Below are 288,358 nucleotides of genomic sequence, written 5' to 3'. Positions count from 1 at the left end.
GGAACCAGAGGATCAGGGCCTCAAGATCAGACGTACAGTGACACAGGTGAGCACAGACTTGTGACGGGTAGCTGATAAAACAAATGTTAAGGTTTGAAAAAGTTAAGTGACTTATTGATTTATTGATTTAGGAGTGAATCTTTTCATAGGGGAAAATTGTCATCGTCTTTTGAAGTTCAGGTTTTGGCCCTGCTATTCAATGAGCAATTTTTTCTTGTACCTTTTAAACTTTGGTTCAGATTGTTCCATCTGATGGACATGAGAATGGGCAGAAAGAAATGGAGGAGGATGATGATGAGGAGTCGAAATGGACAGGAGGAGAGAAGGAAAAGCATAGGACACAGGAGAGCTCCCCTGATGCTAGCGTAGAAATACAGGAGGGTGATTCCAAGAAAGGTAATTTCTTAGTTTTGTTCCCATTTTTTTTTTACATACTTGAAGAAAATCCTTTTTTTATATTTTAAACGAGCAAGATTATAATAGTTTTTATTTTCCTCTCTCAGTCACTCCCAATGATTCTTTGGTGCGGCGCTCCATCAGTCAGCAGAAATCAGGCGTGTCCATAACTATTGACGACCCCATAAGGACGGGTCGCCAGCTGTCTCCTCCTCGTGGAAAAACCTCCAAAATCATACACGTATGCAACCTGGTAAGCACTAGATGACGTCACTCATGTCACTGCTCAGTGTCTCACTATAATGTAGGAGTGTCTCAAATAAAATATTAAGAGTGCGTGAATAGCGCCACTGCACTGTTAAAAGCTTTATCTCTTAAGGCCAATTTATACTTCTGCGTCGAGTGTAGCCGACGCCGTCGTGAACATTTATACTTCTGCGCTGTTGTCCGCCTCAGTGTGCAATTACACATGCAGACGCTAGAAGGCAGTGTCCTTGGGCATTTTGGTGTAATCAAGACAACAGCCGAAGAAGAAGCAGCTTGTTGTGTAGAATGTGTACATTCATGTCGGAGTATCAGCAGCAGTGAGAGAGCGGCTTTTCTTGCAGCTTGAGTTGTTGTATCTAATACAAATGAAGCATCTCTAGTTGATTAGTAAAGTTAAATAAGGCGATCTGGCGCTGGAATGCGTTTGTGAAATCATGCAGAGCTCGTGGCCGCTGTTTTCACTAGCGGTGGCTCGAGCAATCGATTGCTGTTGCGGAGACTTAATTCACGAAATGTACCCTAATGTGTCCCTGTTCTTGATATACAATTACTGATTAACATCTTTGGTTTTAATGAGAAAATAAATAAACGATACTCAGCGGATCTATGTATTTATTTAGTAGCATAAAGAATTGCTGGACTACAAAATATTGTGTTATAGCAGACGTAAGGAACTATCATCCCATTTCTGGACACACACACACTCCTATCGCAGATTTTTTATTTATTTATTGACCTGAGGGAAGGGTTCTGGCAGACCAATCACAGCGCTTGCGGTCCGTGTAGAATTGACATGTTGTTACATTTTTGGAGAGGTGAGCGTCAGGGTACGGCGTCGGGTACGCGTGTATCACAGCCTACAGCGTAGCTACGGCGTAGGTCCGACGCAGAAGTATAAATTGGCCTTTATGAGGAACATAATACTTGAGGGTCAGATTTGTTTTGTGTGTTATGGTGGAGACACACTAAAAATTCTGCTGATCTTTTGACCCCTTCTCTGAACTGTTGCTCTCTAGGTGCGACCTTTCACCTTAGGGCAGCTGAAGGAGTTGTTAAATCGGACTGGTACGTTGGTGGAGGAGGCTTTCTGGATCGACAAGATCAAATCTCACTGCTATGTCACAGTAAGATTATTACTTTTAAACAGTAGTGTTATTTTTATTATTCTGTATTGTTTATTATCCATAGTTGTCTCATAGTTCAATAATGGTATGATATTTTGCCACCTGATGCATTAGTTTCTTTTAACCTCCCTTCTGTCATGTTCTCTCTCTCAGTACTCCACTGTAGAGGAAGCAGCGGCCACCCGAGAAGCACTGCATGGTGTGAAATGGCCCGCGAGTAATCCCAAAGTACTACGGGTGGATTTTTGCGAGCAGGATGAGGTCTGAACAGTTCTGCAAAATTTGCTTCACTTGCTTTTTTGCTTTCACCATTCTCTTGTCATTATTTTAGTCTCTCATGTTATTAATCAAACTTTGTATGCTTCTCTTTTTGTGATTTCTTCTGTCTCCAGGTGGACTTCCATAAAGGTCTCGTGTCCAGTGACCGTGTAGGTCATGACCCTCAAGCCTCAGGAACCGCAGGCCGCCCTGCCGCACATCCTCCACTCCCACCTGCAAACCATGAAAAAGAGAAGGAACGAGAGAGAGAGCGAGACGGAGGGGTTCCATCTGTGAGAGACCAGTGGGCTGAGAGAGAGAGAGCGATGGAGAGGAGAGAGAGGACTCGTTCTGAGCGGGAGTGGGACCGGGATAAGGTGAAGGATTTCGGGAAGGATGACCGAAACGAAAGAACGAGAAGGTCACGATCGCGGGACCGAAGACGTAGAGAGAGAGGCAAGAGCAAAGAGAAGAAAGCAGAAAAGAAAGGTGAGGAACTAAATCTTGTAAAAAGTTCACTGATCTAATTTTTCCCCCCATTTTGACTTGATTTGACATCGTCTCCTTTTTCCAGATAAACCAGAAGAGCCTCCTGTAAAACTTCTTGATGACCTGTTCCACAAAACTAAAGCAGCTCCCTGTATATACTGGTTACCTCTCACAGACGAACAGGTCAGCATGTCTTCCTCTACTCACACACAACCCTCCATCTTCTATTTCCCCCAAAAATTAAAATAAAAAAATATTTGTATTCTGAAGATCTTACGGGTTTGGAACGACATGGAGTAATTAATAACAGGTGCTAAAAGTGGATGGAAACGTGGCTAATGTCATTCTTTGCTTTTTTCCAGGCGACACAGAGAGCTCTGGAGCGTGCTGAGCGCAAAAAGGAGCGAGAGAAGAGGATGAAGGAACTCCAGGAGGAAGAGGAAAAAAAGCGAGAAGATTGGAGGGGGAGAGCAAAAGGCCGTGACAGAGAGGGAGGGAACACAGCAGTAGGAGCGGGTGTTGTGAGACGTTCAACTGAGGGAGAGAGAGACAGAGGCAAGGAAAGAGAGAGAGAAAGAGGCAGAGAGGCAGAAAAGAGGAGAGATGGCCCAAGAGGCCGTGGTAGCGACTCCAAATCTGCAGGGGGCAGCAGACGCTCACAGAGCCGTAGCAGCACCTCCAGAGACAGACGCCACTGAGTGTAAAAGTGTGTTTGAGCGAGTGGAAGAGTGTGAGGAGGATTTGTAAGATCAGAGTCGTCAGCAAGATGACCGCTCTAAGGACGATAAATGCTGGTCTTTTTCACTCATTAAAAAGATAGTCCAGACAAAAATGAAAGTTTTGTCATATACTCACCCTCACATTCTTCCAAAACTATGACTTTCCTCTGCAGAAAAGATATTTTGAAAAAATTCAGTTGTTTTTGTCTATTCAATGAAGTCAAAAACAACTTTAAACCAACCCCATTGACGTTTCATTGTATGGACAAAAAATTGTTAATTCAAAATATTCCTTGTTTCTTGTTCTGTTCCACATATAGGTTTGGAACATGATGGTCAGTAAATGACAGACTTTTCATTTTTGAGTGAACGGTCCCTTTAACACTTCAGTCACTCAATGCTGTTTTATGTGAAACTTTTTTTTTTGTGGTCACCCCAAAAATCTCAAAAGAATCAGGACTAATTCTAATGAAGGGTCTGGTGAATGTTTATTTTTTAAAACGAATTAGGCGTGTGTACCAGTGTGCTTTCTAAAGCTCACAAACACCAAAGTCAAGAGACTATATGAATCATATATTCCTTCTCTCCACCCCAGTGTCCTGGCTTGTATTTTTATTTATAGTTTAACTAGTGCCACTTTAGGCTAGAACGTAGTTAAATCTGTGTATAATTATGGGGCTTGAAATTCTGTATCCAGATTCAATTAATATATTTCCAAATGGATGGAATAAAAAGTCCTCCATCCAGATGTTTCAGCCACTATTGAGAGTTAACAGAGCCAGTCCTGCTGTCGACTCTGATCTCACACAAGATCTGAGTTTATTGAAGTAACTACTGATGTCCGATGCTACGAACCACACTGTAGACTCATTTGTTAGATTCTCATCTCCACCTTCATCTGTTCTCCTTTCCCTGGTCTTATGAAGTCGCGTACTGTTCATCTCTGTGAATCAGACAAGGTATAAATTGAACCTTTGTAGAGAAGATAGCAAGAGGCCTTTTAATATTATTTTAATGTTTTAGTTTTGAAGATAAATTGCAAAAGATTCTTTTTGGATTATTTTCTTTATGAATGTACAAAGAATAATAAAAGACGGAAGGAAATTTTGTTTGCTTTGTTGATGTGGAATGTTTTTTCATTAATGCCAAGAATAATTGTGGCGAATAACTAGCATGCCACACTATGAATTGATAAAGTCAGCGGTGATTATTACAGGTCCAGGTGTGGAAAAGAGATTTTCTAAAAACAATGTTCAGATATTCTAGTTTTGCTCTAAAATATTGTTCCTATATAACATTGTAAATATTGTTGCGTGTATATTGTTCTTTTTTGAGTGTTTTCACAGGCTTGAAATTTAATACAAACCAGTGTGAAATGTCAGTCTTTTGTCATCTCTACACTAAACATAACTTTAATCATTCAGAGCAATAGCATAGAAAGCTCTAGAAAAGACAAAACCCATTAATGATGAATGACATCTATCCAGCCATCTCTCATTAATACCATTTTTAATGGTCAGTGTTTGAATTCTCTGAATTTTTGGATGTGTGAATTGCACAAGAAAATGACACTTATTCGTACACAGAGAGATTTATTAATTAAAACAGATACAGGAATGTTTTTAATCTTTTGCAATCACTTTATTTAAAAAAAATTCTCTTAATAGGTAAACATGTTTAAGTGCAAAATCTTTGCTAGTGATATTAAATATAGAAAAAAAAATGTTAAGCAAAAAAATCCCTTGTTCTTTCCCTACAGCAAACAGTAGATATGGGAGGAAAACTGTTCCGTGATATTTCAACTCCCTCTAGTAATGAAGTAAGCAGGCGTCAATAATCTTAAACTCGGAGAACTTGTATAGAAATACTTTGTTCAGCAGGATTCAGTTGCTGCATTTCCCAGCCACTAGGGGGTGATATAGTTTGTACCAGTGCTGGGATTTGCATTTGAAATGTACTATGACCTCAAGTCTCAGTAAGAGAGTGTTTTCTCCCCTCTCACTATCTTCAAAAATAGAGCTGGCATAGAAGAGAGACACATTAGAAAGGCAACAATTTACAGTGGTCACTAGTGTGCATATGAGAGTACAAAGTAGTTTATGTCGGTCGGGCACATTAGTTCTCATTTCAGTGTGTGTCGTGAGGGGGAAGGTTATGTGTGACGCACACCCTGGTCATGTGGCAAGAGTGGCAGAGGAGGTGGGAATCCAGAGGGAAGCACTGAGATCCAGGCTCATCAGACAGCTGCTTCCCACACTCCTGAAGAAGAGGAAGAGAGGGATTACAAAAGATGACAAGCCTGTGCGATAACATGTAGATATGCTCTTATCTGAATTACAACAAAATGGACTTAAAATGATGACAATCAGCTCATCCAAACTACTTTCCGTAATGCCTACCTCACAGTGATAACACTCAAAGTGATAATCTTTGTTCATTGACACCACCCTGAGGATCTCCTCACTGCCCTGAAACACACACACACACACACACAAAATCAAGATCTTGGAACGTTCTACTGATTTCATCTGAAAGCTGTTAAACGACTAGGGAATTGTTTACCTCAGCAGGTAAGATGGGTTGTAAACAGGCAGCGCATTTGGGAGCAAATGTCCTGAGGAGCAGAAATAAAATTGTAACAGCTTGTAGATGCAAATGTTTTGGGGTGCCCAGTGATGATGAAACATACAGACACCGCAACAATCAGATGACACTATAGGAAGTAATAGCTGACATTCTTTCACTAAACTTTTCACAAAACGTAAGTTTATTAAAATCAACTGGCAACTGCTATGCTATCATTTAAATTCAAAATACTATCAATTTATTTGATTATTTCACCCAAAAATGAAAATGATCCCATAATTTAAAATCACCCTCAAGCCACCCTAGGTGTATATGACTTTCTTCTTTCAGACGAATACAATCAGTTATATTAAAAATGTCCTGGCTCTTCCAACCTTTTGGCAGTCCAAAATTTGAAGAACGGCGGACCGTTCAACATTCAACTTATGAAGAAAGTGTAACGCCTCTCGCAGTTCAAAACGCTTACGCTATGTACAACGTCATCGTTGCTCTTTTTCTGTAAGTTGAATACAGAAGGCGGTCCGCCGGAAGATAGATATTTTACTTTATAACGTGTTAAATATGGATATTTTTCTTACAAAAATACATCACTTCACTTCAGAAGGTGAACTATCATTTTTGGGTGAACTATCCCTTTAACATGATTATGATTTTAATCAAAGCAACATTTGTAAAAAAAAAAAAAAAAAATACAATAAAACAGTAATTTTGTGAAATCTTATTACAATTTAAAATAACAGCTTTCTATTTGAATATATTTTATACATTTAATTTATTTCTGTGATGCAAAGCTGAATTTTCAGCATCACTACTCCAGTCTTCAGTGTCACATGATCCTTCAGAAATCATTCTAATATGATGATATCAAGTATTTCTGAAACGGATACCTTTGTTAGGATTCTTTGACGAATAGAAAAGTTAAAAATGTATTTGACTTATATTTTTTGTAACAATATAAGTTACTTTTAATCAATTTAATGTATCCTTTCTGAATAAAATGCATTTTAAATGCATAAAAAATGCATCTGTCACTATACAGACGTTGTGCCACAAAGCCTGTGACTGGTACAGGGAATCTTTTTTTGTCAGTAAATAGAAAAATAATGCATGGTATGTAATGCATTAAGCTTATAATACATCACACCAGAGAAATGGCAGTTGTGCCATTGGCCAAATAAATGTTGTTGTATGTGATTCTGTCACACATTTAACTTAACCAGAAATGAAACATAATAATGAAATATTTTTAGCTCACGACTAAACTCAACGGCAACAAATCTGGCACAAAGGGTTTCAGAGCAGTCGTTGTTAGACAAAGTTGCAAATAGTTTTGTCGTGTCATTCGTAACACTGTTCAGCCTAACAGACCTGTTGTAGTCCGAGACGCAGTAGACGTTGTTGAGGTAGTCCACTGTGAATGGCACTCCGTCCAAAGCCTTTGAGCAGACCGTACAGCGGAAACATCCTGGGTGATAAGAGTTCCCTAGAGCCTGCAGAATCTGAGTTACACATACAGAGACAGAGAGCTGTGAACACACCCTGTACAACCTTCACACACTGACACTGAGAACTCACGCAAAGACCACGGACCTGCTCCAAGATGAGGTGACCACAAACACTGCACTTCTCAGCTGCCTCCTGGAAGCCTGAGAACTAATGGAGACGAGGAAAGGTTAGGGAAATTATTGAATATTCTTTAGAGTATTATAATAACAGAATTTTTTGAAAGAAATACAAAATATAGTGTTCAATATTTTAAATAGCAATGCATTTAAAATGACTAAGAATATATCAAATATATATTCTAAATATTACCATCATCATTATTATAGTTTTAATTATTAAATCAATATGATCTATATTTTAAAAAAAAATTTTAAGTAAAACATAAATCAAATACTTAAAAAAATAAAATATTAAATGTATAACATTTTAAATATAAATATTATATTACAATATATTGGTGGATATAATTTAATTTGTTACATTTATATAGCGCTTTTCTAGGCACTCAAAGCGCTTTACATATAGAAGGGGGAATCTCCTTAACCACCACCATATCTTATTAGAAAATACCCATTAATATTTTTTGTATCCTGTGCCTTTTCCGGAATACCCCTTGTTTTTTATTCTTTTTTTGAGTGCCAAATATGCTCTTGGATATATATATATATAAATATATATAAACAAACTTTTTTTTTTCTCCCCAGATTAACTTCAACCCCTTTAACACTGGCTAAAATGAATATGAGAGACCACATGAACTCAAAATAAAATAAAAATTTAGCCAGACGTCATCCTTACCATGTAATCTTCCTTACAGTAAACCGAGCCATTGACATTGTAAAAGTCCTTGTTTCGGAGAGTTCGCCCTACAAGTAAAAACAAGATAAGAGAGATGTTCATGCCATCACGAGAGATACTGACCCAAATAAAGAGGTACTGAAATACTGGCCTTGGTTATTTGACTTAAGTGTTACATTACTGATTCCTGGCGACTGATAACTCACCACAGGAAACGCATATGAAGCAGCGGGTGTGATACAGGCTGTCCAGAGCCTGGCAAGCATTATCTGCACCATATACGCCTTTACCACATTTCACACATGTACCTGAAAGCAATACAACCACAAATACAGTTTGAGTACACTATAAACAACAGACGCATCACACACAAACACACACACACACACACACACAACTATTTAGGACAATGAGGTCATCATACCAATTACATAAAACACGGTGGCAGAGCTGTCTGGACTCAAAAATACATGTCTGTGCCGCATGATTTGAGCATTCTTCCCCCATAATACCAGCCAGTGGGTTTCTTTCTTGTAGTAACAGTACACACACTGATAAATCTGACCTGAGCTGAGCTCCACAACCCCTTCATTACTTGAAAAAAGGCTAATAGGCTGTTGGATACAGGAATTAGATATTGTAATGTGTCGGAATGAGGTAATGTCTTAAACTTTACACAGGTGCTTTTCAGACAACAGAGAGGTTTCCTTGTCGCAACAAAGCGCTACACACACAGAAGGCACAAACACACACCCTACCCTCACAATTAAATGCGTTAGAGAGCCTTCCCTCAGGACTCAAATACCTGAGCTAAACAAGCACACGCCAGCACACGCTAGTGCACGCTAACACACAAGAACACACCCTCGCTCAAACTGTGGCTGGCCGAAAGCCGAGAACACTTATACACACACACACACAGCCTCTGTCCTACTGTATTACTCACAGCTCTTTGGTATGACCAGCGTACCACAGAGCCTGTAATTTAGGGTCATGCATAATCACTATGCTCGCTCTAGGCAGATATTTTTGACTTTGGAGTCTGTTCTGAATTCTATGTAGCCTTGGGTGGAGGGGTTATACATTCGCTCGGTGACTTAAAGTTAGTTATTATGGTTAGTTAGAGAAACGGGCTGAATATGGAGGGCGAGTATGTATTTTTGAAGTCTGCTGGATGAGTTTTACGTCTTGCTTTTTGCTTCAGAGATTGTTTGCAGCAGGTTTTAGCAGGTCTGAAGCAGTTTTCATCTCACCACATCACTCACATTTACAGTCTATTGCCAGAGAGACACACCATTAGTCATAAACTAACTAGCCATATTGGTTGAGTTATTGATCTCACCGAAGTACTCCTGTCTGTCCGCAGATATCGACTCCCCCCTTCCAGCTGACTGTTCATCCAGGGATTTTCCTGGAACTCCGGCCGTGGCTGGAGTAGATGCGGAGCTGGCTAGAATGGTGGTAGTCACCGGTTGCTCCTTTAACGTCAGACCCCCAAGTAACGCTTCTCCTTCCAGGGCAGCATCTCTCAAAAGCAGGCGGGTGAGCTCCTGCTGGTAGCGGGTTCCTGGCAAGTCGGAGTGTCGTGCCCTCTCGCCCACGTCGTCACCTCTTGATCCCCGTTGGTCAACAGGACCCCATTCTGGTTCTGCTCGGTGGAAGGTTGCCGTGTGCGTGCTCAGCGCAGGTGGATACGAGTGGCGGCTGTCGTGCGCACTTCCTCCCGACACTGCTTCGAGACAGTCCCTCCAAACCTCCACAGGGGGCACTCCAGCTTTCCCTGATGCCAGTACGGAGTACACCTGACCCGAGGTGGCGACACCGAGTTGGGTCGAGGAGAGCTGTAGCTGCTGGCCGGGCCCAGGTGTATGGCGGGTGTCGTAGCCCAAACTGATGCCGCTCGTCCGGTTACTGCTGCACCGACTTCCCATGGGACTCCCGCCACCACCGCCTCCTCCACTTGCGGTACTGCTTGCAAAACTGGACCGAGGGCTCGCCAACACGGACTCCTGCAAGCTGAAAGAAGAGCAGGGGCTCAGCGCTGGTCCAGGGGGGAAGAAGAACCCCCCTACGCCGCTGTCATGGGTCCTCTGCGGTGGATGAGAGAGGGAAGCAGGACGTCCGCTGTCCCAGGGTTCGCCACCCGAACTCAAACGCTTGTAGAACAGAGCTTCCTGCAGGGACAAGCGCTTGTGGCGCTCTAAGTCGTGGAGGAAGCTGGGCTCCATGGCGGACGAACGGGCAGCCGAACTGTGCGTCGGGTACGGAGGTGGTACAGACGACAGTGGAGGAGGCTGGGCGAGAAGCTGTTGGCGGCGAACAAGCTGCTGGAGCTCCAGAGAATAACGGCGCTGCTTCAAGGCCACACGAGAATTCGGGCTGTACGCCCCCAGCGGGTCACCTTCGCATCTGGGCGAGTCGCCCCGTCTCAACTGGTCACACATACTGCGGCCCTCCACCGTTTCCGGGAAGTAGCATGATACTCGCTGCTGGGGCGACCGGCGCCGAAGAGGGGCGAGAGTAGACGGGTGATGTTCGATCCCAGGGCCGCAATCCTCAGGTACCGCAGCCGAGGGGGTATTTGAGGGTGCGATTCTCTGAGAAGTGCCCACTTTGCCAGGTCTTCCGGCTGACTGTCCACACACCTCTATGGAGGTGGAGCAGGAAAGGGGAAACTGAGACGTGCTCACGGGTGCGTTGATCTGTGTCGCCGTTCCATTATTGGCATTGTTGCTATTACTGTTGTTATTTGCGTTGGCCAAGTCATTTTTCTTTTTGCTGAATTTGACACTTCCAGAGTCACTCAGTTTGAGCTTTTGCTTCAGCTTGCTGCCAAGTCGATCCATTGTGTTTTAATATAAGCTCAACTACAATACAAAATACGAATTGAACTTCGCTTAGATGCCACCTGAAAACAACTACAGTTTAAATAGTGTACTACATAAATACAGTGAAATACAGTGTGGACACAAGCATCATTCAAGTGTTTCAACAGCAGATGAGATAACAGACCAAAAGATGTGTGACAACAATAACAAAAGTCAATAACAAAACAATAATAAAAAAAACAACAACGAAATGTTAAAAACTAATACTTTCTGATGAGCTACAAAAATAAATATTTAGCTTTGAAGATAAATAAAAACACTATGACATTTTCTGCAGACTACATGTCGTACTAGTTAGACTTGAAAACAAGCAGTTTGTTTCCAAACTGTTTGCTTGTGATGAATTTGCTTGACATGCGTGTGAACAGGAGCATGTTGATCCATTTGTTTGCGATCCTTTTTTGCAGCTACTTGTGGCCTTGTCTTCGGCAGTGAGCAAATGACCGACTGGGAACTACCGTCAGGCTTCAAAGAGTCTTTAATTCTCGTCCCAGACTCGCGCAGAACTGATCCATTCAAACGACGAGTCACATCCGCGACACTGATCCACTGCCACTGTTGTCGGAACCACTTGCGAGTCTTGTAATTAGGCTACCACTTGTTTTTTTTTTTTGTCTCTGTTGATTTATCTAAACGGCACTGCCGGTTGTTCGAAAAAAGAAAACAAAAAACAAAAAAACGACAGAGTTTAAATGCTGAATGTATTTCCAGCGCGGTTTCCTTTGATTGTATTGGAGTTAAACACACAGGTTATGGGATACACCACGGCCCCTTCCTGCCTCAACTAGCGGCTTTCAAAAAGGCAAGTTGAAAACGTTTCTCTGTGCGGATAAATGAGTCGTCCGTTTCCGCGAACTCAAAAGCGTTTATTCCTCAGCCAAAAAAGTACAAGGCAAACCAAAGCCTCTTGTTGTCCCGCAGAATTTGCCCAGTCCAGTTTGAAAGAAAATGACCATTATTCCCCAAAAGTGGAAGTCTTCAAAAGCGCGTAACGATACAAAAAAAGCTGCAGCGAGTCGAAGAGAGGAAGTTCGCGTATCGCTCAGCCAAACATATTCGCATAGATAAACACGCACTGCGCAGCCTACGCCGGAAAACTGTGCTAAAATGTTCAACGTAGAGTTTCTTTCTTTCCAATTTTTTTCCTTCCTCCCCCTTTCTTCTTCCTCTGTGGCTTTTTTCCCCGACCGGAACACCTTTCCCCCGGGCAGCGCGCATGAATAGCATCCCACTATTTCGTCACACAGCCCAACTTCTTTAAACAGACTGTGCCCATTGGTTCAGCCTCTACTGTTTGGACTTACACAAACAACCTTGACATAATAGCACACTTTTTTGAAATCTCTTAAATGAAAAAGACACATACATTATGTTAGGGTGGTTTAATTAATTAATACTTTTAAGGGAGTTGTCTGTAGGCTAAATGAGACCAACTCCAAAAAAAAGTAAAATGCAGTCATGTATCAAAATGTTTATTTTTTGTTTAGAACACCGTGAGATGTTTTTATTATTACATTATTACATAATGTGGCTACACGTGGCGACAAATCGCATAAGCGACGTTTATTCGACTTAAAACAATGTTTAAATAAACGCAAACCTAGAAACATGTAAATGGCTCGAAGACCTTACATATTTTCTGTGTCATTTTTCCAACCCTAAGGCCTAATTGGTCGTGCCGTGCCTTTCGTCTCTGGAATGTGCGGAGGGATATCTCGAAGTTCCCTGGGACGGCGTGAGTCGGCTGCGTGTGTGCTTTTCGCGAGCGCAACAATGTAACTGCTTTTCTTTTCTTCCCTCGCGGAAAATGCCTCTCACTGCTCCATAGTTACCGAGTGGCATAAATTCCGGTGACAACTGACCTGCAGTCGTATGGTTACTGTATTCAACCCCACGGAGACCCTAAAAAGACCCAGTGCTGTTCTTTTGTTTAAAACCTCGTTTTTTTTCCCTACCCCGGAGCTCCCTCCTCCCATTCTGGTCTTGTCTGCAGCTTCTCCTGCGGTTTTGTGGGAGCGCGCACAAGCTCGCGCACTGTGGCGAGTGTGGACTTGTCTGGGAGCGCACGCGGGAATGTTTCAGCGCTTACTCAGCACTGCTCGAGCCCATAAGCAGGAGGAGGAATGAAGGGGATCGGCGGTGCTGAAAGACTATTTAATATTTAAGCGGAAGGTGTGTAAAGGCCGTTCTTCAGAGGCGCCTCTGTGTCGTGTTTTTACAAGATGCTTTGTCATCTTAAGGCTGCAAAATGAATGAAAACACATCAGTCAGTCATTTCAATCGATTTGTGAATAAATCACATAAACATTTCTATTCTATAGACTATTCAAAAACTATTCTAAACACCAGAAGGAGAACATTTGTATACATACAACGACATTATAACTCCACAGAAATTCACAGATTACACGTTGTAACACGTTTGTTTTATTTTAGCTTATCTTTTGTTCTGGCTGAGATCAAGATGTGATTAGAAAGGCTGAAAATAAACTGCAGTTTATTCAACAGGTGAATCGGGCAAGTCTATGTTGTGTTTAATGAGACCACAGCATCATCTACCGGTAGAAATAAGTCACGCCGCCTTGTAGAGTCTGTGTTTTGTCCCTTTTGCTCGCCGTAGTTGTTCTTATCCAAAATGGCAGCATCCTTGAGGACGTTTTGTACCGCAGGTTAGTCACGATATAGCAGAATATGTATTTTTATTTTTTATTTTGAACATGTCGTGCTACATTTTTGCATCATGTGGCTGGGCTCAGGAATTAAGTCTACACGTTATTCCTTTAAAAGCAGCGTGTTAATAAATGCCCGTGGTGTTAGTATTGTGTCATAAAGTAACAACTGATGAGTGAACACTGACCAGTAATATTTTTCTTAATGAGTAATTTTTATTTTCACATCATTTACAGTGTCGAGGCAGTCAATACGAACATTTTCATCGACGTGTGTGACCCATGCAGGAAAAAAGTGGAGACTGGAGTGAGTTTCCTCTGCAGTTTGACATCAACAAATTGTATTTTAAAAAGGCATTCAGGTTGATTACAAATAAGGATATTGGAGATTATATGAAATCTTGTTTAAACAAAGGTTTATACCATTTTCTACACAAAAAAAGTGACTTAAGAGAAAAACAGCAGGACACAAAGACACATTGTTTGCATACATTACATTCTGTTATGGTTCATCTTGATACCAGTGTTTTGGTTTGTTCAAAATACATACTCCATTGCCCTGCTCCCTTTTTGTCTGTAGAAACGGTTTACCACGTGGCGGATCAGAGTATGGACCGTTAACAGACCTACCTGACTGGTCATTTGCAGGTGAGCTTTGTTTTACATTTTCTTGATAGCCAAAAGCAACAGACATATTGTGCTTGTCAATTCTATTGTATGCATCAGTAATGTGTGTGTCAAACAGTAAATCTAGGGATGTAAATATATGAGCTCTTAATATAATAGTAATTTGTGATTTTTCAGATGGAAGGCCTTCACCTCCCCTGAAAGGACAGATCCGCAGACTAAATCAAAGAGAGGAGTTTGCTGTAAGACTCTTACTATTTTTTTTCTGTTGGTATTTAACTTCAGAAACAAACTTTGATGTTTACATTTGCGTCTCCATTTAGAGAAGAGCAGTGTATCTCAATGCAGAGGTGGATGAAGGGATGAAGCAATGGTGTGCGAGGAAGGAAGCGGAGAAACGGAAAGAAGAGCATGTGAAATCCTTATTGCTGAAACCTAAGGGAAATTTATTATTAAAGAACAAAAAATAAAGATACTTGGAGACTAAAAAAAGATTGTGCATGATTTCTGTTTCTAATGCTAAACACACTGAAAGAATGCATATTTTCTTTTATAGTGTTTGAAAATAAAACTATTTTATATCTATGTTTTGTATTATAAAGGTGGTCATGCATTATTTTGTTGAAGGACTGTAAGTTCTGTAAGAAGGGTAAGCAGATGCTTTAGTATTTCCAGGACACTTATTATTACAGGAAATATGATTGTTTTGCTTAAGGCTACATGTCATAAAACTACAAACATTTGGACTGGATTGAATAAATCTTACTGTATTCATGTTTTGAGTAATCTTTTGATCTGGCTTGTTTTGTAGATGAATATTCATTGTGCCTTTATTTGAATTTATTTGAAAAAAAAAATTATGATTACTATTATACTACTATATTACTTGTATATACTATTATACAATGAAGGAAAATGTATTCAAACTTCTGACAGATAATATATATTAATATATATTAAAAATGCAATTTCTTCTCTAATGGCAACCATGATCCTTCAGAAATCATTCAAAAACATTGCTTATCGGTATTGAAAACAGTTAAGAGCTTATTTGTTGTGGAAACATGATCCATTTTGGAAGGATTATTTGATGAATAGAAAGTTAAAAAGAACTGACTTTATTTGAAATTGAAAATCTGCATATACCCTTATGAAAATGAACCATGGTTTTACCACAAAAAAAAAAACATGGTTATTATAGTTAAACTAAAGTAACCACAAATTAACCATGGCTTTGCTACTCTAACCATAGTTTAACCATGGTATTTGTGGTAAAACTGAGTTTATGGTAATCAATAAGCCAAAAAACCTGGTTAAAGGGATAGTTCACCAAAAAATGAAAATTCTGTCATCATTTACTTACCCTCAAGGTGTTCCAAACCTGTATGAGTTTCTTTGTTTTGCTGAACACAAAATAATATGTTTTGAAGAATGTTTGTAACAAAGCAGATAGAGCAACCATTGACTACCATAATATTTTTTCCCTACTATGATAGTCAATGGTTGCTCTATCTGCTTGGTTACAAACATTCTTCAAAATATCTTCTTTTGTGTTCAGCAGAACAAAGAAACCCAAACAGGGTTGGAACAACTTGAGGGTGAGTAAATGATGACAGAAATGAAAGTTTTGGGTGAACTATCCCTTTAATACACTTTTGCTATAATAACACCATGGTTAATTTTCGTAAGGGTATTACATTTGATCAGTAGGATACGTCTTACCATTAAAAACAGACTTGACGTAATCTCTCGCTCCACTAGGCTGCAGTGTTTCTCCATCCATTTCTGATGATCTTCTGGCAGCCATTTGTCTTTAACCTCGTCTCTCCCATGGTGGGATAAAAAGTTCCTTGCACATAATGCAGGCTGAAATATTCTCTTTTTCAGCTTTCTGCTTTTATTATTATTATTATTATTATTATTATTGTTATTGTAATTATTATTATTATTGCTAATATTTTGTGGTCATCTGATTTTTCTCTTCTTTAACAAAGATTTGCTGTTTTAAAAATAGATTCCAAGATACCGGCTACCATCGAGATGAGACTATTGCCATACTATCTCCTGCCTGAGAAAGTAATTAAGGGTGTTGCTATAGTGACTCTATTTTATATTAGCCGCAAAATGCCATTTCACTTTTCAGAGAACCTCTGAATCTTGAAAATCAATTAGTACGGCCTTGAAATATAGGGGAATTTTATGTTAATCATTCTCTGTAGGCCATTATCTTAAACATTAATGTCTGAACTTCTGTTTCTAATACTTAGGTCTTCAGAATGAATCTAAATGGAACTCACACATCTCTCTCTCTCTCTCTCTCTCTCTCTCTCTCTCTCTCTCTCTCTCTCTCTCTCTCTCTCTCTCTCTCTCTCTCTCTCACACACACACACACACACACACACACACACACACAGGTCTTCCTGCTGATTTCAGCAGCCTTTCTCCATAATTATGGCTCCAGTTGCTGAACTGCAGATTTTTTCCTCTGGTGTTTTACTGGACCCTGGATCAGTTTCAACCATTTTTGTCAGCACTATGAAACCATTTTGTTTAAAATGTAAGCTGATAAAAACAACAGAACCCCAAGGTTTGTCTCACTCAGCTGAATACTTATAAACCACAGTTATGATTACATATATTTTATGTACATAGATTTAAGTTTTATAGAACCAATATCCTCCTCTGTCTCCTGATCTGTGTAATTTTGAAAATATTATTGTTCAAGGAATTGAGACACAAATCAAGATTTTATGTACTCATCTTTCACATATTGTTTGATTTTCACCAACATATTTTTTCCTTTGTTCATTTCCCCGCCTTTCTCTATCTCTCTCACTCTGTCGCTCTCTCATGTTGTTTTGGTTTTCCGCAGAATGAGATCCAGATGTTTTATGAAGTGGAGGAGGAGGAGAGAGAGCAGAGGACAGGAAGGGTAGGGAAGGGACGAAAGACGAGGTGAATGTGCAGTCCATAAAGGAAAAGACCACAAAAAATAGGGAAAAAGATGGTTGAGAGTTGAAAGCAGACAAGAAACAAACTATGGAGCAAAAGTTTGTGATGATGGCAGATTGAGGGGCTAGTATGTATGTTGGAGGGGTTTCTGACAGGATATGACACAGCTAAGGTTACAGTATGTGTTTGGCCTGGGGGTTTTGATACAGCAATACACTTCCTTCACATGTAAGGGAGAGATGGAAAGATTTTTGTACTTGATATCGCTTTATTTTCTCATATTTCACATCAAGCATAACCCAACACACATTTTTTCTTGGTAAATAAGTTACTAACTTTTGAAGAAAAAAAAATAGTATAAAAAAAAATGGATATCAACTATTTTCAGATATAGCAAATAGTGAAATGGTTTAATAGTATTTCACTCTTTGTTTACATAATGTAATTCATAATTGTATAATGAATTTTCTAATTAAAAGTTTGGGACTGGGACAAGAGTAAAACAATCAAATATAGGCCTGCATAAAAGGCATGGTAGAGTACCTGAAAAATAGGTTGCTGAAAAGTAACACAAATACAGTGGGCTCCTCAAATATTGGCACCCTTGGTAAATATAAGCAAAACTGACAATGATGATTTGATTTGGCCATTTCTCTTAATATTTCATTCAAAAGACTCACAAAAACCTTTAATGGAAGTCAAACAGTTCAAAACAAAAAATAATCTTATCATAAAACAGAAATCAGTTTTAATAAAGATCTGAGTTCTCAGTTCTCAGAGCTGAAGAAACACCCAATGGGGAAAATCTACAAAATTCTGCATGGTGGATTTTAATGTGCAGAGAATGTACCACCCTATAGTAGATTCATTATGAAATTACCCAACATATTTTCTAAACAAACATGTGAGGGGTAGGGGGTTTTGCAACCGAGCCGTGTGCGTAATTCTTTCTTTTCTTTTTTTTTGGCTGCTGATTCAGGCCTATTTATGACTTACAGGGTTATGGTTGGTTGCTTTTCCAGGATATGCAACTATAGCATGGGCTTCTCTAAGCCACCTGCTTTACTGCATGAACACATTTACACAGTCTAAATTGCAAGCAACTGTCCAGGCCACGTCCTGTTCGCCAGCTCAGCGTGTATGTGGGCGTTTGTGTACTTTTTCCCTGGCCACCCCACAAGACGAGAACCAAGCTCACCGAACATGACTGCCAGAGCTCTTCCACACCACCATGACAAGAGCCAGACTTCCTGTCCTGTCCTTAGCTCATCTGTCCATTCAATAAACAGATGAATTTCTATGTCTGTTTTAGTAAAAAATTATTGGCACATATGTAATATAAAGTACAATTGCCGGCTATGCATGTTTTTAGAAATCTACCTGTGGAACATTAATAATAATATTAAAAATGGTAGTCACAATTTCTACCATTAACCCGAAAACATGTCATCTTTATCATCCTGAACTGGCATTTTTTCATCTGACTAATACACTCTCACTGCTATTCAAACATAATGCAAAAAGTAACAGAGCGAAGAGGGATTCAAAGATTACGGAAGAAAGAGAAAGAGATTTGAAAGGGAGGGGACAGGAAAAACAGCACAGAGATGTTTGTGGTGGGCCGTTCATTAAAAAAACGCCTCATAAAAGAGAACAATTTTGCTGTGTGGAGAAATGGGGAGGGGGAGAAGACGGGAGGGAAGCGGAAATGGCAGAGCGCTGGTTTTTCTGACTTTGTCAGCTGGAACAGTTTTAAAAGACTTCAAAGAAAAGCGTACGCTCCTCCTTCACTACAAAGTACAGTCATATGTCTCTCTAGTCTGGTCCCTTGTTCTCTTAGATCTCAGATATTAGGACACATACCAACACTTATCAGTTTTCTGTCCAAAACATAGATAGATTGCAGCTATAACAGCTTCAACTCTTCTGGGAAGGCTAAGGAGTATGTTTATGGGAATTTTTGACCATTCTTCTAGAAGCGCATTTGTGAGGTCAGGCACTGATGTTGGATGAGAAGGCCTGGCTCGCAGTCTCTGCTCTAATTCATCCCAAAGGTCAGGACTCTGTGCAGGCCAGTTAAGTTCCTCCACACCAAACTTGCCTTTATGTCTTTATGGAGTTTGCTTTGTGAACTTGTGCGCAGTCATGTTGGCACAGGAAGGGGCCATCCCCAAACTGTTCCCACAAAGTTGGGAGCATGAAATTGTCCAAAATGTCTTGGTATGCTGAAGCATTAAACATTTCTTTCACTGGAGCTAAGGGGCCAAGCCCAACCTCTGAAAAAACACACACACACCATAATCACCTCTTCACCAAACTTTACATTTCGCACAATGCAGTCAGGCAAGTACCATTCTCCTGGCAACCGCCAAATCCAGACTCGCGCCCATTGGATTGCCAGACAGAGGAGTGCGATTCGTCATTCCAGAGTCACTGCTCTAGAGTCCAGTGGCGGCGTGCTTTATACCACTGCATCCGACACTTTGCATTGCACTTAGTGATGTAAGGCTTGGATGCAGCTGCTCAGCCATGGAAACCCATTCCATGAAGCTCTCTATACACACTGTTCTTGAGATAATCTGAAGGCCACATGAAGTTTGGAGATCTGTAGCTATTGACTTTGCAGAAAGTAGGCGACTTCTGCGCACCGTGCTCCTCAGCATGCGCTGACCCTGCCTCAGCATGATCACGGAACCACATTTGAATTCACTGAGCTCCTGAGAGCAACCCATTCTTTCACAAATGTTTGTAGAAGCGTCTGCACGCCTAGGTGCTCGATGTTATACACATGTGGCCATGGAAGTGATTGGAACACCTGAATTCAATTATTTGGAGGGGTGTCCCAATACTTCTGCCAATATAGTCTAGATTTTATTTTTTAAGGTAGAGGAAAGAGAGAATAATGTTAAAAAAAGGAACTTTATTTCATTTTCATTTCCAAGTACAAAAAGTATTAAACAGGCAAAATTGTAATTTCTTTTCATTTACACTATATCATTATAATTATAAAAATCATTACCATTATCATTGTTAAAACTACTTCAGAAATGTCTAATACTGATGTATTCAGTCTTGTTACAGAAAACCCATAGCACCATTACTGTTCATAAATAATTCTGGAAGGTGGAGAGCGAGAAAATGTCTCACCTCCAGCTTCTTCTATTATAGAAACCTGATTTAAACCTGACATTGAAAGATCGGAAGCTAATTTGAAATAAGTCACATTCTGCCTGTGTCCAGCAGGACCTGAAATGACAATTTAAAATAGGTAAGACTACACTAGGAGAACAATAATAACAATAACCATAGTTATAAGAACAATGCCAATCATTAATGACATAATTAATCATAGTAAATACCAAACGCATTGCAATAACAATAGCCTTTTGAGTTGAAACAGATGGACAGCTCTGCTCTATACGTGTATTTAAAACTGGCCTACTCTAGAAGCTGCTCGGCTTCTCGCTCCCTGAACTTGGACCTTTAACCTTTGACCTTTCACGTACAGCAGGTCTCTACAGTCGAGCCATACTTTGTGCAAATATCTTTGTGGTGAATAAAAGGTGCAAGGAAGGTCAATTATGATCGTCCTTCCATTCTATTAATTAAATGGCAGAGGCACTTTGTGGGGTACAGGAGGTTTTCATTGGATCAGCAATGTATAAAGCTAAATCTGAGTTAATGAAATATGTCAAAGTGAGATCAATTAATGTATAGAACATGTCAATCAAACAGCCGGCTGGCTGGAGTCAAGTTCGGATCTGGAGAGGGAGATTTTCAGAGAGGGATTATATACTGAAAAGAAGACTGAAGGAACAAAAGTGCATTTCACGAGTGATAAACCGTAACCATGTAAGAGATGGAGGAGGGCTTGTGTCTGTCTCTCTTATCTCCCACTCCATTTCGGATTTCTTATTAATGGCAGAGAAGTACATGTAAATAGAAAAACATACAATACACACCCTTCACTTTTCATCTCTCCCTGCCTGCAGACCTGTAAACCAATCTTTACTGTCTGACATTCATGTTCACTCCATCCTAATACAATTTTTCCAAATGCCATCTACTTATATCCCTCTTACTCTTTTCTTCTCATGCCTTTCATGTTCATCTCTAAACCTTATCGAGCAGAGAGCGGTGACAGTAGAGGAGGCGTCGAGGGGTACCATAGTGGTGGAAGAAAAGCAGAGCCCCCAAAGTGACAAGCACACAGGCCAAAAGAAAGAGTGGGATGACGATGGTTGCAGCTCTTCCCATGGCGCCGCCCTCTGACTCGTCCATCTCAATGATAAGCACTTCCTCATCTGTGCCGGCCCTCTTCTTGGGCTCCTCCCCGTCACAGCCCATCCAGTTAGTCAGGACAGATTTGGGGAAGCCTGGCTCCACCTTCAGCTGCTGATTGTTGAACTTCCAGTACTTATTGGCTTTGTAGAAGTAGGTGTGGGCTGAAAAATTGTGGAAAAAGCTGATTCAGTAAAAGTGGCTCTTCTCTCTCTCGCTCTCTCTCTCATATATACTATATATATATATATATATTTATTTACAATGTGTTTTTGAAGCCAATCACAGACATACAGTCATGCGAAAACGTTAGGATACCCTATTGAATTCCATGGTTTTCTGTATCAGGGCATAATTAAAAAACAATCAGCTGGTCCTTGGCAGGTCTTAAAATTTGGAAAATTGTTCTATGTGTATGTGTTTCTTTGTCCTTCATTTTATTACAAATTTTCACTTTTTATAATCAATGTTTGCATTTGAAAGCTACATGCTGTTTAAATGTATTATTTAAATAAAATAGTAAAATAGTTCCAACTGTTTTTTCCTATGGTACCGAAATTGGTACAGCGAATCATACAATTTTATTGGTATTGGTACCAACTACTGGAATATTGGTGCAGAGAAAATACTTGTTTTTACTGTAATTTTGATCAAATAAATGCATCCTTTGTGAGCATAAATTGTTTCCAAAAACATTGAAAAATCTTGACCCTAAACATTTGAATGATAGGAAGTGTGTGTTTTATTACATAATTTTGTTTTATAATTTTTGTTGCTTTTTTTTGTTTGCCTTTTTTAGACATGACAGAGAAGAACCCACAGGAGAGGACAAATGCTTCTGTACCTCCATCCTCGCTCATGAAGGCCCCTTTGATATTATCTGGTACTCCTTGCCATACACTGATGGGTTTGGGGTAGTCTGAATCCACAGATCTGCTTTTCTCATTGAAACGGTAATATCTGAGAAAACAGAAAAAAGCATAATAAACGAAATGGAGAAGTTCACAAAAAAAGAAGATTAAGCATTTTTTTCCATATGACATGAAATCACATGGAATTTAAAATTAGACAATGAGTAAGATATCGTCATTGACACAGGAAACTTACTTGGTTCCTCTGAAGAAGTAAGTGTTGCCGGTGGGGGTGTAGAAAACAGCTGCGTCCAGCTTGTCTCTTGGTAGGCCTGTGCCGAGTTCCTTGAACGTTTTTGGATAACCTTCCTCCATTTTAGCCTCGTTGAAAACCCAATACTTATCACCTAGTGAGAGGACAGACATACAAGCATCATTGCACAATTTGTGACCTCTATTAGAACCAGAGATGCAATGTCTACAACAAAAAGCAAAATAAGATATAAGAGAGACGCACCTTTGAAGAAAACAAATTTTCCATCAGAACGTTCGTAGGCTGCATTGATAGAGGGAGGCAGTCCCTTCCAGAAGTGTCCAATAGGCATAGGATACCCCTGCTGAGGTTTACCATCACGCACTCTCCAGAACCACTTTTCCTGTGAAGTAGAGGGGGTGTAAATATTAAAAACAATAGTACTCACAAAATACATGAAACGTACACACAAAACAGTTTTGTTTTGCATTCTGTTGTACCTTGAAGACGAACATCTCTCCTCTGAGGAAAGCGATGGTGTCAAAGTGTCCCTCACATATGTCGGGGCCAAAGGAAGGGGGGTTTGGCCTGCGAGTGGGGGGCCGGGGTGCCGGGGGTTGGGGTTCTTCACCAGAACGAGCACCTGCCGAAAGACGCATGTCTTTTATTTTGTAATTTGTCATAAGCCGTGTTTCCACCGAAGGAACTTTCCCTAGGAACTAGGGACTTTGGGGTGGCACTCAGTGTGTTTCAACTGCAGGAACCGGGGTCTAAATGAAGTTCCGGGAAAAAAAATTCCCCTCAAAATGGCGCTGCTTGCGAGGTAGTACTTTTTCAAAGCTAAGGAACTTTCGGGGGTGGGACTTGGGCACTGAACATGCTATTTGATTGAGTTCACACAGCATTTTATTTCAACCTAAAAGTCTGTTGCGGTGCATAGAGTCAAATCAACAATGGAGTTTAAAAAATACAACCGATGGACCGACGACGAGGTTCAGGCTTTATAAAGTTTATTTGGAGAGGACGAAATCCAGTGGGCTCTGGAAAGTTGTGCGCAGTCCTACGTCACCCGACTAATCTTCACGGTACTTTAGACCGCGATGGAAACACAGACAGCAGCAGGTCTGGGGGGAAAAGGTACCTGGGAAAAAAGTTCCTGGGACAAATTGTTCCGGATAATTTAGGTGGAAACCGGGCTATAGTCATGTTTCTTGTCATGTCATGTGATTCCCTGCTCCCCTCATGTGGTTCCTTTGTTTCATGTATTATGTTTTCTTTAGGTGTGTTCGGCTTGAAGCGGCGCTGCACGAGAGCGATTCAAGAGCAGGCGACTCTGTATGCTTTCGTATCGCTCTCGCTGAACTTTGATGTCATGCATGGATCGGTCTGTGCAGTTCCGCTTCAAGCCGAACATTCCTATTGGTTTGTCTGGTCAGGTGATACTTCGTTTTGTCTTGTCATTCTGTCTTGTCAGTCATTAGTTTATTGTATTTATAGTCCTCATGTCTCTATTGTCTCTTGACTATATTTGTTCTATGTAACAAATATAGAGTGTGGCAACCTGTTTATGCCACACTCTAGTCTGTTCAAGTCAAGTGCCCATGTTTATTACATGTCTTAGTTCTTGTTTGTTTTGTATCTGGGTTTTTTGTTATTTTGCTCTAGTGCTGTCAATTTGAAGTTACAAAAGTTTGTGTGTGTGTGTATATATATATATATATATATATATATATCTTTATATATTTACAAACTTTAGCCGATTTTACAGCACTAATGAACAATTAATCATATTATTAACTAATGTTAACAAAGATAAATGAATACTGTAACAGATGCACTGCTCATTTTAAGTTAATGTTATCTAATTGGACCTTATTGTAAAGTGTTCAAATCTAGTCAGACTGTCATTGTACATAAGAATCTTGTAAAAAAAAATAATTAACAAAATAAATATATTTATGCAATGCAAACTGACTACCATATATTTGCTGGATCCCCCGTCTGTCATCATCGGGCAGCACAAAGTTCTCAGTGTCCATCCACTGGTAAAAAGGAGCCATGATGGCAGAGGGATCGCCAGAGTGTTCCAAACCGAGAGCATGACCTAATTCATGGACCGCCACCAGGAACACATCATTACCTGAAAGAGAGGCAGAACGATGATACTCTAAATATAAAATGACACAGACTTTACATGCACACACTACACATTAAGTTAATGTTCAGCTAACAGAAACATTTTCACATTTGCTCACCTCCCTGGTCAACGTTGCCTGTCGTCCAAGGCTCTGCTGCGTCAAAATGGGTATCGCCTCCGATACCGTGACCAGGGAAGTACGCGTGGGCCAGGAAACCTCCCTCGCCGTCGAATGGGGTGCTGTCTCCGTGAAAGCCTTCCGCAAAGAAAAGCATGATATCTGCAAACTTGTCCACCTTGCCATTGATTTGACTGTATGGGATTTCACGGAACTTGAGTGGCGTCACGGCCTCCCAGACCTTGAAGGCCTTCCTGATGGCCTCATGTGTGGCGTGCTCGCCTACTTTAGGAGTGTAGTTCTGGATACTGAGTAAAGAAAACATTTGTGCGAAATCTGAGTGTTCATTTCAGGTAAGAAGTGTAGAAACTTGTTATTTTTAAATGAATACGTAATGTCTGGTAACACTTCTGAAAAAGAAGAACCAGGCTAAGTAATAATGCAGAAGTTAGTCATCATTTACGTGTTTGGAATGTTTAATTTTTCATCGGAATGCAAAGTGTAAATGCAATCCAGCTTCAGCATTCTGGATGGAGCAATGAAAATGCATGTTACTGGCAAGTGTATCAACCTTATTTTGGAATTTTGTAAGCTTTCTGTAAATGTGCATGAATTCAGATTCATTACCTGCTATAGGTAAATAACTAGAAAAATAACAAAGTGCAGTATATGGTAAAACGATTTGTGATACAAACCAGTGTGTTTATGATTATGACTAGAAATCCAAATAATTTGATAACAAATATCAGTCTGCAATATCAAGCAGCATAACGCTGGAAGTGGGCGACACCGGAAGCCTCGCACATTCAGGTTACAAACGGCTGCATCCGCTCTTACATTAAAATTAAGGTGGATAGAGTGCCACAGTTTTATATGCATTAAATCTTACTATAATTAATTCTCCATAGGTTGTCAATTACAGTTCCATACCTGAAAGTGACCTCTCTTTTGTCCCATTTCAGGCCCTGGATGACATATCGCTTCTTTCGTAGGTTGCTCTTCAGCTCAGAGCCAAATTTATCTGGAACACCGCACCTTGGCCGCTGCATCGCCCTGACAACATCATGTTAATGGAAGACATAAAGTCACTCAATCATACGTGACTGGCAGCAAATCAGATGATTATTTCTCTATCAGGTCATCCATTTGTGGACAAAGATTGTCAGTCATTAGCATAAATAATGTAACTATTGAGTTACATATTGCACATTATCTTTAAATGTTCATAATTAACCAGTGGTGGACAGTAATGAAGCTCATTTTTTGTCAAGTATCTGTACTTTATCAGTGCTTTTATTTCGGTAAACTTTTACTGCACTACACTCCAAAGTGTAATATCGTACTTTTTTACTTCACTTTCATAAAAACATATTCCTCGTTATTTCGAGCTGAAGAAATCACCACCCAAAACCAAGATGCGATAGTGATTCATGACTGAGCTCATTATTTCCAGTGAACCTGCTTAATTTGTTCACAAATCATGTGATTGAGTTAACAACTTTGAATAGCACGAAAAGTAAGTTACTAATAGTTAATAAATTTAGTATTAATTACAGTAAATTAAAATCATATTTAGGTCATGACTGTCAGTTATTTGTGAACTAAATCTGCTGTAAATGTGTATTAGTATAATAATAAGTATAATGTATGATAAGTTTTGGTTATAAAATAAAATGTTTGCTTATTCTCAGATCAACATACATGTTAAACTGATCTTTCTTATTAAGGCTGACAAATGACTGGTACTGGCAAGAATAGATAATAAATGTAGTTCATTGATCAGTGCTTTTCACTTTTAACACTTAAGTTAAGTACATTAAAAATCTCTTACTGTTGTACTTTTACTTAAGTAATATTGAAAATTAGTACTTTTACTGGAGTACTATTTTATTAGGGTATCTATCCTTTTACTTAAGTATTTTGTCTACCACTGTAATTAACATATTTGATATGTACGAGACAGGGCAAAACTTACGATAGTGTAGCTGGATCCATAGAGCCGGTGACAGTGAGTCCATAGAATTTCTGCATGGCGGATATAGCAGTGATGATGGATTTAGGAGAGCGGATTGCCTGAGCCCGAACATCACCAGGAGGAAGATACCCATACTGCTGGAGCCATGCCTGAGAAAGAATGAATGTCACATTAACGCACAACACATATTAACATGCAGCTGTCCCAACTACACTTCTTCATTATAATAAACCAAATTCAACATGAATAAAAGACACACACTCACACACACACACACACACACACACACACACACACACACACACACACACACACACACACACACACACAAAAAAAAAGTTTCTCTGGAACACATCACAACTTCTGTCAGAACATGAAATAGCACAGGTGTCACTGCTGTCATAACTTTTAAGGTGACCTCAGTGAATTAAAGGTTGGGCTGAAGTGTCCTCACTGTTCCAAATGTCTGCAGCACCACATCCACATGACATGCTGTCTGAATGTATAAAATCTAATTGTACATAAACCTGCCAAAGACCACAAACATCAGTGATGAACCACAGTGCAAACACAGAGATGTGTGTGTGTGCTTATGACCTGGTTAAACTTTTGTGAGTAAGTGTGTGCGTGTGGACACTCAAAAATGCCTTGTGTTGTAACTGTAAGTAACAGTGTGTCCGAGACTTTATGACCATAATTTAACTTGCACATGTGTGTTTCCAACCTATATCCCTTCCAACTTTGGGGATATATTTGCTAAAGAAATGGGTGCCAAATGTCTCCAATATGTTTATATGGGTGCCAAATTGTCTCGAATATACAAATAAATTCATAAATGTATATCATTTCATTATTATTGTTGTTTAAAATGCTAAATATTTTCTTTAATGGGGTAGGATTAGGACTAGCTACACTAGGGCAAAGGCAGACCAGACTATTTTGAATTAAAACAGTTCCTTTGTTTTCTGACTTACAGAAATGAACACTGAGAACATAAAAAAGAGAGAAAACTAACAAAGAACTAAACAAATAAAATCTAAATATATCTTATAATGTACAGCTAAACAAACGACAATGGTAATGTAATTATGTAGCTTCAAAGAACTTTTCATGTGCTCATGACTTGCGCTCAAAAAAACATGTTTGGTTTATATATTTTCACTGTAAAGAGGCAAAACGCCACATGATAAACTGGTGAATACTGAAGGGACGTGTCCGCCTCATGTCTATGGTAGATACGGCCCTGATTATAGCTGTGCAGGTGGTTGTAGCCTAATGCGCTGATCTGGGCTGTTAACACAAAGGTTACAGGTTTAGGAATGACAGTCTGTTAGACTAAATGGGTAAATGTCTCGTTTTAAGGATCAGACAGCCAGTGTCTCCATTCCAACCACAAAGAGTGTCAGCATAAATTGCAAGCAGTTTTCAGTAATCCTTGTGACCTCAGACTGCCTCCCTTTCTTCTTTTTTTTCTTTCTTTTCTCAGTATAAGCAGTGTCTGTATCTGCTACAAAAAGAAATGAGAAAAAGAAGGACAAACATGATGGCATAGAGACCGTTCAGATTTACAATTTTTTAAATTAAGGCATAAGTATGTTCATAAAGCTACACTGTAAAAGAAATAGCAACTGCATATTTTCCAGTTTCCGGAGTCACATACCCTAAAAAATTTGAATTACTTGTAACTACATAATAACTCATGTCAGGCCAACAGAATTCCCTCAAATGTTGTCAACTGTCAAGTGATGAGGTCTACAATCTTCTAAAACTATATCCCAGATGTCTTTGCTTTTTAGGGTGAATGTGCCTTTAGAAACCAAGCATAGTTCACTTCACATACAATGTTAAACTGAATTTGTTGAGCAAAAAATCTGTAGTCGTTTATAGTTGGACAATTTTTAAGACAATAGCTGAGATGAAAATCTGCATAGTATGGCACTTACTTCTATTATTTGCCCTATTATACTCTTCAAAATGGGCAAAACACAACAAACCTGTATGTTAGCATACAATACTATAGTGATTAAGAAACCACATCCAGAGAGTAACTTCAGTAAATCAGTGAGTGCTTTCACTGGTTCCTTCACATTGTTGATTTTCCGATGGGACTGGTCTACACTGACCATATTGGTCGAGGAAGTATAGGCTATATCTGGATAGGGCACCACAGTGTAGTGTTAACAACCTGGTCACCCTTGCTCCATTTTTCTTTCTCTCAGTCCATCATTCAATTCCTCCTTCTTTATGAGTGCTTTCTGTGTGTGGTGCCTCCGCTGTGGTGACGCGCCCCGTTTTGCAAAAACACTAACTCAAGAGGATGAAACCGTTTCCCTCTCTCTCTCGTACTGCCTCTGAAGGCCACTCTTCTCCCTCCCGAAAAGCCTCAGGTCTCCTCTTAATGCAGCCAGCAATCCCAGCATGCTCCGCTGCCCTGGAACTCCCAGCGGCGGGAGTCAAAGGTTCTATTTAGAACCTCTCTGCCGTTCCCCTGACTGAGGAAGACCGAGTCACTGTGTGGCCATGCGTCAGCTATTACCATGCAGACAGGTAGCCTTTATTGAGTTTACTGAGTCCCTGGCTGTCTGGGAAAGCTTTATGTAATAATCAAGGCAGACGCTGCCATTATACACAGATCTGGGAACAGATTTCAACAGTATCCATTAACTCACACATGATAGTGACTGGCAGGTACAGAAGATTGTGAGGTTAAGTGTAATCACACACTATGGCGTCAGCAAGGTTAACACATAAAAGCCCTCCTTTAAAGAGAACCTATTATGCTTTTTTACATTTTAAACTTGTGTAATGTTACTATTTGAACATGAAAAAAGGTCTGCAAAGTTACAAATCACAAAGGGAGGGTCACAAAGGTCCACTCAAAAGGGAGCTTTATATTCTCTACTCCTCGATTGCAGTATTGAGTTTTCTTCCGGGAATGAACACATCATTTAAATAATTCCCGCCTAAGGCATACACAAAAAATATAAAATAATGCAATTCCTGGTTAAGTTGCGTTAGTAGTGTGTTGAAACTCTAGGTTATGGTAAGGGGCTTGGCATTTCTGAAACACGCTCAAAGTGGTTGACTAATCACAACACAACAACATCAGTCGACCAATCAGAGCACATTGAGCTTTTCAGAAGGAGGGGCTTCATAGAGACAGGAACTAAACTGAGCATTATATCCAGACTGGGAAGATAGCGCTGTAATTTTTTTTTTTGAACATTCAAGCATGAAAGCCGATTTGAGTACACCCCAAAAACAATATCAAGACTTTGTAAAAGAGTATAATACGGCCTCTTTAAAACTCTGAAATGGAGACAATATGATGAGGTGTTTAAGACAGCTCTTCCTGAAAAACTATTTCATCAGTTTTAGTGTTGCAACATGGAAAACGCAATCCATGTTGGGAAGAGGAACATGTTGTTTTGCTGGTATATGTGCACAGTTGTAACACTAATCTCTGATTCTTATAGTTTCTCTGCTGAAAATATTGCCATCAGACTTTCCAGGCTTAGAGGGGGAAAAGCAGCATTTATGATTTTAACAGCTGATCTGCTGCTCCTGAGGCATTAAAGAGGGGAAAAAAGCAAACTATTACAAAAGAGGGAGAAAAAGAAGTTGGAGGGAAAAAAACTAAACCTAAATGAGATCCTAGAGATTTTTTTTTAAAGTTAGAAATATAAAAACAAAGGGTAGAAGAAAAAGGAAAGAGAAGAAAAAAAGGAGGGCAGAGGTGAGTCTGAATCCGAAAGAACTGAGTCAGTTGTTCCTCCTTGTCTGTGCCAATGGAAAAAGCAGAAAATTTCAGGCATTAGTGCCCGGGTCTCACTCTGCATCTTCACGTTGAGGATCAGATCACTAACCATTTACTGAGAAGCTGAACTAATTCTGACAACAATTTCTCACCTCCAGTATAAAAAAGCCTTCAAAATCTTTGTCTTTATTCATTTGAGAGCACATATATATAATGCTACTACCATATTCCTAGCAATCAGCAAAAGTTGATTGTCTAATTCCAGTAGTAATAAATGCATGACATCATCATCCATATATAACCCACATACTAATTTATATACTGCAAAACTACATTGTTTTCCATGCAAACAAAGCAAGCATCAAAAAAAGAAATGGTAGTGTTTGAGTCTTATTGTACATCTTAATGAATGAAATCTCAACATATGATTTGTTTTCTTCTAAACTGCAAAGTGATGAAGGTCTGAAAGATTCAGCAGAGTTTCAACAGATGCTTTGCATCTGTAATACTACTTAAACAAATACATCATCACTCGTCTATGGTCGGGGGGGGGGGGGGGGGGGGGCAATGCCCAGCTGTTTTCCATAAGGAATATGACTGAATTTCTTTATTTTTTTGTCTTTTTAGTACAGTATTCAAAACAAAAGCACCTGTAACAACAGAAAAAGTGCAGCGCGAAGTCATAAACCTAATGTAAAGCATTCGGTTCATTAGAAGTAAAGTTCAGAATTCCTTGAAAGAAAGAAAAAACATAGATTGGGATGAAAACTTAAGTACAACTTAAGAAAACCAAAACACTTGCATTTGTGGTTAAAGCATACAAACCTCGACCAAAAGTCTAAAGAATGATGGCAGTTTCACAAGCAAGGGGCATCTGTGATTTAACCTTTTGCGTGACCCTATTCTCTGATCACGCGACTCTCACATGAGCAGGCTGTGTTTGTCTTTGAAAACCTTCGAAAGATTTTAAAGGAATCTGCAGAGCTGATTTTTTTTTTTTTCACATTAGCCTTGGGTACATCTCTCAACCATCTCAGAAATGTGAAGGAGTGTAAGAGAAAGGAATGAAGGGATGCAAATGGAGACAGTTATTAAAATGTCTTAATAACTGGGTTGGATTAGTTCACCCAAAAATGAAATTTCTGTCATTATTTACGCACCCTTATGTCGTTCTAAACCCGTAAGACTTTTATTCATCTTTGGAACCCAAATGAAGATCCTTTTAATAAAATCTGAGTGATTTCTGTCCCTGCATTGACAGTCTATGCAACTACCACTTTGACGCTTCAAAAAGTTCATAAAGAGATCGCAAAACTAATCCATATGAACTGAGCGGTTTAGTAACATTTTTCTGAAGACACACAATCGCTTTAAATGCTGAACAGATTTAATTTAGGCTTTTATTCACATATAAACATTCATCAACGCACAGATCAGTTATGGTAAATGAATGCTCAAGCATGTTCGCTTGATGTGTGAGAACCAATGAGTTTCATTCTCATGTGTTCAATGTTTATATGTGAATAAAAGTGAATAAAAGCATATATTTCTGTTCATATGTCCATCATGTCTCTTCAGAAAATTGGGACTAAACCGTTCAATAAATATGGATTCGTTTTACGATCTCTTTATGAACTTTTTGAAGCATCAAAGTGGTAGTTGCGTAGAGGTCTACGGAGAGTTTTAATATTTTTTCATTAAAAAATATCTTTATTTTTCTTCCAAAGATGAACGAAAACGTTACGGGTTTGGAACAACATGAGGGTGAGTAGGCCTAAATAATGACAGAATTAAAATTTTTAGGTGAACTAACCCTTTTAATCCTCTCTCTCGCTCTCATTTTGTTTTCTTTATTTTAGACCATTAGGATTTCCTGGCTTGCATCTGTGACAGAGACGCCAAAACGTCCTGAAAAACAGTCACTCGTTCTCTTCCCCCTCACAGTTATGTGTCTACCAGACATGGGCCTATTTCTGAAACAAAAAAAATAGGATGGCTCTGGGGTGTATGAACAAATTGATATATCTAATCTACCTGTTGGCCTTCTTTTTACTCGTCAAAGCAAATACAAAGAAAAAAACATGAATCTAGAGATGCAGTACAGAAACCACAGAATTGCGAAACTTTAATAACTAACCCTCTCTAGCTAGGAATCCTGGAGTCTCTGACTCACTCCTGTTTTGTTTTAACTTGATATTAAGGGGTCTGAAAAGGCACAGTCCCATACAACTTAATCTGATTCTTATCTATAGTCTATTCTGTGAATTATGAGGTACATGAATACACTTCATGAAGGAAATCCTGACATGGGGAAACATCTGAGTGTATCTGTGTCCAATAATGCAGGCTTGATAGACAGATAGTGGAAAGGCACACACACACACACACACACACACACACACACACACACACACACACACACACACACACACACAATACTACAACAACAACAATATGCGTTTACCTCTGGTCTGACTTCTTTGTCACTGGTCCCGCTTTGCACCAGAAATACGCTCGCGAGGGCGAGCAGCAGTAGCCGCTGTAACGTCTGGAGTTTCGGTAACATTCCTCAATGCGCGAGAGAACTGAGCTCGGGACACAAAAATGCTCTAGGCTCCGTTCTTAAAGTTTTCTCCTCTAAGTTTTCCCCAGTAGATTTTTCCCGAGTCACACCATTCCAATAGTGGAAACGTTTCCTTAAAACTCTGCCTGGCAGCTTTTCCGAAGTACAAAAATAATAAAAACTGACATATGCCTAACCTATAAAGGATGTAATCATTATTATTGAAGACTTTTCCAAAAGTAAAGCTGGACCCTACGCTTTTCAGCCGAAGAGAGAAGACTATCTTCAGATACGAAATATATTTATCTTAGGTCTGAGCTACATTCTCATCTTGCGCTGGAGGTTTCTTTTGTCCTCCGCTGATCTCTCCACAGGCGGCTTCACTGTCAAATTGGGGACGTGGTTGTTTCTTACGTCCCCTGTGGTAATCTGCCTGCACTACAGACCATCTAACTGGGAGGAGTTGTAAGAGAATCGACACTGCAGATGTGCATTTTTCCCAGTGTGCTAATTATTCAATGACTTTCCGGCGGGGGTTGAATTTTTAAAGGAATTCTGTCAGAAATTCGAGCGTCTTTTGTCGCCTCTAGAACAGACAAACCTCAAAAAACGATAATTTTAAACAAAACACTTATTGTGCTATTTGTGAAAAATGTAGGGGTAATAAGTAGGCCTACGAAGAAGAAAAGAAAGGGAAAAAACCTTAAAACATTTCCAACAAGTAGGCCTAGCATAAATTGTATTAGCCTAAAATTAGTGTTTTATAACGATAGCCTAGTCATTGGCTCTTTTAAAGTTTTAGACTACAAGTCACACTACAAGTGGATCTTAAAAACCATAATAGTTTAATGCTTGAAATTATTTTAGTTGACAAATAAGGCTGTGCCCGTTGTGCCCGCGCAATATGCATTTCTTTACAAATTATTTTTGTTGACAAATTGCAAATTATTTGTTGTTGACAAATAAGCGTGCCTGTTGTGCCCGCACTATGCATTTCTTTACAAAACAAAAGTTTTAACTATTAATATTAATCTTATTAAATGGGTTAGTTCACCCAGAAATCAAGATTCTGGCATGAACCGCATGTTGTTCCAAACCCATAAGACCTTCCTTCATCTTCTGAACACAAATTAAGACATTTCTTTATGAAATCCAAGAGCTCTCTGACCCCTGTCTGACAGCTATTTAATTAGCACTTTCAAGGCACAGAAAGGTAGTAAAGACATCGTTAAAATAGTCCATGTGACTCCAGTGGTTCAACCTTAATGTTAATGAGAATACTTTTTGTGCGCAAAAACAAACAAACAAAAATAACGAATTTATTCAACAATTTCTTCTCTGTGTCAGACTCTTATGCTGTTTACATTGTAAACACAGTAGGCTACAGCGCTGCCATGTTCTGTGTCAGTTCTACGCCAGCTTGATGACCGAAGGTCTTCAGATTTGGTTTGGAACACCATGAGGGTGAGTAATAAATGAAAGACTTTTCATTTTGAGGTGAACTAACACTTTAAATTAAATTAAAGTGATATTTGTACATTTCTTTAATATTTTAAAAAGATGACAACAAGAAAACTATAGGCTACAGATAATTTTTATTTATTTTTTTACTCACAAATGACAATTCAAGATCTTCCAAACGTTAGGTACTGGCAAACTGAGACAGTTTTTTAAACAAAACAATAACATTTAATTGTAAATGTAATCAATAAAATGAATAATACTACTAATAAAATATAATTAATAATAATAAATATAGCTTGTGAAGGAAATTTTACATTTAGATGTGTTCTACTATTAGATGTGTTTTTATTTCATCTAGATATGGTTTTAACTCTTAGAAGTGTTCATTTTACTTAGAGGAGTTCTACTATTAGATGTGAACCTTAACCTTTTATTCCTAGATGTGTATCACTTGTTAACATTGAACTATTAACATTGAACATGTATTTGTACTAATCATTATTGAAGAAATGTAACCAAGCTTTTAGAGATGCATACGTTAAGTGCAGGAACAAAATGTTCTGAGTGATAAAAACTCAGTAGCAGGGAAACTGTGTAGTGCAGCAGGTCAAAGTAACCTATTGTACTTTAGGTGTGAAAGTATGTGCGTAGGGTCGATAAAATTAGCGATAAGCAGAATGTGTGAAAATGATGCAGCTGGAAACAGGAACTTCTGCAGACATGTGTATTGAGCTGTCTAGCTAGAATTTACAGCAGACAAGGGGTCTTGAACAAAGACGTTTTCCTTTTAAGGCAAACAGAGGTTGGGTGTAACCGACCCAGGATGCGTGAGAGGTATATAGTGATGGGGAGGAGAGCTAACTTTGCCCTTCTCATGACAGACGTTCTCTGTATGTGAACTGCCTATTTCTTGCAAGAAATAAAATCATGTTAGATACTTTGACTTTTCAAAGGTTTGGATTTGTATTCCTTCCTCCTCATTTTTCGAATAGAATTATTTCCACAACAAGCTGCAAGCAGCCATTAACGGGGCCAAGCGCAAACAAGGAAGATAGCAGCAGACCAACTGAAAAAATGAGTGAAGTCATTTGAAGCAAAAACGTTGAAACACCACATTAAAACATTGAGTTGTATAGTGCCAATGTCATGTTTTGTTCTATTATAGCGCCACCAAGAGGCACAATCCTACAATTTTTTTATTTGTCATCGGAGTGAGCCCATACATGTGTGTGTCAATTTTGGTGAAAATATCTCATTTCGTTTTGGAGTTATAGACATTTATATGAAAAAACATGTAAAAAATTACTGAGACCTGACTTTGATTGGATTTTACTAGCCCTTACTATCAATATTTTTGACATTTGGGCTACGTCATGAATATATCGACCTATGTTTCCGATTTTCTGACGCTGGTTTCGTCTCGATCGGACTAGCGGTTTCGAAGATATCAGCTAACGTTTTTTAAGCGCTAAATTACCGCGCTGCACAAACCATTAGCCAAAACCTGGCAAGTCTGGTATCGTTGGACTCGGCAAGGATTCAGGAGACAAAAAAAGTTAGTCCCATGAAAATAAGTCAACCCCACCCAAAGTTATAAGCGTTTGGAAAAAAAATGATCCACTAGGTGGCGCTGTTTCGAAACTTCTCAGGCTACTTCAGGTTCTCATGCTGATGACCCATACCGAGTTTCGTAACAATCCGTTCATGCGTTCATAAAAATACAGCGTTTTAGTACATAATTCAAAATGGCCGACAGTCAAAATGGCCGATATGGTAAAATTGGATATCAGACGACTCTCTGTAAATCGGACCAACGGCCTAGGAGGAGTTTGAAAAAGTTGGGTTTCGGTTAATTAAAAATGGTGGGAACATTTGTATGACGGAAATAACGTCGTATGGTGCAATCGAATCGGCTTGAGCCAAGGAATAGAAAGAAAAAAAGATTTTGTTTCTAGCTCTTAGGGTTCAAAAGTTATTAGCAAAAATATGAGTCAAACTTTGGACTGGTGGTGGCGCTATAGGGATTGATTTAGAGACTCCAAAATGGGTGTGGTTACTGTTGGTAATGACCTCTATCAGTGTACCAAATTTCATCATTTTCCCGCAAAGCAAACGGTTCTACGGCTGCCATAGACTTCCATGGCGGAATAATAATAAGAAATCTAACGGTTTCAAGAGGGGCTCCGCACCTTCGGTGCTTGGCCCCTAATAATATAGTACCAATGTGGAGAATAGGCCTACTAGTGTATTTACAACAACCCGTTGCAATGCTGAAAATAAAGCGCTAAAGGATGGCATCTAGTGTTGAGAGGCGAACATTACAAGCAGAAAGCAGCGTGCATAGCGTCACTGAAACGTAATTGGGTGGTGCATTGTCGCCCTCCTACGAAACAGAGCTTACGGAAGTGACTGGGGAACGAATGTCAACAAGAGAGGAAGAGAAAAGGTATAGTAAAGATAGTCACAAAACAATACTATACGAAAAAACGCATATAATCTCATTTCGAACAGTTTATAGTGTGGTATCAGGTCTTAACTGTGTCCTAATATAAAGTAAAGTAAGTAGCAGGAAGCCAGCTAGCGTTAGCAAAAATCAGGCGAGTGAGAAAGAAGTCGGAAACGAAACTTTCGGAACAATCAGCCAGTTTAGACGCTGCTCGTCTTACTTTCTTTCGGTCGAAACGTAAGGAAATGCCCCAAAATATATGTTCTGACTATATGTATGAAGTGTCACTGAATAGTTTGAATGTTTAGTATTTAAACATTGCACTGCTACTCTGCCTAACACCGAGTTGCGTCACTGCTGGGAAGAGAGCGAGACAGGAAGTCATCCGTGCGAAAGATATTCTATGCGGTTTTCTTTATTTGTTTCGAATTAATTTGGTGACTTTTGTCGAGGTTATGCCATCGAGTTTCTGATTGAAGCAGTTGTTTTCGAAAGCAAATGTTGGTCAGGCACTGAGCTTCAGTTGTTAGTGTTGTCTTTCTCTGAAAGTAGTAGTTTATGGTGAATATTTTTTTGTCTTTACAGCTAAACACTTCCAACAAGACGCTTTGGTGATGGTGACGCCTCGAGTTGTGTCGAGCTGATGGATCTACCGACCATATTTTTTTTATAAATTGTATTTTAATTAGTGTTTTGTGAAACAACGACCGTCATTGGCTTGTTAGAATGTCTATTTCCCACAGCCTTGGGGTCTTAGGTCTTTTGTTTTTATCAGGTAAGATATCATGATTTTGTCCTTGATTGTGTATCACATAGATATGGTACAAACTTTCTTGTTATATAAGTCGGAAGCAGACTTTTCATGTAGATTGAAATACTGACCTTGATGTAACCAAAGGTTACCTATGGTAACTTTAGGGTCAAGCAAGGAAACATAAACATAATATTGATTGTATTTACATCATGATAAATAACAATAAACCACATTTAGCATTCCTTGTCTTATATGTGATCAGCTTTTGTATTTTTTTTTTCTTCCACAGTTCCTTGCACACTGGAGCTGGTCTTCAGTGCTGGTAAGGAAGAGCTTGACTTCTCTTTGTTTGTTTCTCAGTCTGAAGTTGTTTTAATTCACACCAAATGCCCTAGTTGAAAATGCAACATTCCTGACTATTCACTAAGAAGGGTGAAGCCAAAACTAAAGCATTAGACATTAAAGGGATAGTTCACAAAAAATGTAAATCCTCTCATCATTTACTCACCCTCAAGTTGTTCCAAACCTGTATGGATTTATTTCTTCTGCTGAACACAAAAGAAGATATTTTGAAGAATATGGGAAATCAAACTCAAAACAAGATATTTTGTGTTTAGCATTGTTGTTGAAGAGTAATTAGCTGGTGAAGTGAATTTACTTATTGTAAATAATTGTAAAGAAAAGTTATCATGAGCATTGTAATGTCATAACGGATGTCATAACAAATGTCAGTATACCAGGAAATTTCAAAACGAGCGGTTCATTCATAAATCCGTAAGATCTTACCTTCATGCTGTGGAAATACAAACCTGGGCCCGTATTTATCAAGCTTCTCAAAGTGCCATTTTAGTCTTAAGTGCTGAGAATTAGTGAAATTTACTCCTTCCAAACCTAAGTATAAAAGCAAGTTATCAAATTTCTTAAAGCTAAGAATCACTCTTACTCTCTCAGTTATTTAAGACAGCTCGAGAGGTCACTGAAGTGGTTAGGAGTTGCCAGTAGGGGCTTGTGATGGCACCAAGGAGACAGAGATGTGTGCAAATCTTTCAGGAGAGGGAGAACGTTTTTTAAAATGTTTGGCGACGAGCAGTTAATAAAACGGTATTGTTTTGACAAAGCAGGCATCATCTTTGTCAGCGCTTGTTCCTCCCACCAGTTCGGTTTGGAATCCATGGTGGCTGTTTATATTATTAAATCTAGTCTATATATAGGCAGGTCAGTTAACAGCACACAGGTTTAAAATTTGTAATTAAGACGTGGTGGAAAACATGTTTGTCTTTCATTTCCAATGTGTATATCATAATGTATTCTCTTGAAAATTCTTTATTGTCAAATGTGTGTTGAATGTAAACTCCACTTAGGAACTTCACCATTTAATGTGAATTTAACCCGAGAATATTCTTAAATAACGAAATCTATTCAGTGATTGGTACATGCCTATATCATCATCCAAAATCCCGTTCGTGGCACAACAAAGTGTTGTGAATCATCTCTAAGACTGACACTTAAGATTTAGTCCTACACTTCACTTAAATTACGACTGAAATACTTACCCCCGGTTTCACAGACAAGGTTTAAGCTGGTCCTAGACTAAAATGCATGTTTGAGTTGTTTTACCTGAAAGAAACTTGCACTAATATATCTTAAAATATGTCAGTGCTATTGTTTTTTCTCAAGATGCACACCAGTAATGTTTTTTTCTAGCGCACGTTTATAAAAGTTCCTTAAAAGTCATAATTGAACTAAAGCCTAATCCTAGTTTACCCTAAACCCTGTTTGTGAAACCGGGCCTTGATAACTAACTTTTAAGCGCAGCTTTGAGCCAGTAATTTTTTTACTCTTAAGTCAATTCTTAGCAGTGTTCTTGTGAGTAATTCTCTAAGGCTTGATAAATACGGGCCAAGAAGACAGAACATTATGAGCGCAGTGCTGAAAAGGGGCGTTGCTACATAAGGTCTATAGGTGTGGCCACAATTACTGTTGCTCATCTAAATCTCGTAGGTAAAATAGTAATTTCTGCATGAGAGCAAAACATTTTCACATGCAGATTTTGCATCGGATTCAATTCGTCGTGTTGACCAACAAAATGCTGTTTGGTTTGAGAGGGACTTTTATGTGAGTGGTGCTTTGCACATTACTACACTATTGACAGAGCACAATGGACCTTTTTTCCAATGTCACTGCACCTTTACTTCCTGCTTGACTGCTTAGGTTTTCTCTTTAGTAATGTCTTTTGAAAATTTTTTATATAATTAAATGCTCATTATTACTAATGTATTTTTTTCCACCTGCTTTCATGCCTAAAATGATGTTCTCGAATAACTTTATTGTGATAATTTCACATAGAAGTTTAGGGCCAGAGTACAATAAAATTGAAAGATATTTTTGCTTCAACTGTCTGTTTCAGCTCATTGTGATCATTCACCTAAAATACTACAACAAAGACAAGGAGAGATTCATAACTCTGCCCACCATTCCTGGTCTACCCGTCCACTCAACTGCAGTTGGCTGATAACCTCAAAAGTTGGGGAGCGTGTCATCATCAGGTACTAATAATATTTTATTTAACCTTTTTTTTGGGATCATAGAAAATATATAAATGAAAGCTTTTATGCATATATGAAGAATATGAATGTTAAAAGTGAAAGTCAGCTCAGTGATGAGCATATCTGAGTTTATAAATAGGTTAACCAATGGCTTTTGATTGCTTTGATCCTTACACAGTAGAAGATGGTCCATTTTTTAATTACCTGTCTTAATTTGTGTCCATATCTTTTGAAGTTTTTCCCAGTTTAATATTAGATGTGGACGGGAATGGGTGTCCGTGGTTCCTCTCACTGGCAGCCCTGTCAAACTCTGCGGTTACCAGCTTCCAGCACCATTTGAGATGATGGGGGGAAATATTACAGTGACGCACCACTTCTTCAGTCATTTCTACCCAGTAACAGGGTTCCATCTTTCTTATATTAAAGGTAGAACTCATTGAAGGGAAATTTTCACAGTTCCTACCCTCGTGCTGACTTTATCCAGAAGACTGTAAAAACTCTTTTCTTGAGTATGTGTTTAACAAGGTTCATTTGTCTTTCTTCCACCTCTCCAGACTCAGGTCCCTGTTTTCCAGGCGAGTTTGAATGTTACAGTGAACGTTGTCTCCCGGCATCGTGGCGCTGTAATGGACGAGTTGAATGCCTTGGTGTGGGTGATGAACTTGGCTCTGATGAGGACAGATGCGACGATGTTAGCCCTGAACCACCCATAGACGATGTAAATCAACTCCCTCCAGCTGAAACCACCACCTTGGCGATCCCATTATCCAGCACAGATGTACCACCACCTAAAATCCCTGATTTTCCCCTGTTGCCCCAAGGAGGGCCATGTGGGGGATATTTGGGTGCATTTTATGGGTCGTTTACTCCCCCTTTACAAACTGGACAACCGGTGGTGTGTGTGTGGACAGTTGACCCCCAGGATTCACGACCACTCAAATTAGAGCTTCAACAACTGCAACTGGGTCCCCAAGACATGATCACAATCACAGACCAGCCCCATGGCACCGGCAACGTCATTAAAACAGTGAGTTTTACTCTGCGATGTTGTACCTTGTGCTTGATCAATGCAGATTAATCGATTTCAATCTTGTTGTTTCTTGTCATACCACTTCAAACTTTGATAATATGGATAATAAGTCTTCCATCCCCTCTCATTGACTATTACAGATCAACTCTGTGTCCAATAACAAAGCAGTAGAGGTCGAATCCCACACTGGCTTGCTTTCCCTGATCTACCATATGGAGCCTTCACCTGAAGGGCGGGGCTTTAATGCGACCTATCGCATCTCGGATTACTGCCTTCCGTGGGAGGAGCTTTGTGGGGGATCACTTGGAGGCTGTTACACCCCGAAGCAGCAATGTGATGGGCACTGGGACTGTCCTGAAACGGGCCTGGATGAGGAAGGATGCTGGGGTTGCCAAGCTGGGCACTTCCTCTGTGGGATGGGAGGAATTAAGAAAACAGGACACATGCAGGATAGACCAGTCTGTTTCTCGATTCATGAGCGCTGCAACTACCAGCTCAACTGTGCCGATGGAACTGATGAAAGAGAATGTACTATCTGCCAACCTGGAACCTTTCACTGCGACAGTGACAGGTTTGTCTGTGTTCATAAACCAGTATACACCACTGTTCAAATGTTTGAAGTCGGTAAGATAAAAAAAAAAAAGTTTAGTGAAAACTCTTACGATCAAGGCTGCATTTATTTGATCAAAAATACAGTAAAAAAAACAGTAGTATTTTGAAATGTCATTACAATAACATAAAAAAGCCTTATCTGTTTGAATATATTTGAATATATAATTTATTCCTGTGATGTAAAAGCTGAATTTTATGCAGCCATCATATGACCCTTCAGAAATCATTCTAATATGTTGATTTGATGATAAATGTTTCTCATTATTATCATTTGAAAAAAACAACTTGAAATAGTTTTTTGTAACAAAGTAGAACTCTTTACTCGCACCTTTGAACAGTTAATTGAATTCGTCCCTTCTGAATGGAAGTTCTATTTTCTTACCGAGCCCAAACGTTTTAATGTTAGTGTATATACTTTGCCCACCATATGATTGGCTTCTATGTTTAAAATCTGCTGATGTTTAAAATCTGCCGATGTTTAATTCTTTGAGCAGGTGTGTGTTCGAGAGCTGGCGTTGTGATGGACAGGTGGACTGCAAGGATGGCACAGATGAGCTTAACTGCACTGTGACCCTGCCCCGAAAGGTCATAACCGCAGCTACCGTTGGAAGCCTAGTTTGCGGACTTCTGCTAGTCATTGCAATGGGCTGCACCTGCAAGCTGTACTCACTACGCACTCGAGAGTACAGGTAAAACCATCTAAACCAGATAATTACTAAAATCTTTTTCCAAATATACAAAATTTTCAGCGTTTTTTTTCTGAGAAAGATCATTATGTAATATATTATGTTATAATAGTGACTTTTAGTGACAATATTTCTTCTCTTGCCTTCTCAGCATGTTCGCTCCAATCAGTCGGCAGGAGGCTGAACTGATCCAGCAGCAGGCCCCGCCCTCTTATGGTCAGCTGATTGCTCAGGGAATCATTCCACCAGTGGAAGACTTCCCTACGGAGAACCCCAACGAGGTAAGCGCTCTCGTTACTGTTTTAATACATAAAGTTCATGAGAAATACGCAGCGCATCACATTTATTATTTTAATATTTATAATACGTAATAATCAAAATAAAGATATTTAAAATGTAACAAAAGATGTCAATTACATTCTGTTATTTTGAACTTTGTATTCATTAGTCCTGAACAAAGTGCATCATGGTTTCCACAAAAATATTAAGCGGCGCAAAAAGTGTTAAAAGTGAAAAATAAAAGTGTTACTTGAGCACCAAATCAGCATATTAATGATTTCTAAAGGATCATGAGAGTAATGACTGCTAAAATACAGCTTTGCCATCACAGGAATAAATTATATTTTAAAATAGGCCTACATTAAAATAGAAAACAGTTATTTTAAATTGTAATAATATTTCAGAATATGACTGTTTAACTGTATTTTTGATCAAATAAATGCAGCCTGGGGGAGCATAAGAGACATAAGCACAAAGAGCATAAAATCTTACTTTTGAATGGTAGTGTAAATAGTCTATTGTAGAAACAAATCTTTTTTTTTTTTAATTATCACTGCATCTTCCGTCCCTAACTGGCTGTACAATATTTATTTGATTTTTGTGTTCGGTTTTTCACTTTTGCATGTTTTTGTTTCCACAATTCTCTGTTTATCTTTTTTTCAGACGGTTTCACTCTCTCTGAGAGGAATACTACAGCTCCTCAGGCAAGACAATGCTTCCTCTCTACGGCGAAGACGCAGGCCCCGGTTCGTCCGCAGAGCTGTGCGACGTCTACGAAGATGGGGCTTACTTCCCCGGCCTGCACCCAGGTCAACACAGACCACAGCCTCTTCCTCCCAACAGACAGAAGCCGCTAATACTAGCACTGAGCCCAGTCAGTCAAGTCCTGGAGTCTCCTCAGTGGCTACAGAGGCTGCCAATCATTCCTTGCCTCAAAAACTGTGTCTATCCCAACAGACAGAAACACAGCAGCAAACAGATGCTCCTTCTCCTTCTCCCCCACCTCCATTTTCTGTCCATCCAATAGAAGACCCTGAAATACAACACACCCCACCCATCATTACTGCCCCCCCGAGCAGCCCTTCCCTAGCATCTCTCTTCCACTCGCTGGGGCGGAGCATTTCCCGTTTCAGACCCTCCCCGTCCCCCACGTCTCTTCCTCTTTCCGCATCCCCCTCTTTTTCCTCTTCTTCCTCAGAGGATGAAGTGCTGCTGATCCCTCTCTCTGATGACACAACCTCTGAAGATGATGTGCCCATGCTGACATGAGCGACTCATTCTTTCTTTTCTCTTCCTGTTCTCTCTCTCTCTGTTCACCATGTTCTCGCTCTCCCTGCCTTCCTCTTTTCAGCACGTGAGCGTCACCATGTTTGCTTCTTGTGCTGGCTTGGTGCCTTAACTTGTACTAGAGCATCTGTTTTCCAGACTTAAAAGAAAAAGTATTGAATTGATGTGTGTCAAAAATATTTGACAAGCGACTGCGTGTGTACAGATGTGTGTCGGTTGTGCACTTATCTAAATTGTTGAGTATGATAGAAGAGTATTTGCACAAAGAATCTCCCCCAGCTGGCTTACAAAACGTTCCTCTGTGTGATCCTTTGCCGCAATGTTGGTTAAAAAAAGATTGATTTTAGATAGAATTGCTTTTTTTTTTTTTATCTGCAGACATGGTTGTGTGATGTACATACATGTGAGTTTACCTCATAATGCTACAGGCCACATTTTATTGTGTGTTCCTCAGAAGTGCCTTTGATTGAGCTTCCTGTACATCACTAGACAGTATGTGACTGCGTATGTGCTTGCACGTAGGGCCAAACACACTTGCACAAAAGTTTACATATAGATGTAGAACTCACCCTCGCTATGTATATGGTAGTGCATGGCAACTGTGGCAATAACTTAATAATACAGACTTGTGTGTTGTGAGTGAGTGATTGTGTGCGTGTGTGTACGAGAGAGAGTGAACTAGCTGAAAGTGGTAAGCCACTCAGTGGAGACAATCCTTCTTGGAGGTTTCACTTGCACCTCCATATGCACCACCAACCTGAATGACATCACCATATCACAATAACTTGAATATGTCTTTCAAAATTAAAAGTTTAGATTTCATATTTTTCTGGCTCAGTGGACAATAAATGGGCGACCAGTCGTAGTGCCATATCTAGTCACTTGATTTCAGCTGCTGTTAAGATCTGTCAGTTCACTCCTTCTTTTACTCTGTCAATGTTGTTTTTACTCTATGTATTTTTAATGCAGAGATGTTGAACTCTCATCTGCTGAATGGTGATTAGAAAGATGTGGGTGGGAATTATCTTAGATGAACTGATGATAGTAAGATGTATTTCACTGTATATATTTGCTAAACCAGCTGGAAAATCCACAAAGAATAAAATGATTTGCACTTTTATTCTTCCTTGTGTGATTTAATGCTTGTGTTTGTGAAAATTGCTGGGAATGCAGAAGATGTTATTTTTTTACAATTTAAAGGTGAATGGATTCTGCAAGGTAAAAGGTGTATGCTGTCATCAACAGATCTTTTTAAAAAAAAAAAAAATTCTAGAATGCAAGTGTTACAGGTGAAGAATGTGACTTTCCCTTTTAAGGGAACATGAAGCACTATGAGAGGTGATTGTCTTATTTGCACTTCAAAGCCTGCATTGCCTCAGTTTCTTTACATCCTGAGGAGGAGGATCATTCTGTTCAGAAGAGAAGGAAACAAACAGATACGCAAGTTTCCTAGTTCGCCATCTGCAAATAGAAGGACTGATACTATGCTGGTAAGAAATCTATTGATTAAATATTTTTTCTGTGTGAAAGAAAAATGTTTCTATTCGTTCTAATGGTAAAAATTGGGGAAAATATTTCCAGTAAACAATGTTCTTGTCTATCGTGTTTCCACACAAATATTAAGCAGCACAACTTAAATTACATTTTAAAATGTATTAAAATAGGAAACAGCTATTTTAATTGTAATATTTCACACTATTACTTGGTTACTGTATTTTTATCAAATATAAATACACCTTGGTGAGCATAAAGAGACTTAATTCAGAAACAACACAAAATCTTACAGACCCCAGATTTGTGAAAGGTAAATTACTTCTTAAATTGAGGACGTATATTTTTTCCAAGATAATATGTGTTAAGAAGTGTTGCTGTATTTATTTTATTTTTTACTTTAGAATTTATAAAAGCTCACATTTTACTTATAATGTTAATATATTTAACATAGTCTTATTGCCCATAAAACGTTTGTAATTCTTCCTTTTTCAAGCTTTTTCTTTGTCTTTTATGTTAAGCTAGATCATGCCTTTTGCGCCTTGTGTTTGTATTGGCATATTACTGTTGCCATGGTTTCCATTTACTTGGGAGAAGTGCATCTTTGACCAAGTTCAGAGATCAATCAAAGTTGTGTCCCCGCCCCCTGGTCAATACTCCTCTGCTCATTGGCCCTTGAGTGAAACAGCAATCATCATACCTGTCACTACATCAGAGGCGAATCTAGCACCGCGCAGTTCTAAACCTCAGAGACCTAAAAGAGCAGAGAAACATGTAGAATCCATGGCGGTTCCACAACCAATCAGGATCAAGATCATGATCCCCTCGGAAAGCCCCGCCCTCTCAGACTGGGAGAGAGAGAGGCTAATGACCGCAGTCGATGAGGCTGTGAGCGAAGTCTCCCGATTATTGTCAGGTGAGTAGTTGTTATATGTGAGGTACAGACAAATCAAATAGTGAGAGATTTTCTTCCCATTCCTTTCTTCTTTAGCAATTTTTTGTGGATGTTTGTTCATAGTGAGACGAGTCCCAGACAGTCTGTTGCTGAACAGAGACATAAACAAATACTGCAAATTCATCTGGAGAAACAGTAGCATTGTTAACCACATGAAGTACGTTTTACACTTGTTCAATTGCTCTGCCATTGGTTTGTTCTGTGCTAGTAATGTTAGTAGTAGTACTTGCCCATTGACTTGACATTTTTATTCATTTTCAACATGTATTTTAAGTCAACCAGTGTCATTCTCCTTAGATGTGGCAGAGCCAAAGAGAACTACAGATTCGAGAGTTGCTTCGGCGTGAATGTGAGTCTCGTTTCATACATACTAGTACCTACTACTCAAAATAGTAGGCTACACACTTATTGTCAGTGTAGAGTAAAGTTACTTTTAAAAGTAATGCATTACAAAATTGTGTTACTCCCTAAAAAGGTAACGAATTGTGGTACTTAATTACTTATGGAAAGTAATGCATTACATTACTTTTGCGTTACTTTTTCTCACCATAAAAATTATATTTTTGTCAAATGTTAAGAAAAAAAATAAGCCTCAGGCTGAAAGAAATGCAAATTCACGCCTGTACAGTTGTATACTTTCAGTTTTTTTCCCATACTGGATTGAAGAAGAATACGATGCAGAAGAAGAAAATTAAACATGCTTACTTCAGCAATAATAATAATAATAAAAAAGAAACACAAATGTGATGTTTATCTAAAGTCATTTTTGCTTATTAGTATGGTTAAAGTGGACCATCGAAGATCAGTAGCAAAGACATTGGTTAATAAAGTGAGATTAAATGCATAAAGTATATTTGTGTAATTTAATATATTTAATTATTACAGGTTTGTGTAATATTCTGAGATTGCATTTCACTGTTTTTATCCATTTTGATGGATACTGAATCTGTGAGATGAGTAAATGCCTGCTCACATTTATTCTAAAACTACAATAAACATAATGTTAACTCAGTGCACACAATGTCTGGGCACTTACTCATGACTTCTTTCAATATGGGGACAGGAGAGCTGTCAGTCAATAAATGGAAAAACAAAGTAACTTGTAACTTGCCTTACTTATTTGAGAAAGCAATGTGTTACTTTACTAGTTACTTGAAAAAAAGTAATCTGATTACGTAACTCAAGTTACTTGTTGGTTGTAATGCATTACCCCCAACACTGCTTATTGTTCAGTCTTGCCTGCTTGCAGATCCCAGATGAGCACCTAAATGGCTGTGCTGTTTATCCACATCCTGAGCATCCAGTCCCGACAGTGCTGAGGCCAGAGGGGACGGGAGTTCCTGACACTGACTTCCTGCTCTATGTATTCACTCACAGCACAGATAAATGCCGGGCAGAGGTAGAGACTATGACTCTACTGAGATTAATGCAGGTTGTCATATAGTGTCTGTAACATTTTTACATGTCTGTCTGTCTCTCTCTCAGTCTAGTGTTCTGGCTTATGCTGCTCACTGTCAGGCAGATTCAGAGGGGCGTCCTCTGGCTGGGACTATGGTCATCTGTAGAGAGCCACTCCGTATGGAAAGATACACACATGAGCACTATGTGCAGGTGACAGTGAGTGTGTTTGAGAAGAGAACGTGAACTGCAGAAAAACTGAGGAACATTGAGAGTACAACATTCAGTATTTGTTAACTTTGTTTTGGTACAGACAGTGATCCATGAGCTTTTTCATGTGTTGGGCTTCAGCAAAGATCTCCTCAGACGATCGAAGGATTGTTCTCGCTCCTCTCAGGGTAAGTAACAGAGCTTAATTTTTTGTTCAAAAATTCTTTATGTAATTGAATAAATATATATCAGAGTTTAGGTGTTTATTGTAGCCCTGTTGTGCATTTGCTGGTAATATTTGTAACTGTGGGTTTTATGAAGCTGGTGTAGACTGCTGGTCTCATGGTCAGGTGATCAGCACAGATGAGACGGGGCAGGTTAGACTTTATTCTCCTACTGTGATCAGAGCAATGCAGAAACATCTCAACTCTACCCAGACTGACCTTGGAGCGCCATTAGAGAACAAGGTACCCTATAACCACCATGTGCAAAACACTACTGTGGCAGTGACATGATACCGTGATGTTATCACCTTGATTAATACTTTGATATATGCTATAGCACTCAGATACCACATAGATACATTTTTTCTGTTTAACTAAATGAATTAATAATTTTAGTAAGGATACATTTAACATTTTACCACACACCAGATGATTGGTGGAGAGGAGACAGAGTGATGAAGCCAATCTGTATATATGGGGATGATTAGGAGGCCATGATGGAGATGGGCCAATGGGCAAATTTGGCCAGGATGCCGGGGTTACACCCCTACTCTTTATCGAAGGACATCCTGGGATTTTTAATGACCACAGAGAGTCAGGACCTCGGTTTAACGTCTCATCCGAAGGACGGATTTCCGAAGATGTAGAGTATAACTCATGGCATATTTATGGTACTCACTAAAAAAAAAATATAGCACTGCAATGATAATTTAGTAATGGTAAAGTACATTGTCCTAAAACAATGGAAGTGCTAGACTGGTGGAAGTGCTATATTTTCAAAAATCCATGGTAGCAATACATTACATTTGGTGATTTGATACACAGTGATTTTGTAAAATAAAATAAAAAATAAATGAAAATTGTGACTGCGAACATTAACCTAGAAACTGTTAAATTTGAGGGTACTGAAATAGAAGTACACTCGGACAAAAAGATATACACAATAAAGATTGTCTATTTACACTTGAGTGCAGTGGGTATTTACACTTAATCTGTCTACCATTGCTCTGATATTTTACCTATAGTACAAAAAAACATAACTTCTATTTACACTATGAATAGCATTCATTACTGTTTGCACTTGAAAATAGCATCTACCTAAAAAGCTGCTGCCTAATGTAAAACACAGATGATGCACTCAGTCACTCCCTCTTTCTCTTCCTCTCAGGATGTTGGGTCAGACGGTCTCTCATCGCACTGGGAGGCCTGTGTGCTTCAGGGCTCCATCATGGCGGCTTTACTGGTGGAGCCGTCTCTGATTCGCATCGATCCCATCACACTCGCTGCCCTCCAGGATACAGGCTGGTATTCAGTGAACTTTAACCGAGCTCAGAGCCTGGTGTGGGGAGAGGGTAAGACATCCACTATTAAAGGGTTAGTTCACCCAAAAATGAAAATAATGTAATTTATTACTCACAGCCGTTCCACACCCGTAAGACCTCCATTCATCTTCGGAAATCTGAAGGCTCAGTGAGGCCTCCATAGGGAGCAAAGCAATTTACACTCTCAAGATCCATTAACGTACTAAAACATATTTAAATCGGCCCATGTGAGTACAGTGGTTCAATATTAATATTATAAAACAACGATAATATTTTTGGTGCCCCAAAAAAACCTAAATAACGACTTGTATAGTGATAACCGATTTCAACACACTGCTGCATGAAGCTTCGGAGCGTATCGAATCAGCCAGTCGATTCAGTGGTTCGGAGTCACGTGATTTCAGCAGTTTGGCGGTTTGACACGCGATCCGAATCATGATTCGACTCGCTGATTCGATACACTCCAAAGCGTCATGCAGCAGTGTTTTTAAATCGCTTATCACTATATAAGTCGTTATTTTGATTTTTTTTGTCGCATCAAAAATATTATCGTCGCTTTATAATATTAATATTTAACCACTGTACTCACATGGACTGATTTAAATATGTTTTTAGTACGTTAATGGATCTTGAGAGTGTAAATTGCTTTGCTCCCTATGGAGGCCTCACTGAGCCTTCATATTTCCGAAGATGAATGGAGGTCTTACGGGTGTGGAACGGCATGAGGGTGAGTAATAAATGACATTATTTTCATTTTTGGGTGAACTAACCCTTTAAGCCAGCAAATCAGTTTGCTGGTGTACATACATAAAGATTCATGAGACTGGAGTCTTGGACTTGCCTGTTCACTGTTTTACCACTCTTGCTGTGTGTTTCTGTTTGTGTTTTAGGTGAAGGCAGTCAGTTCGGGTCCCTCTCTACCTGTCACAATTCTTCAACTTTCTTTTGCATAGACAGGTAATCAAACAAATAAAGCCTCTTTGAATAACCACAGGTATTTTGAAACTATGTTTTGCATGTTTGAATGGTGGGATTGTAAATGTGATACATTAACTGTCCACCGTCTTCCTTCCAGTGCATTGGGTTGTCATTACCTTCACTTCCACAAGGGGGAGTGTCTCACTGATCCGTACCTGGATGGCTGCCGCATTTTCAAACCCTTGGCAAATGCTGTGAGTCTCGTCTTTTTAGTTCTTTTTCCACTTTCACCAGTCCCTCACTTTGTTGTCACCTTAACAAAACGTCCCACACGATTATCACTGTGTAATGCTTTCATTTTTCGTCATCAGAGTGAGTGCTGGAACAAGGAGAATGAGAAGAGTGGAATGAATGAAGGAAGTGGAGAGATATATGGCTCAGACAGCCGCTGTTTTATATCCAACCTCACCAGACAGGTACCACATTTATGTACATATTTAAGATACACTTTTCAGATATTTAGACCCACGAGTAAAAGCTATTTTCACTGTATTTTCTTTTAGAATAATTCGTCCTCCCATGCATCAGTGGCAGGTCATTGTTACAGACACCGATGCACTGGAAAAAACAAATATCAAATTCAAGTAAAGGATTCTGATTGGCTGGATTGCCCAGCAGGAAAAAGTGTTGAGGTATGTGAAAAACTCATTGGTTATCTCTGAAAACGTTAAGTAAAACTTAGTTGAACCCTGCAGGTTAACTATAATGACTGAATCATTTAACACTTGTTTCACATCACTGGGCTGCCTTTTTATTTGTTATAACTTTCTAAATTATATAGGTGTCTGGTTATCAGGGATTAATTTTCTGCCCAGACAACAGATTATGTAAATATTCTGATTTAGCTCCTCCTACATCAAGGCAAAAGGCAGATAACCTTCTTAACGTTGGTGCATCCATTGAGAGGTTAGTCGATTTTCTAGTGTTTTACCTGCATACCCAACAGTTACAGGATTCAAAATACAGTGTATTTCTGTCAGTTGAGTCTCTCTGAGTAATATATATTTTCTGTATCATAGTGATCATGAGGAGAAAGATGCCACTCGTCATCCCAACCTCATGCCTCTTTCCTCAGTCACAGTGTCTAAGCCAGAGATCATTGTGGCAGCAGTGCTGAGCATCATGGGTGCTTTCTCTCTACTGTCTGCTGCAGTGTTCATCTACAGGAAGTGTTTATCAGCCAGGGTCAGAGTACATGCTGCCAATGAGCCACCATACATCACCCAATGCATCAGAAGGAACTGATGGTAGAACCAAACATGGACAATAAAATTCAGGAAGTTTACATTTACATTTAGTCATTTAGCAGACGCTTTTATCCAAAGCGACTTACAAATGAGGGCAATAGAAGCAGCTAGAGCAGTCCAAGGGCAACAATATCAACAATATGCAAGTGCTGTAACAGTTTATGGAGACTAAACCGTTTTTAATGGCAGCATCAGGAGTTCAGAAAACAAAAAACTGAAACATTTATATATGGTTAAATCTTTATAACATTATAACATTTTGTGCAGATAATTAACTTAAATGAACTTGTTTTGTAATGCAGATAATAAAATATTTTTATGACGAAGATTTTACAATGGTCATAAACTTTTCTTACTTCAGGGAAAGGTTCTTTATTGAAATAAAATATACAGTGTTTTCTGGGCTAAGATAACTTTTCTACTTGACAATTCAATCATTCATGTAGAAATCAAGTCAGTCTTGTAAGTGTATTTATTAAAGTCACTGAACAGAAACATGATTCTCAGAATTTTAGTCAACAAGATAACAATAGTTTTCAAATTATGCGGTTACAATATTAAAGAATTTGTTCACTTTTAGATAAACTTTTGATACCAGACGATGAATAAGGGTCTTATCTAGTGAAATGATCAGTTTCTGCGAGAAACCGAGCAGTATTTATGCTATTATTTTACCTCTTATCAGACGAACGTGATCATCTCTGAGCACAGCCATAACTTCCGCTAAGTGAGGTCAAAATATGAGCGTGGTCATAGATATATCGATCGTAGATGCCTCATTCTACTGATCCGTGCAGGCGCTAATGAGGCATCTACGTATACATCTATGACCATGCTCGTATTTTGACCTAACTTAGCGGAAGTTATGGTAGAGCTCAGAGATGATCACGTTCGTCTAATAAGAGGTAAAATAATAGCATAAATACTGCTCGGTTTATCGCAGAAACTGATCGTTTCGCTATAAGACCCTTATGCATCGTTAGGTATCGTTTAAAGCCCTTTGAAGCTGCACTGAAACTGTCATTTGGACTTTGAACCGTTTGGAGCCCATAGAAGTCCATTATATGGAGAACAATCCTGGAATGTTTTCATCAAAAAACTTGGACATGGACATCTTGGATGACATGGGGGTGAGTAAATTATCAGCAAAAGTTTATTTAAAAGTGAACTAATCCTTTAACCCTTAATCGTCCCTTGGGGTCCAGCTGACCCCAATGGACTTTTCCTCCATTTTTATAAAGTGTTCCCTTCATCTCAGGGCCATGAGACTCTGTGACTTTTCCTAAATAATCTATCTAAACATGCACAAAATATCTGGGCTTGATTTGGTTGTTCTTAAGGTGTGTAAAAAATGTTTCACCGTTTAAGTCCCTCGGGGTCAGATTGACCCCACAATAAAACATTTTTTTTCACTTTTTTTGTCAATTTTTTTTTACTAAATCCAGTATAAATCTGAAAATTTCCACATTTCTATCAAGGTCTGGTCCTAGAGCATAAACACAAAGTAGAACGAACTTTCTATCTCATACACACACACGTACAAACACACACACAAACACACACATGTGTGTGACTGCAACAGAGAGTATTTTTATTGAAATTGGCAAATGAAATCGACAAAACTGGCATAAATCTGAAAGATTTTCATACATAAATGAAGTACTAATACTAGAGCACAAATGCAATATGGAACAAGCATGTTCACTCTCACACACACAAACACAAACACAGGTGTCTGGAGTATTTTTTTGATTTTGGCAATGAATGGGAAAATGTAAAAAATGCAATTTTTTTTTCACTTTTTTTGTAAAAAAAAATCAACTAAATCCAGTATAAATCTGAAAATGTCTACATTTATATCAAGATCTGGTCCTAGAGCATAAACACAAAGTGGAACGAACTTTCTGTCTCATACACACACGCACACACAAACACACACGTGTGTGACTGCAACAGAGAGCATTTTTATAGAAACTGGCAAATAAAATCAACAAAACTGGCATAAATCTGAAAAAATTCCATACATAAATGAAGGACAAATACTAGAGCACAAATGCAACATGGAACAATCAGGAGAAAGAGAGGGAAAAGGGCAAATAAAAGAAAGATGAAAGTCAGCTTAACTTTTGCATAACTTCCCTATGGACCTCTATTGGATAATGTGGTCATTGCACTCTATTTCTCTTTAACTATAATTCCTAAAGTTTTTCCACAAACCTACAGATGGCGGTATTCTATCCCTAACACATAGCGCAATGTCCAAATACTATTTAAATTTATTTAAGATCATCATTCAAGTGATTTTTTCATAAAAAAAATAATTTTTAATGAGCCAATTTATGACATAGTTAAGTATTTGTGCAGTAAATAGGTAAAAAACTACCAAATACCCACAAAAACACAGCATAAATGTATAGTTGAGAAGTAAATAAAAAAAATTATATATAGTTTTCCATGTTAAAAAAATTATATTTCCTTATGCCATCGCTCTGTAAAAGTTTGGGGTCTATCTGACCCCAAGGGACTCAAACGTAAACCCTACTTGAGGGACGATTAATGATTAAGTAAATAGAGAGCAAAATAAAAAAAAGCTAAATTCAAACAGTGATTTAAAGGTGTGAAATAATATCTGCGCCCCGTTGCTCAAACATTCTTTCTGTCTGCCTGCTTCAACATTTATTCCATTATATATATATATACACTCTAAAAAAAAAAAAGGTGCTATATAGCACCAAAAATGGTTCTTGGCTCGTAATCATAGGGGAACCTTTTTTAGTGCTATATAGCACCAATTTTGGTGCTTCAGTGGTTCTTCAGCGGTTCTTCAGCGGTTCTTCAGAGGTTCTTCAGTGGTTCTTCAGCGGTTCTTCACCGGTTCTTTGACTAAGGTGCTATATAGCACCTCTGAAGAACCGCTGAAGAACCACTGAAGCACCAAAATTGGTGCTATATAGCACTAAAAAAGGTTCCCCTATGATTACGAGCCTTTTTTTTAGAGTGTGTATATATATATATATAAATTTATTCCACAAACAAACAGCAATGCCTGGAAGGTGTCGCAGAGCCAGTGCTTTCAGATAACCTACAGATTATTAACAAAATAGTTTATGCATATTAAGTTGGAATACAAGAAAATAATAAGATTGGAACATTTTTCTTCATCTTAAGGATTATGATACTAGTTACAGCTACTAAACTATACTTCTGTGATATAATTTTATTTTTTCTTACTATATTGACGAGATTATAGTTTGAAAAGAAAGATTAATGATTTTGTCTACAAGCTTGAAAGAACTTGCAATACAGTGCTTTTATCCTTTTTGCAAAGGGTACACCCTGTAGATCCAAGAGGATGAGTGCAGCAATACAAATTTCATCCTGGTCTTCGCCCAGTGCTCAGGACGTGTCATCTGTGAAAGATGAGTAACGAACATAAGCTTTAGAACATGTATAAAGTCAATTGGTATCAACAGTGATATCAGATAAATGTATTAAAATGTGTTATTTACATCAGCAATGACTTATTGCTGTATGAATAGATGTACATGATCTCAGTACCTGACATCTCTCAGTTGAGTGATTCAGATCAGTGCAGAGCTCAATGTCGGCTTCCTCTTTCTCTCTGTTTTTCTAATTAAAAAGGTAATCATATCAAACAAAGGCATTAATATAATACAATGCACTGCCCTGCCAAAACATTTTTAAATAGGCAAATGCTTAAAACCCTATGATTTTTCATTATTGCAGTGATTATGATGTTTCTAGCATGTAATATCTAACCATAATTGATGGAGTGTGTAGCTTTTCATTTCTTAAGCAGCCTTGTAGGAAGACACATCATGGCCATATTGACAAAACCAAGATTTATCAGGCTCAAATTGTGAAAGAATGGTTGGGAGGGAGCTTGAAGAATCATTTTCACACATCCAGAGATCCATCTTGACATTGTCATCCAAAAATAGATTTTTTGGCCGGGCAGTGTATAATAATATAATATAATGTAACATAATAATAGTTTTTACCCTGCAAACCTACATAGGATAAGTGGTTTGGAAAATGGATGGATAACAGTTTTATATAATAAATAATATGTTGTAAGACTCACTTTGCTCATTATCATTTTGTTTTCTTTATTTTTCTTTATTGTGTTCTGGATTTTCTGCACAAGTTTGCGCATCATCTCCTTCTGGGCCTGCGAAGAGAGAGAAAAGACAGATGCGAGATGCTTTAAGATTTATAATTAGCTATTGATCTGAATAAATGATAATTTTTCCATTATCACCTTCTTTTCACTCTCGTCTTCAACAGGAAAAGTGTTTTGAGTCTTGTGGTCTTCCTCAGCACAGGACAGACACACAGACGTATGATCATCTCTACAGAGCAACTCCAGTGATCTGTCATATTTCTGGATTATTTTAGGATTGATATTCTCCACAAGGTCAAGCGTCATGACCTGCTTTTTATTTAGGGCTCTCCCATGAGGCTCAACTTTAGGCTCACGGTAAGAGCCCTGGCGCATCAGGATTTCAGATTGAAACCACAGCTGCTCAAAATCTCTAAGATCTGCTCTCTTGTTGACATTTTCTTTGCAGCATGGACATCTGTTATCATGACTGCTTTCCCAGCATTCCTTCAGGCAGGCCTTACAGAAGATGTGTCCACATGGTGTTGTCACAGGATCAGTGGACGGCTCCAGGCAAATGAAGCACTGAAGGTTTTCAGTCAGGACACTGCTTGAGAAAGCCATTTCTAAAAGAATAAAGAAAAGAAAAAAAGAAAAAATACTTCACATACATTACAAAAACAACCCCAAATTATGTGAACCTAAAGACATTATATCAACTTTATATAAGCAAAAAATTCTTAAATATATGAAAACAGTTCAATTAAAAAAAAAAGAAGATGCTAACTTATCCTTAATTGCTCAAACATTTATTGATAATAACAATATACATTATTTATGCTAAATATTAGCATCTTTGTATTTCATTCAAAATATATCTTATGAGGATAGAATAGAAGATCTCGCTATATTAATAACTCACTTGAAGGTTTGTACAGAGTCTCTTCTTGGACATCTGTTTTCAAAGGCTGTGAATATTCTGTTATTATCGGATCCCTCTTGTAACCTTTAAAAAATGGCAAAACGTAATTTTGAAGTCTTAATAAATACTTATTAACATAAAAATGTCACATACACTTTAGGTACTCATCAAACTAAGCATGTTGCTAGCTAAAATTCACATTATAAAAATGCATTGGAAAAACAAATATACCTGAGTTTTTCTCAAACAGTTGCACAATCTCTCTAAGAGCTGTGTTGCACTTTAGAGCAGGACATTCGTTGAATGTCTCTTTACAGTATGGGCAGGTGCAGACCTGACTGTTGTCCCAGCACTTTTCAAGGCAGGTTTTACAGAAGTTGTGTCCACATGGAGTGGTGACTGGATCATTGAATACATCCAGACAGATGGAACACTGGAGCTCTTCAGATAACGGACCACTGGTGCATAACTGAGCTGAAAGCAGAAGAAATTGATTATTTCAGGGTTCGAATTTGACTTTTGAAATTTAAGTCCTGGTAAACCAAGGCATTAAATAGCCATATTTATGAAGAGATACTTGAAAAGTGCTTTTATATATATATATATATATATATATATATATATATATGAAATTATTGTTTCATTTTTTAAACAAAAGAACCCTCCACAAATACAGTCTTTTAACACTGCAGTTCATCTGATTAAACCCCCATCAGACCTTTTCTCGATACGAAGTATACGCCAACATTATAATATGAAATATCATTTGTTGAACAATAATAGCCATTATAAACGTTGTATTCAATATATATTATTAAATACATTGTAAGTTGTATTTTGGATACCTTATATTATCAATATATTATTAAAAAATCTTTATGTTGTTTGATAAGTGTGATTTCTGATTGTAGTCCTTGAAAAACAAAAAAGTAGTGCTTTGAAAGTCCTGGAATTTCATTTTACAGTATCTGTGTACAAACCCTTTGAAGTGCACATCATCTGTTCTGATTTGAGTAAATATTGTGTACATAAGTTTTGTCCAAATGCAATTTTGTGCACATCTATGAAACACACAAGACAGTTTTCAAATGAAAGATTTTAGCTTTAAAATATACCCCTACCTGTTGCGTTTTTCTCAAAGAGTTGCACAATTTCTCTGAGAACTGTGTTGCTCTTTAGATCAGGTCTTTTGTTGAGTGTTTCTTTACAATATGGGCATTTGTAATCCTGACTGTTGTCCCAGCATTCTTTCAGACAGGTCTTGCAAAAGTTGTGCCCACATGGAGTGGTGACTGGATCACTGAGCACATCCAGACACACTGGACACTGGTGCCCCTCTGTCCCACTACAGAGACCCATAACTGGAAAAATGGGGAAATTACTTGAATTAAATAATAATATTGATGATCCTAACATTCATTAAAATAGTAATCAACAAAAAACACTATGCAATATTAAACATAGGCCTATTAGTAATTAACGTGCTATGCATTCAAATACCCATCATTTAATTACTGAATGATTGTAATGTAGGCTATGTTCACACCAGGAAGACTTACATGGAGGCAAATCAATACTTTCTCTTCTACCATGTCCGCGCTTTGGTGCCGTGAAGTGTACTGCCATTTCTTATATAGGTCTACAATCCACCAGCTTTTGCAGCAGGGAGTGCAAAACTTACGTACCACATAATGGATGTCACCACCAGGCCTTCCTGGAATGAGTGAAGTTAAATATCTTACAAGAATGATACGGCCATAACACATCAACAAGTAAGACATAAATCAATTCAACACAAATCGATTTCAAATGAGATTTAGATTAAATTAACTAAAAAATAAATAAACTGAATGGCTGCACTCTGCAGCGCCATAAATTAGCATATAAAATAGCAAATAACAAGTTGCAGGTAGCCTACCAAGTAGACAATTTTCTTTCATTTTGTTTTCGATAAAACCAAACCGATTTGATTGAATTTGAAAACAGTGCTAGTACAGAAGAACAGCTTTCCGAATTTATGATCCTTGAATTTCAGCTGATTATATAGAATAGCCTTCCCAAATACTCCAGGTTCAATTTTGCTGCATTAAAAATACTATCTGAAAGAATTTGTTAAAGAAAATCATCGCTATTTGGCGTAGGCCTACTGGTTTGAGTTCGCACATACGAATCTGAGAAATCAAACGCAAACTGTAAGTTAAATTAGGCTACGCTGTAAAATCTTTTATGGCATTGTCAAGTAAATCATTGTAATTTACATTAAATCAATACTCAGGTTCATAGTCATCACATAGCCTACCTCCGAGTATCTGTCTGAATAAAACTTTGTCCCTCTGGAAAAATGTAAGCGACAAAAATGTCCTCTTGTCCGTAGGAATAGTTTCACTTTCTCTAAACGTTCTTCCCTGAAAAGTATAATTTTTTCACCCCTACCGGGAGGACACCGCATTGACACACATTTAAATTGACGTTTTCTTAAAAACAGTGTCAAGCGCAAAACAACATTATAGTGATCAGCCTAAACTGTTCTGTATAGTGAGAGCAATGTTTTATATTCTGTACCCAAATGTCTAATTTATCCATATGTTCTTAATATTCATGTTCATTCTTAAAACAACATACAGATGATGACAGATGGGGATAACATACAAGAAGCCAAAAATATTTTGCACTGTTTAGATTTATAAAACTCAGCTCCAACTTCTTTGGCATTGTCATAATTAAATTGTACTCTTAAAAACATGCAACTGGAAACATATTGCAAAGAAAATGAAGCTACTTAAAAATAACACGGCTTAAGCAAACAATGCTGAAAACAAAAACTCACTAATGCCAAAAAACAATAATAGATTATTAGATCATTTATCACAGCAAAGCATATACATGTAGAACTGGCAATCCTATTTCCATTTCATTTTTATCCTTAGAAATTATAATACATATTTTCTATTACAGATGTACAAAAAGGTTCTTTTCTTTTCATTTGGGATGTAAATTCATTTATTAAGACTTGCAGTGTAAATTCAAGGAAACGAGAGGATCACTCATTGATGGCCTCGTAGTCTTTATGGTTCCTCAGGCACACAATTGAGAATCCAGTCTCAGAAAATGGTGCGACGATCCCCACGTAAGCAGATACTAAATCCCACTCAAGTTTTCCCCTTTACCAGCACCTCATAGTAAAATGTCCCAGAGGAGAATCCCTCTTTTTCCAGGATGCAAGGACAGAAATCAAACCTATTGTCATCGTGGGAGGTCTTGCTTTTTGTCTCCATGCATGCTTTTATTGGGTATTTCAGCAGATCATATGTACACTTTTTTTTTTTTAAATGCACACAAATAAAACTTACATCCTAAAAAATATGCATGAAAACAAGTTGACATAAGGTAATAATATTAACAACAAAAAACAAACAAAAATAGATCAATTAATTAGAGGGGAAACTACTAACTAGACAGAAAACCCATCCAACCCCACCCACAAACTCAACCCAAATGTGCTATCCAGTGGTAACTGGATCACCAATCACAAGCTCGCAGAAAAGAAATAAAAGGACCAAACTTTTTTTTAATAACAAAATCTTGTATTTTAGGGTATACTTAATTATTTTTAAATGTGGTGTACCAGTCAACTCTGTCAGCCATATTTTTAAGAGTTAGAACTTCCTTGGAGTCGGAGACGAGATTTAAAAAAATATTTTGAATACGTTTTTATATTATAGTTTTAGTAATGTTGCGTCATTGTTATGTTTTTTTTGTTTATACATTTAGGTTTAGTTGTTTAGTACATCAAGTTCAACTAAATGAGAAATGTTAACCATGCCATCAAATCAATTTGAAAGAACTCAGATCATGGACATTACCACAAAACTGAAACAATTTAAAAAAAAAAAAGAAAAAAAAAAAACATTATTCTGTAGATCTGAGGTTATGTTCAGACCTTCAGACGTACTGCAATATTTCACGATTTTTCATTCGAATGTTAAGTTTTTAAATCGCTCGACATTGGAGGTTTTAATGAATAGTGATAAAAGCCATACTGACTACGAAGTGATATACTAAGCAATTATTGACTAAATTTAATACATTAATATTTCTATATTGTCCTATCAATCTAATCTTACTTCCATTCCTGAAGAGCGACAATGCATCAGTTACATTTGAGCAATAATTGCTTTAAATGTTGAATCTGGTCATTTTAAACAACATGAATACATCTCGGAGGAAAAGTGTTTAGCTGCAGCACAAATCTTTTATATAAACATGAGCTGACAGTTAAGAACCCCCATAAGATACTTCCATTGATTTACCTGCAACCCAATATTGACGGTGATCAAAACTGTCGAAATGTGTCTTCAGAGTTAATTCTGCTCAAAAAAAGGACGTTTCCTGGTTGTCTTAATACTCCTGACGTGATTGGACAGCCCATATCATGACAAACAATAGGGTCCTGAAATGATGGTATTATCTATTTCGTCTCAATATTAGACAAAACATCAGAATAATAGAGATAATGGTGTGGTTTATTTGTGAATTACAGTCATGGGGCTCAATACGAATCATCAATAAAACAAATTTAAAATTCATCCTTATTTGAGGTGTTATTGTAATGTTAGTAATGTGACTGTGAAAAAAAATGTACCAGCAAAAAATACTTTCATTATTTTATTACAAATGACAATTGTTTTTTTTGTTTTTTTCTACAAATGGTTACCATTTACTAAAATCCACTTATTCTTGCTGACAGGTGAGATGATCAGTGGGGCTAAATTTTTATCTCCATTATTAAAGCCTGGGCTGAAGTAAGGATAGAGTTTCTCAGTAAAAGACTGATTAGTGAAAGAGTAGATATGACACCTGGACGCCACATCATAAAAGGAGACCAGACCCTCCTCATAATCCACAAACACACCCACCTTCTGTGGCTTCACTTTCAGAGAGATAGAGACAGACAGACAGTCACAGGCCTTGTACTCACTTCCATTCCTCAACCATAGAGTCCAGAGTCCATTCTTTGGACTCAGAGTGATTATTCCCTTCCTGTTAACAGACTCCCTCGCCACACCTAAATCCCACTCAGTTTTCCCTTCTACTTGCACCTCAAAATAAAATTTCCCAGAGGAGAATCCCTCCTTTCCCAGGACACTAGGACATTTATCAAACCTCCATGGATCGTCTGGGACAATCTGTCGTGTTTCTCCATATCCAGCTTGTTTGTCATCCTCAGAAAAGAGGAGTTTTGGGTGTGCAGTTTCAGGATTCATAGTCACATTCACTGAAAGACAAATCAGAACATATAATTAGCAGACTTTTAACATACTTGTGTAGTACGGGATAAACAATACAGCCATACGGGTATTGCATCAACTTTTTCTTTTTGTTATATTTGTCCCATTAAAACTATCTGTTCATCATTTATATTTGCTACTTTTCAAATGCCCTTTATGTACAGATTGTATTGTTTTACACTTGTCCCAGACTTTCAAACTCAAAATATGAATATCCGTTATTACACGTTTAAAACTATGATAATCTAAATAAGAAGTATAATAATGAAGCATTTTATTATTAATGTGTAAAAGATTTCTATTTTTTTTCCATTTGAGAATATCTCTAAATTATTGATAAAATAAAAGATGAGACAAATATCACCTGTGAGCAGAACTTGTGGGTGTAATTTCCAATCACGCTGTAATTTTGTTAAACGGTGTAAAAAGTGTGAAAGTATTATTTAATTGTATGTATTTATGAATCACAAAATGCTCGGAAATTAGCTATGTGAAACAGATGTGATGGAAATGACACTGTGGTTTACTTTTAGAAAAAAAGAGAATTCTTCTGTGATCTAGGTACAGTATAATAATATTAATAATAATAAATAATGTCTAAAGTACCCAAAGTACCTATAGTTGAAGAAACACCCATACATCTACATAAATGTGAAAATGTGTATGTATGAATGTAGGGAAATGGCACAGATGACTTGTACCTGTAAACTTCTCAATCCTCCTTAGCTCTGTGGAAACAATTTATACATTTGATTATTATATATATGGTAGAACAGTACCAGTCTAATCTATTAAGCATAATTTAAGCATTAATTTTTTTAATTTATTCAAAAAAACAAAGCTGTTTTCTTACTAATCATAACAGCAAGACGCTCACCAGTTCCTGTAATCTTCACCATTGCACCATTGAGAAACTCTTGATGCTTTGTAAGAGCTCTCCTCAGAGCGTCCTCCCTCAGATTAAGGTCAGTACTGATCCCAGTCCAGATCTTGGTGTTTAACGGGCTGCACAGGGATGGATAAATCTACAGCAGGAGAGAAGGGAAATCAGTCAGCATGTTGAGTGTTGAGCTGTGACGTGAGCAGAGAGACAGACACTGACCTGGAGGAGGTGCAGGTGATCCTCAGTGTGTGAGAGTTGCTCCAGCTCAGCGTCTCTCCTCTTCAGCTCAGCGATCTCCTGCTTCAGCTCTTTAATGAGCTCTCCAGCCTGCTTCTCTTCTGCTTTCTGCTTCTGCTCCACCACCTCCAGCAGCTCAGACTGACAGCTCTCAATGGAGCGGATCAGATCTGTGAACAGCTCAACACAGTCTGCCTTCTCTTTTTCTGAGCTTAGCTAAATAAAGTATAATGCACAGTCAGTCTTATGACATAGATACCAAGCAAATAAAAAATGATGTGGACGTGACATTAAATATTGATTTTAATGTAATGGTATCGTTTTGCCTTCATAGTACGCCTTTATAACATTATTATTAATGAAGTTCTCACAGGTCATTTTCGTTGCAATTGATAAATGAGATGCAAGATGGTGTCAGTTTGTGTTAGTTTAAAACATGAGATCTAGTCCACAGCGGGATACGAAACACGCAAGCGCGGGTTGAAGCAGAGATGCTCTTAATATTCTGTGGCTTTACTATTGGAAAAAGCATAACAGTCACATTATAGCCATGACACACATAATTGCTTACAGGCTGCATCCAAAAGCTTAGGCAGCTGACTTGTTCAGATTTCAGCCTTAAAGGGATAGTTCACCCAAAAATGAAAATTAGCCCATGATTTACTCACCCTCAAGCCATCCTAGGTGTATATGACTTTCTGCTTTCAGACGAATACAATCGGAGTTATATTAAAAAATGTCCTGGCTCTTCCAAGCTTTATAATGGCAGTGAATGGCTGATCTGTTTTGAAGTCCATAAAAGTGCATCTATCCATCATAAAAGTGCTCCTCGCGGCTCCGGGGCCTTCTGAAGCAATGCGCTTGTATAAGAATTTTTTTTTAAACTTTACAAACTGTAATCTCTAACTTCCACGTTCCCGAAAGACTGGCGTTCCATCATATGACATAGGCATAGCGTAAGTTCCGGTGACGAACGCAGAGGATAGAGCAAAACAAAACTTGGTTCTCACCAGAACTAGCATATTCTCACTGGAGCGTCCAACGTCATACGGTGGAACGCAAGTCTCTCGTGAACATGAGTATAACACTTAGCGCAAGTTAGAGATTACAGTTTGTAAAGTTTTAAATATTAATATTTTCTTACACAAACTCATCGATTCGCTTCAGAAGGTCTTTATTAACCTCCCGGAGCTGTGTGGAGCACTTTTATGATGGATGGATGCACTTTTATGGACTTCATTTAAAGCCGTTCACTGCCATTTTAAAGCTTGGATTAGCCAGGACATTTCTTAATATAACTCTGATTGTATTCATCTGAAAGAAGAAAGTCATATACACCTAGGATGGCTTGAATGTGAATAAATCATGGGCTAATTTTCATTTTTGGGTGAGCTATCCCTTTAATCACTGCTTGTGAATACCATAGTGATGTGACGAGTAGCCAAGTAGGGTGTCTCATACTCGGAATTTCACACATCCAAGTGCACACACACAGCAGTGAGTATTGAACACACACCCAGAGCTGTGGGCAGCTTTTTTTTCTTTTCTTTTTTTTTGCTGCGGCACCCGGGGAGAGATTGGGGTTAGTTGTGGGTAATGAGAGTGTAAGAGAGCGCTGTTGATTCACCTCCCCCACCTACATTTCCTGCTGGTACTGAGACTGAAACATAGGGGGCACAGACTTTGACAAAACATATTTCTGGATGAGCTGACTGATATACAGCAATGGATGACGGGGAAATTCCTGACCACTGAATGATGCCACTGATCAATCAGAATACAGGGTCCGAGAACCATTGTGCAATAACAACAGCTCAAACAGTTCGCAACACCAAGGTCATGGGTTTGATTCCCAGAAAATGCATGAACTGATAAAAATGTATACCGTGAATGCAAAATAGATCAATCAATGTTGTGTTTAAAACAACAAGACTTACCTTGCTGAGCTGTACAGAGCATTTGATTTCTTCAATTTTCTTCATTCTGTTCTGAATCATCAAATGAACCTCAGCCTGCCTTCTCCCAAACTGAGACTGTGGACAGAAATGAAGCGTTCTTTCAGGCAAAGTTACTGAAGTACAAGCAGATATAGATTAAGCGTCTCTCACCTTCCGTTCTTCACTCTCCTCCTCTACAGGAACAGTGTTGTGGGTTCTGTGGTCTTTTATCATACACGACAGGCACACACACATCTGATCATCTCTGCAGAACAGCTCCAGGGGTCTCTCATGCTTCGGGCATATATATTCCTCCAGACTCTCCACAGGGTTGATAAGTTTGTGTTTTTTCAGTTTTGCTACAGTGTTATGAGGCTCCAGGTGTGTTTGACAGAAAGATCCTTCACAATGCAGGCAAGACTTCAAAGCACCTCTCTTTATTTTTGTGCAAGCATCACATGGTATTACTCCCGGTCGGACAGGACTTTCTACCCTTTTCATTTGTTCAATGAGATCTCTGAACTCTCTATTTATGCCAAGATCTGGTCTCAGGTGAAAGTCCTTCTTGCAAAGGGGGCATTGAGTCCCCATACTGCTGTTCCAGTGTTGACTGATACATTCCATGCAGAAGTTGTGTCCACACGGAATGGTGGCTGGTTCAGTGAAGAAATCCTGACATATTGAACACAGGCACAGTTCTGCACCCTGGGAACTGCTGAAAGAAGCCATCGCTGGGGGGAGAAGAAAAAAAAAAATGAAACGCTAAGCATATAAATACACACTGGGATACAAGATAGCTTGACCCTCCCTTTTAAACAAATTTAACCAGTCAAACCGGTTTCGATTCAGGATGTGAAATGCAGCATATAGTTTAATTGAAAATACAATAAAGATTTGCATTACAAACAAATTAAGTTTGCAAGTGTCTTTTGAATTGCACAATTATGCATACATCAAAATAAATCATAATAAAAATGCAAGGGTGATGCATCAATGAACAAGCACAAAGTATACATTTCACTAACAAATTAGAAGATTTCCTCACCTCTAGTTCGGTGTGTCTTCTGTGCAGCTGTGGTGTACTGAAACCGGAAGGAGTGTACAATGCCACCTGTTCCTCCTCATTGTACGTCACATTATTTCATAACATCATAACCCCTCCCATGCAATTAAACTGACTTTATTCTGGTGTAGTATACTATCCTTTTAAGACTGACTGGTGTTCTCAGTAAGATGCACACTCTTTTGAAATAATCTGCATCTAATATGTTCTGCATAAACTACTTTTTTTATGTAATAAAAGAAGGGCGTCAGCATGTTTACATTCAGCTTGACAAAGAGATTAAGGGCTTTACAAACACAATTATCTGCATTCAAATTGTAAACAAATATTTTCTTATGCTTAATATATTAAACATTATGTGCCTACAAAGCAAAGAACACGCGTCACAAGTCATGATTATCTAATTGATTTATTTTCACAATACAATACAGGAATGTTAACCCCTGGAATCATTTGTTCTGTAATTATTTTAAGTGAAATATATGGGGGGAAATGAATGAAACCGTCCACTTATCAGCCATTTGGAACCATCTGGCGCTGGTTAAATGGGGAAATGGGTTTAATTTATTTTTAACATATCTGCACCAGCAGCAACTTTAGTCACAATCAATGAGAACACTAACTGTAATGGGATATCAATAGTATAAACAGCATAATAACAAAAAGACAAACATTAAATTATTAAGTTTGATTAAGTGTGAAGTAGAAATGATTTGAGTATGCAGTATGTCTACTGATCCAACCAACCAGGCTCAAATGCATAAAATCATGCCAATACTATGACAGGAAATGATTAAGACTTCAAATGTTTGTGTAATACTACTGCAACACATACAAACACAGGAGAAACTGTTAAAAGGGTAAAAAAATACCCTGGCTTTGGTCTCGAAACATATGCTATATATAAGGATGGTGGTACAAAACGGATGTCTTTATCATTTTGTATAACAGACCGCTAATAACTGTAACAATCTAATTAAAGGATTTGAGTTGGTCCATGGAGAATAGAATATAAGATAATATGCATAGACAGTTTAAAAATAAAAGTCTGAATTATTTGGATAAAATATTAGACTCTAGATTTAAGGTTATGACCTAAAACAAAAATTGCACAAAAGAAAATACACTCTAAAAATTGTTTGGGTCAAAAATGGATTAAGCAACCCAGCACTTTAAGAGTGTACAATATCATTACAGTGTCCTTGAATACTTGAACAATTCTAAACTTCTAATTCCAAAATTAGAAGTTTCCAAAGGCTGATTAATCAACAAAAAAAAGGAAAGGCCATGCAGTGGCCAATACAGCATCTGGTGGATTCAAAAGCTTATACGTATTAACCCAAAAATACACATTATAACGCTAAATGAGGAGTTGTGTGTGAACATGTGCATATGTGTGCATGACTGCGGAGAGAATAAAATGACCTTTGCATGGATTTGGCATATTTTGGCACAATGTGGACCTGGTTAGACCTAAGTTACTGGCTTAGTTATCATTACCAAACACTGTGTTGAGTTGTTGGGTCACCCTAATGAAGGTGGTACGACGACTCAGCTCTTTCAGTTTAGCAGCACCCACGTATGTGCAGGTGGAACGGACCCCACCCAGCACATCTCTCACCGTCGCCTCCACAGGCCCTTTGTAAAGCACTTCAACCGTTTTACCCTCCGATGCCCTGAAAACACAATAACGACAGCCAATATTAATCAATTCAAGTGAGTTGATGGTCTAAAAATCTTTTTAATCTAGAATACGTGGTTTTAAATCAAACTGGCCATTCGCTTTAATCCTCAGGCCTGTTTTCTGCATGATCACATATTTACCAAGTAACACGAATGTAATGTAATTTACAAACCACAAGATAATATAATCAACAAGCTCCAGCATGTGCTTACCTATACTCTGCTACACCTCCTGCATGCCTCTTCATGGCCGTGTCTGAGCTCATGCCGTAGAAAAGTTTGTACTTTGTGCCATTTTTCTCTATGATTTCACCCCCACTCTCAGAATGACCAGCAAGCATTCCTCCCAGCATCACAAAGTCAGCCCCCGCCCCTGTCACACAGTTTAGCCAATCAAACACAAGCCTAATGTGACAGGTACAGAGATTACCTTGCATAACTTTTTAAGTGAAAAATACATTTTTGTTTTTGCTTTTGAAAGCAAAAACAGTTCTGAGAACAATGCAGTTTGTCCCTGATGGGAGGATGTATAGAAACAAGAAAGGCTTTTTTTCAACATATATACAAAACTTTGTAAATCAATATTTTGGGACATTTTTCTTATTGTATGTTGTTTTCTTTCTCTCTCTCGCTCTCATGATTCCAGTCTAATATGCTTTCTATGGCCAAATACTGTGAAAAAAGTAGCGAAAAATACTTGTGTCTGTAGTCAAGGTCAGTAGGCCTGGGAAGAGTCTATGGAGTCAGATAAAATGTTTCCAATTAAGTTAGGCGCCTAAGTTAGGCATATTATGGGATGTTGAGGAAGACCAAGGTGGACAAAGATGAAAAGGATGTAGTAAAAAAAAAAAAAGTCAGTCTTGTGGTACGCTGTTCATTTGTTTATACAATACATTTTTAATGTCTTTTTTTCAATGATAAATTAATATGTATGATTGTGCTGAATAAATACCCTGTATTTAGAGCTCACTTTTGTAGCTCTCTGAAATACACTTTCATAGTAAGAGAGGCTGTTGTGATCACAGTGGTAAAAATCAAACAAGATTTATTTGTCTGAGTGACCTGACTTTATTTTACAGTTGAATTTCCACCACTTCACTAACAGCTGAAAATGTGCCCTTCACAGCTAGTAAGGCAACAAGGAATGTTCGAATCTAAAGTTCAAACTAGAAGGATTACAGTGTCACAGTTGACCCTCATGGTTGTATATACAAATCATTTTAATGCACACCAGAAATTTGTCTTTAGAATCCACATCATAACTAATAAATTTGTAACATTGACACTGTTATTAAACTAAACCGAATCGACATTGAGCTGAATAATGACACTATTGTCTTTTTAGAGCTGCTTTACAGCTGAAGTTGTATTCATTTCATAATAAAAGAACTTTGCAACATTTATACTGTTATATTTCTTGTTTAATACTGTGAAGTTGCTTTGGAACAATCTACACTGTATAAAGTACTATACAAATAAAGGTGACTTGACTTGACCTGATGTGATTATCCCATTTATACCATGATTACTAGACATAATTGATAAGTTAAAGCCGTCATTGATGTCTGCAGCGCAAAATTCAACTGAACGGATTAAAAATAACACTAGTCTTTGTTAGTTATTTTATCTACGGGTCATTAGATTAAGAATTCTGAAGTGAAATAAAGTAGATTACGTTTATTTGAATGAAGTCGAGAAAGAGATTGTGTGTGTGTGAAATACTTGCATCTTTATATAGTGTGAGCTCTATCACTATGACTCTATAAAGCTGTAAGTTTAATTAAAATATAATGTTACTTTTTATATATATATATATATTTTTTTTTTATATAAAATATAGTGTAGCTTTCAGTAGCAAAGTTATTTGGTTTATAAAATTCAAGGGCAGCAGCTCAAAACAAGTTTCTGAATGTTTCATTGTGTACACAATCTCTAGAGAGAAAAAGATAGTAGGCACGTCGGCTTATCTTTGAGGGAAAATTTGTTTCTCTTGCCTTGTGGTTGTTTGGAATTCCAATGGGAATCGGATATACACTATATTGTCAAAAGTTTTGGGACGTCTGCCTTAATCTGTAGGATTTAATATGGAGTTGGACCTTTTGCAGCTACAACAGCTTCAACTCTTCTGGGAAGGCTTTCCACAAGGTTTAGGAGTGTTTATGGGAATTTTTGACCATTCTTCTAGAAGCGCATTTGTGAGGTCAGGCACTGATGTTGTACTTGAAGGCCTGGTTCGCAGTCTCCGCTCTAATTCATCCCACAGGTGTTCTATAGGGTTGAGGTCAGGACTCTGTGCAGGCCAGTCAAGTACCTCCACACCAAACTCTCTCATCCACGTCTTTCATGTTGGAACAGGAAGGAGCCATCCCCAAACTGTTCCCACAAAGTTGGGAGCATGAAATTGTCCAAAATGTCTTGGTATTCCTTTAACCGGAACTAAGGGGCCCAACCCCTGAAAAACAACCCCACACCATAATCCCCTCTCCACTAAACTTTACACTTGGCACAATGCAATCGTCCATCGGATTGCCAGACAGAGAAGTGTGATTCGTGACTCCAGAGAACACGTCTCCACTGATCTAGAGTCTAGTAGTGGCGTGCTTTACACCACTGCATCCGACGCTTTGCATTGCACTTGGTGATGTAAGGCTTGGATCAGCCATGGAAACCCATTCTATGAAACTCTACACACTGTTCTTGAGCTAATGTGAAGGCCACACGAAGGTCTGTAGCTCTTGACTCTGCAGAAAGTTGGCGAATTCTGCGCACGGTGCGCCTCAGCATGCGCTGACCCAATTGCTTCCACTTTGTTATAATACCATTAACAGTTGGCCGTGGAATATTTAGGAATGAGGAAATTTCACGAATTTACTTATTGCACAGGTGGCAACCTACAGTATCACTGTACCATGCTTGAATTCACTGAGCTACAATTCTACATGCCTAGGTGCTTGATTTTGTACACCTGTGGCCATGGAAGTTATTGGAACCCCTGAATTCAATGATCTGGAGGGGTGTCCCTATACTTTTGGCAATATAGTGTACATGTTTAGACTCAAGTCAAATGTCCAGATATCAGATATGCATCTGATTTAAAGTCCAATTTGTGGCTCAGAAAAAAAATCTGATATCTGATACATTTTTGTCTCGTGTGCAACAATATCCGCTCTGTGTTGAATGTGAGTAAAGACATCAGATCAGAACGCAGCCCAAGACTCACCAAATGCCTTGGAGACGTCACCTGGGCAGGTGCATCCCCCATCCTACAGAAAGACAAAAAACAGATGAGCCCCACAAATATATGATCAAAGATTCTTTTTACACAATGCATGCAAGTAGCATGGTAGCACTGTTACTATTCATTTCTATTGAAAGAAGTTTGCTCTCAAACACAAGAGTCTCACAGATATGATGTGTCCACCCAGGCCGTGGGCAGCGTCAGCACACTCAATGACTGCACTCAGCTGAGGATAACCCACGCCGGTCTTCTTACGAGTGGTGCACACAGAACCTACACACATGAAGATATGTGTGAAAATAGTATAATGTGAATTTGTACACCATCTGAAACTTTGCAGATAAATGACTGATGATGTCACCTGGTCCAATGCCCACTTTGATGATGTCAGCACCTACAAGAATCAGCTCTTCAACCATCTCTCCTGTGACCACATTGCCAGCCTACAAAACACAAATGGATTTCAAAACATTAAGATGATTGCTAATGAGATACTGTAAACTAAATGTTTATCTGTTGACGTTGACAGGTAACTGACCATGATAGTGTGCGTAGGGAACATCTGCCTCACGTCTTTCACAAAGTTGACAAAGTGTTCAGAGTAGCCATTGGCTACATCCACACAAATGTACTGAATTTCAGGTACAGCAGCCATAATGGCCCCCAATCTCTCAAAATCCCCCTCACCAGTCCCCGTGCTGACGGCTACACTCTGGAGAAAGAAAGAAAGAAAAAGTGTGTCTGAGCCAGATCATCTAAATATCAACAATCTAGAGAGAACCATAGACTCGATTATGAAATCTAGCAAAGATGCTGCTCACCTGTATGCATTCTGGGTGCTTGGCTGCAAACTCCTTCCAGTCATCCACACAATAATGCTTATGGATGGCTGTAAAGAGACTAAACTACAAACACACACACACACACACACACACACACACACACACACACACACACACACACACACACACACACACACACACACACACACACACACACACACACACACACACACACACACACACACACACACACACACACACACACACACACACACACACACACACACACACACACACACACACACACACACACACACTATGAGAAGTCAAACTACCAAGTCAGAACTAAATTCTAGCTATCAAAACATCACAAAAATATTCTATGTCCTCAAAGAAAACCAATATTGCATTTATTTAATACATTAGTTTTTCATGCATTTTTTAATGAAAGAAATTATAGATATATGCTCATCTAACAAAACAGGTGCAGGATACATGTTCACATGTTCTCTATTTTGACCACTCAACTCCACATCAAGTCATGCTAACATAAAATATAGACCAATGATACTGAGTTTGAGATAATTTTTCTGTTTTTTAACATTATGAAAGTATTTGTTTAGGCTGTTCCGATGTATGATAATAGTTCAGTCATACTTGATGTAAGGCTAAAGCCATTTCAAACGTCCCCACGGTGTCCATGTTGGCAGCGATGATGGGAATCCCACTGTAACTGCCCTTCGAGTTTCTGAAAGTAAAACTGCGCATGAGATCCACCTGAAACAGAAGACAGCCAGAAGAGAGTGTGAAAAAAAGTAATGAAAGAGAACCCAAAATGTAGTTGACATTGCACTGCATGCCATGTGTGATTGCAATGAAACTTTAAGTAAACTGAGGTCAGACCAAACCTAATACTCTATATGTCACATATAATGCAAATGAAAATGTCTCAAGAATGCCTAACCTCACTGCGAGATTTGAGAGTGCTTCTTTTAGGTCGAAGCAGCACATCCTTGAAGTCGAGCTTGATATCATTTTCAATACGTGGCATGGCTGCTGAAGAGGATGACCTTGAGACTGTATCTTACTGTCTGTAAAAACACAAGACAAGAGAAAGAAAAACATTCCCACTTCAGTTATGGGAGCTGCAGGGGTTGAGAAAGCAAGGGGGAGGGTGTTACAGTGAGAGATTTTTTTTTAAATAAATAAATAAATATTTCAAAACTCTAAATCTATGTTTAACCTCTATGTAATAGCAAATAGTTATTCCATTTCAGACAGAAGAGTTAACCAATGCATCATAAAATAATGTATCACATCTGGTTATGTGTTCTGCACATGTATTAGCTGTCATACAACCTAGGCCATAAGAGCATAACTTCTAATTTTCTGTCAGCTTGAAACTAAATGTTTTATCTGTTCATTAAAAACAAATATAAATACCGCCTATTTCATATACTTTATTCACCAAATAAAATATTATCCTACCTATAATTGCAGACGTGCACCTCCTTGTTTGGATATATGAGAGAATTAAACCGGTTTCCGGGTTGGAGTCGGTCATTTTAGGAGGGCGGATGTTAACGGCTGCCAGCGCGTGTAGTCTCTGTGCTGACGACTCCCGCTTGAATTCAACTACAAGCGTTCCGCGAAAAACTACAAACATCGTTTTCTCCGCAGCTTACTGTCGCAAAAAATGTCGCAAATTTATTTATTTTCCCGGGTACGCAGTTTGGATACACTGAAGTATTGTGTTATTTAGTGTTAGTTCGATAAGCTTTATGTATTTGAATAATAAAATCGAAAGCAATTAGCTAATTGTATAAATTCTAAATAGTCTCCTGTAACCGCCGTTATTCTTCTCATAGCGCCTCGGAACTTTTCCTACATACACTAGAATGGAAGGAAGTATTTTTCAGTGACACAGGAACTTCGAGTACGGTGGAGAAATTGTGGGAATAACTGATTAGAGAAATCTAAACTTCATCCACCGTCAGTTAAATTTAATTGCATCCAATTATTCTGCATGTATTTCTAGAACAGGAGAAGCCACAATGCTAATTAAAGTCAAGGTAAGAAACGAAAGAAGAATAATGCATTTCATTCAGCACACTTCTTGTCCAGTTCGCCAGCAGCTAACGTTAGTTTCATTATTTCTTTAAATATAGTAAGGCATTGCGAATCAGACAAACGGCAATGCGCATCAGAGGGAAATCTTATGTGTAAATAAGTAACTAATCGTATGCATTGTTTTTAAAGACGCTCACTGGCAAAGAAATCGAGATTGACATCGAGCCTACAGATAAGGTACAATATAAAATACTTAATGATTTACAGCAAATGTTTAAAGATGAACGCTTAGCTGTGTGTTAACCCGCAGTCATTCATAGTTGACAATAAAGACTGACTTGATGTGCATTTATTTAGTGTGTCCGTTCACCCCTTCAGGTGGAGAGAATAAAAGAGAGAGTGGAGGAGAAAGAGGGAATCCCACCCCAGCAACAGAGACTCATCTACAGTGGAAAACAGATGTAAGGCATTTTACTCACACGCTCTGGCACATTTCTGTATCTTTATTCTAAACCTTCCATCTTTTCCACCTCAGGAATGATGAGAAAACGGCAGCTGATTACAAGATCCAGGGTGGCTCTGTGCTGCATCTGGTTCTTGCGCTAAGAGGTGGCCAGCATCCCAGCAGTCTCCTTCTAACTATGTAACCGCCAGTCCTGCCTTGACCACCTTAGATATCCAATGTACTCGCACATGTCACTAGAAACCATTTGAACCATCTGGATTGACGAGTGGTAGCCACTATAATCTTTGTTGGAACATTCATCAGCTTCCTCCTGTTAATGCCACACCCACTTAATTTGTTAAGAGCATGATTGTGCTCTTGCTAAGTTTACAAGAAGTGTTAGAAATCAAGGTAAAACTGATGTATCAGTTTGTCAATAAAAATTGATGCAACCATTTAAGCATGTTGTAAGAATGTTTATTCTTTCATCATTCAAAGGTTTTAGTTTTTCCTCAATCACTTCAGCTCGATTCTCGAATGAGAAGATATGAATTTCCTAATAATTTAAGCAAATTGCACAAGTGTGCAAAAGAGTATGTGCAATTTTCTACTATTTGCAAAATAACTGATTCTCAGTGAAATTGTCAAACTCCTCACAACTAATAAACAATATTTATTATTGTTAGCCATCAAATGATGTACATTTATATTCCATAAATATCTATGCATGGAATGTTTTCTGTTTACATGAACTACTTTGTTTCAAAATTAATGTACTGTCTGTATGCATACAAATGGGCATAATCTTTTTCTGTGTAGCTACTACAGTATTGACTTTTCCTTGAAATTGACCTGTTGTTGAAATTTATATAAAAAAGAAAAGTGCAGTCTGATGCACAATAACGTTCAGCTAGACAAAAGTGGCAGTCGGTGTCAACAAAAATTAAGTTTTTATTTAACAAAACGTTTCCAGTGTTGACTTCCCAAAAAAAACCATCTAAACATTTTGGCTCACATGATGACAAAAAATGTGCTTTGCTTTCACGTGCTATCGGAATTATCGAATATAAATACTAGTTTAGTTAAAAAATTGGACATGAACGCCCCCTCAAGTTAATTTTTAAATGCGACAAGCCCGTAATTACGACTTCAGAAGTGGGGAAGACATTTTCGATAGCCCGCCTTCACGTGCTGTCGGACATTTCCTACTTCCCACTTCTGAAGTGATTACAAGCTTATCTCGTTCAAATTTTGACTTAAAGGGATAGTTCATCCCAAAATGAAAATTATCCCATAATTTACCCACCCTCAAGTCATCCTAGGTGCATATGACATTCTTCTTTCAGATGAATACAATCGTAGATATTAAAAAAAAATCCTGGCTAATCCATGCTTTATAATGACAGTTAATGGCAGCCCCATCGGTTCGCCTAAGAAGGCCTTTATAACCCCCCGGAGCGGTGCTTGGAAGAGCCAGGACACATTTTTGAATACAACTCTGATTGTATTCGTCTGAAAGATGTGATATACACCTAGGATGTAAGTGATGTCATGGGGGACAAGACATCCCTTGCATCCTAGTTGGGGACACTAAATATTTAACTACTTTCTATTAAATTCTGTTGCATTATTTTCCTGTTACCACTGTGAGGCCGCTTTGAAACAATCTGCATTGTAAAAAGCGCTATATGAATAAAGGTGACTTGACTTAACTTAACATGGAGTAATTTTCATTTTTGGGTGAACTAATCATTTAAGAAGTTCATGTCCAATTTTAAATAGGATACTAGTATTTACGATAGTTCCAAGGGCAAGTGAAGGCAGCATAAATGTTTTTTTTCCAGACATGGAATATAGTTGTGATGTCCTATGAAACATTTGTGACAATTCCCGTTTAGATAAGGATCCAAAGTGATTGAGAAAAACTGTAGATATGAAACCATGTGGTGAATCAATACGTCACCAGCAAACTGAGTAGAAACTCCTTTTAAATTCTTAAACAGATGTGACAAACTATTGAACGAGGTGACCATGACCTGCCTCGCTGCCTACAGTAGGTGGCAGTGCTACACAGTTTTTTAGCCGAGAAAAGCACAGGTCTTCTTTTGGTTCAGCATATAGATTTATTTATCTTTTAATACACACTGTTCAAACAAATACAAAACCTATAGTAAACAAGACTCTGGTACAAACCGTTTACCCCCAGTTATGTGTATGTTGCAATTTGAGCGTTATGATTTTTATCCTTTTATACTGTACATATCTTAATATAATCTATAAAATCCATTCTCTTATTGATGTATATAGTTGTGACAGGACATTCAAAATATTGACATCAATCATTTGTTACAGATGGTGACAATCAAATACCTACGTGAAAATGAACAGAATCATTTTGCATGGCTTTTGGTATCGCATGAATGATTGTGTGTGTGTGTGTGTGTGTGTGTGTGTGTGTGTGTGTGTGTGTGTGAGAGTGGATACGAAAGCTTAATACTGCAGCACAATCAAAGTCGCATGTTCCATATAAACTATACATTGTGTTTGTGTTTACCACACAGTAGGCAGTGCTGGATACTGAGGCACAGCTCAGGAGCAGCATTACTAGAACCAAAGACTCTCTGCACCTTTGAAGATACATACAATGCTCAAAGTTTACGCGGTCAGTCTTTCATTGATTGATGATAACGATAGGTTTCGCCACCACTTGACTAGGACACAAGGGAACAAAAAGGCAGTGTTTATCGTGTAAGTGCGAAGGTTATAGATTTGATACAATAGTCTTTACTGAATATGGGGGGTTAAGCTCATGCAAAATGGATGTTCTATGAATTACACTGTGATCTATATATTATATTGCTTTTTATACAGCATCTACACATTACAGATCTGCAAAAAATAACAAAATAATAATAAAAAAAATACAACAAAAACAATTGGCACTTTCCATAAGTCTTCACAAATGGGTAAAGGTGTGACGTCATCAACACAGAGGTACAATGAACAGACCCTGTGACCACTAAAAAGCCTTATACTTGTTTGTATGGACAAGTGAAATACATATACCGAACACTTTAATCATGTATTCTGAGCATATATCATTTACTTACACATATTAAGGTTTTATTTTTAGAAAATGAATTATCTTTAAGGCTCGTTTATTATTTAGTATATTAATCTAATCATCCCGACTATGAATAATTCATAGGTTTGTTAGCTTTATTGATTCATTCTAGTCCCTTGTATTGCACCTACGTTAACATCCACACAATTAGGATATATTGTGCATTATATGACTGATTTAACGAGCTCTTCTGACATAATTGATTTCAAGTTTTTGAATATTCACATAATAAATGACAGGAGCAAAACTATAGAACTATTACATTCTCACAGGCTTTCAGTTACTTCATAAACATTAGCTATGCGCCACTATTGTTTTGATTTATTTTTTCCTCATTTAACTGACCACTTTTCAATTTTGAATGATGTGAAAGTGAACTTGAGGGTTATAATTGTGGCTGTAAAGCAGATGAGCCATATTCTGTCTAAAGTCCACACAGAACGAAGATACTGTTGCGACACTTAACTTAAGTTTTCATTGAACAATTTTTACCTTCAAAAATATCAGAAAGCAAAATACTCTTCAACAGCATTAACTTTATACAGTTTTAAGGCAAATCAAATAACTTGAATTGTATCAGTACCAGAGTAACCTGGTAGAAAGCTACTCTGAACCACCACAATTGTGTTCTTAAATACATGCCTTAAAAATCTGATGATTAAAAAAAGATCCCAGAGCTTTCCTTCAGGAAAGAGAACAGTGAAACAATGATAAAGAAAAATGATCATTTTATAAGAACAAAGGAATATGATTAGAATAAGACAATCAAAAATATCAAAATATAAAAAAAGAAATGCTTCTGAGTGTTTTGGTGTGATAAAATACACTTGAAATAAGAAAATGTCTAATTAAAATACAGCTTTGGCTTATAAAAAAACAAAAACATTTTCTGCTAGGAGTGTTGTGACAGAGCTGAACTGAAAAAGGAGAAATAAAGAGGGGGTAAGAATTAGAACATTAGAATGTACTCGGTAATAAATAAATAAATAAAACAAACCCTGCCATTTCTGGAGAAGCCATGATGTAGTTTAGCATTTTCATTGACTGTAATTTACAGAATATTAGTGTTCCTCATAGAAAAGAATGTTGTTTTACAAAGTTCTTTAAAAAAAAAGCCTATACACATTCTTGAACTTTAGGGCTTTATGTAATCTCTCATTTTAGTGTTGTAATTCTTTTGCACAGTTGATGGAGTAGAAAGCAATTGCTAAGAGCCTAGCAACTAGAGAGAATGTAGAACATTTTCTAAGACCACTACAGCAGAACCACATGACCTGTGGAGCAGCTAGTCTCTGTTCATTTTTCTCTCCCGCGCTTAGCCACTGCACTCCAGTGCAACCCCCTCTTTATAAAAAGGCAAAATATAGTGGTATGTGAAAAAAAATCTGAGTTTGATTTCCAGTGTCTATCTGAATAAGTCTAGCACCCAGTATGTGAGTGAATGAGTGTGTCTCCCCACGTGTCTGTTCAGCAGTCAGCTGATTTGGATGTCTCCCCATCTTCTGCTGACAGTGGAACTGACTGTTCCTTCATTTCGATCTCATCTGCAGACTCTTCGTTTTTCTTCTTGTCTTCCATTGGGTAGACCACTACACAAAACTTCTGACCCACGTATGTCATCTTGTCTGAGAATATAAAGAGAGTAATTCAATTGATGGGGTCTGTAAGATTTTATGATGTTTTTGAAACTAGAATCTTATGCTCATCGAGGCTGCATTTATTTGATCAAAAATACAGTAAAAAACATTAAGAAAAGCACTGTGAAATATTATTTTAAGAAGAACAAATAATATTTTTTATAACTACTCACTATTATTTTTAACAGAACACATTTTTTATATTTTATAAAAAGTCATTTTAAAAGCCTTCAGAAGTCATTATAATATGTTAATTGGTGCTCAAGGAACAATTTCTCAGATCACAACTGAAATTCTCAACCTCCACATCATCTAGTCACTTGTGCACAACATAAAAGCAATTTCTCATTCTTTTGAATAAATTGCAAATGCTTTGGTACATTCATGAAATTGATTATGTACCGTTGGCTGCCGTTTCCTACATTATCAATTGTTAATGTCATTGTCATGTTGCTCAAAATGTACTATACTAGTTCTCTGTTGAATAGTCTTACCCCTGAAAACATTGCTTCGTTGCATACGTCATTAAATGCAGAAGTCATAAAATGTCAAGTATATTTTCTATACATTTCTATTAGACATTTATGTAAATGTGTCCTGATTTGACAAATTTACCAGGTAAATCCTGAATTTTTAACTAATGAAGGGAAATGTAAAGCACTCGATCAACCAATGATCAAGCAGTTCTCTAACATAGAGATGCATGTCATGAATCCTCAATTGGCAAGCATATATAGACAGAGCACAACACAGAGTTACAATTTCTTATAATGGAAGAACAACAAGGAAACAAACAGGGTAAGGATGCGTGGTGGAAGGGTAGGGAGGCAAAAACAGAGGAAGAGGTAGATAAGGCAAAGGACATGGTCCTTATTTAATCAGAAATGTGCCTACTATTGAGGACCATGTTTTTGATTCATGACCATACAATGTCTGAGGCGAGTCGAAAGGTGCAGCCAAATGTTGCAAGAACAACCGTTTCCTCAATCATTCAAGCATTTCCTAACAGGTATGTATTTCAACAATGTCCACTGTACTCTAATACTGTAGACTTGCGCTTTATACAGATACATACTATATCACACAAACACAAATACAGTATGTATATAAAGTATTTTTCTTTTATATATATCGAAATTACATTGCACTGTAATTTTGTTAAGAGACCGACAGTAAAAGCGTAACTGTGAATCCTGTCCAGTCTCTTGCAATCAATATCCCATATACAGCAATGTGTTGATTTGTACTGTTAAAATGTATATTATGCCATGCAGAAACATTATAAATAACACTTTTAAACAAAGTGTTAATTTATTTACCAAACCTTTGATTGGTGGTGTAAATATAATATAATATAATATAATATAATATAATATAATATAATATAATATAATATAATATAATATAATATAATATAATATAATATAATATAATATAATATAATATAATATAATATAATATAATATAATACAACCGGTTCTCAGTTCCCAGCCCTACAGTGTGAGGTGAATTGACTTTAATCAGACCTAATATAGAGAAGTGATGTCATCATTAAGCCCCAATTATCTGTGAACTTTATTCCACTTACCAACAAATGTATTGAAACACTGAGGCTTGTTTTCCCAGTACACGCCCAAAAAGTAGACAGGGACACCAGTAAGCATGATGGCCAAGCCAATGCCACACACCACAGGCTCCGAGTACAGAGAGAAGATCAGCAGGAAAGCCCAGAACAGCAGATAGATGACAGGCCACACCAGACTGATCTGTGGGTAGGAGAGGTATGGTTTGAGGCCAGAATGAAAAAAATGATCTCAAGGTATCAGCTAATGTGGGAGGTATGTATAGAGTACCTAGCACATCATGATTCAAAGGTAATAGCAAAATATAAATAGATTTGCTAAACTGAATACTGTGTATAAAACAGATGGCAAGGTATCAGTAAAAAGTCAACAACTACAGAGATCACTGAGTAAAAACTCATATTGATTTATATCATATGGTAATGTTTTTTTTGTGCATTAACAATAAAATTCGAAATGAACATAAAATACTTATTCAACATAACACTGGGTTTCAGTTCAAGTTTTTAGGACTTACTTTAATTGGACGGTGCATATCTGGTTGTTTAATCCGCAGCACAATCTGCCCGGCAACAGTGACACCATAGAAGAGGTAGTTGATGAAACCCACATAGTTGATGAGTGTGTACATGTCACTGGTGCACAGCATCAGAAGTGTTGAGAGGCACTGCAAGAGCGCAAGAAAAAGATTTTTATTTAACAATTGAAATTACAAATTTTGCATTTCTATCTATAAGAACTGTCTGATATCATATCACATTATCGTGAAGGCCATTCATGCTGGGACTAAGGAAGAATGCAGGCCATAAAATCCACAACAGAACAAGTGAGAGTTAAATTATGCACAACAAATGTGAGAGTGAGTTATAAAGACGTTCTTAAAGGGAGAGAGAGGAATATATACTGTATATGATACTCACAGTGAAGAGCAGGGCTGGAATTGGGGTGCAGCGCTTCACATGAATCATAGCCAGCAGACTAGGGAGATGGCCTTCACGTGCACCCGCGAAGAACAACCTGAACAACATGAGGACAATCCACGAATACTGTTATTTATGATGCCAATGTATTCAGTAGAAGGGAATATGTGAAGACACAGACAGAACGATAGATAGAACGATACAACGATAGATAGATAGAATGATAGATAGAACGATAGATAGATAGATAGATAGAACGATAGATAGAACGATAGAACGATAGATAGATAGATAGATAGATAGATAGATAGATAGATAGATAGATAGATAGATAGATAGATGTGTCTTGTGTATAAATGATGGATGCATGGATGGATGTGGATGGATGGAGGAACTGACCGAGAGGAGGTGAAGAGGGAGCCGTTGACCCCCCCAAATGTGGACAAGGCCACAGAGATGGGCATGATCCATGACATCACTCCCAACAGCTTCTCACCAAACGTCTGGGAGAGAGCAACAGAGTGGTGAAGGAGAGAAAAAGGAGACAAGCAGAGGAAAAGAGGACGTTGATCGAATACATGCATTATCATGTCCATGTATCTATGCTGTTATATTAAAAAGGTCATCAGAATTGAATGCAGAAGATTCTGGAGATTCTGATATATCTATTTGAATGGTATACAGGCAGGCATCAAGAGCTCGATCCAAGTATCATTTAAAGAACTTTAAATATTGATACTTGGGTAGATATGTCAAAGAATCTCCTGCATAAAGCAAAGCAATCAGTCTGTTTGCAGTCTGGAAGTGTCTAACTGCTACGAATGGACACAGGTCACTCACCACAGCTACAGCATTAGAAGCCAGCAGCTCCTGAGGGCTCATGGCAGTGACGTAGGCAATGTTAGCAAAAACGTAAACAAAGGTCACAAGGGGGATTGAGATGAAGATAGCACGGGGGAGGTTCCTGTATGGAAAATATATAAAAACAAGAAAGAGGGAAAGAACAAAAGTGTTCAGTCAGATTAGTACATTGCATTATTCTAGCCATTTACTACTTTTCAGTCAGTTTAAGGCAGATTCCAGTATTGTGTAAATGTAAACAATGATTCTTTTGCCTCTTTCTACTTGTGCCGTTTAATATATTGCAGACCATTCTGACTATTGATCCGTTATGTGGTATTCTGCTGGATATTACAAATGAATATCCAATTTAAACTAATTAAATAACAATTAACACTAATTAAATACTGAGAACACATTGCTGAATTGCTGTGAGCTCTTTAGATGAGAATTGGCTTACACATAGGGGTCGACAAGTTCCTCTGTGACATAATTGAGAAAATTCCAGCCACCGTAGGCGAAGGACCCCTGTAGAAATGCCAGAGCGATCAGACCAACATCATAGTCTTGAAACGGCTCGAAAGCATTTGCCGGCTCCAGCCAGTAATATTCGCCTGGAGAAGGAAAAAAAGTGCACAATAGTTATCAAGCATCAAAGGGAATTTTGTTATAAAATGCCTCTGGTTTATTAGCTAGTTGGTTAACCTTTAGCAAATGCTTTCACTCAAAACACCTTAAAGTAGAGTAATCACTAACGCAGCTCCTCTTGAGCAACTGATGGTCAAGTTAAATTCCCAAAATTGCATTGTGATCTTAATAACAAAGTTTATGAAGATCCAGCTGGATTGAGTTGGTAGAAACCTTGTGAAACTGGCAGACCATCTTGGGCAGTTATTAAAAAAAATACTGTGGCATTGGATCAAAATGGCTACAATCTTTGGCAGATTCCCACCAGCTAGTAATCCACCTAAGGCAGCCTGAACCAGTTAGAGACCAGCTACCATGTTCCAAAATACAACTACCACCTTAAACTGGTTTTGACTGGATTTCCTGATCCTACAATCCTTTTGCTCCCTAAGCCATAGTAATAATACCACAATTCTAGGGTCAGGTCTTTGGGTCACATGTACTCTCTGAAATCTCTTTGAGAGCATGCATGACCCCAAAGACCCCACATTAAAGAGCAGCCAATGCCAACTAACCCAAATCCAGTTGTTTTTTTTAAAAGCGTCTGCATGGAATCACATCTGTCACTCTCATATTATCAGGTCAGTGTCTGAGCTAACAGACCGACGGCAGTGTGATCATTATTGAATCCTCTCTGACGCACCAGCTGTGAAAACTGCATTATCTGTGTTATTCTTTATTAGAGGGTTTGAACCCAGTGACTTCTGCTGAGACAACAAGGCAAAGAGGGGAAGTGCTGTGCTTTCAGTTTTTCCTGAAGATTTTACGGAGCTGGATGAAGCAATCTGTCCAGGAGGACAGGGAGTCACGCATGCAAACTTCTACAAATGCACGGACAAGAACAAGCTCTGCACGTAGCCACAAACACGTGCACACATACACACAGCTTTATTTACCACAGACCTTCTTGAATAACCAGTAATATATAGCATGCATACACACACACATAGACATATGGTGCCTACCCTTGCAGATTTGTACGATGCCCATGATGATGATGAGAATGAGGGCCAGAAGTTTCCCTGCAGTGAAGACATCCTGTACCCGTGTTGCCCAGCGCACGCTAGAACAATTCACCCAAGTCAGCAGCACTGAAACACACAGACATTGAGGTTACAAGGCTGGTTACACACAATGCACACACTATAACCCATTAGTGAGATTAATGGCACCCTGCTGTTTGAGCAGTCTAGTATGCCAAAGAATTATAAAATAATGCTTTCAGCTATGAGGAATTAATCAAACACAAATGACAAGCTTTAAATAGGCCTTCAGGTGAACCTATTTAAACATTTGAATACACTGCAACATTAGCACAGTCAGCACAGACTAATCATAATTGGATATGATATTGTACCTCTATATTTACTGATCTGACAGATGCTTTTATTCAAAGCAACAGAGTATGTTTGTTCTCTTTTCAAATCCAATGTGGAATTGCCAGCAAAATGCTACATGCAAGCAGTGTGATATTTTTTTTTTTACCTATGATTTGAGAGATTACATGGAATATTTGTACTTTTAAAAAATAATTTGACAGACTGGAGAATTATTTAAATGAACAACAAACAGCTAAAAGATTTTTAAAAATGAACATTGTAACCAGTTAGAGCAAGTGAAACATATTTTCTTATACATTCATTATTTTTAACTGATGTTGAAAAAGTGAATGTGCTAAGTAACGTAGTCATAGTCACATGCACACAGTCGTCTGATGGCACGTGACAGACATATTTGGTCATAAAATCAGAGGGACATGCAAGTAAACTTTGAGTCTTGACTCTTGCACTTTTGAGAACTTGCAAGACATGCAAAAATGCCACTTCGTGATGTGCACTTTCAGCTTTGTCCTGTTTCATTCAAATACTACTTGTGTACTTAAGCATCAAATCAAATCCCTCATCTTAACAGACGGTTAAACAAAACGATAATTTCAAGTCAATTTGATTAACTTATCAACAGAGCAATAACGCGTACAAAACTAGTGTTAACTGGGTGTGAATTGAGAATGTCGATGCGTAGTGGCCAAACTCAGTGAGAGTACTTGGCACTCATTCAGTACAAAACTACATACACTTGCAGCAGCATCTAGTCACAGCATTAAAATGCAAGTCAGGTGATATTAGGCGGGGTAAGGTATTTCGTTGCACAAAATCCGTGATAATTACAGTTAAATCAACGGATAAATCAACACAAATAGTCTGACAGTGAAAAGTGACACCCTATGAAGGGAATGTGGTGAAAACACAACAAGGCTTTGGGCAAGGAGGTGTAATCCATATGCCTTATCTCTGTGTAAAAAGAGTACTTCTTCGCTGTACAGAGCAATGACATGCTTCCAACTGAGCTAGTATTGTCCTGAGTAAAGGGTAATGCATTCTGGGAAATCAACCGGAGAGGACGTCTTAGAGGGTGGTGTTTGTGAAACTCTTTCGGAATGGAAAAATAAGCAGGTAGTGAAATCTACATAGTACACCATGCTAATGCAAGCACGCAGAAAACATTCCTATGACAACAGGAATCTTACAATAAGCTGATTACAGTGGCGGTCACGTCCACAGAGGTCAGGGTTACTCATTTAACTTTCCATTTTTATCCCCTGGATATCTTAAGACTTTATGCGAGTAGAATCATGTGCTAAACTATTTTTTTTTTTTCAACATCCAACAGCCTGTTGAACACAATATACTCATGGGATCAGATGGGATTCTGTTTTGCACTTTACTGCTTGAATAGGCAGCATCCTAATTAAAATGGAATAAATAATTGATTTGAAACATAAATAACACATCTCAAAAAACTAAATAGAGTTAGCATGTTGCTAAGCTAACCATGTGGTGCTCAAATAAGCTTGAAAACAATTAGCTCATAAAGTTTTTGGTAAAATTGTTAAAAAAATGTTGAGTAGATTTAACCTTTTCAGTAATTTACTAAATGTTATGAATTATAATAATATTAATAATCAACATTTCTCTATCACTTATATATCACTTCTTTGGTAGATATTTTGGTTGTCCCAATTTTGCATAGTTATGCAGTATTCTATGCAATTTAATGTACAAATGGTGTTAGTGTGTTTACACTGAAAATTTCAACATCAAAAAAATTATGCACTTAAAATACCCAGATGATTACAGAAAAAAACTAAGTTTGAATTTTGAAATGTTGGACACTAAAAACTATTCCTTATGTAGCCGAAGGGGAGAGGCTATCAGATTCTGATGCCGGATGACCAAAGAACCCTATAAAATGCATACACAAGACAGTAGAGTACATAGAGTGTATAGTACGCAATTCGGGACATAACTAATTCCTTATGGGATTGTCTTCTCTGAGAAATTTACATGCAATGCTGCCAGTATTTGGCCATGAGAAGGTGTCTTAAATGGTAGCAGTTATTCTGACTAATGTTTGGAATGGTGTTCGTGTCACTGTGTTCCCTTAAAATGCTGCCTACTAAGGCAACAAATTAGGTTCTGAAACAGAGCCATGCACACACTTACAAACAAACTTTTTCAGAATTGCAGTACCGGTTTTAGAAGAAAAGAAATTAAGGATGTAAAGAGGTATAAAGGAGTTGAGTACAGGACATCCTGTAAAACTGTGCCATAGTGTCCACTTTTGCCCTTTCACTCACTTCCTGCCGTTCTCTAAACAAAACAAAAGCAAAGCTAAAGAAAAAGCAAAAAAGCTTTAGAGCTGCTTGAGAACATCTGGTTAGTTAAAAAAAACTTCTATCAACTTCAGCCAATGAGAACATTTTGGTCTTGATACGGTCCCATTTTAGAGTATTAAAAGCACATAAAGGAATGCTGGCTCAGCTCTGTTACCCTGTGAAAGGGACAAAGAGCTGGTACTGGTTACAGTTGAATAGCTAATTCTGGATCAGATTTTTCCATAAAAAGACGTGAACTATTATGAATATATCTAATTATTAAACTAAATAACTATTAAGGCTGGATTTCAATTGAAACTTTACAGTTGAAATATCAAAACAAAGTTGAGATATCACCTAATATCTTCTCTTCTTGACCTCTCTCTTTTTTCTTAGGGTCTCTGTTGTTTGCCTGTCTACATACAGGTTGCAGTATTTGTAGCTCCAGCGTGAAGTTTGCAGAAAGCCCACGCTCAAGACTTCTTGACGCCATGAAAAACATCATTCCATTCATCTTCGCATATCCCTCTCTCTTTCACTCTCATCCTTTTCTATCATCTGCACATTTTCCCACAACCTTTCTGTTCCCTCTCCCAGGGTATGACCCCTCTGTCTTCTTCATTCACACATCAGTCCCAAAACACCGTCTCTCTGGCTCTGGCATTCAAGTTTCTTTCACTTGAGCGTGATTTTCCTTTATCGTCAAACATAAGATGCTGCAATGAAGTATCCATTTCCATCCACAATTTGTGCATGCGTTATCAGAGAAAAATGTCTACAATATACAAGTGTTCACAAGTGAATCACAAGCAGATGTGGAAATAGTGATTGTGTAAGTTGTTGTTGCGTCTGTGAGGTAAACAACATAAAACAGATTTTTTTTAAATAAATAAAAAATTATATATATATATATATTGTATAGCAATATCAGTGGTCATTAAAATATGTATGTCAGCAGCTAAAATCCCTAAATAATAAGACAGTGATATCTCTGTTTGTCATTCTAGTACTCACACAAGCAGATGGCAGCGAGCAGACGCAGACCATTCTCTGGGGGGAAGCAGGTGGGGAACAGAGGCTGCAGGACATAGTTGGAGAAGGTGAGAGCGATAACCGCCTGGTTAGTGGGGTAGATAACCAACACAGCAATCCACAACCGCAGAAACCTGTAGCATATAAAAAAAAGTTAGAATGCTTCCAACAAAAAAGTACTCATTAGATGGTAATACAGTGGTATTTTGATAACTATGTTTCATCTCCCAAAACACAAAGTATCATGTTAATACCATGGTCGGGTAGCTATTGATACGTATTGTGTTATTTGCATATAGCAGTCTTTATTCTAAGGATGGATCAATTTGTGTATACAAGATAATTTATTGCCATCACTTGTTTGGAATGAGATGGAGTCCTCTGGCAGTATCATTTATCAGAGCAGTCACTGTGCTAAGCAAAGGTTGATGGCATGTAAGCAAAGCCAAAGCTGAAAGATTGGATTGATCGCTGAGTACCTATTAGTGGATTAAGAAATGTTCATTCAAAGCTACAGCTATTTCACCAGACAGCAGCAGTTCCAACGCTGTTAACAAGCTAACTACCATACAATGAAGGGTAATGGTGTTTATGGTCACAGTAAATGAATACATGGTGTTGACATGAGATTACTGTTTTCTTATTTCATTATTTTCTTCAGGTTTGTTTAATCTCTGACTCACAGGAACACCAAGATACAATCGTGTTAAAACAACCCTTCACACTAAGTTCTGCATTACCAATAATATAGTCATCTACTTAAACATTTAAAGAGTTTAATTCTTTTAGAAATAATATGGACTTTGATTGATTAGCAGCATATTCTCTCAAAATATTATTAAAAACCAGTGTGTGACTGAAAACCTCACCCTGCCAGTCCTCCGAAGATGTCCTTGACATAAGAGTAATCGCCTCCAGATTTGGGGATAGTGACGCCCAGCTCAGCGTAGCAGAGTGCCCCAATTGCTGTTATAACGCCTGTGACGATCCATACGATGAGAGCCAGACCCACTGAACTGGCATTTTCCAACACTCCCTTTGGACTGACAAAGATTCCAGAGCCGATGATGTTACCTGTAAAAAAGGAAACGGAGAGGTTGGGCATTAGAATTGTGAATTAATGTAGGTCAGAGAATTTAAATTCATTTTGAATGAAACAGACTTTATCCTTCCTGAGTAAAGGGTATAAAGAGATTTTAGATTTGTCAGAAATGAATTATAGGGATACACATTTTTAAAAATTGTTGCCGATATCTCTACAGTCGATAATTATTTTCACAATATGGTTAATATTATAAATCTATACTACTTTATTAAAGAAGAAAATTAATACATACTAAAATTATCATTATGTGCACACAGAAATTCACTCCAACATGCACTCTTAAAGATAAAATCTCTTAAAGATAAAATCTAAAGTCTTAATCTATCCTAGGTTTTAAAATAGACAGAAACATTTCCACCTTATTTTGATCAATAGCTATTTTCTGTGAATGTGCGAGACTTCTGATTCATTAGCCGCTATAGGTAAATAACTAGAAGAATAAGAAAGTGCAGTATATGGTAAAACTATATGCGCTACAAACCAGTGTATTTATGATTAAGACAATACATTAAAATATGATAAGAAATACCAGTGTGCAATATCAAGCAGCAGTTTTGTACAGCTAAAAATACCTGGAAGTGAATGATACCTACGCTTGCATTAAAAATAAGGTGAAAAGATTTCCAATTTTGGCTGATAAAAATCCAATAATGGCCGATAATATTAAATAAATAACAAAATATGGTGCTTCACTAAATTTGACGTACAGTATCCCTAAAACACATAGGAAAGGAGATGACAGTGTGACACTTCACCCAGGAGATAGAGAGATCGGCGAGACCTATAACAGTGACAAAGAGAAAAGGGGCGATATTGAAAAACCACTGAAGAAAAAGCAGTGTGTGTGAGGACAGTGTATGAATCAAAAGGAAATGAAAATGTCAGTGTGGCAGAGAAAGAACGAGAAGGGAGAACCAAGAGAGAGAAAACAGGTGGTGAGAGTGATTCACATTTGCTGAGTTAGTATTCAGCGTGACTAATGGAGTGAGTACACACATCAAATATATGGGGGAGTGTGTATTTGTCTAGTCATACAACAGTGTATGCACTTAGTGCGGTAGTGGACCACCACTGTGTGATCGTGTTTGTGTTACACATATTAGCCCCAAAAAGTATTTGGACATTTATGTTACAGATAAAATGTCTAAATTTCATTGCATTCAATACAAAAATATCAAATCAGGGGCCTACACCATGAAGGCGGTTTAGCTGGCTAACCAGATATGTTTAAGATTAGTTTGTGCCAATCCTGGGTTTTAGGTACCATTAAAGTGGTTTGGCTTTTAGCAGTGTTCATCTCCATAGTAACTTATGCTCCACAGCTAACCTGCTCCAGTATAAGAGATCTCAAACTAAAATGGGACCAATCAGCTTAGGCCACACCTCTGGTGCAATAAAGTCACTCCCCCTGTTTCTACTCCAAATTAAAGGTCACTACATAGCACATGGTTTTTAAAGACTAAAGCGTCTGGGTTTTAACATTGCTTATTTATAATAATAATAATTTTGAATGATATAGATATAATTTATGTAATTATTATACCCATAATCAATTACACATGTATCATTTTAGTTAATCAATCATTAATAGGCTATAATGAAATAGAGCCTATATAAAGGTCATACAAATAAGCTTTAAAAATCAATAAATAAAGCTATAAAAATTATCTTACGATAAATTATATATATATTAATATATATTATATTACTATATGTGAGCTTAAATGTTCAATTCTCTCTATATATCAACTAAACTAACTTCATAAGTTTTACTTGCATTGACGTAGTAAGATTTTTCTTTTAAGTTTTATAGACAGCACTTTTCTTCTTGCTGTGTAAATTTGTTTATATTCTTAATATTTTTCAATCATGTAATATTCTGCGGAAGAGAGAAATGAATCTCGCTGCTTCTCTCTGACCCACAGCATGTGATTGGCTGTTCACTGCTGATGTCACAGCTAAACTCCTAAACTCAGGATCAAAGCCTGAGTTGACAGAGAAAGCTGATGATCAGCATCATGGGACCAACAAAGCCTGAATAGATTGGTTTGGTTTTGTCAACTCGAAACTAATCCTGTAACCCTGAGTTTGTTAAACTACCAACATGGTACAGGCCCCAGGTGTGAACTTTTCTCAAATCTAATTTCACTTATCTGAGCCATTGTTGCAATTATTTGTATGGTCGATTTTAGCGTACAAATTAGGCCATGTCCCCATTAATTCACACAATACCATCCTAAACCCATCCATAATTTGTAAACCACCATTTCTACAAATAAACAACTGTAGATCTCATTTAGACCTACTAAACTATTCCAATGGAAAGCACACACAAACTAGTCACACTTTATTATAAAAGGTGCTTTTCCACCAAAGCCCTGTGAAGAAATCAAATACCCAGAGGGATGTCAAATCTAACCAAGCTGGATCAAGGCTCCTCCATGGAGGACGACTCCCATGTGACTCAGGCAAACAGGACAAAGGGATAACGGCTTTCTGAAACAAAAATGCTGAACTAGCATGTCATCTTACTTTTTGTCTGTGGGAGACAGAAACTGTGGTTTATTCTTTTATCTGCCCTGATTGTGCTTTTCACACAAACTGCTGCATGTTGATATTCAGGTAAACAATGCATGAGCCAGACTTTCCTCGCTTTTACATCTGTGGCCTTGTTTAAGGCAACTAGTCCAGGTTTTCCTGTGAGATTGCCACTGCAATTATGTCCTGTGAATCACTTGGATACAAATGTCCACAAAACATAGCCACTACAAACAAGTAATCAGACTTCTCTGTAGCCACTGTTGCCGTGATGTATTCACAAATTAATCAAGAATATCCATAAACCTTCATGATAACAGCTGAGCATTCAGCTTCTTTCTTTTCCTACTTCATTTCTCTCCCTTAATCTCTGCTGTGAACAAGCTCTGTCAAGATATGATTATCACAAACTTCAGCATGTCCCATGGCCTCAAAGTACAAGTTACACAACGTTTTACAATCAGAGGTATCTTTTACTCTTGCCAAAGCATGTAGAGATTGATCTGGATTCAGCCTGCTTGTGTATTAATTGACTATATAAGGAAACCATCTGGGAATTATGGACATCAACAGGTCATAGGCTGCAAGATACTGATAGATTATTGTGCACAGTTGTGGTTGAGGTATTGCTGACTACAGTGGGAAAAAATGCAGATGGGTTTCCTTTTCATACTGCATCCTCTTGCTTCCCTATTGTGTGTTCACACCTTAAACGTCACAGGCAACACAGCAGCAATCCCTGATTTAGCATTGTAGTTAGTCAATCTGTTCACATTGATCTAATCTGTGCTAAGCCTTGTAAAACACATAGATGGAAAGGCTACAGAAAAGTCCCGCCTTTCAATTCAAAGTGCCAGTTAGCTTTTACATAAGGCATTTTGTGCATTGCACTTAAGCCAGAAAAAGTCTTGTAGTGTGTGATTTGAATTAAAAAGCAACATTTTTGATAATATTGTTGTCAGATTTGAGTTGACACATGAAGATGCAGTCACATTTACTGTTGTTTGGCGAATTTGGGTAGTAATTTCAATAGGAACCCACAAAATCTGCACAATTTTGCATGAGGGTGAAATATTTCCCCATAGATTTCGTAATGGTTTAAAGTTGGTCACGTGAATTTGCAGCATTCGGAAAAGTTTTTTTTTTTAAATTGTTTAAATTTTGCTAATCTGACTGCACCTTTATTCAAGATTTAGGTCTATCCCCATTCAAGTAGATAGATAGCACCTACTGCCAACATAGAATATAGCTGCACATGGTGGTGCCAAAGGGGCCGCAGTGAACTGACTTACCTTAAAGTCAGTTCAATCTTTGCTATCAGCTTATCATATATGCATGTCAATCATTGTGCAGAGAAATGGCTCATTTATTGCTCAGTGATGTTACATTTGTTTGTACTTCTATTTATTACCCTTGCTAACATGTTTGCTGGGGCGAATCCCTTTCAACTGTCCTATTGATTTTCTTTCATGCCTCCATTGATCAAACTGTTTCTGTGGGTCTGGTAGCCTTGCTAGCCAAATGCTTACCTTTTACAAATTCACATATAAAAGTCTGAGTTTGGGTTACTGAAGCAAGTCATTTTAACAATGTCTCATTTTATCAAATAAAATGAGTTCAAGTGTTATGCAGCCCAGACTGTTTGTATAATCAAAGTGGATTTACAAAACGTTGCTAGAATTAGGCTAAATGTTTAACATGTTTCTTTTGTATGATCATCAAAAAAAAAACATAGCTTATAGCTTATAGTTTATTTTATAGTTAATGACATTAGAGATTAAGCTTGCAGTTTTCAGTTCTACATCATACATTTTCAGTTGGATTTTAATCAGCTTTACTGGAAGATTAACCAATCACTAAGTGGGGCAGTTGTGGTTAGAGAGTCGGACTTGTAACCTGAAGGTTGCGGGTTCGAGTCTCAGTACTAGCAAGAAATGTAGGTGGGGGAAGTGAATGAACAGTGCTCTCTTCCACTCTCTTGAGCAAGGCACCTAACACCCAATTGTGTTTATTGGGCTGCTAACTGCTTACATCAATTTTGGCTCACATTAAACTTTGAAATCCTTTGTAGACAGCTTGATGATGTTCTTGAATCTATAAGCATATCTTTATAACATATGTCAGCCTTTACTCTACTGAACCAATATTCCTGGCACCTGTTTCTAACAATCCCTACTTTTTACCAAAGACCATAATCCAAAAATTCAACATAAAAGAATGCGGCAAGTTAACTTTCAGGTCCATACTTCATTTCCAGCTGGAACCAAAGGGTTCCAGAAAAGGGGTTGATAAGGATGAGAGTGGCAGAAGTTATAAAGTATTCTGATAAATCTAATAAAGTACACAGAGAACAAAGGCTTGAGGAGGGATTTGAGCGATCCAAAGTGACAATCACCTGATAATGATGTTCACGTGGGGCAACTGAGAGCATGTGAATGTGTGACCTGACCTGATCAAGGTTGCTGAAGAGGATTATCATATAGGTGGGCTGGGATTATCTTGGGTGTGTTTTACTTTTCCTTAACTCTCATTATTACATTAAATATATTTTATAGTTTAATGCTGCCTGAAGCAATAATTGAAAACTACCCCGTGACATACTCATAAACTGACAAAGGTTAAGTCACGTTTCCTATCTTCACTTCCTCTTATGTTTGCAGCGTCTCTGCTATTACTCTAAGTCTTTGACCTGATTTATTTTTTTTATAAAACCAGAAGAGAAAAAGAACACCAGTTTAACAGCTGCAAGCTTATGTGGTTAAGCTTATGCATTTTAAACTATTGTGAAAAAAACAACAAGCACATGGCTGCTTTGCACTTTGCTAGACTGATACATTTTTGTTTGGTAGACCGTAAAATCTACAGATATTTGGCAAATATTGGCATTCTGCTAACTGTCAGTTTCCAAATCTGCTGACAGCCTTGTTAATGGATAATGCACATTTTCTATTTTCAAATAGTTGTTATTTAGTAGTAATTATTTAGGTAAAATAATTGTTCTTTTATAGATAGCAATTGTGTACAACTTGTTCATTATAATTAAATCGTATTTAATATTTAACTTCAAGACATCAATATTTTTTTACATGACCTATTCAATACTGATTATTTTACAGATCATTATCATCACAGCGATAACTAAATAAATCATTAGACTACAACAATTAAAACATAATGTGCATGAATATCTTATAAAAACAAAATTGTTTATAAACCATGATTCATATCTTATATAGGCCTATAGGCTTTTATTGGTTTCTCTAAAATCAACATTATATTGACCATTAGAAAAACCCTTTTCGGACCACTAATCAACAGAACAGCAGGCATTAGCATATATAATCGGGCCGTTTCCTCTGAGGCAGTGCAAAATAACCCATATTACAGATGGATTTTTTTTTTTTTTACATATTTTACAGAGAAAATAATCCATATTAGAAATATAAAATAAAGCAAATATTATAAAATGTGACATTAAAAAGTGCAAAAAATAATTTGTTTAGTGACACTAGCAGGTAAAGTTACAACGGAAGTCTGCGTCTCTTGCCTCCCCTGAGCCCATTGAGTTTTAACAGACCCCAATGCCTCCACCGTGGTTGGTTCGTGCAATAAATCCCGTCTCTTGTATTTGTGACGTGCACATTCGCAAATCGGTCTGAATGAACACAATCATGGCTTTTAATGGGAATTAAAAAGTAAGTAAACAACTCAGCCATTTATCACAGCTTTATGTCACGTCAAAATCAAACTTGGAATGGGATGAAAAAATGAAGACTGTACACAGAGAAAAAGGGTGTCAAAATTGTACCTTTAGGGGGTACAACAGCTTGTCGCTGGGGCAGTACCCTTAAAAGGACACATTTGTACACAAAAAGGTTCATAGTAGGACCTTAAGGTACGTATTTGTACTCTAAGGTACTAATATGCACCTTTTAGGAGTAAAACAGGTACAAATATGTCCTTTTAAGGGTACTGCCCCAGCGACAAGCTGTTGTACCCCTAAAGGTACAATTTTGACACCCTTTTTCTCTGTGTGTATAGTGACTTTTTAGTGAGCTATCAGCTTGGTAAATTTAAAGGTATATCTTACATCTTCATCTATCATCAATGTTTACTGAGCTTCATAAGTGAAGGAAATAAGTTGACTATTAAAAAGAACAGCTGAACATCAGTTCACACATACAATATATTGTTTAAATAGTTAAATTGTGCCTAGTTATTATTTTGGAATAAATGTAAAAATGCTTCAAAAATAACTTGATCCAGATCTATACTTGGTTTTAATGATAGAACATAATTAGTTAATTGTATTTGGTTTCTCTTTTTCATATAATGTTTATTTAATTAGGAAGAAATGACCACACTAAGTGTAACTGGGACATGTAGCCTAACATTTACATAGGCCTACTTGCTTACATTTTTTTTTTTTAAACTGAGGATGCCTCCTCATTTCAGAACGCCACCACACGCCACTGCTTATATATCTTATATTTTCAACTGTTTTCCAAATGTAAATTACCTCTTTTCCATTTCATAGGACTGATTGGTATGAGAGAGAGACTCTCATTCAGCATTATCCAATCAAGCTGTGCACGATTGACCATGCATCCGTTTGAAACACATTCACCCATATGAAAATACATTTAAAAGAAAAATAATAAAAGAAAATAAATTAACACTCACCGACAATAATGCCACAAGCACTGACGAGACCGATCTCCTTCTTCAACGCTACCGATGACTCTCCCGCTGCTTTACCGGCGTCTGCTGCTCCATCCTCACCGGCGCTCGGGGCTGCGCTCCCTCTTTGTCTCGGTCCATCCGTCATGCTGGTAATTGAGATGTCCAGTCCTCGATATTGAGAGGTGATGCTAGAGCAGCGCTTGGTCAGATCTCAGATAGCGACTTTAATATAGACATAAACAGCCTGAATACTATCACGAGCAAAATATGCCACTATGAGCACGTTATCCTTTATTATCTACGTGAGGCTGCTCGAAAGCATGTGTCAGAATTTATTGCGGAGTGGCAAATTAGGCTAACAATTATCAAGATGGGCTACTGTCGTGAAGGTCTATAAAATACTATAAGAAGGCACAGTGTAATTGAATTGTTAGGTTTCCTCCCCGAGCGTCAAAAATGAACACAAAGCACCAATTTCGGGCGTAACAAAAAAATACAGTAATAGTCCAATCGCAAATATTATGTGTCCGTTTGTTGCGTCCGTGATTAAGCTTATCCTGGGATTAATCTGCCGTTTAAACCAAAAACACCGCGCCAGAGAGGCCGAAAAGCAATTCACAGTTTTTTCTTTTATTTCCTGTACCTATTAAACACCGGTGCTTCCTTGTTCTCAAGGCAAGGCGTGCATCGTTTTGACATGAACCCTTGCCAAACGCCTTAAGGTAGATCAGTGTCGGCGCGCTGAGAACCGTCCGCGTCTCCAGCGATATCCAAAGCACCAGTGGCCCAAGCGCCTCCACACAGTCTGTAGTATTTACGCCATATGTCAACCCACCTCCATAAGTACAGTCGCGCCTCCCCCCTTCCCCCCACGTCACGGCTCTTGTTTTTGAGGTCTATACGCTACACACCTCCCCTTCTCCTCAAGCTGTTGAACCGTCCGCACGCAAGGAATATGAACTACCTGAACCTACCAATATTTAATTTCATTGTTTCCTATCGCTTCTGACAAAACACCTGTGCTTACAAAGCCTGCTGCAAATGTTACACAATAAAGATACACATTTTCACAAATGCTCTTCTAATATATATGTACATGTTTCAACATGATTTTCAAACGTTGTAATTACAAAAGTTAGTATAAGAGCTCGTACTTTCACCTTCCACAAAACAGACCATAGAGATCAAGTTGCGTTTGCCTGGAGATGTAACCATAGCAACGGCTCGAGCGCAGTCTACAAAACATGGCCTATATATATATATATATATATATATATATATATATATATATATATATATATATATATATATATATATATATATATATATATATATATATATATATATATATATATATATATATATATATATATATATATATATATATATATATATATATATATATATATATATATATAATATAAATAATATATATATAAATATAAATAATATATATATATATATATATAAATAATATATATATATATATATATAATATATATATATATATATATATAAATAAATAATATATATATATAAATAAATAATATATATATATATAAAAAATATAATAACCTATATAAAAAACAGACCATAGAGATCAAGTTGCGTTTGCCTGGAGATGTAACCATAGCAACGGCTCGAGCGCAGTCTACAAAACATGGCCTATATATATATATATATATATATATATATATATATATATATATATATATATATATATATATATATATATATATATATATATATATATATATATATATATATATATATATATATATATATATATATATATATATATATATATATATATATATATATATATATAAATATAAATAATATATATATAAATATAAATAATATATATATATATATATAAATAATATATATATATATATAATATATATATATATATAAATAAATAATATATATATATAAATAAATAATATATATATATATAAAAAATATAATAACCTATATAAAACCCTACAGTGGACAAGCAGAATGGATGGATAATTAATAGATTCCATTTAAAAAGTCAACCACCAAAATAGCTTTATAATTCACACACTGCATATAATTGGCCTATAATTTATAATATAAAGGCCTTGAGCCTTCCAGAGTGCATGTGTAGCTATTATGTTATGATTATGAATGATGAATCAAGCTAATACTCAGTTATCTTCATGTCTTTCTGTATAGGCTACTGCTTTCATTATACAACATATAAGACAATAAGTCCAACCCTGTCAGCTAATAACTAAATTCTAAATAACTAACTCAATAGAAAATGTTATGAACATACTGTTCCTGTCCTAAGGAAACCAGTTTTTTTAGACAGGCGTCAATGTCATGTCTAATGATCTAGGGCAAATTTATGTCAGTTTAAGACACAACCGCAAGCAAATATTAACTGACAAATGATTGTTGGATGCCACCGACAACAAATCTTTACCGCCTTCAAAATCCAACCAGACATCTTAAAAGACAGGATGTGTCTTGTATGTTGCCTTACTACCTCCATATACTGCCTAGTAGGCAACATTTTCAGCTTTCAGGCACTGTTTACAGCATTCATAAAGAAACACAATTTTAGTCCTATATTTGTCTTAGTTGGTCAAAGTGCATTTCTTTGAGAGAGATACAGAGTGTCGCAGCGGTCATACATTTTCTTCTTTCTCAAGAAAGCAATCGAGATAATATTGACAGAAAAAATGAGAGCAGGAGAGCAGTTGAGGTAAATGGGACGCTTTTGCCAATGTTTCTCATCATTCATTATTGTGTGAATCAAAGTGGACAAGAAGACACTATGAACTGTGTTGGCACAGCTGTGCGGTCATAGATAAATGGACTATTGCTTGATATCTTAATGGCTCTCATACGCGCATACACGCACAGCTCAACACACATGTACACAGAGCCACATGCGGCCCTCATGATGGTCTCTTTTCTCATTCATTTGTTCAGTGAGTGGAAGCAGGGCATTGGCTCAAACTCAACCGTTAAATAGCACCTTACAAACACCAGTCAGCCATGTAGTACAAGGCTTCAGCTCTCAAAGCAGCTTTCACCGGTCAATATGACATTTGTTTTGATAATGAGATTAAATTCATTTGACATGATCATTCTTTAAGTTTGACACATATCTCTTCATCTCTAATTCATGCCAGTCAAGCTCAATGAATGTGACGAGGAAAGTTGTTTTTATAATATTTCAGTGGTTGTATTGTCAAAACAGTACATCACAGTAGTTTCTAACTGAAATTGTGATGTTTCCTTCTTGTTTTAAGCTGACACCTGTTTTAAAGAAAAACTATTTGCAAATGGGGTGACAAATACTGAAGACGAATCAAATACTGATAATTATGAATGTAATACAAAATAATTAGATATATTTTGCAATACAGTATTTTGAAATCATTCAAATATTCTAAATGTCATGCAACACTTCAATGCTTTTGTTGCTTTTGTCCCTATAAATTATACCTGCCATCAAATACATACAGAAAAGGTCATCTGAAAGTAGTTAATGGTGTTATTTGAAAGCATTCAGAAATCCGCTTAGTGTGAACTTGTCTGTATAAACTGTGTGAATGTGTGTTGGAATGCACTAATCTCGTCTGGGCTGTCCCAATCTCCTCCTTTTAATCAGCGAGACAGTGAACAGATAAACATGTCAAATCCACATGAGTGAGTGGCACGTTCAGTACAAGGCCTGAGGAAGTAGCATACAGCCATTTTGATGGAGACTTTCCTGTCTTATCATTTTGATAAATGATACCTGTGAAAATGCTCAAGGACATGAAACTACAAGTTCTAATGTGTGGAGGGAGAAGAGGGCTCAGACAACGGGAATGATGTGGCCAGCAGTACATCATTTCAAAGACTGCTACACATTTCAGCCTGAAACAGATCACGGCTGGAGAGGAAGACAGAACATTGAGTTTAAACTCCAGTAGATTGTCAAATGTCAGCAACATTTAGCCTTCAACACACTGATAAAGCGGCTGCTTATATTGATATGGCCACTATTACTCTTTGTCTTGTCAAATGCCGCACACAAATTCTTTCTCAGTGATAAGGAGGCACTAGAAACCACTGTGATTTGCAGCAAGATGAGGTTAATTAATACCCAGAGCTTTAAGTTCCATTTACTGCCCACATTTCCTTAAGAGACAGCTTAATTGCAAGAAAAAGTATGTGAACCCCTTGCAGAATCTGTGAAATGTGAATAATTTTAACAAAATAAACAACATCATAGAAAATGTATTCTTTTTTTTAAATTTAGCATTGTCCTGAATAAGATATTGGTCATAAAAAATGTTTACATAGTCCACAATTTATTAAAATGACCCCGTTCAAAAGTTTATGAACCATTGATTCTCAATACTGCATGTCGTTCCCTGGATGACCCACGGCTGTTTTTTTGTTTTGTGATGGTTGTTCTTGAGTCCCCTGTTTGTCCTGAGTAGTTAAACTGCCCAATGTTCTTCAGAAAATTTTCCAGAATCTTTTCACACTGAGGACAATTGAGGGACTCGAACTCAACTACCAAAAAAGTTCAAACATTCACTGATGCTCCAGACGGAAACACGATGCATTAAAGGAACACGCCGACTTTTTGGAACTTTAGCTTATTCACCGTATCCCCCAGAGTTAGATAAGTCCATACATACCACTCTCATCTCTGTGCGTGCCATAACTCTGTCTGACGCACACACCGCTAGCCTAGCTTAGCACAAAGACTGGAGGTAAACGGCTCCAGCTAGCCTACTGCTCAATAAGTGACAAAATAACGCCAACATTTTCCTATTTACATGTTGTGATGTGTATAGTTACATCGTGTACAAAGACCGACGGAAAATGAAAAGTTGCGATTTTCTAGACCGATATGTCTAGGAACTATACTCCGATTCCTGTGCAATGATCAAGGAACTTTGAGCCGTACCACGAGTGCAGCGGCGCAATGATATTACATAGCGCCTGAAAATAGTCCCCAGCACGCTCTCTGTGCAAGCAGATTGTCGCGTTGTGTAGCGGACCTTGTTCGAATGATGGCCAGACTTTACTGATGTTTCATGGAGTTTATTGAAACCGTTTGATCTCCAAAAAATCACCGTAAGAGCTGAACAAATAAAGCAAAGAAGTACGCATTAACGCCTCGTACACAAACTCTCTCTTATCATAGCATTATCATTAACATACAGCGAAATACACAAAAATACTCATTACAAATGACATTAAACAAGCACATACTATGCCTTTTCGGGGGGTGCTTAACAAACTGAAAACTTTAAATTTGCCTAACCACTCCGATGAACCGCGAACTCTCACTATCTTTCCGTAGGCTACAATATCCGTCAAAATAAAAGCCCTACTTATTAAGACAGATAATACACACCTTAAACCTATTTAAACACACAGAAATGTCAAAAATGTAAACAAAAAACAAATTATAAGATAAATCACAATGAAGTCTGTTACATGTTGGTTATGTTGACAGAAGTTAGCCTATTTTCAGGTGTGGCGTAATATCATTGTGCCGCTGCACTCATGGTACGGCAGTAAAATTCCTTGATCATTACGCAGGAATGAGAGAATAGTTCCTAGTCATATCGGTCTAGAAAATCACAACTTTTAATTTTCCGTCGGTCTTAGTACACAATGTAACTATACACATCACAACATGTAAATAGGAAGATGTTGGCGTTATTTTGTCACTTATTGAGCGTAAGGCTAGCTGGAGCCGTTTACTTCCAGTCTTTGTGCTAAGCTAGGCTACCAGTGTGTGCGTCAGACAGAGTTATGGCACGCACAGAGATGAGAGTGGTATGTATGGACTTATCTACCTCTGGGGGTTAGGGTGAATAAGCTAAAGTCCCAAAAAGCCGGCGTGTTCCTTTAAGAGCTGGGGGTGAAAACTTTTGTAGAGGATGAAGATGTCCACATTTTTCTTATTTTATTTAAATATGTATATTTCATTTAATATTGCCCTTCAGAAGCAACAGAAGATACTTGCATGTTTCCCAGAAGACAAATTAAGTACAATTTACCTTGATCTTCAAATTCAATAAGTTTTCACCCCAAGCTCTTAATGCATCGTGTTTCCTTCTGGAGCATCAGTGAATGTTTCAACCATTTTTAATAGTTGTTTTTAAGTCCCTCAATTGTCCTCAGTGTGAAAAGATGGATCTCAAAATCATACAGTCCCTGGAGAGGGTTCAAATATGCAAAATATGCTGGAAAACTGAAGAATTTGCAGGACCTGGAGGATTTTTCTGAAGAACATTTGGCAGTTTAACTGCTCAAGACAAACAAGGGACTCATGAACAACCATCACAAAACAAAAAAAACGCAGTGGGTCATCCAGGGATCGACACACAGTATTGACAATCAATGGTTCATAAGCTTTTGAACAGGGTTATTTTAATAAATTCAGCTATTTTTTTGTCTTGTGAATTTTTTTTATTTTTATGTAAAATATCTTATTCAGGACAGTACTAAATAAAAAATAACATGCATTTTATTTGATCTCTTTTATTTAGATACAATTATTCACATTTTCAGATTCTGCAAGTAAGTGGTTCACATATTTTTTTCTTGCAACTGTAATTCAGAGCACCATGCAGGATATTGATTGATAGATATTGCCCAAGCAGCAACACGTGCAACTAATTTATGACTGCAACGGATATGACAAGTGACATCGACATTTCCCTGGCTTATATTAAACTAGTGAAACACTAAGACACAAAAGTGAAGTGTTTCTATTGTACATTTACATTCTAATGAAAAAAATGTTGCATTATAAAACATATTTCATTATTATTTTAGTATTATTTATATGTTTATAGAATTTATTAATATTTTTAATTCACTTTTTTATTTTCATTTACATTTTTCATCTAATATTTTTAAGCGTTATTTCAATTAACAAAACATATTTAATAGTTTTAGATTTACTTAACAATAACAACACTGATAATATGAATGAAATATAATAAAAAATATAATCTGAATTTCATATTTGAGTTTTCAAAAGAGCAGGTAGCACCTTCTGTACAAAGCGTTTGCATGCTCAATGTCAGTTACTTATTAGACGTCCTAGAGATATATTTCGGATTAATTTGATCTAATAATTAACTTTTTGAAACCCAACACCGTTATTTTCAGGTTTAAATCCAATAGAACCCACATTTTCAAAATGGTCTTAAGATATTTGGGTCCCACTGTATGAATGAAATAACTGCTCTTTTTTCTTCTACTGTAGAAATTAAGCTAAATTATGATTGACAGCAAAGACTTTCCAGTATTTTGGCACGCAAGACGTCGTCCCTTTTTTGAGTTGTTGACCTCAGTGCTGCAGGCCTGTGCTGTTGAGTTATGCTCTGCCACACGTACCACATTTGGTAAGGGGGTCTGGGCACTTTATTTACCAAAACACAAGGAGTGTTTCACAATGTGGATGAAGTTACCGTAGTACACTCTAAAAAAAAAGGCTCGTAATCATAGGGGAACCTTTTTTAGTGCTATATAGCACCAATTTTGGTGCTTCAGTGGTTCTTCAGCGGTTCTTCAGAGGTGCTATATAGCACCTTAGTCAAAGAACCGGTGAAGAACCTCTGAAGAACCGCTGAAGAAGCTCTGAAGAACCGCTGAAGCACCACTGAAGCACCAAAATTGGTGCTATATAGCACTAAAAAAGGTTCCCCTATGATTACGAGCCAAGAACCATTTTTGGTGCAATATAGAACCTTTTTTTTTTTAGAGTGTAGGTGTGATGAAGTGAGGGAATGGAGAAAATGAAAAACAGACCGGGTACTGCTCCATTTTAAACCAGCATATCTGCACCTGCATACGGTACATGTGCACATGGCCATGTATGTCGGTTTACGTGTACATGTGTCATATGTTTGTGTGAATCCTAAGAATTATGAACTTAGTTATGGATTTAAATTTGTTAACTGCAATTTCTGATATAGAAATCAAAAAGGGAAAGTACATTTTTATTATGAGTGACAGAAAGTGAAGAAAAAGAACGAGTGAGGCATGTAGTGAGGGGGGCGCGAGTATTTCTAGGAAGCGTAATTTGATCCGTCTGTTTACCAAACATAGAGAGCACATGTGACCAAGAATAATACGTCCAAAAACATGGATATGTATCCAATAACAGAACACATACTCAGAGGAATAAAACTATATTTACATAGAAATGTGTTTGTCACATTTATTTCTACATCATACATGCTTTATCTGTCTTATTGCCGTAAGTGAAAATGTCTTTTTTGTGTGTGTCTGTAATTCATATGCATATGATTGTGTGCATACACATTTTATTTAAATGTTATGAACACAATTAAAGGTTGTTCCAAACCTCTATAATTTTTTTCCTTCTGTTTTGTTTTTCCAATGAGGTCAATGGAGTTCAATGTTCTTTCAACATGCTTCAAATTTTATTATTTCGTGTCACACGGAAGAAAGAAATGCATACACCGATCCATACAGGATTGAAACGAGGTTGTGTAAATTATGTCTGAAAATAAAAGTTTTGGTGAACTACCACTTTAATATTAATCTGCACATATGTACAGTTGGATTTGTGTTTAAACACACTGGCTTTGTTTTGCATCCTTCCCACTATGTTTCTTTGTGATAGTCAGTGTATTTAAATTTTTTTGTGGAGTAAGAGGCTGTCTTTTGTTTTGAATCAAAGGTAGGCGTTTCTGTGATCAATCATATTGGTATGGGATCCGTGTTTTCATCATCAGCACAATAGCAGAGTGTTAATTACATTTAACCATCATTGTTGAACTGATCATCACCCACTTTCATCATCTGATAATGATATTAAGAAAGCTTTAGCCATGCCTGTCACATCTTGAGTTTATAATACAACTTTAGTCCATTGTGTTTAGTCCCAACTAAATCATAATTTACTCACCTACATATTGTTTCAAACCTGTATGACTTTCTTTCATCTATGGAACATAAAAGAAAATATTTTGAGAAATGTCTCAGCTCCATACAGTGCAAGACCACGGTAACCAAAATTTGTAACCAAATGTCTTCAGTATATCTTCTTTTGTCTTTTGCATTTTAATAAAAGTTACACAGGTTTGGAACAACATGTGTGTAAAGGATGACCGAACTTTCATTATTGGATGAACTATCCCTTTAAATTCAGTTTTCCTGTCATATTTGTTTGCTTTTCTGGAATACTGTTTTTCCTTCTCCCTATTTGCCAGTTCGGTCTCTGCCCCTCAACCCAGTGTTCTCTGTTTTCACTCATCTCCTCACGCTCTCCTCAGCGTGATAATGTTTTTGGAACTCTGGTTCAATCCATGTCTCCTCTGTTCCCCCCTTTTTCTCTCCTCTCTAGCTCTGTTTTTCATTCCTATACTCTGCTTTCTCATCTGAGACATCCACTTTTGCACGTGCAAAAAGCAGAAGAAAATTTTTTTCTAGTCTGCAAATTAACAAATGACTCTGTCTTCAAGTGTGGAACAAGACAGAGTTATGTTGTGGGTATGCTGTGTTTAGTGAATGTGTGTCAGCTTGTCTTTCAGACGCTAGAGCACAGGAAAACACCCCCCCCCCCCTCTCTCATAAGTGTGTGAGAGAGGAACAACATGATTTTCCTATGCAATATTTCTTGGAATGGTCAAATCCTTCTCTCAAAACTGCAGCTGTAAAGAGTTTCACATTTCACACACGGAGCGTGGTTTGCTTCTCTGCATGCTTTATTATATATATATATATATATATATATATATATATATATATATATATATATATATATATATATATATATATATATATATATATTAACATAACTAATCATATGATAAACGCAGCTTTTCCTTTTGCAGATGTTATAATCTCACGTCACTGATGTATTATGATGTCACAACATAGTGTGGCCCATCATTCAGCCGCAGAGCTCATGAATTATTCATATTTACGTCAGAGATTGTGCTAAAAATATCTCTGAGAACCTGCACTACCACACCGATCGTTACATCTTTATGGTGGGCGCTGGCTGCTTGAGGACAGACACACAATGGGTACAAGTCCTTTTTTTCTCTAAATGCTGTTTCACAATAACCACAACAAAAATACTCTGAAAAGAAACATGTCTGAAAACACTGAATTCAGAATGTCAGAGTTGTTGTGTTTTGGACTAATGCTGGCCACAGTAGGCATTCCTGTGCACTGTGAAAAAAACCCTATTCAGTTTAAGCAGATAGATAATTATTAAGCCTTGGAAACACATATAAAGTTTCAGGAATTTATAATGTAGGCTATTATAATTTTTTTTTAAAGCCTTTAAAAAAGCAAATAAGCTTTGTTCACATTCATGAATTATTGATTTGGGCCTAATGGATGGAGCTAGAATATCCAACCACACCATAACCAGAACTCTATCCCTACACCCCATTAGACATCTAGAGAGGCGGAGCTGGACATCATTTGACTCTTCAGTGAGTACCAATTGAGTCCACCTCTGTGGACCTTGACCTAATTACAGTCCCTCCTGAAAAACGAGATTATGCGATCGCATGATTTAATGCATAATCAGCCAAAGTCTGCATATTTATGCAGGGGCCGAATTTTTTCAAACACGCCGCACTTTCGCCGCATAAATTGCCTATATCCGCGTGCAAAATATGCTGGGCTAGCATGATTTCATAATCCCTGCATTTTCGTTGCAAAAAAGTCATATATATTAGCAGAAAGTTGAAAAATGTTTGTTTACTTCACACAAGAGCCGCCATTTCCCCCTATTGCCATGGGAACGTTTTGAAGTGACGTAATTACCCGACGCGAACGTCATCGAAAAGCTGCAAACCCCGTGGTGAAACCATAGATATCGGTGAAACCATGATGAAGCACGCAAATTCTCATTTAACAACAAAAATAAGAGCAAAAGACAGTTTCCCGGTGTGTTGCATCAAAACACTGCATCATGAAGCTTCGAAGCGCTATGAATCAGTGAGTCGATTCAGCGGTTTGGATCACTGATTCATAACGCTTCGAAGCTTCATGATGCCGTGTTTTGAAATTGGTCATCACTATATAAGTCGTTATTTAGGTTTTTTTGCGGACAAAAACTATTCTCGTCGCTTCATAAGTTATTCATAAGTTATTGTAGAACCACTGTAGTGAGATGGGCTTTGTAACAACGTCTTTAGTACCTTTTATGGGTCTTGAGAGTGCACAGTGCATTGTGCCAATGGAGGTCTTTCTGAGCCATCAGATTTCAACTAAAATATCTTCATTTGTGTTCCGAAGATGAACGGAGGTTTTACAGGTGAGGGGAAGTCATTAATGACAGAATTTTCATTTTTGGGTGAACTAACCCTTTAAGAGATTGCACTTTGTGCATTGGAAGCACTCAAATGTCTGTTTTGTATAGCTAAGAAAACGTGTCGCATAATCAAGGATTTTTGCCTGCAACAATCACAAAAAAAGCCACATTTTTCTGGAAGGACTGTAATTAGGTTTAGGAATAGGGTTATAACTGGGCTGGATCTTCAAGGCCAACCCATAATGTACAGAGAGGGGGAGCTGGATGTCAAGCTTCACCCATTGGCTCTGCAGTGAGTAAACTCTTGGTTAGCATGGCCTCATCAGCCTCTGCTGGTGAAAGCTGTAACTACAACATCTGGGTTTAAACAGCATCTTTTCCAATTGAGCATATAAAATGTAAATAAAATTGTTTGCAAGCAACGTTTAAATGGCAAATATTCTACTTTGGGGGTTATTAAAAATGAAGAGAGAAATGAAATGGAGTACTAAACTTGCTAATAGTGTTTTGTCATAATTTAGAAGCACATTGGCATAAACATGGCCTAACAAACATGGACAAATGGCTACAAAACTTCAGAATATCAAATAATGGCCCATGCAGGGTGTACACATGCATCTTTTCACCAATAGATGGAGCCAGTATGCTAAATTTAAACTCTTTTGGATTTGCAATGACACCTTTACTTTGTGTGGGCATGTGCTAATAAATCATAACAGGGACAGAAATTATTTTAGCAATCATTTTTACTCACATACCCAGCAATTACTTCTGTACTGTCTGGTTCCTATAATTGTTGATGGCAGGCATAGTTGGCTGTCATGGCAACAAAAAAAGTCCAACAGGTGTCAATTTTCAGTTTCTCTGGATTTACTTTTTATATGTAGTATAAATATGTGGGTAAAATTGAATTTTTTGTTTTTTCTATACTAAAACATTTCTTCCAAATTTTAAGTTAAAACATTGTAATTTAAGCATTTATTTGTTGAAAATGAACACTGGTCAAAAAAATTAAAAAGGTTTGCAGACCTTTAATAATGTTTTAACTTCAGGAGAGTCAACCCCTTAACTGTCACCATCTCACTAGCAGGACGCTTGTTGCCCTTTTTATTTATTGCCTTTTTTCGTATCACATATTTTAGTAATCATCATAATTAGGTATCATTCAAAAGCTCACAAACTCAAAATTTATTTAAAATACCATTTTGAAATTGGACGTTGCGTTACCATGGAAACAGTACTTTAAATTATTTTAGTGAGAAGTGTCAGGTTTCATGTAACACAATGTATTTTAACTACTTTATAATCAATTGTATCAAATTTATGATCAAAACCATTTCTAATCTTGACAAAACATATCGTCGGAAAGGTCTGAGTCTCAAGGTTCCACTATTTTGTGATAGAAGTGATATTTGGACAGAAAACTACTAATTTGTTACAGGAGAATGCATTAAAAAAAAATCTATGGAATGTGGGTGACACCCGGTGGCTACTTTTGGTACAGCGCCTAAACAAAATCTCATAGGAATTATTCACAAAAGATATATATTATTTTGTAAAATATATATTTGGTGACAGTTAAGTATTTCGCTTTCATGCATCTTGGCATGTTCGCTAGCATTCTTTCACATTGCTTGCGGGACTTTATGCCACTCCTGGCGCAATAAATTCAAGCAGCTTGGCTTGTTTTCTCGGCGTGTTGACTCCGATTGTTCGAATATTACAATTAAATAATACTTAAATCGATATGTCATCCTCAATAAACCCGTCTCCAGCGTGTTGCCTCCGATCATTCGAATATTGCACTTTAATAATTATTTAATCAACATCATCCTCAATAAACCCGTCTCCAGCATGTTGCCTCCGGTCCCTCGAATATCCTGATCCATTATGACCTCTGAGCTGTAAAGCTGCCAGAATAATAATAATAATAATAATAATAATAATAATAATAATAATAATAATAATAATAATAATAAGCTGTTTGTTAATTGGTCAGAGGAGAACTGGCACCCCGACTGAGCCTGGTTTCTCCCAAGGTTTATTTTTCTCCATTAGGTCACCTAATGGGGTTTTGGTTTCCTTGCCACTGTTGCCTCTGGCTTGGCGTGCTCAGTTGGGGACACTAAATTTTTCAACTAAACATCGAAATAAATCGAATTAATAAACTAAATTAACCATTTAAACAAAATTACTGATCTAATTATTGATCTAAAGCCCACACTGTCACTGTATGATAATTGAAATGAACTGATGACATCAGCGTTTTTTCCAGAATGGCTATACAGATTAATTATACATAATTATGCTGCATTATTTTCCTGTTTAACACTGTAAAGCTGCTTTGAAACAATCTACATTGTTAAAAGCGCTATATAAATAAAGTTGACTTGACTTGTTTTAATGGCTTGTGACCATCTTCCTTATGATCACACGGGCATGGGGTTCAGGTCTGGAGTTTGGGCTGGCTATGACAGGGTCTTAATCTGGTGGGCCTCCATCCATGTCCACCAAATTTTTTTCAGGGTAACCTTGTGCATGGCTTGAGTCACGCGTCCATGACAAAGACAGATCTGCCTGATTCTGATGTTCAATTGTTCCAGTTTCCAGCTTTGCCCAACACCTGGTCCTCTAAGGGTTAGACATAGACCTGGAGAGGCCTACACCCCACAGTGTCTCATACCCATGGAGGATTGGTGATGATCTAAGGGCTCTTTGGAAAGGCTGGAATCGGGCAGATCCATCTTTGTGAAAGACATACAAGGTTATCCTAGAAGAAAAAAGCTTCCTTCTGCTCTGACAATGTTCCCCGACTCAACAGATTGGTTTTGCAAAATAGTTTCACTGGCAATTATGACAAACACTGAAATTCTCAAAAGTCAACAGCTGGATAACAAGTACCCTTTATTAACCTGTAGAGGGCACTATTCTATAATTTTTACGTTTTTACATGCTTTGCCAAGTAATTAATGGGGAAAAGGGCTTTATCCAACTATCCTGTTAAAATTAGATGCATCAAAACAAGCAAAGATATCACTTTTGAGATCTGTATATTTAATTATGCACCAGCAAAGTGCTTTACACTAATGTAACACGGAATTAAGTGTTTGTCTCATCTTGACATATCTTGTTTGGATAAATGTCAAGAATGTGTCACCATCACATCACTTCTGCTAATCAGATGAAAGACAGAAGATGCATGTGTATAACTAGCAATGTGTGTGCGTGTGTGTGTACAGTATATCATGTTAGCATGCAAGACGAATATATGTAAAAGTAATGTATATATATATATATAAAATGTTTGTGCTCCTTTAAGCAGAAAGCATCAGCTGCTCGGACACAAGCAAGCCAAACACCATTATCCTCTCATTGCTCTCAGGCACAAAGTTCACAGTCAACTTTATAGACCTCACTTAACACTCAGCATGTTGTTTCAGGCAAGAATCAGTAGCTTTCTGTGCTATAATCTCACAATACTGCAAATCCTTGTCTGTTTTGTCCGGTCAAAGCAATGACAGCTGGGATTCTTCACACATGGTGTTCATTTGTATTAATTTAAAAAGTTTTAGTCTGGCTCAAAATGCTCTGTTATACAGCCAAACTGTTGCCGGCCCACCTAAAACTGCGTTAAGCATTGAGACTTTGTTTTGGTTACAGATAAAAATCACAAAAGAGAGGAGAACGAATAAAAGAGACAGAGAGTGTGGGGGGGGTTCTACTTGAGATTTCTCTCCTCAAAAGACCACCAAGAGGAAACAAGAGGAAGTAATAAAGACTGCAGGCCCTGCTTACAAAACACTATGACATGTGGACTCTTAATATAACGTTGCTTCAATTTAAAACCTGGTAACAGCTTTTCTGCTTGTCAAATGAATTGTGTTGCTTTTCTATCCATTACATGCTTGTTTTGTCTACAGCCCCTGCCATCTATTCTCATTAGCGGATGGTTCTCTTGGTATCTGCCTGGTGGTTTGGTGAGAGTGTTCGTCCGAGAGCAGATGATTGCCAGACATATGGATTTGATCAACAAGCCCCGTGCTAATGTTTTCTTTGGGCATGTTGACAGGCCGATAGACAAACGTCTCTCTCTCTCTCTCTCTCTCCCTTACACACACACTTATTCTCTCACAAAGGCATTGGCTGACGGACAGTCTGGAGTGCTCCAATGACACACAACCAAACCCAGGCACTCCAGGACAAGCAGAGGAAAAAGAAAGAGAGAAGGGGAGAACAAGTAAGGAACAAGAAAGAGAACGGGACGAAAAGAAAAAGAGAGAGACACTCACGCCTCTAACTGCCCATTTTTTTCCTCCTCCGCTGCTGCTCTCTCCCTCTTGCTTCTCACTCCTTCCCTTAGTCTCACACCAGCACACACACACACCCTCTCTCATTCTCACCGAACTTTTTTTCACTGTCTCGCTCTTCTTAAATGATTTTGAGAGAGAGGGGGGAGACGCATTTGGAGGGTGTCTGAAATGCAGGAGCTCCACAGATGCCGGAGACCCACGGAGAAATAGGAGACTCACTCTGCTTGGAAAAGATAGAGAAAACAAAAGAGAAACAACAGGAGGACTGCAACAAACTTGCACCACTTAACCACTATTGGACGCTGGTGCTTGTGGCATTATCATGGTGACGCTAAGGCTTACATTGACTTTAAGGTTCACCTTACTGCTCCTGTACTGGTCAGGCTGTACCTGGCCGAGCCAGGCTCAGCAGCGGTCCCTACAGGCTTTGCGTCAGGCGGCCCATACCCGGCAAAACCTCTCTGAGAGTGCAGAGAGCAAAGTAGAACGTCTCGGCCAGGTTTTCCGAAGGAACGTGCGTCTTCTTCGGGAGCGAGGAGGTTGTCTGGATCTGGTCTTTCTCGTGGACGAGTCGTCCAGCGTGGGAGCTTCCAACTTTGGGAGCGAGCTGCGATTTGTGCGGAAGCTGCTGTCAGATTTTCCGGTGGCGCCTGAGGCAACACGTGTATCGCTGGTGACATTTAGCTCCAAGAGCCATGTGGTTACAAGAGTGGACTACGTGTCTGCACCCAAAGCCCACCAGCACAAATGCTCTCTCTTCAGCAGAGAGATCCCCTCCATCACCTACAGAGGAGGTGGCACCTACACCAGGGGGGCTTTCCAGCGTGCAGCGGTAAGAGCAGCTGTGTAATCACATTGTTCGAGTTGTCACATTGTCAGTATAGATGTGAGAAACTATTCTGAATGAAACGCAATATATAAAAGAGGAATAAATTAAAGTAATTGAGTAGGGGGAGCGGGGCGGAGGCTGCAAGAAACATTAAGTCAGTGTACAATCTAGATTGAGTTGATGAATGTTCAGGCTTTGATTTTTGTTGAATATATTCCATATTCTTTCATTGCTCTTTAATGTTCTTCAACAAATGGATGAATAGATAGCTACTGATTCTAAATCTCTGAAGCACATTTAGCAGAAACAGAACTGCAAAGTCAAAATGATGGATGAACAACACAAAAGTCTCCATTCCTGATAAGGTACCTCCAGATGTCATCTCTAAGTTAACACCACATGGTTTCCTGTGCACTCTAATCTGGGAAAGATAACCACAGTGAGCATCGATCTATGCAGGACTGTCTAGAACAGTAGGTCACACTTTTGTTAGTAAACTCTACCTAAATACTTTGGGATAGTGAAAGACAGGTTTTATGGTTTCACGTTGGAACTATTTGAGAACTTTAGGATCCAGCAGGAAGGATAAGATAGTAGCAGTGACAACTCATACCAAACAATTTTTTTTTTTTAACTAACCCTGTCTCACTTAACAGCAACGCTATAAATCGCAGAAAAATGATTTATTGCAGCCTACTGCAGCTTCTACTCCCTTTTTCCGTTACAAATGATTATGACGTCCGTGTTTTCAGACATTTTTCTTGTCCTGAATGACATTTGTGGTTTGAAAAATGGTTTCGCTAACCCAGATCTGCAAATGTATTAAGTTGTTATGGAAGCACAGCAGGAAAGTCCTTTTGTTCGTGTGCAATTAATTGGCATTGCAGTCAAACTGTAATATTTCATGGGTTTTGGCTCCATTCGTTCAGTCTAAATGGCGTGGATGTCTGGAAGCTTTTACCAGACACATTTTCAATCTTTTAGTGCTGAGGTCGAAGGCCTTATCCACAGTTCTACTGCCCAGCCAAAGTGCACAGAAAGGCCATCTCTCTCTGATCAGATTTGCCTTTAAGCAAGAACATCCTCAATTGCCAAGCCTCTAATTCATTTACTCTACTTGATTTGGAGAATGAAATGTTGAGTAGGCTCTAAATGCATTATATTTTGCTACGGCTGATGATGGATAAAGGCTGCTTTGTGTAGTATCACAAAAACCCAACATGCTAATAAACAGCAGGGTGGGTAACCATTAAGCCTGATAAATTCAAATTTTAAATCGAGGGAGCAAACATGATGGAACAATTTAATTCAAACAGGATTCCAAATTATTGTTACAAAGCAGAATTAAAATGAATTGAACTTCAAAAAAACTGCAATTTTAACTACTTTTAACAATGTTTACCTTAACTATAAAGCAAAGTATGTCAAGACACACTTTGAATGTTGGTTTGACAAAACATTTAGAGAGAGAGAGGGCTAGCTAGATAGCAATCACTTCCACAACACAATAGGGCAATCTTTCTGTTCTTATCATTTCTCAGGTTCCCCTCATACTCCTGCTGCTTCTCCCTCTAACCTCAGCGTTTGTTCGCACTTAGTGGGCATCCTGGGTTGCCAGATCCCCAACTCCATTCCATTTGCCAAACCAGAGCAGAACTAGCTCTCTATAAAGGTTCTTTATCTCTTTCTGCTGTCCTTTTGAATGTTAGCAAATGCTTTTAGTGCTTTCCAAATTCTTTGCCTGCTTTTCTGATCAGCCTCCATAGGGAGTCATTACATCGAAGTCCTTGACCAAATGGATTTGAAATTTCCGATGAATGCTCGAGTCAAGTAGGATTCTTCCTTTCCCCAGCAGGGATTCTATTTAGAAGGGAAAGTCTATGGAAATTCTACAAGCCCATTTTAAAACACACACATACCTACATACATGTATCAAGAATCAATTTGTTTTAATTCTTTCTGACTCTTCATGCCAATTTATCTCAATTAATATGGAGGTGAGAAGGGAGTGATATTTTTGTGTTATTGTTAGCATACATCCCTACATGACTCTTCCACCAACAATCCCTCATCAGAAATTCCAGAGAATGTTTCTTTTAAGTGCCATTGACCCCTCTGACCTGGTTTTTGAAGCACATGGCAGCAGGAGCGTTACTGTCATCGAGTCTAGACAGATCAACATGTCCAAATATCTCATATTGTGTCTGCAAAAACATCTGTCAGCAAGCCTCAGAATAATCTGTGCAAAAACCCGGGAAATAAAAGCAAAGAAACAGATAGGCCAGATGTCAAAAGACACAAATGTGATGTTTGTTGTTGATACAAATGACTGGAAATTAACTATGAATGCATTACAGGTACAATATTTTATCTCTATATTGTCAATGTCTACTTGAAGATCACGTTTTGTTTTGTTTCTTCAGAGAAACCAAGAAAGTCGTAACAATAAGAGAGAGAGAGCGCCTCTTTTTGGCCTTGCATGCACTAATGAAACTCTGGCACTTCCTAAGGCTGTATTTGTGTTATTAATTAAGACTGATTAGGGAGATCCTTATGAGAGACAGCCTGTACTCCACGAACCCTGATAAAACTGCCAGGAATGCCTTTAAACCAGCCTGAGAGCCACAGATTTGTCTGCAGACAACCAGATAAGGGCCATTCCGTCTTTAACTGTCTGAAGAAGCAACATGTTTTACAATGAATCAGTCCTAGTTAGGGGATGAACGGCAACTCTGAGTTGTGTTGAAGGAACATATTGCTTCTAATAGCTTTGCATTCTTTACAGTACCTTAAAGGGGCAATATGTCAACTTTAGAGACCCTTGTTATTAGCAACACCGGTGGGATTAAGTGACATTTATCGGCGACACTTTAACTTACATTTACTGTATATTGATTGTCTTAGTTTGTGATAACTCCTTATCAATGCAACATAATTCAGAAAAGTGGGAACGAAGCACAAGAGAATGTTTGGTTGGAAGAGACGGTGGTGTTGTACAGAAATACACGATAGAGACCTGCATTTTGTGACCCATAGTGGCTTTGTGGCAAGCACTTAGCATGTGGGACCGGATATCGTTGATCCCCATCGAGGCTACGCTAATCGCCTTCCAACACACTACAGTACGCCTCACGGTTATTCCCAGAGACAGCCCTCAGCCATGGTTCCAACTTCTTATCATCCAACAATTTGCATGAAAACTTGCATTTCCCAATTAGTCAACAATGTTGTTTAAAGGGGTGATGAATTGAGAAATCAACTTTCCCTTGAGCTTTTGATATATAAAAGGTCATGGTAATATAAGAATATCCTGTAAGTTTCAGAGCTGAAAACTTCCTTGTTAGTCAAAAAAAAAGCTTTTATTACACACCAGGCCCAGCAAACGATCGATTTCAGAATGTGCCCGGCTATGACATGAGAGTGTAGTGATGCACCGCCTCAACAGAAGAAGAACAATGCCTGATTCTGTAGCCCCGCCCACCGACTCGTGCCACTAACATGACAGCTAAGAGCAGCATAGAGCTAAACAGCATCGAATTTCTAAGCAGTAAACATACCACATAAGCTTTTCGGATTCGGATTTTTAAGCATTCGGATTTAGGGCTGCTCGATTATGGAAAAAATCATAATCACGATTATTTTGGTCAATATTGAAATTACGATTATGTAACACGATTATTTCACATGACTTTGGGAATGTTGCATTTATTAAAAAGACACCTTTCAACAATTCAATTGAAATTGTAACATTTGTTGTACTTTTTGAACTATTAAAATAAATAATATAACATATATTCAAATCAAAGTATAAAAGTATTCAAGTAAAAATGATAACCACAAATAAATAAGATCAACAATATGGTTCGGCTAGATATGCTTTTCAGGTTTTTCAGGTACGTCTAACATTAGTTTTCAGGTACAGAAATGCATGGGAGTGATGTCCTTGTCTTTTGTTGTTTGACATTAAACAGACAGCAGGCTACTGCCCCTTTAAGACCTAATGCATGGATATGCGTCGTCTTTCTCGACTGTATAAAGTTGTATATACAGACTATGTCTGCTAGGATACTCATCAAGATGGACGTTGACATACGTTTTGTGTGAGTTTGTCCGTTCAAGAGCAAGACTTGAAAGAGAACTTTGCGCGCTGTGAGACGTGTGCGCGCTATCGGATGAGTGCACAGAGATTTTCTCACAGCGCGCGCTACTTCTCATTCGCGTCTTCTGGCACTAAACCCGGGTGATGACGGCGAAAATGACTGGTCACATTCGAAAATATAGCAGCACTCGCATGCATTGAACAAAGTTTACAAAGAGAGAATTATTTGAAAAATATGAAGGAAAAAAAAGGACGTTTACACGGCACCCCTGCTCTCGCTAGTTTTTGTTTCTTTATTAGATTGTCATAGGTCACTCTCTCTGTGTTTAATTTTCAAGTGGTTAACGGTCCCATGGCATGGCATTTTTCTATTATTTTATAATGTTTCCTGAGGTGTACTTATATTGTTAGTATGATTTTTACATCATAAAATATCATAATTTAGAAATAAAAGGCATTTTTTCTATACTGCTGTTTGCCCTGTGGCTGAAGGCCCTGTTACAAGAGGCGTGTCTGATGTGAGACTTCAGTAAAAACGCCCACTGTTGTGATTGGCTGACATCTTTGCATTTGATATGAGCAGAGGGGGCGTGGTTTAACGAGGTATACGAGGCACGAGCTGCTGCCAGAGAGACGGATGGACCGGAGTTCACTTCACATCGGTTCTGTCAGTCTCAGTTCAGTGAACTGTTTTAGTTACAGCATATACTTCAGGTTATTAGTCTATTTCTAGTCGGAGGGGCTGTCACTCATGTCAGAAAGTTAGTAACTTTAGTAAATTATGGATCAGCGCTGACTGGAGACGCGAACTGTTTAGAACGATTCAGTCCGATTTGGTGAACTGATTCGGTTCACTAAAAAGAACCGGTTCAAAAGAAAGATCGTTCGCGAACCGGACATCACTAACGTACCAGAGACTGAGCTCAGCGATTGCTAACAAAGTTATTTATAGTAACTACTGAGTTATGAGAGCGCTGTCAGTCAGCGCGAGTTTATTGTGTTTGTATTTGAGAGTTCTGAATAAACACGAGTCCCAGTCACGCCGAGTCCGTCTTCATCATTATTACCAACTTTGTAACACATGCAAAGTCCCATTACAGCTGTCGAGATGAACGAGTTACGAGTAAGTGTTGATAATACCATTATTTTTAGATGTTCCTATCATATGGAAAGCATCAGTGACGCGCATTGAGTAAGTTACACAGCGCAAACAAAGACACAACAGCAGTAATCGAATGTAATCCAGTTTATTGTGGGAATAGCTGGCTAGCCTAGCCCAGATACCCTCACGCTTACCCCCCTTCTGCTTAATCTCGCGCCGCGTTTGGTGCCTCCGCTGTGGGCCAGATGCAGTACTGGGGGTCGGGGATGTTGGAAGCCGACCGGACAGTGCAGCCCGAGCTTCGGCGTGTGTGAGGTTTATCTCTAAAGATGTGACTCTGCATGTTGAGCAGAAACGACTATGCACATTTTAGAACCGATAGACGCGACGAGGACGTACAAAAAGACTCACGACCTGAGAGAGTTTGTGGCTTCGGGAGGGGCGGATGTGCGCGTGCACGTTTCATTCAGAACGCAAGACAAAATAAGAGTGTTCTTGCAAAACTGAACAAGGCAAAATTATCGTATTTTCTCGATTGTACTATTTTGGTGATCGTTGGGAGCCAAAATCGAAATCGAAATCGAAATTCAATTAATTGCACAGCCCTATTCGGATTCCAATATTATGAATGCATGGATGAACTTTATTTTTAATGAATATCCAGCTCACGTGGGGAAGACACGGAGTCGTTTGTAAACAAGAGACTGGATATGCAGACAGGATAAGATTACATGAACGAATGAAGCAACACACTAATGTGAGTAAAAAAAAGTTTTTTTATATGTGATAGTATTGCATTGTTACAGATCGTTTGATATCTATGGATTATGTGTACGTGCCTAACAGAGCATACCTTAGCACGCTGTCACAAGCCGGAGAATACTTTATTTGTGGTGTTCTTGGTTCATTACTGTCTTGATGTGCGTTATTCACTCTCTTGACTTGATATTTGAAGGCCGTGTGTGTGTGTGTGTGTGTGTGCGATTCGCGGTTATATTCAGCGATCGGGCGGGCCAAGTAACGTTAATAAAAAAAATATAATTTCAATCAATCGCGGGTGGATGAGAGATGAATAATTGTTTTTGTTTGATAAAGACATTTTGCGAGCCCTGGCTGTGGGCTGGGCGATTCATTCCGGTTGCCGTTTGCCACACGCTGTCACTGACAGGGGGAGCATGAAGCTCATTAAATATGCAAATCTTATCCAATCCTAGCCGTGGGCGTTTACATCCAAGTCTTCAGTGCGGCACGCCCATCAAAACTGAGCGTGTCTTGAGAGAGCCTCAAAACCAGGTCAGAAAATAGCCTATTACTTATTCATTATGATGTTTTTGAATGTAGAAAACCATGCGAACGCAATAAGTTGACCTCAGAGAACAGTATAAAAAAAAAAAAAAGCCAGTTCATGACCCCTTTAACAACCGGGCATTAAGGGTTCTGTGCTATCAGGGCTCCAGACAAACCTTTTTTACAAGGACCACTGTAGCCACTTACTGAAAATTTTAGGAGCACACCTAAAAATCAAGCTGCAGCACAGTTACTCACATTTCCCTCCATTTTGACATTTTTTTCCATTGTTTTACTGAGAAATGCCTTATTGGTAATAAATAGACTTAACTTAAAGAAATAACAAAGTGCAGTTTTATTTTAATTTTGCACAGCCCCAGATTAACATTTGAGGGCAGCATTATCATTCATAATGTCTAAATAATATTTCAAAAGCAAAACGTTTGAAAATATATATAAGGAAGTGGAACTGGTAGCCACCTTCTGGTTACAATGGTAAATTAATGTTTTTTTTTAATTTTTAAGTAAGTGTGAGTTTTCCTACACCGTGAAACTTAGTTTTATAAATGGGGGTAATTTTTGGTAATAACGGAGAACTCTGTGCTGAATCTGAATTCTTCTCACTAGATCTCAAAGCGATGTTCTTAATTCTGTGACGAATTAAAATGCTTTTCCTTCCTGGATCTCCCCGCGCTGTGAAGTAACAGTGTCGCGTGATCAAGAACGGCTTGTGCTCGCTGCACTGACATTAGTCCGAACTGATAAACGGTCTGTGAAGCACAAATGAGTAGCTCGGTTTCGTTCCGCTTTCATTATGTTTGCCATTTCCATGTTGGGCAAAGTCGTGGTGGTCGCGCCAGCGCAACCGCTAACAAAATTGTGCTTGCACAGGCAGGAAAAATGGTCGCAGTCTGGAGCCCCATCACGCAAGCAGTGCAGTCAGTCAGTGAGCGCGGTAAGAGATGACGTCAAATCTTCTTCTTATTATTTCTTTTTATGGCTGTTGGCAAACAACTTTTTAGTGTGCATTACCGCCACCTTGACGTCAAATCTAGCGGGATTCCATAATGAAATATTCCATGGAATGGAGCCCTGCCCCCACACTCCTACCACTGAGGGTGAGCTCGGCCTCTGCTGACTCTTTTGACAACTCAGCCGACCCATTGGCTGCACCTTGGCTCCATGCTCCCTCATCTCCACTGTGGCCCGTCGTCCCCTCCATCTCCGCCTTGGTCAGGCCTCACCCTAGTTCTACCATACGATTCCTGGCTTCCGGTTCCACCTCTTCCCACCATCCCTTTGGCTCCACCAGGCTCCGCCTTTCCTCCGGCTCCAGCGTTGTCCTCTGTTGCACTGGCTCCACAGTAGTATTCTGGATCCCCACCTCCGCCTCCGCCTCAGTCCCATGAGCCATCAGCTCCACCTTGGCTCTCCAGTCCTGTGGTGTCACCCTGGCTCAGTGTCTCCTAGGCTCCATCTGGGACTCCATCGCAGGTAACCGCATTCCTGGTACCTCCTCTCAGGTATCCACCTTGGCTCCTCCCTCTGGCTCCACCGTTGTCCTCTGTTGCACCGGCTCCACAGCAGTATTCTGGATCCCCACCTCCGCCTCAGTCCTATGAGCGTCCAGCTTCACCTTGGCTCTCCAGACCTGTGGTGTCACCCTGGCTCCGTGTCTCCCAGGCTCCGTCTGGGTCTCCACCGTGGCCGGCTCCATCGCAGGTGATGGCCTGGCTACTCCTGCTCCTGCCTCATCCCACATTCCACTCCCCCATGGACAGTTTTGCCTCCCCTGACTGTTTTCATCCCTCTCCTTTTCCTCGTCCTCCTCCGGAACCCCCACCCTCCCTCCTTAGTTGGGACTGCCTGTTATTTCAATTAACTGTTTCCTTTTGAGTTATTCTTGTCATGCCCTTCATTATATACGGACACACGTAACAGTCCCGAGTCCTTCACTTAAAAATTAAGTCTACTACAGGCTTATATAGACAACCGAGGACATCAGGCAATGTCTTGTTTTAAGTTTCGATTCAAGATATTTAGCTACCCAAAAAAGGGATGGACCTACAAATATTGACAGCATAAGACAAGAGAAAAAGAGTCTTATTGTCTGGGACACACATGTGACGGTAAAATGTAATGAATGCAATGTGATGGCATGAGAAAACCTTCATCTGTTCCTCATCCATCAGTTGTCCAGCATTTCAGAATACTCAGGGAAGCAGAACGTTATAGCTTGGTAAAATCACATCTCATGTTATTGTTTCTTTGTCCACAGTAGGCAAAAATAACCAAAAAATATCATATCACCATTTATTAAATTAACCAAAAAGAAGCAGGGCCCTCATTTTTTATGGGTTTATGACCATTTATATGGATGGACCTCCTCTGGTTGTTGAGTGGTTCTCATCCAGGGGTCCAGGGCTAACTAGAAACAATAACATGAGATGTGATTTTACCAAGCTATAACGTTTGACATTGGTCAACATGTGTTGTTTGAATAGTGCTATACAAATAAAGCTGACACTGACATTGACAAAGAGGGCCCTCAGATAACTTCCTAGAGGGCTTCAGGATGACTTAAAATTAGGGGTGCACAGATTGATCGGCAACCGATCTCTATCTGCCGATAATCACTTCATGAACCAATCGCATACTGACGACACATAAAAACCCGCACCTGCCGTGAGAGCTGGGGCATGATATGCAGCGAGACCGTCTCATTCTCTTTCCGGCGCGGGTAAAATGATTATAATGCTGAAGGTGAGGTACAATTCATATTTCTATATTAAATAACTTAAGCAGTCATTTGAAACCTTTCTGTGAGACGTAAGTTCACAAACAGCGCGAGTGAATCACCGCGTGCGCTCTCTCTCTCTCCCTTTCAAAATGCTCAAATGGCTGCGCATCGCATCTGCACTAAAATCAAGCTGCACAGTTGACACAGGATTTGCCACTTGCACAATCGAGGCAGTGTCGCATCGTCACTAAAGTTTATCATTTGCATTTATTTTTAAGTCTTGCCAGTGTTCAAACCGCTCAGCTCTCGCGCGCTCTCCAGACCGTGAGCGTGCGCGCACACAAACACACACACACACACAGGCCATCTCACAAAAAGCTTGCAAGTACAAATTACGCTGAAATTGCAAAATACACACAAATGTATGTACTAAATGACCGCCTTGACGAGTATGCACGTAAACCCGGTCGTGACTCGCGAGTGAGCGTTTGTGCAACTGTAACTGTATCCGTGTTCGCTCTTAAAGTGACAGCATTCGAATAAACTGCTGCTGTCTCTGAGTTTCTCTTTGTCTTGTGTTGTTTGATGAACCTTTATGACACTCACTGCTCTTGAATGACTAACTTTTGCAACCTTAAGTGTAAGGATTAATCTAATTTAATTTATTCAGGGAAGACCAATATTAATTTACATTTCTTATTAAATGTCTTTAGTATTTCTTACCTCAATACTAATGTTAGACCTACCTGAAAATTTGTTTTTAAAAACAAAAATGCACTGCATGATCAAATATTTAGGTGAGATAATTATATACATGTATTATATACATTTATTTGGGAAAGATGGCCTACAGTAGCCTTAAATTATCTAATTTTCTAAAAGAAACACGGTGGTTCTTCAAGATCTTGACTCTAGCCTATTTCTACAGTTTTTTTTTCTCAATACAGTTAATTTAGAGTTAGTTTCATTTCTACAAATGGTGCAAACTGCAAGATTATAGATAAAAGATTGCCATTCCCCTGCCATTCTGTGATCGGCAGTGATCGGCAATCGGCAGATCATGATCTTGGTGATCGGTAATCGGTGATCGGCCCCAAAAATGCTGATCGGAGCATCTCTACTTAAAATGATTTAAAATAAGACAAAACAAGCATTAAAATAAGCTAAAACAAGTAAAAAACTAAATCAAAATATTATTTTGTATTCATTTCTACATATTTGGAATGACTGACTGGATAAATTAAGTATCCTAATTTTAAAAGTGTGATTTCTGGACATGGAAAAGTCATAACAAATTATGCCAAGTTCTAAAATATTTTAATCGGTTAGAAAATGTAAAAAATATATTTTTAAAAAATCTTTATCATTAACATTTATCCAGTACATCACAAACAACTGGAAAATTCATGGGACCTTTGAATGTTTTTTGTGAACAATGGGGGCCTTGAAGTGAAAAAGGTCAAGAACTACTGCTATAGAGACCTGATGATGTTCCTGCTCATTTGGTAACCAAACACTCTGTAGCTACTGAGACAGAACATAAATTATTTCACAGTAATACAACTTTTGTGACTATAAATGTCTCGCCTGCAGTTTTCACCTCACGGCAAACTTTTAGTCTGCCCTAAGATTATTCCCACTATTAACCACAACTTTCAACTCCAGGAGTGCCCTATTCCACACCCTGAGATCTACACACGCAAATGCACTTTGGAACATTTATACACTGCAAAATGCTTCGACACAGTGATTAGTGGTAACTGAACGCTGGAGTAAGTCAAATATAGAGCAGTGGGGGTGTTCTCAGTCTGACTGCACCACCAGGAACACCAGCACAGTCTACACCACTGCCAAGAAATGCATGATATTATTGAGAGAAAAAGAGAAGAAAATAATAGACTAAAGACAGAGTTGCTGTTTATTTTAGCACTATTAATGGCCTCATACGATGAGGTAATTTCTGTCACAATGCAAGAGGTCACATTCTTTCTCTGAAGCATGTGAAGATAAAAGCATGCTTTTTTTCTACCAGCTGCATACATGCACCACCAAGGGAGCGTAACATATGTGGAGGCCCACTTCATCATCCAGAATCACCTGCAATTCCCAGATGTTATTTTTGTTTTAGGAGACCACTGTGGCTTTGGGAGTCATAAATGGCAACAGGTGAAGTCTGACAATGAGTGTGGATCCAGGAATTTTGCCTTCATAAGATACAAAATAGGTTTCATAGGGTAGGGCGGGCCAGTGGTCAATTTTGTTGGCACAGGACTCAGTCTGGAGTGAAATATATACATGGGAATTACAGTTACAAGTTGGAAAAGATCACCCTCAGTGTAATCTGTCAAAACTGACAACCTTTAGATTTTTCCATCAATAATGGAAAATCTTCAGTTAACGCAACCTCTGATTACTATTAATATATATAGAAAGAGAGAATATATAGAATGAAGAGTTCAGATCCGTCAAACATTAGATAATGATATTGAGCGAGTGCTCTCCGCACAGAATACGTTCAGAAACCGCTAAATGCCACTTCCCTTTGTCAGCAACCAATTTTTTTGGTCCAAAGAAACCAATCAGAAGACGTGAATCAAATCATTTTTATCATGTTTTGTCCATCGTTATAGTGGCAATGACAGGATTTCGCAAGTAGCAAGTAAACACAACGGTGTTCCTTGTACTGCTGTAAAACTCTGACAGAAGCGGATGCGTCAGTTGCAACCATTTTTTTCAAGTCTATGCAACACATCTCCCCCTACTGTGTGGATCAGTTTCTTCATTGTTACATTTTGAATTCTGCTTTTATCATTTGCAATGTTTCCAGTTGCATCTTTAGTGATTTCACAACTATTTACTGTCTTGTTGTCCAAAGAGGTGGACTTAGTTTTTTGCTCAAAAAAAGCACACATGGACTTAGCTGGTTTTGCATCTTGAGAGAAAAAGAGAGAGAGTATGAGGGTATGTTTACACAACACCGTTTGTAACTTAAAGCGGAAAACATGCCTTTTGACCGTTCATTTGCACGATAATGGCATTTTGGGGGCCTGAAAACACAAGTTTTTGAAAACGGGATTCAAAGTGAAAGGTTTTGAAAACGATGCCTTTAACATCTCCATGTAAACAACAAAAAGGTGAATTTGTGCATTTTGCGAATGCTTATTACATGTTCTCGCATACGTATTATGTGTTAGTGGGGTGTTTCTTGACAAAGTGACATCACCAACTGGCCTGTCATGCATAATACAGCCTTTTTAATCATTTTTGCAGATTTATGTGAACAGGGATCGTTTTGACAATGCTATCATCTGTTTTTAGTGCATACTTTTCGTGTAAACATACCCTTGAAGACAAAAACAACAACAACAACTGCGGTAAATGCCTCAATCAACACAGAAATTGAAAAAATCTTACTTATTTTACTGAATTTGAATGGATGTGCTAACAATTTTCACTAAAACATAGTTGAACCACTCTGTTACAGTACAGATCATGGTGATACCATGTACAGATCAGACATAGCTCAGTTTTGACTAAACAATAAGTTACTGCGTTTTAGAAATGACATCAAAAGTAGAAGTTGGGCGGCAGTGGCTCAGTGGTTCATGTAGGTTGTCTATAAACTGGAAGGTTGGTGGTTCAATCCCCGGTTCCACCTGACCAAGTGCCGAGGTGTCCATGAGCAAGACTCACCTAACCCCCGACGAGCTGGATGGCGCCTTGCATGGCTGATACCGCCATCGGTGTATGAATGAGTGTATGAATGGGTGAATGTGAGGCAAATGTAAAAAAAGCGCTTTGGATGGCCGTAGATCTGTTAAAAAGCGCTATATAAATGCAGTCCATTTAGAACTAGAAGTTGGTCACAAATGTACATTTTAGGGCTGTACGATTAATCGAAAAATAATCGAAACCGACATTCAGAACCTCTAACCGACGTATTTTTCCCATGTCGGTCATTTCGGTTTTCACGTGACTACGCCCCGTCAGTCACATCAAGTGCAGTTTGAAGGCACACAGAGAGATGCAGGAGCAGTTATCTGTGTTTATAGATACCCAGAATCACTATAGTAACTGCATGTTTTACACAGTTTATACAGGTCAGTTAATTGCTGTTCTTATAGCCTACGCGGACACACACACACACACACACACACACACAGAGAGAGACGGCGCGCAAGCCCCGAAGCCGCTTTCACTTTCGTGCTCATAAAGTTTGTCAAGTAAATGCGTTTAAAGGCTTGCCAGTTTCAACATTTAAAGCGATTGTGAACTATTCAAAAACAACAATACGGAAAACTTCTCCGTTCAGTGCTCAGCTTTTTTCAGTGACACAGAGCCGAGCCGTGTCGCGTCTCTGAAAACGCGCGCGCCCTGAAGGCAGACCTCTTTCACCTGCGTCCTCACAAAGCTTTGTCATTTGTATGTGGTTTAAGCCCTGCCAGTTTGAAAATTAAAGCGAGTTTCGACCATCAGATGTGTATTATGTTGAACTAATGCCTGATATATTTTGACAAACGAACACTCAGACATAAGCTGTGACTAAAGTAAAGTCACTAAAGTAGCTTAGAAACTCAACCGTTATAGGCATACATTTTAATACCTTTGAAGTAAGTACAAACCACAGCTTCATAATGAATAGAGACAGTAAGAGTAATTCACACACACAATCACTCTCTCATTAATGCATTCAAATAAATGTAATGTAGGCCTACAGTGTTAATTTATCTGTATCTGATGTACAACAAACAGAAATCTGCTCCATAGACAATAACTGCTGAAAGTCAACCGTTTCCTTCAAGTATTTTAAAATCACAATGCACTTTTTCATTAGAAAAAGAAATTCCACCTTTAATAGTAGAAAATATTTACAGTACAAACCTTATCAGTGAACTTACTCAAAAACCTTATGAGGGCAAAAAAAAAAAAGCTAAATAATCGTTCATTAATCGTAATCGAGGTCAAATGTTCAATTAATCAAGGTTTTTATTTTTGGTCAAATCGTTACAGCCCTAGTACATTTACACATAAACTGAGCAACAATTGTAACTTTCAGACACCATATTTATTGTGTCAGTGTCACGTAATGGAACGCACAGGATTGTGGGATATCAAAGGCAGCAAAGGATCCATCTAGGCTGCCTTTAAGAAAATCGATCAGATGAAGGCATCTCAAGTCAGGATGTGACGTGATCATTGGATTCAGTCAGTGTTTCGGAAATGCCTTTTTGCCTTCCTACTTTTCAGCTTTCAGACACAGCCTAAATTTGTAAAGGCAATATTACTCTAAAGAATGCAAAGTTTCAGAAACACTTATCTAAAAGAACTGTAAAATTCCAAAGGCAGAACTTCTTAAAAAGGGCCCTCTTCAAAGGCACCTTGGGACGGTTGCATACAGTTAGTCATACATTTTTTTTTTCTTTAAGACTTCTTTAAGGTTCATATCTTTAAGTCAGTTACATAAAAACGTAGATAGGCCTAATTTGATTCCAAAAAGTAAGATTGCCTAACTGCTAGTGGGTCATACTAGATCTTAAGACAGTCTTAACATAATGGCTATGTTTATTCAACATGTTTGTGACCACACTATGATATGAGGGATAGTAATTGTCAGCTCTGTACAGGCTTTTCAGGAGACTCACTTAAAATACCTTACAGCTAAGGCCACAGTTATGCCCTTTAGAGTTCAAAGCAAAAAAGAAAAGAAAAAGGGGGGTTTCACCCAAAACACTCTAGGTAGCACTTTGTGTGTATTGTGTGTGTCTGCAATTGTGAACATTCACGTATGTGCTTGTATACATGTGTGTTGAGGGGGAGGGGGAGGACATACCACAGAGGAGAAGCCAAGAAAGTGTTGAAATGGATAACAGTTCAGCCTGTCAACAGCAGCACACGGTTTGCTCTCTGAAAATAGATTGCTCACTTTCCCCACTGTGCTATTACTGCCTCCCTCACATTATTGACCTGTGTGCTTCCTAGACGCCGGTCTGGAAAACATCTTACCTAGGTGCTGCTGTGAATTTCTAGATATTTCAGTGACTACATTTACAATGCTTTTAAAGATGAGATCCAATGCAAATGGTTTTAGGATGCATTACAACATGCTGTATTTGGTATTGGTTGTTGCTAAAATTATGCAAAATTAGTTTGGCTCAGAAGTGTAAGTTTTTGATTCTCTCAAGTGTCTCAGATGTGCAATCTGTTTGATACTTTTTTGTTTGATATCAATAGTTAACGCAAAAAAAGAAAATCCAAGCTATAACAACAACAAAACTTATGGTAACAATTTATGGTAGAATTCTCTTTGTAAAATTGTAGCTTAAGGTCTTCCCGAAGTGCAGTAATGATCATGAAGGGAAGGCAATTTTTATGAAGAAAAACATATGTTTCACAATTATGCACAGTGGAGTTACATAAAATCAAAATATGCACTGTTGTTATTCACATGCAACCACGTAGTTATGGGTGTTCTAAATTATAATTTAAGCATTTTCTTCAACCAAAGTATTCTCTCTGGCAAGGGTTTGGGTGGATGGGTTCCACTGCTGGATGATTTCCATCAAAAACCATGAAGAACATGCAGTATGAATTTTATGGGCAATTTATTTAAGATAGAATGAATAATTGAAATATTTTGTTTTCTAAAAAGATTCTTATTATTATGTTTATGCCAGTGTACAGCATATATTTAAAACTGCATCAGTTCCACATCTTCTATAACTCAACTTGCATATAAAAAATTAACCAGACTGTCCTCTCAGTCAAGATCAGTGATATCACTACTCCTCAACCAGGTGTTTTTAATCAGATCCAGCTGTGGATTGAGGAACGCTGACACTCTTCTGCTCTGGGCCCTCAAGGCACTTTTTTTTTTAACTAAACCAAACGTTGGGGAAGCCCAGAACAGAGACAGGATCACTGTAATAGACAGGACAGATTAGAGTTTAACTGTCAGAGAACTCTACTGCTCAGCCTCAGGGCAGAAAACGTCTGTGGCTCAAACCACAGCTCTGGTTTAGCAGGGAAAGGGAAGCAGGAATGATGGACAGTAGGTGTGCTAAACAGAGGACGGGGTCTAAAGGTTCAAAGGATTTGAGGGAAGATGTAGTCTACATGCATTTATATTACGTTTTTGTTTAAAGCAACTTAAAATGTCATTAACGATTATGTGCATTCTCTGGGAATCGTCCCTATCACCTTGCTGTTGCTAGCACCATTCTAGTGAATTTATACATCTTTAATAAATGTTCAGTATGAGGTTCATAACTTGGCATCTAGAATAAGAAAACTAATATCAACTGACAATGTCTGCTGTACTCCACAATAAAGCCAAGGCTTATTTATTGGCTTGTTTATTGATCTTATTAATTTAACTGTTCACCCCTTTGTGTCGGTCTAAAAAAAAAAACATTTAATTACACTGTGGTTTGATTAAGCAATTTACTCAAGTAAATAAGGCTAGATTAAATTGATTTCGGTTAAACCACATTATTTTAACCACATTATTTAGTACACAAAGTAAAAAATAAATAAATGAAAGTGAAAAAAAAAAAAAAAAAAAAAAAAAAAATTATATATATATATATATATATATATATATATATATATATATATATATATATATATATATATATATATATATATATATATATATATATATATATATATATATATATATATATATATATATATATATATATATATATATATATATATATATATATATATATATATATATATATATATATATATATATATATATATATATATATATATATATATATATATATATATATATATATATATATATATATATATATATATATATATATATATATATATATATATATATATATATATATATATATATATATATATATATATATATATATATATATATATATATATATATATATATATATATATATATATATATATATATATATATATATCTATATCCACTAATATCCTGGATCTCCAGTCACCAATTTTTGTTTTAAAGGAACACGCAGACTTTTTGTGACTTTAGCTTATTCACCGTATCCCCCAGAGTTAGATAAGTCCATACATACCACTCTCATCTCCGTGCGTGCCATAACTCTGTCCGCTAGCCTAGCTTAGCACAAAGACTGGAGGTAAACGGCTCCAGCTAACCTACTGTTCAATAAGTGACAAAATAACGCCCACATTTTCCTATTTACATGTTGTGATGTGTATAGTTACATCGTGTACTAAGACCGACGGAAAATTAAAAGTTGCGATTTTCTAGACAGATGAAAAGTTGTGATTTTCTAAATGTTGTGAAAATGTTGGCGTTATTTTGTCACTTACTGAGCAGCTGGAGCCGTTTACCTCCAGTCTTTGTGCTAAGCTAGGCTACCAGTGTGTGCGTCAGACAGAGTTATGGCACACACGGATATGAGAATGGTACGTATGGACTTATCTAACTCTGGGGGATATGGTGAATAAGCTAAAGTCCCAAAAAGTTGGCGTGTTCCTTTAAAATCATGTTGTCCTAATTGTTTTTAGTTTTTAGTTTTTTTCTTCTCCATAGACATCTATTTGGTGGCTTGTGGCTATTATGTAATTTACCTCTTTGTCATCTTGCAGACCAAGAGTCTGGTTATATTAATGAGGCTTGTTTGGTTTCACAAGCATTTACTCCTATCATTCAAATTACAGGGAATGTCACAATACATTTCATAAAAAGCACTTTTAGTCTCCATTCTGGCATGAAGATCCAAAATAATCTAATTTAACAGACCAACTCCAGACTCTTTTTGCTCTTGCCTAACTTTTTTCTTGCATTGAGTTCCTAGTACATGGCTGGCAGCATCAAAGGACCAGAAAGACCAAATTTGCCATTGCATTATATGAAATATTGTCAAGGCCATCTCTCTTTTAAAAATGATTTCCTCTGTGTCTCACTATCCTCAGCTTGATAAATGGTGTTTTGACAGGAACCAACTACCCATACTCCACAAACCCTGTGTCCCAGTGTTTTATCCACACCAATTATGCCCCCTTTATTCAAACTCCATCCATCCACACACACTTACACATACTCTTCAATTCACTTCACAGACAGAGAGGACTGTAATAAGGACCTAGGGACTTCCAGCAGTCAGTAGATGTATAGGCCTACCCCATCCATTACTCCAACGCTCTCTGCTCCTATCCTTGTAAATGAGGTGTAGCTGGCCGAGTGTGTCTGACATGTTGAGGAAATTAAATCAATTGAAATCACTCAAGGAGAACTAAAGGAGAACATACTAGCGCACAGTGGGAGGCATATCAATTTCAGGCATGCAACGGGAGTCTCCCATGTGCAAAATCAAACTGTGGTTTATATCTAGGGTTTCAACAGCTCAGATTTGCAGAGCAAAATGTTTACCCTCAAATGTTTTTTTACAGGATTTATTGCAGACTTGGGGGAAAATATCTAGTAATTGCACAGTGAGCGGTTTCTACTGCCCAGGACTATGGCTTGAAATGGTTGGGTCCATCTAGTGGGCTTGTTTTTGCCTTGTAGGTTCATGCTGCTGGTATTCTTTGCCACTGGAACCATAACATGTCAAAACAGCTCAGACCTCCAACCAAGCAAATGAATGCACTCAGGACACGTTTACTCTATTCTGGAATGCTTCAGATGGAGATATACCTCCTCAACCACCCTATTTTGTCATTTTGATTTGCTGCTCTATTCCACTGATCTCATCAAACTGCAATAACACTGGGAAACATCCCAGCGCTTAGTTATGAACATTGTGTTCTTGTTGGAGACTGCTGACCTTAGATCAGTTTTATAACATGGTAAGGTGTCTGTGAGGTTTTGAAATAGAATACCGTGGTGTGATGATCATGGTCCACTAAGCATGGCCATTAACCCAATACAGGAACTGAACAGAGGATTATGTCTACATTGGCAGTTGTAAAAGACTCACTGATCAAAGAAAGTGAGATTCTGTGCAGACGTGTGGACTCCAACATGGAGATTGCTAGATTATTTGCTCATATCCAAGTCACAGAAACTTAAATGTGAACAATAACATTATGATTTACGAAAAACAAGGTGCCATTAATAAAGATTTTTTTGCTGTTCCATTTAAGTACTCAAATGAACCTGAATGATCCCTACATATGTCACCATCAGTTCCAGAGCCATGTATGAAACTAGTCCCTAGAATGTCATATAGCCCACTAAATGAGAAAGGAGTGAACGAAAATGACTGAGCCGCAATGATGTAAATATTGTGTGCCAAAGAGGGCAATTTCATACATTATGCGCATTCTCCTAGTTGTTGTGCACTTCTTATTGCAGTTGCATTTACAAAAATGAATGACCAAGTGCACTATATAATCTCCACTACAGTTTTGGACACCACTACAAATGGCTGACACCTGAAATAGTGCACTATTTAAGGAGGTGCGTGCAAATTCGGACACAGCTCAGGGTTTTGTCACTAGATAAATTAATTGATTAAAAACAGTAATATTGTGAAATATTATTAAAATCCATTTCTATTTTTTTTATATACATATATTTTATAACGTAACTTATTCCTGTGATGGCAAAGCTGAATTTTCAGCAGCCATTACGTCAGTCTTCAGTGACACGATTCTTCAGAAATCATTCTAATATGCTGATTTCTAAAGTAACATTTCTTCAGGATTCTTTGATGAAGCATTCATTTGAAATATATTTTTTTGTAACAACTTATTTACTGTATATTCATCCTTGCTGAATAAAGTATTAACTTCTTTCAAAACATCTTACTGACCCAAAACTGTTGAACTGCAGTTATATTTAAAAAGTAGATAGACAATCTCACAGAAAGTCTCTGGATTTTCTCTTATCACTGACAGCAGAGACTCATAGGCTGCTGGGGCTCCTCTTCTAATGCCTAAAAACATATACACATGTTAGTACTTAGATTATGCTAAGTGAGACTGCCAAAATTATACAGTGTGGCACGTTCAAAGACATCCATATGACAAAGCAAGATTAATCATATTAATCATATTAAACACCCACATATTCAGACATGCATGGCATACAAACACACAGCTAAGGCTTGATCTTTCACTATACATACAACATAAGGTCCACACTGCAGCTTATTCTGCCCGAGGGCCGCTTGTCTAGACAGGAAAAGGTGTCTGACTGACATGTAAAGTGACCAACCACAGTTCGTCTTATTTTCACATGCTATTTAAGACAAGAAATAGTCTATACTACATATTAGACTGGCACAAACAATTATAGACAACACCAAAAAATCGATGATAATGTGCATACTTTGTAATTTTGCCTGTACTAAGTGCACATTGTATCAACCAAGTAGCTTGTAAACACAACTTTGTTTCCAGACGGTCTGATAAAAACCCCTGTGTTCTTACTCCCAGAAGTTGTGTAAAGTCAGCCTTCACATCAAAGCTTAGCAGACAAATAGTTTCCAGCAACATGCGTGAGACGGTCAGCAACAGACTGTGTACCGTCTGAGGCTGAGACTACTTTAAAGGTGAACCTCAGTTCTTACAAAGTGTCATATTAGGCTGCCAATCGACTCAAGTGACTAGCATATGTAAACTATTAAAAACATTGAGTAGAGAAACTTGGTCACTAGGAATGAAACAAACAGCTTTTTATATACTCATAATGCTGTGATTGCCTAAACTACTTGTCACAAACTGCCATTTAACTGAGCTAATCAGATTAGCCACTAATGTAAACGATTAACCACTACTGCTTTGATGGGGGACAAGATGTGTGTGTGTGTTTGTCTATAAAAATCAAGTGGGTTTATAATGTAGGAGTGACTGAAGTAGTGTGTAATTCTGTGGGTGCAAACACAGTATATGTGGTTGCTAATAAATTTGTCAAATTACACATCTCAGAGCGCCAGTAGCTGTTTTCTTTCTCCTATTTCTGTGATCTCCGACAGTGGTGTCTACCCTCCTCTAATGATGTGCAGACATGTTTGTGTACCATGACCACCTCTGACTCATATCTAAAACCCCTTACGCCTTCAGTGCCTTTGAGCTGCCGCCCCATAAACGGCCACAATCACACCCTGTTTTAGCCCATGGACCTACTCCCTTGGGGCCTGACCACAGTGACATCACTGTGGTGACAATCAGCAGCATCTGTATATTTGTGTCTAGGTCTGTTAGAGAGAGAAAGACTGATGCATAGGAGATTCCGGATTTGAGGTGTGTGATTGTATCCCTATGTGTGTAAAACTGGATGTATGTCAGGCTCCAGGCTTTGTAATAACTGTTGCTGTCTGAAATGCTTGAACCGCAGCCAATTAGACATTAAAGCGCAAAGCTGCTCTGTTTTCAAGCAGTCCTTGAATTGGCCTTGTCTACTGACTTTCACAAGCCCCTCTTCTCTCTCTGTCTGAAGCAACATGACAGTAAATTGTGCTCCACTTAAAGCAGCCTTAGAGAAAATTAAGAGATTTTCTCTCTGTTCCTCAACCAAGACTCCTAATTAGATATGTTTAGACATTCAAAAGTTGAGCAAACAAATATAAGTGCTTGTGAGTGTAGCTATGTTTGCTAAAGAGAACATTTTCTGCTATTTTGGTGTTTTTTGTGACGCCAGTGTGTTACAGGTAGAAAGCATTTTTCTGATAGGAGATTTTTGGATGTATAGGAGGGGCTGCTTTAGGAAAAGTAAAAAAATTTAAACTGTCATCATCTATTTTTCCTATTTAAAGTCGCCATGAAATGGAAGTTGAGGAAGTTTTCTGCCTTATTGTGTGACATATATCCAAGTGAAACGGCTTCTCGAACAAGAAAAAATGTAGGACGGACTTGATTTTGTCCATCAAGAATTGATTTGATCATTGTGTAACTTGCCACTGCAGTGGTGTCATGAGTGATAGCAGGTACACATAATATTTAACTTTGTCTTTTAACTCACAGCAAATCCTGAAGCACTCACGGGAAAACGCCACGAAGGTGATCTTCCTTATCACTGATGGTTACTCAAACGGCGGTGACCCGCGGCCGGTGGCGACAGCGCTGAGGGAGAGAGGCGTGGAGATTTTCACCCTGGGCATCTGGCAGGGAAACATCCGCGAGCTGCATGACATGGCCTCGCACCCCAAAGATCAGCACTGCTACTTAGTGCACAACTTCGCTGAATTTGAAGCGCTGGCTCGACGCGCCCTTCATGAAGGTGAGCATTCACAATACGCGCTGAAAATGTTAACATAGTCCGCTTTTATTAATTGCGGGTAAACTATTTGTACGTTATCTTGTTTCACGATTCCCACTTCCTTCTTGGTTCATAATTAAACTATCCTTCTAAGTAATCGTTCAACATAGATTTCCCATCTCTTAAAGTAAACCTACATTCCGACGCACGGAAAAAATGCTGCAAGCGGAGTGATACAAACGGTGAAACGGTTGGCTGGAAAGACAGCTAGGCTTAATCCGAAATCCGGTATGGGGGCCATTTCGGATTCAGCCCCGCCCCTAACGTTAGAGACCAGAACCAGAACGAACTGTTGGATACTGGCCAATAAAAGAGTGGTGCAGGTATGATGTTACTTTGTAGCTCAAACTTAGCATCGCAATGGTTAACGTTACCCAATAGGACTTTCCCATAGGCTTTTGGATTATGGCAAAAACAAGCTCTGTGATCAACAAAAGTTTATGATACGTACACGTTTGTCCATAAAGATAATTATCACAGATGAACACAACTTTTATTAATTTCGAAGCCTAAATGCAGTCGCCCAGAAGTAAAAAGCTAATAGGCTATAAGCGGACTATACAGGTCCGGTGATTTCACAGTCGCCATCAAATTCGACAACTCTTTCAGTTTTTATCTCACAACATTTTCCTCAGAACGTTTGATTTAGAATAGTTCAGGGGTCTCCAAACTCGGTCCTGGAGGGCCACGCTAATCAGTGTCTTACTTGGGCCTAGTAAGACACTGATTAGCTGGTTCAGGTGTGTTTTTGGGGCTGGAACTAAAGGGGCTGCAAGACAGTGGCCCTCCAGGACTGAGTTTGGAGACCCCTGGAATAGTTTATAAGAGCATAATGAGGCTGTAAAAGCGACCTGAGCTTATTTGGGGTGATGACAATCTCCTTGACAGCCTCTTTAGTCCCATTTAGCCACTTGTTAGCAACCGCCTTTTTCAAGACACTAACCGCTTCAAAAAATCACGAGTGGGGTAATATGGGTGTACTTTCTTTTGTAGAATAAAACGTCTTGTGGTTGTGTTCACCACAGACCTTATTTCAACTATTTCACCAAAACCCTGTTCAAAAAACCCATTGACTGGAAGCGCTAAAATGCTAACTCGCTTCAGCGTTTTGACCTACAAAGTGATGTCATACCTGAACCATATTGATTGGTTACAGCATAGATCTAGATCTCTCGTGCGCGCTGCTGGCCAATGGAGGTCGACGTCCGCACCTGGCGGCCATCTTGTCACAGGCAGCTCGCTCCCTCGTAACATTGTTTTCGTGGGTGCTTGCACTTTTAAAATATATAACCATAACTTGCTAAAATTTCTACCGATTTTCAAACTGTTTGGTTTGTTATAAACTTCAGAGATGTAGTTATGACACTGCAATGAAAAATTATTCATAATTTGTTCAAGCATCCATAATTATAGCCACGTTAATAACGTTTGTAAGAAACCAAACCATTTGTAAATCCGTCAAGATTTCAGAGAGATAAGAGTATTTGTGTTCATGCAGATCATCAGGTACCACAGAGCCCTGCCTGTGACAAGATGGCCGCCGGTGATGACGTTAGAGACTCCGCCGTAAGACATCTAGCCTTTATTATGGATATCTATGGGTTACAGCACCACCAGCACAAAGCAATAACTGTTTGTCAATCTGTGAAGAGTCGGCTTTTGAAGCATTCAGAAACTTATGGGGAAAAAAATGAAGAATTAAAAACACAGTCATCATCAGTTAACAGGTGTACTGTCGCTGTTCAACATTTTACCTCAGGTATTTAAACTAAACCAAGCTTCAAGGTTTCTGCGACTGTAAACACGAGGCATTTTATTTTATTAACGCTTTTTTTCTGTTGTTACATAACTCATGGTAACATTTTAGCACCGCTGGGTTTCATACTATATTACTTTGGCACAACTATCAAAAGTGTAGCTAAAACACCTGCCAAAATTAAAAATGTAAACCATAAAGCAGGGCTTTAACCAATGGGTAAGTGTGCAAAGGTACCCTATAATGCTGTCTTATATAAAATCTTTATATAAATCTAATCTTAAATAATATTTACCATGGTAACCGAACCATAGTTTTCACTTAATACTATAGTTATCATGACAAATTAAAATGGCATTCAAAACTTTATTTGGATGTCAGTGTGACTAATACCAAACTGTTTTACCGTTGTAGTAGTAATTATTTTAGTAGCAGTGATATTTAAACAGAAACTATGGTTACCATGGTGAATGTTTGTAAAGTCAAACTGAAGGCCAATCCATCTCGTTTTTCCTGAGCCTGACAAATATGAGCCCTTGTTAATCCCAGTGTAAAAGAAAACTGGTACGAAAATAATTCAGTGTTATTATTTCCTTTGGCTGTCTGGCTATAGCAGATTCTTCTTATCACAGAGCTCTGAGCTCAGTTAGCCACATGAACTCAAAAGACTCCTTTCTTCACAATGATATCACCCACCTACGCTGAACCCAGAGAGATATAAAAACAAAGAACCCCTCTGGATCGTAACAGATAACTTGTTAGCTTTTGGGCAAGGGCAGGACTAAAGCTGTGGCATCGTTTGTTCTCACCTCCCGTTGAGATATAATGTCTGTCGTATCCTTTGTCCAAGATTGTGCAGGCTCCTCCAGCTGCATAGCCTGTCTGTGTATGCCAACATCTGGAGCAGTGCATTTGTTTGTATTTAGGGAGACAAAATGCTCCTGCCAAAGTGAAGGTTTTTATAGTTAGTAATGCAGAAGATGCCAATATTGAAACACATGCTCACTTTTCCAGAGCAGCTTGGACTTCAGTTAGACTGGTAGGATTGGATGAATTGTGAGCCCAAAAGGATTTTTTTAAGCTAATAAATTATTGGGAAAAAAATTGCATCAGAGAACAGTGCAAAGTCTAATATTCAATGCAATTTTCTCTTCCAGATCTACCAACTGGAAGTTATATTCAGGAAGATCCGGCCCAGTGTTCATCATTGTGTGAAGAGGAAAAGAACTGTTGTGACATAATGGCCAGCTGTAAATGCGGTACACACACAGGACAGTACGACTGTGTGTGCGAGAGGGGATACTACGGAAAAGGACTTCAACATGAGTGCACAGGTAAGGTTTGTGACTCGTGAGTGTGACCTGTATGCAAAGTGTGAGGGAGGGGGGGGGGGGGTCAGTTTAAAAGCTTTGAAGAAATGGATTGAGTTCCTAGAAACAAGTCAATTTTATTACTCAATAAATTTGCTTGGGGATGTATAAGGCTGAAATGTGAACGTAATGCCAATTCCTCTCCTGAAATGAAGTACAAGAAACACTTCCACCAAATATCCATAGTGACAGAGAAAACAGCATACAAATAGATGGGACAATGAAGCGGGATGCCAAAGTGGTGCTTTAGCTCCCATTTTGCTTTCATAACAAAACCATAAACATGATTTAAAACATTCACAATCATCTCGTTGTGTACTGCAGTATACCACATAATATGCTATGTCAACACTTTTTTGCAGTTTACCTAACTTCATCTTAATCTGGCAACCCCCATTTTTTTGCCCACCTCATAAAACTGCTTGAAGAAAAAGCAATGCTTCATTTAAATGAAGATCTATTTTTGTTTACGTTCATGAAGTGCGGTCCTGTTAAAGCTATCTTTCATGCTGTGGTAAAAACGAGCTCATATTGAGACCGTTCTAAAATAATCAAACTGACTAATTAAACTGAGGAATGAGGTGACAGGGAAGTGTTAGATGTACAAACACAGGGTGAACTGCAGATTTTATGTGATGGAGGGCTAACCTTTCAACAGATGTTTTTATTGCTCACTTGCTTTCCCACTTTGTAGCGGTATCTCAGCAGAGACACTCAATCCCCATGAGTAAATGCCTTGAAGTCTATTATAATAAATCTTATTTTTAAGTCTTTATATTAAACAGACATAACTCAGGAAATTAATCTGGTCTTTTGAGAAATAGCTTTGGAATAGTGAGAATTGTTGCTCACAAATGTCTTCGACTAAAAGTGTTCTTACTGTAATTGATTAGATTTTTCAAAGCTATTATAGCTTAAAGGGTTACTTCAGCGATTTAGCATTAAGCTTTGTATCAGTAGAAACCCGGTAGTATATTCCGGTAGTAGTATATTCCATAAAGTTTAGCTTCAATATGCGATCTGAAAACGTGCCAGACTTGACACACGCTGAGAATGAGTGCGGAGCTTACCTCAGCTCTGCTTAGCTCTTCTCTCGTGATGAATGAAATCTGACTCCTGCTGCATCTGTGCCGTGACTTTCGTTCGGCTCACTCACACGTTATTGAAAAGACACGTTCAGTTTTTAATTGTAGTGTTTATTCTCTAACTGAAAAATATTATTGTATTATTATGAAGATCAAAACGACGGTGGGGCGGTGTAGGGAGTGGCCTCGTAGGGCAGCGAAGCAAGTGCATTCTGGGAGTTGTTGTCTTTCATCCACATGAGACAAAAATACATGTCTTTAAAATGTCTTTTCTCAGTCTAGAAGGCACCAAATTCAAAAATAATTTCACATTTCTTCTGCATAAATGACCCAGTTTAAATACACATCATTCGTCTTCCCAGCACTGAAGTACCCCTTTAATCAACCCATCTCACTACAAACTAGTTTTACAATGCTGTAAATAATAATAACAATAAAAAAAAAGATTGTCTGCCTGACTGTAATGAATAATGCTGCTTAATCTGCGGTGCTGTTTTGGGGAATTGGGGCCGGATTTATGAAACATTCTTGCGTATAAAATTCTGCTTAAAGGGTCACTTCAGTGATTTAGCATTTAGATTTGTATCAGTAGAAACCCCTTAGTATATTTTAATTATGGTACTTTCCCCCCTCATATCCCCCTGAGAAATGAGAATTATGCAGTTTATTTCTGGAAAAAAATCCTTGACGCAAATATCGTCATTTTGCGTCATTGGAGGATTTTTTGGCCAGAGGCTAAAAACTACAGCCAGTAGAGGGAGCTGTTCCGCATGTTTTCCACCCGCCCACAGGGGAGAGATCTCACACACAGAATGTAAATGCGCTCGGCTCGGCCTTGGGCATTCATAACGGAGCGATGCAGAGCAAAGTGAGTGTTTCAACTTTTCAATGAATTCCTATGAAAGTTTAGCTTTACATATGCGATCAGAAAACGCGCTAGACTGGACACACGCTGAGAATGACTGTCGCGCTTACCTCAGCTGTGCTCAGATCTTACTTCGCTCTCGTGATGAATGAAATCTGTCTCCTGCTGCGTTTGTCCTGTGAATTTCGTTCGGCTCACTCACACTTTATTGAAAAGACACGTTCAGTTTTTAATTGTAATGTTTATTCTCTAGATTCCAGTCTTCAACTGTCCAATTTTGGTGAGCTCGTGCAAATTGTAGCCTCTTTTTCCTATTTGTAGTGGAGATGAGTGGTACCCGGTGGGGTCTTCTGCTGTTGTAGCCCATCCGCCTCAAGGTTGTGCGTGTTGTGGCTTCACAAATGCTTTGCTGCATACCTCGGTTGTAACGAGTGGTTACTTCAGTCAAAGTTGCTCTTCTATCAGCTTGAATCAGTTGGCCCATTCTCCTCTGACCTCTAGCATCAACAAGGCATTTTCGCCCACAGGACTGCCGCATACTGGATGTTTTTCCCTTTTCACACCATTCTTTGTAAACCCTAGAAATGGTTGTGCATGAAAATCCCAGTAACTGAGCAGATTGCGAAATACCCAGACCGGCCCGTCTGGCACCAACAACCATGCCACGCTCAAAATTGCTTAAATCACCTTTCTTTCCCATTCTGACATTCAGTTTGGAGTTCAGGAGATTGTCTTGACCAGGACCACACCCCTAAATGCATTGAAGCAACTGCCATGTGATTGGTTGATTAGATAATTTCATTAATGAGAAATTGAACAGGTGTTCCTAATAATCCTTTAGGTGAGTGTATGGGTGCATTCCATTCGACAGGGTCCCTACGCACTGTTCACTGCTCCCTACTCCCTGAGCACGGTATATCAGCTGAAGTGGACTTCGCTGACAATAATCGCTCATTTGGAACTCCCAACGTCATCAAAGAAAGGCAACGACGGGTGCAGATTACGATATAACATAAATGAATATTGTTATTTACTTTACTTTCAAATTGAAAACCATATAATAAGCATATACAGTTACAAAACACACAGTATAGGCTATCTAAAACAAATAATCAAAACATTGTCCATTAGTTTTATTAGTTTACTTATAACCTGTATTGACTATGAACAGATTTGAAGCTGCACCTGTCATTCAATATGAAAATACTTTGATTTGGTTAACTATAGGCTATTCTTAATGGTCTTTGTAGCGGTCTCATCTCGTGCGCTTTCTTTCCCAAGTGCAGCTGCACAGTAAACATTCCTGAGGTAAATAAAGTCAAATAAAAAACATGACAGCCCTCAGGTGCTTCTCAACACTTTTAATTTGTTTACATATTCATCAAATATAATATACAAATGTAACAGTTATTGCCATAACCATTCATAAATACTCTAGTTTGTATAATAACTATGAATATTCAAATGCATATGTAAACTCCTTAATCGCAGAGCTGTTTAAAAACTCTTCCAACCAATGGCTCTGCACCATCATTAGTTCAGACAGGTGATGCACGCGACGCGCAAAGACATTTGGGTGATTTTCACTCTCTACTTCCTGTGAAGTGATGCATCGATGTTCCCTTCTTCCCTACGCCGTTCGCAGTACCCTTCGTACTGAACATGTTCGCTCCCTTTGGATTGGAATCTCACTTAAGATGGCAGAATACCCTCTGAAGTCCACTTCACAGTCCACTCACGGTCGAATGGAACGCACCCTGTGTGTGCTTCTCATTTTTCCTAATTATTTTGGATGTGATAACAATGGCCATAAACTCAATTGTGAATTGCAATCTCATGTTGTCAGGGCAATAGCATTTCTCACAAGTAGCTTCTGTCTGGATGTTAATTAGCAGCAGAATGCTTTAATTAATGACTGAATACAAACTAATAGCAGGCCAGAAGGGGTTGGCTCTTTCTGTGGAAGCCACCGGAAAAACAAAATGATGGCCAAGATTTTTATGTCTGATGTTGTGGGTGTTGTTTTAATAATGAATGCAATATATAATTCAATAAAATACAAAAGGACAAAAAGCTGACTCTGGTAAGGTCATGTTTTTGAGTCCCAGATATTAGTATTTTTCCGGACGTGTTGTTTTGCTTCTGTGCAGAGAAAATGTATTGCCTGGATCAAATTTGTTCCCACAGGTCAAGTTTTTAATCTTTAGTTGATCTGTAGGGATTTTAAAAAGAAAGATGCTCTTGAGTATCATTAGAATTTACTGGAAAGCCTGCATTGTCTTGATGTCTAAACAGTGTTTAATAACAAGACTAAAGGTCATTTTATCTGAACTGACCTCTTGCCAATATTTCTTGAAAGTAAAACAGGATGAACGGAGACAGAGAAAAGATGAACGACACCATTTGTGAAGATGTGTTTGACTCTAGCATTCCAGTGGTGCTATAATGACCTGACATTTTATCCAGTGTCACATTATGGGTTAACCTAGCCAGTGTAATACATCACCAGACACCATAATGCATCTCAGCTGGTGTGTGACAAGGACCGGTTGTCAGATGTCAAAGGTCAAGGCTAGTTGAAGAAGAGACACTGTTTTATTTCCTTAAATCGGGGCTCGTAAATATTTACCTTTAGCAGAACGCCCCAGATTCCGCATGCAAGCCCCTAGACAAACATAAATCTATCCAAGGAAAAAAAAAAACTTCCAGAAAAGAGGAAAGTAGAAGGAATCTGGGAAATGTTGGCTAGGTACTGTTTAAGGAAATGTTGCAATCGTGTTTTTTGTGTTTGACCTCCTCCTGCTCCCTCTGTCTATTTCCCCCTCCTCTTCACCCCCTGCAGCCCTGTGACCAAAAACACCCCCATGTGGTCTCTAGAGTCAATAAAAATGTACTCTCGCTAGATTTAGTTTCTGTAAAGCAGAATGTTGTTTCGTCTATTCATATGTATGCATATAATAGTGCATGCTTTTGTGCACATGTGGTAGCTACAGTCTTGCTCGCAATAACATGCATTTGGTTTTAAATCAAGAGACGCGTCGGTAGTAATGATATATTAGATGGGAAGATTGGAGGGCCCCAGTGAGAGTGAAGACATTTATCAGACAAGGGGACAGGCAGACTTCCAATAAACAATTCTACAGTCTAATACCTCTCCAAGTCTGAAATCGAATAGGCTGTCTCCAACTCTTGATTCTAGTATTTTCCAAGCACGAATTACGATCTTTCCAGTCCAACAGTCTTACACCTCTCCAGCAGTAGACATCTTCGTATTTAGTCATGGGCTGTACATGGGTGTAGGCTGCAGAAGGGCCAGGGGAGATACTATATATTTTTACAAATAAACTATATTTTCACATCGAAAGTAATTATGCATATAATGTAGGTATTTTAATAATTATTGAATTATAATAAATCCAGTCAATCTTACTAACGTCTCCCCCAAACTCATTTGCGTAAAAAGTTGTCACGTGATGATGAATCCACATTTTGGCGGATAACAGCCCAACAGATTTCTGTTTTAAAGCAGAGGGTGAGTACATTTTCAAAGATGCTCAAGATACATTGGCTGCATTTACACTTCCAGGTCTAATGCAGAGATCCAATATTGTGGCACATTTGATTTTGTCCCATCTGTTTACATTTATTTAGACATAGCCTACTGTGTTTACAATATAACCTTCGCCAGACCATTGCTGTCTGTATTGATGTATAGCCATGCTTTCAGTGGATTGTGCGAGTAAATGGATTCACTATGCCTAGGCATTATTCAACTGAGTAGCACAGTTTCATCCCTTCTTTGTAAATGTTGTAGCCACTGAGCTACTCTGCATTGTGTACTGATACCTTCTTTTTTCCCTTCTTCATTTATTCTTCCACCTCCTTCTTTCCTCTTTATTCATATCTCTGATCTCATCCATACCACACACCAGACACAAGGTGAACATCCCATCTCACAAATCCAAGGTGAAGAGATCAGTGCTCTCCCAGGCCTCATAATTTTCTTATTCCTCATTTTTCATGCCTCATCACTCTCTCACTATCCAGACCTCCATGCCACATGGCCATGTCTCTCCTTTTGTTTGTATCCTGTCCTCTCACCCCTCCGTCCATTTGTTATCATTTTTTCCTTCTTCCTTTCACAATAAAACTCCCGGTGCTGGTTTCCTACCTGCCTTGATATCTTGGAGCCAGCAATGAAGTCAGAAGAGATGCCGTAATGCATGTTTGGCTTCAGGGACCTTTTATTTCTGCTGCAGTGCAGAGCCAACTTGGGCTTCAGCAAACAATCTGGAAAAAGATTTTAGTGTGGTTTTATCATTCCAAGTACTCTGTGTTCTATGAAGTGTGAAACTAATGACTTTGTCTTAAACCCCAACCACTTTTTCTGCTCTTGAGTGTTTGTTCCTCAGGTTTATAGAGTATGTTATATTAGGTATACTTGTCAGCCCTTTTAATTTCTTTCATAGTTTGATTTTGAACTGTTTTGTATGAAGTCACCCTGCTTAAATCATAGCTGGACTGGACTGGACTGGACTATTTCATCAGCGTAGTTGAAAGTGCAATAGGTGATCTGGGAAATGCTAACTTTAGCCTGCTAGCATTGAAAGCATACGTTTCTACCCTCCCTGCAAATTGCTGTCCAAACTAAGCCACGCCTCTTCTAAAACACACAAACGCGCACAGACCTGAAGCGAGACGACCAGAGACAATGTTATTTGATTACATCACGTGTCATTCACCTGTGAGAGAACTTTACAGTACAGTGACTCTGTACTACAATAATGAACTTAAACAACTGTTTGCCTGCCATTCTCGCTCGCTCTGCACAGCATACGTGAATGCGCTGATGACATATGATGTCTGCGTGAACAGGCTGCGCAGTGGTATGCAAACACATGTTGACTGATAAACATGCTATCATATCACAGAATGCAATGATTAAACGAACATTTTATGGTCCTACACCTTCCACAGGCAATATATATTTATAAAAATACATTTAGATCGCTTAAAAGGTTAGTTCACCCAAAAATGAAAATTAGCCCATGATTTACTCACCCTCAAGTCATCCTAGGTGTATATGACATTCTTCTTTCAGACAAATACAAGAGTTATATTAAAAATGTCCTGGCTCTTCCATTTTAATATGTTTATTTGTTCCTCTTTATTATTTACTACTTGCATTTAATTTTTGAAGCTATATTTTAGGTATTTAAAATTCGTAACATACAAATTAGTTTAATTAAAATTTTCAATTTGTAATTATTAAATATATATATATATATATAATTATATATGCTTATAATTATATATGTAATTAAATTTAAAAAAAGATTTTAAGATTTTCAAGTTGGTAAACAAATTATTTAATAAGAAAAAAAAAGTATATTAAGAATCGTTTTTGAATTGGATTGTGACTCCCAGAATCGGATCATAAAGTGCTTCAAGATTCCCACACCTAAGCTTTACATTACTGTACATCACTGTACACTTTGAATGCTTTACAAAAATGCACAATTACAAAAAAAAATGCATGATTAGTCTTCTAATGTACTCCTGAAAAAAAATGATTTGAACCCAGTTACTTTGGATTTCCTTTTTCAGATAAAGGCAGATGGTTGCTCAACTCCTGGTGTGCTCTGCTCCAGGATATCTTGGCCAAAAAGAGCAGATGCCTCGAGAGTCAATTGGGTTCACCTCAGTTTTTTAAACTAGATTAGATTAAAGTGAAGATTTCAGTTTGTTCCAGAAAGACAGGCATGTGAAGGTTTCTAAATGAGGTCTCTTGGTTATTGAGACATTGCGTTGTTATGCTGACCTCGCGTCCATTTTTCACTTTTAGTGGCAATGAGTAATGGTTCGATATTTGAAGTGACTGCCGGTCTGAGGTCAGTGGCTCCTATCTGGAGCAGCTTAATGCCTCAGTGACAAATTAAGAATTCCTCAGCTTGCCACTGTGTGGTAAACTGTGTTGATTAATACCTTTGGAAAAAGGAGGCAAGTTTATAAGTTGTAGACACTGTGATCTTGTAAAGTAACTTTAACTTTGGATCATAAATAGACACTTGTGCATACGAGAGGCATGTGCATGACCATAAATTTGCCTGTTAGGACCCGTGTGTGTGTGTGTGTGTGTGTGTTGACTGTAAACTGGCTGCAATTAGGGCCAACAGCAGGTGGGGGTGACAAATGGGATCTTGTGAAAAGAGTCAGTAGCTGAACCTAATGAACCTTGCAAGTATCTTTCTATTTTTCTTCCTTTACTTCTTATTTCCCCCTTTACCCTTGCCAATTACAAAGTAGCTCACTTTGTCAGTGTATCCAGTTATAAAAACAGATTTATAGTATGACCAAACAGTCCTATTTAATTCTGCTCTGATTCCATTCTTGAGAATGACCTGCGAGTGTCACACTGGACCGGGATGCTGTAATGGTTATTTTACCCTCTATTTCGCCTTCACTGCCATTAAAAATCCCATTAGAAATGTTTTATGATACCTGCTCTGACTTTATAGGCTTACTATGAAAGTACAACCTCTCTTTATGTCCTATTTATTTCTTTATTTTTCTGTCAGCTTCACCTCTTCACCTCACCCAATGTCATGTCATTATTTTCTGCCTCTCTTCATAGGAGAGGCCTTTTCATTTTTCATTTGTGCCTTCTAGGTATGTGTGTGTGTGTGTGTGTGTGTGTGTGTGTGTGTAAGGAAAAAAGAGAGTACAAATGATATGAGTAGTGAGAGTGGGTGTTGCATCCTTTCCCTCTTCATCTCTATCCATCAAAGCATATGCTTTAAGGAGGCCCCTCTTTCAAGACCATGCTATAATTCACTGCAGATTGGGGTCTTTGCTACTGAACCTCATACCCTTTGCCACAGGTTGACCTACACCAGAGGGAAGTTTTTCAGGAAGAAGTTTACCGAAATGGGTAAATGATGACAGACGTTTCATTTTTGGGTGAACTAATTCATTAAAAGTTGACAAGAGACAACAGATTAGATGAACACATAAAGATGACTCCTTTCCAGAATCCAGATTTGAGCAGAGATGGAAACAGGAAGTCTTTTGTCACAATGGTAAATGGTAAATGACAATGACACAAAGCATTTGAGGTTGACCTCATGTTCAAACCCCCAACAAAGGGAAAAGGATGAGATCCATATAAACATGCAGAGTGACATTTTTGTGGCTGAAAACAGGAGAATGTGGTGAACCGATGGTAGCATGAATGGTGATGTCATTTAGAACAGTTACTTGCAATAGTTTATAAGAGGTGCATCTGTTGCATCCTGTGGTTTGCAGATGTGGATTATTGTTTATTACCATAGTCTTACTTCATACACGCACTCAATCAGGTAAAAACAGGTCATTTTGTCCAATGTTTTTCATAGCAGCCTCTGAACAGTGTAAGCAGTTTTATACTCTATATTGTTTATACATCTGCATTTTCTAACATGTAGTCCTACTTTTAGAATACAGTGAATTTATATTTTTAAGTATCTTTTACAAGAAGTCCAACATCCCTTACGAAAAACGAAGTATACTTCAAGTTGATTTTATTAAGTATACTTAAGTAAGGTTCAAGTATATTTTAAGTGTACTTTATGTAGTAAGTATACAAATATTAATGTACTAGTAGTATACTTGTAAGTGTACTATTTCAATACTGCTTGGGACTAAATTGGCCCACTTTTAGTATATAAAAGTATATGTTTAAGTGTACTATCTATAAGTGTAACAGTAGTAAACTTTTAAGTGTACAACTACGTTTCTCATTTGTACTGAATCTGTATTACAAGTGAACTTCTAAGTATGCTAGTAGTTTACTATTTTAATACTTGTAGCACATTTTTAGTTTATGAAAGTACACTTTGAAGTCTCAGTAAACTACTCATTTAGTAGTTTTACACTGCAAGTGTACTTGTAAGTTTTCTTTAAGTACACACAACATCAAACTTACAGTTTACTATTTATATATATTTTTTGCACTGTATGTATACTACTATGTTCCTATTTAGCTATTATTTTTTATACTTGAATTATAACTTGAACTGTACTTTAACTGTACCTCTTTCCATTTAAAAAAAAAACATTTTATTGTAGCTTCATGTATCCTTTTTATCAGCACTTGAATGTGGGTAAGTTTCACTACAAAAAAAAATCTAAATTTTAAACAAAAGCTGAGAAAATAAAATTTCTCGATCAAAAGATTGAGTACAAGTATATAGTCCAAATATATTTAGACCTTTCTGTCAGTATAAGTCAAGTATACTTAAAGGAGAACTCCGGTGAATTTTTAAGTTAATCTTAATCGTTATACCTTTGTGAGTACAACCGGATTGGTGCTTGCAACACGGAGCTGTTACAGTTAATGCCCAGAGCTCCCACTCAGCTTACAAGGCAGCTATGGGGGCATATACATAAAGAGTGTCTTTGTGCCTCTTAACAGACACAAAATGCAATTAAAATGTCTGTCCAACATGAACAGGGCACTTACATGACAACGAGATGCGTTTAGCCACTTAGCCATTGTTTAAACTCACCTAAATAGTGTTTTAGATGGCTAGCAGTAGTCTCACGCTGAAGTCCCGTGGGAACTCAGTTGTAGCCGGAAAAGGGCAAATAGTCCAGGTGGGAGGAGCTGCGGAATCTCGAGGTCATGAAAAGGAAGACGATGAAAATGTAAATTCTTGTATTTTCGCATTCTGTTACCACAATTCGTAACGGCACAAACGCGAACCATTTCTTCTTCACTTGTGAGCCGATCATCACTCTTCACACACAACGCTCCTCCCCCCTGGACTATTTGCCTTTTTCCAGCTACAACTGAGTTCCCACGGGACTTCAGCGCGAGACTACAGCCAGCCGTCTAAAACACTATCTAGGTGAGTTTAAACAATGGCTAAGTGGCTAAACGCATCTCGTTGTCATGTAAGGGCCCTGTTCATGTTGGACAGACATTTTAATTGCATTTTGTGTCTGTTAAGAGGCACAAAGACACTCTTTATGTATATGCCCCCATAGCTGCCTTGTTAGCTGAGTGGGAGCTCTGGGCATTAACTGTAACAGCTCCGTGTTGCAAGCACCAATCCTGTTCGTTTGTTTTTCTATAGACAGTAATCACAAAGGTATAACGATCAAGATTAACTTAAAAATTCACCGGAGTTCTCCTTTAAGTGCAATTTTAAGTATATTTTTTGAAGTATATAAAAAGTAGACTGAGAGTATGCTTTCTTATTTTTTTAGTTTAAAGGGATAGTTCACCCAAAAAAATTAAAATTGTATGTTTTTCTGCCTACCCCCAGGGTATCCAAGATGTAGGTGTCTTTGTTTCTTCAATAGAACACAAATTAAGATTTTTAACTCCAACCGTTGCAGTCTGTCAGTCATATAATGAGTAAAAAAAAACATGCATCAGATCTCCAGACCGCCATAACTTCCTGTGAGTAAGGTCAAAATACCCACGAGATCATATAAATATATACATACAGGGAGTGCAGAATTATTAGGCACGTCGATTTTCTGATCATATTTTTTTTCCAGGCACATTTGACCAATTCCAAACCACAGTAATCCTAATAACTACTATTGATTTAGTATTTAATAATGTATAAGTGATATATAATTGTTCATGAAGGCTGGAAATGAAAAACACCTTATATTCAGGTGTGCAGAATTATTAGGCATGTTTTCTTTTACAGATAAATTGAGCCAAAAAAGAGATTTAACTCAGACTGAAAAGTCAAAAAAGTATTAAATGCCCATGAGAAGGATGCAATACTAATGCAATACTAGACATTGCAGTTAAGGCATGACCATTGGACAGTGAAATGCTCGTTGGGTCAGCAGGATCTGACAAAAACATGTGGCGGAGAAAAGACACCGGTTAACTGCAAAATAATTAAGAATTAAGGTGAAGAATTAAGGGTGAAACCATCAGGAACCCTTTAGTCTCCAGCGCCACCATTTTCCAAAGCTGCAACCTACCTGGAGTCTCCAGAAGTGCAAGGTGTCAGGATCTCAGAGACTTCAGTTAGGTAAAGAATCCTAAAAAATGACCCCCACTAGATAAGAATCACAAGCTGAAGTGTTGTAAAATACATGAAGAAGGTTTTTTTATAGGCTTTATGGACAGATAGGTTGAGAGTGACTCTTGAAGGACCAGCACCACATCCTCTAGTACCACTGTTTGAAGAATTCATCTTCCAGAATCTGGCAGTACGTTTTGGGAGTTCATTTTTAGTCCATCTCTGCAAAACGGACTTCAGGATGGACTAAAATGAACTCCCAAAACGTACTGCCAGATTCTGGAAGATGAATTCTTCAAACAGTGGTACTAGAGGATGTGGTGCTGGTCCTTCAAGAGTCATTCTCAACCTATAAAACCTATAAAGCCTATAAAAAAGCAGCCTTCATGTATTTTACAACACTTCAGCTTGTGATTCTTATCTAGTGGGGGTCATTTTTTAGGATTCTTTACCTAACTGAAGTCTCTGAGATCCTGACACCTTCACTTCTGGAGACTCCAGGTAGGTTGCAGCTTTGGAAAATGGTGGCGCTGGAGACTAAAGGGTTCCTGATGGTTTCACCCTTAATTCTTCACCTTAATTCTTAATTCTTTTGCAGTTAACAGGTGTCTTTTCTTCACCACCTGTTTTTGTCAGATCCTGCGGACCCAACGAGCATTTCACTGTCCAATGGTCATGCCTTAACTGCAATGTCTAGTATTGCATTAGTATTGCATCCTTCTCATGGGCATTTAATACTTTTTGACTTTTCAGTCTGAGTTAAATCTCTTTTTTGGCTCAATTTATCTGTAAAAGAAAACATGCCTAATAATTCTGCACACCTGAATATAAGGTGATTTTCATTTCCAGCCTTCATGAACAATTATATATCACTTATACATTATTAAATACTAAATCAATAGTAGTTATTAGGATTACTGTGGTTTGGAATTGGTCAAATGTGCCTGGAAAAAAAATATGATCAGAAAATCAACGTGCCTAATAATTCTGCACTCCCTGTAGATGCCTCATTAGTGCCTGCGCGGATCGGTCGAATGAGGCATCTACATATATATTTCTATGATCTCGCGGGTGTTTTGACCTTCCTCACAGGAAGTTATGGCGGTCTGGAGAGCTGATGACATTCGTCTGATATGAGGTGAAATAATAGCATAAATACTGCTCGGTTTCTCGCAGAAACAGATCGTTTCGTGTCTTAAGGCATCATTCGCCACGAGCTGCAGGGTTTAATTTGAAGTTGTCTGCCCATGTTTTTTTTACTCTAAGAGAATTAGACCCCATTCACATGGATTATACGACTGACAGACGGCAACGGTTGGAGTTAAAAATCTTAATTTGTGTTCTACTGAAGAAACAAAGACACCTATATCTTAGATACCTTGGGGGTAAGCAGAAAAACATAAAATTTTCGTTTTTGGGTGAACTATCCCTTTAAAGGCAGTATACTAATAGCACACTTGAATAAACTTCTTTTACGTAAGGGATAGCGTGATTAAGTTGTTTATTCTCTGTGCCACTAAGAGCAGACAGGATTGAAATTGTTTAAAATAATTCTAGTTGGGCCTGCAATGTGGTTGAACTCTAAAATTAGCCTGTGTCCACATTTTCTTTGATTCCCAAACATCTTTGTCCATGTTTTGGACATGTAGAATCATGACAAATTTCAGTCATATGAGCTAGATCCGTTTGGCTGTAGTTTTATCGTGCAAAATGCTATGGTTTATGCTACATAAAGCATTGCCATTGTAAGAATTAAATGTTTCAGTTGGGCTTGACTTTTACAACTTCACCAGAAACTCAAAATAAATCAACCTTCCATGGCCACTCAACAGTTTGACATGCTAAAGACATGCTAGCACTGTAAACCTCCTCCTTCCCCTTCCTAATTCACTTACTCGCATCCTTTCTTTGGACTGTAAATTCTTGTCCATCTGCTGAATTGAAGTCCTCTTTCTCTCTTCTTTCATTGTGGGTTTCTGGAAGGCCGTGGGTTTTTAACTCATTGCCTGTCTCCAACTCATTGACTTAGCCGATGAAATTGTGAAGTTCTCATTTTAAAATCTGTAGAAACAAATAAAAAAAATAATATCTAAAACTTCCAGGTCGGCAACATCTTTCTACCGCATTAAGATCAAAGACTAGCTTATCCTGTCATAACCTGATATACTGTACAACAGAGCTACACATTCACCATTAAACGCATGCTAATGTTGCTGTGCTGCACGGTCACGGAAGCTTGTCGTTTGCATGCGTTTTTATGCATTAGGGTTTGAAAACAGGTGATTTAAAACCGTTGAAGTGCAATTAGCAGCGAAAGACAACTCATTTCAGTATATGCGCATACTCTCTGTCAGGGAGACGCACGACATGAAACCGCTGCTCATAAAGCGCACAAGAACTGAATTGAATGCTTTTTGCCAAGTAATTGGGCTTGAACGGTTAAATACACATTCCTATGTGTCAAAGTGATCATGTGAATAAAAACGGTTGAGTATATTGGATCCGCGCAGTCGGCCTTAAAGTGACAGCATCCAAATGTACCTGCTGTTAAAAAGAGAAAATCTCTCACTGCTCTTAACTGAATCACTTTAGTAATTTTAATAAGAATACATTTATTTTTAATTTACACAGTAAAGACTATGCATTTGTTTTTTATACCTTTGATTACTTTATACAGTTTATGTAGTGTTTCTTATTTCTAGTGCTTGAAGTTTTTCAGGTAGTTCTATTTCATTTGTGTCTTTGTTCTATTGTAGGTTGTTTTCTTCGCTCTTTCTTTATCACAGTTTACTTGTCTTCAGTAAGTATGAGAGTTTTTTTAGGCTAGTATTAGTTTTTTAAAAGATATTGAAAATTGCGATAAGAATTATGACATTTCAATGGTATCAAATTTTGATACCATAACCTTATTTGAAACAAAAATAACAATATTGTGATTATATATTGTTATCGTGAAATAAAATTACTCATATCATGATATAAGATTTAGATCATATCGCCCACCCCTAAGACAATGTATAAATACTTAGGTGACTTTTAGTATATTTTATTTGACAAAATACAGCATATGTTAGCTAGCTATTTGTAACATAAGCATAATGTCTATGAACACTTTCATTTAAACCAGGTCAGTGTAAAATGTCTGGAAGAATGTATTTGCAAGCAATTCGACTTTCCAATGAAGATGTTTCACCACCCATCTCAATGACTTCATCAGCTGTTGAATTCTGGGGAATTCCAGCCAACAGACAGCTCTTAAAAGCAATTTGGATGAGCGACAAAATGTCTTCAATAGACACATTAAAACATCAGGGCTTGTGTGTAAAGGTGGTGAAATTTAATAACCAGTTGCTTAACATTTCCCAGCACTTTTTTGAGAAAGAAATCCAATCATCTTTCCAGCTTTCTGATTTCTCCCTCTATCTAACTTATTCCATCCGTCCGTCTTTATGTCTGGTTCTCTCACTTGAGCACAGATGCACATTTTTTTCATTGGTTTTGGTTGTATTCCTGTCTTACATTCTTTTTCGCCATCTGTCTGTTTACTTCTCTCTTCCTGTCTCAGTTTCACTGTCAATCTCTCTTTGTTTATTTCTGTTCTTCTTACATAAATTCCACCATCTGCTTGTCTGTTTGTGTCTTTGTGTTTGCTAGCTTTTCTTTCTCTCTGCCTTTTTGCCCTGTGCCCAACTGCCTGTCCTTTGGGCCCAGTGTTTCAGAGCGGATGGCCACCCATCAGCACCAGTTTATAGAACCTTTCTTCCCCAATCAAAACTCAGAATAGCACAGTATTGCAACTGTTTCAAAAGCAGCTGGGGTGTTATTTGCATGAAAAATTACCAAAATGAAATATTAGAAATGATGCCAAGGATACTGAGAGGAAACCTTATTTACAGTGCTCTTGCATACATGTTATGTAACCAGTGAAACAAAACGGTGGTTGTCTGACTAGCCACTTCAGCTGTCAGCTCAGTAATGGACGGGAGTCCATTACTAACATCAACAACACCTGCAAAGGGAAATTTGTTACGTTAGATGTGGGTTTTGTTGTTTAATTGGCCGGTCTGTCAAGATGACTTATGACAGTAGGGAACCATTGAAGGAGGGGAGTAGAGATGGACTGAGAGAGGAGAAATAATGTGACTGATTTTTAAATGGTGGAAGAATTGACCCATTACCTTAATTTAATCTCTGACTGGGGACCAAACAAAGTAGTTTTTCTCAACTTTGACTAAGTTGAGATGTCTGGCTGACGGTACAGAGTAGCTATTGATAAAGAGTGTCTGGGTTGTTCCTCCCTCCACAAGTGAAATGTCTTTGATATTTTACATGTGCTTATGTGGGGAGATTTTTAGGTATTTCAGCCAAAATTGTTCTAGTGAAAAACACATCAGTTACTTTTCTAAATAGTCTGAGAAATACTCTTGGAATTTAATGAATCCTGTCTTAACCTCCAAAACATACTGTATGTGTCATTTAAAGGTGCACTATGTCAAATGTTGAAAATTTGATTTTAGAAAGATACATTTCAATTTCATAACGACTTTAAAGAGATTTAAAGTTCACCCAAAAATGAATATTCTGTCATTGATTACTCACCCTCATGTCATTCCAAACCCGTAAGACTTTCGTTCATCTTCATCATCATCATCATCATCATAAATGAAGATCTTTTTGATTAAATCTGAGAGCTTTCTGTCCCTCCATTGACAGCTATGCAACTATTGACGCTTTAAAAAGTACATAAAGAGATCGTAAAAGTAATCCATATGAATTGAGCTGTGTAGTCCAAATTTTCTGAAGAGACTTTATATCGCTTTATATAACGAACAGATTTAATTTAGGTTTCACATTTAAACATTGATCACCAAACATAAACAGAAGCTCGAACCTGCTTGGCGCATGAGAACAAACCTCATTGGTTCTTGTGGAAGCTCAAATGTGCTTCGTAACACGAGAATGAAGCTCATTGGTTCTCGCACGTTAAGCTTCCGTTACTGATGTGTACCATAACTGTTGTGTGCGTTGATGAATGTTTAAATCTGTTCATCATATAAAGCGATCAAGTCTCTTCAGAAAATGTTGACAAAACCACTCCGTTCATACGGATTAGTTTTACAATCTTTTTATGAACTTTTTGAAGCATCAAAGTGTCAGTTGTGTAGACTGTTTATGGAGGGACAGAACGCTCTCAGATTTCATAAAAAAGATCTTCATTCGTGTTCCGAAGATGAATGAAAGTCTCACGGGTTTGGAACGACATGAGGGTGATTATTAATGACAGAATTTTCATTTTTGGGTGAACTATCCCTTTGAGTCATTGCTATCAAGCTCACTCTTTCTTTTACCTTTTTCTTTCACTTTTTTCTTTCTCAGCTTGTCCATCTGGCACATATAAACCCAAATCAGTTTCTGGAGGTGTGAGTACCTGCCTGCCCTGCCCAGACCCTCATCACACATCCAGACCCGGGAGTACAGTTGTATCAGACTGTGTGTGTTCAGAAGGCTACAGACCACACAACAACACATGCCAAGGTGCTGATCTATCTGCATTATTTCTATAACCATACATCTGCTTAACATTTGTTTATGGATATGTGTCTGTATGCGTGCTCTTTTAAACACAAAATTGCACAACATTACGATTTAACTCTCCTACTCTCTTGTTCTCTATTCTCCCTACTGCAGTGGTGGTCTGTCCAGTTCTCTCTCCTCCAGAGAATGGCTTCTTCATCCAGAATGTGTGTAATAATCAGTTTAACGCTGCATGTGGGGTGCGCTGTCTCACAGGCTTTGACCTGCAGGGAGATGGAATCAGACTCTGCCAGCCAGACGGGACCTGGTCAGGAGTTCAGCCGACCTGCAGAGGTGAGGGGGTGGGGTGAGGTTTGATTTTAAAGGTATCCCTGAGGGAAGGAATTTCTTTAAGCAGCAAATGTCTAACTGTCACCCTTATCAAAGTGTTTATACTAAGCATTTCTTGATCGTTTCTGGCAAAACACGGCAATGGAGAAGCGGTTGCTATACAAAATCTCCCACAATAAACTGAACATAACGACCACTGACTTTTAGATAAGTTAAACATTTACTAAACTATACAGCAGCACTACAATATTTAAGTTATGGGGATTATTAAAGGGGTCTGACGGATGACAAAGCGTCCTAAAATTGTATCACATTGTTTCTAAGAGTGTATGCTACGCACAGTGGTGGCGTCTAGCTCCGATACAGGAGGATGCTCAAAATCCTGCCGCACCAGTGACATAGTTTTCCATTAAATTACATTATATTTGTCCAACTCGTTGTTATTGTACTCTTGCATCAACGGCACTTTGCCTGTATGGTGATTAGATTCTCTGATTTTGCCATCTTGACTTAAGCACTGAAGTACAGAATGACCCCTTAAAGGTTTTGGTCCCTTAAAGGTTAGGGCTAAATGGCTACTAAGGACTTTGTTGCAACGTATAACTAAGTAATTAAGGGAAATTAGTTAATGACAGCCTTGAGGTTTACTTAAGTGGACCCTTAGGTTTTTTCTTGGAACCCATGTTTCACTAAAGCCGGATCCACACTGTACAATTTATAACAGTCCTTTACGACTGTTATCAGACTGTCACACTGTGGGATCTTACTTTTCATTAATGTCAGACTGTCAAGATATGTTAAAAATCATAGTTTTACATGATTGACACTGCCAGAATTTCATCTGAGGTAAAATGTTATTGCAGGGGTCATTAATTGGTTGACGGTGAACATGTCAAACTAACGATCAAAGACTTTAGATTTTGGCCTAGGATCCGAGGAAACTTTTAGGATTCACAAAATTAGTCTCAGACAGCCAAATCACGGCCCAAATCGTACAGTGTGAACACGGCTTAAGGGTACCCTTAACCTTATAACTTAGGGTTTTCTTAACTTAAGGGCTTTCATGCAACCAGGCCCTGGCACCAGTAAAGTGAAAATAAACAGATTTATGAATTGTTTTTCTTTTCTCTTACTTTTCTTTCACTCATTCTTTTGTTCACTCAACCCCTTGGGGCCCCACTCTTTTGTGATATTTTTTGCCTCTAATTCCATCTAAGCGGATAACATATTGGTTTTATTGTCAGTTTATGTGTTACACAATTGATAGCTCAAAGGGCTTTTAGTCACCCCATATGTTTCATCACCCCCAGAAACGCCAATATACTGCAGCACGTGAGTATGTATGCGTGTGTGCAGTGGGGCTCATGAAGCTATTTCTTCACGTCTGCCTGCAGAGCTCTGAGTTCATGTGTGTTTAGATAGCTGGAAAGTAAACTTGAATGCTTTGCCAACTATGTGAGTGCTTGCACACTTCAACACACCAACAAATGAATACAATATGAATGTGCACCCACACACACACACACACACACACACACACACACACACACACACACACACACACACACACACACACACACCAAATCACACACTCAGACAGATGCATGTATGCAATTTGACATGTCAAGAGTTCCCTCTCTTGTGACCTCAGCCCTGAAATAATATTTTGGATTTTCTTTGTTTGGAAATAAATTACAGGTCTCAAAGTCCTAACCACAGACTTAGCTACCAGCCACCCTCTTCTTTTTCTTTCTTTTCTTCCCGTTTTCTCTTAAAATCTCTCTTCTTCTCTAGCCTGCCCATCTTTTCTTTTTTTGTTTCTCTCTGTTCATTTTAGCTCAGTGTTGTTCCATGGAATCATTTAAAGTTTGTACAATACAGCAAAGTTTTAATAACATAGGACCAGACTTTCTGTGCGATGCTCTAACCCCTGTGTGTGGTATTTTCCCATAGTTCGCTCTTGCCCAGATCTCTCTCCTCCGCATCACGGGGTACTGAACTGCAGTGAGCGGACTGCCCCCTACAGGCTGGAGTGTTTGGTGCGCTGTGAACCGGGCTACAGGCTGCAGGGCAGAGCCAGACTCACCTGCCTGGCCAACTCGCAGTGGAGTGGACCACAGCCCCGGTGTGTCGGTAAGATAGTAGATCTAAGTGTGAGACTTTAACATTTCTGCAACAAACAAAAAAAAACTACTTTAGATAAATTATGTTCTTTTGAACTTTGTATTCATCAAGGAATCTTTGAGGAAAATAAAGTATCACATTTTCCACAAAAATAATGAAACTGTTATAAACATTGATAGTAATAAGAAATGTTTCTTGCACTAAATTAGCATATCAGAATGATTTCTGAAGGATTGCGTGACACTGGAGTAATGACTGTTGAAAATTCAGCTTTTCCAGCACAGAATAAATTGTGCTTTGAAAAATATTAAAATATAAAAGTTATTTTAAACTGTTATATTTCACAGTCTTGCTGTTATTACTGTATCTTGATCAAATAAATGCAGCCTTAATGAGCATAAGCCTTATAAACAAAAAATTCTTGCTAACCACAAACTTTTGAACGATAGTGTAAATTTCATACATCAAATGTAAATTTTGAATCTGCTGTGTTTTAGAAGTTCATAAGTTCCAACAATCAGCAGTTTGTGAACCTTTGCATGTTACAAATATGTTTAACCTGTTTAAATTTGAACATACAAGCATTAATAAGACAAAAAGGGTTGAGAGCTTGCAAAAAGCTAAAATTGCACCATGTACGCCCGTCTACGAATGGCATAGGCATCAATCCTACAAGAAGGCTCAAGCTTTGTTTTTTATAACTAAGGGCCCTAGCATACACCCAGCGCAATGCGACGCCACATCCAGCACCACGTTGTTTAAATAGCAAATGCACTCGTGCCAATCTGTCCGCCCATGGGCGTGCTGGTCTGAAAACGAGGTGTGTTCAGGTGCATTGTTGTATTTTGAGGCAACTGAAAACGACTGTGCCATTGACCAACAAAAACCTGATCTAAAGTCAGTATTTTTTGTGTTATTTAAATGGCACGTTAGTAATATGCGCCTATAGGCGGGTGCACAAGGCGCTTACACTCTTCTTATTACTCACACAGGGACTCGCAGCATTTTTAAATATTAAAAATAAAAGGATTCCTCTCTGGAGAATCTTTCAGTCTTTCCTCTCGCAAATTCCGCCATGTAAATAGCGAATCCGCCATGGCGCAAGCGCAACTGGGTTTTAAAGGGAATGGGAGATGAGACTCTGATTGGTTTATTGCACGTTACGCCAAAAACACACCCATGACTCATTAAGAGACTAGGTACAACCCTTTTGGACCATGTGCCTGGCACGCCGACCGTTTTTTTTCTGTCGTTAAACTAGCGAAAGTGGATTCGGACTCGCCCTAAGTGCAGCTGTGCCATGCGCTCAGATTGCTAAAAGGGGGCCCTATGTCTCTGATCGCCACAACAAAACAGTCAATCAGTCTGTTGTAACTGAAGACATAATTTTTTGTGCCTTTTTGTGGGTGTTTCTTTGTCTCTATGTCTCAGTGCTTTATCAGACATACACACAGCAGCTAAGTTTTTGCTTGTTTTTACCCACAAACCTACCTCATGCTTGGTTTCCCAGATAAAAGCAAATGCCATTAAAGGAACACTCCACTTTTTTTGAAAATAGGCTCATTTTACAAGTCCCCTAGAGTTAAATAGTTGAGTTTTACCGTTTTTGAATCCATTCAGCTGATCTTTGTATCTGGCGGTAGCACTTTTAGCATAGCTTAGCATACATCATTGATTCTGATCAGTCCATTAGCATCTCATTCAAAAAATGACTAAAGACACTTTCAATATTTTTCCTATTTAAAACTTGTCTCTTCTACAGTTACATCGTGTGCTAAGACCAACTGAAAATGAAAAGTTGCGATTTTCTACACCTATATGGCTAGGAACTACTTTCTCATTCCTGCGTAATAGTCGCGGATCTTCGCGGCCGTACCATGGCTGCAGCAACGCGGATCCCCTTACAGTGAAATCGCCATTTTGCACCCTCATGTTTCTACAGTAGTCCTACCTAGATGGACAAACTTCTCTACAGAGCGCTAGTCAATCTGCTCTCTCCGACGATGCCATTTTTTTCCTGTGTTGGCCCACCTTAGCTTCTCTATGTGCTTCGAAAGGGAGGGGTGAGCGTTAGGTGATTGCAATTCACAACCTCACCGCTAAATGCCGCTAAAATTCACACACTGCAACTTTAAGTAAGCATGGCCAGCCAAAGTAATCTTTTATATATTTTATCAACTTCCATCTTGAGTGACTGTATGTATTTTGATCTGTCCCTCACGCTACTGACTGTCAATCAGCCTTTCTTTGATCTTCTCGGTTTCATCAATCTTTTGTAGTTGGGTCGTTTGAACTGATACTTCAGCCTTTGGCCCATTTGAGTTGTATGACATGTTTTCATGTCTTCACTGTAATTCTTTTACTCTATTTCTCTCTGTGCTCATCAATCTCTCTTGCTTTGGCAGTACAGGGCGATCCTGATGTCAAATTGAAAATCATTTGTTTGTGCAAGTATGCGTGTGTTGAGGTTGTTTCCAAGAATGTCAAACAGTGTGGTCAACAACCGCTCTTACATTTCCCTTGCTGGAGATATTTTTGCATGCTCTCTCTCACTCTCTTGCTCTCTCATTCTTTTGATTTATCTTTGTGGAAAATGTTTGTTGCTTTTGTTTTACTGTGTCCCTTTTTTTTCTCTCTTTCTAAGAGGTGCGCTGTCCTCCGATTGTTACCTTGAAGCATATCCGTCTGTCGCCCCCTACTTGTGGGGAGAATGAGGTCAGGACCGGAACATCGTGTCAGTTAACATGTCCCCCTAGTTATCGTCTTCTTGGTGTCTCTGAAGTCAAATGTCTGCCTACTGGAATCTGGAGTGACAATCTACATAAAGCAACCTGTACAGGTGATTTGTTGTCTGTTTGTGTTTATAAGGGTATGTATTGCGTGACCCTGTGCATATACATGTTTACATGTCTGAAACATCCCTCTTTGATCCTGACTTAGTGCTGTAATATGATGTTTTGCAACGGGACAGATGTGCTGCCAGTAAAACAGGTCCGTTAAATGTGTTGCTGCTAAACCTTTAAGATGATGAAGAACAGAATAAGTGGACGATCATCAAACAAAGAATGTGTTTAAAACTAAAGGGTTCCAAGATCATAAAACTCAAAAACTGCCCCTCCAAGCTGGAACTGAACAAAGCATCAATTAGCTTTGGCTTTCACCCCTAAACCTCTATGATTTACTGATAGGAGGAGAGATTGTGTTTGTGTATTTTTGTGAGCTTGTGGCTCATCAGTGTCTATAGAGATTAGGGCAGAGAGGGAAACGACAGAGTGTTTGCATCTGATCCAGGTTCTTTCTAGGGCTGACAAAAGATGAAGTATTTGTTTAGTTTGGAGGGACAGCAGAGGCTGTGTGATTAATAAGCTCTACTCCAACCTGGATGTGATAATAATTGACAGTGCAGTCAATAGCTCTCAACAGAGCAACACCAGCAACTGCTGTGTGCTCATAGACTCAACATGAATCTGAAATTGTGACAGAACTGTCTTTTTTTTTTTTTTTTTTTTTGGCCCAGTTACTGTAACAATGAAGTATTTGTTTGGCTTGGAGTGACAAAACACAGTCAATGTGATTAGTAAGTTCTACTCTGAACTGCATGTGATAATGACACACCTCTATATATATACATCATATCAACACCAATAACGTCTCAACATGAATCTAGAGTCACATGATCACCAAATGGATAGTTCACCCCAAAATGATAATTCTGTCATCATTTACTCACCCTCTCATTCCAAACCTGAATGACTTTATCCCTTCCGAGGAACACAAATAGCAATGTTTAGCAGAATGTTCACGCTGCTCTTTGCCATATGCTGCAAAAAAAACAATCAGCATTTATATCTAAACACACCTAAAGATCTTTCGTTTTACCTTAAGGGGGAATTCACAACTGGCAAGATGGAATTTTAATATAACTTGGCTGTCTATGCAATAGGAAAAAAAAATTAACCAGTGCTGCAAGACTAGAGAAAAAGGACACCGCCCCTGTGTCGATCCGACTGCCTCTGGCTGGGAATACAAAAATGCAAGAGTTCGATCAGTGGCCAGTTGCATAAACTGCTTAGATTAGTCCTAAAAGTTAGTCATCTAAATTTTTCTTCAAGACTGGTCCTAACTTTTTAACGTCTGTTACATAAAAAGGTTGATCAGTATAATTTGAAATGGACAAGTACAACTCAGGCCCCTTGGTTAACTGCTAGTTAGTCAAACTTCTTAAGACACAGTCTTAACATAGGGGCCAACTGGCCCCTGTAGTTTTAACAAAAGCTGTCAAAATTCTGCTGGATGATGCAAAGTAACATGTTTTGCGTTATCCAACAGACTTTGGCTGACAAATAAACAAGGATATCTAGGTGCAGGTAAAACGAAGAAAGAGTACACATTGTTCATTTAAACATATTACCGACATTGTATCTACAAAGCTGATTGAAACAAACTCAGCAAACTTATCCTTTAAGAAGCAAAATTGTCTAAATGGATAGTTCACTTCAAAATTTAAATTGTTTAATTTATTCATCCACTTCCAAATCTGTATGACTGACTTTTTTTCTGCTGAACACAAAACAAGATATTTAGAGTTAGACCATTGTATGGACAAACAAACAGAGGCATTTCTCAAAATATCTTCTTTTATGTTCCACAGAAGAAAATAAGTTACACAGGTTTGGAACAACATGAGGGTGAGTAAATGACAACAGAATTTTTGAGTGAACTATCCATTTAAGAAATTTAGATTTGTTTAAAACGATAAAGAAAACATTTTGTATTTCATTAACTAATGAAGAAAAAAATATTTTTTGCAGTGTACAATAAGAACATACAGTAACCGGCGGCTGTCAAGCTCCAAAAGGGATCAAATCTTTTTACATTACAGATGTTTTACATAGAGCATAGGATTAAATATGAGATGGTTGGAGGTAATGAGTGACATCATTGTCATGTTTACATCAGTAATTGAATCAGTAATTGGTAATGGGGTTGACGTTATGGAGACTTTTGAGCCCTGAACTGATTTTCTCCTCGTCTGTAGATATAGAGCCTCCATGGATTCAGTGCCCTGGTGATGTCATCACAGAGACAGATGAACATCAGAGGTCAGCCAACGTCAGTTTGAGCGCACCCATGCTGAGAGACAATTCTGGGGATGAGGTGAGTTTTGCATCAGCTTTTTTCCCCCTTATTTCCCCCTTTCAAATTAAAAACACAAGTTTGTGCGTGTCATTTTAAAATGAGGTCTTGCCTTTCTTCCTCAGGTTGTGGTGCAGGTGACCCCCGTTCTAAACCCCATGCAGCCTTTCCCTATAGGAACTGAGTTCATAACATACACAGCAACCGACCGCACAGGAAACAAGGCCAACTGCTCTTTCACTGTTACTGTAGTTGGTGAGGTTGAATTCCTTGTACAACTAATATTTATTTGCATGGCAAAAACAAAACTACAACATAATATATTATTAACTAAATTCAATTTACTATGATTTACTTTTATAAATACCTTGTTTTGTACAGTTCCTGTCTTGAACCACTTTTTATATATATAATAGAATTTACTGAATAGAAGCCAAAAAATAAGACATTTGATTTTGCTACATTTTTAAAAACCTTTGTTTCTTTAGATACGGAACCGCCTTTGATTGACAGGTGTCGATCTCCACCCACCGTTAAGGCTTCTGGGAGAAAAACTGCAGTATACTGGGAAGAACCTCAGTTTTCAGACAACTCTGGTACATATTCTAATAAATCAATTTAAAAGAGAGGGAAAAGTGTTTAAATAGGAGAAATGATCCTCATGAATATTAATTAGGTCACACTACAATAGTTTAACATGATCTTTTACGGTTTTAATCAATATAGACCGCAAAAAAGGAACAATGTCAATTGTTAGGCCACACTTATCATGTTTATAGTTTATTTTTGTGTTCAGATTAAATATTAAACGGGTTCAGGAAAAAAATGTTGGCCTTTCTGGAAAGACCTTGAATGTGAGCATTTGTGCGTGAGAAAATGCATCTTCAGGGATTGACGTTTGGTAGAATCATCACAGTGAGGATTCACTTCGGAACACCTGTGGAGGTTGAACAGGATTGAATTCACTTTTACAGTAGCTGCAGAGAATCGAAATGGTTTGATTTATGAACATTTTAAGAACTCTGGGAAGGAAATGTTTTCCTACATAAAGTATTTATTGAATTGGCTCCATAAGCAGCAATAAGGATTGGAATCAGGCTTTTGGTCTCAGACGGGTGAAATGGTTTTAGCTTTATACTCTTATTGCAAATCCAGTGAACAAAGAAAGAAATGAGGTATATGATATGGTGATTATGGAGAATGGAGATTATTGGGATAAAACAAGATAAGAAAACTTAAGAGAAATAATTCATACACACAAAGGCATTTGTACAAATGCACATGCACTCCCAATTCTGCAAGATAATTCATTTTGTTCTTAACCAGTTCAGACGTGGATACACACACACTTTTCCAGAGAGAAGTTCCAGGGCTATTCCAAACTGTCTGACAAATGTCTGGGTCTGGCGGGTTTTGGAGGGAGTTTTGTCTGTACTAAATATAAACCAGCGTCAGGGTGTGGGCATGGAAAAACAAAACATGCTGACGTTGGGGCAGCGTGTTGTGACGTCGACAAGCAGCCTCAGTGTGGTTACAAAACCTTATTTTAGTGGATATATGTCTGAAGGTTTCATTATAGTTATGGGTACTGATATGTGCATGTAATGCTATTAAGTGTGAGGGTATGTATGTGTGTCTTTGAGTGTATATGATTCTTGAAAGACTCTATTGTCTGACCGCAGTGTAGCACTCTTAGTTCTGTGCCATTAAACAATCTAGCAATTACTCTCCTCTGGCACCAAGGCCTGTTATTCACAGGCCTCATGAGGAGCTGTACAGTAGCGTATCACCCTTTGTAGGACTTTGTGGTTGACCAGAGCGAGTCATTGTGGAGCTCCACTTTGCTCCCTGTGGTAAATGTCTATGAAAGTACCTGTTACATCATTGGCTACTGCCAGATTGCACAACTAAGGCAATGTCTGCAATATTGCAAACAGATGCAGACAAACAGTAACAGTACATACACTACATTGCCAAAAGTATGTGGACACTCAATTCTAATTAATAGGTTTAGCTGTTCTAGTAATTCCACTGAAGATAAATCTTAATGCTTAACATTACAGTGATTTTCTAGAGAATTGTGTGCTTCTGTAACTGCTCCTACTCGACCCGCTCCGAGAGGGATTCAAACTGGGATCTCCAGCATGGGAGGTGGGTGCTCTAACAAGGGTGCTAAAGACAGCAGCTGCTAGAGTTAGTCGCCAGGGGAGTGAAGTTTACTTGCCTATGTCCGTTGCACTTATGTGCAAATTTGTTTTTTCTGCTCCAGCATGATAATGCACCAGTTCACAAAGGAAAGTCCACAGAGAAACTGATTACGGAGTCTGGCGTTTAAGAACTTGTCTGGCCTGCACAAAGTCCAGACCTAACCTTCACTGAACACCTTTGGGATGATTTTGGACACCCTTGTGTCTGAATTGGAACAAATCTTGCCTCCATGTTCCAGCATCTAGTTCAAAGCCTTCCCAGAAGTGTGTAAACTGTTATAGCCACAAAGAGATTAATACAGATGGTTTTGATATTAAATATAAAAGCTCATGTTGATGTGCTCTTACTTTTTATTATATGTTTTGTACACTACCATTTCAAATGTCTCGGGGGTCAGTACGTTTTTTATTTTTTACATTTTGAAAGTCTCTTATGCTCACTAAGGCTGCATTTATTGGATCAAAAAGGTACAGTGATATTGTGAAATATTACAATTTAAAATAATTTATTTTGTATTTTAATATATTTAATTCTAATAAGCTGATTTAGTGCTTAAGAAACATTTATTATTGTGTCAATGTTGAAAACCAGTCGCTGCTTAATATTTTTTGTGGAAACCATGATACATGTTTTCAGATATATCATTCTATACTTGTGAATAGAAAGTTCAAAAGAACAGCATTTATTTGATATTGGATATTTTATTATTTTAAGTCTTTGCTGTCACTTTTGATCAAAGTTTGAACCTCTTTTGAACTGTAGTGTATATAATAACGGTCTACTTCCTTGCCTGTATTAAGTTATTTGTTTATTTTTCTTTCTCAGGAGCCTATCTGAATATCTCCAGTACTCACTCATCCGGTGATGTATTTCCTGTGGGAGAAACTTCAGTTTACTACACAGCCACTGACCCTTCCGGCAACAATCGAACTTGTGAACTCATCATTACTGTACAAGGTATGTACAGTAAGGACTTTGCATAAACTTACTCATTGTTGACTAAGAAGTTAATTTCTCAAAGCATGCTATAATCTATTACTCTAGTTTGTTTCATGGCAAGGTTTTTTTTTTTGTTTTTTTTTTTTTAAATCTGTCTTTGGATCTGTCTAGCCAGTTAAGCTGTTCCTATTTAAATAAACTAGTTAATTCACTGGCACTGAAGGATGTTTCTAACCCCAGGTTCAACCTGTGTGAAGCCATTCGTGCCAGTGAATGCGGATTTCTCTTGTGCCAAGACGAAGGAAGGGATGAACTGCAGTCTGATATGCAGACAGGGCTACAGTCTTGCCCAGGATGCTGTTCACAGCTACTTTTGCGCCAATAATGGAATCTGGGAGCCGCCCCGCTCACCAGACAGACCTGATTGCTCCCGTGAGTATTGCTTCACTGTTACTCAACATTTGTCTTACTCAACTTTTGCTCTACTGTTCATAATTTCCTATTTCCACACACAGATTCATACGCATACTATCTTACACAGTGCACAAACAAATTTCTTGTTTTTATGCTTTTCTTTTTTACTTTCCATGTATCTCCTGTGTACAGTGAACAGAATTGCAAACAATGGCTTTAAACCCTTTGAGATGCTGTTTAAAGCATCCCACTGTGATGATCTTGACTTGCTAAAGTCCTTTACTGGAGAGTTTTCAACCGTTCTTAAAGATATGGTGAGATCTGACACATAGACATGCACATATACTGTAGCCACATGCCATTTTATCTTGTTAACCCTCATGTTTTTTTTTCTTAACAATAATCATAATCCCACAGGTCCCTAACATCTGCGGTGGAGATGATGTCACCTGCAAACTGGAAATTAATATACCTGGACAGTGCCTAGAGTATAACTATGACTATCCAAATGGATTTGCTATTGGTAAATAATGGCATGCTGTTGTGGAGTGATTTTACCCTTTTCACCAGGCAATGTAGTTATTGTTAACTAAAACTATTAAATATAGGTAATTTTTTTAATGAAATAAAGCTAAAATAAAATAATATAATATTAGAGGAAAAACTTTAAGCTTAAAAACTTAAATGAAAATTAGAAATGTTGATTGGGAAACTACCTGAAATAAGTTGAAGTTGAAGAGTACTAAATAAATGACTAAAGCTAAATAAAATAATTGCAAAAAAAAGAAAGAAAGACAATCAACGGAAATACTACAATTTAAGCTAAAATGTAAACTGAAAATGTAAGAATATAACACCTAAATCAAAATATTTATAAACACTAATAATACATAATACTAAAATAAAACTGTCACCTAGCAATTAACCATGTTTTGATTGATTATTATTTCCAAAAGTGCTTCTTTATCCTCAAAAAAACCCTCAACAAGGGCAATTTCTACTACCTGTCATAAATTGATCCTTCGGGGAGCCAAAGAGCTGAGCCTGCAATCCTGACAAGCTGAAATGGTCACAATGTTGTTTTGGTATTTTTTCAAAAGCTGTTAATCTAAAGTGAGTTAATCATACTAACTACAAAATCTTTCTACTCTGTTTCATATTTTGGGGTTTGTCTGTAATGTTCACATGTTAGCAAGAAGTTATTTTAATATTCCTGATCCATGATAATTATTGTTATGAGTGGTAGCACAATCGTATGCTGCTTATGTACTGATTAGCAAAAAAGGTAGAACGGTTTACTGAAACCCTTTTATAGTATTTTATGATTTTAAACTGTTATCTGCATTTTGTTCCACATAAATGTATAAAAACTCTGTAGATTTCCATTTTTTTTAGACTAAAGTCTTGGGGCCAGATTTACTAAACGGCAAATTAGTGTGAGAGAACGTAAAACCAAAAAAGCGCTGATAATAGTGAAAAGTTCTGCGTGTGATCTACTGACGATGTGCAAATTAAAGAACACAGACGCAACCAGATCATTTCCATAATGACCAACGCAATCTACCAGGACCAGCGCAAATTAGCGTCTGGTTTATGACATGCTTTTTTTGGGCATTAAATAATGCCGCAAATAACAGTAAATTGACTAGCACAAACCTTAGTAAATTCAGTCTCCTCCCATATATTATGCGTCTGAAAGGGATACTCCTACAAATGCATATGCAATAAGGTCAGCTGCAAAAATAACTGCCCACATCTTTTTAGTGCTATTTTTACTGCATGACTCGTAAATCCTGACAGTATTAAATGCCTAAATCTTTCTTACATTTTTATATTATTTTGTTATAGATTACATTTGCCATTTAATAGTTTTTTTTTTTTCTTCTGCTCAGGTCCTGGAGGATGGGGTAGTAATTGGGGCTCTCAAAATGGTCAGGACTATGCATATTTTGACACTGGTTTTGCTCCAGAGCACAACTTACAGCAAGATGGCTCATCACAGCATGGCTATCACATGAGGACCAAACGCCATCGGAAAATCACTGGCCCTACCAGAGAGCAGAAGATACAAATCCATTTCAACATCACAGGTAGAGAAATACCGACTTTTGGGCTAGTTAGGCCCTGTGTTGTCATTGCACCTGTTGATAATTAGGCTGCGTTTACACTGGCACAAAATAATCCGTTTTTTTTTTACTCACATCTGACACAGATTGGAATTTATTGCACACGTGCAAACACAAAAATCCGCACGGGATCCATTTTTTTGCATGTGTTCTGAGCCACTTCCAAATGTGTTTTTAAATCAGATACATATCCAATATCTGAACATCTGACCTATGTCTAAACACGTATATATCCTATTCCCATTGAAATTCCAAGCCACCACAAGGAGAGGTTGAACCCAGAGTACTCCCCCCTTATCCCTGGCTGTGATAGAGTGAGGAGTCGGGGTGGAGGAGAGATGCTGAAAACTGTCGTGGAACATAAGTGAGTCGGCTATGTATATATAGGCCTTCTCTCGTGCTGATTGGATAGATCGGTTGAGCGTGTTCCTCCCGAACTTTGTTAATAAAATATCATAAAGATAGCTTTTTAATGTCGTATTATGAAGCAGACGTGCCTGTATGCACTCACACTAAAACTCACAGCTTGTTATATATAGGTAAGAAATTGTGCACACATAGAAACATTTAGGAGCATAGAAATGTAAGCAGTGAAATTTAAAAATAAAACAGCTTTGCTACTGAAAGCTACATTATGTTTCTCAACAACGAGGTGATAACTTCGCTGTTTTTGTAATTTAAACACACAAGCTTCACTATTAGATAGAGACGCTGTACAGACACACGCAGGTAATCTACTCTCGCTCTATCTCTCTCTCGTCTCTCATTAATTCATTTGATTTCATTCAAATAAATGTGATCTTACTGCACTACTTTATTTCACTTCAGAAGTCTAGATCTAATGAGCCATAGATAAAATAACAAACGAAAATTACCGCTATTTTCCGGTCTATATGTGTTTATATATACAGCTTTTAACTTATCTATGTTGGTAAATAATCATGGTGCCACCCGATTTTAATTATATAAACAATTTTAGTTCGGCCATTAAAAACCAGTGGGACAAAACTTGGATATGGTCAAAAGGTCAGATCTGTGCAATAGGACTTGCCGTGTAAACGGAGCCTTAGTTTTACACCCAAATCCAGTTGCAACTTCTCCCAACACCATTCCTTTTTCCCAGCAAGCATCCCACTGCCCTTGTCGAGAAATGACTCTGCGGAAATGGTCAATCAAAAACGTTTACTGAGGGCACTTGAGCAGCTGACCAATCGGCTTAAGCGGACACTGAGCAAGCAACCGTTCTCTACCTTCCATGTGTCGTCAGAGATGATCGTAGCGGACCCCAAATCATTGGAAAGTAAAAAGGCTACACTGTATTGCCGGCCAGGGTCTGTTCTCAAAGGCAGGGTGTGTGGTGAGTTTGAAAATGAAATACACATTCAGCAGGGCACATCTGATATAGATTCAAGAGTGAAAAATATGACAGGCATCTTGGAACGTCTGGAAAACATTTGCTGCAAACTGTTGCATTTTTTGTAAATTTGTCACAAATTACCACACCTAAAATGGTTTGCAAAATGCCAACCAATGGCTTATGCACTGGCTGCAACAAATGCACCTTTTTGATGTCCCTGTTGGTTTTGACCCATAGTGCAATGCCCAGTAGGGACATATTTCTCCCTGGAGTATGCTGAGTGTGAGAGCTGCTGGAGAGGGTCATATCAGGATGAGGAGGGCCAGATGGAGTGTAAGTCATGCCCTGATGGCTTCTCCACTCCTTACCTCCATTCACGCAGCCTGGCAGAGTGCAAAGGTAATTAGTCAGCTGTCTATATGTTTGTTCATAAATCTACTCATCATTCTATTCCATTCCAGCAGAAGACTGCTTATAGATGGGATGTCTAAGTGCGTCTCTGTCTTTGTATTTGTGTGCGTACCTGCATGTGTGTGCATGTTTCCAGCGCAGTGCCAGCCTGGCAGCTCGTCACTAACCGGGTTGGAGACGTGTGAGTCCTGTCCTCTAGGGGAATTCCAGCCAGGTTTCGGCTCTCAGATCTGTCTGTCCTGCCCTTCTACCACGACCACTGTCAATAGAGGGGCTCTGGATGTCAATGAGTGCGGTGGTGAGATGTAACAACTTAATAAATACCTAATAATTACTAGACTAAATAAAAGACTTATTTAGGGGATTAGTTCCAATTAGTTTCTGAATACATTTGGTTTCTCTTTCTCTCTGTCTTCCCAGTACCATGTTCCGCGGGTCATTTCTCACGTACGGGTCTGGTTCCATGTTACCCATGCCCCAGAGATTATTACCAGCCTGAGGAGGGCCGTTCATATTGCCTCGCCTGCCCCTTTTATGGTACCACCACGATAACCGGAGCCAAAGCCATCCAACAGTGCTCCAGTACGTATCGTTTCCTTAGCTCTTTTCCTTATTTCCCCTATTTTTTTATTAAGTACACAAACGTTTATGGACAGTAATTCAGTCTCTTATGCTCACTAAATCTGCATTTATTTGATCAAAGCAGTGTGAACTCGAAGTGGGCACTGCTTTGATCGGTAGTGCACTCCTCACATGTTGCCGGTTCACTGACCGCCCTGCCCCAGAACACGATTTCAACTAAGGTGGACCCCTCCGCCCTCTTATTATAGGTAGACTTGGGTGGTTAGAGGAAGCATTTTACATAAAAAATGACAATGTGCAAGACAATGGTGTGCAGAGGGTTTCTTAATTTATTCACCAGTGGAATATATGGGTCATTTCAGGCTTTGGGTAGGTGTGTGAACGATTTGCAATGAGAATCCAATGCACATAATGGAATCTGATTCTCTGTACACGCAGGGAAAAAGTGCATCAGTGTGGAAAAGATGAGGATGATGAATGCCTTTTGGAAAATGTTTTCCAGTTTTGACAGCAGAAATTCTCCTCTTTCACATCTTTTTTTTTTTTAAGTGTGTGTTGTGCTTATTCTGTCTGTTTCATTTTCTCATTTCTGTCTCCTTGTACTTTTTCCCTCTTTTCTCTTGGTCTTGGTCTGACTCAGGCTTTGGCTCTAGTTTCCTGCCTAAAGAGGAAAGTGCAACTACAGCGCCAGAAGTGGTTGTGAGAAAGGATTATCAAGCTAGTAGCCAGGTGAGTTGTCTTCTCACTTTCACCGGTTGGTACCGGAATCTGGGAATCTTTGAAATTTGTTCCTGCTGTATTTGGATCACATATAGTAACCCTAAAATGTATTTGGACACTTAAGTCACACCAATGAATGTATGAATGCCATTGTCCTAAACACCAAATAAGTGTTTTATTTTAAAGAAATATAGCACAGACAAAACTTAAAACCAAAGCATTGGCTCATTTGAGAACTGACATCATACAGCCATTAAATAGTTAATACCGTAGTTAAAATGGTTAGAACAGAAGACAATTATTTCTAATCATCTGTTTGAAGATGCCAGTTGGTTTGCTATTTTATTATTTAATGCAGTGATATTCAGATCAGATATGTCTTCAGTGAATAGTGCTTATAACTTTTTGTTGGTGTCACAGCACCCTCTGGGGGCTGGAGTAAAACAGCTGAAAATGTAGCTCTACTCTCCCGCAGATGTTCCATGAATGTCTTTTGAATCCGTGTCAAAACCAAGGAACTTGTGAGGAAGTCGGGGTCGGATATGTATGCAACTGTCTTCCGGGATTCACAGGTTTGGCATGTTTTATAACCATAACTCACAAGTAAAAACCAGTCGACTTAAAACAACTTTTAAGCTTTTATAGTTTCCTTATATACTGTTGTGCTATGTACAGCAAGGTGTGTATTTAAGACAACTCAGCTGAGACAACTGGTTGTTTTTTATTTTTATAATTCAGCTAGTCTGGTATTACACTATATAATTTTGATAGATTTATCTCAGCCTCAGTGGTTGAGTCAATCACTGCCAATCCTTTTTCAAATTTTCCTCATTCATTGCCTTACAGGAGCCAAGTGTGAGAGCGACATTGATGAATGTGATTCTGCTCCTTGTCAAAATGGTGGCCTGTGCAGAGATGGCATGGGAGATTTCCAATGTCAGTGTCAGCCTGGGTTTGTAGGTATGAGAAAGTCCACTCACATAATCTGACAGCTCAGCTTCACACTGGGGAATCCCAATAGAACTGCAAAAACCAAGTCCTACGTTTGAAATGTTTGAGGCAATTAAAAACCCAAACCCAAAATTCCTCTCTGTTGAAGGTCCTGAAAGTTTCCTTTAGTCTGACTATTGTGATGGATTTAGCTGTCTCTGAATCTCTTGAGTCTGGCAGTGAAACTACACAAGCTCTCATTCTCAGAACCTTACAACACTTTTCCATTCAGGCCATTGTCTCTCCTCTTTAAAACGTGGCTGTGATTAGGCATGTGGCTGCCCTAGAAATGGAGAATTTGAATTGAAGCATTTTTGTTCTTTTCCGAATCTAAGTATGTCTCGGGTGTTTGTCCAAGGTGGCAAAAGAAACACATCTTTGCAAGAAAATTGGAAAAGAAAGTAAAATGATGAATCAAAACAATTATTATGAAATATGAGCTCAAACAGTGTATAAGAAAAGTAACACTATTCAACATTAGCCAAGTTTCCATCCACCTTTTGCGTTGTTCTGTTATCGACAGTGGGGGGAAAAGTTTGCATGCCTGTTAGCATCCAATTGTAAAAAATAGTCACATAAGTTTTGGTGTATCGCAAAAGAAATCTGCCCTTGAGCTGCTTCCATACATAATTTAGACAAAATGATCTACCTTTTGAATCCTACATGTTCTCAAAAAAAGGAGAGAATACCATGTAACGGGACCATTAAATATACTGATACAGTGAAAAATGATCACATATAAAGTATCAACATAGAATTTATGCACTGAAGTTAAACAAAAAAAGATTGTGTCGGCACCTTGTCGCAATTTTATCGATAATTAGCATTTCCCATCAGCTATATCTGTAAATGTTTTGATGCGCTAAAAATCCTTGGATGGAAACTTGGCTAGTGACAACAGCTGATAAAGACATCTCTTTTGCCTCCCTTGAGCTCAAAGTGGAGCTAAAGCATGTCATGAATGTGAGGGTGTAACGGCAGAATACAGACGAAAGTGAGAGGAGGACCTGCCGCATTAACACAAGATCTTGAAGAGACTGTGATGTGACTTAATTTGACCTAATACTTGGGACAATCAAGACCGATATATTATTATTTCTATTATAATTCATCATGCCATGCTTTCTATTAAAACTATGTTCCATATGTCTTTGTGTGTTTTGTCTCTGGAAGGCTTGCTGTGTGAGGCTGAGGTGAACGAATGCAGCTCTTCTCCATGTCAGAATGAAGGAGTCTGTGTGGATGAAGTGAATCACTTCACATGTAGCTGTCCAGATGGATTCACAGGTCAGCACTTAACCTCTGCCACACCTCTTCACGTGCATATAATGTCAAAAATAGTATAATACATTGAATTGAATGCTCTTAAATTCTAGTGCAGTAATCAGTGGGTTATATCTTTGTCGTTTACATCTAGGTCCACGTTGTGAGTTGGAAATAAATGAGTGTGCTTCCAGCCCTTGCCAAAACGGAGGTGTTTGTAAAGACTTGGAGGGTGGGTATTTCTGCACATGTCCTCATGGCTTCACTGGCGACAATTGTGAAGTTGATGTTGATGAGTGCTACAGCGCCCCCTGTCTGAATGGAGGTACATGTGTGGATGCTGTCAATGATTTCAGGTTAGTGAGGAAGCCTTTGTGGAAACTGTTCATGCATATGCATTAGGAGGATGTTTATAATTCAAGCAACAACAGACATATGATGGATAACAGACTTTGTCTCACATTTGCAATCAGGTGTGAATGTGTGAATGGATACCGAGGCAGACTGTGCCAGGTAGACGTAGACGACTGTGAACCGAATTTGTGTTTGAATGGCGCAACCTGCGTGGATGGAGTGGCCACTTTCACCTGCCGATGCCCTCCTGCGTTCAACGGAACCAGGTGTGAGACAGGTATTGAGGGAAAGAGATGAAAATCATCATCATCATAGAGATACGTTTTACGAAGGCTTGTTAGTGACAGAATAGTGTCACTTTAATTGAGATGCGTTCCCAGAAAAGTTTGGAAAATTCCCAGCAGCAATTTTTCATTGCTGTTTTCAGATAAAGTTTGATGTACTGTGATAACAAACTATAACTTTCAGAACCCAAACTTCCTCCCTAGTCCAAAAAGACCATTTATCAGAACTAAGCTACAGAAACATTTGCTTTGAACTTCTGCATCTTTCTGACAAATGAACACATTAACCATAAAGATTTATCTATAAAAGTTTGTGTTTACATAATATATGTGTGTGTACTGTGTATAATTATTATGTATATATACACGCTCCTTCATGTATATATTTAAGAAATATGTGCATGCATGTACTGTATGTATATTTATATAATTTATATTATATATAAATATAACATATTTTTCTTAAATATATACATGCATGTGTGTTTATTTATATATACATAATAATTATACACCGTACACACACACACACACACACACACACATATTGTGTAAATACAAACGTTTATTTTGGATGTTTTTATTTTTAATCGATTGCCCAGCACTAGTTAAAATATTTAACATAATTAACACAGCATCCATTTTTTCCATCATCCTTTAGCTAGCGTTACATTATATGATCGTGCTCTTATTCATGCAAATGCTTCCAGTGCAACAAGACACAAAAGAGAACTAAGTGCGGTACCAGCACGCTGTCTGTGAATCTCCTGTCTTTGTGACGCACACACAACTCACGCACACAGAAACCCATTTCAGACAGCGTGCCGGTTCTCTTTCGTGCTTAAATAGACAAAAACACACAAACATATGCCAAAATGCCAGTTTTTGCTGAGTATCCTTGTTAGGACAGTCTTAAATTAGTTAAATAGAGTCTTGAATGAACGAGTTCTAAGAAAATGGATGCCAGATTTGTGTTTTGCGTTACGCGCCAGGTCTTAGTGACAGACAATAAACCTGCTGCTGTCTATCATGTTAATCAAAGAACAAAACAAAAAAAGAAAATCCCTCACTGCTTTCAAACTGAATAACTTTTGAAGCTTTTATAAAAAATAATCTGTATTTAATTTACAAGTTATGCAGTGAAGACTGTGAAGTGTTTGATAACTTTATTTATTTTCTGGATATTTCCTACCTGTTAGATCAAATATTTTAAATATACTGTGACTGTCTTTATGCTGTTTCTACATTAATTTGGAATTTAAATGTGAAATTATTACAATATAAAACATATTAAAATCTTTAAATGTTAGGTGTGATTAATCCTAGGTAAATAAAACCTAATTAACATGATAAGTTAACCTCAGACACAAAAATGTTCTGAATAAAAATGATCTATAATACTGTATGACCCCTTGATAATCGCGTATTATCTGTTGTTGTTTTTTCCAAACAGAAATGCCCTACTCCTTTGATCTGGAGTTTGAAGTTTCTGGTATCCATGGTTATGTGATGATGGACGGTCAGATGCCATCTCTTACACAGATCACGTGTACATTCTGGATGAGGTCATCAGACACTGTTAATTATGGAACTCCCATCTCCTACGCTGTAGAGGGAAGTGACAATGCCTTCCTCCTCATTGACTATAATGGGTGAGAGCTGTGTTTTCATTTACATACCTCAATTCAATATATGCGTATATGCTATGACCTGTTTAACATGTTTGTTTACTATGTAAGTTGATCTTACCAACACCCCAAACAAATATAAAAGCCAATCAATGGTTTGATTTAACCCTCATTCTTTTTCTTGCATTCTCCTCTGTCTGTCTTCCCTTGTTTTCTTACTATCTTACTTTCAGGTGGGTCTTGTATGTTAATGGAAAGGAGCGGATCACTGACTGCCCAGCAGTAAATGATGGCCTCTGGCACCACATTGGTGTATCATGGCGCAGCAAGGATGGCGATTGGAGAGTCTATATTGATGGGAGCCCTTCAGATGGAGGGAAAGGACTATCTGTTGGCACTACCATACCAGGTTGACCTTTAAACCTGATAAACAATTCAAACACACTGCCAGTTTATTAAAACGCCTTTATTGCTTTATGGTGCTTCAAAGAGAGTGTGTGCGTCCAGAAGATGAAATGTTTGCTCTATACGTCAAACAGGAGGGGGTGCTCTGGTACTTGGACAGGATCAGGACCAGAGGGGGGATGGCTTCAACCCAGTAGAGTCCTTTGTGGGCACAGTTAGCCAACTTAATATATGGAACTATGTTTTAACACCACAACAGGTAACACTTCATACACATTCCTTACTCTTACTCTTCATGTTAACAGAGTTCACCAAGAAAGTATTTTTCTGAACTGCTCTGAGATCAGAAACTAAGCATATTTCCACTATTCTCAGATCAGGTCTTTGGCCAGCAGCTGTCCACGTGATCTGCAGAAAGGGAACGTGTTTGCCTGGCCTGACTTCTTAGGAGGGGTCACAGGCCGAGTAAAGACCTGCAGCAAGAGCATTTTCTGCGCTGGTAAGAATGGTCAATCAACCGTCTATGCATTGGGGAACAAAACTGTTTCTCTGCAGATCTTGGTGTGAATTTTACATATGTGACCCTGGACCACAAAACCAGTCATAAGGGTAAATTTTTTAAAATTGAGATTTATACATCATCTGAATAAATAAGCTTTCCATTGATGCATGGTTTGTTAGCATAGGACAATATTTGGCAGAGATACAACTATTTGAAAATCTGCAATCTGAGGGTGCCAAAAAAATCTAAATATTGAGAAAATCGCCTTTAAAGTTGTCCAAATGACGTCCTTAGCAACGCATATTACTAATAATATTTTTTTAAATATATATTTACGGTAGGAAACTTACAAAATATCTTCATGGAACATTATCTTTATTTAATATCCTAATGATTTTTGGCATAAAAGAAAAATCTATAATCTTGACCCATACAATGTATTGTTGGCTATTGCCACAAATATACCCATGCGACTTATGACTGGTTTTGTGGTCCAGGGTCACATATTACTACACAATAACATCAGTACTAACATTTTGTCTGATTTCATCAAATGTATCCTGATGTGTAACTGCCAAACACATAACCTAACAATGTGCTTTTTGTGTAACATTTGTTGTCCGCTGTTTTGGTCTTTGTTAGACTGCCCCCTGGTGGAATCTTCTGTTCCTCAGCTGCGCTCATCCAGTAAAGCTGTGAGTCCAGGCTCTAAGGTGCAGTTCTCTTGCAGTCCCGGGTTCTATCTGGTGGGGGAGCCAGTGCAGCAGTGCTTAAACAGAGGCCAGTGGAGCCACGCAGAGCCAATATGTGAACGTGAGTGATGTGAATGCACAGATAAACAACAAAAGACACAAAAGCATACACTGACTGTTTAAACAGTAACGCATATTCAAAACTACCATCACAGACATGTTTACAACAATATACTTACATTGTACTGAGATACAATCATACAACTTATGTTTAACATTTTCAAATGCATATAAACACATGCCATTACACAAATAGACACGTTTGTGCACACACTTTACAGCATATACACAATGTAGTATTGACGTTACTCATTATTACCCAGTACCAGGACCGTCAGTAATCTGTACCAGGGCCTTTCTCTACATATGTAGGTGTGGAATGTGGTCCTCCCCCTGATCTGGAACATGGCCAGTATCATGGAGAGGATTTCTATGCTGGGAGCTCAGTGCTTTATCAATGTAAACCCGGGTTCTACCTCCTTGGAGAGAGTAAGATGCTGTGTACCAATAATGGCAAATGGATTGGCAACCCACCTGCCTGTCTGGGTAAGAGATACAGAGCAAATATTTGAAAGAAACAGATAGGTAGTGAATAGACAGTAGGTCTATATCAGAGTTATAAAGCGCTTCTATGCACAGGTGCACATGGAACCTGAAATATCATTTTACATACGGTCTACGGTTATCATTTACCTTTTTCATGCCTTTGTTCTTATTGTTGGTTTGTGCTTATATTACAGATGTGGACGAATGTTCTCTGGGCTCTGAATGTGATGAACATGCTAGTTGCCAGAACACTGATGGCTCTCATATATGCACATGCATACCTCCTTACAGTGGAGATGGAAGAAACTGCACAGGTAACAGAATCTCATGGACAATTTATATGGACAAATAAGTTTCCACAGGTAGCAGTCTCTTAATGAGTGCACTGCCAGTCCACACAGTTGCATGATTATTATTGCATTTGTGCATTTTGGACTTGTCTGCCAATCCTTTACAAATCAGACAATCTATTGTCCACCACAAGTTTCTAAAATCACTCATATATTTTTCTTTACAAATGCGTTCATAAACTGAAGACAATTATTTTTGTTTTCTTAATTTCACTAGAGCCTGTAAAATGTAAAGATCCAGGTGCTCCAGAGTTTGGGCTCCGTGAGGGCAGTAATTTCATCATGGGCAGTGAGGTGGTCTTTTTCTGTAAGGAAGGCTATGAGTTGATTGGCTCATCCCGTCTTTCCTGCACAGAGGAAGGAATTTGGAAGGAAGATGTCCCATACTGCAAAGGTAGGCCTAGCTTTCAGATCTATATTTTGATGCTACTGTTTGCCTACATACACTACCGTACAAAAGTTTGGAGTCAATATGATTTTTTTCTAAAGAAATTAATATTTGTATTCAGTAAAGTAGCATTTAAATTTTTTACACAAAAATGTTAAGCAGGACAACTGTTTAAAACATTGATAATAAAAATAAATGTTTCTTGAGCCCCAAATCAGCATATGAAGATTTCTGAGAATTATGTGACTGAATCCTGGAGTAAGGACTGCTAAAAATTTATCTTTGCCATCACATTAATTAGAATTACAATTAAATATGAGTATATGCTATGACCTGTTTAACATGTTTACTATGTAAGTTGATCTTACCAACACCCCAAACAAATATAAGAGCCAAACATTGGTTTGATTTAACCCTCATTCTGGTATAAAAATAAATGTTTCTTAAGCCCCATATCAGCATAGATTTCTGAGAATTATGTGACTGAATCCTGGAGTAAGGACTGCTAAAAAATAATCTTTGCCATCACATTAATTAGAATTACAATTAAATATGAGTATATGCTATGACCTGTTTAACATGTTTACTATGTAAGTTGATCTTACCAACACCCCAAACAAGTATAAGAGCCAAACATTGGTTTGATTTAACCCTCATTCTGGTATAAAAATAAATGTTTCTTGAGCCCCAAATCAGCATATGAAGATTTCGGAGAATTATGTGACTGAAGCCTGGAGTAAGGACTGCTAAAAATTTATATTTGCCATCACATTAATTAGAAAAGCATTTTAAATTGTAGTAATGTTTCACTACATGACTGCTTTTATTTTATTTTTTTTATTTTTTTTTTTCAAATAAATGCAGCCTTGGTGAACATAAACTTCTTTCATAAACAATTTTACAAATCTTTAAAATCTCAAACTTTTAAACTATGCTAATGACAATATTCCATGAATGTACTAATATATTAGTACATTAGTAATAGTAACTAATTAGAGCTTGCAATGGGATCCAAATGGCTGGAGCCTCCAATTTATATGTAAATGTTATTGTTTGTGTAATCCTACCACATACACAGATACATTGTTTCTTAATCTTACTGCTGGGTTTGGGGTTGGGAAACTGACCTGATAGAGACATTCTGTGTATATATACCTTATCTGATAATCAATTGTTCAGCTTTGTTCAGTCTATGTTACTGGAACAATTCAATAGTTTTGCATTGCCAGCAGACTGAATGTTATCCTGAATCTCAGCCAGTTGCTTTTATGAGGCTTTAATGCCTGGTAACCTCACATTACTGTATGTCAATCAAAGTTACAATGCATTTTGCTTTGGTGGATTCCCGATACTCTCCAGATGCATTGATTTTTTTTTTCTTTACATTACGGAATTTAATGCAACGATGAAGACAATTTCTGTCTGAAGTGCATTGAAAACACTGAACATAATTTGCTTCTAACGATCTCCCCCCACAGCCCTTTCCTGTGCTCATCCCACTCTCCCAGAATATGGAATCCTAAAAGGGGCAAACTTCACATACGGAAGCAAGGTGACTTTCAGGTATCACTGTCAGTGTTAGATGTAAAGACGGTTTCTAGAGGTATTGTATAGCTACTTTTAAGATACCTGTTTGAATATGAGAAACACACTGCCACAATATGTTTGAATATGGGAAAGGATGATATTTTTGTGTAGCTAATCTTTGCATTTTTTGCTTTGCTGCAGTTGTGAGAAGGGCTATGTCCCTCAGGAGCCAATAGAAAGCCAGTGTCAATCTGATTTAAAGTGGAGCAGAGAGCCCCATGATTGTAAGCCTGTAACCTGTGGTGAGCCCCCAGTGGTGGATTATGCTGAGTATACCCTCAATGGGAAAGTCTACCTTTCCACGCTAACCTACACCTGCATTGAGGGATACAGGTAAAGTCTGATACATTTTATCACTGACTCTATGAAAATTGTAGCAGGGACCATACAGGGAAACATTTTTAGATGGTATGGCTGGTATCTGTCAGAGAATGTGTTGACTCTCCTGTTCTTTTGTGTTAAGATTGCAGGGTGCCATGGAACTGAAGTGTGAGTCATCAGGAGAGTGGGCATTTCCTCCCCCCATCTGTGCCAGAGTGGACTGTGGCAAACCTCCACCTTTGAGGGACGCTGTGATTAAGGGCGACAACTTTACGCTGGGTAGCAGAATCATCTATATTTGCAAAGAGGGGTAACTTGCTTCTTTGATGTATATTTTTGTGCCAAGGGCTTTTATTTGATTATATCTTGTTGGGTTCAGCAAGAACAGATGTTTGATGTCCTGTAAAATATATTTTTCAATCATTGTAGTAATGATTTGATAAAAATGATTTGTAAAATGTGTCTTCTTATAGTTACACCCTGCTTGGCATAGAAACTCAAGAATGCCTCCCGAGTGGCAACTGGACTCGTAATTCTGCCCAGTGTGTGCCTCGGTCTTGTGGGCCACCACCCCAAGTTGACCATGCCCTACCTGATACTGGACACCAGCTTTTTGGGGACACTGCTATCTATTTCTGCGATGACGGCTACACTGCTGGTAACAATACAAAACTGTTCTGCAATGCTCAAGGTGTTTGGGCACCCCCAGATGGCTTTGCCATTCCTCACTGCATTGCCAACTTCTGCCAGCGTCCGCCAGATTTACCACATGCCATTCTGGACTCCATAAACAAACTGAAGTATGCTAGCAACACAGAGGTCAACTACAAGTGTGAGGAGGGCTTTGTTCTCAACACAACAGGAACCCTGAAGTGCATGATAGGGGGAGAGTGGACACCCTCGCCTTTGGACATTGGCTGTATGCCTGTCAGATGTTCAAAGCCAGACAGTATTGAGAAGGGCTATGTAAGTGGGAGCAATTACAGTTTTGGAGCGGTAATTGCATACAGTTGTGACAAAGGGTATTTCATTCGAGGAGAAAAGAGGAGAATTTGTAAAGCCAATGGTGAGTGGGGAGGTGTCTTGCCCACATGCCAGCCTATTTCCTGTCCCAGCCCACCTCGCTTGACAAATGGTATTATCCAGGTAAATTCAATACTGTCTTCCTGGGATGCATGAGATATTGGCACTATATGTGTAAATGTAAATGTGTGTGTAAATGTATTTAAACAAACCGTTTAGAATTGTAATATCCATGTAATCCTTGATTATTTCAAATACAATATTAAACCTGTATGTGTGTTTTTTTCTCTACGTAGGGCCAAATAAGAAAGAACGGCTATGTATACAGCAGTAGGGTGACCTATGCTTGCAATGATGGTTATCGCCTAACTGGGAAGCCTGAACGTATATGCATGGCCAATAAGCAGTGGTCGAACAACAACCCTCCTGATTGTGTCCTCCTCACCTGCCCTACCCCACCTGATATCAACAATGGCCGTTATCATGGCTCCACCTTTGAAGTCGGCAGCAAGGTGGAATTTGTCTGCAACGAGGGATATGAACTCATTGGAAATTCTGTATGGACTTGTTTAAAGTTTGGAAATTGGGATAAGAGCATAACCCCACGTTGTTCCCCAGTACAGTGCCCCGAACCACCTTTAGAGGAGAATCACCTTGTGCTGCATGGATTAGATTCTGACTCGGGCACTGTGGAGCTTTCTTGTGAGGAAGGGTATGTTCTCCATGGAGCAAGAACTCTTCGTTGTACCCCATCCCAAGAGTGGAATGACTCTTTCCCTGTCTGCAAACAAGTGTCTTGTGGACCTCCCCCTGAGGTTGCCTTTGGTGACAGATCTGACACACTGTCCTACTTTGGTAGTGAGGTGACCTACTCTTGCATGGATGGCTTTACACTCCGGAAGGAAGCTTCGGTTCGTTGCCAGGCAGATGGGAACTGGAGTAAACCTTATCCTGAGTGCATTCCTGTTGAATGCCCACAGCCTGAGGACATACCAAATGGAATTGTGGATGTTCAAGGACTAATGTTTCTTAGTACTGCCGTCTATAGTTGTAAGGCAGGGTATGACTTAGCAGGTAACAGCACTGTGCTTTGTGGTCAAAGTGGACTGTGGATAGGAGGTGTACCTGTATGTCACCCTGTTAAGTGTTCTGCACCAAAGGAGATTCCCAATGGCTCTGTTAGGTACTCCAGGCTTCAGTTCAGCCAGTCAGTTACATATTCCTGCCAAAGGGGGTACCGCTTACAAGGCCCTGAAACCCTCACGTGTCTGGAGAATGGGCAGTGGCACCAGGAGGCTCCTACTTGTGTGCAGATTTACTGTTCTCCTCCAAAACCAATTGACAACGGCTTTGTAGAAGGACGGGACAGCAAGTTTGGGGTTACTATCTTTTATAGCTGCTTCCCAGGTTTCCTGCTAGTGGGTAATAATCATCTCACTTGTGAAGAACATGGTTGGTCAAGCTCTGAGCCAAAATGTACTCCTGCTGACTGCGGCCTGCCTCCACACATTGACTTTGGTGACTACTCGAAGGTCAAAGAAGAGGACGAAACACTTACAAGTCAACATTTACCAGTAGACAACAGCTTTTTACACGGTTCCCTGGTTGAATATACTTGTCATGCCGGGTATGAAATTAATGGTGGTGTCATGTTGATGTGCCAAGAAGATGGCACGTGGAATGGAACCGCACCTGTGTGTGCTCCAGCACAATGTGAGACTCCACCCAGACCTGAATATGGATCAGTTATGGTAACAAATAGCCCACTTGGCAGTCTCGCAGAGTACAGCTGCGAGGAGGGTTACGAGCTCAGTGGACAGACAATCCGACAGTGTATCTCTGGGCAGCAGTGGAGTGATGATGCGCCTCGCTGTTTGCCCATCTCATGTGGTAATCCTGGAGGTATTGCAAATGGTGAGGTGATTGGAAAATCCTTTCATGTCAAGACACTTATTCATTACGAATGCCATAAAGGGTTTGTCCTCGAGGGTGTTAAAACTAGAACTTGCCAGGTTGATGGGAAATGGGACAACAAAGCTCCAACGTGTAGAGCAGTCTCCTGTGGACGGCCTGCTGTATCAAAGGACGTTTTAGTAAGAGGAGACGACTATACATTTGGCAAGAGGTTGTTGTTCAGCTGCAATCTTGGTTTCATCCTACAGGGGGCGCCGACCAGTGTTTGTTCGGCCAATGGCAGTTGGAGTGAGGATCCTCCAAAGTGCCTCCCAGCCAACTGTGGTCAACCACCGGTAATTGAAAATGGCAGGGTAACAGGCACGGATTATGGCTTCAACGGTATGGTTAGGTATGCGTGTGACATTGGCTACATCTTGACGGGAAATCCTACACTAATTTGCAGAGCTGATGGACTATGGGATGACCCTCCTCCGCGGTGCGATATAGTCACATGTGACCCACCTGCGGACATTAGCCATGGTTACCTGAATGGATCAAGCTTTAATTTCGACGATGTTGTAGAGTATATTTGCTTTCCAGGCTATGAGGTTCTTGGCAGTCCGGTTTTACGATGTGCTGCCGAGGGTGTCTGGCTGGGGCAAGTTCCAGAATGCCGACCATGTGTCTGCAGTCCCCCAGTTTTAAAGTACGGCACTATTCTCGGCCGAGACCACACCTGTGGTGCAAGCATCTGGTTCCGATGTGATGATGGCTATAAAATTCTTGGCCCCGCAGAGGCCATATGTGACAAGGGTGGAGTGTGGAGTCCAGGAGTACCCATCTGCACCCGAGGGAGATGTTCCAGCCCTCCCCCAGTGGTGCCTAATGCTGTCGTACAAGGCAGTGCTGCATACTTTATTGATACGGTCACCTACCGCTGTAGGCCAGGATATCATTTGAAAGGTTTTCCCCAGCTTTCCTGTGGAAGGTTGGGTAGATGGGGAGAGCCGAACCTGAACTGTGAACCCGTTTCATGTGGAGTACCACCTCTCATCCCAAATGCAGAGACTGCAGGAGTGGTGTTAACCTATGGTAGCAAAGCTCAGTACAGGTAATTTGACATTACATAAACATCCAATAAAAGCTAAATTGTACAAATAAAAATGCTGAGGTGCATTCAACTGAATGTTTCCATTTGACAGGTGTAAAGAAGGCTTTGAGTTATCAACAAAGACGGACTCAATTACCTGTGAAAGTGATGGCACCTGGTCCAAACACAGCATCAGATGTCGACTTTCACCCTGCAGGTTGCCTGCTAACCTCACCAATGTAGTTGTCACAGGCAAGCAGCTCACACCTGTAGGGGGCGCAGTCATAATCTCCTGTAGACCAGGGTACTATCTTGAGGGACCCGGATTATCTGAGTGTACAGTAAGTGTTATGCTGAGATCATCTTTCTGTGTAGACACTCCTTGGTGATTAAATGTGTCATTTTCTAATTAAGTCTAAATAAATTATTTTCCTTTTATTTCATCCAGGTCTCTGGCAAATGGTCACCATCTTTCTCTTCCAAGTCTTGTGTGCCTGTTATATGTGAGAAGCCTCTCCCCATTTTCAATGGTTTGGTTGAGGGCAAGAGCTACAAATATGGAGATCTGATTAGCTATACTTGTCTACCGGGATTTGAACTACAGGTACATATTTATTCATCCATCCATTTCTAAACTGCTTGACCTGTTTAGGGCCACAGGGTTACAGGAGCCTATCCCAGTGTCTCAGGCTGTAGACAGGGAAACACCCTGGAAAATAAGTCCAGTTAACAGGGATTAGTCCTTATATTATCTAATGCCATATTCCCCCCAAATCATTTCCCCAATAAATGTTTCTAATAGTGTGGTGAATAAGAGTTAGTAAGCCAGAAGCTGTATATATTTATATTCTTATTTCACATCATCCAGGGTGATTCTCCTCAGATATGTCAAGATGATAAATCCTGGAGTGGAACTCAGCCAGTGTGTGCTGGTAAGACTTTTTCAAACTGAAAAATAATCATTTTTAATCAGAATGTTTGTATTGTTTTGCATACATTTAATCAAATTAAGCACAAAAAGATTGATAAGTTTATGCTTAAGAAAAGAAGTAATGTGTAATATTGTTGTTGTTGTTGTTGTTGTTGTTATTACACATTCTCTAAACTCATCTTTTGTCTAGCTGTATCATGTGGTCCTCCACCGGTGGTTCCCCATGCAGTTACTTTGTCCAGTGGTCAGACATACCAGAGTATTGTGAGTTACATGTGCCATTCAGGGATGAGCTTGGTTGGTTCACAGAACCTCACTTGCCAAGCCGACGGAACATGGAGCTTACCTACACCAGCGTGTGAAGGTAAGAATTAGATAAACAGTCACTCTGTAGCTTTAAGAAACAATATAAGTTCAACATCTTTAAGTGTTTCTCTATCTAACCTTTTTTTCCATTCTTTCCTCTTCCTTTCTCTTTTTCACAAATGCACATACACAAACTATCAGTTTCAGGAGGCTGTGAGAAGATAACAGATTTGTTGAATGGAAAAGTGCACGAGCACAACCTGTCTAGCGGGCGTGCTCTTGAGTTTTACTGTGACAAAGGCTACACACTGCAAGGAGAGTCTCTCGTCATGTGTGTGGGAAACGGCTCCTGGAGTTCCCCCTTCCCTGCCTGCATACGTATGTCAAGCACTATAGTTTCAAATAATTTAAAAAAGCTTTCAGGATGAGGGACTTTTATTTTGAAAATTTAGCATTTTATTTATTAACCACTCACAACCCCATTTAACCAGGTGTTACGTGTGTCGTGAGAAGTTAACTAAAAGTCATTGTCATTCGTTTCTGCTCAAGCACACTTCCATTGTATGTAAATTAGGCTCATTATAGATTGTACCTTCCAGCAGTTGGCACTGTACCACTGCACGCTATCAGTAAGTGCAATTTATTTTTAGTGAATTCCCCTCTAAGGTCTGATTTAGGTGTTTGTTCATTTCTTTATTGGTGTTTTTAGTTCACACACATTTTTCATAAACAAACATTACTTTCTGTGTGCAAACTTCACAAGACTTTGTACAATATTGGGAAAGAAATTTCACAACCAAACCAGTAATTGCCTTCGTCAATGAAAGAATTGCAAAACACCTTATTATCCACCAAGAAACATACAAACTAAATGTACATTTCTAAGAAGTTAAGGCGTTACTTACTGCATTATAGGTCTGCTTTTTTTATTTATCAGCAAGGCTTTACAGTAATACATGACTCAAATCTTATCACCCATCCCCCCCGCTCCGACAGCCAAATCATGTCCCCCTCCTCCTGGCTGGACTGGAAACAAAGTCAACGTTACTCAGACGGTTTTCCTGGTAGGCCAATCGGTACCAGTCAGTTGTCCTAAAGGTCAACGGGTCAAAGGTTACCAGAGAAAAGGTATCACCACTTTAACTTGCAGGAGTGATCAGACCTGGACCCCCATCACTGCAGTGTGCGAGAGTGAGTACAAGCATTCATTATTTCCACCTTTACTGTATTTATTTGAATGACTAAAAATGTTAATGCCCAAAAGCATTTTGCACCAAATGTGAGGGGAGTCTATCCCCAGGCAGAGTCTCTTATATATTTTCCCAAGATCTTTGGGCCATATTTTAACACATATTTCAGCTTCTCTCTAGTGCACCTCACTACCCCATGATAAATCGGAACATGCACAGCACTAAAATTTCTAAACCACATACTGTGCACACAACTTGCATATTAACAAAATCTAGAGCAAATAGACTTCCTGATTTTACAAGCTGGAGATTAGTATGATGAACCCATCATACTGAACTGTCCCTAAGACCCTTCCTCTTCCTCTTCCACAGTTGCTTGTGGAGTAAGATTTGACCAATAACATTTGTTCCTCATTCAGGCTGCAGCATCACAATTAGTGCAAATTCATTTGTAATGTAATTGTGGAAAGTTTTATTAGACACACACATTGGGTGCAAATGCTAATGGTGTCGAAGACAAATGATCTGTTCCAAACCCTAGTGAGCTTCCTACAGAGGCAGCTCCCGAGACAAAAGCAGGTATCTTAATTATTCCTGAGATTCTTGTTTTGGCTCAGAATACGTTATAGTTAGTTCAGTGAAAAATAAATAAATCCAAGATGGCAGATGAGACGAGAGAAATGTTGATTCAAAATATACTGAATTAATCAACACTTTTCAGTATTGAGTGGAATATACGTAATTAAAAAGACATTTGTTTACCCAATATTTGTGTGTCTGTGTATTTTTATGATTATTCAAATGTTTTTCTATTAGCATACCCACATGCTAACATCAAACTCAATAGCTCACTAGGTTTTGGAACATGGCTTACGTGTCACATTCATTGTAAACTCTGCTTTTCTCATTGCATGGAATCTCTATCTGTCTGTGTTTTGTTGGAAACTTTCACCTCTATTTTCTTCGGTCCCCATTGCTTCTGCATGCTATCATACAAAAAATGCAAGCCTTTTCTCTCACAGTTAGTTAATGTTCCTTAGTTGTGTTGTATTATTTGTGATATTTTGATCATTGGGCAATTTGCATGCTAGCTCTGTAATATAACATGCATGTATGTGGTAGATTGTGTGCACATTTATAACTGGTTATTGCCTGAACAATATGTGTGTATATTCACTTTTCTCTCTGTGAGACACCTGTTGAATTTCACTCACTGCCTGTAGCCTTACTATTGTCAGATGTGAGAGGATACTATGATATCATCTCTTAAATGTGCATTTCTGGTGCACCATCTCCTGTTTTGTGGATTTGTTTGTATGTTCCCAACACTAATTAGTCTTCCTGTTACATGACAAATCATCAAATATTCTAAAATACATCTACTTAGAAAGATTGAAATGAGAGAGCTCGAAAAAGCAATTTTCTTAAGACCCAGAAAGCTCTCTTTAGTTCTTCAATGGACTGCTCAGCTTTGCTGAGAATCTTCCTTTCTAACCTACTGGTCCGGTCCATTTTAATCACACACAGGGGTGTCCTGCGGCCCACCACTGTACGTGACAAATGGGGTAGTCCGTGGGGCAGTGTTCCAGTTTGGAGATGTGGTGGTGTACTCATGTTACGCAGGCTACACTATGGAGGGTTCTAGCAGGAGTGTGTGCTTGGAGAATGGCATTTGGACCCCACCCCCTACCTGCAAAGGTAGCACAAGGACCTGCCATTAAATCCCACTTGGATTTCTTCCTTGAGCCTTTTTCTGCATCTTTGCAATATCCTGTGATTCCTTTTGACTGGTCTTACACATTTACACAAACACAAGCACTGGGCACTTTAGATTTCTTTACAGCTAATGACTATTAAGCAACACTGCTAGTCAATGGCTTGAGATTTACTAGCACTATTTGTGCATTTTTGGTATCTCACTAAACTTATTAAAAAAAGTTTCAAAGTTCCATTCCCTATCAGTACATTATTGCAAATATATGATATTTAACATGTCTGAGGGCGGTAAGATTTTTTATTTTTTTGAAAAAGATAACGCTCACCAAGGCTGCATTTTATTTGATCAAAATACAGTAAAAACAGTAATATTTTAAATATTGTTACAATTTAACCTGTTACTCCAGTCTTCAGTGTCACGTGATCCTTCAGAAATCAATCTAATATGCTGATTTGGTGCTCAAGAAACTTTTATTATTATCACCAATGTTGAAAATGGTTGAACTGCTTAGTCATTTTTTTGTCAGGATTCATTAATGAAGAGAGAGAAAAAAAACTTTTTTTAAACGTTTAACACCTTCCGATATAGTATTACCTCAAGCTCCTTACAAAATATTATTTTATAATAATTTTATTTGTCATTAAGTTCTGGTACTTGACATACTGTTCCTGTGTGTCATAGATGTTACTTTATTTTAGCATAGCAAGAATGCCATATTGACAAATACAGGGCCAGAATTTATTTTATAATAGCCATTGAACAACAGCGTTGTCTCACAGAGATTATACAGATGGGCTTTAGTATGGATGTCACTCTTTTCAACAAGGCATGAATGATTCAGTGTATATAGAGCTTTAATTTTTGGCATGTTGGATGTTTTAACCTTGTACTTTACAATGTAGGCCCTTTTGAGCCTCTCTTTTGGTCTTGGAGTCTTTGGGTCGGTTGCTTTTGGTGCTTGCAGAAATTAAAAAGATCAGTGCAATTTCACACCGGTCTGAACATCTAACATATACTTCTTTGAATGATGCATGTCTTTCCGTAGTGTTTTGGAATTCTTTAGGTGAGTGGCATTGTGTACAGTTTCTGCTTTTTTGTGATTGTTTCAGTTTCATCACTTTACCGATCATTTTGTGTTTGTGCAGCTGTGTGTTGGCTTCAGTGTCAGAATGGAGGTGTGTGCCAAAGACCCAACACTTGCTCCTGTCCAGAGGGATGGATGGGCCGATTTTGCGAGGAGCGTAAGTACACACACAAACATGCACAATAGCAACAACAGCATACACAAACAGAGATTATTAATATTTCTACATAACAGCAGTCCATTCCTTTGGCAACATTTCATGGAAAAATAACATTGTGCATTACAACAGCTTCTTAAAAAGTATTGCTAATTAACAGTCATCCCACAAACCAAGCTGCATTTCTCTCTATGGTTCACTCCTTTATCAGAACTGTTGAGTGTGGTGGTGTGAATGTCTGTACATGTGTGAATATATGGGAAGTAGAAAGTGAGGTTAAAGAGAGGTTAAAAACAACATTTTGTCTCATACTGAAGTTGAAAGTTTGGTTTCAAAAAGATCAGAGCTAATTCTGATTATTCCTGTCTCTTCAACCCAAATGTCACACAATTTCATACTGCATGTGCCTTTTTTTTCCCTTCTTTTTTTTTGCAGCGATCTGTATCCTACCGTGTCTCAATGGAGGACGCTGTGCCGCTCCATACCAGTGTGAATGTCCAGCAGGATGGACGGGCACTCGCTGCCACAATGGTAAGAGTGTGTGTTTGTGTGTGATGACTCAAATTAACTAATATTCTCGACAACCATCATTATTACATAAAGAATGATTAATAGCAGAACTAGTTGACTAGTCAATGCAACCTCTGACGACTTCTTTCTTCATTTCGTCAGAGTCGTCTTCTTTCTTCAAAAGAAACTCTTTTACGACTAATACCTTTACATTTAATCATTTACAGACACTTTCATCCAAAGCGACTTACAAATGAGGAGAACAATAGAAGCAATCAAACAATAATATCTACAAAACTTCAGTCCTGACAAGTTGAGACAAATTAAACAATTAGTGATAACCTCACAGCATTTAATTACAGCCAATTAATGAAGTCTAGAGAACATCTGCCATTTACCTCAAGCTATCTGTGATCTTACATGTTAGCATAAGTCTTAGTTCAACTGTAAAATTTGCTATTTGGGAAAATATATCTCGCTGTTAACTAAAGACATTATGATAAACCAATTAAATTAAATTTAAGAGTTTAAATGTAGGGTGGAGTGATTACAGTGATTATAGACAGAAGGTCCTCATGGTGGGATGGGGCCGTGGCTCATTCTCCTGGGCTCATCCTGTGTCATGCTCATGTTGTTGCCAGGCAACACATGTGACAACAGGCCACTGATAGTGATATCCAGCACATCTCAGGAGCTCAAGCAGTAAAACAAAACACAATTATTGAAAACGCATAGGGGCAGTTGACATGACATGTCGAGCAGTGAAAGTAGTGTGATTATGCACAACTTTGTCTAAATTTATTTTAAACAGCAATTATTATAGTTCTAGTTTTATGAACTTACATTAATTGAGAGACTTCATTGAATATTTATATTTTTAATAATGTCACACCACATGACTATTTAAGTGAACTGCAAAAATCGAATCTAAAAAACTGACCAGCATCGAGATTCATGCTCACATTAATGTCACAAATGTAAATTCATATTAATTCATGCTTATTTGTAACGTATAACAATTAAGTTAAATGTATAATTTTACATATTTAAACAGATTTTATTTGTCACCGAACTTTGAGCGGTCTAATTGCTGAAACTGCTTCTTTTCTCAAGACTGAACGTTTTTATTTATCATATTGATGTGTATTGATGCATTTTCTTTTACAATACCGTCTCCATAATGAATGACTTATAAAGGATAGGAATTCATTTACAATTCCACACACGTTATATTTTAACACACACATTATATTTCATTTGCCAATGAAACTTTATTAGATTTATTGAGAACACCACCAGAAGAACTGTAATTCTGTGCATTTGATGGCTTTAAAAGCGCCAGTACCTAGACAAATAAACCTACTTGCTGAGTTGTTGAAATGCATTAAAGCAAATTTGATGATTTTGCAGACTCACACACTATATGTACAGTATATCACACTCAAATGAATTTACTTTCACTGTTGTTAGTTGCACTCAAATCATCCTTGTTCACATTACTTAAAAAACTCATGTAACTAAATTTACTTAGATATACTGAGTTGTTTCTACTAAAAATGAGTATTGTCAGCTTTACTTAATACGTTTTTGTTCAGTCAACTTAACATTGCTGAGTGAAACGAACAAACTGGGCAGTGGATCTGTAGTTCCCAGCATGCTTTGCAAGGGACTGCATTAGGAGAGTAAATTTAGGGATTAAAGTGTTATTTTATGTTTTTCAGTAAAGGCAAGGCAAGGCAAGGCAAGTTTATTTGTATAGCACATTTCATACACAGTGGCAATTCAAAGTGCTTTACACAGAAATGAAGTTAAAATAGTTATAAGTGAATAAAATAAAAATATATATAGTATAATAGGAATTAAAAGGAAATGAAAATGATGAAATCCCCTATCTGGGGTGGAAGAAAATGGAGAGTCAGGTTTACTTTAAAAATATTTGTCAGGTAAATGTGCGTTTAGACAGTACCCTTACAGACAAATCTTCTTGGCCTAACTTGAGGGCGTTCTCTATAGATCTAAACGAGTCTTCCTCGCACCGGAGGGAGTACTCAAAAAATATTTGTCAGGTAACTGTGCATTTAAACATTACCCTTCCAGACAAATCTTCCTGGACAGGAACACCAGGGCTATCTCTACTTTGTTCGACCGTCAGAGCGGGAAAGATGTTGTTAGTTTATGTTAGTGTTAAGTGCAGTTATGTTGGACATTTAGAGGAGTTATTGTAATTTTGTGGTTACTATTATGCAGAAGAGCAGGTCCTGTGTTTAGGCTGTGGGCACTCATATACATACATTTATTGGATGGAATTCCTGTTCTCAATTAAGTTATTTTAGCATTTTGTTTCTAAAAATATGCCTGTTGTTATTTAATAGTTTCCACTTACACTTGTAGAATAAGTAGTTAATTTAATAAGGTAAATTAAATCAATAAATGTGTTCACCTAACATAAAAAACTTTTATAAATGTAACATAATATTATTAGGTGAACTGCACATATAAATATTATGTGACATTGACAAATTCAAATGGTTTGTATTTACTCAAATACATTTTGTCAGCTTTACTTGACTTTCTTTTGTTCATAAAACTAAATTGTTATTTGTAAAAATTACTCAATATAGTTGTGTGGAACCACTTGACGCTGCTTTTTTAAGTAAATTCAACAAATAATTTTTTGAGTGCACCTGATTTGAGGTTTTAATTAGTGCTGGGCAATCAATTAATCATGATTAATCGCATCCAAAATAAAAGTTTGTATTTACATAATATAAGTGTGTGTACTGTGTATAATTGTTTTATTTATATAAAAATACACACACATGCATGTATAAATTATAATATAAATATTTTATATATAAAAATAACATATTTTTCTTAAATATATACATGCATGTGTGTGTATTTATATATACATAATAATAATAATACACAGTACACACATATACTATGTAAACACAAACTTTTATTTTGGATGCGATTAATCACGATTCGTTTTAATGATTACTTGCTGGTTCACATTCTGTGGTTTCTGGTCTGTCACTTTGTGTTTTATCTGTCTCAACCAGTGTTGATTTATGAGGTGGATGGATGCCTCTTAAATTACATGGAAAGTCCCCTTTGAAGAACCTTCCTGGTTGTATGCGTTAATACAAGAAAAAAAGAAAAATTCTTAGAAAGAATGCCAAAGTGCAACACCATGATAAATATAGAAGACAAGTTTATACAAGTTCTTTAAAGCCTCAAAATAGATTTTTTTTAACTGCAGTACTTGTTGTAGCAACACATTTATAAAGGATAAATATATGCACTTGATTAGTGGTGAATTATTGGTTAATGAGAGTATTTTGTCTGTGTTCTTAGCGGTGTGTTCCATGCCTTGTTTGAATGGAGGAAGGTGTATCCGACCCAACAGGTGTCATTGCAGTCAAGGATGGGGAGGATATGACTGCTCTAGGTAGGCCAAACATAAATAATATGTGACGTATTTACACTAACACAACACATGCACATTGCATAGAAAATGTTTATATTTAATGACCTTTTGACACATTGTAATGTAATGTAGCCCACGTATTTCCTGTACAAGTAACACTGAAGCACTCATCTGGGAGATTCCCGTTGATTGTGAAAGACAAGTAAAGAAAGGAATGGGGAAATGTAGATAAGAACCAGTTTTTCTGAACTCTACTTTGTTTGTCAGTATGTTAATTTATGCCTCTGACACACCTAGTTTCATGATAGTGTATCTCTTACAATAAACGTACATTTCCGAGGGCACTGCAGTTGGCTTCAATCCAATCATTGAGTTGGCAGAGGGATAGGAAATGGAGACTGCTGCCATTTCTTTTGCGATTTATTCTTTTAAGTAATTTTCTCCTTTCCGTTCTTTATTTCACTGATTCAGTGCCAATGTCAAGATTTTATTGAGCAAGTACAGCCTCTCACTAGAGTACTATTGATCTGACGGTGTTTCCAGCCAACCGGCTTGATATCTGCATCCCTCAGCTAATTAGATGCTGCAGTCGTCATTGCTGGTTAGAGTGATTTCTAATTAGATTTACGTGACAGTTGGTAAATCTAAGAAACAACCGAGCTTTAAAGCCATTTTCAAGGTCCATCTGTCTGACATCTGTCTCAAGCAAATATTGTTTACCCGTGTTTGAGGAAAGTATCATAAATGTTTGAATTATTGATCATATTTAGGTCAAAAAGGGTTTTAACGTTCTTCAGCTGATCTTTTATTATATATTATTGTCTTTCAGAAAAAGAAAATCTGCATACTTTCATTTTTAATGTGCCACGCTACAAGAGTTCGAGTCTGAATGTGTTTGGAACAAGATGGCTTTATGTCAGAAAATTGTACGCAACACATTTTCTCTTTCCCTCCGAAAGTCCTAAGTGGTTTTGTAAATTAAAGCTGTATTTTTTCATGTAGAAAATGAAACAGTATTAAATATATGCTGCTGCTATATACATGAACTTGTATGATGTGTAAAAATGTTGATGTGATTGTCCAATGTACATGTATATAAACTATTCTTTTCATGTTTTTATTAAAACAGAAAACACAACTATATGAAAACCAACTGTAATTCTCATTCCCGCAGTTAATGATGAAGAATTCTCAATTAAACTTTCGGTTTGTTTTACTTGCCTGTCTCGTATGACTAAAACATTTGACTTGATATATTGATACACCCAGCACAACACAAGAACATTGTAAAAGTCAACTTTTCATTTATTTTTATTGTTTTAAATTCATACAAAGCCAAAATAAAATACATTAGAGACAGCCATTGAAGAAGGCCAAAATATTTAACAAAAGTCTTTCAGGAAAGTATTACCATAGTTTCTGTATATAAAATAAAATAAAACAATATAAAAGTAGCTGTCATTGAATTAGATGATGACAATTATGCTTTTGTACTTGATTTACATTTCTGAAATCAAGATCAGAAAACCTATTTAGCTACAAATGGTTGTTTTGTGTGTTTTTGCGTTCCTTCATTTAAGTATATTGATCTTCTCTTCCAGCTTAGATTGGTTTGATCCAGAAAATTCATCAATCTGCAAAACAATCGTTGAATCTCAGTTAGGGGGAACAAACAGGTTAAACTGCCAAAATCAGCTTATAAAAACAGAAAACCTCCTGGAATTATGTTTTACCTTCTTTCCATTCTTGTAGAAATGGAATGTTGGCATGCATTTAATGTCACAGAAAGTGGCCACATCCTAGAATAGAGAAAGAGGGAGAGGAGGTCAGGTTTGAATAGGTTTATTCAGTCTGCCGTTTGATGATAAACATCTTTTCATTTTGCTTTGCAAGTCTGAGCACTTTTGCAAGAGATCTGTAGGGCTGAAATTACATCCATGGCAAGATAGCCGTCCTTTCATTGCTTAAGAAAATGCTTTGTTTCATATTCAAATCATCTTAATTGATATTTCCACCAATCACAAAAAGGATTGTGCGATGTGTGGCTTGTTATCAGAATCTTTAAACGCTCTGCTTGCCATCTGTACCTTGCGATTTAAATGTCAGTCAGAAAGCATGACATTTTAACAAATCGCAAGCATGTATAAAGAATTCAGCTTTCAAACACACACGCATCTTGTAATCTGCTTTGCAACACAACATTGTAATAATGGCTAGTGTTTGTAACCATAACAACATGAGCAACCATCAGAATTGTCCCATTCTGGCAGTGTCTCAATCTACCTCTGATAAAACTGAATGACAGCCAATATCCTTTCTCAGCGCTATCCTGTGAATCAAATAACACACTATCAGCAAGTTGATCTGGAAACGGCAACCAGCTGACGGGTGTGCTGGGACCTTCTAATGTGTTTGGGTCCTTTACAAAAGGTTAGGCTGTATGCTAGCATCCAAATAAATGTATACTACACCAGATATCCTTGTCTACTTGAGGGATATGGCAAGGCCAATATTCAAATGAACGTAACACAGTACAACCCAGATGGTGAATCTATGTAAAAGGGTGTTTTGCTCATTTGCCTCAATAGTCTGTAGACTTTTGAGTGTATTCATCAGAGAAAAAAAGACACCTGGTGACTAACCTGTGCATCATCCACATCCACCTTTAGAAACACCACATGTTTGTTCTCTTCTTTTTCAGACAGCGCCTGTGGAGGAAAAAAAGAGGCGGTAGTAAAAAGCAAACCACAAAGCACTTCCTTTGAGCTTTAAAATTTCGCTCCTTCCGTTTCATCTGTGAAATTTGCATATGCTTTCTTTTATTTCCTAAACAGGTACAAATTCATGTGAATTGAATTAAAGTTAAAAAAAGTAAACAGCCGGTTAATGTTTTTATGTCCTTTGCCCATGCGGCTGAGGTTATTTTTTTCTTGTGGTTGGTTCTCGAGTACACCAAAATCTCAAAAAATCTATGTATTGTCGGAACTTTTAAGGCTCTTTTTGTCTTTTATCCCTCTCTTCTCCCTTTATTAGGACTGCCTCTCATTTGCATAATGTGAATGATTCATGCTTTAATTCTTAAGGAAGCTTCCCCAACTGTTGCCCCGACAACAAAGCACAACAACAGAGCCACTCCCGATGCTTCCGGAGGCCTCTGTAGAATAAACATTAGAATCACGACAACTCCAGATGTCACTCTGAATCTCGGATGTGGTGACATATTCAGTGGTGTATGAACGCTCACTTTAAAGAATGGAGCGATGTTCTGGCAGGGCCCACACCATGTGGCTGTGAAGTCCACCACCACCAAGTTGTTCCCGGCATTTTTCAGAGCATTGTCGAAGGCAGGCTGCAAAAAAGAGAGCGGAAGGAAAAGTTCATTTATTTTCTAAACTAACATGACACATTCCTTCCTGCTGAGGTTCATTGAAATGGACGATGAGTCATGATGCTGTGGATTAAGCAGTGTTAGAGATTTTCACATATTTACAAAAAAAGAACCATTTACGGCCTATGAGGTAGCCTACCAGGAAGCATACTCAGGAAGGGGTGACACTGTTTTCGGTTCGGTTTCTATATGAGATACTGGGGAAAAACAGTTCCTGTCCTTTTCAGGGAAATTACCACTGTATGGTAAATTAATATTTAATTGAACATTTTGATGATGCAACATTTCATCAAGATCATTTCATACATGTATGTGTAGGCCTGCATCATAGAGCAATTTAAAGTAAATCATGTTTGAGTTGGATTTTTAATGAACCAGTTGATAACTGGTCTGGATGATTCGTTTCCGAATCTGACTGAGTCGATGCAAGTTTTTATCCCAGTTATGGAGTCAACCTGACTCGCAACTCGCTGAACAGAAAACCCGACTTGTGTTCGCAATGAGTTTGTCACATTGGATAAATGCAATGCATTTTATTAAAATAAGGTAATTGCTTTTTTATTGTTTAGTGTAAATTATACATCGATTGAAGCATGGCTGAAATAAACAAAATAAAAGTTTTTTATAATAAATAAATGTCCTATCTGAAGAAAATCGAACGTTTTAGAGGACTTGCGCTCAAGTCCTACTGGGAAATTCGTCTTTACGACGTTATCACTGCTATCGGAATTATTGTAAATACTGGTGCGCTCAAGTCCTCCTGGGATGTTCGTATTTACCATAGACAGTAAAAGTAGACAGTAAAAGTGTTTACGCGGTGAGAAGTCGTGTTTAACAGACAAAAAAACTCACACACACACACAAAAACACACAAAAACTAGCTTTTGGAATGGCACGCGTTCATTTGTGTGGGCGTGTGTTGTTGTGTGTATAAGTGTGTGTGTGTGTGAGTTTTTTTGTCTGTTTTGCACTCGTGATGTTTTAGAGATTCACCCCTTCACTGTTGAGTCCTTTTTTTCTGCATCCTGGCTGATTTGTAGATTGTATGCACAAAAAAAACTAATATTTTTGCCAATTTCCCATTCATTTCCTATGGGGGTCATTTTTGACCCAAAGGTCCTTTTTTTTTTTTAACGACCACTTAGACTTTTCAAATCCTGTCCCCAATTTTTTTGGGTGTTCTTATACCAAGTACCAATAAAGTCACCAAGGTTCGGACCATTCCGATGAAGCTACGATTTTTGTTTTTATATATATAAAACGCAAGATCCACTATAGTGGTAAAAATGTGCTATTGCGTGATAAAAATGCTCAATGTGTCCACCGGATGGCACCGATCTCATTTAAAAAAATTGCTTTCATGAGGCCTTGGCTTGACTCTAAAATGAAATACAGCTTTAATAAAAAATTTAAGATGTATTTTAATTTATGTATATATACAGTTATTATTATATTCAATGGGAAAAAATGGGTCATAATTATTGCATAAATATTAATTATAAATCATAAAATGATCTCAAAACACCAAAAGAGAAAAGAAAAAATATTATTGAACAAAAATATATTTCATTGATTTTACTCAAATCTTTTTTATCTTAATCCCGCCCTCCGGGTCATTTTTGACCAGAAGGTCCTGAGTGTGACCCATAAATTAAGTACCCCAGAGGGTTAATTAACTACACAAAAGTAAATTGTTTTTAACTGTAATGTTTTTAACTCTTCTTCTAGAAAATGAACAAATAATGTGCATTGTGTGTTTTGCTTTTTTTGTGTTTTAATTAATTTAGGAAGACACTGTAAACATCATATTGTTATATTACAATGCTATCACATTTTGTGCAGGCAATTTGCTTATTTTGTTATAAATAAAAAAAGCCTGACAATGTCACTTCTAAATGCCTATTGTGGTATTCCGCCACGTTTCTTCCCACTGGTATTTCCGACTTGTGATGGCATTCTTGTGCGTTCAACTTGTAAATGCGATCTTTCCGGTGTTCTGTCGATTTGTCCTACCTTGTCAGATTTTGCTAGCCTGGATGCCAGCCGAACTTAGCCCCGCCCACAACATTTTTACTCTGGCAGTTCGGTCTGGAATTGATCGGTAGAGAAGTAATTATGCCCGAACAGAAACTGTTCGGACCAATGAAATTGTCAGGGCGGGCTTTAGACGATGATGGACAGATGATAAACAGTAACGTAATCATCCACGTCATCAAAAGCCGCTTGGGTTGAATTTGTTCTAATCCTAAACGGAGAACTTGTTCGTATATGCATTCACCTTTACTATTTCTCTCAGAAATGATGATCGTGTTGGTAAGTACTCTGTGTATCCTTAAATTATTTTTTTATAACACCGGCAAAGATCGTTTACACTCATCTTTTTCTTCTAACGTAAGGCTACTTATTCCAGCGTGCGTGCAGCAGGGTTGCCAAGTTTTTACAACAAAACCTGCCCAATTGCTAACGTTCCTCAAAACTAGCCAAAGACAAGCCCAATAGCTTTCCAGGGGGGGTTCTCCGGGGAAAAAAGGCATTTGGGGTGTAAAATATGTGTTATTTTGGCAGGGCTGGCAGCTAAAAATCGCATTCCTGGGTCTGTATATCACATAATTGGGGTCGCTTCAACCCGCGGACATGGCAACACAGTGCAGTTGAGTTCTGTTGACATTTGACAACTAACGTTGTGCGTCGCTCCGTTGCTCTGATTGGTTGTAGGTCTATTCAATTGAGGTCTTTCCTGGTTCGGTTGAAACACGCTCCATAATCACAGCCCAACGGAGCTAGCCTGGCGTGGCCATACTCAATTCTAGTCAGAATATGAGTCTGGTACCGCTCCATTGAGTTTTGATTATGGGGCGTGTTTCAACCGAGCCAGGAAAGACCTCAATTGGATAGACCCACAACCAATCAGAGCAACGGAGCGACGCATAACGTTAGTTGTCAAATGTCAACAGAACTCAACTGCACTGTGTTGCCAAGTCCGTGTTTTTCTCCATGTCCGCGGGTTGAAGCGACCCCAATTATGTGATTATATAAACCCAGGAATGCGAATTTTAACAGGCAACCTTGCCAAAATAACATATTTTGCCAACCAAACGCCATTTTTTTCCCGGAGAACCCCCCGGAAAGTTATTGTTTTGGGCTATAGTTTTGAGTAGCAATTGTGCGCGACATTGCAAAAACACTTGGCAACCCTGTCTGCACGCACGCTGGATTAAGTAACGTTACAAGAAAAAGATGAGTGTAAACGATCTTTGCCAGTAATAAAATAATTTAAGGATACACAGAGTACTTACCAACACGATCATCGTTTCTGAGAGAAATAGTGAAGGTGAATGCATATACGAACAAGTTCTCCGTTTAGGATAAGAGCAAATTTAACCCAAGAGCCTTCGATGACGTGGATGATTACGTTACTGTTGATCATCTGTCCATCATCGTCTAAAGCCCGCCCTGACAATTTCATTGGTCCGAACAGTTTCTGTTCGGGCATAATTACTCCTCTATGGAGCGAGTCCAGACCGAATTGCCAGAGCAAAAAATTTTGTGGGCGGGGCTAAATTCGGCTGGCATCCAGGCTACAACGGAGCAGTATCAGACTCATATTCTGACTAGAATTGAGTATGACGACGTCAGGCTAAGATTTTGCTACCTCCCATTAAAACAGTAGGTAGGTAGCACAATTCGACAGCAAAAAATGCTGCCTATCAGATTGTGCTACCAGCATCATATTCATCTGATTTGAGGCTTTATTAATATCCATACCTACCCCTACACTGAACCTACCCTTAAAACTATCTAAATATTTTAAATAAATAAATATTAAATATGGATGTAAAATGCTACCTATCAGATTGTGCTACAAGAATCATATTAATGTGATTTGCTTTATTAATATCCACTATCCCTACCCTAAACCTACACTTAAAATGTAAATATAAAAATAAAAAATATTGATGTGGGCATGCGCAGTAAGCCTTGGTAGGACAATCTGACGGGTAGGATGAAATGTCAGGACACCGGCACACAACAGAAGACAAATGAAAATAAAAGAGACTACACCATGACGTAATTAAGTGACGACAAAAAGAACCGCTGAATAGATCTTTGAGTTGAACTCTTTGAACCAACCGGTTTGCTTAAATGAGTGAGATCTCCCATGACAACTGTTTACACACGCCGCCCGGCCAGCACGATCTCACTGATAAACACTAATTAAATCAGAAGTTTTAACTGAAAACAAATGCACTTCTCGTTTCCTTACTTTCCATTATTGCACTCTGCCTTGTGGTTCTGTAGAAAACAAAACATGTTATTGTGTGTCCCACCCATATAACTATCTGTTCCGCAAGCACCTTTTCGTTAAAAATGTCATGCGCTCGTCTGTTTTTTTTATAGATAAATACGTATAAATGTCTCTATATTATTTAAAAAAAAAAAATTATTAATAACTTATTCGACTGTATTTTATTCATAGACATCAGCAGTTAAACACAATTACATTATTTATAAATAATTACAGCCAAAGTTAAGGAAGCAGCTAAAACACTGGTATTATGTTCCTACCTTATCCTCAATTATGACAACCATTTTGATGTCTGTCTTCTAATGGGCCGCTGTATGTTCTGAAAGCTCCTGCTTCATTGACAGCACGCGTCATAAGCGCCGTATAAAAACACCGTCACGTGACCCCGCCCTCCATGAAGACCACGAACCAATCATGGAATTATGAGGTCCTACATCCACGCCTACCGCTACACACTACAAACATATAATCAGCTGAAATAGATTCAGTAAATGCGATATATGTGTAGGTTTTGCGCCGTTTGTGACATAAATATGTTAATCACCTCTATAACGAGTACATTTGTTTGTTTTTTTCTTAAAAGAGAATCACTGTTCCCGGTTTTGTTCCGAGCAAGTCAGAATGACTTGACAGATTCCGGGATTCTGTACGTGCTATGACGTCACCGAGAGTGGTGGGCTGCTAAACAGTATAAAAACTGAACAGTCAATACCTTTCACAACAAGTTTTAGGCCTCTAAACTATACTATCACAGAAGAAAGCATCATATGAAGACAGCTGGCATGTTCCTAAAACTATTTAATCGGCATGAGCAAAAACAGATCAGTCATGGGGGTAGGCTATATTAATATTAAGTCATTTTGATTTTTTTTTTTGTCACACTTCCCTTATTTCATTTAACAGAATCACTGTGACTATGTGTAGGCCAACCCTCAAATCTTCTGCTTCTGTATAACCTATTAATAAGCTGAACCTTAAGACAACATGTGCTTTATCTTGAAAGCAATGAGTAATGAGTAACAGTAGCCTATTTAACTTAGATCCAGTCCTTTATAAAATATTCATTGAATTCATGTCCTGTTGATGTTAAACTATGTCCTTTAGTGGCTGTAATATGCAATCAGCTTATATTAAAGTACTTTACTTTTCTGTGGGGAAAAAGGTAGCTTTTAATGTATGTTATTTTGCACCAGAACCATCAGTCCAATGCAAGACACTTTTGGATGTTTCTAATAATGAGCAAACATGTTTTAATTTGTACTGATTCCGTAAATCACTAAATGTTTCATAACCAAGTCAACATGCAGTTTGGGGTTGAGCCTCAACAATTGGAACATGTAAATGTATTGTCAAACTTGTCTGGTTTAGTTATAACTAACTGAACCATATCCAAAATATCTGTATGTTGGCGCCGTGACCTTACAGTTGACATGTTTTGAATTGTTTTGAATCTGGCTTGCGTCATTTCCTCCAGAAATAATGAACATTATTAATCAGTATTTGAAGACATTAAATCTGAGGCTTTACATGGCTTTATTTGTAAACATATTGCAGTTGCAGGTAGTTAATATAATGACACTTGTTGTAACATCATTTCTAGGCCTACTACAAAAAGCACTTAGTGGACAAGTAATCGGTTTAGGCTAATTTGGTTTCCTGGACCTTTTAGACACAGGTTAGGTTTTCAAGTTATATAAATGTGTCACACTTTTGTGTACTAGGCTATTTGCTCATTTCTAAGCATGCTTCAGACTTTAACAATAGCCTTCCCAAGTCCATCGCCTTTCAGCATCTTCATGAAGGCAGTCGGCATGTTCTCAAAGCCAACAGTGACCACTTCTTTCGTCTTCAGCTTGCCCTGCAAAGAAACAGTTGAATGTGTCTATTCATACCAATTAACTTTCAGGTCATGAGCTACACTGTAAACAAGAAATCCGTAAAATAACGGAAAAAGTAGCTACTGCCAGCTCATTACCTGGACATTGTCCAGTAATTTTATGGACATTTCTGTTAACCCTAACATAGAACGCAATAAAGTTCAACATTCTAAATACAGGTAAAACACCTGTAAAAAATAAATATGGAAAATTCTGTTAAATTAATACAGTACATTGTTCCCTATTTTACGGATTGTTTTTAGAGTGTATAATAAGTATAATGAGCAAATACTTTCATTATATTTTGTTGTTTTAAAGCAGAAAAAGATAAATATGTAAAGCATTTTTTGAAAGCATTCGGTTTACCTCTTTCATCCATTTAAGCATTCTCATGACAGATTCTTCATCTTTGTGTCTCCAACTTCTCCCCATAAAGCCTTCTATTTTCAGTTGCCTTGTAATTATTTCATGGTGGGGATAAGGACCTATGAGAGAGAAATTCAATAGGCAATTCTAATGTTGCACTGCATACTGCATTTTTCATATTCTCTACTGTCCTCTAGTGGTTGTAATGTGTAACATTTTAATAGCATTATTTTTTTCCTAGTTTGTCTTATTCTAATATCAAAATGTGATATTGCACACTATCATAGTTTTGGTACATGCAAAAAAAAAAAAAAGATTTGCCTTTGATGTAAATATGCATGTAAGTGTCTGTTGAAGTACGAAATGTAAGGAGCCCCTTAAGGCACGGTGATAAAAATAAGAATTAAAAAAAAGATGTTAGGAAAAAATATTTTCGCCTGCAAAACATTCGCGGTGTCTCGTAAAAATATTGCCTTCCCCCGAGAAAATTTGCCTATATGGGCAAATTCCAATCGGAAGTGTGCATCCCTATGCCCAACTCACTCCGAAGAGCAGAGCTCTTGAAGTGGGGACTCTGGAGGGAGCAGCGCACTTGTGTGTCATTATGAAGTCGTTTGGAACGCACTTGACCACGTAATTTCCTCATTAGCTTCACATGGGATGTTACCACTGCAAAGCTAGGCAGGCATTAAACATAGCCTAAAGCATATTCTTATGCAACTTTTAAACTTAATATGAAATGTAATACAACAAAACTAAACCAAAAAACTTGCATTATTCGGTTTATATGTTAACTTCATCACCATGTCCCTTTGGTTGCTCCGTAAAAAAACTACACTTACACATCTGAGGTGCTGTGTCATTGTATGTGGCTATTGCACCGCAGACAGCGATACGACCACCTGGCTTCATGTTTTTCAGTGCTGCGGTAAAGAAGGGCCCTCCAACCTGGAGAATATCAAAATATTGACCTTCATTTAAAATGTGACCAATTTTATCTGAGAGCCTATAGGCTACAATCTTAAGAATACTTGTAGCAGATCGAATGTTAAACAAAAATACATATGATGTTACATACATTCTCAAAGTAGCAGTCATATCCTTCAGGTGAAGCGTTCTTCAGTGCTTCCTCGAGTGAGGGGACAGTCTTGTAGTTGAAGGCCTGGTCAAAGCCCAGCTCCTTCAGGTACGCCACCTTGTCATCACCTCCTGCGGATCCCACCACCTTGCAGCCATTGATCTTGCAGATTTGACCCACCATTGCACCGACAGCACCTGCTGCTGCACTCACAAGAACTGTCTCGCCAGGCTGTATCTTACACACCTCTTCCAGGCCATAAAGAGCAGTTAAACTAGAGGATAAAGGGGATGGGATTTAGACAAACAACTGATATTTTAATTAAAATAACGAAATAATTGCCTAATGATTCTGAATGAAGTGTTGGTTTTGTGTGCTTACTACTATTGAGAATCAAAGCATTAAAGGGATAGTTCACCCAAAAACGAAAATTTGATGTTTTTCTGCTTACCCCTAAGGCATCCAAGGTGTAGGTGTCTTCGTTTCTTCAGTAGAACACAAATTAAGATTTTAACTCCAACCGTTGCTGTGTGTCACTCATATAATGCTTGTCAATGAAGTCTAATTCTATTAGAGTAAAAAAAACATGGACTGGCAACTTCAAATTAAACCCTGCGGCTCGTGATGACACATTGATGTCTTAAGACACAAAACGATCGGTTTCTGAGAGAAACCGAACGATATTTATGCAATTAATTTCACCTCATATCAGACGAACGCTTCAGCTCTCTAGACTGCCATCACTTCCCGTGAGTGAGGTCAAAATTCCGGCCGGGTCATAGATATGTATACGTAGATTCCTCATTCGAGCGATCCACGTATATATGTATATATCTATGACCCGGCCGGAATATTGACCTCACTCACGGGAAGTGATGGCAGTCTGGAGAGCTTAAGACATTCGTCTGATATGAGGTGAAATTAATTGCATAAATACCGTTCGGTTTCGTGTCTTAAGACATCAATGTGTCGTCACGAGCCGCAGGGTTTAATTTGAAGTTGTCTGTCCATGTTTTTTTTACTCTAATAGAATTAGACCCCATTGACAAGCATTATATGAGTGACACACAGCAACGGTTGGAGTAAAAAATCTTCATTTGTGTTCTACTGAAGAAACGAAGACACCTACATCTTGGATGCCTTAGGGGTAAGCAGAAAAACATCAAATTTTCGTTTTTGGGTGAACTATCCCTTTAAAAAGAGAGCGTGATCATGAAAGCTTTTTTTTCCCTTTCAGTCTATATGTGTCACTGCCTTCATTTAAGTCGTGATTAAATTACCCAGGCATCCCTAAGGAACCGAGGGCCAGGGACATTGGAATGTCACTGGGCCATTCGGATACAATCCGGGTCAAGATGGGCCCGGCTGGACCATTCGCTTTGGTTACAGTGTGTGTCCTCCACCCACAATCAGCAACCACGTTACATCCCTCAGGAAATGCTGGGTCCTTGCTCTTCAGTACCCTGCCAATCAAACAATGAGTTAACATACTTTTTTTTTGATAATATGATTTGTTTTTGTTCGTGAACAGACCTATTTCCTCACTTGAATGCTTTATGGTTTAACTTACAGTATAGCAGTATAGCCTAAAATATTTCTATGTAAGCTGGGAGTTGCTCAAGATGTTTTTCCACTCATCTAAGTAGATTTGTCTTTATCAGTTGATGCAACTGAAACCACATTGATGAGTGGCTGAACAGCTTGAGCAAACGATTCAGATGACTAGACATTTTCTGAACAATATTATGATACATTATTCAACATTTTACGACCAAAGTGTTCTTTCCCTTTTCACCAATGAACATGCTTTATTTTCTGTTAACATTCTGTATAACTGGACTAAATCTACTGTATATCACTAACAAAAAAGTGTAAATAAAATGTAACAATACATTGCAATACAAATGGTAATATTCATTGTTTTCCTTACTTTGCCAGCTGAGTTCCATACTGTACATCCCCTTCTTTTAGCCACATTTTACTCAGAGATCTACAGAAACAGCAGGAGACATTTAGAAATATGGGCTATTATAGATGCACATATAATTATAGCTAATTAAATAAAGAGATGTTATATGTTTTAATAAGAAAGACTATAAACTACCTCATATATGGATCAACACTGAAATAAATCGCCTCCACAAGCACGTCTAAAACAAAAGCAATTATGATACATCAGTGAGACATAGCACATGCAGGTAGAAAAAAGACAAACATATGAATTATCTATACCTCCGTCTTGAAGCTCTGGCAGAACAACTTCTCTCAGTTCAAAGTTACTTTCCTTAGGAAAGCCCTCAAAGTGTTTTTTGAGGATCCACGTCTTGGCTTTAACCATGATTGTATGTCAAAAGCTGCACAGGCAAGTTGTCCTAAGAGAGAACAGTGCCTGCTTTTATAGTAGTGATGACAATTAACATGCTTACATAACAAAACATCTCTGACATTAATAAATTGACATGACGCTGCTAATTCTTGTAACCCCTGATACAGATATTAATGGGTGAGGTACTGTATGTCTCACCTGAGTATGGCAAATATTGTTTATGGGCGTGCAATATTTAAATAGTTTTATCTGCATTAAATATTAATAATGCAACATTTTTGTCCTTAACATTAAACAATTATAAACAATATTGCAAGAGAAAGGTTATTACCCCAGGTACCCCAGCACTCCACATTTTGGATCCAATTAGGTGTGTTAGATAAAGGAAAGATGTCCTGTGCATGTCATAAAACATGTAGAGCTGAGGGGCCTCAATTCCAAGGGGGCCTTATGCAGATTTATTCTTGGTGTTAAATGTTCCAACTTCCAGGAGGATTGTAGTAAATTTAATTAAACAGACATTCAAACATTATGAATATTACTGAGTGTGTGGTAAACTTCAATGTTGTTGGTTTGTGGATTAAAAGTGGTTTAATTTTCTGATTTGTTATCAGAAATATCAGAATACAAAATTGAATGCACAGTCAGCATGACTTTGAAATGACTATGACTGATAACTATGACTCTGCATACTATATAACAAAGAGGCATTGTCCAAACTATGAGTCTTGAAGCCTGAATCAAATTAATGTTGTTATTCCATATATACCATTAAAATTAAGTCTGTCATTCGAACATTTATTTAAATGCATTCTTAATCAACACACAGTCATGCAACACAAAAGCTACTACAATTTTTTCATGGATGAAAAACATGAATCTTTCCTATCTTTGCCCCACCCAGGAGACGCTCCTCCTGACCTCCTTCATGAATATTTACTATGAACTACCATTCTTTCATAAAAAGCCACAAGATGTCAGTGTTCACTGAAGTATTAAAGGAGACATACACATGTGTGTCATCCCCACCCAACACCAACGAACCCAACCCAACCCTAATTCGTAATTAATATAAAAACAGAGGATCTAGATTGGAAGTTAAAAAATAGCTTCTAATCTAGATCCTCTGTTTTTATATCAAAATAACTTTCTTAGAAAACTTGTCTTTTTAGAAACTTCCTTTAGAAACCTCTAAAGAGTTTGTTGCATCTGTCTCTTACTCTCATACTGCTGTGGAAACCTCGACCCTTATAAACAGTTAAAAGGGAAGCCTAATAAAATTCTAAAGATAATGGTTAGTTGGACATATAAATCTCAGTCAGTCCTTTAATGATTTATATGCTGTTCATATGTAGCTCATCAAGTTCACCATGACTCAGCATGTTTTTTTAAATACAGCATTTAGAAATGCTGAATAATTCTGGGCAATATATATATATATATAGCTTTCATATGCTTATAATATTAGAAGAAAAAAAATACTCTTGTTGACACTTGTTTACAAAAATCAACTTTATTTGTAAAACAAAATAAAGGACACATTATTAATGCAGAATCTATGCCAAAAATAACATGACTGTTGTTATAGGAGCAAACCACTGAAGCACTTCATCTCAGACTTTAATGATGGCCTTCCCAATGTTTTCCCCCTGCAGCATCCCCATGAACGCAGCGGGCATGTTTTCAAACCCAGCGGTGACATGTTCCTTACACTTCAGCTTTCCCTGTAAACAGCCAAATCATGAGACACTGCATAATTATCCATATATAAATATGAGAAAGCTAGTATTGGATACATTTAGATTCCATAGTATTAACCAAGCATGCTGATGTACCTCTTGCATCCAGGTCAACATTCGCTTTAGAGACTCCTCATTTTTATGTTCCCATCTGCCCACCAAGAAACCTTCCATTTTCAGCTGCTTAAAAATCATGTGCATGTGTGGATAGGGACCTAAAAAGGACAAACAAATTATCACAGCTGTAGATGAACAAGAGTCTATGTCTACCCAATTCATCATGCCTAATTTTATGCTTCAGTAAAGGTGACAATGCATTTTTTGCATTATAATGTAAAGATCATTCAAAGCACTCTTTCCTGAGCTGTGTTGGAAATCGCCCCCTATAACCTCATTAACTATTCCCTATATTACTCCACTAATATAGTCCACTTGAAACAGTGAATGAAAACGAGCGAATTCATACACTGAGTGCACCGAAGGGCTGCTGCTTTAGTATAGTTTGTGCTTGCGGTTTAATAATCATTTGAAACTGGCAGCTCCTGTAGTAATTAAACGATTTATCTTGAAGTCTGTCATGGAAACTATCATTTATACCGATCGGATCAGGCATAACATTAATAATACTGATTCTCTCATCACGGCACCTGTTAGTGGGTGGGATTTATTAGGCAGCAAGTGAACATTTTGTCCTCAAAGTTGATGTGTTAGTAGCAGAAAAATGGTAAAGCGTAAGTATTTGAGCGAGTTTGACAAGGGCCAAATTGTGATGGCTAGACGACTGGCTCCAAAACTGCAGCTCTTGTGGAGTGTTCCCGGTCTGCAGGGGTCAGTATCTATCAAAAGTGGTCCAAGGAAGGAACAGTGGTGAACCGGCGACAGGGTCATGGGCAGCCAAGGCTCATTGATGCACGTGGGGAGTGAAGGCTGGCCTGTGTGGTCCGATCAAACAGACAAGCTACTGTAGCTCAAATTGCTCAAGAAGTTAATGCTGGTTCTGATAGAAAAGTGTCAGAATACACAGTGCGTCGCAGTTTGTTGCGTATGGGGCTACATAGCCACAGACCAGTCAGGGTGCCCATGCTGACCCCCGTCCACCGCCGAAAGTGCCAACATTGGGCAGAACTGGACCACGGAGCAATGGAAGAAGGTGGCCTGGTCTGATGAATCACGGTTTCTTTTACATCACGTGGATGGCCGGGTGTGTGTGCATCGCTTACCTGGGGAACACATGGCACCAGGATGCACTATGGGAAGAAGGCAAGTCGGCGGAGGCAGTGTGATGCTTTGGGCAATGTTCTGCTGGGAAACCTTGGGTACCACCTACCTAAGCATTGTTGCAGACCATGTACACCTTTTCATGGAAACGGTATTTCCTGGTAGCTGTGGCCTCTTTCAGCAGGATAATGCGCCCTGCCACAAACCAAAAATGGTTCAAGAATGATTTGAGGAGCACAACGAGTTTGAGGTGTTGACCTGGCCTCCAAATTCCCCAGATCTCAATCCAATTGAGCATCTGTGGGATGTGCTGAACACAGTCCGATCCATGGAGGCCCCACCTCGCAACTTACAGGACTTAAAGGATCTGCTGCTAACATTGGTGCCAGATACCACAGCACACCTTCAGGGTCTAGTGGAGCCCATGCCTCGACGGGTCAGGGCTGTTTTTGCAGTAAAAAGGGACCAACACAATATTAGATCATAATGTTATGGCTGATCGGTGTATAAACCTTATTTAAACAATTTAATAATCAATTAAAAAGGAATTTATACCTGTATGATATATTAAGCTGTACCCACATTGGACCAGTGATTTGGAAAATGGACGGATGGATAAATTACGTGCATCATCAGGGTAAGACGCAGGAATTCATTCGGCACGAATGAGTGCACTCGATAACATCCACTATGGTTTCAGACACCACTACAAATGACTGTCCTCTCAAATAGTGCCCTATTTAAGGGTAAAGGGGGTGATTTCAGCCCAGGTTAACCATGAGAATCACACATATAAAGAGACACAAACCTGTTTGTGGGGTGGTGTCATTGTACAGTGATATTCCTCCACAAACAGCAATACGCCCAAAAGTATTCATCTGCGGAATAGCAACACTCGAAAAAGGGCCACCAACCTGGAAACCAAGATTATGAAGTTGTCTTTTTAAATTAAAAAGGCCCACAAAAAGGTATAGTTATTTGAGAGTTGGTATCAGAAAATGTATTATTCTACTAGTATCAGTCAGTTCTTACATTCTCAAAGTAGCAGTCATATCCATCAGGTGAAGCGTTCTTCAGGGCTTCCTCCAGTGAAGAGACAGTCTTATAGTTAAAAGCCTGGTCAAAGCCCAGCTCCTTCAGGTATGCCACCTTGTTATCACTTCCTGCGGAACCCACAACCTTGCAACCTTTAAGTTTGGCAATTTGACCGGCTACAGAGCCCACCGCCCCTGCGGCTGCATTCACCAGTAAGGTTTCTCCTGGTTTGATAGCGCAGACCTCCTCCAAACCGTAGAGTGCAGTCAGCCTGTGGCGCACAGTTAATGTTATTCATTATCTATTCAGGTATCCTTTTATCACATAAAGTTTGACTTCTATGTGGTGCCTAAAATAAATAAAAGATCAAGTACAATTTGTAAATAAGTTGAAATAGGATTGCATCAGAATTAAGAACAGGAATGATACTATAAAGATAACTACTGTATAATAGCACACAATAACGCTGCGGTAATGTGGTCTGCTGCTTTAAATGCTTAAGCATTTCGACGATGGATAGGTTCTGATTGTCAATGTTTCTATCATTCATCCGCTGAAAAAAAATGTCTGAAAGTGATTTCTAAAATATGGTTCCTCTAAGTCGTTATCGTTATAATTCTGCCCTACAAAAGGCAAAAGACCTTAACTTGCTAGAGTGTGGAACTCAGAAAAAGGACTTTAAAGATTTTTAGTTGTCCAGCCAAATGAATTATAGGTAGGACACTGAAAATGTGATGTTTTAGTAATGAAAATGATCTACATAAAAAAAAAATCTTGAGCTCAAACTTGACTTTTGACCCCTATTTTGAAGCCTTTGTACTGTCAGCAAAAAATGAGAAGTGACACCAAGGCAAATGGCAGTAAGTTCCACATGATCAATATTTGGTTGCGGATCACCATTTACAAAATCATTATAGTAACTTACACTTTTATTCAGGTATTGTGTGTGTCAGAAGTGCTTTAGTGACAGATTTGATGTTTTAGTAATGAAAATGATCTACATTAAAAAAATTCTTGAGCTCAAACTTGACTTTTGACCCCTATTTTGAAGCCTTTGTACGGTCTGCAAAAAGTGAGAAGTGACACCAAGGCAAAAGGCAGTAAGTTCCAAATGATCAATATTTGGTTGCGGATCACCATTTACAAAATCATTATAGTAACTTACACTTTTATTCAGGTATTGTGTGTGTCAGAAGTGCTTCAGTGACAGATTTGATGTTTTAGTAATGAAAATGATCTACATTAAAAAAATTCTTGAGCTCAAACTTGACTTTTGACCCCTATTTTGAAGCCTTTGTACGGTCTGCAAAAAGTGAGAAGTGACACCAAGGCAAAAGGCAGTAAGTTCCAAATGATCAATATTTGGTTGCGGATCACCATTTACAAAATCATTATAGTAACTTACACTTTTATTCAGGTATTGTGTGTGTCAGAAGTGCTTCAGTGACAGATGTATGACACAGGCTACACTGTAATTTAAATACAGCAAACTTTAATGAACAGTAAAACAAAGGCAGAATACTGTAACTCGAGGCCAACACAGTAACTTCTAAACAACGGCTAAACAATAGCAGAGTATCCTAACTCAATTTGAGCGTTCTAAAACAAAAGGCAAAGAACAGTAACTGGTGTTAAGGTGTTCTGCCTTGGTTTCTCCTGGGCTTTTGGAAGTTACAGTTAAGACAACCCATTATTATCTCGATAAAACAACGGAATTGACTTAAGATACTTATCCACATGATAAAGGTCTTAAATGTCCCAAAAATATAAATAACTCATTTTCGACCAAAAATGAAGTTACTGCCTTTTGCCTTTGTAGGGCAGAATTGTGGTGAGGACTTCCCCATTGTCATATGCCTTGTTTTTGTGAACAGTCAGAAAAGAACACAATCCATTTCCTATCAGCCAAAAACACTTCTGAGAACATGTTTAAAAAAGCGTTGCAAAACAAATCACACTAAATAGAGAACATGTGAGCAACAAACGTATGTTGCGTAAAGCCAGAAGTGAATTACTAAAACGCATCTACTTTTCCCAGAACTCTGTAATGTTTACTCACAACATCTTGTGAGTAGATAAAACATCGAATAATGACTATCAATGTGGATTTACCTTTTGGAAAAAAAAAACAATTGTAGGTTTGAAAGCAGCAGTGGGTTTTACCCTGGCATGCCCATGGCTCCGAGGGCATGGGAGAGGGGGACATCTTGAGGCCAGTCAACGAAGATTTTGTTGAGATCACTCCCATCTGACACAGTATGTGTTCTCCAACCACAACGACCAACCACATTGCAGCCCACAGGAAATGAAGGATTTTTACTTTGAATCACCCTATAGTCAAAATAGAAGAAAGAACAGATTTATGGTTGGCATATTGCAAGTTGGGATAATCTTTTCTTCCCTATTGTGACGTATAACCAAGTGAAACAACTTGTTTAACAAGAAAAAAAATGTAGGGTGGGACCTTTGTCCATCTGGAATTGATTGGATCTTTGTGGTTTGCTACTGCTGCAATCACATATGTGTTGTGAGTCGTCTCGCATGAGTGACAGGTTGTCCCAATGCCGTTGCAAGAGAAGGAAGTTTCTTTGATTAAAAAGATTACGAGGGCACATTCATTTAAAAAAAACTATGATGTGCATAGATAAATAATTTATATATATTAAAAAAAATGCAATATTCCATAAAAAGTAAGAATTGTCAATTTAGATTCTGTGACTTTAAAAACCAAGAGGCATTGTCCCTTTTAAAAGAAAAAAAATTGTATAAACACAAACTGGTTTTTACTGGTCTCTTAAGGTATGCACAGGTTTAAACAGTCACTACTACTTTTAAGTGGTAGTTCTTGATCTAACCAACTAACTAACGGTCAGTAATGGTAAATGAGTTGCAGATGCATTTCTTTTCAAATTATAACCAGAGAGTTGTAAAGTTCCTATTTTACACTGACTGAATAATCTTGATGAAAGGGATTGAACAGGATGAAGCTCTTACTTGGCCACTTGAGTTCCGATCATCACGTCTCCTGCCTGCATTCGAACACGACTGTATGGTCTAGAGGAAATTAAAAATATCTAATTGTATTTTTCGAGGAAATAAAAATGAATGCCTCAAACATTTCACATAAATCAAGAAAGGGATGATTTTCAAACAAGCAGGATCAGTCTGACTTTACTGCATCTCATCAGGCCCTTAAATGCAGATATTAGTGCACCTGCCTATTACAGCTTTCTCACTCACCGCATGTAAGGGTCCACACTAAGGAACAGTGCCTCCAGAAGGACCTCTGAAGAACAAGAATAAATGGTGTTCAATAGAGCAAATATGAAACATATAATATGAAATTTAAAGAGAACAAACCTCCATCTCTGGGCTCAGAGAGCTGCTCTAGTTTCAGCTCAAAGTCGGCGTCTTTGGGAAAGCCCTCAAAGTGCTGCTTCAGAACCCAGGTTTTGGCTTGAACCATGGCTCTTAGTTTTGAACTGTAATAGTAAACGAAAATAATATTGCATGCATAAGTTAACACATGCCAAGTGTAAAAAGAATGTTGTTTAACTTTCAAAACAACAGACTGCGTTGATTTGCTCACACATCACATCTGCAATAATAAAAGTAACGGTCCGAACGTGTATGATGTAACCATCATAATGCAAAACGATATACATACCCGTTAATGTACACAAAGCTCTCTATTCTTCTAGTATGATACTTCCTGGTGTTGCGCACAGACGTGTTTAAGGCCCTCCCACTTGGCTGAATCTCAATCATGTGACATTTCGTATTTATCTGATTGGCCGACTACATTTGTCAATAATCTTCAATAAAGATACTTCAGCTTTTTTTCTTCAGTAAGTCTACTTCTATATATTTTGTAATACATTTTACGCAACATTATAGTATTTTTCCAACTTATGTGGCAATAAATAAGCTTTTGAAATAATATAATTCGAGAAACCACCCCACCCCCACGTGACGAAAGCAAGCGCGGGCATTTCGGAAGTGTGGCTGTGGTAACGTTACGCCTGACGCGATTCTGTTTTCAAGGTAAGGATATTTTTTACACACTGCTTTGTGACAAACATGTCACAGTCGGTTTTAACTGAATTGTTGTGGCAAATGTATTAGTGGTTGTACTCTGCAAGCAAGGTAAATTAGCTTGATACAAACGTTGAACAAATAACGTTTACTTTACCTCGGTTTTAACGGCTCTTGAAATTCAAAATATTGTATTCAACTGTTATTCTGACGCTAAAGCTACTTTTACTAGCTTGCTTTGAGGTATTGGTCATAATGAGCAAGTCGTGTCTGAAACTTGTGATTAAATGACAGATTGTGATGGGTCTTGGGTTATTTTTTTTTCTTTCCTGAGGATTATTATTTAAATATATCTTCATATTTATAAGTGTGTTGTAATATCAATTAGTGTGTTGGTCACATAACGTTACGTTTTGTGGAAACTGCTTTTTCCAAACCTGTTTTCCACAGAAGAACGACTAAATCACCACGACTGTTTATCAGTCGCTCACTTTCATCACTCACTTCCAACTGCATCAGCAGACTTGGCTCACTTGGCTATGCTGAAAGTAACGATATCGATGACAACGTAGTACACAAGTGAAACTAAGAATAAGTGTACTTTGATGAACAAACTGAGCAAAGCAACATGTTTATTTATAACCTATAACCCGTTTACCTGAAATTGTGAAAGTTTTAATTCAGTCGTCCACAGCTAATAATAATTGTTTGGTCTCTTTTAAATAGAGTTTACACGGGTTGTTACAAGAGACTATACAGATACTGTTTCAATAGTACTGTACATCTTCTGTTTTGAATGTAAAAGTGGTTTCAATTCCTAATAAAATATTTATATACAGTTAGATATAATTAGCCCTGGGAATCCTCATTTAAATAAAGGTAAATTAAAGTGTGTGTGGTCTAAATTGATCAAAACAGTACAATTATAGTGTAACAAGATTTCTATTTTAAATACTTTATGTTGAACTTGCTATTTATCAAAAAGAATCCTCGAAACAAAAACAAAAATAGTTTCCACTAAAAAAATTTAGTCTTCAACATTGATAAGAAGAAATGTTTCTTGATCACCAAATTAGCAGATTATAATGATTTCTGAAGGATATGCTGAGTAATGTAGTGTATTAAAATATATTAAAAATAAATAAACAGTAATAAACATGTAATGTTTCCACAACAATGTTTTTTTTTTAAAAAAAAAACCTTCCCAACCCCAAATGGTAGGTTGTGTGTGTGTGTGTGTGTGTGTGTGTGTGTGTGTGTGTGTGTGTGTGTGTGTGTGTGTGTGTGTGTGTGTGTGTGTGTGTGTGTGTGTGTGTGTGTGTGTTTTCCAGTTTGCACACAGTGCAGCACTTGCCTCAATTGGGCCTCCTTTTGTAAATGCATATAAAGTAAGGCTTGCTATAATGTCTTTTGACTATCTGCCTTAGGATAACTGAATATCTCTGAAGTGTGAGCCGAGTTCACATAAGCAGACATGCTGGATGGGGCTCAGTTCGTTGAGGCATTGTCACGGTTGGGTTACCCACGGGCGTCTATGCTGAAAGGTTCTGAGTTTGACTGGTTATTTGAAACCGCACCAGATAACCTCCACCTTTTAAGTGTTGTCTGCAAGCGCCTGAACCGCGGCAATGTTCTAACGCCAGAAGAATTGCAAGCGTACAAGGCACTCCAGAGGTCCGGGAGGCCCATCTTGGATCAGGCGGCACTGGCTGAGCTGCTTAAAACCTGTTTGCCTGTGGATGGAGGTGGAGGTGGAGGGTCACAGAGCTGTTCTGCGCTGGGTGGAGAGGGAAATGTTACAATTGAGGACCTTGAGACAGAACTTCAAGCTCTCCGCAAGGAAAAGCAGCTAAAACAACGCAGACTCAACAAGCTGCAGATGCTAGCTACCAACTGGGGTGCAAACTCCTCTGCATCCCAAGCACTGCTTCAGGAAGGAGGCAATGTGGTAAAAGATGCCAACTCTGCCTTGGCAGCTGAAAACGCATACACCAACTCAGCAGTAGAGAACTTGTCAAAAGAGACCACCAAACTGGCTGGCTTTTTCCAAACCAGCCCTCATTTACTAAGGAGTAAAGATGGAGCCACTCCACCTCAATCAGGGACCCCTGTACTCCTTTCTCAGTTGTCTCTAGAGCCGTTCCTCCAGCAACAGGAGCAATTCACCAAAGTGTTGGCTGCCTACACTCAGCGTCAGTTCTTTCAGGGCATCTCAGACATGATGGAGACCTCCACATTCAATCGTTGCCATCTGACAAATCTGAGCTGCTGCAGTGAGAATGAGGAAGAAGAGGCTGAGGGACTGGTGGAGCTCAGGAAGAAAGAGATGGCACAACTCCAGTGGGCATATGTAGTGGCACAGTACCAGCTGGTGAAAGAGAGGGCAGAGGAGCATGGTGACAAGGCAGCAAAAGAGTGGCTCATCCAGCGAATGAACGGCAGCACAGAGGTAAACACATTTTTACTTATGTTGATTATTTTCTACGGCAAACTTAAGCTATGTATTTCCTTTGGTCTTTTTTTCAAGACTAGTAAAGTTGAACAGTAGCAAAGACTGTACATATATACTACTATGCAAAAGTTTGGGGTCCGTAAGAATTATTATTATGTTTTTTTTACTTTAAGAAATTAATGCATTTATTTAGGACGCATTAAATTGCATTTCTATTCATCAAATAATCTTGAAATATTGAATCATGGTTTCAACAAAAATATTAAGCAACAAAACAGCTTGAAAATAATAATGAATGTTTCTTGAGGACCAAATCAGAATATTAAAATGATTTCTGAAGAATCTTGTGACACTGAAGTCTGGAGTAATGGCTCCTGAATTTTATTTTATTTTTTAAAGTTATATATATAGAATAATATATATATTTTTTTTAATCAAATAGATCTTGCTTTGATGAGCATAAGAATCTTTCAAAAATTAAAAAAAAAAAAAAAAAAAATCTTACCAGCCTCAATCTTTTGAAAGGTAGTCGTTGTTTGAGTAATTCAGTCAAATATTATCATAGCGGACATCCATTTTGTAGATGTGTGAAACAGCATTTTAACCGCTATTGTAACATGTGCCCAAACAAATTTGGTTGAAGATAAACATGTTGCTTGGAGTAGAAACTTGGGCATGTGACTTTTAATGATACAGTTAAGGCAATATTTTCTCTGCCTTGGATTGACATTTTCATTCTCTCCCTCTTGTAGTCTCTGAGCTACTCACAGGTGAGCAGGCTTGAGCATGATCTACGCTCTGAGATCCTTTCAATTCAGTCTGAAGTTCAGTTTCTTATGTTAGACCCAGTCCGCTCCGCATTACGAGACTGTGCCCGCCTCCTTAACATCCCCGTGGTACGTGGTGACCTCGCTCTTCAAGTAGCCAGGCAGAATTACTACACCTTCAGACAGAGCGAAGTTCGCAACCAGCTTCTCCATCAGAAGGCCTTCTTCGAACTTGTGCGCCTGGCCCAGGATACAGAGCTCCTTAGGGGGAAGAGGGTGATGGAGCAGCTTGATGAAATAGTGAAGAGACTGGAGGGGGCAGCAGAAGCGGCTACTCAGAGAGAAAACACTCTGACACAACCTCACTTGACTCAAGTCCCCTACCTTGGTTCTAATGCTAAACAACAGATCATGAGCTCCAAAGATACAGCCTTTAGCAGGTAGCCCACCATGAATGGAGAGAAGTTTAATTTAAAAAAAATGTACCATGTAATGCAGGTTGAGATTGTAAGACTATATCCTGTGTTCTTCCTTCAGGTTGCTGCAGATACTCAAGATGGGTAAAGCCTCCACGGAAAGAGAGGATCCATTCCAAACCTACAGTAGGCTGGAAACCGCAGCCTCCAACTTACAAGAAAATCTGGTCACTGTACAAGAGGCTTTGGATGGGGCTAGACGAGAGCAAGCCTTTACTGGAGCTCGGTTAGAACGTGACCGAGATGCGCTCGACCAAGTGGCATACTCAGATATTGTGCAGCCTCTCCTGAGGCCGCAGGTATGTGCTACTGCCACACCTGCACTGGAGCTTCATGCACAGGTATGTCTTTGTTGTCTTTTTTTTTTCTCAACCTCACCGCCGTTTTCTACATCATCCCTCGTGAATCCCATGAAACGTGAGCAGAATAATTTGTCAACATTCTTGGCTTGTGAAAAAGCATTCACCTCTCATCATTGTTTGGTGGTGGATTTTTTTTCTGCATAATAATTTGTTGTTGTCGTTTAAAGACTTGGTGTTTTCATCCTTGGTGAATAGATTGAAAATTGTCAATGGCTTCTGTTTCCTTTCCTGTCACTGTCACCTCACTGTCTGTGAAACACATTTTATTCTAATCCTCCGAGAAAAGTTTTGTTCTGCTGACACCCTTGAAAAACTTTAACAATATCTATTTTTATATTTGAACCTGGATTGGCCATGACATAAAAATAAAAAAAAACTCAAAATACTATATTCAGCACACACATTTAATTTCTCCTCTTTATTTCTCATTTTAATGCAACATTAATTCAACAGATTACCTTATTAGCAGTGGATTAAAACCACTCTATTATCAGTTTGTATTTATGTTGTTCGCCACTTGCATGCACATAAAGCAATCAGTGTTCATTAGGAGTTTAAACCCTCTCCATCTGACTTGTTCCACTCTTTCTGCGTAGGAGCTCACAATTGTTCTAGATGAGCTGGAGGTCAAGCAGAAGACCTTGTACACACTTCTTCAGGAGATAGTTGGGGACTTGAAAGCCAAACGTGGGAGACTTGAACGCAGTGCCTCCCTAAAGAGAGAGAGGGAACTGTATGTCTATTTCCATCTGGACCCAAGACTGCTCAGTAGAGCAGTGAGAGACATAGAGGCTCGAGCAGGGCCTATGTAGAATCAGATCTCCTTTGTCTTTACCAGCCAACATATACAGGTCCCAGCTGCAAAAATATGGCTGAATGAGAAATTACTGTTAAATGCAGATTAGGACATGGATCATTGTTGTGGAGCTTCATAGATCATATATATTCATGTATTCTTTATTTCTGCTATCTGTTAATGTTCTTTAGGTGTGTCAAGTTTGCGTTCGATGCCTACAGTTTCACATTAAATTGCATTTGTACTTTTTGTATAAATGTGCCACACCTTGTATAAATCATAGTGCTTATATATTCTTGGTGATTAACAGTTCTATCTTTGTGAATAAACATAATTTGTAATTTCAGTGTTGGAGCAAATTTTTTGTGTGTGTGTGTTTCAAACTTACAAATGCGTTTTTTATTTCAATGCATTTAGGATTTTAATCATTAAAAAGGCCACCAGAAAAGCACCAGCCAACTATGTGTATCTGAGTTGAATGACAGACATTGGAACAATGGATTTCCACTCTTATATTGTGTAGTGGAAGAGTATGAAAGCAGTGTTGCTTGTGCACATTTGATCCCTTTACTGTCAGATTTCAATCCAGCACCTCTTTTTTTAATTGTAGTGCTATTTTTCTGCATATGTGACTACAGGGTTAAGACAGACTAGGAGAGCAGGAAATGAGATGGAAAGCTATTTCTGCAGCAGTCTGAACGCAGCTCCCCTCTCTGCATCTGCACAGAGCATCATAGCAGCCCTTCGGATCCAGTATGTGCACAGAGCAGACAGAAGCAGAGCTAGTGAGTTAGAAACACAACATTCCAACAATATTATTAACGAGGCTAGTTATGGCCAATAGAAGGTTGAATTTAATTGGTTTGTTCACACTCAACTGTAAGTTCTATTTTTATTTAATTTTTTAGCGAAGCTTGATTAATTTTAGAAATAATTATTTCAATCTTTGTTAAATCATTCAAAATTACAGCCTTGAGTAGTAGAGGTTTCACACTATCTCAGCATCAGGGCAGAGATGACGGAAATCAAATGTTGTACACAGGGAAAAGCAGGTGAGTAGTAATGTTTTAGATATGTTCTGTACATGCATTGAGCCAACAATAATTTACACATTATTTTCGTAACTACAAATAAAATAAAATGTTAATTTGACTGTTTTTAACTTTTAAAATGCTGGTTATTTGCTGTACATAGATTAGGCTTGGTCTTTAACTATAGTATTTATTCTCTGATCATGTTGTCTTCTGATTCATATGTTCTTAATCTCTTTAGAGACTTGGATTTAAATAATCTGGCAGAAGATTCAAACCACCTCAAACTAAGGGATGTGACCAGTAATGAGAGGTTTGCACTCAACTATGCTGGTGATATCATAAAGCCCAACACCCAGCCTCATATACCGGTAGTACAGGGAGAAAACAATTTATGCTTGTTCCGCTTTACTAGCGTGGGGAGCCCTCAGGCTAGACCAGACGTTATGAAAGAAGCAGAGATCCATAAACTGACCTTCAGTAAGAGAAGGTGGATTCAACCAGCAAACCCAACTGAAAATGACCCAGTAGGTTGTAATCAACATGAGGCTCCCCCAGTGAAGAAGATCCATTTTAGCCAGTTTACATTCCCTACTAACAACTGTCATCCAGCATCCGAAGAAGAGTGCAAAAGGACTGATATTGTGGACAAGCCGAGTAAGAATGGACAGATAGACCATATTTGGAGCCATCGACCAGGGTTGACAGAGAAAGATAACTGTGATTCTGTTTGTGAGGAAATCTCAAAAGAGGCCAGAGCTGACAAAGCTGTGTTCATACAAGTGCAGCATAATAGTTTTATATCTAATGCAGAGAAACCAACATCAATGTATAAGGATCTGGAGACCAGCCATTGCTTGCAAGATAGTAGAAACTCTGAAACTCATGCCAAAGGATGTGGGAGCATCTCTGTCCTTGAATGTGTGCAAGACATACCTGTTAGGTCAGGTAAAATACTGGACTCAATGAGAGAGAAAGAAGACAGCGACTCTGAAAGAAGAGAGATTACCAAGAGCAGAACTAGTAAGTACAGCGCTTGGACTACTAGACAATACAAATACATATTCTTTGTATTGTATATTCTTCCAGTGTTCCTGCTTTAACTAGACTGAAAATGTCTGATGAACAAATTGATCTTTTGAACCAGTTCTCGGTCAAACCAATTTCAGTGTTATCAAGATAATTATTAATAATATGCAAATTTATGTTTAAAATGGATTTAGATGGTGTTTAGCACATTGCAGGACATGTCATCTTTCCATAAGTTCAAGCCAATGATACAACAAACAATGCTGAGACAGTTTTCACTCTTTATATTGTACATGCAGGTTCTCCCCAGCCAGATGGCAATACAATCCTGATGCCTGTTGAAGAGAAAACTGTAAAGATGGAGTCGACTGTACACCCTACCAGTGATGGTGTGCAGCACAGCACCCAGCCCCACTCTCAGGTAATGCACGTTCTCACTTCAGAGCAGAGAGAAGGCAGTCCTGGCTTTGTCACACTATTTCACACTACTGTTTTATTTAGGGATGCACCGAATGTACAATAGGGCTGGGCAAAAAAATCGATTTATCGATTAATCGTTTTTTAAAATGTGGTCGATTCAAAATGGATTCTCAAGGCCAAGAATCGATTTTTTCCCCCCCCGGGGGTTTCCAGTCGATCCTGCCCGGTATCGCATATATGCTTGTCGTTAAGATAAAATCTAATGGCAATCGCATCTAAGGAAGGCACGCAAATAACAGAGATAGTGACGAAATATAATGCATCATCCGCGGCACGAATCAAAGCTCAGATGCCCCTGGAGGAAAAAGCCTCCATAAAAACGGACAGAGTCTGAATGACGGTCGGCTAAATCGCAAGAAATGCTTGTCCTTTACTGAAAATTGCTGAAAATCATCCAATATCCTTTTTATGTTTTAGAATAAGTGTATCAAAATATCCATAAAAACAAAATTGTATTGTATTTAACATAATTGTATGCATTTGAAATATAGAGATGGGTTCTGTTTTAATGTAGGCCTACCCAAGTGTACCTAAAATAAAAAGAATTTAATATACAGGTTTGTGGCTCTTCATTTCTTTTTAATTACCCACTTGTAAACTCATGTTCACTGTTCTTTTTTATAAATATAGTAGGCTATTTGAATTAAATCTATTTTCATTGAGTTGAATCGAGAATCGAAATCGAATCGATTTGAGAGCTTGCGAATCAAAATCGAATCGAATCGGAACATCTGAATCGATACCCAGCCCTAATGTACAAGTGAAAAGACCGAATAGATTTAACCGAACAATGACGTTTTTGATGACGCAATCAAATATAGCAACCAGCGCGTGTGTGAGAAAGAGGCGCGCACGCTTCTAAATGCAGCAAACATGTCGGAAGTGTGGAAGCATTAAAGTGTCCGAGATAGACACAAAAATTGACGTTTGCAGACACTGTCTAAGCACCCTCAAATGCAAGCAAGAGCACCCTCAGTTGATACTGTAATAATATAATTGTCAAATGCTCCAGTGCATATTTGTGTCTGTAGAACGTTAAATGTAGCCAGCAGCGGTGACAAGCTTTAGTGCATTGTTAGCAGCTTCATTGAACTTTGTGAGATTGCGATGAACTGACATAACGACAGTGTTTAGTGATCGTAAATTGAGTGGTCTTCTTGATTTACTTTCGAGACTACAGTTTATATAATCCATTGAATAAAACTATTGTTTTTCATGTTGCAAAAAGGATTAATGGCCAATTGCACATAGTGAAATAGTAGCATTAAAGCAATGTAAAGGCAGACTAATAGATTAATAGAATAATATTCATTGCAAAATATTTTATATTCTAATTAATACAATTTGAAATTCTCACTGTACACTCACTGCTGTGGTGGAGCCGTTGCTTAGCCTACATCCGCACTTTAATAGAGCACCCTCAGTGATTTCAGAAGAACCCTCAGTAGTCTTGTAATTTATTTTTCTTTAATTTGCTAAATAAATAGAAAAAAATTGGAGAAAAAAAACACGGTCTCTAAAGTGATAAGAAAATGCAGCACAGGTAAAAAGTGTTCTATAAGGGATCAGTTAATGTGTAAATGTTTGAGCATGAGGGTCTCTCTGTTCTCAGAAGGCTCAGAATGTTCCATTAGCAGTGCTGCATTTGTGGGAATGAAGATAAAGCACACAATGTATTTCAATCCAAAGGACTGCATTCTCTCGCCTGCGTGCAGAGTTATCTAGACAAAAAAAAAAAAACGAAATTCTAGATTTTCTATAAATAGCATAAACATTAAAGAGCTGCTATTATCTGCGTATCAATTATCTAGAGAGCAATAAATAATGTTTTGACCCTGAGTGCTTGTAGTTTTTTACAACTCCTTTCAAGGTGAAACGGCCTACTAATGAATAATGGAAATCTCTTACTGCAGATGTCTGTTACATAAAGAATAACAGGGGTCATTTAGAGGTTGAGAAGTACCAGACAAAGACTTGTCTTTGTAGCGAAAAAAAGTGTGGTTGAATCAGTCTGAAAACCGCCTTAGAGAGCTTTATTAGTAACAGCCTGGGAACTGTGTACATGCTCTCTTTTTGAAGCTTTTTTTTAAGCTGATTTGTCTGGCGCTGACATCCACAATCTGAAATGGAGGGTTGTGTGTGCATGGCTGTCTGCTGCCGATTTAAGCTTTTGGTGTTATGAAATTGGCTTTATTTGTATTGCTTTTGTGAAATATTCTCTTCACATGTGAATAAGAGAGAGTTTGAACTTAAATGTCCTCTTATTAAACTCAACCTGCATTTGTTTTCTTGACACATACAGGCTGGTGAGGTGAAATCATTTCCAAAGGAAATTGCAAAATGGGAATCCCCTAGACCCTTACAGGAAGCTCCTACGATCTCTTCATCCCAGGAGTTGTGCGATAAGACACTTAGAAACCCAACTTTCCACCATGCAAAAGTAAAGGGCTCGGTGCAGCTCTTAAAACCAAAAGCTCCACAGCCTGGTGTGAAGAGGCAGAGACATCCTCTCAGACCCCAGAAAGAATCTAAGAGTCAAAAATGCAATAAACAAAATAACTTCAAGCCCTCCGATCCAAGTCTGTCAGAATCCAAAATAAGCTATCAAATGTCTTCAGAAACAGATGGAAAAGAAGATGGAACCACAGCAACCTCTAGAGGGGCTTTTAGTTTGATCTCTGATCCCAGGGTGTGTGATACAGGGCGTCTCTCACAAGAAGATAGAGAATGTATGTTAGAGGAGGTTGGAAAAGTGAAAACGTTAGTAGTTACCATGGTATATCAAGACGGCACCATACAACTGGACCCAGAACAGGTGTGTTTACAGATTCACTAGATTATATGATATTTATCTTAATTAGTTTGGAGAAGAAAAGCATTGATTGTGGGCTTTAGTAGGCAAACTATTAAACTTTGATCGTACTACAAATTTTGGTAAATAATATACACTTGTTCCTTTTAAAAAAGAAAATAAATTAATGCTTACATTTAGCAAGGATATATTAAATTGATTAAAAGTTACAGTAAATACATTTATAAAGTTACAAAACATTTCTTTTTAAAAATCTTGAAAAAAATCAGCATTATTAATACTGAGTAATGGCTGCTAAAAATTCAGCTTTTCCATCACAGAAATAAATGATAATATCAGTAATTTTAAATTATTAAAAATATTCCTGTTCCATCAATGAGTTTGTCAAATAAATGCAGCTTTAGTTTCAGAACTCATGGCACATTGAAATTCTTTCAAATGGTGAGCATTAATGGCTTGGTGTGTTCAATGTCTCTTCTACAGAAGCTGTATCCTGCAGTGTGTGGCCTGCTGGTTTTGCTGAAGACTGATTTGGAACTACAGGACAGTCCACCAGAGAGGGTGCTGTACCTCAGACTAGAGCAAACACCAGCCTGGGCCCAACAAGACTTTTTACAAAAGCAGGATGCCTTTACCAGGTGTGCTTGTAATTTTTTGGAGAGGAAATGAGAAAGAGACCGAGAGTGTTTGCATTTGTCTACTCCCCTTACTAGCCCTGCTTCTTTTCTGTCACAGATGGTAGCATTCATTATTAGTTTTTCTTTAAAGGGATACTGTTACAGTGTAAAGTGGTCTCTTTGTAGGTGAGCACACATGTGGATATGTTATTTAGAGATGCTTTAGATGGTTGGTGGTGTTCAGTGTGTGTTTCTCTATATCTGTTTGTCTGTGTGTCTTTAGAGAGCTGCTGCTGCGGATGATGTGTGGCTCAAAGCTGTTTGTGTGCTTTAAAGCTAAAGACTTGCTTCGCACAGCATTGAGACACTTCAGCAGAGACCTGAGCTGGAAACAAGGTGATATACATGAAGGTCCTTTATTTCTGACTAAACAGTTAACATGTTATATGTAGAGTAGGATTCAAAGTCTAAGACCACACTGACTTTTTTTTTTTTTAAACTGGAAATAAACAGTGGGTTAGGACTTTATAAACTTGATTGAAAAATGTAACTATTGTCCAACGTTATATTCTATAATTCTGTATTATATTGTAACATAAATTTATTCAGTTCCCAGTTTCTAAGTCAATAATTAAACAAGCAAATTTGTGACTTCTCATCTTAATTTCTTTTAGAAGGTCAGATGTTCTTGAAACACACAGGATGCTCTTAAATCAAGCTGTGTCGGCTTGAGGGCTGCTGTCTTTAAAGCAACAGGCAGACATTCCAGATACTAGAAAATTCTGAAATTCATATTTTTATACTGATATGATATTAACGTTTGACTGATATGATTTTAAAAAGTTGTACTAAATTATCTTTAAAACCCAGGACACACCAAGCTAACGGGCAATGTCGGGGTGTTTTGGTGTAACTCGGCTTAGTTTTTCTCGGTGTGTTCTGCACTTTTAGCTCTAGTCGGACGCTGTCAGGTTTTTATTGCGGATTCAGCATGTTGAATCGCCATCGGTGAGAGAGAGAACTCTGATTGGCTGTTCAGCTTAGCGAACGAGTCAGTGCACGAGAATAAAAGCTAAAGTGATGAAAGCGAGCAAATATAATTTTAGGCCATCTTACCTGAGCGTTCCAATGCACAAATATTTTTATAATAATATGAGCCAAGTGAAATGAAGAAAGTGATCAGCATGATTGATATTCAAAATGGTAAGCAAGCGCTGCTTTGTTTACAGTTCGTTTTCCCTTTTTGAATGACGAAAATAGGCTAATGATACCTGCCAATATAGACCGTTATTTCCTTACACGCTTCCTTGCACGCACATGCTAGTTGAAAGTCGCCTATAGTCCTTTTGGTGTGTTCAAGCGCAGCTTTTTGGCCGAGACAGAGCCGACACGAAGTGACAACACAGCTTTCGTCGCCACTAGTTCTTTGATGTCGGCTTGGTGGGTCCTGGGCTTAACATAAATATTTTCAATAGTGCTGTCATTAATGGACTTTTTAACCCACTATATATTCACAAAAGTGGGAAGTACTGTTTAAATGTAGACATTACCAGGCATTAAGTATAGACGTTTAATACTGTACATCTAATGTTTTAAAAGAATTTGGGAACAGTGTTATTTTGGGTAATATTTGAGTGATTTTCGACTTCTGATTCTTTGCAGTGTTGGGGTGTCAAGTCGTGGATCCTCAGATTGCTGCGTGGTTGTTAGATCCTGGCAACTCTGCTTCCTGTTTCCAGACCCTGCTTTCCAAATACTACACACATCCAGTTACACCCACACTGCAACCTGTGCTTGGGCAAGCTAAGGTCAGGATACACACCTCATTCAATAAATGGTGGTCAGAAAAGGCCTCAGCAGGCGTATATTAATTTTGACATGGAAACAACACTTTTACAGTGACATTGTCCTTCTTTTTAATGCTTTATCAGGTGACTCAAGCAATCTCAAATCTGTCTCTTCTACACAAGCTAATGGTGGTTCTACATAACAAGCTTCAGGTAATTTAACCGTATTATTTTCTAAATAAAGCATAATGTACACAGTTTCTCAGTTTTCTCTCTTACTCACAATTTTCCGCCCGTCTGTCTGTAGACTCAGGGGCTGTGGCAGCTCTATTCTGGCATAGAACAAAAGATGATTCCAGTTCTGGCAGGTTTGAGCAAACAGATTCTAGAGATGAAAAGTGAATGATTTATTTATCAGAATCTCATCATACTGAATATGTGATCTATTAATTTCAATTATATAATCATAATAAATTTCAATTTTTATAAAATATCACTGTATATCGCTGCTTTTAAGTCCCCATGCATTAAATAATTTTATCCCTTAAAACTTACATATTTAAAAAATGTTCCCCTTTGAACATAATTTCTTCATGCCTAAAACTAGCTTGAATGAAACTCCACACACTTGCTTCATTTAGTACCTGATTCACTCTGTCAACTGTAGTAAACATTACACAATGGCAAGTGAAATTATTGTCTTAATTCAGCTATATATATATATATATATATATATATATATATATATATATATATATATATATATATATATATATATATATATATATATATATATATATATATATATATATATATATTTGTATATTTGTATATTTGTATATTTGTATATTTGTTTGAACCAGAAACAAATTATACAGGGTCATCTACAAGTCGATGTATCAGAATGGTAATGTGTTTTATGTATTGCTCTCTACAACGTTGGATACATAATGGCAACTCATATGTTTAGCCTTTGGCTTGACTGTCTTATCAAACAGCTAATAATGTTTTGCTAATGTTACACAAACCTTGTTCCCATTCACCATCTCAGACAGACAGCTGCCTTCTAAAATCAGCATGCTTAGAAACGCTTTGAACTCCCATAGAAAGTCAGTGGAGAAAAGCCCCTCCTCGCACATTGACGGGATTGGTTTGGTTACATGTTTTAGATGTAGGAAACGGGGCCGGTTTCAAATGCCGTTTTTGAGACAATGAATTTGCACATTGTTTGTTTTAAATCATATTTAAAACACCACATAATAAGCATGTAAACGGCATTCAAATTTTGATTACCACAGGGGGTCTTTTGCCTTTACAATGAAGCCAATCATTTTGAGTTGCTACATTTTAACATTGTTCTGGCTCTCTCTCAGCAATGGAAAGCTATAAAATGCATGTGGACAAGGAGGCCTTGAAACAGACTTCAGAGATGTTGGGGGTAAGAGTTTGTGTGCGTGTGATTCTATAAACAGTGATTTTCTCGGGCCTATATGTCCTGAGGGGGAATGGACTGTCTGTTAGGCCTATATGAGTACATCTGTCACTGCTCAAAAAGTACATTACCATCTCTTAAACTCATAATACTTAACTTCTCATTCTCTCTCATGGGTGTACATATATTGTTTTCTTTAGTGCTTTGTCTATATTAATATCAAACACTTTTCACACCTATCGTTCTTCTACATTTCTCTCAGACCTCCTCAGTTCCCTCAGAAGAAAGGAAGGGATGAATACAACAGCACTAGATTATTTTATTCTATCTTGTGTATTTGAAAGTGTCAGAATGTACAGCAGCTTACTTCTAATTAGGGTCTCTCTTGTGCTCTCTCTCAGTCTAAGTTGAAGCAGTTAGAGCAGGAGGCTCATCAGGCTGCAGGTCAAAAGTTCTTGCTGTCCAGCAGTGCTCAGCTCAGACTGGTCAGTGTTTTTGAATGGCTTTGCAAAACTTGACGAAAAAAAAATGTCATGCCCAAAATGCTGTCTGTTATGTAATTCACTAGGTTTTGAAATAAGGTCTTGTGCTCAATCAGTTAATCTTGTTCTGTCTATATGAGTGTATAGTGTAAATGTGTATTGCAAACCCTTCTTCTTTTTCAGATCCTGTTTGAGAAGCTGCGTTTACATGAACTTTGTGAGAATAAGAAGCTTCCCAAAACAATCAAACAACAGCAGTCAACATCAGAAACCGCTGTGAGCACACATTTAATGCCCTTATATATGCAGATAAACATGAGTGATGGTCTCATGGATGTTATTGTTTATGTTGAATCATTGTCTGCAAAATCTTAATGCCTAGTTTGCAGTTTTTAATGATAGCGCATATCAAGTACTCAGATTACCTTACACACAACATTTAAATTTTAGATACGCAACATAAGTCAAATGGCTCATATGCTACAGAAGAAGTTTTTTTTTTTTTTTTTATCTAATCCTTCTAATGTTTTAGTTTTTTTTCTTCTTTTCTCTAGCACTCCTTTTGGCACATGGTGTCTGATTCTCTCACTAAAGTTAAAAGAGAAGTGTATCTATTTTGTATAATTCAGCATAATTGACCCTTTTCAATGTTTTTTTTTCTTCTCTGTACTCTATCATAGCTATTACAACTACAGAAGCTGCATCCACTGCCCAAAATCGTACTGGAATATAGACAGATTCACAAAATCAAGACTGCATTTGTGGATGGCATTTTGTCTTGTACGAGCAAGGTGAGAAATTTCACATGTAGACTAGAAACCATGCCAAACTTGTTTTAAAAAAATCCCTTTTTATTGTACTATGTCCTACTAAATATATAATTTTTTTTTTAATAATTGATATGTTTTTATCCAATGTCTTCAATTTATCTGTATAGTATTGTTTTTTCAACCTCTGTTTTTAATGTTCTTTTGTAAATACATGACTGCTAATAGATTGTCATTGTTTAGTAAATTTTCTTCTTTTTTTTCTGATTCTCAGACATTCATTTCTTCCACATGGAATCAGACCAGTACAGTGAGTGGAAGATTGTCGGCTAAACATCCTGTGAGTGCTGCTCCTTTTACCTTTCATCTCTCTATCATTTTTTTCATTACTATTCATTCGCCCTCCCTATTAATTTCTCTCCTTCACTTTTCTAGGTATTTTTTCATGCTCTGTTTCTCTTTCTCAGACACACATCCACATGCCCACTGTTTTTTTTTTGTTTTTGTTTTTTACGTCCTGGGTGTGGGTCACATTTTGAACAAAATAAGATCTGACACAACCCTTTGCTGCCCTATTATATTGTACCATTCTTTCTCTATCTCTCTCTCTCTCTCTCTCTCTCTCTCTGTTGTGACAGATCGATAATTAATTTCTAGATCTGTCTCAGGGTCCTGCATACACTTGATGTAGACTTTACACTGTTGCAACACTACACACGCAGAGAGAACATTGTCCTCTAACAATATCTGCTTCCTTCAGGTGCATTTTCAATCCATCATTCAAGTCATTCATTCTTTCTTTAAAAATATTGAGCTTATCATTATTTTTGACTTTAAGAAATCCCTCACACCATTTGCTTGTCACATACGTTTATAAATTATCTGTCTCCTTCACACTGAATTCAGCCAAGCCACCTCTGGAGGTTTATTCATCTGAGTATTTTACTGTAACCACTGCATTTAATAATTATTTTTTGTTGACGAGCTTGAGCTACCATTATAAATGAGCTTCATTAGGTACTAAGAGGAAAATCGTCAGCCATTAATTGCAGTCTAGGGAAGATTGAAAGCATCCTGAGTCCAGTTCATACAGTATGATGCTGAATCACACTGAATGACTATGATATTAAAGCTGAACTTTAGCTTGCAATTCCCCATTCAGCTCAAATTTTTAATAGTTATTTTTTCCTGTTCCAGTGCAGTTTAGTGTTCTATAATGTCATCAAACCAGCAGTCATCATGGTTTTTCCTGCATTGAAAATATTTTGACAGCTATCAAAGTGAATCTTTGTTCCTCCAAAGATTTATCTGAGCATTTAATGTGACAATACCTCCATTCTGCAGTACCACTGACAGTCGGCTGCTTTAAAACACACCTGTGAGTGTTTATGAAAGTGCGCTGTGAAGAGCGTTAAATATTTTTATTTACAACGTGTTTTTGCTAGGGGTGCACCGAAATTTCGGCCGCCGAAAACATAAACCGAAAATAACGTAAACTCTGCCCTTTCAAAGATTAAGCATGTCAGCGGTATGAGAACAAATAGAGACGTATCCAGCTGATCTACCCATTGCCAGAAGCGACAATCCCCTTAACTACTGGCACGCGAACGAAGGCCGCTTTCCATTGCTTGCGCGAATTGCACGCAGGTATTTATCTGCCCCAAGCAGTGTTGCCAAGTCCGCGGTTTTCCCGCGGGATGTTTTTCCATGTCCGTGGGTTGAAGCTACCCCAATTATGTGATATTTAGACCCAGGAATGCGAATTTTTGCAGGCAACCCTGCTAAAAAAAACACATATTTTACCCCCCAAATGCCATTTTTCCCGGAGAACAGTGACAGACATTGAGAGACTATTTCAGTGCAGCATCTCATGTTCTTAATGAGAACCATTCTGTGATTTTGTGTGCAGTTATTCAGATAATTGTGGATCTTTTTTTGCACAACTGTTAAAAAACTATTTTATTTGATGGAACATAAAACTTGAATAATATTAGGCCTATTTGGTATTATTTTTTATATTTATTGTTAAAAATATTTTAGGTTTTGTTATGTAACTTAATAAAAGTTTGATTATTCTATTGGTTCCTGATTTTTTTCATTTCAGATCCATTAAATTCAAGCAATTTATATATTTAAATATATATATATATATATATATATATATATATATATATATATATATATATATATATATATATATATATATATATATATATATATATATATATATATATATATATATATATATATATATATAGTATACGTTTTTAAAAGAAGCCATTTTCGTCTTCAGTTTCGGTTTTCGGCCAAGTGCATCCTACATTTTCGGTTTCGGCCCAGAATTTTCATTTCGGTGCAACACTAGTTTTTGCAGCGTTGAGATTTGTAGCCAATCACTGACATATCTGTTGAGTGTGTGAACGCATTGGCCAATCAGATGTTTAAGTTAGTCAGAATCCGTTCAACACCGCTGTTTGTTTAGTGCGAGTTCTGCATGCTCGTGAATCCTTTCATTATAACCAACAAAGTATAAACACAATGTCAATGAGAGAGTTATTGCTGAACATGGTCGGCTTCATTGATTATAATAGGAGTTTTTGCAAGATTGCAGCTGTGTATATAATTTAAAGGGTAACTAAACCCCAGCTCAGAGCTTAAAGGGTAACTAAACCCCTGCTCAGAGCTTAACTCCACCCACTGGCAATTTTCAAAAAATGCTGGAAAAGTGGGCAGAGCCCGGCGGACACAGAGGGGACGAACCGAGGGCGGGGCTGAGCGGAGGGTGTGCACCTGAGACCCGCAGTGACGGGTTGATTGACAGCTGTCAGACTCGCATGACTGGATGACTGGAGTGACGCCAGCTTTGCAACAGAGCGGTCATTTCTCCTACCTTCACCTGAAGTGGAGGAGGGTGGATTGTCTGGAGACACAAACCCGGAGCCTTATCAATGCGAGCCGCAGCTCAAACTGCGTTAACTCCCGATGCCGACGATGCTAGTGAAACAGCCGCGCAAGAGAACTGACCTAATCTATCTGCGTCCGCGGCAACCACTTGCGTGTCAGGGTTTGAAAGCGCGTCTCATGTATGAAAATTATCTGTACACATGACGGGCGGCAATAATATTGCAAGAAAAGCCTGACGTGTACTGAAAACTGCATTATTTAAAGCAAGTGTTAAAGCAAGTGTCAAGTCAGTTTCATTCATAATGTTTACTTCATGTAGCATGACAGTTCATACTGGAGTGAAGCCGTTCTCATCGTGTGATTGGGGGAAACATTTCTGAGGGCGTGGTGAGCTCGTGCTAGGGGCGCGGATAGTGAGCTGTTGGAGGTACCATCCTACGTCACGATGTACCACAACGTCCAATAGGAAAATTCAACTGCAGTAGCCACCGTTCAACCTTAAGAGGGCAGCACTTTGGCGGTTTTACACCATATTTTATAGAATTAAAACACTTTATACTCAAATGTCAAAACATTTACTCGAATCAATGAACAGCATTAATAAAGCCCCAGTATTACAGATCATTAACTAAAAAAAGTTGGTTTAGGGTTTAGTTACCCTTTAACTCCACCCACTGGCAATTTTTGAAAAATGCTGGAAAAGTGGGCAGAGCCCGCGGACACAGAGGGGACGAACCGAGGGCGGGGCTGAGCGGAGGGCGTGCACCTGAGACCCGCAGTGATGGATTGATTGACAGCTGTCAGACTCGCATGACTGGATGACTGGAGTGACGCCAGCTTTGCAACAGAGCGGTCATTTCTCCTACCTTCACCTGAAGTGGAGGAGGGTGGATTGTCTGGAGACACAAACCCGGAGCCTTATCAATGCGAGCCGCAGCTCAAACTGCGTTAACTCCCGATGCTGACGATGCTAGTGAAACAGCCGCGCAAGAGAACTGACCTAATCTATCTGCGTCCGCGGCAACCACTTGCGTGTCAGGGTTTGAAAGCGCGTCTCATGTATGAAAATTATCTGTACACATGACGGGCGGCAATAATATTGCAAGAAAAGCTTGACGTGTACTGAAAACTGCATTATTTAAAGCAAGTGTTAAAGCAAGTGTCAAGTCAGTTTCATTCATAATTTTTCTACTTCATGTAACATGACCGTTCATAATGGAGTAAAGCCGTTTTCATCATATGATTGGGGAAAACATTTCTGAGGGCGTGGTGAGCTCGTGCCAGGGGCGCGGATAGTGAGCCGTTGGAAGTGCCATCCTACGTCACGATGTACCACAACGTCCAATAGGAAAATTAAACTGCAGTAGCCACCGTTCAACCTTAAGCTTAAGAGGGCAGCACTTTGGCGGTTTTACACTATATTTTATAGAATTAAAACACTTTATACTCAAATGTTAAAACATTTACTCGAATCAATGAACAGCATTAATAAAGCCCCAGTATTACAGATCATTAACTAAAAAAAGTTGGTTTAGGGTTTAGTTACCCTTTAAGAAGGATTAGAATCAAATTTTGTTTTTCATAGCTGATTTTTGTGCTATAGTCCATTTCTGTGTATTTTGCCTGTGCTTCAAATTATAAATATTAGTTGTTTTTAGATTTAGAGTTTTAAACTTTCTATTCATCAATGAATCCTAAGAAGGATCCTAAGAATCATGTCTTCCACAAAAATATTACACTGCACAAGTGTTTTCAACATGTAATAATCAATATGAATGAAAAGACTGGAGTAATGGCTGCTGAATGACTGCTGCTTTGCCCTCACATGAGTAAATAGCATTTTTAAATGAATTAAAATAGAAAAGTTATTTTAAATTATAATAATATTTTACAATGTTTACTGTTTTTACTGTATTTTTGCTCAAAGAAATGCAGCCTTGGTGAGCATAAGAGACTTTCCAAAACATTAACCCCATGCTTTTGAACAGTACGTCTATGGTATTTTTCACCATATGTATTATTCAACTTTACCCCCATTGAAACTAGAATTAGGGATAGACAAAGTTCTGTCCAAGCAATAGGTTTTGCTTTTTTGTGGCATATCTAATACTCACAACCAGTATGTTCTGGATTTTATTTGTCCATTAGAAATTTGAGGTATTTTTAATGTTTTGTGTAATATGGATTCTCCCCCTGCTATTGGCGAAACTTTAATGCTGTCTCTGCTATGCCGCAGACGCAGAGGGGGCGGCTGCCTTCTGCTGATAACTTTCTGTAACACACACTTGCACTTTCTTTCTCGCTTTGTCTTTCTTCTCACTTCCCCTTTGTGTTTGAACACACACACAAATCTGCCTAGGCACAAATGAAGCGGGCAACTTTTTTCAACTTTAATACAGGTTTGCATAAGGCAAAGCTTTTGCAGGCTTTAGAGGCATTACAAAAAAATTAGCTGCCTCTGGATTAGAATCCCCACAAGTGTTCTTGAACAGAAGGCAAGACGTTTTTTCCCCCATCCAGAGACAAACAGAGACTCACTGGACAATCTAACCAAAGAACAGTAGAATGAGGACAGACATATTTCTCGTCATTCTAATTTCTTTGTCGTCTTGCTGTCTTTTTACATTCTATAAATAACACCTTCTGGAAAAATGGTCCTGAGAATCATGTGATGTTCGAAATGGCTTTGCTTTTTGCATTATTCGTTGCTTACTGTGTCATTTAACCCCTTACAATGTCCTCACTTACACCTCTGAGAGTATGAGACTTAATCCTCATTATTATTTTATTGTTATTCTTTTGTTTGTATTCATCCATTATAGCCTTTATTCTGGCTGAAGGCTTGCCCACTAACAGCACTTTACAGTAATCCACATATTATCTGAAGTCTTAAAAAAAAAAAAACTAAAAGCACATCCTTGGAACCTTAAGTGAATTATTGTAACAAAATAGATTGTGAAATAGATATAGCTCCTGGTCCAACAGGTGCATTAGAGTTACAGTTACCATCAAGTTACATAACACAATTTAAAAGATTAAAATTCACTGTTTGCAAAGAGCGCAAAGAAATATGAATGAACCCTAAAATAAATGTTGTTTCAACCGTGGAAAGACGTCAGTACAGACCGTTTTTCCAAGTTCAAGTCCACCAACGTTAAACTACTAACTCTCCTGACTGCTTTGTCGTACAAAACAGCAGATTCGGCGATGTGATTGATCAGATCGCATGTCAAGCAAACATTGAAGGGTGAATTATACTTTCACTCAATTTCACTTTAGACCACCATCGAGTGTTTGTATTAGCTTCCTGTCGCAATATAATGGGGTTTTCATTCATATGGTGATGTTAAAACATGTTATATTTAGCATTTTATATGGTGCTCATTGCTACACCTGCTTAGCATTTATAATGTACACATCCATTATTGATATAAAATAGTTGATCACATCACATGAAAAATCACACAAAAACCTTATGCCATAGTTATTGTGTGTTTATTAGCTTCTTAGTTCATACATAGAAATGTAGAATTGGTTCGTTCTTCACAGAGACAGAATGAGAAAGTGTGCACACAGAAAAGCGTAGGGCAGGAGGGCAGGATTGAGTCACGTTTTTCCAAGTTCCCAAGATGACGAATGAGTGCGTGATGGCTCATATCTGACGCAAAACAGGAAGAGGAGAGACAGAGCTCGCTATGAAAACTGTTTCAGCCTTTCAGATTGGATAATTCATTGGGAAATAAATAGAAATGGTATTCTGTATGACAATATATTTTGAAAACGTGATAAATCAAATCAAATCCAAATATGCGCACTTTTGAACTAAGAGCCATAGCGAACGCTATTTAGTGCAGCTGTGTGGACACAACTGAGGTGCTGCAGATGAGATAATCGAATAATTTGAATCGAATATCACATGCAAATAAATTCTTTTATATTACAGATCAATTATTTTGCACTCCTGACATAAATTAAGAAATTAATGTCACTGCAACCCAGTTTTATCTTAAACAGTGTTCAAATATTGAAGCTGGAGTCTTTAATCTGTCTAATGATACTGAGTTTGTCCAGATAAAGTAAGACTGATGTTTTAACGAGCAGTGAATGTTAAACAACAGTAATCTGGGGCCATCGGCGATCCTTGACACTAAAGGGGTTAAACACTCTCAAGGTGTTTTCAAAGTGCAATTAGACAAACTCAAATAAACATGAGAAACGAATTATCTCCAAATGTAAAGAGTTTCCGGCTTCCGTTGGATGAGTCAATGTTGTGGTGGGTGTTGCATCTGAGTGATGCATGGCTTTCCTCTAGTCCTTTCAATTTGACTGCAACAAAGCATCACAGTGATGTGTAATAACACTGCTTAAGGGTGTGTGACTCACTCTGTGTGTGTGTGTGTCTGTGTGTGTCTCTGTGTGTGTCTGTGTGTGTGTGTGTGTGAGCTGATTAATTAGATTTTCCTCTGACACAGAGAGCAGGAAAGATTTATTTTTGTGCGTTAAAGAGATGTGTGCCGTGATGTGCAACCCCCCCACCCCACACACACACACACACACACACACACACACACACACACACACACACACGCCTTGAGAATATTCTGTACTCAGCACAATACTGTCATCTCTCTTCACTGACTGCATTATGCATCAGGGAGATCTTTCTGAAGTGCTCTGTCAACATTTCATCAACACTTGGCATCAAGTTTGATAATTGTCCTGTCTGCAAAGTCCATGAACTTTGGCCTTTAAATGATGGAGATAGAGAGTTTGTAATATACAGCTCTCTCTGAATTCTATAATATACTTGTAATATACAGATCTCTAAAGTGGGCTTTCAATTTTAACTTTTTTGATAATCTGTTATAAGCTGATGTGTCACAATACAGAATAAAACAGAGGTCTTCAACCCTGCTCCTGGGAACTAACTGTCCTGCAAAGTTTTTTTCTTCAGCACACTTTGTATTTTCAAGGCTGTTTCTCAATATGCGTTATTGTCTATACTTGTGAAACGACAAGTACTGTTCCAATTCAAAGTTCAAATCTTTGGATGTTTTCTTTATCTGCCCCTTTTAATGAGGATGCATCCCAAAATGCATATTGCACCGTAATTTCAAAAACAGTACTACTATTGTGTCACGTAATGTAGTTTTAAGAGTTTAAAGCTCAAATTTGTGGTTCATTTATAAAGATAGCGCCTATTTGAACATTTGAAAAAGACTTTTTCGGACTTGTGTCTCATGAGATATAATTTGTCTTGTGTATATCTAACGGGCGATCTTTGGTCTCATCATGAATCTATAATTTGTTCCCAGGCAAATCATTTTGGCTGAGAGCAAAAGTTTCAAAACAATATATTTAGACTAGAGCGCTGACTTTGTACTTTTTACTGAATTGTTTGCTTTATTTCTTATTGTATAGATTCGTATACCTTTTACTTATATTTTTATAATGGCTATTATTGATAATTAAAAATGACATTTAACAACAAGAGACAGGGACGCATTTAATTTTATTACAGTGATGATAATCAGAGTACATATGCACACATTGCCTGAACCACATATTAATGTTTAATATTTTTTAAATGTAAATGAAAAAAGGCAGGGTTGTCTTTTTATATTTTGTTTTGTTATAAATATGCATTGAAGATAATCGATGTGCGCGTTGGCTGAACCACATTTGTGTGGCAATTAATATGTTTAAGATTTTTTTAAATGAAAACGAAAAGAGCTAGAGTGGTGTTTTATAACATTTTAGATTTATTGTTGCCTAAATTATACAGATAACCGGAGTAGCCAGAGCGAGTTGTAATGCTATCAAGAACGCTGCTGTTCCATTTGCAGAATTACTGGACTTGGGTCCTCCAGGAGTTCCTGGAGTCCGAACTTTGCGTACTTGGTATTGAGAAACGCCCCACATGATCCTGAATAGTTGATTACCTGCTTTAGGCATGTTTGATTTGGGTTGGAACTAAACTATGCAGGAGCAGGGTTGTGTTAGTACAGTTAGGTGCTGTTAATGGTTTCTGGACATTTATATAGCTAAAGATCAATGAACTACTAATTAACATTACTTATTCGTTTAGCACTCAAACATCTCCAGCCTAAATGATAGCTATTATACATCTTTACATCCTTTTCCTTCCCCAAATAATTAATCTTTTCTTTTGTGTAGGTGTAAGAGTATTGCGTATGGAGCAGCTGCCAAGTTACATAATCATATTTAGCTTTTAATAACTTTAGCTGAAAAATCCTCCCACTTGATTTTGACAGACCAGAAGGTCCCATGTAGATCCCATGAAGTCCACACTCTGAAATCTGCAGCCAGATCTGTCTATATACTGAATTTGATGAGTCACTTTACAGAGAAAAACATCAGTAGAAACATCAGAAAAATGGGTCACACGGCACAAGTGGTGTTTATGCATGTGTGTGTACTTTTAGCTTGAACACCAATGCATTTGATTCTTTCCGCATTTGTTTTCCAGGGGAGTGTGCAAAAGGGAATCCTAAACACAGCCTGACTGCCCACCCGCCCTAACTAAACACTTATAGTGTTTATTCACTACAAACAAGTGCACATTCACTGAGCATTTAGCTGAAACAAAAACCGCGTACAGCAGACCAGGCTCTACAAACCAAAGTAACCAATTAAGAGTCAATGAGATGTACGTCCATGTTATTATTTTCACAGTGCCTGGTTTGATGAGCTCTAAAACAACAACAGCCAGTGTTAATTGTTTTTCTGCATGGAGCTCAGTTTCTGTGTTTATTAAGCTTTTGCCACACAACACAAACAGTAGCAGATGTGAGAGGGCATACGACAACAGTGTGCTAATGAGAGAGAGAGAGAGAGCTTGAGGGACATCTTACTGTGGTTTCTGTTGTCTCGCAGGCTTTAGAAACATCTGTGCCCCAAAGCATCAACACATTAGTCTTGCTGCAGTTTTTCTAAAGCTGGGCCACAGGGAAGAATAGTTATATTTCAGTAATTTGCCAAAGACTGCGGCAAATCACTTTGAAGACCTCAAAATGATGACTCAGATGTGCAAGACTTTGAGCATAATTTAGTCCCTGTCTATGGTGTTTCACAGGCTATTAGCAGTTTAGTGAGTTAGTTTCCACTATAAGCAAGCCATTGCCAAATTTAGCAGTAGCTTATGGTGTGTGTATATGGTACAGTGCATGAGTGTGTTCGAGGCCTCTACTGTATCCCTTACTCCGCCTCAAAAACAGCAGAGGTAGCATGTTTCTGAGTTGTCATGCCAACTGGGTGCCTAAGTGGGATGGCAATGGATCTCGCCCATCGCCTGGGTGATTGAAGGGTGTGTTGCCACGGAAACTGCGCAGAAACATAGGGTACAGTGTACAGTAGGGGGGTAATCTCACTTACGTTTTGCGTAAAAAAAATCAATAACCTAAAGTAGTTTATATACTTGCGTATATAGTGTTTTATACTCTGTGAAGGTCTGGTTGGTGAATTCTGTATTTACATTGCTCAATTAATTAATCATCGAAACCTCTTTAACCTCTGAATCAATATCAGATTCTCCAGCCGTTACTGGCCTGCTGTTACCGCCCCACCTCACGCCTCCAACAGCAAACGTATGCACACGCACAGACTCTCGCTGCATATCTTTTCTTTCAGCTTCAACCCCCTGTTGTGTTGGTTAATGAGCATCCAACTCCCCTGTGTGTAATAATGGTCTTCTGTGTGGGCGTTGGTGTGTACTGCGGTAAAGATGATGTAGTTGCAGTGATGCAAAGCCTCCAGCAGATGGCAGCAGCCCTGAGTGATAGAACTGATGGGGAATGTTCGCTGAGAAATCTTTTATGTAAACGGTTTCTTCTTCAGTAGCTGTCCTTACAGTGCCAGCAAATGAATTCCCACCAGAGTAGCTTAGATGTAGAAATTCTATTCTTTCACTGGTGTCATTGTCTCTAACTTTCATCTTTGTTCTAGCCTGTAATTTCGGAGCAGTTTTGGGGCCTTGTATTGCAGAACTTCTCATGTTATTGCCCCGTTGAGATGAATTGCTTATGTTTTATGCTTCATTCATTCAAGTCACTTTTGATAAAAGAGTCTCTAAAATGTGGCATGCTCAACATCATGATGTTTTTGGATTGTGATGCTGTGAGACTGGCGCTGTAAACACTGTACGATAATGTTCATTTTGGTTAAACCAACAGCAAACATTAAATTAATTCTTAATGAGTATAAAATGCTTACTACTTTTACAGTAGTAAAAAACTTGGGTAGTGTTAATTTATACAAATATGTTTTTTACATTACATGTTAATTATCCAGTTAATAGTATGCACATTTACACTAGAGTTAAAAAGTACTATTCATCAAAGATTTCTGACAAAATGTATCATGATCTCCAGAAATATTAAGCAGCACAACTGTTTTCATCATTGATGCTAATAAGAAATGAGTACCAAATCAGCATATTACAAGGATTTCTGAGGGACCACGTGACTGAAAAATAGACTAGTATATTTAAATAATGGACAACAATTAATTTCAGTTGTTAATATTTCACAATATTACTGTTTTTACTGTATTTTGATCAAATAAAGGCACCCAAAACCTTTGAACGGTACACTATATTTATAAATGAATCTAATTAATAAAGGCTTAAAAAAAATATTGTTCAATGTTAGTTTAAACCAATCAACTGTCCTGGGGAAAATTACTGTTTTGACTGAACGCTGCATCAGGGAAGAGGTGTGAGATGGTTACTTCAAGCAAACACATTTACGGTACAGTTACACATTTTCTTGCACACTTAACACATAAATTCAGTCCTCCCCATGTGATAGTTACACTCAAACACACACTTTCTCTCCTGCTTCCTCAACTACTCTCATAATTAAAGAGACCCTGACTCAACAGCTGCAGGGAACTGAAGGGCGGCATCTGTGTGAGTGATGTGTGTGTGTGTGTGTGTGTGTGTGTGTGTGTGTGTGTGTGTGTGTGTGTGTGTGTGTGTGTGTGTGTGTGTGTGTGTGTGTGTGTGTGTGTGTGTGTGTGTGTGTGTGTGTGTGTGTGTGTGTGTGTGTGTGTGTGTGTGTGTGTGTGTGTGTGTGTGTGTGTGTGTGTGTGTGTGTCAGCAGTAACAGAAGAAGCTGACCCAAGCTGCTTTTTTTTTGCCTTGTCATCTGTCTTTGTAACCAGGGTGATGCCAACGGTGTCGCCCAACCCCACATTGGGACTGGATGGCACTGTAATTCAAAGCCACTGTGATGATTGACAGAAAGAGAAAAACTGAGGATGGATGTAAAATCTGTAAACAGGCAGATGCGACAGACCGTGAGCGTGAGTGTGAGTGTATGTTTTTTGAGCTGAGTGGTAGACTATTACCACCTCTGATACTGTGAGAGAGCGAGAGTCCATGTCTTATTGACTATCACTGTATGTGTGTGTTAATACTGGTGCAGCATATGTTGAGTAGGGGAGAGGCCTGCAGGGTGGAGACCAGCCTTCTGTCACCCTGGCAACGCTCCTGCAGTGCCAGCACTCTGTGTGTGAGAGATGAGGGTTTAAATGAAGGGAAGTCCTATGCTGGGGGGGATATTGAAACAGAGAAGAGCAATGGGTGGGTTTGTTGCACCACTGAGGCTGTGCGTATTGCAGTACGCTCTGCAGGTTGCTCGTATCGTGTAGGGTATCGACTCTAAGGGTTGGGCCGATTGCTCCCTGCTGTCAGAACTACTAGTATCAAACCCCTAGTGATGCTTGATGCATCAAGCTGAGCAGGCAGAACTGACGGATCAACCAACCCTTCACTCTCAGAGATAGGCCCTGCTTGAACATACTTTATTTTGAATAACTGTCATTCACAAAGTTATGCACATAACCTATTGTATCTTGTATATTTGTCTATTATTTGATGCTTTCATCTATCAAGAGTAGCTCTCAGCTTTTAGTCAATTTTAACCTTGTAAATCCTGACAAATGACATCATAGTCAGAAAAATATTTTTTTTTAATGCAAAAGTTTATTGAACATTTAGACAAATAAAAAAGCATGTTCATATATGAGAATTATGCTTATGATCAAAGCTCTTTAGTTTTTATTGTGGGGGACAAAACATAATGCAATGCAATATAATGATGATTGAGAGTACAACTTAATGTTCCTCAAAAGCCTGATGTAGCTTGATACTCGCATTCAAAAAAATTATATATGGATTATCACGTAAATTGCTTCAGTGTTTAACTTGAAATATTACTAACAATATATATTTACTAAACACAGTAAAGAGTTCACTGCTAAAGGACACATGAACCATGACCGGACTTGAAATATTTGTATTAAATATACTAAAAGGCTATTTACTTTATAAAAAAGAAAGTATAAACTCTCAATCAAATGACAGAAAGCTTGTACAGTTATTGATTGTGTACAGCAAGTTTTGATCATAATGTAGAGGGTGTGAAATATGGGCATTAAATATGACAAAGTTGGCTTTATAATTCTGCAAATTTTAATAATTATAATTTTCAAGTGAAACGGCTTATCAAACAAGGAAAAATATAGGGCTGGGCTTGATTTTGTCCATCGGGAATTGATTGAATTGTTGTCGTTTGCTAATTGCTGATCTCATGTGAGTGAAAGGTTACTGGAAGGGAGGAAAGGTCCTGTTCTCGTGCCGGTGCTCACGTCATTAGAAAAGAGATGTCGTTGTGAAGGGGGAGGGGAAATGTTTTTGATTTAAAGATTATGATGGCACAGGAATTTTAAGGAAACAATGATTTCCACGGATAAATCTCTTATAATAAACACTACAGTATTCCATAAAAAAATAAGAATTTTCCATTTTAATTTCATGGTGACTTTAAGGATTGCTGTTGAACATTCATGAATTTTGCTGTTTGAAGTGACAACTGCACCCCCCCCCCCCCCACACACACACACACACACTCTTTTTTACTCTTCATTTAACCCCCATCCCCTACCCTTTTTGTGTTCTCCACTTCTTTTTGCCCTCCCTCCCTCTCTCTCTATTGAATAATTGATCAGCTGAGCTATGGATGAGCAGTGGTGTGCTCTTCAGTCTGAATTCCACTACCTTAGCAAAATCACCTGCCATGAATGTGGGAGCAATATGAGAGCAAGAGAACTGAACAGAGAGAGACACGGTGGGAAGAAAGAATGAGGGTTACAGAGAGGAATCGTATACATGGAAGATTGCTCTCAAGCCTTGACTTTCAAAAATGTTTCTTCAGTGTGTATGTATGAGTGTTAATCTGCCCTTGTGTGTATTTGTGTGAGAAAAAAGAATGGTAAACAGCATTTTCTTGTCCAGATTTAACCGGATTAGAGTCAGAGTGAAGCACTGAGTCCAGCTGGATCCTCGGATCAATACCACTGCTCCTTCCTCTGCGCCTTTCCTCCATCTCTGTCTTGTTTTACTCGTTCTCTCTTTCTCCCAATCTTTGAGTATATGCATCCAATCAGTGTTTCTCAATGTTTTAGTGTCTATATGTTCAGACTATAGTTATACTGAATTGTCTCAAATAAATAAGGAATACAACCTAATAATTGAAAATAACAAATATATTTGTATAGATGAGTTCAGCCTGACACTTAGAAGTGCAAAACATTGGTTTCTTTTATGCAAATGACTGATTGATTATGATTATCCATCTTATTATATGGCTACATACCAAATAAATAAATGGACAAAAATATTGATTTGATTGAATTGATTTGGTTAATTCTAAATCTTTATATAAAAGCTTTTGACCTCGCAATGCTACATTTGTCCAATCAGAATCAGGAACATCAGAGAGCCATGTAGTAGGAATAATACTAGTAATTATAAATAAGAAAGGAATGATCTCTTTTCTCTCTTGTGCGCAGAAACTCTCTATACCTCTATCTGTATTCTATTACTGTCGATCAATAGAGCTACTCAAACAGAAGCAGAGAGCCTCAGCTGCTATTAAAAGCTCTTCCTCTCTCCCAGACTACCAGCATCTATCACACCCAGACAACAGATTTACTGCACACAATAACCTGAGATCAGCTCATATCGTTCCTTCACACATGCACAATGCTGCTCTTGATGGGATCGTATCACACATACTGATGTTCTAATAGAGATGTAGACATGGGGCAGTCAATCATTTGTGGGTAAGAATGCTGATCTAGCACTGTTCCCGTTCACATTTTATATTCAGAGTAAAGACTATTGATCACCACAGATGTTTGATGCAGGAAACATTTTGAATGTCTTTCTGTAATACAAATGCTTCAAATTCAAGACACGCATGACTGCACGGTTAAACTAAGAGGAAGCCGTTTTGTGTTTGTATGAGAGAGATGGGAGAGCGTGTGTGACTGGCCTTTAAGCTGTATCTCTTCCCTCTCAGCGTTTGGAGATTTACCACTGAAATAAAGCACTGGGAGGAGAGAAGAACTGACCTTCCATCCAGCACTCTCCTTCCATTCAGACAAAAACAGACTCGCACACATTTGTGCATCCCATCATGTCCCTTTGGCCTGTTCTTTCTCTGTGCATCATTGTCTCTCAAAACACATATTATAAGTGCTGAGCAGCTCTTTTCCTAGATCTTGAGAGCTTAATTTGTTTTTTTTAGGATGAAAGTTGTCTACACTAGTTCTGTCCTTCAGAGCGGAGAAGTAGGACTAATGATGATTTTTCTACCGTCTAGACTACTCATGCCACCCCTCTGCTTTAAGAGCATAACGCCAGGGGTCGGTTTCAGATCCAGAGACTGGAGACCGTCTGTCAGCCAAACAGTTCAAAAGCTATCCTTATTTTACCAGATTAATACTTTATTTCCCTCATCTCATTAGTGTCTTTTATCCCTCAGTAGACTGATAGAGGGCAAAGCATATTTAACATTCCTTTGACAGTTTGAAATTAATTTAAAAACCCAGTAAGAGACGATCTTGTTCATTTACTGATTGGAAAGACACCACTGCATTGTGCCATAGCGGCCCCGTTTGGCATTTTGAAAGCGCTGTGAAGTCTGCATATTTGTTAAAGCCTGGGCTAAATTTAACCTACTCTTTGTATTGTGGTATTGGAAGTGAGAGGCACTGTGCTGTGCTTTTCAGGGTGACTGAATCAGACGCTTTCAAATGAATAATAACCGGTTCTTTCCTCCTCCTGCAGAATTTTCAAGCTCTTCCAAAGCAGCCATTGCAGATCTCTAAGAAACAGTACATCCAAGGTAAAGCAAACAGACATGTGACATGTGAATAAACCTGATTATCTCTTCATCACGGCACCTGTTAGTGTGGGATATATTAGACAGCAAGTGAACATTTTGTCCTCAAAGTTAATGTGTTAGAAGCAGGAAAAATGGGCAAGCATAAGGATTTGAGCGAGTTTGACAAGGGCCAAATTGTGATGGCTAGATGACTGGGTCAGAGCATCTCTTGTAGAGTGTTCCCGGTCTGCAGTGGTCAGAATCTACCAAAAGTGATCAAAGATGGTCTGGTCTGATGAATCACGTTTTCTTTTACATCACGTGGATGGCCGGGCTGCTTACCTGGGGAACACATGGCACCAGAATACACTATGGGAAGAAATATGGGCCTCTAAATTCCCCAGATCTCAATCCAATTGAGCATCTGTGGGATGTGCTGAACAAACAAGTCCAATCCATGGAGGCCCCACCTCGCAACTTACAGGACTTAAAGGATCTGCTGCTAAAATATTGGTGCCAGATACCACAGCTCACCTTCATAGGTCTAGTGGAGCCCATGCCTTGACGGGTCAGGGCTGTTTTGGCAGAGAGAGAGAGGGATGCAAAAATGTATCATGATTTCCACAAAAATATTAAGCAGAACAACCGTTTTCAGCATTTATAATAAGAAGAAATGTTTCTTGAGCACCACATTAAAATAATTTAAAATAATATCTGAAGGAAGTGTGACACTTAAGACTGGTGTCTTTAGCTGTGTATCTGTAATGGGCTACTCAAGTCCTGATCTGGAGTAAAATTTGGGCATTGTAATCTAATTTCCGTTTTTTGGCAGTGTTGAAAGTTCAATTCAATTTCAATTCACATTTATTTGTATAGAGCTTTTCACAATACATATCGTTTCAAAGCAGCTTCACAGAAAAAATGCATGCATCTACATTACAATTTAAAGTAATTTGTCCACGTTATGCATTTCAGAAAGGCACATATACAAAGCACACAGATTAGCTAACAATGTATTAATTCATATATATGCAACAATTAAGGCACAGAAATAAGTGAAATAAGAATACATGTTGTTAATGAAAAAAGTTAATGAAAGTTGTCAGTTAAATCACCCCAATTAGTGTCTACTCATGGCTTAGTGAGAAAAAGGGTCTTCTGTTGATAAAATATGTATGATAAAACATTATAATTTTTTAATAAAATAAAATATTTTAATATTAAGCTCCCATTTCACATACAAATATACCTATCGAGCTTTCTTTAAGTTTTCATCACGGACTCCACTCACCCCAGCCACTACCTATTTGAACGGTTACAGATTGAGCCTCAGATCACTAGAACTATCTCTAGCACTCAAACATCTAGGTACAGAGACAATTTGTTATTCTTAAATGTTATTATGTGTCTTGCTATATTTATATGTGTGTACTGGAAGCTTTAATATAAAGGTAAATTCCTTGTGTGTGCAAGCACTTTTGGCAATAAGGCTCTTTCTGATATCCAATCGACATAACCCTCGGCACCACAGCATTATAATGCACCGTATGAAAAAAAAAAAAGATATTAATTTTGGGATTTGCTAAAGACTAAATTTATATATTAGTTATTTTCAGTTAGTAGTGTTTTTAATAATTAACGTTAAGTCCGTGTTAGATGATGGAAAAAGGTAGTTCCCCTAGATTCTACCTTTAGGTTACATCACCTAATAACTTCAATTTCACGATTTCAATCACAAGTTTTAAACAAAAATACTGTGATACTATATTATATATTGTGTTAAGAAGTCTGACTCATTTGTATTATGTGTTTTAACTGATGTGTTTATTGTTGTGTGTGTGTATAGGAAAGAACTTTGACGTAGTGACTGTGCACCCACGTGCCATGTTCATTCCACGAGAGGGTTGGACTTTCCTCTCTGCAGGTGAGTGTCTCTGAAAAGCAAAACTGCTCTTTTCGAAACCTCTAGTTGATGTGTTATTTTGTTTGTAAATGTTTGTGCAGTGATGTGCATAACAATAATGGTGTATTTAGGACAAGTACTAGTAGGTCTGGGTATGTGTTTGTTTGTTTGTTCTGACAGCACTGAGTGTGTGTCAGTGTGTTGTTACATAACGGTGTCACGGCAAGGACAGTGTAACCTGCAGTAGAAGAGGCCAGCCTTCAGACCCCATGGCGATAGCATACTCACAACCTTGGAACAGCCTGTTCTGGCCCACAATCTCATCTGTTGGCCGGAAAACAAAGTTACACAAACCCCTTAAACTGTACGTGTGTATGAGATGGAGATTGGGTCACAGGGGAGTGATGTGAGATCACTTAATTGGCTTTTGTCTCTTTGATATTTCTAAGCCTCAGGAGGACTCATTCATTTTATATGTTTGCTGGCATATGCATATTTGGGGTGTATGTGTGGGGGGCTGGTTCAGTAGCAGTGTGAGTTCCTGTCCCTGTGGTGGCCTTGTCACATCCAATCGTACAATGTGTCTGGCTGTTTCCAGAAGGAGAACAGAGAGAGAGGCTAGAATGAGGACAAAGTCATCCCTCGTTCCCCGCTTGTCTGGTGGCTTCTATAGCACAAAATTAACTCCCTCTGTTTTATCCCCTGCATCTCTCCTGAACTCTCCGCTGAGCCTTCAGATCAGATAATAATACTTTATCCTTTCATATCAGGTCCTTTTTACCTAAAAACATCATTCCCAAAAGGCCTTGCAAACTTTTTCTTAACATCTCTATATATATGTTGAGAGGTGCATCAAGCAATGAACTTGATAGAGCCACAACATTGTTTTGTATGGACTGTAGGGGAATTTTCAGTTAAGACCCAGGACCAGATATCATAAATGAAGACCAGGAGTTGGTCCCACTTTATATTAGGTGGTCTTAACTACTATGTACTTACATAAAAAAATAAATACAATCATACTTATTGCGTTCATATTGTATTGCACAACACTTTTGCTGATATTGAGGTGGGATACGGGTAAAGTTAGGGACAGGTGTGGTGGTATGGGCAAGTTTAAGGGTAGGGTTAGGTGTAATTATACATGTAACTACAGAAATTAATTACAGTTACATGTAAAAACATGTATATACACAATAAATGAATTGTATCAAGTTATTAATTAAAATGTTGCATTAAAATGCAATCAATTGAAGAAAATTTTATCAGAAGAAGTCAGCTTCACCACTGAGCAAGGAGTTCGTAGGCAGCTCTGCATACACACTCAATACGGTAGTAATTATACTCTAACACAGGTCACTAAACTGCCATCCCTTCAGGTTGAATGATTTTGATTGGTTAAGTCAGAGATAAACTTAGAAAATCTCCACATATAGGCTGATAGTCATCTCTCCATTGAGTTATCCAGATGACAACCAATATTATGGTTTAGGCACACAGTGAACCACTGAGGTCACGAATCTGAATTTGTCATTTCATCTCCCCTGGGTGCCAGTTGCTCACCTCACAAATGTCAGGTCCTCTAACAAAGGGTACTAACACACACAGAGATACACATGTTCTTCAAGGTGTGATTTGGTCGAGCTCTAGCTCTGATCAGGAAACTTTCCCAAAATAACATACTGATAAGATATACTTTCTCTCAGTAAGAGGTTCTGACAATAGTTGTCATTATTCTCTAGTGATTTGAAGATGTAAAGTAAATGGTTTAACTAAAAATTGGTCATGTAGGAGACGGGCCTGAGAGACCACATTGACTCCGGCTCTCATGGTCAGCTAGAAGAATAAATATATGTTTTAACCATAGACTGTAAAAAAATATGGACGTAGTGTCCGTGACGTCACCTTTAGGAATCTGATGAGCCGCTTTGAAGTGCAAAGTATGCACGAGATGGCGCGTCACTCCCGGATAACAGAAAATGGGCAAAAAGGCGGGACGTGGGCGGAGCTGAAGTGATGCAATGACTAACAGACAGCAGATAAATGGCTATCCACCTGTCACTCGAAGTGGCCACACCCTTAATAATGCAGAACTTTAATGCTTTATATTATGTAAACGAATGAGTTATCCCCCCCCCCCCCCCCCCCCCCACACACACACACACAGTTGTCATGAAGGGCAAAATTAGCCGTATAGACCGAAACCACAATTTGTACCAGGCTGTAAACATGTGTTTTTCTTCTGTAAAGTTGGCCATTTTAACATGGGACTCAATGAGAATTTGCTCCCTTCTGGAGCCTGTCCCTAGCGGCCAGTCGATGAATTGCAGTATATGTCACTTCCATATTGGCTTCAAGAGAAACTGCGGGAGGTTGACGCTTGGTTTTAACGTGTCGGGTGCTTCTCTCAGCAACAAGGAGAGCGCATGTTCCAGTGATCCGACATGTAATTCTATACCTATGTAAATATCATAAGCTTGAAGTCACTCAATTCATTTAATATTTAGAGGGATAAATATTGATTTAATAACTTGATTACAAACTGCTCCAAAGGATATAAATTGAAGCCACAGTGTATTCAAGAAAATACCCCCACCCCCACCCCCGTTTCAGAAGACAATAGTGAGAGAAGCTAAAAATGTATTGGTGAGATGAAAAAGAGGAGAGGATGAATTAAAATCTGAATCTCCCATATAAGAACCTAAGCTTAACTGTTTGGAACATTTTTTACATTTGAGCATGTACAATATAGAAACAAAGGGTAGCTTGGACTTGTTTTCATAGATTTATATATTTATTGGTTATATTCAGTTTTTTTTTTTAAATTAACTAAAATATTAAAAATAGTTTTAGTTGATTAAAGTAAAGCTGAAGTCAAATGAAATAAATATTAGATGAAACACTTAATTGAAAATTAGAATTTTTTTCTTGCAATTAAGGAAATGGAATAAGGTTGAAGTGCTAAAATTAAAACTGAAATAAAAATACATTAAAGCTAAATAATAACATAAACATAAAATTGGCAAACAAAACTAAATTACTAATTTAAATAAATAAAATGAAAACTAATTAAAATAATAAATAGTATATAATGATAATTCTAACTAGTTGTATGTTTAGCATGTCAAATCAATCATACAGGGAGCTTGCATCAGTGTAAACAGGGAAACGCATCTATCTGGTATCCGAGCACACTGCTTATTGAAGCTATTGATTTTGTATGTCTATGTTTAGACCATCTTTTCATTTATACATCATTGTGGAACTATTTTTGCATTAAAACCAGACATGTCTTTATTAAAGAGCAGTGGCTCTATTATGTTATCTAATAGATCTTAATTTAGTTGTCTCAGAGTAAAGCACACTTGCTCTTATGCCTAGATTTAATTTTGGACCACAGACAACAATCTGGCACTAAAACAACATAAGAAAACTATGAATATTGGTGCTTTCTAGTAGTGGTGACTTTAGCTCATGTTTAAGGTTAAGGCTCTTAAAAACCCTATTTTTTTAAACCTTAGCACATTACTCATCTTGCACCACTTATTGAAGAGTGTGCCATTGATTTTCCAGTCAATATGGTGGAAAAAATGTATAAAAACAAGAGCTAGCTAAATCTAGAGACCAGAATATCATAGACACCTGAGACCAGTAAGTAACCACCCAGAACATCTTCAAGGTAGAGACACATTTTGTGTGAAGAAAACGGTCCATTGTCTATAGTCTAGCAGCTTTCTGTTGATCGGCATGACCAATGTGAACATGAAAAATCTGCATAGGGTACTTTTCCACCGTCACACAAAACTCTTGTTCGTGTGGATGCCTATTGAAATGACTAGATTTTGTTTACAAAGTGTTGCTAATGTTAACACAACCTTAACATCATGAGGGCGAACTTTGCACAGGCAAGCTCCACTCGCATTTCCTTATCAATTCTAGTTTGTTCCATATGGTTGATACAGTAAGTGAGGTTTTAATTAGAAATGCACAAGATCAGAAATCCGCATGACCAATTCTAAATCAATAAGTCGACATTTGCCAGTATTCAGCCGGTCTATTGCTTTTAACTGTTCTGTGCTGACTTAATTTGTTACATACACATGCTAATCTGCAACCTTCATTGTAATCATTCTGTCCTCGTTAAAGCATCAAACAATCTTAAATGACTAATATGGTCGTATTTGGCTGGTTTAGGTAAAAAAAAAAAAAAACTCTTCAAATGTCTCAGTGGTTGAAGTTTAAACTGTTATTTAAATTCATAATATTCACTTTATTGTTCTATCCACCAAAAAAGACAAAATATACACATACTGCTTTAAGCCTGGTTAGTCAGGATTTCAGGTTTAATGGGGGTTTATTAGACAAAATGTATTAAGAAAGGACTATGGAATATGAGCTGACATTATGTCATGCATTTGACTCTCTGTCACGTATCAGTCGCAGAGGAAATGACAGATAATTTTCACTGGCTCTTTGACTGACAACGTGGCCCTCCCTCGGCTTGGCAGCATGTTCTTTCATAATTAGATTTGCACTATTTATTCATTATCTATTAATGTTCTGTTATCATACATGGGGAAACACATAAAAAAATTATTAATTGATTTGTCTTCATTTTTAGAAATGAAATGCATCCAAACTGCCAAGCTCTATCTTCATTGTCCGTTCGACCACTTACACTGATGGACAATTTAGATCATATTAACTTTCACTTGAGCTGCTGCTTCTGCAGCACACACACACACACACACACAGTAAAGTAAGGGACAGCAACACCCATATAATTATTTCTCTTCTCAGGACCTCTCACCCTTTTTACCTTAGCAAATAAAGCTCAGAATACTCGCAAATGACTTTATACCAGTTTATATGCCAGTTTATATACAACATAATCAAACACTAATACATGGCACATAGTTTATTTCTTAGTCAAAAAACAGGATATGGGACTGTGTTGGGTGCCAGTGTTGGTGTGCGTGAGGGTGAGTCAGTGCTGCTCTGGCAGTCACTTCACTGTATACACACACACACACACATTTTTTTTCCTCTCTCTCTCTCTCACACTCTCACACACACACACACACACACACACACACAATCTGTATTGCAGTGTGAACTTATCCTCTCTCATATTCTCTTTTATCTGACAGAGAAGCTGATGGGTGCATTACTTTTCCTACTGACACTGATGGGAGAGATGCCAACACACACCTTTCACTTCCAAATTCTTCCCCTTTATCTTGTTATTAGGAAGGAGAGTTATGAAAATGTGGTGTGGTTGAAGCAATTCGGAAGTGGTCGTTATGTCATTCTCTGTGTTTTTAGATTTCTGTCAGGTGGAGTTGCGTCTCTTGGCTCACCTGTCAGCTGACCCACAACTACTGAGAATCTTTCAGAACCCTGAAGCAGATGCATTCACCATGTTGGCGGCCCAGTGGTGGGTACACACATTATAAGAGTGCCGCACCATATACACACAGTATATGACTGTCACCATCCCAAAACGCATACAGGACACACATTTGCTTTTATTTCTCTCATTTAGTGTAAATGAATACCTTTACTCATTAATAACATTCTATTCATCATAGAATCCTGAAAAAATGTATCAACATCAAATGTTTACACATAAATATTAAGCAGCTTTGTAGCGTGATCCGTTTAGCTCCACAAGTCGGTGGGCGGGGCTACAGAATCAGGCGTACATATTTATCTGTTGAGGCGGCGTTTCTGCATTATATGACGTCAATGGTCGACATATTCTGAGATTGAGCGTTTTCTGGGCCTGGCGTCAATAAAAGCTTTTCTTTGATTAACAAGGAAGTTTTCAGCTCTGAAACTTACAGGATATTCTTATATTACGATTAACTTTTATATATCAAAGGCTCAAGGGAAAGTTGATTTCTCAATTCATCCCCCCTTTTAATTTTTTTTTTTTTTTTATTGTGTGGATGCTAAACAATGAAAAGATATTAGTAGTTAGTAGGGACACATTATGTGCAGTATTCCAAAAAAAAAAACAATGTCTGATGTTCATACTTTGGGTAAGTCTAGGTTTAGGAGGTCACAGAAAGTCAAGCAAAGAATGCTAGATGTTCCAGTTGTCACACACATGAAGGGTAATAAACAGGCTGACAAGAGGGCAAAAAGTCCTGCAGTACCAGTCTGTGTATTTCACCCTGCGGCTGTGTGCAGTGAACCAGACAGAGAAGAAATCGAGAGAGATGAGAGCCTATCAGGCTGATGTTCACATCTCCAGGGTTAACGTAGCACACAGAGACAGGCCTGTCAAGACAACGTGTTATGTGATTGCTGACATGAGCCCAGTATGTGTGTGAGGATGGATTTGTGCCTCCGCTCTGTAACTTTCTTTCTAATGACCGCAGATTGTCACAGTATTTCTGTTAGCATGTTCTATCTTTTATGAATGTGTATTGCTTACCACAAAGAGCTGAGATTTTGATATTATAAGGTCTGAGTGCTAACCTAACACTAGCCACTGCTCTAATGCAGTAAGACATCTGCTGTCAGCCTCTGATTCCCTGTCACAAACACTGATGCCTCCAGCATACCCGCACTGCTGGCACTTTCATTACACAAATGTCTCTGTCTATGTCTCTGTCTTTTAGGAAGGGTATGAGTGAGGACAGCGTGAGTTCGGAGGACAGAGAGCATGCAAAGCGTATCGTCTACTCTGTGGTTTATGGAGCTGGTGAGAACTATGGTTGCATGCACACCATCCTTTCGATCTACAGGAAGTACAGAATGTTTCAATATTCATCATTTGTTGTTCATTGCAACTCTATTCTTAAAAAGCGCTCTAAGCAATTTATGTATTTTTGCTAACTTTGACCACATGCCTTCTCTCACTGTGGCTATTGCAAGCAGTCTTGTGAAGTCCTGTGTGCTGCCATCTTTGCTCATGGGCACTCCCTTGAGCCGTAAATAAATACCATGTTAGTAATTACTGTTGAGCTGCAGGAAAACGACACCCTGACAGCACTGATAGGGTGATAGCACCAAAGAACGTGCACAGTCTCAAGCTCATTACTAGCAACACTTCTCTGGGTGCATAAGATGTGAATTCGAAAGCAGCAGAAGGGGAAATTTATACATTTCGAGCAACGTAAGGATGAATAGATGACAGAATTTTTATTTTTGAATTAACTATCCTACCATTCAAAGTTTGGGATCGTTAATTATTTTAAATGTTTTCTCAATGTCTCATGCTCACCAGGGCTGCATTTATTTGATAAAAAAAATACAGTGAAACCGTAATTTTGTAAAATATAATTACAATTGAACAACATTTATTTGTAATTGAAATCTTTTGTAACATTATAAATATTTTATTGTCACTTTTGATCAGTTTAATGCATCAAACATTTGAATGGTTTTAAAAAAAAAAAAAAGGAAAGATTTTTAATTTGGAAACATGGAACTTTAAATGAGAAAAAGCATAAAGAATTTGGGGGGAACACTTTCATGGAGTAAAACAAAAAAATACTTATCTGTATTTAGTCAAACAGGAATGATTGTGGCATAGCCTAGGGCCCTAGGCAAAGCAGAGATACATTTATTTTTTAGAATGAAAGAGCTAGACATTGATACGGATAGGAAGAAATATAGAGAAAAGTTGTGACCCAGACTGGATAGATATTGATACAGACAGGAAAAAATATAGAGAAAAGTTGTGACCCAGACTGGATAGATATTGATACAGACAGGAAAAAATATAGAGAAAAGTTGTGACCCAGACCGGGGGGCTTTGCTCTACAAGTCAAGTGCAGACTCTGCAGAGAGCTTATTGTTCATAGTGGTTGCTAACAGGTCTCCCAGAATGTGGCTTCCATGACTACGAGCTGAGAAGAATCTTATTATGTATGTGTGGAGGGTGTCACTGTTCTACTTTACTTTAACTGGGTCAGCTTGAACCTATCTCTGTTTTTTCTCTTTTATATTTTTTCAGTCCAGCATCTCACAAGCGGCTCATCAAAAAGTGTTTGTGAGCGTTAAGTTGCTGAATACAGGAAAAAGACATTTATTTCACTCTTACAAAGCGGAACGCTTGAAGCAACAGAGCGAAACATGTTCATTTCTACCATACTGTCATCTCAGGAAAACTGAGAAATAGACAGCATAAGGAAGGCAATATTGAGTGACTGAGTGCTGGTAGAAAGTGAGTGAGAGAAGAGGGGGTGAGAGCGCCACAGTGTCAGCATATGTTGATAATCTTGCAGAAAGCGACGGATTGCCATGGTTACCGAATACTAAAAGGAGGTGTAGCGTAGAAGACAATCAAAAACACACACACACACACACACACTCATAGGCGAGGGGGAGGGGTGGACACATACACACACACACAACTGGGTCAGAATATAAGAAGCTAACTATTGAGTATCCCAGAGAGATGGATGATTTCGAGGTGGAGAGGTTGGAGTAATTAGGCAAAAGGAGGTGCACCAGAGAGCAAATGATCTTAACCAGTGAGAATGCATAGCGACACACACTCTTCATCACTTCTGTGTGCCTCTTGCCATCTTCATCTCCTTGCTCACATGCTTGGTGTATTCACTCTCCTTCTCTGTCTAGAAATAATCTCAATTACAGGCAGACAGAAGGTCAGATGAAATTGAGCCTGAGTCTCACTTGTACATGAACTCTATTATTCAACAGGTCACTTTGTTAATTTGATTAAAAACACAGAAAAACCTGTAATATTGTAAAATATTAATACAATTTTAAATAGCTAATTTTTGTATATTTTGAAAATTAATTTAGTACTGTGATGGCAAAGCTGAATTTTTAGCATTCAGTGTCACATGATCCTTCAGAAATCATTCTGATATACTGATTTGGTGCTCAATAAACATTTCTTATTATTATCAGTGTTAAAAACAGTCAGCTGCTTAATATTTTTGTGGAAACCGTGACATTTTTGATCACTATAATGTGTCCTTGCTAAAAAAAAGTATTAATTAAATAAAATCTTAATGACCCCAAACTTTTTAACTGTAAGTGTACATATTACAGTATATCGCATATTACACAATATCAGTATAGGTAAAAGTCAGTGCGCTCATGTTTTTGTGTCACATTTGTTGTCATGGTAGTTGTCGTCATAGCAACATTGGGAGAATGGGTTTAGCCTTTTTTCTCACCAGTAATTCTGTGCCTCATGTCTTTTTTTGTCTCACCTTGAACTGTTTTAAGCTTGGAATATTTCTGTTCTCATGCTATTGTCCACTGACCCTCTCCCTCTTTCTCTCACACACAGGAAGAGAGCGGTTATCTGGTATTCTGGGTGTGAGTGCAGAGGAGGCCAGCCGTTTTCAGGACTCTTTCCTACAGACGTACAGAGAGGTGCCGGCCTTCATCCAGCACACCATCCAGCACTGCCACGAACACGGTCTGTGTGATAAATGGAGATTAGAAGCAGAGCAGCACAGCAGCTCACACTCACTTCACAGTTCAGTGTGTTTAGAGTTGCCATTAGGACACAATTTTACTGATATTACACACATCATGGTTTTTATTCCACAGTGGGGAACTTCACACAAAATCGTTCACCCTCATTCTTTCACTTCTCTTCTGTGTCACAAAGTTACGTTTGCTGTTCTATCTACATTTATCTTGGTGTTGCTTAAAAAGATCCAGTTGGCAGTTTACTGGTCATGTTTACTATTATTATAAAATATGAAGTTTAAATTTAGTTTGGTGTGCTGTATTGTCATGAGAAATGATAATACTTATGAAAATAATATTTTTTCAGGTTTACTTTGTGAACTGATTAATAGTAACAACTAATGGGTGTATTTTAACTGGCAATGGAGTGGAAATGGATTGCTTTCATATATTGTCATTGAAAGAAATCTTCTCCTTGTCAGCTGAAATTTGACGAAGACACAAATATTAAATTATTATTAAATACAAAAAATATATTTGTCAGTGTTCCTGTTCTAATAGCTGATGATCTTGTTTAGTGCATGCTGTAGATTCACAAATAGGTTATAAAATGAGTGAAGCATTCAGTGTTCAGAGCTACTCCTCAAACAGGCACCTCAGGACTGAAAGTTCCCGCCAGTGCGCTCATTACACGATCAATACTGGAGGTATTGACATCCCTGCACAGCAACAAAACACCTGCTATCATTTTGCTGGGAAATTTATCAGGTTTTGAGAGGGAGGAAAGAGATTCAAGAAAATGAAATGGAGAAGGGCTGCAAAGACTGAGCTTTATTTCTCAGTAATATGTTCTAGAACAGGGTGTTCCAGTAGGAGTGTGGTAGCGTCTAATCTTCTGTTCAGGGAGACTTTCTGTGCTGTCTTTTGATTTAGAGAGGTGCTTTTGTGAAAGCTTAATGTGAGAGGGACAAGACTGATATGGGACCTTTCTCAGAGGTGAAAAGTAGAATTACCTATTACCTGCTGATACAGGCTTTGATGAAGGCTCTGAACTACAGTGGCCCCAAATATTATTTGGAAACTTAATGGGATAGTTCATCCAAAAATTATTATTGTTATTATGTCAGCATTTACTCACACCCATGTTGTTCCAAACTAGATATTTTGAGAAATTACTTTTAGTCCATATAACAGAAGTCAATGGTCACCAAAATAGCTTGGTTACCAAGATTATTCAAAATATCTTCTTTTGTGTATAGCACAATGACAGAATTTTCATTTTGGGTGGACTGTCCCTTTAAGCTACACAAAAACACATGCGTGTCATTGCATGAACAAAATATCAAACCAAATGATGTTATTTTCAAAGAAAGGTACCACAGACTCACTTATAATGCAAAAACCTTGATAAAGAGGTTTGGACAAATCTGCTTGTCAAATAGTATAGTGGTTAATCTGACCTGCTAGGACGCCTGCCTGCCTGAATTTGAGGGTAGTTGATTTCATACCTCCTCTAAAATGGTCACCAGTTGGTACAATACATACAATTATGTATTGGTTTTATTTTATTTAATACAATGACATTTTAATTTAAAAAAATCTTTTTAATTTGTGTGTAAATGGGAGAGTTCACCCAGTAAAAAAAGTTCTGTTGAAAAATCATTTACTTGTGTCGTTCCAAGCATGTGACTGACTTTCTTTTGTGGCCCGCAAAAGATTATATTTATTTATTTTCAATATTATATATTTTTTGGCCATATAATAAAAAATATAGTTTTTGATCCCACTGAATCTTCTTTGTATGGACAAAATAGTTAAAACATCCTTCGAGATGTTGTCTTTTGTGTTACATAGAGAGAAGAAAGTCAAAAAGGTTTGGAAAGTGAGTAAATTGACAATTTTTAGTTTGTTTTTTGGGTTGAACTATCCCTTTAAGTGTCCAAATATATGTGGCCACTGTATGTTATTTCTGTGCACAATCTTTGAAATGTAATGTGTACAGGTGATGTATTTACTGTACTGTCAGACACTTCGATAAGGATACGCCAAAGACAAACATTTTGAATTTGACAAAACAGAATACACAAAAATAACACACGTGCTCATAATCCTCAATAGCAGAGAAACACAGTAGCACATTCCAGTGATGTGTCATTTGTGTTGTCTGTACATATGACGCGCGCCCACACTGAGCCACACACATTCCTGAACACTGTTACACATATACATGCAGTGGTCTCTCTTTGTGCCCCATAACTCCTGGCGTCTCTGTGCTTCTGGGAAAAAGATTTTCCAAATGAGCCCACCGGCTGACCTCACTCTTTTCCAACAGGGGTTTACGCGTAAAGCTTTGACCTATTGTCTGCCTTACCCCGGAATGCACTGGCATGAGTGATTCGTAAAGAGTCTGTGTGTGAATGAGTGACTAAGTATAATAAGGCTGAAAGAGTGTATAAGTTGCTGTGTATGTTCTTTCTTATTGATGCCTTAGGATTTGTGAAATCCATAATGGGAAGGCGCCGTTCCCTCCCTCACATTCACTCTGTTGACTGGAGCCTTCGAAACCAAGCAGAGAGACAGGCCGTCAACTTTGTACTACAGGGTATTGCGTGTTTCTACTTGTGTTTGTAATGTTTGTCACATTTTTGATTGTCAAAATGACTGTGTGTGACCCTTCAGGCTCAGCTGCAGACCTAGCCAAAATGGCCATGATCAAAATCTGCTCCCAAGTGTCTTCTGCCACTTACACTGCCAGGTACATACATCCGTTCATCTGTCCTCTTATAATCACATGTGTATCTTAATACTACATTTTGTATTTGGGAAATGTGGTAACATTTTACATTTTAAGGTTCAATTAGTTAAAGGGATTGTTCCCCCTAAAAACTGCCATCATTTACCCACTATCATGTTGTTCCAGACCTGTATGACTTTCTTTTGCGGAACATAAAAGAAGATATTTTGAAGAATGTTGGTAACCAAACCGTTTTGGTGACCACTGACCTCCATTGTGGGAATGAATAAGGGATAATGTACTCTGATAAATCACTGACAGGGTCTTGCATCACCCTGAAGGGGTTTATTCTGCTATAACTACTGGCTGGATGTACATTATCCCGCTTATTACACGGCTACTTGCCACATAAGTAAATAATTAGACACTAAATATTGACTTGATTTGAGATATTTTATTAGCTTCCGTGAAGAAACCAGTTTCTAGCAAGCGACGAGTTCAAACTAGACGAACATTTAAGGTACAGTCATACCACGTATTACACGGCATTTCGCCACATAAATAATTATGGGGATAAAAGATATTGATTTGAGATTAAAAAAAAATAAAATTGTACCTGTTTGTTATCTTATTATCCATTACGGTGTACAAAACTGCATTTGTATGAAACGAGAGTGAGTCTGCGATACCCAGATTACATAATTAAATAAATGTATACAAAATATTGATTCGATTTTTTTGTATTTTATTGGCTCACCAAACTTCCACGAAGGAAAAAACTTTCCTAATGAGCCTTTATCGCTGGTTCAGTTACCTGGATGAGCCTGTTACCAGTTTTTACTGGTTGTTTTCGGGAATAACATCCCGCTGGTTGGGCATGATTGACCAATCAGAATCAAGTATTCCACAGAGCTGCGTAATAAACACTGAGAAATACTGTTTCCTTTTTGTTCCACAGAAGAAAGAAAGTCATACAGGTTTAGGTGTGTAAATAATGGTGTAATTGTCTCTTTTTTTTTGGAAGGAAGATATTTGGAAGAACATATGTAACCAAGCAGATCTCGGACCCCCAACCCATTGACTATCATAGTATTTTCTTATCCTGTCAGAAGATCTGCCTGCTTTGGTTCTTCCAAATATCTTCCTTTATGTACAGCAGAACACAGAAATTCATACAGGGTTGGAACAACTCGAGGATGAGTAAATGATGACAGAATTTTCATTTTTGGGTGAACTATACCTTTAATGCATTAGGCATCATTCACTAACAATGAACAATACTTTTGCAGCATTCATTAATATATGTTTATGCTCATTTATACATATGCTAATACATTTTTAATTATAAACCATCAAATTTATAACATTTTATTAATTCTTCTCCATAGATATCTTTACTATTTCTTTCTACATATCCTTTGATTGTCTCTCTTTTTCTCTCTTAGCCTATCTGTGTGAATCACTCAACTTGCAGTGCAGCTCTATATATTACAGTCATTTATCTTTGTTAGCATCTCTCTATCCCTCCCTCTTCATTCTATCTCCTCGCCCCTCCCTCCAAGTCTCTTGCTATTCCTCTCAGTGAGTATTAGGAGATGTGTCTGCAGTAGATGGCTTACAGACCAATGTAGAGCAATACGATTACTGAAACGTTTAATGTAATATTGCCTCCACATTCCAGAAACTAAACACATCATGGTTTGGTGGTCATGGCCTGATCTCCTTGTTAAGATTGATAGTTCTGTTCTAGTTCCTGTGTCTATATCTTTTTAGGCTGGTGGCTCAAATCCATGATGAGCTTCTGTTTGAAGTGGAGATCTCACAATTGGATCAGTTTGCTGGTGAGGGAAGCCTCACATGTCCTGTTATATGAGCATGAAAGGAATAAAAAAGTAATTGCCATTCAAATATTGTGAATCTTATGTTGGTGAACAGTGCTGGTGAAGAAGACCATGGAATCTCTTCAGCACATTGCAGATTTAGGAGTGAATCTCTCTGTAAGTGAACTCCCACACAGCTTCATACTAAGATAAATGATTGTCATTTAAATGAAGACGAGCTTCTGGGTGTAGAGAAAGCAACATGCTATGATCTATTCTTTCTTTGTTGCTTCAGAAACATTTTATAGCTCTAATAGAAGCCTTAATCATATCAGACAGACTATCAAACAGATCTGTCCACTATAGAGCGGTTTGCTGTTTCTCAGCGTTTGATTGGTAACCTAATTAAGCTGAATTGCTTTTCCAGATGGCCTTCCCTCCTTCAGCCTGGCTTTAAATTACTATAAAACTAAACGCTGCAGCAGATGCAGGTCAAAAGATATAGAGGATTGCAGTTCTTTTCTTTCTATTCTCAGGTGCCCCTCAAAGTCTCACTGTCCACAGGACGGTCATGGGGTTCAATGTGCGAGATGAACCTCCCCTGCACCACTACAGCTACTTCTGTCTGAGTCTCCCGCTCTTCCTTGCCATCCCGTTACTATGGTAACCGGGCAGCTGCAGTTCCCAATTCTTGTTTCTCTCTGATGTATCCGAGGGCAACGGTAGGAGCAGGCTGGATCGTACCAGTTTCTATTTTTGGGGGCTTCCCTTCATTCATTTTTATCCTTTCACTGTTATTCTGTTCTTCTTCTCTCTGTTCAGAAGCTAGTATCTCTTTGAATCAGAATAGAAGGAGCTTAATGCATCTTTGTTCTTTGTTCATTTTTAATGTTTGTGCATCTTATATTGCCATATACTCTTCAATATATCCGTCTTCTCACTGGCTTAGTTCAGCTGTATTACTGGCACTACTATCTGTTTCTCAGCTGCTATTATGGAACGTCTGTCTCCTGATGAATATTAATAAACTCAGTCCTCATTTAGTGAGTCTTGCTCACTCCATTTAAAACCTGTTAATCTTATTGCTTCCGTTTCCACAGCACCTCACAACTTGTTTAGCAGCACCCACTGGCCTTTCTCTAAATCTCTTGTCTCATGTGTACACAGTCCACACACACACTGACCCAGATTTTCAGTGTTCGTCTGTGGCGTCAGATCTTGTGCCCCCTCGTAATGCCCCCTATCAATACAAAAACGCCCTTGAAAAATGTTCCAGTCTCTGTGCTTGTTGCTGTTGTGTTTTCAGAGGCTTTAACAGCGCAGATGGCTGTAACCCTCTCTGAATGTCATGATATTGCTGAAAGCCTGTTCTTAAAGGTCTGGCACTGAGAGTAGATTCATTTTACCATGCTAGGTCACCATCCATTTGTTCTCTCTCAAAATCGTTAATTAATGCTCAGTACTCAATGAGATTTGGTGTAGAAGATCCTTTAGATTGTGTAATGGGGCGTCAATAATGAGATCATGTTTTGAACAAATTATTTGAGCCTTCCATGTTACTTATGGCTAGGAACTGTTTTATGGAAATCAAAGATCTCTTCAAAGGCCACTGCTGTAATAGTAGGTAAATAATGGTGCCCTTATTTATGTACAGTTGTACATGGCTTTTACAACTTGTTCACACACTTGCACAAGTTTTATGCATCATTCCTTTTTATTGATACAGTATGTACATCCTTTTCTTTCATAAATCAGGAAAACTTTTCTTTACATCTTTACAAAGTTCCTGTGTATCGAGGAAATGAAAGAAAAAGAGAAAAGGTGGGAACGTAAACAGCAGTTTAAAACAAAATCCAAAGGAAACCCAGGCAGTCAATGATTTCAGACTCAAAGAACCAGGTGATCACTGCGACCAAACAGGTAAAGCAAGGTCAGATTTACCATGCTGAAAACCTCAAACCTCCCTTTTCTTTCCCCAAACTCCATTCTGCCCATCCCTCATCATCATACTAAAACCAGCCCCATTTTGTTGCTACTGACCCGCCCCCATGTGTGGCTGCATATCATTTCCCTGCTGTGCTTTGTATGGGCTTGTTTCTATAGTAACAGGCAGCCAATGACTGAAATGTGTTTAAAACTGACAAAATGGGGCAACTAATATTAATACCAGAAACTGTAAACATGAGCATTTCTAAAGCAAAGAAAAAGCTTGGGAAATTATGTTTTAGTGCCATACATTTCCAAAATAATTCCAGGGATTTTCCCATAAATTAGCCATAATTTACAATAATTAGTAACCCGTCGGCACTTAGCAATGCTTCCAAGAGCCCCTATTAAGTGCTAAGAGGATGCAGGGACTCTGAAAGTTGCTTTCGCTGCTCTGACTGGCACAATTGTGAGCATATTGTATAGTTAGAATTGTCTCAGTTTGCAGTTGTTTCCCAAAGTGTATTGTTGCTGTGTTTTTTATTTTATTTTTTGTAAACATCTTAATTATTTTCATAGAGTATCTGTTACAAAATGATCACAAAATGTCCCCAAATGCTATTTACAGTAAATTACACTTTACAGCTTTACATATATTAAAATGTTGATAAAAAAGGTTAATTGTTTAAGAAAAATCAAAAGGCTTTGTTAATATGAACCTGTGCGAACCTGCACCGCTTGTAAAATTGGTTGTATGGTGTCGATTTCTCTGTTTTGATTGCTGTCACAGATTAGTGGATATTTAAGACCGACCAATTGTTGTTCAGAGCTTGATGCAACTTTCAGAGGCCCACGACATCACCCAGTCCCAAAGGTTTCTCAATTATTTTTGCGGGCTTCGTATCAGTACAACATAAAAGTACATCCACCGTAAACTGAAGGATTCAATATGCAAGTAAACATGTTAGTTGTAATTAGAATCAAGGAAATATAAAAAATTAGATTATACAAAAAAAAAGATGATTCACATTCACACTTCGTCAGGCCTTGGCTTGCCCATGGTGATGTTGCTGTGCCAATACTAATAACATCTTAGTGACTGTCACCAGTAAAGTATGAGGGATTGAACATCAATGCAGCATTTGAACATTTTTATAATCTCATGGATCATGTTCTTGTTATGTTTCTTTTTCCCAACTGTGATACTTTGCATTATTGCTTTATAAAATGGCACATAGGCTTAATTTCAAAATGAATTCTATAAAGATGAGTTGTGGCAATATCTTAAAGACGGACAGCAAAATAATGAAGTACAGCAAACATCTCAACTTTGGCAAATGTAACTTTTTAAGAATACTGTTGATACATTGTAGTGAATCATAGATAAGAGCATAAGACAATCCCTTATTTAAAAAATAAAATACAATTGTGCTACAAGTGCTACTACCTTCTTAGCACTTGAAGCCATAGTAAGGGAGTGTTTTCAACCCAAAAAAAAAAGAAAAGAGAAGGAAGCAGCTCCACATGTTGGTGTCTTGGCTTGTTCGGTGATGAAGCAAGACCATCTACCATCGTGGATCTTCACCGACTCCCTTCTCTGTTAAGTGAAACATTCTTCGCAGCCATCTTTTTCATGCAGGTTACAAAGGTCAATCTGAATGCCTTATCATCAACTGTTCTTTCGGACTAACACTAGAAATGTATAAGAATCCACTATTTCTGTGTTCTTGTTTTTTTTCTTTGAGACTTGGGTAAAACCCCAGCTTTTTTCCTTCCGTTACAACTTGGCCGCTGTCTTGAGCACTGCTCCAACTTTCAGAGACATTCACTAGCCAATCGAGTCACCAGTCTAAACCCACATATGACACTTACTGTACTGTATATATAAATCCAATTTAAATGAGCCTTTAGCATGTGCAAAACTAGTGAACTGGTCAGAAGGTTAGTTAAACACAAGCAGTGATCATGGTGTTCTTGCTCTTGCTTGCAATTTTAGCATTACAATAAGGCTCTCTTCAGTCTGGCAATAATACATGCACCTTATACATGAAATTCCCAATCCCATGCTAACTGCATTCTGAATAATAAGCTAAGGATTTTCAAGGCAGTTGCACTACAGAAGAATAACACTCATCGTAAAAGACCTCAAGTACATCAAACACTGTTCAAATCTGGATCTTCAAAATACATAATACATTGCTGATTGCCGTGTACATTCACATCTACCAGCACTGTGGTAAATCCCATTAAGACATTTGTGTGTCGTTTCTGTTGATCTGATACTGATTCCTAAATGTGGGATTGAACTTCATGCTCCTTATATATTTTCATACTGCATTACATTTATGTGTCTGATTGTTTTGGCCTTTCACAGTTTAGCGCAAATGTTTTACAATATCTCAGGTAAGTGTGCTCTGTAGCTTTGGCTTTAAACAGGAATTTATGTTTAAATATCCCATCACAGATTTGATTAGCCTAACCTTTCTCCATAAGGATGTTGGTGCATTCTAATACATCTTAATTGGCCATTTTAAGGGAGATCGGTGAATAATATGTCTAATTTGACTGGCACACGCAACTGGCAAAGCTGTGTCTAGAGAATTGCTTTCTTGGTGCCTTACTAATTTCAATCCACTTGGCTAAAACAGGGATGTCCTCACACCTAAAGTGAGAAGCGTCACGTAACTTATCTGTAATCAAAACAGCGCATTCAGGTAAATAATTTTCAAGGCCTTCTTAATGAGGAGAAAAAAGGACATCTCAAAATATCCTAAAAGATGACAATAACTCTTAAGAGTTTTAGAATGAACTAAAATTACATGGGGGAAAAAAAAGAAACGGCTCCACTTTTAAGACTTGCCATGTGAAAGATGGTATTTTCTTGCTCATTTTTCATTCAAAGACGTTTCATGCAACAACAATTTCTTTGAACAATGAAACACACATATTTGTTATATGTTCAGTTAAAAAAACAAAGCTTGTTTTACATATTTTTAAATATACTTCTTTTCCAGGGCAGGCACCGTACACACAAATCAGGTACAGAGGCATGCCACATACTTGCATTGCTCTTGCATTCGACTATTGGCAGCTGTGATGTCATTGAAGCAGCAAGCTGGTGGGTAGTCCTATTGTTTGGTTGACCCCGCCCATCTCACATTCTAAGCCATGCCCACAACTCTCCACACTGCTACTGTGACATCACAGAAGAATGGGGATAGTACAAGCTAGAATGGGGAAAAGGGCAGCGCAACAAGACTCCGTGGCGCATGCAGAGAGGGGGGTGGGGAGGGAGAGGTCTGGCCCAGGGTTGCAGTCAGATTTGTGGATGGGGGTGGGGTTAAAGTCAAGGAAAACTGGCAATGTTCATGTTTGTTCTTTTGCACTACATGTTACTTCTATGTATTTTTAAATCACATTTAGTTTCTTAACTTTATACAACATTATATCACAGATGAGGCTTGTTGTGGTTTGTCTCTCTCCCTCTGCTGGTACTGTGATAGGAGGATAGAGACGGAGAGAGATTATGGGTATTATATGCATGTTTTCAAACATTTTACATATACATATTGAATAGTTGCAGAATATAAAGCCTTAGATATTGTATACTTATACAATCCTTTTTTTATATATATTTATCCAAATTTAGATTTGTGCTCACTCAGTTTAATTTCTGTTTCATCATTATATTGCTCCCTTTATGCCACTCAAGTTTACACTTGCCGTCTGATTGCATTTGTTTTTGCGTTTTTCTGTATTTTAGATTTTAGATTTAGAAGATTTGCGGAGCAATATCAGACTGGGAACCACGTTTAAGCAATTTTGTACAAAGGTATAATCACGTCATTATTAAAGCGTCGTCAAATCGGTACACAAATAGATACGTGCGGTTCCATGACAAGTGTGTGTTATTTCAGATTATCACAGTAAATGAAATGAGTGTACACTGATAATCAGATTTCAAGTGAATTTAGACTTTTGTAAACGTGAAGTTCACTGACTGCAACTTTAATGTCAGCCAAATGAAGTGTAGAGAAAACATTTTTCTTAAATGTTTTTCTGGTTATTTCTTAACGTTGATACTGTGGCTCAGCATTAGGAACCTGCTTAGCCATCAAAACAAATAAAGATTATATTGCAAAGTTGTTATCGTAACCTATTAAACAAGGGGTGCTTAAGGATATAAATCACTGGCTTTATAATATTCCACATTTTAGACACAGTTGAAAAAGCTGTGCTTTGGACTTAAAGTTACAATTGGATGGACTGTTTGATTCCACCAGACTGCTGCTGTTGCAAGGTTCAAACATACTTCGTCAAGAGGAAGGTGGCATCAGACAAGGTGGATAGAACTGTACTGCCTCCTTCCCTCCAGTTCCTACATCCACTGCTTCCTTAACTGTTTATAGTGGTCTGTGCTACTCTGTGGATCGGCCTATAGGATATAGCCTTGGTTGATTTAAGTGTTTTAAGGGAGATTCTGTCCCTGCGAACAAATTCACATTTATAAGAGAATCATTTGGGGCTATTCATTTGTTCATGGTGTTTCAGTGCAAGATGACCATGAAAAGAAAGTCTAAGAGCGGAAACGTCAAATGTGGTCAAAGGAATGAAATGTTCCACTAAACCCCCTCAAAAACAATGAGAATAAAAATAAAGGTTGTAGGAACAGATATGACTTTAAAAAAACAACAACAAATAAATAGGTAGAAGAAGAGGACCGGGTCAGTGGGTGGTTCAGGGTCATTGCCGGCATTGTCGTTTATATTCTATCTTCTGCGCTCATGTTAACTCTCTGTCTCTCACTCTTCGTGAAGCTGCAATTGGTACCGGCTGTAGCGAATTTGGAAGAAGAGCCTCTCCAGCGGTGAACGGGTCATTCCTGGCAGCGTGTAGTCATCAGTATCTCCCACTCGCCGGAAACCCAAAGACTCGTACAGCTTGTGGGCGGCCATCTTGACTGCAGTTGTTCCCAGAACCACAGCCGAGTAGTTGTTTAACATGGCAAATTCTAGAACACGTCGACCCAGGGCCTTGGCGATGCCTTTTCCACGGAAGCGAGAGTCCACAGACATGCGACGGAGTTCCACGGTGTTGTCATCTTCTCGACCATGCGCTGCCACGATGCCCACCACCTGGCCTTGCAAAACTGCCACCCAGAAACAAGAGCCTGTGGGAATCCAAACAAAGAGGTTATTTAGTTTTGTCTTTAGAGCCAGCTATTTGTAAAAATCTGCATCTAGCATATGATCTAATTTTAATTTAATTATTTTGATGAAGAGCTTTTTCGGCCCTCTAGGGTTATGCTTATTCCCATCTGCATCTAGAACCTAGTATTCATCGTGGTATGGGCTGCTCTTTATCACCTCTCATTGTTAGATCATCAAGCCAATCAAATTAGTCTAGACTAATTGAAATCTATTTATTGCACAGTATATAGTTGAAAATCAGTGATTCAGTAGCCGATGAGAGAGGTTATTTCAGAAGCAGCAACCATGCTTGTGTTCAATAGGTGTGCTGCACTGAAATAGCAAAGCAGAATTGGTATATATTTTATGTTTTTGGTTGGCACACGTGATCAGCCTTATATATTTTTTATGCTCTGAAAATAAAATTATGTTCACCTGGAGATGTGCATTAGTTGTGAGTGCAGCTTACAAATAGATTGTGTTCTGAAATATAAACCCACATTTAAGCAGACTGCATTTATGGATCACGCCAGTTCATTTCCAATTGCCTGGAATTACCGATGACAAAGTGTGCTATTAACAGAATATGAACATGGGAGACATGTTTGATTGATTTGTTGTAATTTTGTCATATTACTTCTTACTAATCTTTTAATAATTATGCATCGGAAAGCCTGTTCTAATAAATAGTTTTTTCAAAGGAAAAGTCATAATATGCCCCATCAAATGAGTTTAAAAGCTATTTGTGAGACCCATGATTGAACCCGTTTTTACATGCTCAAGTTCTGATTACGTCACTACTGATTACTTGCATCAGTAATGCTGAGCACAGATTATGGTATTTCTAATCTTAAACATTGTATTTTATGTCATGCTTGTGAGGCTCAGCTCTGTTATAAATAACTAAATTACTTACTGAGTTGCAGTGAGAAAGGAGATAACTACGGTGAGGGGCAGGACTGTCACGTCTGTGCCATAGAAGCTGCAAAGACTACAAATACACAAGGACGCGACTGAGCTCTGGATTCTCCAAGACATAAGAAGTATAGCAGGAAAAGGTAAGTCTGAATGGATATGTTTTAAATGACTTAATGTTCTCTTCATCATGCATACTAATAATTGTTTCAGTATTGTTTTCGTGTTTCTAGCATAAGGTCGATCAACTTCTCTGACACTCCTCTGTCTTACAAGATTAACCTTTTCAACACACGTTCTTAAGCATCTAGTCTATACTATCTTCTTAAATCTCTCGCCAAACTGTGTGCAGAAAAAAGCTTCATAAAGAGAATCCGTTGCACATTAAATAGAATCACAACATATCAAATACTGCAAGTGTAATATTTATGTAGGAGTTGCAATCTTTCAAAAAAAAGATTGCAGCACAGAGAATATCGTTCATTCATTGTGTCTTGTTGCGACATATTGCTGTATCACACACAGAGCTGTGTGTGTGTGTGTGTGTGTGTGTCATGACTGCATTAGCTTCAGGGCTGAGGAGCACTATTAATCACTGTGGGACTGAACGGTCTGCTGTACACTCATTAGTTTTACTACACACAATCGCACACACACATTTGACACCCCCCTCCCCAGCTGTCTGATAACTGCTTCCTTTGTGTGTGTGTGTATCTATGTGCCATTCAAATAGAGAAAAATAACACTAGCCAACAATATTTAAATTTAACAACTTTTTATGAGCCAATCAAATCCTGATCAAGTTCCACTTCACATTATGTCCTGCTGAATATGCAGTTTTACATCACATTAAGAAAATTAAATGTCACATGCCATTTCATGTCATCATTTTGACTAATATGTGTATTTTCCACATATTAAATAGATGTCTTCCTGTCCAAATTAGTCTTCATTTTCATGTATATCCTTATGTTTTAAGTATCTGACAAAAACCCCATTCTTTAAATAATAAAAGCCACTCCAAGTAGATGTTGAGTGCATTAAAGAAACATCACCCTTGCAGATAACCCATATATTCCTTACCATTCCCTCCAGGATTCCACATTAGCATAGCAAGAGAGAAAATCCCTTGGGAGAATCCTTTGTCTGCATGCTGCCACTAAACAAAACTACCACACATACTCACAGCGGGGCTTTGATTCACACCTTCCCCCATTTCCTGACCCTAGTCTTCAATCCTCTCTTTCACTTGATGCAGGACTAAATAAAAAGCCTGTACGCACAGAAACTGTCTGCACTAAGAACTGACAACTATTTTTTTATATATATATCAATAAATGATCACTTTAATTCAGCAAGGATGCGTTAAATTGATAAAGCAACAGCAAAGACATTTATAATGTTTATATAAGATTTCTATTTCAAATAAATGGTGTTCATTTTAAACTTTCTATTCATCAAAGAAGTATCTTATACTCACCAAGGCTGCATTGTTTGATCAAAATACAGAAGAAAAAAACAACATAATAATAGGAAATATTATTACCATTTAAAATAACTTTAATATTTTCAAATGTAGTTTATTCCTGTGATGCAAAGCTGAATTTTCAGCAGGTCTTCAGTGTCACGTGATCCTTCTGAAATCCTTCTAATATGCTAATTTGTTGCGTAAGATTATCTTATTATCATTGTTTCAAACTGTTGTGCTGCTTAATATTTTTATGGAAACTGTAAAACATTGTTTTTCAAGATTCTCTCATATAATTTTTTTTAAACAATGTAAAAGGCTTTGTTACGTCTGATCAATTTAATGCATCCTTCTTCAAGTATCAATTTCTTTAAAAATCAAATCTATTTCTAAAGAAAAACACTAGTGTATCATTTTGCGTCACTCACAGTGATTCTCCAGGCTCCAGACTCTTATGATATCTGAACTTGCTTTAATTCTAGCGATGCATTACATAGAGCATTCTGATTGGCAGCATCTGGCTGTTTGGTATGGCAGCTGCTCTGAATTTGACCGTGAAGTGCTGTAGCAGAGTTTATAATAGGCAACAAATGTCCTGTCCTTACACTAACGCTGTCTGAGGAAAGCCCATAGAATAATAAGATTTCAGCCATCCAGCACTCAGTCTGCACATACTACTACCATCTGATAAACAATTCCAGAGCGCCAATCATGCACAACTAGGTTAAACAACAGTTTCTACCTGCAAGTCATCCAGATACTGAATATCATCCATCATTCTGTCCCTCTCCAACTGAACTTTGATCAATATCTGCAGTATTTATTAGTATGTTTACTACTGCATCAAAGTTGCACAGTCGGAATTGTGGTCATAAGAGGAAAGTTATTTTTTTTATTTTGGGGTGCTTTAAAGATTATAGCTGTAAATCTGAGCTTGCCGCAACACAATTTGTATCAGCATTTTTTTCTGCATTCAATCAATAGGCCCACATGACTCAGAAGAGTTATCCTCAAGAGCAAAACTGAGAGAGACTTTCTGCATATTTCATGAGTCTTCAGCATTAAAGCCTACACATCAGATATTCAGCCCGTCTTGGACTTCTAAAGTGCTGTATTTACCCTCAATTTCACAGGTACTGATCCTGAATTTGTATTCTGGTGAGATAAATGTTTATATTGGTGCATTGTGGGAACTGGGAAGTCCATACAGTGAACTATTTTTTTTCTCTTAAATATAGTGAAATATATGTAATATTACAAGTATTTGTGCTTAAGCATGTAATTAGATCAGCATAATTATATTTTACTATTAAGTGGCCAGGTGCTGTTTGACGTAGACATATCATATTTTATTTTTATTATGTATTAAACATCATTGATTTCACCATATAATGACAAACATTAAGTGCATACAGTACCATTCAAAATTTTATCAGCAATAATTTTTTTTTAAAGAAATTAATAGTTTTATTCAGCAAGGACACCTCAAATTAATCTCAAGTGACAGTAAAAAGTGTTACAAAAACGTTTATATAAATGCTGCTCTTTTGAACTTTTATATTCATCAAAAAAATGTATGTTCAAATCAAAATGATAGCATACAAAAAGGATTTCTAAAGTATAATTAAAATGATTTTAAATTGTAATATTTCATAATATTAATTTTTACTGAACATTGATCAATGAATACAGCCTTGTTGAGAATGAGACCGCTTTCAACAACATAAAAAAAAATCTTACCGACCAAACTTTTGAACAGTATTTGTGTGTGTACAGGTTTTATGAGATACTTGTGATGTTAATTTTTTTGTTAATGTGTATGTGCGTGAAATTACCCCTTACCTGTGGGTTTCATGTAGTACGCCTCAATGTCAGCCATATCAGTGTGCAGAGCGCAGTCCAGGTAGTTGAGAATGACTTTTCTGCTGTAGTAATAACGTGCACCCAATAGAATAAACGGTGCGCAGAAGGTCAGTGTGAAGGATTTGGTCATAACATAGCACATTACTATGGAGAAATGGAAGAAAAATAAACGACACCTGTCAGAAAAGAGAATCAAATGTTTGATTTTTGGCAGAGGAGAGACAAACAGACATCATATGCATGCAGAGAAACCCTGATATACCAGGGCTGTGAGATGTAATGCAATGCTAAGTATGGAAAACAGACTAATTACACAGTGTATCCTGTAATAAAAAATTTAAAAAAAGTAGTAAGTCACTTTATACATGTGTACAGCTTGGAATTTTAATGGGCAATGGAGGGCACAATAACAGGGTCTTCATGGATGTAATTAAACTCGAAAAAATCTGAGTATGTGTGTGTTGAGGCTGTTGGCACAGGATGGCGCCCTTGAGTAAAACTGCACTGTTTACCGTCAACACAGACGTGCTTTCAACTCTAACAAACTAATAATAGGCGTTTACGAGTTTTGCTATTCTAAAGAACACTTCAAATCAGCCTTTAAGATCAATCTATCAGAGGAACAGTTGCCGTGATGCAGCATATTCTCTGAACATATTTTAGTATGCAAGTGTATGGACATTGTTAAAAAAAAAAATAAAATAAACTCATTAATTTCAGCCGTAGGGTTGTAAATAATTTTTCAATGTAGAATAAAGGTACAAAAATGTTGCTGTTTAGCCAGATCACCACGATGCTCACTTACACCGCCTGTAGTTGAAAACCATTGAAAATCATTAGTAAACAAGAAAAGGAAATAATAAATCATTGAAATATTATACGTATGACCAATTCTCTGTCAAAGAAACGTCATAGACCTAAACAGGCAACAAACACAACTTCGTGCACTAATATGAGACTCATGTGGGGAGCGTAGTGCGCTCGCGCGGGATTCATTCATTCATTCATTCGGCGGGCGCAGCGCACACACATTCACCGGTAACGCATGCCGCATGCTCTGAACTGCTGCTGTCTTTGTGACTCCTTTACTGATATTCTCTGGTGGGGTTTTTTTTTAACGAAAAAAGATTTCATTTCACGTGCGTTGGGGGAAAAAAAAGTTGACTTCATCGTTTTGAGCATAAAATGTATGATGATTTGAACATAAAATGTATTGATTGGGCTCATCATCTTTTCATTTTAACATAATTATTATACTTACATATGAACTCAAACAGCTCAGAGCTTATTTTCACATGTTGCAGAGGAACAATGATGAAAGCGATACGCTCATCGTATTCCCGAATTTTGGTCACATACCTGTGAGAAAGGCATAGATAATTTGGGTTCTAGTTTGCTGTTTTAGACCCCGAAATGCAGAATTAGGTATCCGCTCCATGATTCCCTCGTTGAAGATCCGGCGCACCTCCTCATGGTCCGAGTGTTCAAATTCGCGAATAAAAACCTGGTTCCGTTTTTCGACCTTACTCTCGAGCGCACTGGGAGAAGGCGAAGAAGACGTCCACATTTGCGAGGAGGAAACTATAATTGAATCTTTTTTGGTCCCAGCTATGGCCTCGTCGTCTGCAACGATTTTAGTCTCGCAAACCATTTTGGGAGACGAACAATGCATGCAACTGGCCTGAAATGAACTGAAATTGGGGAGAAGCAAAAAAAGAAAAGATGGATGATGGTCTTCTTTGTTATGGAAAGAAAAAAGGCTGATGTATTACTGCAACCCTGAGCTTCCTCGCGACCAAGACTTGCCGGTGCATCACAAGTGGTATTTATAATGCACCAAAGCCGCATTCAGATTCTGGGGTGTGGGTGTTCTCCTCATCTCCCTGATTGGATGCGGCGCCGTGCCACATCACGGCGGTGGGAGGCGAATGTACAAAAGGAGACACACCGTAACGTGTCTTTTTGAAACGCACACTTCAGGTATTTTTTTGCCCCTGTCGTCAGTGCACCGGCAAAATTCCTCACATGCTTGTGTTTTGGGGGAGAGAGAGACCCGATGGCTTCATATGATGCGCTCTGGAGCGCCATGAACCCGCGTGTGATTGCAGGATCCGCAACATCAGTCTGCATGCATACATCAACGATATACACATTTTACAATGCGTGTGCGGATACTCACGGGTTTCATCTTCTGGCGGTTTACTAACGTGCGCTGGACTGCTTGTTTTACGAGTTTGTGTGTGTGTGAGAGAGAGACACTTTTACTGCACTGCAATGCTACGCTTTACGTTCATCCAGCACACCCCTTTATTCTTGGGACCCCAGAATAGTGTGCTCGTGTCCGCGACTTTGGGCATGCTTTCTCAAAAGTCGCTTATGAATATGAGCACTGCTTTATGTTTTGTGCGTATTTAGTCTTATATCTATAGATAAGTGTGCGCTGCAAACTTCCGGTCCAGGTCTTTTGTATGTGCTGCTTAGTAAATATTGATTAATCAAGATTCATAAGAAAGAGCTACTAAAGATGTAAATAACTGATGTGCAGATTTAGTTTTTTTTCTTCTCACTAACACTCAGATATTAAAATGGAATTAAAATAACTAGTTGGCAACAAACAAACAAAAGTCCATAGATGCTGCTGTCAGTTAACACTTTCTCTGACGAGCGGGTGAACGAGTCCATATCCAGTGCTACTCGGTTTTTTCTTTATATAGCCTACCTATGAGAACACAAGATATATATTTTTTATAATTCAGGCTGTGTATTATCTTTTCCTAATCACAATAATAAACATACAAACTCTATATATCCAGACGTCAGAATCTTATTGTAGGTCTTGGGTTGCATATTTGTACTCTAAAGTAATGTTAACTGGTGCCCTGAAGAAATGGCCTCGGTTTGAATAAGTCACGCTATGTCCAGACGTCAGTGTCTTATTGTAAATGTCTTGGGCTGCACATTTGTACACTAAAGTAACGTTAACTGATGCCCTGAAAAAATCGCCTCGGTTTGAATAAGTCGCATTCCAACCGTATTGTAACAGAACTAGTTTAAACTGGATCGCCCCCGCCCTTTCTTCTTCTTATTCTTCTCCAGACCTTCCCCCTCCCAGACGAAAAGAGTCGCCTTTTTTCTAAATGTTTGAGCAGGTATACCTTACATACTAATACTAAAGCGACGTTCCTCAACAATTAAAAAAAAATCGGAAAACGCGAGTATTGTAGCTCTAGTGAAGATGTGGTCTTTTCTCAGCATCAGCATCTGCGTGCACGCGGGCAGACTGGTGGTGCCAACGGGCATGCGCGCGTCATGCAGAAAGTAGCCTAACTAGTGAGTTCCTCGAGCAGTGAGCAGCATTCTTGTCAGTTTGAAGATTTATTATCATAGTATTTAGCCTAAGTAAATGGTATAATATTTGTTAGAATGAATGTTTACGCAGAATAATGCTGTGTTTTTGTGTAGCTCTGTCTGAACTTGAACAAAAATTCTCTCATCACAATACCTTATTACAATATTTTACAATACAGCTCACTTACCTCAATCTTCAGTGAGAATGAATTGGCTTCTATTAAAAGTGGTTGAATTGTTGGTTCATTTTGAATTAAAGAATTCAACTTAAAGAAATTAATAAATTTATGCAGCAAGGATGCATTAAATTGATCAAAAGTGACAGTATAGACATGTATAATGTTGTAAAAGCTTTATATTTTGTACACTCTAAAAAAAAAAAAAAAGGTTCTATATGGCACCAAAAATGGTTATTGGCTCGTAATCATAGGGGAACCTTTTTTAGTGCTATATAGCACCAATTTTGGTGCTTCAGTGGTTCTTCAGCGGTTCTTCAGAGGTGCTATATAGCACCTTAGTCAAAGAACTGGTGAAGAACCTCTGAAGAACCACTGAAGCACCAAAATTGATGCTATATAGCACTAAAAAAGGTTCCCCTATGATTACGAGCCAATAACCATTTTTGGTGCCATATAGAACCCTTTTTTTTTTTGAGTGTATATGGTACACATATCATAATATAACGATTCAGGGTAAGACAAAAACACGGTTTGGAAAATGGATTCATGTGGTACATTCTCATTTATACAATTTTTGTAAATCTTGAACACAAAAAATATAGATTAACCCTTATTAAAAGTTATTCAGTCAAGAGCAGCGAGTGGTTTTTTTTGTAATACATTTTTTTCTGTCTTTTGTTATCGGAAATTTTCTGGCTTTCAATGTTTTTACTGTTATGCGCTATTACACATCTCCTGAACAAGTACAGAATCTCCTGATCAAAACACAGGCGAAGAAGAAGCAGAAACGACCAATATCATATGTAAGGAGATGTATATGTAAAATAATGCATTACCAACATTAAACAGCATCTAAATCAAAACCAGCCTAATGTTACTGAATGAAATTTCGACCCAGGATGAGCTATAGGAGCTACTATGAAGCTTTGGGGGTGTCGATGGTCTTGATCTACTCCATCTGTGTTTTGAACATCATTCTGAATGCCATCTGTACATAATGTTAGTATTTACAAAAACGTGATTATCTCAGCTTTATGCTCAAAATGTAGCTTTTTCATGAAACTTGCAACATTCAAGTGGTGATTTAAAAAAATTATTCATGAAGCTAGAATAAAACAAAGGGTCTGTTCTTTCTTTTGATATATTTGCATGTTCAGAAATCCATACAAGATATTCTGTGGGCCATGAAACTTGTGAAAATTACTAAAAAGCTGGTGGTGACTGGCAAATTTCATGTTTACGTTCACTTAAGACATAACCGACTTTAAGATTATACTCGACAAGACAGCCATTTTGACATAATTTTGTGTGAATATGAGCGCGCTGTGAGACGCGTGGGTGTGCTTGGGATGTGTGCTGCTTCGCAAGTACTAAACGTCTAGGTTACTGAACGTAACCTCGGTGTGCAGTGTGCTGACTGGTTGTGCTGCGACAACTGCACGAACCTATGGCGAGGCAGCTGAGACGCGCAAACCTGAACCAATCAGGTCACTTACTGCCCTAGTGCTTCAGTGCTCGCCAAAATGGGAGTAGCCTATGGCTATAAAAGCCCCCCTTATGCCATAGGATTCAGGTTAAATCGACTGAAGCAATTGCCTGATCTAAGCACAATAGCACGGCGGGTTATGCAATACTTGTTCCCTTCTCTCAGGGAACCGAGGTTACGTTTAGAAACAGAGACATTCCCTTTCGTGAGTACTCTCGTATTGCGTAAATTAACTTATGCTATAGGAATCAAATTTAAAACACAGTGTGTGAGGCCCATAGAAGAGTAAAAGTTATGAGTTCCAAAAAGAGGACAACGAATGGTGAGCCTCATATAAGGGTATATTGCAGGAAAATGAATATTCCTGTGTCATATCATTTAAATAAAACTAGACCGGACCGCATCGGGCCTTATAGTTGTTGTAAATGTGTTATACATTTGTCTATATGGAAAAGGACCCTATCTTGCAAAGCAGGAACCTCCAAGTTATAAAATGTAATAAATGTGGACGGAGAGGCCCAGCCTGCCGCCGCACAGATATCTTCAAGTGGTATTCCACTGGACCGAGGCCATGCCGCTGGTGAAATGAGCTTTGATGTCCATGGGGCAGCAGAGACCTTCGACTCGTAAGCCAGCGAGATAGCATCTACTATCCATTACGACAATTTCTGCTTTGTGATCGCGCACCCTCTGGTGCAACCACCAAAGCTTACGAAGAGCTGTTCCGACTGCCTAAATGCGGTAGAACACCCTAAATAAACTCTAAGAGCCCTGACGGGACAGAGTAGATTTGCGTCTCTTTCGTCCTCAGACGAGGGAAGAGCTGACAGCGAAATGACTTGTGCTCTGAACGAAGTGGAGAGCACTTTGGGTTCACATACCCGTGTCTTGGTGGACAACTCTGAAGTTGTTAGGCCAATACTCAAGGCAGGCAGCGCTTACCGAAAGTGCATGTAAATCACCAACTCGCTTGACTGAAGCTAGTGCAAGCAAGAGAGCAGTTTGGAGCGAAGGTGCTTCAGGCTCACAGACTGAAGCAGCTCAAATGGGTTACCTTTCATGGCCTCTAGGACCGTGGAAAGATCCCATATACGAACCGATGGGGTTCGAGGCGGGATCAGCCTCCTAGCTCCTCTGAGGAAGCGCACGATTAGGTCACTTCTCCCCAGTGACTGTCCGGCAACATGAGCGTGAAGCACTGCTATGGCCGCCACATATGACCTGCGTGAGGAGGTCTCTCCTCAGCGGTATTGGCCATGGGGCTGTTTCTAGCAGCTGAGTCAACTCGGAGAACCATAGTTGGTTCCTCCAGAGAGGGGCTATTAAAAGCACTGCACACTTGCTCTCCCTGATCCGTTTGATGACCTGTGGTAACATCGCGACCGGAGGGAATGCATACAGTGGGCGGCTGGGCCAGTCATGGGCCAGCGCATCCCTGCTCTTGGAGAAAAATGTTGGGCAATGAGCATTGTCTTCTGAGGCGAAGAGATCGACCTCTGCCGTGCCGAAGATGCTCCAAATTAACTGAACCATTTGTGGGTGAAGAGACCAGTCCCCTGGGGGAATTTGATCTCTGGATAGCATATCCGGGCCCTGGTTCAGAATGCCTGGCACATGCGCTGCCCTTAGCGAGCGTAGGTTGTGCTGAGCCCATAAAACATGGTGACCCTTTATGTATGGGAGAAAAGCTCTTAGCGACAGATCGACTGCTCTCATCTCTAGACAGTTTATGTGCAGCCGCCTCTCCGAGCTTGACCAAAGGCCGGAGATGGGCCTGCCTTTGTGCAGGGCACCCCAACCTAGGTTGGATGCATCTGTCGAGATCACTTTCCATTTCGAGACCGTACCCATACTCACGCCAGACTGGTACCAGTCGGCTGTTTTCCAAGGAGCCAGGGCTTTGATACAGCCCAGTTTGAGTACTGCTGATGCTGAGGCCATGAGGCCTAACATCCTCTGAAAACGTTTGAGAGGAGTGTAAGTGCCAGCTTTGAACGGCCAGCTTGTGACATAAGTCGCGCTCTCATCTGTATCGAATCCATGACTGTCCCTGGAAAAGACCAAATGGTAGGACTTTGTATTGATAAGCCTGCCTCTCAAAGGCGAATCTCAAGAATGGCCTGTGGCGGGGTGCTATTTGAATGAGAAAGTAAGCATCTTTCAGATCCACTGAGAAAAACCTAATCTCCTGGGCGAATTTGCGCAAGACCACAGGCCCATCTAGAATGGGTCTGAGACTGCCATCCTTCTTTGGAATGAGGAAGTAGCAGCTGTAAAAGCCTGACTCGCTTATTGCGAAGTGGACAGTTTCCACAGCCCCGTTTGCGAAGGAAATCGGACCGGTCGCTAACTGGGGCGTTGGTCATCCTGGGTGAACAAGACCGGTAAAGGGGGTTCTGAGAGCGAAACACGCTGGGAGTGCTCCAGCGTGGGCTTGCTCATCTGCTCTGGCATTCTCTGTCCGCGGCGATTCTTTCTGCGCGGCCCGAGCGAGAGAAGAGGGAGAGCGGAGGGAACGGCGCCCCCATTGAAGCTGGCATTAATCGTCATTTCAAGGTACTCCGGGCAGCCGCCCTTAGAGAGTGCAGTTTCAGCGTGGTCACGTCCTAAGCACGCGGTGCAAAGGATGTGACGATCCCCGCTGAAGAGAGGGCCTCTGCACGAGGCACAGGATACACAAGGCATTTGAAACAGCGGCGAACACACACACACAGCTTGTAAAGGATATAGTGTGCCGGATGGCAGAGCAGAACAGCGGGCTGAAGGCGGTGTCCAAGGAACCAGCGTCCTCAGAACTGCAAGGCAGGTGGCTCGTTCTGCTGAAGGCCTTTTCAACGGCGGCGGCTTCTCAATCCGGAGGTCAGCGAAGGTAAGTGAGCTGAAGGAGATTAAATCTGAATCCTATGGGGAAAGGGGGCCTTTTATAGCCATAGGGCGCGAAGTGACCTGATTGGTTAGCAAGACGTCTCGCCATAGGTTCGTGCAGTTGCTGCAGCACAGCCAATACACTAATATGCTCTGCTGGGGTCTGCTGTGCAGCTGCACTGTGTTTTACATATATGAAATTATAAGGATAATTTTGGCTTCAATATTCCCATAGCGTAAACTAATTTACGCAATACGAGTGTACTCTCGAAAGGGAACTGAGAGACACTTTCTCGTCTAATGTGTTCTTGATTGAATATTTCAATTGGCAAGGTGTAAAAATGCGCACATTATCAACTTCCATGAAGATGCAGTACTGGCGCGAGCGGGCAAGTGACAGTTCCGTCAACTGGCCTGAGTGTCTTTTACTCTTTTCTGATTTTATATACAGTGAGGAAAATAAGTATTTGAACACCCTGCTATTTTGCAAGTTCTCCCACTTAGAAATCATGGAGGCAGGGGCGCAGCTAAGGGGGGGAAAGTTAGGACGATTCTAAGGGCCCAAACACTTTTGGGGCCCCCAGAGATCGGTTTTATTAGTAGTAACAGTACTAGTAGTAAAGCATTATAAATGTATAATCTACCAAAGAGTTACAAATATAAAAAAAAGATGGCGCATTTCTGGCAAAATCCAGCACAACGCTCCACTCATGAACCGCTCACGCTCACCGGTAAAAACTACGTTCACTCATATCCCACTCCGACATGACATTTCTTCTTGCTATAATTGTTGCAGCCATTAAGGTAATTCTTTTTATATTTATGTTTAAATATTATAATGTTGTTTTTTATGTCTATGTTGTCAATCTATCAATCTATGTCGATTATGAAAAGTGAACAGCATGAGATAGGACATATCATAAGATGAATGGAGTTGATCAGACATTATTGTGACCATTAAGTTTTGTTTTGTATAAATTGTATCTTAATTTTAATCAATGTTTCATCAGCCAATTGGGGCATTCTGGGTTGAGCGAGCGGAGCTTAATTGGTCAGTATTATTAAATTGCAGACAAAGATTTTTGATAGCTAGGTTGGTGTGGTAGAGGGCCCAACATCAAATTCTTTCATAGGGCCCAAAATTGCTAGCGGCGCCCCTGCATGGAGGGGTCTGAAATTGTCATCGGAGGTGCATGTCCACTGTGAGAGACATAATCTAAAATAAAAAAAATCCAGAAATCACAATGTATGATTTTTTAACTATTTATTTGTATGATACAGCTGCAAATAAGTATATGAACACCTGAGAAAATCAATGTTAATATTTGGTACAGTAGCCTTTGTTTGCAATTTCAGAGGTCAAACGTTTCCTGTAGTTTTTCACCAGGTTTGCACACACTGCAGGATGGATTTTGGCCCACTCCTCCACACAGATCTTCTCTAGATCAGTCAGGTTTCTGGCCTGTCGCTGAGAAACATGGAGTTTGAGCTCCCTCCAAAGATTCTCTATTGGGTTTAGGTCTGGAGACTGGCTAGGCCACGCCAGAACCTTGATATGCTTCTTACAGAGCCACTCCTTGGTTATCCTGGCTGTGTGCTTCAGGTCATTGTCATGTTGGAAGACCCAGCCTCGACCCATCTTCAATGCTCTAACTGAGGGAAGGAGGTTGTTCCCCAAAATCTTGCAATACATGGCCCCGGTCATCCTCTCCTTAATACAGTGCAGTCGCCCTGTCCCATGTACTTAAAAACACCCCCAAAGCATGATGCTACCACCCCCATGCTTCACAGTAGGGATGGTGTTCTTGGGATGGTACTCATCATTCTTCTTCCTCCAAACACGTTTAGTGGAGTTATGACCAAAAAGTTATATTTTGGTCTCATCTGACCACATGACTTTCTCCCATGACTCCTCTGGATCATCCAAATGGTCATTGGTAAAAACTTAAGACGGGCCTGGACATGTGCTGGTTCAAGCAGGGGAACCTTCCGTGCCATGCATGATTTCAAACCATGACGTCTTAGTGTATTACCAACAGTAACCTTGGAAACGGTGGTCCCAGCTCTTTTCAGGTCATTGACCAGCTCCTCCCTTTTAGTTCTGGGCTGATTTCTCACCTTTCTTAGGATCATTGAGACCCCACGAGGTGAGATCTTGCATGGAGCCCCAGTCCAAGGGAGATTGACAGTCAAGTTTAGCTTCTTCCAGTTTCTAATGATTGCTCCAACAGTGGACCTTTTTTCACCAAGCTGCTTGGCAATTAACCCATAGCCCTGTCCAGCCTTGTGGAGGTGTACAATTTTGTCTCTAGTGTCTTTGGACAGCTCTTTGGTCTTGGCCATGTTAGTAGTTGATTCTTACTGATTGTATGGGGTGGACAGTTGTCTTTATGCAGCTAACGACCTCAAACAGGTGCATCTAATTTAGGATAATAAATGGAGTGGAGGTGGACATTTTAAAGGCAGACTAACAGGTCTTTAAGGATCAGAATTCTAGCTGATAGACAGGTGTTCAAATACTTATTTGCAGCTGTATCATACAAATAAATAGTTAAAAAATCATACATTGTGATTTCTTTTTTTTAGATTATATCTCTCACAGTGGACATGCACCTACGATGACAATTTCAGACCCCTCCATGATTTCTAAGTGGGAGAACTTGCAGAATAGCAGGGTGTTCAAATACTTACTTTCCTCACTGTATATATATATATATATATATATATATATATATATATATATATATATATATATATATATATATATATATATATATATATATATGCCATTAATGTTAATCAAACAACAAAAGAAAACGGGGAAATTATTCACTGCTCTTGACTGAATCACTTTAACTTTCAGAGTAAATTTATATATAATTTTCACTGTGACGACTATGCAATGTTTTTGCAATGTTATACAATTTCTGTAGTATATTTAGTATTTAAGTAGTCTAGTTCTTATTTCTAGTGCTTGGCGTTTTGACGTCAGGTAGGTCTATTTCATTTGTGCCTATTGCAGTTGTGTCCTATTGCTTGTGATTTAATTTATCACTGTTTAGTTGTCTTCAGTAAGGTTTTTTTTTTGTGATTATTGAAATTGGTGATGAGAATTTACATTTTATTGGTACCAAAAAGTTTGATATCATAACCTTATTCAAAGCAAATATAAATCTAGCATGATGCAAATCGTTTTTGTGAAAAACAACTCTTATTGTTTTACAAGACATAGTTCGTCAAGGTGTGTTTTGCCGTAATGTAACCTATGTACAGATATTTTAAACATGTGTATCCTGTTTTAAATGTAATTTCTCATGTGTTGACTGACATGGCTAGAGAAAATTCTTTAGCTTTTTGTTTTTGAATGACATTTTGACATACCTGTCCAAAGAAAAGGGACTGAGAGAGATTTTACCAATAAAATCCTGTTCACTGACAATGTCAGGTATAAAATGTTCAATTATGAATGCAGAAGTCACTAAATTAATTTCAAATACTTTTTTTTACTGTACTGTCATTGACCAATTTAACTGCAAAAAGGAGCTAATATACAGTGGGTACGGAAAGTATTCAGACCCCCTTACATTTTTCACTCTTTGTTATATTGCAGACGTTTGCTAAAATAATTTATGTTAATTTTTTTTCTCATTAATGTACACACAGCACCCCATATTGACAGAAAAACACAGAATTGTAGAAATGTTTGCAGATTTATAAAAAAAAAAAAAACTGAAATATCACATGGTCCTAAGTATTCAGACCCTTTGCTGTGACACTCAAGCCTAGTCCACACGTACGCGGGTATTTTTATAACCAGAGTTTTTCCTCCTCCGTTTTAAAAAACAATCGCGTCCACACAAGCACTGTTTTAAAAAAATCTCAGTCCACATGAAAACGCAGAACCACGCTATGATTGGCTGCCTGATTTCCACATAGGTCCCATCCATGGCACTGATGCACTGAGGGATGCCATGGGCTCAGTGAAACCCTTCTATAAGTTCCTTTACTGGACTCAGTGACAGGTAACTGTATATAGACAGGGAGAGGGCCCACGTGGACTGTGTAATAGCTTCACACACTTGCCTTACTATTTTGTACTATTGAATTCTGGCGCCTCTGTTCTGAAATACAACGAGATAATTGCGCATGTATCTGTATACATGTGATAAGCGCTGTTAGCAGAGTTATTAAAAGCTACGTCCGCCATTGCATAGACTCACTCATGTAAATAAAAGAGATAACGGCGCACAATCTGACGTCAAACAAAGGAGAGAACTGCGCACACTTTGAATTAACAAGCTGAAATCTCCGGTTTCACCGTCTACACGCCAACGCTGTAACCGGAGTTTCAAAAAATCTTCACCCTGGCCTGGAGTTTTCAAAAAAGTCCGGTTTCAGTAACTGGATACTGCGTTTGCGTGTGGACGAACAGCCAAACCGTGTAGAAAAAGCTGCGGTTTTGAAAATACCCGTTTTCATGTGGACAGGGCCTCATATATTTAACTCAGGTGCAGTCCATTTCTTCTGATCATCCTTGAGATGGTTCTACACCTTCATTTGAGTCTAGCTGTGTTTGATTATACTGATTGGACTTGATTAGGAAAGCCACACACCTGTCTAAGACCTTACAGCTCACAGTGCATGCGAATCATGAGGTCAAAGGAACTGCCTGAAGAGCTCAGAGACAGAATTGTGGCAAGGCACAGATCTGGCCAAGGTTATAAAAACATTTTTGCTGCACTTAAGGTTCCTAAGAGCACAGTGGCCTCCATAATCCTTAAATGGAAGACGTTTGGGACGACCAGAACCCTTCCTAGAGCTGGCCGTCCAGGGCCCGAGTGGCCCGACAGAAGCCTCTCCTCAGTGCAAGACACATGAAAGCCTGCATGGAGTTTGCTAAAAAAAAAACCCTGAAGGACTCCATGCGGGCTTTCATGTGTCTTGTTCTGAGGAGAGGCTTCCGTCGGGCCACTCTGCCAGAAAGCCCCGACTTGTGGAGGGCTGCAGTGATGGTGGACTTTCTACAACTTTCTCCCATCTCCCGACTGCATCTCTGGAGCTCAGCCACAGTGATTCTTCTTTACCTCTCTCACCAAGGCTCTTCTCCCCTGATAGCTCAGTTTGGCCGGACGGCCAGCTCTAGGAAGGGTTCTGGTTGTCCCAAACGTCTTCCATTTAAGGATTATGGAGGCCACTGTGCTCTTAGGAACCTTAAGTGCAGCAGAAATGTTTTTTATAACCATGGCCAGATCTGTGCCTTGCCACAATTCTGTCTCTGAGCT

The 288,358-nt window shown here is 38.3% G+C and overlaps 18 protein-coding genes across 21 annotated transcripts in view; 8 read left to right on the top strand and 10 right to left on the bottom strand.

Moving 5' to 3' along the window:
- acin1b (apoptotic chromatin condensation inducer 1b) overlaps window positions 1–4,362 on the top strand; it is a 20,406-nt gene extending 16,044 nt beyond the window's left edge. Inside the window, exons 10-17 of the mRNA XM_079809715.1 lie at window positions 1–46; window positions 240–396; window positions 504–649; window positions 1,680–1,787; window positions 1,941–2,048; window positions 2,180–2,534; window positions 2,620–2,717; window positions 2,897–4,362. The exon at window positions 1–46 is cut by the window's left edge and continues 107 nt beyond it. Of these exons, the coding sequence (XP_079665841.1) occupies window positions 1–46; window positions 240–396; window positions 504–649; window positions 1,680–1,787; window positions 1,941–2,048; window positions 2,180–2,534; window positions 2,620–2,717; window positions 2,897–3,232 (1,354 nt within the window). The 3' untranslated portion in view covers window positions 3,233–4,362. The remainder of the gene's footprint in view (window positions 47–239; window positions 397–503; window positions 650–1,679; window positions 1,788–1,940; window positions 2,049–2,179; window positions 2,535–2,619; window positions 2,718–2,896) is intronic.
- Window positions 4,363–4,830: 468 nt separating this feature from the next.
- ajuba (ajuba LIM protein) lies at window positions 4,831–13,011 on the bottom strand. Its single transcript, XM_079809737.1, has 8 exons — window positions 9,486–13,011; window positions 8,350–8,451; window positions 8,144–8,211; window positions 7,430–7,492; window positions 7,208–7,338; window positions 5,816–5,867; window positions 5,653–5,721; window positions 4,831–5,512 (listed from the first exon to the last, which is right to left on the bottom strand). The coding sequence occupies exons 1-8, from the start codon at window positions 10,987–10,989 to the stop codon at window positions 5,381–5,383; spliced, it is 2,121 nt and encodes a 706-aa protein (XP_079665863.1). The 5' UTR covers window positions 10,990–13,011; the 3' UTR covers window positions 4,831–5,380.
- Window positions 13,012–13,652: 641 nt separating this feature from the next.
- On the top strand, window positions 13,653–14,914 carry mrpl52 (mitochondrial ribosomal protein L52). Its single transcript, XM_079809794.1, has 5 exons — window positions 13,653–13,700; window positions 13,938–14,007; window positions 14,281–14,348; window positions 14,505–14,569; window positions 14,651–14,914. Exons 1-5 carry the CDS (start codon window positions 13,667–13,669, stop codon window positions 14,795–14,797), a joined length of 384 nt encoding a protein of 127 aa, XP_079665920.1. The 5' UTR covers window positions 13,653–13,666; the 3' UTR covers window positions 14,798–14,914.
- Window positions 14,915–18,244: 3,330 nt separating this feature from the next.
- On the bottom strand, window positions 18,245–33,654 carry mmp14a (matrix metallopeptidase 14a (membrane-inserted)). The gene is made up of 10 exons (XM_079811148.1): window positions 33,116–33,654; window positions 26,895–27,043; window positions 25,850–25,972; window positions 24,920–25,227; window positions 24,643–24,804; window positions 23,165–23,307; window positions 22,929–23,067; window positions 22,668–22,818; window positions 22,405–22,520; window positions 18,245–21,724 (listed from the first exon to the last, which is right to left on the bottom strand). Exons 1-10 carry the CDS (start codon window positions 33,215–33,217, stop codon window positions 21,393–21,395), a joined length of 1,725 nt encoding a protein of 574 aa, XP_079667274.1. The 5' UTR covers window positions 33,218–33,654; the 3' UTR covers window positions 18,245–21,392.
- A 3,387-nt stretch (window positions 33,655–37,041) lies between these two features.
- On the top strand, window positions 37,042–45,438 carry lrp10 (low density lipoprotein receptor-related protein 10). The gene is made up of 10 exons (XM_079842488.1): window positions 37,042–37,124; window positions 37,710–37,899; window positions 38,168–38,200; window positions 40,286–40,424; window positions 40,660–40,850; window positions 40,979–41,451; window positions 41,595–42,025; window positions 42,561–42,755; window positions 42,904–43,033; window positions 43,695–45,438. Exons 2-10 carry the CDS (start codon window positions 37,851–37,853, stop codon window positions 44,298–44,300), a joined length of 2,247 nt encoding a protein of 748 aa, XP_079698614.1. The 5' UTR covers window positions 37,042–37,124; window positions 37,710–37,850; the 3' UTR covers window positions 44,301–45,438.
- An 899-nt stretch (window positions 45,439–46,337) lies between these two features.
- Window positions 46,338–52,141, top strand: cirop (ciliated left-right organizer metallopeptidase; the record flags this gene model as incomplete). The annotated part of the gene is made up of 14 exons (XM_079803869.1): window positions 46,338–46,725; window positions 46,828–46,921; window positions 47,062–47,113; window positions 48,014–48,163; window positions 48,250–48,375; window positions 48,476–48,560; window positions 48,694–48,839; window positions 49,765–49,948; window positions 50,809–50,875; window positions 50,994–51,090; window positions 51,208–51,312; window positions 51,400–51,528; window positions 51,678–51,802; window positions 51,916–52,141. The coding sequence occupies 14 exons, from the start codon at window positions 46,338–46,340 to the stop codon at window positions 52,139–52,141; spliced, it is 1,974 nt and encodes a 657-aa protein (XP_079659995.1).
- A 1,571-nt stretch (window positions 52,142–53,712) lies between these two features.
- LOC307143197 (uncharacterized protein) lies at window positions 53,713–59,581 on the bottom strand. Its single transcript, XM_079844525.1, has 9 exons — window positions 59,488–59,581; window positions 58,748–58,902; window positions 58,310–58,549; window positions 57,420–57,662; window positions 57,189–57,272; window positions 56,426–56,892; window positions 56,249–56,335; window positions 55,702–55,773; window positions 53,713–55,553 (listed from the first exon to the last, which is right to left on the bottom strand). Exons 2-9 carry the CDS (start codon window positions 58,812–58,814, stop codon window positions 55,455–55,457), a joined length of 1,359 nt encoding a protein of 452 aa, XP_079700651.1. The 5' UTR covers window positions 58,815–58,902; window positions 59,488–59,581; the 3' UTR covers window positions 53,713–55,454.
- Window positions 59,582–60,436: 855 nt separating this feature from the next.
- Window positions 60,437–66,626, bottom strand: LOC307122852 (E3 ubiquitin-protein ligase TRIM21). 2 transcript variants are annotated; one of them, XM_079811125.1, is made up of 7 exons: window positions 66,579–66,626; window positions 65,705–66,264; window positions 65,534–65,629; window positions 63,579–63,812; window positions 63,354–63,501; window positions 63,178–63,204; window positions 60,437–62,463 (listed from the first exon to the last, which is right to left on the bottom strand). In XM_079811125.1, exons 2-7 carry the CDS (start codon window positions 66,260–66,262, stop codon window positions 61,889–61,891), a joined length of 1,638 nt encoding a protein of 545 aa, XP_079667251.1. In that variant the 5' UTR covers window positions 66,263–66,264; window positions 66,579–66,626; the 3' UTR covers window positions 60,437–61,888. The 2 variants fall into 2 exon arrangements, with proteins under 2 accessions (XP_079667251.1, XP_079667250.1); XM_079811124.1 differs by having other exon boundaries at window positions 63,330–63,501; window positions 66,579–66,623.
- A 363-nt stretch (window positions 66,627–66,989) lies between these two features.
- Window positions 66,990–73,874, bottom strand: gmpr2 (guanosine monophosphate reductase 2). The gene is made up of 10 exons (XM_079811122.1): window positions 73,788–73,874; window positions 73,264–73,390; window positions 72,957–73,076; window positions 72,339–72,422; window positions 72,056–72,229; window positions 71,879–71,960; window positions 71,684–71,790; window positions 71,500–71,542; window positions 68,493–68,652; window positions 66,990–68,272 (listed from the first exon to the last, which is right to left on the bottom strand). The coding sequence occupies exons 2-10, from the start codon at window positions 73,348–73,350 to the stop codon at window positions 68,083–68,085; spliced, it is 1,047 nt and encodes a 348-aa protein (XP_079667248.1). The 5' UTR covers window positions 73,351–73,390; window positions 73,788–73,874; the 3' UTR covers window positions 66,990–68,082.
- Window positions 73,862–76,529, top strand: nedd8 (NEDD8 ubiquitin like modifier). The gene is made up of 4 exons (XM_079811123.1): window positions 73,862–74,371; window positions 74,559–74,606; window positions 74,748–74,830; window positions 74,905–76,529. The coding sequence occupies exons 1-4, from the start codon at window positions 74,354–74,356 to the stop codon at window positions 75,014–75,016; spliced, it is 261 nt and encodes an 86-aa protein (XP_079667249.1). The 5' UTR covers window positions 73,862–74,353; the 3' UTR covers window positions 75,017–76,529.
- Window positions 76,530–76,923: 394 nt separating this feature from the next.
- slc7a8a (solute carrier family 7 member 8a) lies at window positions 76,924–97,842 on the bottom strand. Its single transcript, XM_079810842.1, has 11 exons — window positions 96,619–97,842; window positions 89,162–89,366; window positions 88,275–88,426; window positions 84,571–84,696; window positions 83,379–83,532; window positions 82,919–83,042; window positions 82,478–82,581; window positions 82,079–82,175; window positions 81,676–81,825; window positions 81,164–81,341; window positions 76,924–79,563 (listed from the first exon to the last, which is right to left on the bottom strand). Exons 1-11 carry the CDS (start codon window positions 96,761–96,763, stop codon window positions 79,406–79,408), a joined length of 1,593 nt encoding a protein of 530 aa, XP_079666968.1. The 5' UTR covers window positions 96,764–97,842; the 3' UTR covers window positions 76,924–79,405.
- Window positions 97,843–112,051: 14,209 nt separating this feature from the next.
- svep1 (sushi, von Willebrand factor type A, EGF and pentraxin domain containing 1) lies at window positions 112,052–196,433 on the top strand. Of its 3 annotated transcripts, none has more exons than XM_079810840.1 (49): window positions 112,052–113,068; window positions 135,227–135,482; window positions 138,435–138,611; window positions 156,005–156,163; window positions 156,317–156,496; window positions 158,447–158,626; window positions 161,262–161,456; window positions 163,662–163,774; window positions 163,879–164,008; window positions 164,242–164,349; window positions 166,787–166,918; window positions 167,141–167,332; window positions 167,507–167,628; window positions 167,732–167,837; window positions 169,207–169,404; window positions 170,564–170,797; window positions 171,035–171,196; window positions 171,345–171,506; window positions 171,629–171,790; window positions 172,431–172,519; window positions 172,986–173,082; window positions 173,357–173,470; window positions 174,674–174,787; window positions 174,918–175,119; window positions 175,237–175,394; window positions 176,855–177,053; window positions 177,263–177,438; window positions 177,569–177,693; window positions 177,810–177,933; window positions 178,579–178,749; window positions 179,061–179,234; window positions 179,429–179,548; window positions 179,802–179,978; window positions 181,451–181,535; window positions 181,701–181,892; window positions 182,023–182,190; window positions 182,354–183,026; window positions 183,200–185,910; window positions 186,002–186,230; window positions 186,338–186,493; window positions 186,758–186,821; window positions 187,011–187,184; window positions 187,328–187,504; window positions 188,123–188,317; window positions 189,844–190,014; window positions 191,179–191,274; window positions 191,710–191,805; window positions 195,145–195,238; window positions 196,047–196,433. In XM_079810840.1, the coding sequence occupies exons 1-49, from the start codon at window positions 112,559–112,561 to the stop codon at window positions 196,075–196,077; spliced, it is 10,830 nt and encodes a 3,609-aa protein (XP_079666966.1). In that variant the 5' UTR covers window positions 112,052–112,558; the 3' UTR covers window positions 196,078–196,433. The 3 variants fall into 3 exon arrangements, with proteins under 3 accessions (XP_079666966.1, XP_079666965.1, XP_079666967.1); XM_079810839.1 differs by having other exon boundaries at window positions 163,656–163,774; XM_079810841.1 differs by lacking the exon at window positions 189,844–190,014 and having other exon boundaries at window positions 163,656–163,774.
- Window positions 196,434–196,497: 64 nt separating this feature from the next.
- On the bottom strand, window positions 196,498–203,265 carry txnb (thioredoxin b). Its single transcript, XM_079810843.1, has 5 exons — window positions 203,172–203,265; window positions 198,462–198,566; window positions 197,860–197,925; window positions 196,951–197,016; window positions 196,498–196,851 (listed from the first exon to the last, which is right to left on the bottom strand). The coding sequence occupies exons 1-5, from the start codon at window positions 203,193–203,195 to the stop codon at window positions 196,789–196,791; spliced, it is 324 nt and encodes a 107-aa protein (XP_079666969.1). The 5' UTR covers window positions 203,196–203,265; the 3' UTR covers window positions 196,498–196,788.
- Window positions 203,266–204,428: 1,163 nt separating this feature from the next.
- ptgr1.2 (prostaglandin reductase 1, tandem duplicate 2) lies at window positions 204,429–208,747 on the bottom strand. The gene is made up of 8 exons (XM_079845242.1): window positions 208,465–208,747; window positions 208,337–208,382; window positions 208,163–208,222; window positions 207,513–207,695; window positions 206,233–206,506; window positions 205,997–206,102; window positions 205,155–205,273; window positions 204,429–204,769 (listed from the first exon to the last, which is right to left on the bottom strand). The coding sequence occupies exons 1-8, from the start codon at window positions 208,568–208,570 to the stop codon at window positions 204,659–204,661; spliced, it is 1,005 nt and encodes a 334-aa protein (XP_079701368.1). The 5' UTR covers window positions 208,571–208,747; the 3' UTR covers window positions 204,429–204,658.
- Window positions 208,748–210,047: 1,300 nt separating this feature from the next.
- On the bottom strand, window positions 210,048–216,314 carry ptgr1.1 (prostaglandin reductase 1, tandem duplicate 1). Its single transcript, XM_079845232.1, has 9 exons — window positions 216,218–216,314; window positions 215,911–216,032; window positions 215,791–215,836; window positions 215,545–215,604; window positions 214,714–214,881; window positions 212,548–212,821; window positions 212,324–212,429; window positions 210,394–210,512; window positions 210,048–210,282 (listed from the first exon to the last, which is right to left on the bottom strand). The coding sequence occupies exons 2-9, from the start codon at window positions 216,014–216,016 to the stop codon at window positions 210,172–210,174; spliced, it is 990 nt and encodes a 329-aa protein (XP_079701358.1). The 5' UTR covers window positions 216,017–216,032; window positions 216,218–216,314; the 3' UTR covers window positions 210,048–210,171.
- Window positions 216,315–216,524: 210 nt separating this feature from the next.
- Window positions 216,525–221,783, top strand: haus3 (HAUS augmin-like complex, subunit 3). The gene is made up of 5 exons (XM_079841764.1): window positions 216,525–216,594; window positions 218,013–219,034; window positions 219,790–220,244; window positions 220,342–220,621; window positions 221,239–221,783. The coding sequence occupies exons 2-5, from the start codon at window positions 218,060–218,062 to the stop codon at window positions 221,452–221,454; spliced, it is 1,926 nt and encodes a 641-aa protein (XP_079697890.1). The 5' UTR covers window positions 216,525–216,594; window positions 218,013–218,059; the 3' UTR covers window positions 221,455–221,783.
- A 325-nt stretch (window positions 221,784–222,108) lies between these two features.
- On the top strand, window positions 222,109–264,466 carry poln (polymerase (DNA directed) nu; the record flags this gene model as incomplete). Its single annotated transcript, XM_079803863.1, has 25 exons — window positions 222,109–222,223; window positions 222,409–222,490; window positions 222,711–223,492; window positions 223,798–223,919; window positions 226,281–226,793; window positions 227,274–227,428; window positions 227,691–227,803; window positions 229,070–229,215; window positions 229,339–229,407; window positions 229,502–229,562; window positions 230,568–230,632; window positions 231,028–231,111; window positions 231,292–231,384; window positions 231,789–231,899; window positions 232,150–232,215; window positions 247,936–247,993; window positions 249,819–249,896; window positions 255,201–255,312; window positions 256,505–256,587; window positions 259,156–259,287; window positions 261,775–261,885; window positions 261,963–262,038; window positions 263,791–263,858; window positions 263,953–264,014; window positions 264,374–264,466. 25 exons carry the CDS (start codon window positions 222,109–222,111, stop codon window positions 264,464–264,466), a joined length of 3,450 nt encoding a protein of 1,149 aa, XP_079659989.1.
- Window positions 264,467–265,538: 1,072 nt separating this feature from the next.
- nat8l (N-acetyltransferase 8-like) lies at window positions 265,539–276,995 on the bottom strand. The gene is made up of 3 exons (XM_079843987.1): window positions 276,558–276,995; window positions 275,178–275,342; window positions 265,539–270,933 (listed from the first exon to the last, which is right to left on the bottom strand). The coding sequence occupies exons 1-3, from the start codon at window positions 276,868–276,870 to the stop codon at window positions 270,566–270,568; spliced, it is 846 nt and encodes a 281-aa protein (XP_079700113.1). The 5' UTR covers window positions 276,871–276,995; the 3' UTR covers window positions 265,539–270,565.
- Window positions 276,996–288,358: the final 11,363 nt, after the last annotated feature.

The sequence above is a fragment of the Gobio gobio genome (genome assembly GCF_949357685.1).
Source record: "Gobio gobio genome assembly, chromosome: 2".
Taxonomy (NCBI): domain Eukaryota; kingdom Metazoa; phylum Chordata; class Actinopteri; order Cypriniformes; family Gobionidae; genus Gobio; species Gobio gobio.
Note: the sequence above shows the minus strand (reverse complement) of the source record. Positions and strands in the feature narration are given on the sequence as shown.

Bases quoted from the DNA above. Each gene is read 5' to 3' on its own strand.
- txnb (XM_079810843.1), bottom strand. From the start codon at position 203,195: ATGGTTGTCATAATTGAGGATAAG. The intron at 197,926-198,461 runs GTGAGCGTTCAT...TTTCCTCCACAG, and splicing joins ACATCGCTCCATTCTTTAAA to GCGCTGTCTGAAAAAGAAGA. The intron at 196,852-196,950 runs GTAAAACATAAT...ATTGTTTTGCAG, and splicing joins TCTACAAGAATGGAAAGAAG to ATTGATGAATTTTCTGGATC.
- gmpr2 (XM_079811122.1), bottom strand. From the start codon at position 73,350: ATGCCACGTATTGAAAATGATATCAAGCTCGACTTCAAGGATGTGCTG. The intron at 71,791-71,878 runs GTGACATCATCA...TCATGTGTGTAG, and splicing joins CAAAGTGGGCATTGGACCAG to GTTCTGTGTGCACCACTCGT. The intron at 71,543-71,683 runs GTGAGACTCTTG...GTCTTTCTGTAG, and splicing joins TGGGTGGACACATCATATCT to GATGGGGGATGCACCTGCCC.
- lrp10 (XM_079842488.1), top strand. From the start codon at position 37,851: ATGTCTATTTCCCACAGCCTTGGGGTCTTAGGTCTTTTGTTTTTATCA. The intron at 41,452-41,594 runs GTGAGTTTTACT...TGACTATTACAG, and splicing joins CCGGCAACGTCATTAAAACA to ATCAACTCTGTGTCCAATAA. The intron at 42,026-42,560 runs GTTTGTCTGTGT...TTCTTTGAGCAG, and splicing joins TTTCACTGCGACAGTGACAG to GTGTGTGTTCGAGAGCTGGC.
- nedd8 (XM_079811123.1), top strand. The intron at 74,607-74,747 runs GTACAATATAAA...TCACCCCTTCAG, and splicing joins ACATCGAGCCTACAGATAAG to GTGGAGAGAATAAAAGAGAG. The intron at 74,831-74,904 runs GTAAGGCATTTT...TTTCCACCTCAG, and splicing joins ATCTACAGTGGAAAACAGAT to GAATGATGAGAAAACGGCAG.
- ptgr1.2 (XM_079845242.1), bottom strand. From the start codon at position 208,570: ATGGTTAAAGCCAAGACGTGGATCCTCAAAAAACACTTTGAGGGCTTT. The intron at 205,274-205,996 runs GTAAGTGTAGTT...TCTCTCTCATAG, and splicing joins TGACACAGCACCTCAGATGT to GTCCTTATCCCCACCATGAA. The intron at 204,770-205,154 runs GTAAACCGAATG...GTTTCTTTGCAG, and splicing joins TGCTTAAATGGATGAAAGAG to GGCAAGCTGAAGACGAAAGA.
- LOC307143197 (XM_079844525.1), bottom strand. From the start codon at position 58,814: ATGGCAGTACACTTCACGGCACCAAAGCGCGGACATGGTAGAAGAGAA. The intron at 57,273-57,419 runs GTATATTTGTTT...CATTTTTTAAAG, and splicing joins ACTGTTTGAGAAAAACTCAG to GTTACAAGAGGGATCCGATA. The intron at 56,336-56,425 runs GTGATAATGGAA...CTCTCTTCGCAG, and splicing joins AAGACGAGAGTGAAAAGAAG to GCCCAGAAGGAGATGATGCG.
- svep1 (XM_079810839.1), top strand. From the start codon at position 112,559: ATGGTGACGCTAAGGCTTACATTGACTTTAAGGTTCACCTTACTGCTC. The intron at 177,439-177,568 runs GTTGACCTTTAA...TACGTCAAACAG, and splicing joins TGTTGGCACTACCATACCAG to GAGGGGGTGCTCTGGTACTT. The intron at 183,027-183,199 runs GTAAATTCAATA...TTCTCTACGTAG, and splicing joins TGACAAATGGTATTATCCAG to GGCCAAATAAGAAAGAACGG.
- LOC307122852 (XM_079811124.1), bottom strand. From the start codon at position 66,262: ATGGCTTCTTTCAGCAGTTCCCAGGGTGCAGAACTGTGCCTGTGTTCA. The intron at 63,813-65,533 runs GTAAGTCTTGTT...TACTTTATTTAG, and splicing joins GCTCTGTACAGCTCAGCAAG to CTAAGCTCAGAAAAAGAGAA. The intron at 63,502-63,578 runs GTCAGTGTCTGT...CTCCTGCTGTAG, and splicing joins ATCACCTGCACCTCCTCCAG to ATTTATCCATCCCTGTGCAG.
- nat8l (XM_079843987.1), bottom strand. From the start codon at position 276,870: ATGCATTGTTCGTCTCCCAAAATGGTTTGCGAGACTAAAATCGTTGCA. The intron at 275,343-276,557 runs GTATGTGACCAA...ATTTCTCCATAG, and splicing joins TATCTATGCCTTTCTCACAG to TAATGTGCTATGTTATGACC. The intron at 270,934-275,177 runs GTAAGGGGTAAT...GGATTCCCACAG, and splicing joins GTACTACATGAAACCCACAG to GCTCTTGTTTCTGGGTGGCA.
- mrpl52 (XM_079809794.1), top strand. From the start codon at position 13,667: ATGGCAGCATCCTTGAGGACGTTTTGTACCGCAG. The intron at 13,701-13,937 runs GTTAGTCACGAT...CATCATTTACAG, and splicing joins GAGGACGTTTTGTACCGCAG to TGTCGAGGCAGTCAATACGA. The intron at 14,349-14,504 runs GTGAGCTTTGTT...GTGATTTTTCAG, and splicing joins ACCTGACTGGTCATTTGCAG to ATGGAAGGCCTTCACCTCCC.
- ajuba (XM_079809737.1), bottom strand. From the start codon at position 10,989: ATGGATCGACTTGGCAGCAAGCTGAAGCAAAAGCTCAAACTGAGTGAC. The intron at 5,868-7,207 runs GTCTGTTAGGCT...TCTGCTCCTCAG, and splicing joins TGCGTCTCGGACTACAACAG to GACATTTGCTCCCAAATGCG. The intron at 5,513-5,652 runs GTAGGCATTACG...CCTCTTCTTCAG, and splicing joins TTGAGTGTTATCACTGTGAG to GAGTGTGGGAAGCAGCTGTC.
- mmp14a (XM_079811148.1), bottom strand. From the start codon at position 33,217: ATGTTACCGAAACTCCAGACGTTACAGCGGCTACTGCTGCTCGCCCTC. The intron at 25,228-25,849 runs GTATGGAACTGT...TTCTTTACTCAG, and splicing joins AAAAGAGAGGTCACTTTCAG to TATCCAGAACTACACTCCTA. The intron at 23,308-24,642 runs GTAGTCAGTTTG...GTCTTTCGGCAG, and splicing joins GGGGATCCAGCAAATATATG to GTGCTCGTTCTGGTGAAGAA.
- slc7a8a (XM_079810842.1), bottom strand. From the start codon at position 96,763: ATGACGGATGGACCGAGACAAAGAGGGAGCGCAGCCCCGAGCGCCGGT. The intron at 82,582-82,918 runs GTGAGTGACCTG...GCTCTCTCCCAG, and splicing joins CTTCTAATGCTGTAGCTGTG to ACGTTTGGTGAGAAGCTGTT. The intron at 79,564-81,163 runs GTAAGTGGAATA...TTATATTCTCAG, and splicing joins GTGTTTCAATACATTTGTTG to ACAAGATGACATACGTGGGT.
- ptgr1.1 (XM_079845232.1), bottom strand. From the start codon at position 216,016: ATGGTTCAAGCCAAAACCTGGGTTCTGAAGCAGCACTTTGAGGGCTTT. The intron at 215,605-215,790 runs GTGAGTGAGAAA...AATTTCCTCTAG, and splicing joins AGTGTGGACCCTTACATGCG to ACCATACAGTCGTGTTCGAA. The intron at 210,283-210,393 runs GTACATCAGCAT...GGCTGTTTACAG, and splicing joins TGTTGACCTGGATGCAAGAG to GGAAAGCTGAAGTGTAAGGA.
- haus3 (XM_079841764.1), top strand. From the start codon at position 218,060: ATGCTGGATGGGGCTCAGTTCGTTGAGGCATTGTCACGGTTGGGTTAC. The intron at 220,245-220,341 runs GTAGCCCACCAT...TTCTTCCTTCAG, and splicing joins AAAGATACAGCCTTTAGCAG to GTTGCTGCAGATACTCAAGA. The intron at 220,622-221,238 runs GTATGTCTTTGT...CTTTCTGCGTAG, and splicing joins CACTGGAGCTTCATGCACAG to GAGCTCACAATTGTTCTAGA.